Raw genomic sequence first — 216824 nt, 5'->3', positions numbered from 1 at the left:
CTCATTCTCTCTCTCTCAAATAAATAAATAAAATCTTTAAAAAAAAAAAAAAAAAGAAAAAAGAAAAGCCTTCTTTCAAAGCCCACTGCCTGGGAGGTGAAGTCATGTCAGGCGGGCAGAGAGAATCATTCCAAAAGTAAATCTAAGAGCAAAAGATTTGAGCAAAATGAGCAAAAATGACCCCTCTCATTCCCATGCAACAGTCACTGCAGGTAGGGGCTTTTCTCATAAACTCAGTTGGTGTGTTCATTCTACTTACTGAGTATCTATACAGCCCAGGAGCTGGAAGAGAGGAATCAGAATTCTAAGACGAAGGACAGACAAGTCTCTCAAAGGATTATATACTTTATTTACAGACATGGACAGTGATTTTATTTTTTAAAAATCTTGAATAAATAGGGAACACAGTGCTAAGTGTGGAAGGGGCCAATCTCAGTCTATAGACTGGAATCTACCAACGTTTTTTTCATTATCTTATGGCCTTTTGTTCTTGCAACATTTATATAGTTAAGATCATCTTGAATATACAATTTGAGGGTTGTTTTTTTTTAAGTTTACCTGAAAAAACATGTCCCCTACCATGAAAACATCCTAGTCAATATCATCTTTAAGTAAGTGCCCAGTATTCCATTGTGTGGGTGTAGCATAAAATTCATACAATTCCACAGTACTGGGCGTTTAGGTTGCTTTGGCAATAATAAATAACATAGTGATTAGCATCTACGCCCATACGTCTTTGTCGGCATTTCTGATTATTTCTGAAGAAGATTCTCAGAAAAGGAATTACTGAGTAGAGAGTATGAATATTTTAAGGCTTTTTTCAAGCCCATTGCCAAATTGCTTTCCTGAACATCGGGAGCCATGCTTTTCTCCCCACACCCTCACCAGCCTTGAGTAGTGCCATAGTCTTAATCTTGCATGATGCAGCAGGGGGCAAATTGTATTTTATTGTTGTGATTTGCATTTCTGTGATTACTGGTAAAGCTGAATGTTTTCCCATATATTTGTAAGCCGCTTTTATTGCCTTATCTGTGAACTGTCTGTTCACACTACCTACCTATTTTCTTATATTAATGTTTCACTGTTCTTCTTATCAAAGTAGAAACTCTTTAAAGACTGAGGCTATTAACTCCTTCTCCATCACATTTGTGATAAAAAGGTACTTTTAGTTGGCTTTTAATTTGTTATGGTTTTTTGTTTTGGTTTGGTTTTGGTTTGTTTTGGTTTTTTAGAGAGAGAGTGAAGGCGAACAGAGGGGGAAGGGGCGGCGGGAGAAGAAGAGAGAGAATCTTAAGCCAGCTCCATGTCCAGTGCACAGCCCGACATGAAGCTTGATCTCACAACGTGACCTGAGCCGAAATCAAGAGTCGCACGCTTAACAGACTCATCCACCCAGGCGCCTCTGTTGTGTGTGTGTGTGTGTGTGTGTGTGTGTGTTTGTGTTTAACTTGCATTTACCATACATCCTAGCCTGATTCATTTCCTTCCCATTCTTCACCGATGCTCCTCTGCCTAGTAACTCAGGGTGGTGTATTCTAGAGGGACCACTCTGTGAGGGATAGCCCAGACTCTGGAGAGAGATGATAAGGCCAGGAAATAGGGGTTGGCAGAACAGGGCTCTATTGGGGAGCAGGGAGGACATATAGCTAAACGTGTGAGGAGGAAACAAACAGGCAAGATGAAGCAAAGGGAAAATGAGGGTGGGAACATCAACAGAGCCAGGAATGAAGCCTATTCAGAAATGCATGCCAAGAAGTTCTACCCTCTGGTTAGAGGTTGGCTCTCAACCTTTTAGCACCCAAGAGTGAAAAGGTGTGAAAGGGCTTTGGTAAGTCAGAGAAAGACCGTGGGAGAGAGTTGAGAGGTAGGTATGGAAGGAACCAGAGAATAGAGAGAACGAGAGGCAGAGTGCCCACACTAGATGTTTACTAAAGCCCAACCACCTTCAGACGAGTGTGCTCTGGTATTACAGACTCAGTGCATGGCAAACAGAAACTTCACCAGCTCTAGATGGTGACGTATTGGGTTGGCTGCAGAGAAATGCTAAGACTGATAACATCTGACATTTATACAGAGAATGGAAAACATATTGCACGGTGAAACATACACCTCTGCAAACGGCGTGAAGCTCTCTAGGCACCAAGGTGCCAAGACTACTAGGGTGGGAAGCATGAAGATCACCGTGGCCTACGTGTGTGAGTGCAAGATGGACTGAGAGCTGTCGGATCAAACACAGATTGCACCACAAGATGAAGCTTCTTCTCTCCATACAGAAAAGCATTGCTTGGATCTTCAGGTTCAAGTAATGGCATGCTAAGTAATTTAGACCACCCTCCTATCAAAGATAACGTAATGGAGGACAGTAAAATCATCTATGTAACAAATCCAGTGGAATCTACAAATGGTTGCAGGATACAAGATCAATATACAAAAGTCCATTTTGTCTCTATAGACCAGCCACAGTCAGGAATTGCAATGATCAGACAAGATAGACTTTAAGTGAAAAAGTGCCACAGGAGACAAAGAAGGATATTCTATAATGATAAAAGGGTCAATCCACCGGTAAGATAGAACAATTATAAGTACATATGCACCCAAATCAGATCATCTAAATACATAAAACAAACACTGACAGGAGTGAAGGCAGAACTAGAAAACAATAATAGTAGGATGCTTTAGTACTCCATTTTCAATAATGGAGAAATCAACCAGATTCTTCTTTTCAACAAAGATACAGTGGACTTAAGGAACAACATAGACCAAATGGACCAAACAGAAATATACAGAAATTTCAACCCAGCCGTAACAGAATATACATTTTTTTCAAGCACACATGGAACATTCTCCAGAAGAGGTCACATGTTAGGTCACAAAACAAGTCTTAACAAATTTAAGAAGACTGAAATCATACAAAGTATCTTTTCTGACCACAATGGAAATTGTAATTAAAGACCTGCACCATTTATAACAGCATCAAAAAACGAAATAGAGATAAATCTGAAAAAATGATGCAAAAGACCCATACACTGAAAGCTATAAAATATTGCTAAGATAAACTAAAGACCTAAACAAATAGAGAAATATATCTGGTTCATAGATTGGAAAGTTCAATATTGTTAAGAAGCCAATTGTCCTCAAATCGATCTACCAATTCAAAGGTATCCTAGTAAAAATCCTAGATGGTAATTTTAAAGAAATTAACAAGCTGGCTCTAAAGGACTGAGAATAACCAAAACATATCTGAAACAGAACAAAGTTGAATGGCTAATGTTATCTGGTTTCAAAAATTATTACAAAGCCATAGCAATCAAAACAATTTGGTATTTACATAGAGACAGATCGATCACTGAAACAGAGTAAGATTCAGAGATACACCCACACATAGATGGACAACCGATTTTTGACAAAGCCTCAAAGGCAATGCAGTGGAGAAAAACAGCCTTTTCAACAAGTCACAATGAGATACCGCTTCGCACCTATTCAGATGGCTACAATCAAAAAAAAAAAAAAAAACAAACAAACCAGAAAATAATAAGTGTCGGTGAGGACGTGGAGAAAATGGAACCTTTGTGCGTTGTTGGTGGCAACATAACATGGTGCAGTCGCCGTGTAAAACAGTATGACATTTCCTCAAAAAATTAAAAATAGAACTACCATATGATTCAGTAATTCCACTTGTGGGTCTATACCCAAAAGAGTTGAAAGCAGGATCTCAAGGAGTTATTTGTACACCTGTGTTCACAGCAACATTACTCACAAGAGCCAAGAGGTGGAAGTAACCCACGTGTCCACGGACAGATGAATGGATAAACCAAATGTGGCATATACATAGAATATTATCCGGCCTTAAAAAGGAAGGAAATCCTGACACACGCAACAACATGGGTGACTCTTGAGGACATTACAGTAAGTGAAATAGGCCGGTCACAAAGAGAAAATATTATAGAATTCCATTTATATGAGGTACCCAGAGTAGTCAACAGTGGGTTGGGGAAGAGGATGAGATTCCATGGCAGACCTCTGAGTTTGAGATGCCTGCAAGGCTCAAGTGTGGAAGTTTGATTAGCAGTTGAAAATAGAGATCCAGGGCGCCTGGGTGGCTCAGTCATTAAGAGTCTGCCTTCGGCTCAGGTCATCATCTCAGGGTCCTGGGATCGAGCCCCGCATTGGGCTCCCTGCTCCGCAGGAAGCCTGCTTCTCCCTCTCCCACTCCCCCTGCTTGTGTTCCCTCTCTTGCTGTGTGTCTCTCTCTCTGTCAAATAAATAAATAAAATCTTAAAAAAAAAAAAAAAGAAAATAGAGATCCAAAGCTAGGAAGAATCTTTTAGGCTAGAGTTGCACCAAAGTATAGATTTTTAAAATAATGGGCAGTTTTCTCTGAAAAACTGGGGTGGCGGGGTGGGGTGGGGAGAGGTAATTGTTTTGAGAAGAGAACTGAGCCGAGGGATCCCTGGTAGGTTGACGTCAAGAAGAGACAAGGTTGGCACTTGTCCCAGTTCATAAATGAGGAAGAGCAGGTTCTGACAGAGTAGGCAACTTGCCCCAAATCACTCAAGTCAGTAAGGCACACAGCCGGGGTTTGGACCTATGATCCACCCTTAGCCGCTCTCCTCCTCCCGCTAAACAACAAAACAAAGAAACCACCTAAGCAGGAGAGGCCGCCTTGCCAAGTAGCTGCCTCCTGGTGCAAGTCCCCCTCGCCAGCTGAGACCCAGTTTCCTCACCTGCAAACTGGGGGAAATGGGACTTCTCTTTCCTGGGGCACCGGGCTGTGGCGGGGACCAGGGGAATCCCGGATACAGACAACGGTCAGCTGTAAAATACTGTTTGCTGGGGCTCCAGTCTCTGTGCACCAGTCTCTGAACAAGGGAAGACCCTCCACGCAGTTGGCCTGCGATAATCTTCAAGGCAGAGGTCATAATCTTCCCACGAACCTGGACCAACAGCCAAGTTAATCGGTTCAACCTCAGACCCACTTCCTCATGTTTACCTTTCTCTGGGAACCATCAGACCCAGCCCGGTTCCCAGTCCGCCCAGTTCCCTGTTCTCTGCCAAGCCGGGGCCATTCCCTGCCCCAAAGCCAGCCCCCCTCTCTGCAGGCTGGCCCTGACCGAAAGCCCAGGGCAGGATATTGAACCCATATCCTGGTCCAACCCTTTGGGACTAGAAACTGCCTTGTTTTTGGCAGTCCCCACCTCAGTGCCAGGACTAGAATCTGGGGAGTCAGGAGGCGGCAAGCTGCTGGTGCTGCCCAGCTAGGACTTCTGAGAATCACCCGAGCCTGAGAACTGTGAGTCACTGGCCCCTGCCCACTGCCCGCCTTGTGGCCTCAGGCTCACGGCCTGCTTGGACCACACCCTCGCCTTAGAATCACAAACCTACGGGCTGCTGTGTGCTGCTTACCAGGCTACGCATCCTTCCAGCAGCCTCAGTGGGGCCCCCACCCTTCACCCAGCACCCCCATCCACAGTGCCTGCCCCCTCCATAGCCTTTTTTTCCTGCACCCTTCACTCCCAAATGTACATGTCTCCCAAGATTTCACCCAAGATAAATTTTCTTCTCTGGATTGACTGTCCTTTGACAATCTTATCTACTCCTAGGGTTTCAACTAGCACCCCCAAAGTGGCAGAGGCCTAAGGATATAAAGGTCATTTTCAAATTAGATTGACCAGGGCCCAAGGCTGGTCAAGGAAGGAGGAAGAAGAAAAAGGGTGAGAGTCAAGAGGGAAGCTGAGTCCCCAGAAGGATGGCCCCTCACCACAGACGTGGAGGGAGAAACCCAGGCCCCAGTGGGCTCTGAATCCTCCAGGCCTGGCATAGAGCCAGGCACAGATGGGTGCAGAGTCTCTGCTGGATGGATGAATGAATGAACAAGTTGGTTCTTCCCTCTCCGGATCTGAGTGTGTTTTCCGGAGCCACCCTCCTTCCTGATACACGAAGCCGGGAGAGGAAGTGACTAGGCAGCCAAGTCCAGAGAGGAAACATGAGTCCCTGTGAGATCTGTCCAGGAACAGGAGACTAAGAGAGGACAGAACAGGCACCCAGATTCCGAAGCAGCACCCCAGCTCCTGCTGTCTCCCTACAAAAGCTTGGGTACCACTGGCTCAGCCAAGCCCTTGACTATTTTCATCTTGTTTAATCCTCCCAAAGACCTTTGGAGGTAGGTACTATTATTTTCTCCACTTTACAGATGAGAATATAGAGGCAGGAGGTCAGGAAACCTGACCAGGATCCCACAGTTTATCAAAGTAACCAAGCTGGATCTTTTTCTTTTTTCCCTTTTCCTGCAGTGGTGCTGTTTCATCTTTAAAATGCCAGCAATTTGCCCACATGCTCAGCTCTGCTACAATGTGTTATTTTCAGATCTAGCAATGAACTACAGAATGGTAGAAGTGGAAGAGCCTTTGAGATGAATTAGTCCGGGCCAGAGTTGGGGAGACAGGGGGAGGGAGCCTGAGCATACAGGCTGCAAATCCTCCCCTCCCTCTTCTTCCTTCTGCTCCTAAAATAAAACTGAACAAAAGACTGGAAAGTTACTGGATCAGAGAATTCAGCATCTCCCTCCTAACTCCCTGGGATTTTATTATTCAAGATAGCAAGCAGGACCTACATCCTGGAGCAAGAAGAAGCTAAGATCTCCCTGCCGGTGGGTGTGATTTTGAAAGTGCGAAAAGGCAGGAGCTTCTGGGCCCCTCCCTCCAGCAGAGACCTGTCCTCCTCGAGCCCTGTCTGGGATGCTGGGAGGCTGCAAAGGGCAAATGCAGGGCCTGAGGCCTTCTCACAGTCGGCTCCCCAGGAAGACAACCCTGTCCTTCAGCAAGCCCTCACCTCCCATCTGCGTCCCTAATTGGCATCTTCTGGTGACTTCATTTTTCACTCTTGGCTAAAATGGGCCTCTTCTATCCCGGGTGTTGACAAGCTCAAGAAGTTGTGTGGGGCCCACTGCCAGGCACTCATGGTGACAAAGCATGACTCACCGCTCCCAGGTCAGTGGGGGGGGGGTGTGGTGGTGTAGGAGGCAGGGGAAGCAGCTGACAAGGCTCACCACTGCATCACTGGGCCTTCTGCCCTCTTGTGAGGCAGCTCCACTCTCGGATGGGAAATAGACACCCCAGAACCCTCTGACGGAGACAGGACAGGCAGCCCACAGGTCTGTCACATCTCAAGGCTGCTTCTCTGTTTTGTCTCCCACCCCCAGTGCCAAATGCTAAACTGTCTTTCAGAGAGAGCTCTAAAAGGGAAATATAAGCCAGCCCTCCTTGAATCCCCTCAATCATAGAACGTTAGCAGTGGGGAGTGGGGAGCCAAAGAAAGCCTTAGAGATCATTAAACTCAATCTTTTTATTTTGTGAGAAAGAATTTGAGGTCCAGAGAGGTCAAGTCATTTGACCAAGGCCCCAAAGTGAGTTAGAGGTGGAGCTGGGACTAGAACTTAGGTGTTTGTTCCAGACTTGTGCTCTCTTGCCAACCAAGATATGACGAGAATTTCACTAGCGCTCCTGAGAGAGAGGGGGCCGAGTCTCCCCCAGAAAAAGGGACAAGAAGCACTAATGCCTAAGGCGAGATGAGTTGGCTGGACTTCGGCTTTGCCCTTTGTTCTTCTCAGATGGGGCTCTGTGCTTTCCTGGCTTATGGGGAGCCCCAGAGTCCAGGGGGCTCCAGGATGAGCATTCCCTCTCCCAGGAACGATACTTCACTCACAGGAACGTGCCAATGGCAGATGACCCGCAGACTCTTTCTTGGCTTAGCCAAGAGCAAGTTGCCCTTAGAAGAGCCTGTTACATCTGCCTGCTAAGTGACCTTATTTCTCTTTTTTCTCTTTCCTGACCTTCTGGGTAAACAGTGTGTTAGCTCAGGGGAGACTTAAATTCATGAACCCAGTAAATGAAAAGGGGCCACAAAGTTCCTCTGGTCTGTACGTGCTCCACGGGACCCCCTCCACGACACCCCAGACGGACACTACCTTCAGCTTGAACACTTCCCAGGATGAGCCACTGTTTCTCCCTCACTCCCGGCCCCTCTGCTGCTGGACAGACCGAAGAGATAGAGACAGCTATCTAGTCCTGACTGGAGTCAGCCACCCTGTGATGCCCCCTGCGCCGAAACAGAGCGAGTGACTACCCTTCTCTGGACTATGGCCTGTGTCTTCGCTCATGACTTATAGGGACAAGCCCAGACAGACATAACCGTTCTTGATCCTACAAAGACTGAGTGTCTGTTTGGGGGTCTAGTCCAATAGGGCTCTTGCTCAATTTTCTTGTCCCATCTGATTTCCATGAATTTAAAAGAAAGAAAGAAAGAAAGAAGGGAGAAAGAAAGAAAGAAAGAAAGAAAGAAAGAAAGAAAGAAAGAAAGAAAGAAAGAAAAAAGAAAGAAAGAAAGAAAGAAAGAAAGAAAGAAAGAAAGAAAGAAAGAAAGAAAGAAAGAAAGAAAGAAAAAAGAAAGCTTGCCCACCACCCCTAGAGAAAGAGTAAGAAAAAAAGATAAGTGCCAGACCTGTTCATTTGCTTCTTGCTAGAGATTCTGGTGAAAGTTCTGACTGAGGAGGCAGTTGGACCCACCCAAGGCGAGGTGCAGGGCATCTGTGCTCGACAATTAACCTCTTTTTTCCCCTTCCCCTTGCGGTTGAAGACGACCAGCATATTCATGAAAAGTAGTATTGTTGTTCTAAATTCCTTATTTGACATTTCATTCATTTTGGAAGCCACATGCGAGTTTCCTCCAGTCAAAAAAAAATCAATTACTATATGCCAGGCAGGGTTCCAGGGGATATACTGTGAGTGAAACAAAGCTCCTGACCCTGTGAAGCTTCCTATTCCAGAAGACAAGGCAGAAAGAAAGTAATAGTTAGACATTATAACATAATAAGCATTATAACAGGAGCTGCCGGGCACTACAAAGGAAGACAAAGCAACATGAGGGGTGAGAGGTGATGCAGCTGTCATTTGGGGTGAGGAGGGTGAGGGCAGGCCTCGGAGGGGACGTTGGAGCAGATGCTAGAGTAGAGTAAGGGACCCCTCCCAGGGGATATCTGGGGCAAGTGTTCTAAGATGAAAGAACTGTAAGAACCACAAGAAACCCCTGATCAATGTGCACCTGGGATCTACTAGAATGCGTTTCAACTAACGTTTCATAGATGAAAATAATGGCCAAGGTACATTTTGCCAACAGCTGAAAAATTCAACGTGACATTACCTGCACTTAGAGGCCGTTAGCATTCATAACCCGATTTCCGGGAGGGGGGACCATCCGTATATGAAGGAGGTGATCAAACACTCTTCTCTCTGTGGAAAGCTCCCTCATATACCATCTTTTTAAATAATCACCACAAGCCCACAAGGTAGATCTTACAGTTCACAACAGTGTGAAAACTAACGGGAAAACTGAGGCTGTGAGTAGTGACTCTGGTCCTGACCTAGGCCACCGGTATGCAGAAGTGCCCCATTTCTAAAGGAAGTTGTCCTGTTTCACTGGAACATGTAATATAGAGAAAAGTCCAAGAACATCGGGGCTTGTCAATTTAACTTCAAATCAGCACCATAACTGATATCAGAGACCAGTATCACTGTGGTAATGTGACACGCACCTCTCAGCTCTCCTTCCAGAGGACCTGCCAGGGGAAGCAGATTCCTGACTGCCCCAGTGAGTGCCCTGTGGACGTGGGGGGGTCAGGGCCACCCCTCCTCCAGGCTGCTCCCAGGCAACCTTTGAGCTCTGGGACTGCTGCCCGCCTGCCTGAGACCCTGTCAGAAACGTACCGCAGACTGAGAATCTACCTAATTCTTCCTTCCCTCTTCCCTCTCACGCTGCCAGACCGGCATTAATGGGCTGAAGGCCCTCCCTGCCATCTCCCGAGAACCCCCTTTCCTCCCTCACAGACATTTCTCCCAGCAAACCTACTGCGTGTCCAAGCTCATCACTTGGCATCTGTGTCCCAGAGGATCCACACTGACATTTCTAATCTCAATAGCTCTGTTTTACTTCTTCACAGAAGGACGACATTATGAGTTCATTTCTATCTTTGTCTTTCCTGGACGTGAAAAAACAGAAGAGAAAAGAAAAAAAGTATTTTGTCGGTTACCAGTGTCAGACTTTGGGCCTCATTAGTGGTCCATTTTAACAAAAATGTAAAGGGAAGTTCTGGAATGTTACTAGTGTTACCTGGGGTGAGGTTTTGGCCTGAGTTCTGCCAACAGCCTTTTATCTTAGCAGCTTCTGATCTGCTTTCACAGGTCCTGTCGAAGATGAGCGCCTCACGCTTTGTGTCCCGGCTGTGAACTCCAGCTTAGAGCTAATCAGAGCTGACGACACCTATTGCAGAGTATCGAGGTGGCTACAGGAGGTCGCTGGGGGAGCTCTGAACCAGCACTGTCCAAGAGAAATAGAATGGGAGCCACCTACGTAATTTCAAATTTTCGAGGAGCCACATTTGAAAAGGAAAAAGAAACAAGTAAAATGAATTTTAATGATATGTTTTGTTTAACCCAAAGGCATCTAAATTATTATCATAACACGTAATCCTATTTAAACATTGTTGATGAGATAATTTACATTTTTGTCACATTATCTTTTTTTTTAAGTCGGCTCCACACCTAGGAGCCCAACACAGGGCTTGAACTCACGACCCCGAGATCAAGACCTGAGCTGAGATCAAGAGTCGGAGGCTTAACTGACAGAGTCGCCCAGGTGCCCCTCACACTAAGTCTTTAGATGAGGCACGTCGCAAGTGCTCACTAAACATATATGGCTGGCGGCTCCCGTGCTGGACAGTGCAGATCTAGGCACTTCCGAGTCTGAGGAATAATATTTGAATACGGAGCAGCTGATCAGCTGTTTCTCTTAGTGTTCCTCTAAACCAGTTATGGGTCCCCACCCCACTGAGGAATTTCAAAATCATCACCCAAGGGGATTTTTATTCAGAACTTTTGTTTGTTTGCTAAGAAATAGAAAGTATTCATTTTGAAATAAAATATAAAATAAGAGGGGTTGCGTTCTTAGGTATTTATAAGATACCAGCTTCCACAATCATTTTAGATGAATCTTTGTAGCTGGAGCATCCAGGGTACAAACATAAGAAAGAGGCTATTTCCTTCTCCCAAACATGTCTGAGTCTAGCAGCCTTCACAGTTCCCATTACGGCACTGATTTCTTTGGCCCCATCCCCGGAGTAGTCCTCTCCCGCCAGCCCCCCAGCAACGTAAGCCCCCAGTGGAGAACATCAATCATATCCTTTACTACTACAAGAAAACACGATACCCCAATTTTTAAAAACCGGAATCATACATTTAAAAGCTATGCCACACGAGGCAAGTATTTACCTAGGCACTCATTCATTTTTCAACTTTATATTTTTCTCTCCATTTTACAGTTTCAGAAAGCTAAGTAACTTGCCCAATGCCACATCGCTAATCATTCTACAACCCTTTAAAAGTTGGCATTGGGAGTTGACGGCATTGTAAACTGGTTCAATCTTTTCTGAGACTAACTTGGCAATGTTTAGCAAGTTATAAAATGGTCCGTGCCCTTTTATACAATGATATTGGGATTAGTTCTAAGGTAATAAATAAAATATGTATGGACACACTCACACATTAGCTTGTGCAAAGATATTTATGACATAAAACCTATGATAGCTGAAAAAATTTTAAATACCCCAAATTTTTCATTCACTTAGCAAACATTTATTGAATACCTTCCATGTGTCAAGCACAGGTCTAACACCAAGGATTCAGCAGTGGAGAAAAAAAACAAAAGGACGACAATGAATCCCTGTTTTCATGGAGAAGTTTCATAAACAAAGATCCTAGGGGTAAAAATAAGAATGGATAATAAGGGCCACATACATAATTTTTAAGTTGTCTAGTAGCCACATTAAAAAGGGACAAAGAAACAAGAGAAATTATTCTTAATAATATATTTTATTTAACCCAATATATCCAAAATATTATTCTAACATGTAATCAACACAAGAAACTAATTAAGATATTTTGTGTTCTTTTTTCATACTGTCTTCAAAATCCAGTGTGCATTTTACTCCTATAGCACATCTCAATTTCAACAGCAAAGTTTCTTCAGAAATATTAGATCTGTATTTAGGTGTCATAAAATTCACCATTAAAAAATTAGATTCAGGGGCGCCTGGGTGGCTCAGTCGGTTAAGCGGCTGCCTTCGGCTCGGGTCATGATCCCTGGGTCCTGGGATCGAGCCCCACGTCCGGCTCCCTGCTCAGTGGAGAGCCTGCTTCTCCCTCTCTCTCTGCCTGCCTCTCTGCCTGCTTGTGCTTTCTCTCTCTGTGTCAAATAAATAAATAAAATCTTCAAAAAAAAAAATTAGATTCATCCAACCAAACATACTTAAAGATATCCCAATAATTCAGTTGAATATCCAAAATAATTCTTTTAATATTTGCATACACATTGACCAAACAGTTCATTTTTTAGAATTGATTTGACTTCCAGCAAAAGCATTATCAGTTTCAAAACAATTTCTGTCCAAGTAAAGTAAACTCACTCACTCTTGGGTTAGCTCAGTCTTACTAACACAAATTCAAAAGGATATTACATAAAATGAAAAGCAACTCTAAATTTATCAAAACCAACGAAGGGTCCTTCAAGTTTTTCTTATAATATTTTCAGCCAATTTGTATAACACTGTCGATTACAACTGAAATTTTCTGCAATTGATTCATATTAGGAAAAAACGTATAAAATTGTTATCATTGATTTGGATTATGAAAAGTTTCGATTTCAACATAAGTTCTTGTGCCTATCTTGTTAGGTCATGAGCTTTTACTTTACTTGGAACTTCAAATTTACCTTGTCCACATGCAGTGTAATATCAGTGAGAAAACATAAATCACACTGCCATTTTGTCTTTAATTATTGGCCACTTGGCAACTATTCCTTTTGTTGCAAGAAAAAAATTGGACTTGCTAGCATAGTAAATCTTTGTAAAATGTTTCCACAATTCAAATAATGAGTATTGGCAAACAGCATTAAATACATTAAATCCATTGTCTTCTATTTTTTTCAAAAGTTCCGTAAACTTGGGATGATTCATAGTATTTCCACATGTATACTGAACCATCTTAACAATTTCATCCACGACACCTTTCTGAGTGTCTCCTCTAGAAAACTGCATTCAAATATTGTCAGTATGTGTGACACACAGCAGGATGAAGCAATAAGAAAAACATCCATGTCTTATTTCAAAATTCCAACAAACCTGGATATTTAAAGTGATAATAGCTGGATCACAGTACATCATGATAGAAAGGAATTTCTTCACATCTACCTGAAGTTCTTGGATAAATATAAAATATTCAAAAATATTCATACCTTGAACTCAAATTTTTAGACCACACATTGATATTTCTTTGTAAATGTGCGAGTCCTTTGAGAAAAAAAAATCTAAATGTTACTGTTCTAGTCATAGTACTAGCTTCTGCATCTCCATGTGGCTCTTTGTCTTAAATTTAAATGTTTGTCCATACTTATTTTTTAACTAGAAAAATAATTATACTACAATTAAAATAAATGCAGGGGCACCTGGGTGGCTCAGTTAAGCGTCTGACTCTTGATTTCAGCTCAGGTCATGATCTCAGGGTTGTGGGATCAAGCCCCAGGTTGCGGGTGGGTCCCTGCTCAGCGGGAAGTCTGCTTGAAATTCTCTCTCTCTCCCTCCCCCCTCCCCTCCCCTGCTCTCTCTCTCACAAATAAATAAATCTTTAAAAAATAATAAAAGCAATAACATTAAAATTTTAATAAATGTTATTACTAATTATAATTTACATAGGTATCACTATAACTCATGTTGCCCGCAGGAAATACTCAAATAAACACAATACAAGTTATACCAGATACAAAGAAAAGCATCACTCAAACTGATTCAGTCACCTGACACCAACTAGATGGGTGAGGTATGTATGGGTAGACTACAGTAAGTTCTTACACAATGGAATGAAATGTCCTGCTATAACAGCAAATGTGATGTGTAACAGAAATATATTTTATACTGCTGAAACTTCTAAATTAAATTAGACGAATTTAAATTCGAATAATAATTCCATTCTTCAGTCACTCCATGCACATTTCAAGGGCCGGGTAGCAACCGGTGACTGGTGTTGGACAGCGAAGCCCTAGCGGAAGATGGGGAGAGGGTCCAGATCACCGGACTTCAGAGCCACCTCGTGTTGCCTTGAGGGTCCCTGAGTCCAGAAGGGGTGGAAAGAAAGCACTGAGGGGTGGGGCTTCCGGCTGCTCCCCTTCAACCCAGGTGGCTCCAATACATCTGCTTTCCTTATTGAATCGTCACATTAAGATTTGGTTGGAAAAAGGTGTCCCAGTGTTTTTGTTTAAGGCTTTGAAACCATTGGTCCTCTTCTTCCTTGCTTCTCAAAGTGGTGAATCTAGCAGTGGCTTCCCCTGAGAACTGGTAGGAAATACATGTTCTCAGGCCCCGCTCTGGGTGATTCATGTGCACATGGCAGTGTAAGAAACAGTGGGCTTTTCAGCCCCGTGATCTCCTTTCCCTATGAATCACACACACACACACACACACACACACAGTGTTTCAATGAGGAGTTAACCCATCATGAAACCAGAGCCAAACTGTAGCATTTTAGAAACACACGGCAGGGAATCTAGCCCTAGCATCTCCTTTCCGCAGCGGCGACCTGTGTGGAGCTCCCGGATCCTGAGTGACTGCCCCAGCACATCCCTCCCGCGCTGCCATTGCCATCCCTGCTGGAGCCCCCAGGAGCAGTGTTACTGTAGAAGACTCTGCACGGACAGGGTGGAGGAGGTATGCTGAGTAGCGAACAGAATGAACCCTGGAGCCAAACAGAGTGGATTTAAATCCCAGGTCTACCACTTCCAGCCTTGCCAACTTGGGAAAGTTTCCTTGGGTGGTGACAATGTGTTGGTGTAGTTCGTCAGTTGTAAAAAACGCACCACTCTGGTGGGGGATGTTGATAGTCGGGGAGGCTGTGCATGTCGGGGGGATAGGGAGTATGTGAGAAATCTCTGTACCTTCTTCTTAATTTTGCTTTGAACCTAAATCTGCTCTAAAAAAATTTGTCTTTTTTTTAAAAAGCCATTCAAGTGGTCATTTTGTGGTGGACACTATGATATGGCCCCAGATGAGAACAGAAGCCGGAAGTGATGTCCACTCCCAATTTCTTGGTTGAAGTTCTAAAGATGATGGCAGGAAGGACCCTTGTGCTGGACTGTCACCATTTGGAGGATGAGGCTGGACAAGAGGAGGAGGACAAGAGTGACATTTTCTCCATCAGGGAAATGAGCTTTGAGTCCATCAGAGAGTCAGAGTGGAAGAACATGAATTACACACTCAACACAGATTTCCTGCACTGGGCTTTGTGCGACCACTTAATGGACACTTTTTCAGATGAGCTCAGCATGGCCCTGGATCACCAAGAGTACATAGCTTTTCTCAAAGACCGCAAAGGTCTTGTCAAGAGCCAATAGAGGGGTGCCTGGGTGGCTCAGTCGTTAAGCATCTGCCTTCAGCTCAGGTCATGATCCCAGGGTCCTGGGATCAAGCCCCGCATTGGGCTCCCTGCTCCGCAGGAAGCCTGCTTCTCCCTCTCCCATTCCCCCTGCTTGTGTTCCCTCTCTCGCTGTCTCGCTCTCTCTCTCTCTCTCTCTCTGTCAAAAAATAAATAAATAAATCTTTAAAAAAAAAAGAAAGAAAGAAAGAAAGCCAATAGAGCAGACAAGATACTGAATACCTTGATTTTATGGCAGGCTTTGGCCAGTGAACCAAACCTACTCTGAAGCCAGACACATGGGCTTTGAAATGGTTTTCATCCTCATATCAGAGAAAATAATTCAAATTGATTTCTGTTGCCTTCTTATTTACTATTCCTTTGTTTCTTCTCTACAAATCCATTATTTTTGGATTTTTGTATAACATCATGATGGACAATAACATTGGTTTATCTCCCCCGCCATCATCCTTCTTCCCCTTCCAAAAAGAGTAAGGAATGAAGGACTTCTTCCCTCAGCTGCCGGGAGCAGCTTGGAGGACAGTCCTCAGTGATCAGCAGCCCAGGAATTGCCTCAGCTGAATGAAGAGTCACTTCCCCAAGGTCATGTTGCATTCCTGATGGATACAGGGATAGAAATACCCAGCTCTCTTGTCTCAACTCGGGACAGTTCTGAAGGGTCCTCAACCTTGAGAACTGCCCACAGGGCCACTGTTGCAGCTTCTCTTGACATTCCATCACAGCTGGGCTTCTCCCTCTGCCGAATCCACTCCCTTCCCAAGGACATCCCTGGTAAACTTCTCATGTTCCCAGCTCTTTGAGTTTGCCTCCCGGGGAACCCAGAGATGAGCTGTCCATTTCGAAAGAAAGGAAGTCACACACAGTATACATTCAAAGTTCCTAACTTAGAGAATTCATGACATAAAGTTCTTTTGATTTTGGCTAATGTCCCTATTTGACACCTCCCACAGATGAAGAACCCACCCATCAATACCTCTATATTTATAGAGAGGTACGTATGTTTATGAGAAGATAATTATACCTTCCCAGGGATGGTGTTGCTCATCATTACTATAAAAGAAAGTTGAAAGAAGAAGACAATTCACCAGAACTCTTTTTAGTTTTTGTCAGTCATTAAGTGAAAAACTGGGTATCACTTTGTTCTTTTAATTGGCAGTGCCCCAACCTGTGAGGTTGGGAGTGTTTGCAGGTGTTTATTAGCCAGGTAAATTCCTCTCCTGTGAATTGTTTATTCATATACTTTTGCCCATTTTTCTTTTGGCTTCGCCTGTCTTTTTCATAATAACTGGTAATAAACTGTTGGACATATGTTGCTTTCTTGGCTTTCTTTAATGGTGACTTTCATCACTTTTTAAGATAACACTTTATGTGTTGGTTTTGCAAGGGTTATTTTCATTTTGGTTTTAAAAATCCATATATGCAGAAGCATATAAGGCAGAAAATAATTGTCTTAGTCCATTCATGCAGCTGTAACAAAAATACCATAGGATGGGTGGCTTATAAACCACAGAAATGTGTTTCTCACGGTTCTAGAGGCTGGGAAATCCAAGATCAAGGCACCCACAGATTCAGTGTCTGATGAGGGCCTGCTTTTCCTGGTTCCTAGATTGCTATCTTTTTGCTGTGTTGTCACATGGCCAAAGAGGCAAGGGATTTTTCTGGGTTCCCTTTCATAAGGGCACTAGTCCCATTCATAAGAGCTTCACCCTCATGACCTAAGTACCTCCCAAATGCCCCATATCCAAATACCATCACACTGGGGATTAGGATCCAATATGTGAAACTGGCGGGGGGTGGGGAGGGCACAGACATTCAGTTTATAGCAGCGGTAATCACTTAAAATTTCTCCACTTAGAGAAATTACTTCGAAATTTTTCATTTTTTCTTGTAATTTTTCCATGCCCAGTTTTCCAAATTGAGATAATGTATTAAACTTCCTATGTAGCTTTGAATTCTTGTTTTTTTTATATAGTATTTAAGCATTTCCCCAGATCATCAAAAGCCTTTATAAGCATCATTTAAATGGGTGCCTAATAGTTTATCAAATAGATAAACCATTATTTGGTGTAATCCCTTCAGAAATGTTAGACGTGTGGATCATTTCCAATTTCTCACTACAAATAATACTGTGATGAGTCTAGGCAGAAATATCTGTTTGTGTTTCACGTTGTCTCTTTAAATACATTCTCTAGATTGCAAGTGAGTTAAAAGTAAAAGCACGTAAGGGCTCTTGTTATGTATCTCAGTTCGTTTTTTGTGGAGCCATTTGCAAACCAATGTTTTACATCTGAAGAGAAATACTGCAGTGAAAATATCACATCCAACCTTAGCCCAAGCACTGGAGGGAGGCCCCAGCCTTCAATCGCATTCGATCAAGCAAACATGTGTTACACCTGCTGCTTACAGTAGACTAGTTTAGGCCCTAGAGGGATGCCAATACGTTGAGCAGGATCCTGCCTGCCATCAAAGAGCAAAGGGTCCAGGAGAAAAATGAGCAGTAACTGATTAACCATAACACAAGAAAGGGTGAAACAAATCTTCAACGACATGGTAAGTCAGCGTGTGTGGGGTATGCAGTGAAACAATGCAGCCGGAAAGATAAGCTGTTATATCATGGTCTCATAAATACCCCAGAGGGCACTGGGACCTTCGCAGATTCAATACTGGAAGTACATGAATGTCCAGTCTAGGATTTGGAATGTGGATTCAGGATTTTACATGACATAGTTAATGATTTTTACAGCTTTGCTTTTATGATCTGCTAGTGGTCAACTCTATGGCTTTCTTGATATCAAGGGTCCCCAGCATGCAGCCTCCACCTTCTTCCTATAGAGTTGCATCCTCCAGAATCCCACTCTGCACCATGGACTTAAAGACAGCAATGTGTCCTCAAGGCCAAAACCACTTGTATTCCTTGATGTTTCAGTCTTTGTGCTGCTCAGCCCCAGGGGGCTCTGGTGGGTGGAGAGAGAGCTGCTGGCTTCCAGCAGAGCATGCTTCCTCCCCTGCTCTGAAGCTGACAGGACCCCACACACCACCCCTGAATCACTTAAGAGCAGTATGATGGATGGCCATGGAGTCAAAGTTCTGAACCTGACCTTTGCTTTCCCCACTTAGCAGCCCTCCAACCTGGGCAACCTAATTAAACCCCTCACCTTTCTTTCCTCAACCATAAAACAGAGCTGAGAGTGGTCCTGAAAAGACAGAAAGATAATGGATATGAAAGCACTTAAAAAGAAGAAATTGTCTTTGAAATCAGCATTTATTATGTTGTGGAATATCTAAACAAAAGATTTTCTAGTCCCTCCTCTCTGAACAAACTTTGACTTCCATGGGGGTGGGGCCCCAGGGTGGTAGTGCATTGATTTATTCTTCGTTAATTTTTAAAAAGCATGCCTTAAAGCGATGTGACAGAAGAGCGCTTCTACTGGCTTTGCTGCATCGTGAGCGAGGCCGACTTCGGCTAGCTAACGCATTCTTGTGTGTGCCTAGATTTTTGAAAGTTAAGAGGGGACTCCTGTAGAAGACTAGGTGAGGAAGTTTCCTTAGGGTTTACAAGTTGATTCCAGGCGCTGCCCCATAACCATGCAGACCTTGAGCCCTCGGGATTTACCTTCCACTCCATCTTGTACAAAGGGGGCGCTTGGGAAGCGGACTCTAACATGACAAGGGAGATTTAGCCAGGCTCCCAGATAAGTGAAGCTCAAAGGATATTCTAGCAGGGATTTTCAGAGAAGCACCTCCACTTTGTGAGCTTACGAGAAAACCTGCAGAATTGCTGTTTATCCCACTTTTGTTGAATGGAAAACATATATGGCTCCCTAAAGACCCTACCGACGAGGTGAAGGAAGCCATTACCTGGAGTGATATAGTTAGACACACGGGGAGGCCAACTCAAAGGGGCTACACCTTCATTCAGAGATGCTCAGGGGAGAGACGGAAGTGACTGGACCACACTCCCCAATATATCTACCCACCCCCTCACCAGCCAGCCATGTAACAGCCCCTGGAGAGCGGGATTGAGGCATCCCTCCCCACTCACACCCCACTTTGCATCCTCACTGGCACCCCGAAAGGGATAGACAGTCCCTGTGCCAGGCTCACAAGGGGAGTTGCTTCCTTTGCTGGCCACCCTTCTGCTTTCCCTGCCTACCTTCAAGGACCCTCCCCTGCTCCCCAGCAACGTGGCAAGGCACCTGCCTCTCCAGGGGAAGGCCAGCCCCTCACACCTGATGTCTCCCCATGGCCCCTCCCCAGCCACCCGGCGGGGTCACCCCCAGCTTTGCTCTCCTTCAGGCTTCCATCTCATCACGGTTCCCTAAGGGTCCTCTTTCTACCCTCTGCTCTGAGATCCCCACGCCTGCCCGTGCTTGAAAGAGGGTCCAGAAAATTCCCAGGACACTCTAAATATAACTCAGCTCCTGCTCTGTGAATTCTCAGCCCCAGTCAGAAACTTGTGCAGCCTTGCCTCAGCTCCCTACCCTGGAGAAGTGGTATTTTTAGAGGCATTGCCGAGTGGGGGGGCGGGGAGGGGGGTGTCAGGCCAGGTGAAAGGACAGGTCTGCTGAACGGAAACCTTGCTCCGATGGAAAATAATAACCCTAAGAGTAAGAGCGGCCATTCCCTGAGACACTTAGCTGCTCACACGCGTGCTCGTAGCCGTCACTTCCTTGACTCCTCAGCACCACCCGGCGAGGAAGAGACTGGGCGACGAAGGTGGACTGGCTCTGCTTTTCAGGCGAGGAACGTAAGCTTATGGAGAGCGGGTAAGGAAGTGGTTCCAGCAGAGCCCTGGACGGGGAGGGGGGCTTGTTGGTATTTGAGGTCTCTCCAGCTTCTGGCAACAGAGAGCAAGCACGGGGGAGCCGGGAGGCCAGCAGAGCCGGGCGCCTCCTCCGCCAGCAGCAACGAGCCGAGACGGACCGGCCGCGGAGCGTGCTGCCCGAGAGCAAGGCGGGCCAGGCGCCCCGACGGCAGCCTCCTCCCAAAGCTCGGCTGCGGCCCACCGAGCCACGCGAGCTACGCGGCGAGAGCTGTAAACCCGCACCCTCACGTGAAGCCGGAAAACCGCGCTCCATGTCCTCCAGGCTGCGCGGCGCATGCCGCCACCGTGGACGCAAAACGGGCCACACTCAACTACGCCTCCTCCCCTTGCGTTCCCCACCGCTGCTCCCCGGCACTCCCGGGGCGGGGGGGGGGGGGGGGGGTTCCCTGTGCAGTTTGTTCTTCTTTCTTCCAACAAGTGGGCAGAACCTGGTCTGGAACGCATCTCCTGCCAAGAGCAGACGGGGCTCATGGGCCTGTGGCTGCAAGGGGTCCCAGCAGGTGTGTCCGTGGGGAGCGGCCGCACCGGATCCCAAGGCTGGGCTGGCCTCTTCTGCGGAAGCTGGGGAAGCTAGGGAGGGCCCCCTCCGACTCCCCCCCCCCACCTCAGGCCCAGCAACCCTCCCGCACCTTCCCCCACTCCCCACCCCAGCAGACGGCCTCCTGTGGGCACGAAGGAAATTTCCTCTCCACCGCACATGAGCCAGAATATGGGGATCCAGTTTTCAGAGTCATTTTGCTGCTTTCTCTGCTCTTTCTAGCTCCAAAGCTGTTACTTCCCCTAGGAACTCAGTGCTCCTACCAGGAAGAAAAAGGCGGGCACTCTTAAATATTTACACAGGGTCCTCATCAAAGAAGAAGGTCCCTGAGATGTTAAGGACAGACAAATATTACAGTGCTTTCGCAAACACTGGTTCATCTAAGCCCGGAAGAGCCCCGAGGAATAAATGGAAAAGCTAATAGTAGTATGGGTACTAGTATTAGTGATCTGGGAAACAAAGGCAGAAGAAAAATTATTAAATTTCCTTACTATCTACAGCCCATTGACGAGTCCCTGAAACAGGCAGAGTGACATTCCTCTAGGGACTTAACTGCCTTGATGTTAATACTTTGCTAAGGGCAAAAGGCAATCCTAGCCAGACCCTCCAGGATCCTGTAAGTCTGCTTTAACATATAAAAATTCCTTTGGGAACTTCCTTTATCTCTATCCCCAAGGTACATGTTGGCAATCATCCCCCAAGCACATGGCCCACCGATATACATCTGAAGGGTCTCATGACTAAGTTTTATTAGACGGTAATAAATGACATTTTCCTGACAATAACTAGCCCCCTCAAGGTCCTGGAAACCTTGCTCCCAAAATTCCGTAGAGACTTACGCTATCCCTAACCCCTTCCCAACTTGAAAGTACATAATGGGCCACTCCTCACGACCCCAGAGCTGCTCTTTCTGCCCACGCGTCCTGTCCCCATGCTTTAATAAAACCACCTTTTTGCAGCAAACATGTCTCAAGAATTCTTTCTTGGCCTTCAGCTTCAAACCCTAAGGTCTTTCTACATCATTAGTATCTCTATTCGTATTCCTGTAGCTATTGCTCTTCATATTAGCATTTGGATTTATATTAGAATTTGTATTCACATTCACATTAGCACTTGCATTCATATTTATATTCATACTATCATTCACATTCCTAGTGGTGCTCATGCTGGTATGAGTATCAGTATTAGTACTTTAGGAGGGAGAATGGTGGGCGCACAAACAGCTAGAAGGCCCAGTGCTGTCACATGTTGCCTCTGTTCTCCATAAACACTGGAGATGGCCTCTGGCAGTAATGACAGGTATAAAGCTCTAGAGTTCTCTTTAACCCCGGATAGGAATGGGGTGATAGTGGTCCTCTTGGAGCTCTGAGAGGAGAGACAAGTAAGACACAAGTAAGGTCTTAAGCATGACCCCCAAATCCTACACATGAGGACAGTGCTACAACAAGGAGGTGGGAGATTATGCTGGAATGAGGACAGGAGGGCAAATTCTGACATTATGAATGACATCATGGGTTATGATAAGGACTTGTCCTACTACAAAAATGAGGCACCATTGAGAAGCAGAAGGCCGTCTCAAGTCCCAGGAATCAGGCTTGGAACTCTTTCCCTCATCCAACACACCGCGCACAACCCCTACACACACACAGCAGCCCCCCCACACTCACCCCTACACACATACCACACCACACCCACACACCCACACATCACACATACCACGCACGCATATTACATGAACCCTCCATACACACTTCACATACTTACCCACACATATACACCACACACAACACACCTACATATCACACACACCACACACACACACACCCCATACACATCACAAATACATATCACGCACACACCACACACACAGACACACACAACACACACACACACACTGCACAGAGCTTCTGACAGTCACTCATGCCCATGTGTGGCCCCATTGCTCGGAGAACCCTCACAGAGTAGAGTCAAGCTTATTACCTTAGCCAGGGTAAGTTTGCGGCTTGTTCCACAGATGTCAGCCCCAGGGTGACTGGTGATAGCTCTGCTATTCACAGAGAGCCTACACCACCTCAGCACGTCTTTGTGACGGGAAACCAAAGCATCAACAGGCCTGCTCTTTCTGGTAGCATTCAGCCTCTCATCACACCCTGAGATACAGAGGCTTTTGTGGGGAACAGGCCTCAGTCACCTTCTGGCTCAAATGTCCTTTTGCAGCAAAGGCCGGCACCTCACGTCCAGTCCTTCCTTCATCTTATGTCCTGCTGTGGGAGGACACAGTACGAGATGGCACATCTCTGGGACTTTCCACAACAGGAGGCCAACACAAAGCCATGGGTTTCCTCTTATCATGCTATTTCATGACATAAAAGAAAGCACCCACCCGGAGAGCTAGAGCCTGAAAAATATGCACGTTCCCCTACATTAGCATCCCTTTGATCTATAAGGACAGCGGAGGGAGGCACACTCAACTAGACCAGAGGGGCTGCATCCTTTCCTGTTCATCATCTTCCTTCCTGCTTTGGGGGCAGTGAGTCTCACACGTGCCTGGAAACCAGGTAAATGTCTGGGCTGGTGAAATGTACAACTTCCAGAAGCACATTGATAGTCAAGCTCAGGCATCAGAGTTAAACCTTTAACATCCGAAATGCAAGCTTCTTGTACTTTTATTACTCACCACTGGAAAGAATTCTAGACCATTCCAACTGAAAAATATTAGAGAGCTCATCTAACTTCGTCATTCCACAGATGAGGAAATTTAGAGATCTGTTTCCCCAAGTGTGATCCTCTAACCAGCTGCACCAGAATCACCTGGGGGCAGATCCCTTAAGTCCTTCCCTAGATTTGCTGCATCAAAATTGACAGTGGAAAAGCCTAGGAACCTGCATTTTTAGCAGACTCTTTAGGAAATCATATACCTGAGAATGTTCTAGAAGTACAGGTGGTTGATACAGCTCAGACCATCACAACAACAGCAATAATAGTGATGACAGTATTGAGGGGTGATAAATCAGGATGGCCTCAGAGACTCATCTCCTCCCCTCTTCGGAGCTTAGCAAGAACTGGCTCAGCAGGTCTGTGCAAACCAAGAGACAACGCTGTCCCCAGCCACAAAGCTCCCAAGATTCCCCCTTTCTAACAAGCCTATTTCCTCAACCAGGAAGCCCACTGATCCATAGGTGTCCCCTACTCTTCTGTCCCTATAATGAGGCAAGGTCACTCTTCTGGAGCTCCATGGTATGAACAGTCCCTCCAGGTCCAGCCCAAACATGTCTCTCATTTTATTGATTCTATAAACATCTATTGAAGGAACTCTGGGCCACACACTAGGCTAGGTACCAGCAATCTGATGATCAAAAATAATGAATCTGACATCCAAATGTGGGTCTCCACCAAGAAGAGGCTGAGAATTGTCCCTCTACCCTGTAGATTAGAGATTAGGTAGGAAAAGCCTTCAGATTTGGGGAGAAGAATTCTTTCCTTCCAGACAGGAGATAGTAAAGGAAAGAGCTTCTCTCCAGGGTGGCCCTGAAGGGGGACACCAGGGAACATGTCCTTAAAATAGCTCCCCAAATGTGTTTCTTGACCTTCTCTGTCTCATCAGCCTCACATCGGAAATTGCACAGAAAATGGCTGCCAGTTTGGAAGTTCAAATGGGCCCGCTTCCCTGCACTTGGCAGCCACCAAGCAGCCATCCTGAGGCATAATCTCTTACCAAACGTCTTCCCCAGAGTTGAGGGTAGCTCCACCCAGACTGTGCACCTGCATCCAGCCCTAAGCCTTAGGCAACCTCATAGCAACACACACACACACACACACACACACACACATCGAATGACCCAGAGCCTGCGCAGCTCTGCTGACCAAGGGCTCCTGTGTAGTCCTCTGGTCCTCCAGTGCTCCTCCTCTCCCAGCCCAGTTGGGTCAGTCAAGTTTCTTCCCAGAGTGACTGCTCTGGCAGTGTGCCCTGATGAGTGGCCTCTATAAGTGCCCTTCTCTTGGGTCTGGAGTCCCTGCCCCAGGCTACCGACTGGGGCCTGCTCCCCAGGTGACTTTGGCCCCAGCGGATTGCCTGGTTCCCACTGATGCCCCGGCTAGTGATGCAATCAAGACCTTTGGAGTCCGGCCTCACCTACAATCCCAAGTCCACCACTTCCTAGCTGTGTTACCGTGAGTGATTTCCTCGATCTCTCTAAGCCTCAGTTTCCACATCAGTAACATGAGAAAAATAAGACCTCCCTCTCAGGGTGTATTGTGGACTAGTGACGACCTTCATGAACACCAAGTGCATCTCCATAGCAGGTGCCTAGTTACATGATGGCCCTTGCTGTCACTCTCCATGTGTCCTTGGACAAATAACCTGTGTCCCCCAAAGGACCCATTCACTCATCCAAATATTTATTGAGCAGCTACTCTGTACCAGACCCTGGAAACATACCACGGACAGGACAAAATCCCTGTCCTCATGGAACTTCAATCCATAATGAAAGACATAAAGGGTCTGTATTCATTTGCTAGGGCTGCTGTGACAGAGGCCCACCAGCTGGGTAGCTTAAACAACAGAAATTTATTATCTCACATTTCTGAAGGCCAGAAATCGAAGATTAAGGTATCAGCAGGTCTGGTTCCTCCTGAGGGCTGTTCTGCGCTTCTCCCCCAGCTTCTGCTCGTCTGCTGGCAAGGGTTGGCGTTCCTTGCCTTGGGGTTGGCCTGATCTCTACCCCCATCTTCACACAGTGCTTTCCATGTGGTGTGTGTGTGTGTGTGTGTGTGTGTGTGTGTGTGTGTGTCTTCTGTCTGTCTCCGTGTCCAAATTTCTCCTTTTTATAAGGACGCCAGTCATTTTGGATTAGGGCCGACCCTAATGACCTCATTTTAACTTGATTACCTCTATAAAGACTCTCATTTCCAAATGAAGTCACATTCTGAGGTACAGTGGGTTAGGACTTCAATGTATCTTTCGAGGAGTGGGGGGAGATGCACTCCAACCCATAATGGTGGCCCTTTCCATGTACTCACTCAGCCTCCTTTGATCTCTGGATTGAATAGGTTCTGCTCAGGCCTCCTTCCAATCCAGTTTAATCTGGAATTGGGTGTATCCAGCATGTTCAGTGCTCTTAAAGGCTATCTCCAAGACCCATCTCTGTCTCCTCTCTGCTCTCAAGAAGGTGAAAGACCTGGACATGGACCTTCCCCTGACTCAGAAGAGGGACCATACAATGCCCCAGCCGGGGCTCAGGTCACAGAGCCAGCTCCCTTCCCCGGGTCTCTGACTCAGTCCACCTGTCCAGCAAGCAGGGGGTCTGACGCCAGCACCCTTCCCGCAGGCCTCAGGTGGAAGGTTAACACGCTGCTCGTCATACGTATGGTTCCTCTCTCGCACAGAGTCATCTCATAAATGGAAGAAGCATCTCTTTGTGAAATTGCCTATCTCCTGCAGCTTCAGTTGGAAGAGTGTTTACTTATTTGGCCCCAGGGAATCATAAGCATCTTACAGCGTATGTTAACAGTTACTCCATAATACTGTTCATTTTTAGTATCTGAAATTACAAAGTGTCCCTCCCCTCCCCAGGATTTACCTCTAGTTGTTAACAGATGGATGGGCTCAATTCTCCTTGTTTCGGGCCTCAGAGGGATGACATTATTGGTCCTGGTTTGTCCCCTTCGAAATAACACCTCTTGATGTGAGAAAACAGAGGTACCAGCCACCAGTAACAAACCTCATTGCAAAACCTCCATAAATGCCCAAATAGAAGACCAGTCACTGATTATAAAAGATTTAGTGGTTCCTGAATGCCAGCCAGTGAGCCTGCGTGAACTTGAGACTTGAAATATGGACACCTGGAGCCCCCCCCACCCCGCTTATTAAAAATCAGAATTCTAGTAGTAAAAGGAGAGAATCTGCATTTGTAACGAACTCAAAAGAGATGGTGAAGAAGAGTCAGGTGTGGAAAGACCGCACCCCTCCCTCGGCCTCTCAGTGGCCCCTCCCTCACAGCAAGCCCACTGCTCTCTGGGCCCCTTCCAGATGCTGTGTCCAGCCCCAGGGGCCCCTCTGGCAAGCTACCCAAGTCTGCCTGTTCCTGGCATCACCACTGCACTGCCCCTTGATCTGCCTCCTGCTCTCCCGCCACCATCGGGTCAGTCATCTCTCTCTGGGACCCCGCCGCACCCCCTGTGCCCCTCCCCAGTAGTGCTTGCTAGGCTCCCTGTATTCGCTCTTTGCATGTCTGTCTGCCCAGCTTGGCCATGAACACAGGGAGAATGTGCCTTTCTTCCCACCCCCAGCCCAGCTCCTGGCTCACCACATCCTTGCTACCTGCCTGAATGACGAACTGAACCCCATTAGGGCCCTCCGTGACCTCAGCCCAGTGGGCAAGCTCCCTCTGTCCCTCCTTCTCTTTCCGTGCGTCTGTCTCCATCTTCCTGTGTGGGCAGGGCCTCTCACTGTGCCCCTGAATTCTCAGTACTGGCCCAGAGCGGTTACTAAGAACTCCCTCCTACTGCTGTGCATGGGTCCTTTTTGTTCTAGCCATCTGTTTGCATCCCCCAAGCATCTAGCACCGTGCTTGGCATCTAGCAGGTCCCTGTAGCGATCTGTGGACGGCTGGCTGGTAGCGACTCGGGGCAGTACCGAGGAGAGGACTCAGTTATACGGAAGACCTGGATTCCGGTTCCATCCTCACACCCGCAGAGTGAATTTGCTGCATAATCCAGAGCTCACTCGTTGATGACGACGGCTCTTGGCCTCCTTATTTGTAACTCCTCGTGTGAGGCAGGTAAGTTAGACAGGGTGAGGGAACATTCTTAGAGCGCCCTGAGTCCGCAGGTGCAGACGTGCCTCGAGTCAGCATGCAGCCTAGCCGCCGTGGCGTGGTCCCATGGGGCCGTGTAAGCGCCCCCAGACCCTGCAGAAGGGACAGGCAGGACTCCGGACTTCAGCCAGCAATCCGGCCATAGGGGATGAAATCAAAAGCCAGTCACCCTCAGGGAGTCTCAGCCATGCCAAGGAGTTGCCGTCACCAAATCCATGACCGGTTGGCCCTTGTGTCCGGCAGAATGTTGCCTGAGGTTCCCTCGCCATCCTCCACACCTCCGCCCAGGTCAACCGACTGCCAGATAAAAAGGAGCCTACAGTGCTGGCCTGCCTCCACGCCTCAGGGCCCCGAGGGCACTGAGGTCTTCCACCACATCCTGCACGGTGGGGAGGAGTCACCTGCTCCCAGGAGAAGAGGCTGTGGGCTGAGAGCTCAGCGGAAACCGCTGCCTGGCAGATACTAGGAACAGACACTCCGAGCTGAGCCAGCCCTGCCCAAACTGCAGACAGCACGGTGACAGTCCTCTCTCAGGACGCAGGGCTGTCTGAGGGAAGTTCCCGACGTGCCCCTACCAGGACCTTGTCGGGGTCCCCGGGAAGACAGCCCTGCCCATCCTCCGCAGGATCAAACAGGTGAGCACGCGCGGGCTTCACAAAGCATCCAGACCCCACAGCCCCTCTGGACATGTGTGGTGTTACATGCTGCTACTTGCCATCCTCCCTTCCTCTCTTCCCGTGGACCGTGGGAAGAGAGTGGACACCAGGACTGGCAGAGGAGGTGGCCGCCTGTTTGCTGGGATTTCATCCAGTGGTCCAGCAAACACCAAGTGTCATAGGCTGTGCCTGCCTCCATGCCTGGAATGCCCGCTGACCTCTGTCCTGACGTGAGGATTTAGGAATTTCACAATTAGAAGAGACCCCTTGTTAAGATGTCAATATTCTATCTCTGGATGAGAAGGCACTGGTGGGGGGGGGGGCGGTTTCTGCTTAACATTTTCACCTCATTTAAATTATCTGCTCTTTTCCAGAGTCCGTTTTCATTTGCAAAGGAAAAGAAAGCAAGAAAACTCCTCCTCACCTTTCAAGACACAGGTCAAGTGTGTCCTCGACAGAGGTTAGTTTTCTCCCAGAAAGAAAACAGCATCTTAACTTCTCGTTGCTTGTTTACATGGTGCAAGCGCTATTCCTTATGCTGTCTTCAAGACAGTCTTGCAAGTTAAGCAGGAAAAGCAAGCCTCATTTCTCCCCTTGACAACTAAAACAAAAACAAAAACAAAAACAACAACAACAAAAAAAACCCTTATAGCGTTTATCATATTTAAAAGAACCTGATACTTTTTATTTTTATTTTTAGCTGAAAAGTGTAAGAGGAGTTTAAGTTTATAAATAGTTGTGGCATGTTTTAGAGAACTTCATTTACTATAATTATACATTTATTGGATACAAGAGTAATTTAAATGCTTAAGAAGGTTTTGCTTATTAATATTGTAAATATACCCTGCCAGACATTTGAAGTGTCTAAAAAGTAAACATATTAAATTTATACATGTGGTTGAAGATGTCTAAGAGAATGTAATTAATTAAGTTTGTAAATGGGACTAATTTTAATCTTTGCCGATGAGTTACTTGAAAATCAGTGAACAACTGAAAGTTATTTGTTCTCGATTTTTTTACAAGAATCATTAGAAATATAAACAAAAATATTTAAGAGTTGGCTTTAAATGCATAAAGAAAATGAGCCTTTCACATCTGAACTTGGCTGTCTAACTAGGTATCTCACACATGCCCCAAGTCCAGTGGCTTAGCTCCCCACAGGTGTCCCCATCTCCATCAATTCCAACTCTATTCTTCCAGATGCACCAGCCAAAAAATTCCCAAGTCTTCCTTGACTCTTCTCTTTCACTCACATCAATCCAAGAGAAAAATCCTAATGTCTTTACCTTCAAAAGACAGAGTCGGGCCATATCTTGGGACCTCTCTGCTACACCCTGGCTCAAGCCACTGTTCTCTCCATCCCGGGTTACTGCAATCACCTCTCACTTGCCACCTCACCCCTTCTAATCTATTCTCAACTCAGCAGCCAGGGAGATCCTGTCAAAACAAAGTCAAGTCATGGCGCTTCTCCCCTCAAAACCCCAGAGTGAAAGCCAGAGTCTTCACGGTGGCCCACAGGGTCAGTACAAATGGGCTCCCTTTACCCCATGACCACACCTCCCCAGAGGTTCCTGTTGCTCCCCCAGCTCCAGCCTCATCCACTTCTGGGCCTTGGCTCTAGCTGTTCCTATGCCCTGAACTCTTCCCTAGATGTCAGCATAAATTCCTCTGGGCTAGACAGAATAATCGCACCCCACCCCCCAAATATCCATGTCCTAATTCTCAAAACCTATGCATATGTTGGATACATGGCAAATGGGGAATTAAGGCAAAAGATGGGGTTTGTGTTAGGGATTGAACTGTGTTACCCCAAAACTCTTATATTGGAGCCCTGACCCCCAGTGCCTCAGAATGTGACTGTATTTGGAGATGGTATCTTTAAAGAGGTAAAATGAGGTAATTGGTGGGTGGGCTCTCATCCCATATGACTGGTAAAGAGAAGACCATGTGAAGACATAGGGAGAAGACAGCCATCTCCAAATGAAGGAAAGAAGCTTTAGAGGAAATCACCCCTCTAACACTTCGATTTCAAATTTCTAGACTCCAGAACTGGGAGAAAACAAAATTCGGCTGTTTAAGCCACCCAGTGGTTCTTTGTTACGGCAGCCCTAGCCAGCTAATAGAGGTTGCTAATCAACTCACCCTGAGATGAGATTATCCTGCAGTATCCGGCTTTATGATCCCAGGGTCCTTCTAAGTGGAGTCTCAGTGATAAATGAGAGTATTCCTGCCCTCAAGCTGCTTCGTCTAATGAGAGAGATATAAAGAAACAATGGTCAAATGTGAGAAGAGCTTTCACAGAGATTCACAGGCACAAAAAGGTGTGGTGATTAAGAACCTGACTTCCATTCTGAGCTGCTCAGGTTCAAATCCTGCTTCCCCTCTCTCTAGCCATACACCCTTGCACACACTGATGTGCCTCATGTCCTCCACTAAGCTAGAGATAAGGAAAGCATAGACTTTAAAAAAGCTCTTATGAGGAAAAAAAATGAGACAATGCGTGGAAGGCGCTTGAATCGCACTCAGCACATGGAAAACTCACTAGCTATTCAGTTCTCTCTCTTTGGAAGCACAAAGAAGGAAGTGACCAAAAGGGACTAACTCCACCCAAAGGGGTCTGGGATGGCTTCTCAGAGGAGGGCTATGAGGTGAATCCCTTTCCAGGAAGGAAAGAAAGGATGGGCATTTCACATAGAGGGAGTGAATAGCCAAGTACCCTGAGGGTGATAGGGAACCAGTGAAAGTTTCTAAGCAAGAGAACGACTTGAACAGATATGTGCTTCAGAAGAGATTGGATTGGAACGGTAAGAGTCTGAAGGCCGGGAGGTGAGTTACAATGCTGTCAGCCACTCGGGGTGGAAATGAGAGGGGCCCAGAAGGAGGCAGAAGGAAGGCAAGGAAGTAATGGCTTCAGAGGTAGAATGGCTGACATACAAGAGGAAGGGAAGGGGAGGGCCAGGACCAAAAGAAAACGTTCATCTTTAGAACCTTCAGGTCTCCTTTCAGCCCTTCTTCCCCAAGGCTAACCAGGACCTCACCGAGCTGCCTTCGGCCCCTTGGCTGGTAAAAATGTGAAATTAAACCTCCCCTGAGAGAAGGGACTTCTGGAGCAAACAGGCAGATTCACAAGGTCTCTGGAAGTGAGTCCTAGAGCCAAGAGAGAAAACAAAACCTGCCCAAACACAGGGAGAAGGTGACAGGAGGTTCTGGAAGCAAAGATTGCACCTCGAGGTGCCCTGACGTAAGATCCAGGGTCTTTCTCTGGACACTTGCTCAGGTTGGTGAGCATTTGTCCGACATGAACGAAACTCAGTCCTGGCCCAGAGGAAGGAAGCAACTGATAAACTGTAAGAAAAAAAGACGGATATCCCCCAGCCCTCTCCCCTGATATTTGCTCTTAGCTCCTCAACACACAGGACAGCAGGACACAAATAATCAGGGTACCTGGAGCCAGGCTTTATCCACCAGTGTTTCTTCCCAGCCTAAGTCATTCTGCCGACTCTAAAACTTGAAGAGAATTTGTCTGATGGCTCCAAAGACCCATCACTCAGTCACATTATGCATGACAGGGCATTGTTGTTGTTTGGTAAATCCGGGTAACAACAAAACCCCAAATCTTAAACATGAAATCTTCAGATCTATATTCCCCTGTTGTTGTCACTGCTGTTGCTGTTTGTCATTGCCAAATACACAAATCCCAAACATCTGAACATTGTTCCTCCAAGTATAACTTCAGAATTCAAATGAGGTTTCCATCTAGAATTTTCTTTTGTTCTTGGGATGCCAAGTCTGAGAGTTCTGAGACGAAGAAAAATAAAGATAATGTTTTCTGTGAAGACCGTGGCTGCCCAGCCACTGTAAAGAATCAGGGTGTGGCTGGCAGTGGCTGGTCTGGGACTCTGTGGTCCCACTCTGGAGAGAGGGGACCCTGGCCGCCCCCCAGGGAACCAACTACTCCATTTCCTGCTACAAATCTCAGCAACTATTCTTTTCTCAAATTTACCATGCTCCAGCCCTGCCTTCTGGGTCCTCTCCTTCCTATGAATAGTTAAAAAACAAACTGAAACAAAAAAACAAAAAGCCAAAACACTAGAAATTTATACAGTCCAAAGAGGGGATGGGGACAGCGAATCTCCCAGTCCCAAGCTGAGCTCTGCTGAACAGTCAATCTACCTCGCTGTTGTTTCTCCCTGCTATTTGGTGATGCTTTAGAACGAATGTGGTTCTGGAACTTAGAGGACAAGCCTGCACTCCCCCAGAGCTGAGGTCTGCCGCCTCAATGCTCAGTGACTTCTGCCCCATGCACACCCACGTTCCAAGGAGCCAGTTTCCCAGCCTACTGTGGCAAAGATTCTCATTGCTCCCTCACCTTCACTTTCTGCTTTCTGTGCCCAAGGAATCACGCTTCTTTTCAATCTCTCGAAGGGCCTCATCACTCCCTTTCCTCAAAGAGGTTTTCCCCAAATAGAGCCACCAGGCCAACTCTTAAACATGGGTTATAACAATAGCGTCAAGGGGGTTGTCTCAGGCAGCTTGGGCTGCCATAACAAAATACCATAGACCAGGTGGCTTAAATAACACACATTCATTTCTCAGAGTTCTGGAGCCTGCGCAGCCCAGGACCAAAGCGCTGGCAAAGTCACATCTAGGTGTAGAAGTGACCAAGGACCTGTGCCAGATTCTATGGGGGGTATAAGACAGATCCATGCCCTTGAATAATTCATAATCAAATGAGGACATTAATTATCATCATGGATTTATGAGTCTACTTGCCTGGCTTGCAGAGAGCCACCTTCTTGCTGTGTGTTCCCATAGAGGGAGGGAGCTCCATTCTCTTTTCCTCTTCTTATAAAGGCACTAATGCCATCATGGGGGCCCCACCCTATGACCTCATCTAAACACAATTACCAACCAAAGGCCCCACCTCCAAGTACCACCACAAGCAGGGGTAGGGCTTCAACATATAGATTTTGGTAGAGACACAAACATTCAATCCACAACAGGATCTGAAATCAAAAAATTCTGGTTGTCTCTTTCTCCTTACGGAGGGAGCTTCTTCAAAGCTAAAAGGAGGTTTGTTTTCCTCCAAAGCTGACATGACTGATTTGCAGGGACATCCTTCTATGGAACAAATTCATGGGAAACATACGTATAACACAAGTTAAATTTTCAACTGGATGAGCTGCTGCACATCTTGATAAACTATATAGCGATATGTCTCATGGACCTCACTTTTCACCTACACAGATGACTCTCTCCATTCATGGTAGAGTGTATGTAGTACAGAATCCTGTGAAGAAGGAAATACATGCAAACTCTACGAATGTTTTCCTAGTGCAGTGAATCCCAGCATTGAAAGGGATTTTGGGGGGCACTTGGGTGGCTCAGTCGGTTAAGCATCTGCCTTCAATTCAGGTCATGATCCCAGGGTGCTGGGATCGAGTCCCACACTGGGTTCCCTGCTCAGTGGGGAGCCTGCTTCTCCCTCTCCCTCTGCCCTCCCCCTGTTCATTCTGGCTGTCTCTGTCTTTCTCTCAAATAAATAAATTTTAAAAATCTTAAAAAAAAAAGAAAAGGATTTTGGTATCACTCTATCCAGCTCCCCCCACTCGATGTTTTAATTCCCTCTAATGTCTCTGCCAGTGGTTACTCAGCTGATGGGAGCAACCTCCAGTGCCAGAGAAACTGCTCTCTAGGCACCTTCTTGCTTGCTTCTGAAAACACACACACATTTTTGGCAAGTTGTTAAGTATAGCGTAACAGACAAAGCCTGGGCTTTGGTGTGAAACAGACCTCAAAATCCCAGCTTTGCCATTTTCTGTCTGGTTTTAAAGAGATGTTTGTACGTTTTTGAGCTTTAATGCTGTCATCTGCTAAGAAGAAGGAAAGGCAATAATGCCTACTTCCGGGATTCTTCCGTAAATGTATTAGATGACAAAGGGCCCAGGATAGAGTAGGTGTCAGTTAGTGTTAGTCTCCTATTTCCTCATCACCTTCCCTTTTAGCCTTCCACTCATTTCCTGCAATATGGATATCTTGAGTGATGATTTAGATTAATATGGAAACACTATAACCAACATCCCATTGATAAAAGCATCACAGAAAGCCATAAAGGAGCCATTATGTTGAAAAGGGAGACCCTTGCCTGGCAAGTAGACTCATAAATCCATGATGATAATTAATGTCCTCATTTGATGATGAATTATTCAAGGGCATGGATCTGTCTTATACCCCCCATAGAATCTGGCACAGGTCCTTGTGTGTGGTAGACACTCAGTAAATGTTTCTAAGTTGAACTTTGTTGTATTTTTTATAAATTTTATTTCAGAAATTTATATAGATCAATGCAAAATGCAATAATATTTGGATGTCTGTTATTTGGGGGGAATATCTGCTCCTGGGGGCTATCGCACTAATAAGTAGGCATTAATTACTAATCAAACGTCTATAAAATTTAGCTATTTTCATTATATGCACGACTGAATTACATTTCTTTTTTTTTTTTTTGGAGATTGGAATATTTGAAAAGTTTATTCCCAATTACCCTTATATTCCTGGTGCCTAGCACAGTGCCTGACAATATTTCGTGGGTAGATAGATGGACAAATCTGTGGATTCCTGTGTTTCTGCTTTGAGTATATTTGCTGAAAAACATAATGAAACTAGAATTTAGGATTATACTTAAAAGTCTAGTATATTATTTACTTAACTTAAATATTCACATTGTAATGTAAGTTTCAATTCTGTATTCTGTCTGGTTCATTGAGTTATTATATAAGGTATGGTCCGAACATAAGTTACTCCAAAATCATAGAGATAAGTCACTCTTGGGGAATGAATTTGGTATAAATCAACAAATAAGGAGCTTTACTGCTGCAGAATTACCCTTGTAAAGAGATAATTTGTAAATGTGTTGCTGTTACCAACTTAAGAATAACCTAAATACAATTAAGATGATTAAAATGTGACTTTAGAGAATTAATTAGAGAGACAGAAAATGTTAGATGAAGAGATGTGGTCAGCAATTAGTTTTCTTGTGTAGCTCCCAACACTGTATTATCTTCTTAGATCGGTGCATACACCCTCCCCCCCGTGAAACTATAAGCTCCAAGAGCAGGCCCCATCTTTTTCACTATAAAAGCTCCCCAGCTCCTGCCATAGAGCCTGGCACACAGTGCACATTGGGGTTTCTACAAAAGCCTACATGTTACCCTCTTGTCCTCTCTAGACTCTAAATCACTTGGAAAAAGCCCACTCAGTAATCAAGACACCAGCTTTCTTAATAAGAGAACTAGTAAGCCAAAATAGTTCTTACTGCAATGAGATCCTGGAGTAGGGAGAGTTTGGTCTCCAGGACAGACCCTCATCATACAGAAGAGGCAGTAAGACTAGGAGTATGAAACATAGTTGTTGCCTCAGGGACTCAAGGGCTCTTACTGTCAAAATTATGGAGAGTCTGGGATTTTACCCTACTTGCAAGCTAATGAGCTGGCCTATAAGTGTTTCATGGATGCTGGCAAGAAGCTATGGCACTCCTGGATCGGAGACAAAGGACTTTATCATAGTGTATGTAATAACCAGAGTGTCAGCATGACATTCATATCAGTGTCCCATGCTCTCCCCCAGGCTCCACGGGGACAATGTAGGTGGCCCCTAGATGGACCCTGAGCATGCAGAATTGTGTTACAGGAGAGGAAGTTGGAGCTTGGCTGATTCACCACTTTTATAACAAGTGAAGGCAAACCTGTTCTTTGTCTTTTTTGTCCAGGGAGAGAAATGACCTCCTTTCTCAAGGTTACACACTGCACATGCAACCCTGAGTAATGGCCTGGATGGAGAGCAGTCAGACTCTTGTATTCATAGCACACACAGGAAGAACATGTAGAGATGGTCAGGGCCCATAGCCGACTACCTCTCCCAACACCAGTCAAACGAGGTCCCCCTTCCCATAGGAGCAGAAGAGGAGGGAGAGGAGTAGAAAGGAGTGTTATTCCAATACCTCTCTCTCCTGAGAAATAGAGATGCAACCCCCTTATGGGGGCACTTCCCAGCTTTTCCTTACTTAACTTACTGGGTTTAACAAAGTCAACAGGCTTTGTGGCTGCCCCTCTTTGGGGAAGAGAACAGCAGTTTATCAGTTATAATGCCCCCACATTTACTAGGATATGTCCAAATCTACGACTATTGCTTCGTATTAACCTTTTGGGACAAATTACGGGTAGTTCAGATTTTGCCTCTATGATGGTTAGTTTCATGTCAACTGGGCTAGGCTATGTGACCCAGTTGTTTAATCAAACACTAATCTAGGTGTTGCTGCTAAGGTATTTACAAATGTGGTTAACATCCTCAATCAGTTGAGTTTAAGTAAAGGTAATTGCCACCCCACCCCACCCCAACCCGCCCCCGATAATGTGGGTTGGCCTCATCCAATCAATTGAAAGACCTTAAGAACAAAACTGAAATTTCCCTGAGGAAGAAGAAGTTTTCTCTTAAGACGGCAACATTACCTTTGCCGAGAGTTGCCAGCCTGCCAGTCTGCCTTACAAGTTTCAGACCTGGAGCCCCCACAATTATGTGAGCAAATTCCTTGTAATATATCCTAGTCGATCTGTTTCTCTGGAGAACCCTGACTGATATCCTCACATCTCAGAAATAGGTCAGAAAAGGATAGTAATTAAATACACCTACAGCTCTGCCGCCTCCTTGCTCACCACACAGTCACGCCATTGATTTTTCAGGGCCTCGAGTCGCTGGATACTGGGCAGAGCCCAGACCTCAACAGTCCATAACAAATTAGCGTCTTTGCCATACTGTCCATAGTTTCTAAACCAAAATATCAGAGCCCATGGCCTGACAGATATAAGTGTACTTATAGGGAAAATTGGAGCGACTATTTGAAACCGGGTCTGTTCCAAAAAATCTGGGACATACAATTGATGTATTTATATATCATACAGGTTTGCTTCACCAGTCCTCCGGTCCAGATAAATGCTAAATACACCCCACAGAGCCCAACTTCTAGTCCTGCAAGATTGAGGATCTCCAATTACTCAACAAATATCCCCTGAGTACATAATAGACCAGTCACCATCTTAGCCTTTCAGATAAAAGACAGAAGTTACAAATGCTCACTAGTAGCTCACTGCTGGGACAGATGGGCAAGGAAGGAAGCTATTTAAAACAAGACCCCTGACAAAGCCAAATCCCGGGTATTCCCCCCAACCAAGGCTGCACCCCCCCCAGAGGCCCCCATAAGAGAGCCCCCTTCTGTGCCACTTCATCCCTTTTTAAACTCAACAAAAGCTGTCTGTCATGTCCAAGCTAAACGCATCGCTCTGCAGCCCAGGGTTTTCTCAGGGGCCCATGTTCATGGCTCTTGGTCACTTGAGGAAAACTCACAGGGACAAGGCCCAGCCTGGAGATAGCCATCCACCGTCAGCTGAGCTCAGGCAGGCCTCAGGGTCACCAATGGCTGCCCCAGGCCTCTGCGTGCAGAGGCCCCTTCCTCACATGTGGCTTTGATAAAGACTAGACTAAGAAATATTAACTCCTACATCCACCCCGCCACTCCCGCCCTAGACTGGCCTCCCCCACGGGCTCATAACTCTGGAATGTAAGAAACTGCTTTCCGGACCCTGGGGGCAGCGCCTGGTCCAGACTCACTGCTCAGAGCCCCATGTTGAAGGGAAGGAGGGAAGAGGGTACAAAGGACAGAAAGAGATGTTACAGATGAGAAAATCCAGTGGCAAAGTGAAAAAGGGGCTAGCCTGCCGGGGGAGCAGTCCTAGATTAGAACACTGCCCGCTCTTCACTTTTAGTGAGTCTTTGGGCAGATGACTAAACCTTTCTGACTTGTCCTCGTCTGTGACAGTGGGATCCTAGGAGCGTCTACCTCACAGCGATAGAGTGAGATGTCCATAGAGCATTCGGCACAGTGTCCGGCAGACAATTAACACTCCGTGTACGTTCACGTTACCGTGATAGTTATTCTAGCATCGCTTCTGACCTGCAATTTCCCAGCTATAAAATGAAGGATTAAACCACATGAACACCCCGCCCCCCACCTCCCTTCAAGCCCAACAGTCCTGTGACTTGGTAAGGCAGAAATCGGCTCCTTTTACATCAACTCCGCACACGACATTGGATGAGGAGTGCAGAGGTGCTGGAGCCCAACTCTGACTTCTGTCCCCCATGCCCAGGCCAGCTCCAGCACCCACTTCAGGACCAGGCTGGTGCTAGACCCGGCGGAAAGCCCGCCATCCCCGGATGCCCCCTCCCCAGTGTGACTTGTGTCTTGCCTCTTGTTACAAAGCTAAGCAAATATTAGATCTTACTGATGAGCACACACTGCACTGCTATTGATTGTCCCACTGTGTCTCCGACTAGCTTTAATGCATTATATATTCAGCCCCGCACGGCTTGCTAAAACCGGCATACGGTCACATCTCAACTCCCCGCAGGCCTTAGAATGTTTTCAGGACTCTAGATTTCTTAGAGAATTGAACAAAAATTTCATTGAACAACTGGCAGCTTTCACTGGACAGCTGACACTGAACAACTAAGGAAAAGAACCTCAAAAGCTCTGTCTGCAAAGAATATAAATTACTAATGATCAATTTCAATGACCCCCAGTGCGTGAATCATTCCAGTAATAAAACCATTTGGGCAAAGACTGAAGGATTGTGTCTCTTAATCTTACACTCGCAGAATTCTGTTATTGAATGTGTCCAGGGCAACAATGGGTTATGGATTCATTTGAAGAATCACCTAACTCCTCAAAACTCTCAGGACTCAAGTGGAATTTACAAGTGGAATTGGAAGATTTGTTGCTCACTAGAGCTAGCCAGTAGAGCTAAGACATATGGGCAATTTTTCTCTCATTAAGGAATCTTCCAATACTTGAAAAGTGATAACTCGTTAAGAATTGCAGTTGTCTGGGACAAAGGGTAGAGCACGACAGGTTTTCTTTATGTTCCACATGATTCTCCTTCTCCAGTGAAAGAAATCTTCCACTTTTTCTAATAAAGGTTGCTTCGATTTCTCTTTCCTCCTCCTCCCCAAAAAGAAAATCACAAGTTTAGCTAAAAATTACATCACCGTGTGTTTCACGAGTTAGTAGTCAATGGTCCCCATATTGGTTCCTGACTGTCAGTGCTGACTCCTGAGTAGACGGTGAGGTCATTGGCAGCAGAAACCCCAGCAGAGACTTTCCCTGACTTCTCCCACGGGCCTAGAACGGTGGCTCTCAACCAGGACAATTTTGCCCCCCAGAGGACGTTTGGCAGTGTCTGGACACATTCTGATTGTCACGACTGGGCTGTGGTGGGTGCTACTGGCCTCAGGTGGGTAGAAGCCAGGATGCTGCTAAACATCCAATGCATGGGGCAGCCCAGGCACAAAAGAGTTGTCCTGCCTGAATTAGTCAGTGTTCTCCAGAGAAACAGAAGCAATAAATATATAATTTCTATTTCTTTATACTATATATAATTTTTATTTATTTATACTTTATTTTATTATTATATAATACTTATTATATTATATATCTCTATATAATATATATTATTATATATACATATATAATATATATCTACATATACAATATATATTATATATATATTTAGATATAATTATATATACATATATAATCTATATCTACATATACAATATATATTATATATATATTTAGATATAATTATATATCTATATATAATTACATATCTATATATAATATATATCTATATCTATAATATCTATATATAATATAGATATATAATATCTATATATAATATAGATATATAATATCTATAATATCTATATATAATATAGATACATAATATCTATATTGTATATATAATATCTATATATAATATCTATATATAATATCTATAATATCTATATATAATATCTATAATATCTATATATAATTATATATCTATATATAATTATATATCTATATATTTATATATGTAGATATATAATTATATCTACATATATAATATAAATTATATATATATGAAGAGACTTATTATATAGAATTGGCTTATTATAAAGGATTGGCTCATGCTCTTAAGGAGGGTGGCAAGTCCAAAATCTGCAGAGCTGATGTCCCAGTTCAAGTCTAAAAGCCAGCACGCTGCTACACAACTTGGAAAATCTAATTGATATCCCAGTTCAAAGACCATAATGCGGGATAATTCTGTCTTATTCAGGGACGGGTATAATTTTTCTGCTATTCGGTCCTTCAACTGATTAGATGAGGCCCACCCATATTGGGGAGAGCAATCTGCTTTACTCAACGTTCACCAATTTAAATGTTCATCTCATCCAAAAACACCCTCACAGAAACACCCAGAATAATGTTTGACCAAATATCTGGGCACCCCATGGCCATCAGGTTGACACATAGATTAACCCTCACAATACCCAAAATGTCAGTAGTGCTATCGTTGAGAAATCCTGACCAGAATCATTCTAGCCACATAATAAATGCTCACAAGGGTTAATTGATGGAATACAACTGGCTTGTGTTCACTTGAGACAAAGTGAGGTGAGTTAGTGGGGGGGGGGGTCATGGGAAGAGATAGGCTAGTAGAAACTTGGAAGTATGTGTGGAACTTGGGTGGACAGGGAGGAGAACAGGAGACATTCCAGAATGTGAGAAGCGGCATAAGCATGGCATATACAAGGGGTCTCAGAGGACGAGACCCCACTGGTTAAACTCTAAACACTTGAGACCATGAGGATCCTAGCAGAACAGAACCCAATATCAAATCTGAATGAATGATGTGGTTTTGTTCATTAAACAACTGAAATTAAGTGTTTTGAAGAAGGAGAGGAGGGAAAAATTTCTCTTTAGCACCATTTATATAATTAGCACCACAAACTTATATTGGCACATTTTACAGAAGAAGGAACTGAGACATAGAGACATCAGCCATAAAGTTTGGGAGTTTTTGCTTTACAGTGTTATAAATTTGCTTCCTTCTATCTTTTGACATGAGGTGGGTGTTAGGAGGGACAGTCTCATTAACACACAGTATCAGTGATGTCTCTAGCTTAGGCTCCGGAGCTAGAGCCTGTGGGCTCAGACTGGCTCCACCACTTACTAGCTCATGACCTTGGGCAAGGGGCCAAATGTGTGAATATCAAATTAGTTCATAAATGTAAAGCAGGCAGCACAGGGTCAAACACATAGAAAATGTTCCATCACGCTGTTTTTATGATCATCCTTTTTAATGATGGTTCTTTACTCCAGCCTATGAGATTCCACTGGATTCCCACTCTAACAAGCAACATCAGAACGTCTGGCGGTGGCAAAACCGAGGGGCATGAGCACGCCCCTTTCAAGACTTTCCCAACCTTTCCCACAGGATACTCTCATAGAGTGCTCGAAACTAAGTGATTCCAGTGGCACTGTTTGCGCTGAAAACATTTTCTCCCATGACCTCCTTATTAAGCCTGTAGTTTGGACAAGCAAGCAATAAAAGCAGCTGATGCAGCCTGCTGCTTTGAGTAGCCAGTTGAGTAATGATGCCCCCAGAAGTGTGTGTGTGTGTGTGTGTAGTGGAGAGGGGAGGGGAGGGAAGGGGAAGAAAAAGGAGATTGCACTAGGACAAGCTGGGGTTTCTGAGAACACAGCATCAGGCTGCAGTGGGGAAGGACCCTTACCTGTCCCCAGTAATCAGCACCTCTGCATGGAACTTCTGTGTCAAATAAAAAAAAATTGTGGAAGGAGGGAGAATTTCCCATCAAAGTCACCTCCCTAGTTTTTAATGGCTCATCAAATGGGGAAGGACTCAGAGGAGAGCCAGCAAGCTGGTGAGGAGGCTGGAGGCTGTGCCAATGAAAAGGACTGGGGGAGGAGATGCTAATGGGAGCCGTGGTGGCTGTCTTCGAGTAGATGAAGTGCCAACAGTGTGGATGGGAATGAAATATGTTATGTGTAGGAGCCAGGTGCAAGGAGCAGGTTTCAGAACAACATACTGAATGCCTTTCTACTACTTAAAATAGTCTAAAAATGCAATTCACTATTAAGAGGCAGTGAGCTCCCCGTCATTAGAGTTATACAAGCAGAGGCAGAATGCTCATTTTGTGGGGATGTGGTAATGATTGCACACCTAAAAGTGACTTCCAATGATATAGTTCTCAAATGTAAAACTTACAATGCCTATTTGGATGTGAGATCTAGATACTGCGTGTTTTCCTTACCTTCCTCGAGCTTAACTGTGTACTAGTGATTGAAAAGTGTCCATACTCCCAAGGCCAGCTCTTGTTGATTGTCCCTGGCTGCCTGGAACACTGCTAAGAAGGTTTCCAAGGCTGTGTAATGTGATAGATTAGTAATACCTGCTAAAGACAAAGAAAAGGAGCAAAAAAATCTCATTTTTCACCACAGTTATATATGCAGCAGCTGTAATATATAACATGGATAATATTTTTAAAATATTTAAAAATCTAACTTCCCTTCTCAATAAAAGTTTTCTCTTTCCACCATCATGGTGGGTAGGGCATGAGGTTTATTGCCTCAGGGAAGGGGCAGTAGGATGGATCCACCTAGAACAAAGAGTCCGTGTGTAGGAAAGAAGATATGACATAGAGCAATTTCCAACAGACAGAAGGGAAAGTAGAGCTCTACCCCGGAGGAAGTGGAGAGTTCTGGAAAAGATGAACCTGAGAAGAAGTTGCTGACTGAGACCCCACCCCACCAACTCTGAGCCTTAGCTCAGGGCAGGGGGTGGGGGCAGATAGAAATTCTGAAGGGAAAAAGGAAAAGCTGAACTCAGAGCAAGATCCACTGCATTTCCATTTGGAATTCTGAGTGAGACCACCTCACGCTACACCTGTGCCACCATGGGGCGGCCACATCAGGTACAAATGACAATGTGGGATGTTCAGGAAGAGAGAGGACTTGGTGTCCCTGAATGTCTCTGCTTACATGTGGAGGTGCCCGGAAGTTCCCACCTGCACATGGCAAGGGACAGAGAAGGATGCAGAACTGAGGGCAAGGGACCCACCTTGGGTGGCCATTGTGAGAGGCCAAGTGACCAAATGGAGGGGGTAGCTGAAGCTCAGGGCATCTATATGGCCAGTGAGGTCCGACGTGGGGTTGAGTAAACCAAGGGGGATGACCAAGCCCTGAAGGTGCCTAGACAGCAAGCCCCAAGTTACACCACCATGATGTGTCAGTACTAGACACACACAGGGGCAGACACCGGGCTAGAAAGGGTCCAGGGGGACGTCAGAGGAAGTGGATAGAGAAACACAGTGCTAAGACCAGGAACCTCTCTCTCCAGGACGTGAGGATGGAGAAACTCCCCCTGCTCGAAGGCACTGGGGAATAGGGAAGGCAGGGGACACCCTCTGAGACCTCTGACGGTGGCCCTGAACTTTAAATTGACTAATTGTTGCGAATGCCCTTTAAAGCCAGCAAAGACTGAGTCGTGATGTAAGGCATGGCTGAGATGGAACCGCTTTCTCCAAATCTGAACCGGCCCATTTCAGCCTCTGCGCCATCTCCCTCGCAAGCGCACACCATCCACGCATGCGCAGGCAACCGCAAGGCCCGGACAGGAGTAGCTAGCGCGAAAGGTCTGGAACAGAAGGAAAGAAATGAAAGGATGAGGTGTGCAGAAGCCGTGATAGTGTGGTAGGAAGGAAAGAGAAGGATGACAACGACTAGCACTACTGAATGTTGCTCGTGGAACAGGCACTCTGCATCCCCAGGGCTCCAAGCATGACCTGGAGACCTGCAGCGCAGGCATCGCCCAGAGCTTCTTAGAAATCCAGAATAGGGGGCGCCTGGGTGGCTCAGTCGGTTGAGCGTCTGCCTTCCGCGCGAGTCATGATCCCAGGGTCCTGGGATGGAGCCCTGCGTTGGGCTCCCTGCTTGGCGGGAAGCCTGCTTCTCCCTCTCCGTTTCCCTCTGCCTGCCACTCCCCCTGCTTGTGCTCTCTCTCTCTCTCAAATAAATAAATAAAATCTTTTAAAAAAGAAGAAGAAATCCAGAATAGCAGGCCACACCCTAGGCCTATTGCATCTTCTTTTGTCTTTTTCTTTTTTCCAGCTTTATTGAGATATAATTGATATTGTGTAAGTTTAAGGTGTACAGTGTGATGACTTAATATATGTATGTGTTACTTACCACATACATACACATATGTATGTGTGTCTTTGTGTGCACCACAGTAAGGCTAGTTAGCATCCTTCACCTCCCGTAATTACCATTTTATTGTTGTTGTTATGATGAGAACATTTAAGATTTGCCCTCCTGGCGACTTTCAAGTATACAACACAGTATTATTAACTACAGTCACCAAGTTATACATTAGCTCCCCAAACTTATTCCTCTTATAACTGGAAGTTTTTACTGTTCACCTAATATCTCCCCATCTCCCCTGTCCCCCAACCCCTGGCAACCAGCATCTACTTTCTGTTTCTATGAGCTCAGCTTTTTTAGATTCCACAGTTAAGTGAGATCCTGCAGTATTTGTCTTTCTCTGCTTCTACTGATCTTGGTATGAACTCAGGTGATGTGTGAGCACACTGCAGTTTGAGACGTATTATGTTACATGATTTAACATAATCCATTCAACACAACAATTCCAGGAGTTAAAGAAATCTCCCCATTTTGCAAATGAGCAAACTGAGACCCAGCCAAGTTCGCATATCCGGTAAGTGGTAGAACCAAGATACCAAGGCAAGCAATCTGACTCCAGAGCCCACCGTCTTCACTACACCAAAAGCTTAGGGCTCCTCCACTGGTTGGTTTCTGGTCAAAAGTGTGTTTACAGTGGCACTGATGCATGCCTAGAATGTTTGGAATGACCTGTGGACATACAGTAGTGACAAGATTTCCTTTTCCAACATGTTTTCCAAAATAAAACACCAGATATTCATGATTCAATCCATGTCCAGGTTTCTGCGTGATCAAGGGCCCCCAGTATTTTAAGCTCTTGGGCAATTCGTAACTATCATGTCTAAATTGTTCTGCTTGTTCTAAATTTGCCCTGCATGTGTACCTTTCAAGAATAGTTCTTTTAGCTGATACACCCCCATTTTCAAATGCAAATGTGTTTTGGAATGTAACCGTTCAATCACTTCTCCCTCAAAATCATACTACAGCTGAATTACTCCAAAGGAATCTGTAGTGAAGCACAGAACATTTTCAAGCATAATCCTGTGGTGCTTTTCATCTAAAAAGGTGACTAACAGCTTGCATAAGCTTATAACCAGATTTAAAGCTTAAAATCCCTGTGGCGTTTGCAAAGGGCATCGAGACAGCAAGCCAAACCTGGGAAACACAAAAATGTCTTTGCCTGCTGACTTATCTACCAGTCAGTCACGAAACCAGTCTGAATCAAAATTGCTGTTACTTATTTCAGTTCCACAACCTCTGTTTTCCTGACAGTGAGTCAAAAAGGCACTCCTTCCTCTGTTCAGAAAAGTAAGAAAGAGCTCCTACCTAGCAAACGTTAATTAGGTCATGCGATGTGGTGAAAAGTGACTTGAGGTGAGAGGAAGCCCATGCACTGCTACCTGACGTCCAGTGGGTAATGACAAACGGATGTTTGAAGACATGAATGAGATCTAGTCTGGAACTCCCCAGCTCTTTGACCTTGAGGAGCTTACTCTGCTTTCCAGGTTCATTTTCCTCGGCCTCAATGATTTCCTAAGATTCCTTCTAGCTCCACAGTCTCAAATTTGAAGTCAGACCTTAATTATGTGCTAAGTAAAGTATAATATATTTCATCTGAAGGGTGGCATACTGACAAAGATGGTTAAGAAGATGACAAGGCAGCATGGAAAGTACTCATTACATAACATGGAATACAAAATGTTGTTTATACTTTCTAAAGCTATGTAAGAGTCTGTGCACATTTGGACAGAAACTGGAAGGGAAGAGGGAACAAAGAAAAACAGAGTGAGATCATGGGTGGGTGAAGTTCCCTTGTACTTTGATTTCCATTAATTTGCTCTTTAAAAATCATACTTTTAGGGAAGCATATCTTGATGTTCTATGGAAGAACTGTTTGCCTGGTGCCCTGCTGTCATATTTTCTCAGCTTCCGAGTTGATGGTAGCCAGGCTGAGCCCTCTGCTATTTATGGACTGTGTCAGGAGGGCTTGATATTGTTTCCAAAGTGGTCACATGCCTGGGCCCAGGAGCTGGGCCCCCATCCTTTCAGCCCAAACTTACAGTCACAAACTCGGTGCTTGCGTTTCCCTCCACTACTGGCTGGGAGAGAACAGGTATGGAACATAAAGGTCCAATCAGAGCGCCTTGGGCGGGAAGGGAGCTCCGACTTTGCTCTATCCTTCCTCTGAGGTAGTCCACTTGGAGTGTCTGCCTGGTTCACAAAGAAACCTTTCACAGCCCGCCCTTAATCCACAACCGAGGGCGCCAGCAATCATGTTGGACAATATGCCTCTGCTCCCTCCCATGGCAACATCTGATTGGACCAGCCAGCCCCTGACCCAAGATGAGCAAGCAGAGTCTCTTTGTCAGAAATTTGAGGTTGGGACTAAGAAAGAGTCAGTCTCTTGAGATTGTTAAATCTAAAACAAGTATGCGTGGATGCTATGGGATAGACATTTCTGATCACCCACGTAGACTGTAAAAGCAGAGAAAGCTCATATCAGGGGTGAGATGCCTTTGTGCTCCCTGTTCCAGCCCCTCCCTAAGGGATGCTGCAGGCTGCCCCTGGGTTCTGTGAAACAGCCTGAATTCTTAAGTCCCCTTACAGCTTAGGCTAAGGCAAGTGGGTTTCTGTTACTTGCAAAAAGAAATGTCCCAATACCGGGTGCCTGGGTGGCTCAGTGGGTTAAGCATCTGACTCTTGGTTTTGGCTCAGGTCATCATCTGAGTCCTGGGATGGAGCCCCAAATCAGGCTCTGTGCTCAGCGGGGAGTCTGCTTGAATATTCTCTCCCTCTGCCCCACCCCCCACTCATACACAGGCTCGCAGGTGCTCATGTGCACTCTCTCTTTTTCTCTCTCTCTCTCAAATAAATAAATCTTTTTTTAAAAATGCCCTAATACAGTTTATCTCTGGGAGCGTCCCAGCATGCCATACAAGTGCTTGTGTGACCTGGCCCTGCCTGGAGCCCCACCTGGTCACCCACCGTCATCCCCACCACACTGGGCCTCAGTTGGTAGTGCCACACACTGGATCTCTCTGGGCTCTGTCGCTACGCTTCCTGAAATGTTCACCAGCCTGCCGAGCTCCCTCCCCAGTCCAAAGGCACAGGCAGGTAAAAACCTGGCTACAGGGGTCTGCTTGCTTCCTCCCTTTACTTAAGCCTTGCATATGATTAAAACACTCAGACGGAGTGCTGCCAGGGATGCTGGGAACTGCTCTTTCTACTCCCTGCTAGCCAGAGCAGACTTTGAGCTTTTGGAGAGTAGGCCCACCCGGGGAAGCTAAGGGAAACTCGTTGCTGCTGCCTGAGATGTTGCTACTCTCATTTGGTTTTGCTGCATTCTTTATTTATAAGGACGCTGGGCATCCAGGTTAAAGGCTGGCTGTACCCAGCATTCCCGCACTTAATGAGGAATCAACAGCATGGTGAAAAAAGTCGGTCTGGAGAGCTTTTCGAGGTACAGGCACTAGTGAAAGAAGAGAGCTTCTCCAAACATGCCTGGGGAGAGGGACACCTCGCCTCCCAAAAGATTTTCCAGAGAGCAGCAAACGTGCACAGTTTAATCCTACCTATTTGAAAAGAACGACCAATAATGACTTAACATTATGTAGTGCATAACGCAGAGCCTCACAAAAGTCATCGAACCCAGGTGGTATTAGCATCCCTGGTTAACAGATAAGGAAACTGGGTAAGCAACTTGCTGAGGTTACACAGGGACGCAGTGGGCCTCTAGGTACAAAGCTAGTGGCCGGGCTCCAGCGACTGTCCTCTAAGCCAGTGGTTCTCAGAATGTGTCCCAGGAAACAGCAGCATCAGCCTCACTTAGGACGAACTGGTTAGAAATGCAAGTTCTTGGGCCCCCACCCAGACCGACTAAATCACATACTCTGGTGTAAGGGCCTGGCAATCTGGGTGCTAACAAACCCTCCAGGGGATTCTGATGCATGTGCTAGACCCTCACTATTCAATGGGGGGATCTCGGTCCAGCTGCATCAGCATCACTTGAGAGATGATTGGAAATGCAGACTCTCGGGCCCTGTCCCAGTGAGTCAGAATCTGCATTTTAACATCTTCCAGTGATTTGTTTGCACATCAGAGTTTAAGAATTAAAAAGCACTGCTCTTCCCTATGAGAAGCAAACAGTTGGCCCTTAATATAGTGGCAGAGCTCTCAGTCCCAGGGCACATGCTGCTTGGTCTCAGAGTAAACAAAGCATGGCTCCATTTTTCTTACCAGTGATTGGCTTAAAAATAGACATGTGAGCATAATTCTAACCAATGAGACAGGAGAAATGAACATAAATGTTTCCTTGGTATTAAAAAAAAAAAAACATAAGGGCCACCTCACACTCATTAGGATGGGTACTATCAAGAAGGAAGGAAGGAAGAAAGGAAGGAAGGGAGGAAGGGAGGAAGGGAGGGAAACAAATACTGACAAGGATGTGGAGAAATTGGAACACATTGCACTGTCGGTGGGAATGCAACATGACACCATGGAAAACAACTGGCAGCTCCTCAGAAAATGAAAGGTAGAATTACCATATGATCCAGTCATTCCACCTCTGAATGTAGAGAAAAAAGAATTGAAAGCAAGGTCTCAAAGAGATATTTGCACACCCACGTTCATAGTAGCTTCATTCACAATGGCTAAAATGTGGAAGCAGCCCAAGTGTCCAACAACGGAGGAACAGATCAACGAAATGTGGTGTATACGCAAAATGGGATCTTATTCAGCCTTAAAAAGGAAGGAGATTCAACACATGCTAAGACGTGGATGAAACTTTAGGACATTATGGTAAGTGAAAGAAGCCCAGTCACCAAAAAACAAATACCGGACGATTCCCTTTATATGATCTACCTACAAGAGTCCGATTCATAGAGACAGAAAGTAGAAGGGCTGGTGCCGGAGGCTGGGGCGAAGGCGGGATGTGGAGTTATTGGTTAACAGACATAGAGTTTCAGTTTTGCAAGATGAAAAGAGTTCGGGAGACTTGTTGCACAACAGTGGGAGTATACGTCACAGTACCAAACCGTACACTTAAAAACGGTTGAGACGCCAAATGTTATGTGACGTGATGTATGTTCTACCAAAATAAAAATACTTTTTTTAAAAACAAGGCACAAAGAAGAGACCATCTCCTTTTCTGCCTCTGGATATTATCTTGTCTTCGTGCAGTGACTGGAAGAGCTGACAAAATTTGGGGACCCTCTGGAGAGAGAAAAAAAAGATGATAAAAATACAAATCTTTGGTGATGCCTTTAAGTCACTGCATTAACAAGCCCCGGATCAGCCTTATCTCCAGGATTCTTATAATGTAAAATATTTTTAATTATATAAGCAACTTTGAGTGTTCTGTTACTTACAGCCAAAAGCATCTTCACAGATACAGGGTTCTAAGTGCCCAACAAGAGGCAAGCAGCCAATATGGCTCATGAAGATGAAAAGGCCTGGCTTTGAAACTTTCCATTTTGCTGCCACAGCAGTGAAATTATCTGGCAGTGATTATACAGAGACAGTCTCCATGCCCTACTTGCTCATAATTTTTTTTTACTTTCCAGATATTGCTGTGCATTATATGCTTTTATAAGTAATCACTAAATTACGCTAACTGCTTGGATGGCTATCGTATCATGAACTACAATGCAGCCATTAAAATGATGCTAAAGGGGTTTACTTAGTAACATGAAAAGCATCCTACCTGTGCATGAAGTGGGGGTAAATGCAAGTTACAGAGTGGTATGATTCCATTTCTTATGTTTTAGTTATAGATGAGCAGGCAGGCAGTTGACCGATAGATGAATGGATATAAATATACAAATATATGTGAAGAGAGAACAAGAAAGCAAACAAAACATTTACACTGATTATATCTTGGAGTTGGGGGTTATAGCTATGTTTTATTTTATTCTTTTTTTAAAAGATTTTATTTATTTTTATGAGAGAGATTGAGATCACGAGCAGGGGGGATGGGCAGAAGGAGAAGCAAACTCCCCACTGAGCATGGAGCCTGATGCGGGACTCGATTCTAGGACCCTGAGATCATGACCTGAGCGGAAGGCAGACACTTAACCGACTGAGCCACCCAGGCACCCCTCTTTTATTCTTTTTCTTCTATATTTTTCTAAATTTTCTTCGATGAACCTACCTAATTTCTGATAATGAAAATACAGCGTTTTTTTTAAAACCTTATGTAATAATTTAATTCACTTTACTCAGGCATACATGATTTTTCCCAAAGACCTGAGTATTTCATTTCCTACGTGTGGAAATTTTATTTCAACCATTTAGAGAAGACATCTCCATAATGTATGACATAGGTCTCTGCCCCTAAAATGGTGTCTACCGATCACAATTACTGATGCCGATGACACAGGTTTGTTACATTATATCCATCATTACACTGTAGTGTTCTCAGGTAATATCCAAGGCTGTGGCACACTCTGCCCCTCACTAAATGCTTCCAGTTGGCTGTGCTTTTAGTTCTTGGATCTGCTTTGAATAGTTTCAGTGTCATCAGACATTGCCATTATTTGTCCTAGAGTCTGTCTGTTACACACCTTCTCCTTGCCTCTACTCTGCAACCTCCAATATACCGAATCTTTAGAAATCCAAGGAACTCCACGGTTAAGAGTAAATATTTTCTGAGTGAAACTTCAAAAAAGCTTTCCTATGGGAGAGGCCCAAGAGCTTTGGTGGGAGGAAGCCTATGCCATTTGGCTGTACACAGCCTTTGTTGGCTTGCCTCTTGGCGCCTGCGTGTTTTCTAAATTGGCAAAGATGCTGGAGACCAGAGTTGTGCATAAATGAAGTGGGAGTGTTTCTATTAACTAAGAGCTACTCGATTAAGAAATAGCATGACTCTGAATCTCTGGACATGTCTCTCCTAAAGAAGAAGGCTGCAGATGGCAGGAACAGAGCCAAATGGGGTCCCTTCTACCCCTATCAAAGTGAGGTTATTTAGGTTCACCATCTGGTTATTAGATTCGCCAGATGGCAAGCCTGAGTAACTGCTCGGAAAGAGAGTCACCAGCCAATCCACTACCCTAGCACAGCCGATACCGTTAATTTAACATGTGATGCACATACTAGTACATAATACGGGTAATGAGGCATCACAGAGCTGTCATAAAAGCCGCCATCTGGGCTCACGTGGGACAGCCCTGTCACAGTGGCCCTGGGAAAAACCCGGCTGAGTTTCATGCAGCAGGGATCAGGAGGAGGTGGGAGCGGGGGAGGCAGGAAGTGGGGTGCTTGCCCACGTGTCTGCTGTCCACGGGATTCAAATATTTTGCTTCCATCGTTAAGACATTGCTGACTCCTGCCCGGTTCTGAGAATTGCCCAGTTCTCAGCTTTTCTGTGTTGTTATTTTCCACTTTGATGAAAAAGTATGATATTTTTACACCAATGCAGGGAAAACGGAACTGTGACTAGAGGTGGATTTGAATGCTTTGACAGTTCTAGTCCAACTCCGACAGTCAGCGAAAAGGTGTGTGTGTGTCTGGGGGCGGTGGGGAGAGGAGTTGGGGGGAGGGTTCGTCCCGCTGGTGCCCCCTCAGGAACAGGCTGGTGGAGGAGCCGCTCCAGCTGGTCCCACTGGGAACCGCAGCGAGGAAGGGCCAGAAAGAAAAGCCGGTGAAGCAGGCCGGGCCCCAGCCGGGCCCTGGCAGCTGCATGGGGGCCGCGGCAGTCCTTGTCATGGCTCCTGTCCCTCGGGGCTCCCCTGGTGCCCCCACAGTCCCGACCCCGGCCGTGGGCATCCACACACTTACCCAACAGGTACTTCCTGGCTGCTGGGCGCTAGAGGACTCTGGCTGACGGGCGCCCGGAATCTCTCTGGGTTGTTTCTTACAACGACACATGCATCTCCGATGACCTCTAATTTAATTAAAAATTACATTGGAAAACCTTGAATATGTCTGACAGGGAGGAGCTCAGCAGAAACAAGGGAAGAGCTCCAGGCTTGCTGTGAGAGGGAAACGGAGCTGGGGACGAGCACTGGACAGACCGTCGGGTGGAAAAGGGCATACACGTGCACTGAGGGCCCGATGTGGGACCGGGAAGGGACATTAGGGTGGACGCCGCCACCTCCTGGGGGAGGAGAAGGAGGAGCAGGGGAGAAAGCAGAGGGGCCGGGCAGGGGTGCGGCGTCCTGGGGCAGGGAGCCCCTTTCCTGGCAGGGCTCCAGCAGAGCCTGGGTGGCCACCCGGTAGGCACCTTCGAGGTTTCTTCTCAGCTCTAGGAATGTATGAGCTGCTGACCTATTTTCAAAACCAATTTTCCTCACTGGCTCATTTTTTGTTCCGACTGACCTGTGACTGTAAATAAGGCCATCTGTGTCTCTCATCCGGCTCTTCAGAAGCCGAGAACTTTCCACCACTGAACTTCTGAGCGTCGGGTAGGGTGGGAATGCTCTTGGGACCCCCTCTCAGGAGCTGTCACCATCCCTGCTGCCATCTAAAGGACATTCTCGTCGGGGCCGTGCCCATGGCTCCGGTCACTGCCGCAGGGGGGTGGCAGGCACAGCCTAGGAAAGCCCTCACCCAGGTTTTCTATCAGACCCACAGGAGTCAACCGAAATGCCAAGGGGGATTCAACGTCCATCACGTTTTTACAGTATTGTCTATACCACGGTCACGTTCACCTCAGATTCTCGAAAACGCACAATAACGCCGTGAGGCCAGAAGCGCCAGCCCCTCGCAGAGTCAAAGTAAGAGAGAGCAGGTCTCACACGCCCCGCTTCTGACTCCGGGGAGCGTTCTTCATACTCACCCTCGCTGCTCCCAGCCTAGGGTTTTGCTTTCTCTGTATCAAGATGCTTTTCTCTGCCTCTTCTGATCTCGGCATCGCTCTCTCCCCGTTGACCCCCATGCGCCCTCATCTTATTTCATCAGCGTTAGGCCGTCTGTGTCTCGGTACTTCAAGGTGATGCTCAGCTGCTCTGTGACTCGCTAAGTTACCCGGACTACAGTGTCTCCAGTCTCATTCGCCTGATGCTCTTTAGCCCCCAAGCACCTGCTCTTCTCCTCTGTCTTGCTCCAGTATAATTCCTTTTGGGGAGCAACCTGAAACAAGTCTTTATCAGATGCCAGCCCGTCTGCTCTCAGTGGAGTTTCTGCACGTTTCGCAGCCAGCGTGGTATGGAGCACGGCAAGACCAAAACCCAGGATTGCTTAGCCTCCCAGAATCAGCGGCAAGCAGCAGTCCCGGAGTCCAGCTAGGAGAGGCCAGCTGGGAGCGAGGAGACCCAGGAGAGCATACAGGAAGTCAGAACCATGGATGAGGAGTCAGAAACGCGGACGATGTTACGGGGGTAAGCCCGAGGAGGCAAATGGTGTCCCGGTTTGTCTGAAGTAGGGAAGCTTTCAAAGGGCCAGGTGTGGCTATCTCCTTTTGCTCCGCAATGTCTTGGGCACCACCTGTCACCTCCGGATGACTGATTCAGCGGCCTGGGAGTTCACAGGGGGCCTGCCTGCCTTGGACACAACCCTATTGATTGGAGCCAAAGCACCTCACACAACAGTGATAGGTCCAAGCCCACAGATATCTTCACACCCTAAATCATAGAGAAAGTCAGGATGGGAGAAGATGAATGGACAGGGTCCCTGATCAAAACAGACACCTCGTCACAGTGTATTTAGTGGAAAATACGTGGAAAACAAAAGTTGAGTTCTCTATCTCGGCTGCAGAGCCTAATACATCACTGCCAAGAAGAAAGTGTTTAATAAAATCCTTCTTTAAATTATATCTGGAGTAGATGCTCAATGGAGCAACTAAGCAGACAGCAAGCAGCCTAACCCCCAAGCTCATGGTGCCATGAGAAGAACCCTGATATGGACAAATAGACCCAGCACATCGACCAACAAATACTTACTGAGTACCTACTACATGCCAGGCACCAAGCTAGGCTCTGACTTCATACCAGAGCTGCCCTTTGAAGTTTCCAAAGCAAGTAGAAATATACAATCAAGTCTGATCCCCATAAAAACAAGTGACAAAGGTGTTGTTATTTGCAGATGAGTAAACTCAGACTCACCAAGTTTAGATGAATGGTCCAAGGTCGTATGAGTAGTACTTAATATATAGCTTAGATCCCTGGCCACGTAAACTTTTATGCATGGGAAAAGAATCTCAGGGAATACTTGTCCTTCAAGCGCCTGGATGCCTACGGACCCTTTCCTACCTGTGCCAAAAGCCTGGTCCTCAACCTCTACACTCACTCTCCCTCAGATGTCTCCACCTGTAATACTTTTTCTATAGGAAGGGTAATGTATCAGTAAGGATATGTTCAGCTTTAAGCAACAGAAAAACCAACTAAGAGTGTCTTAAGCAATAAAAATAAATTTACATAACAGGAGATGCAAAAGTAGGCAATTCCCGACTTGGCCCCTTAGCTCACAATTGTCATAAAGGAAAAAAAAATGCATTGAAAGAACCAAAATCTTTCCTTCTTTCCACTCTACCATGTTTAGGCTCATCACCTCGCATCTATAAAATGGCTGCTTCAACTCTATAGTTTCATGTTCTCGCAGGATTTTATCCAAAGGCAAATCCAGGTCACATGACCACCCAGCGGCAAGAATCTGATCTCTCATGGGGAGGGAGAGGAGCACAAGAGCGAAAGTTGGGAATGGCTATTGGATAGCTATATCCAGTCTCTGCTGCTGGTAACTTTCTGATTCCTGATTAGGGTCAGAGCTGAAAACTAATGATTCCTGAGCAGAAATATGGATTTCTTGACACCACCTACAGGCTGCTTTATTAGTTTTCTATTGCTGTGTAATAGCTTAATGCAGCTTACGTCTTGGCAGCTTAAGACAATACCTGTTTATTTCCTCATAGTTCTATAGGTCAGAAGTCCGGGAAGGCTTGAGTAGGTTCTCTGCTTAGGTACTTGCAAGGCTGAAATCAAGGTGTTAGCTGGTCTGAGCTCTCATCTGGAGCTCTAGGGAAGAATTCGCTTCCAAGCTCATTCAAATCACTGGGAGAATTCAGCTCCTTGCAGCTGTAGGACTGAGACCTCCATGGCCTTGCTAGCTATCCACCAGGATCACTCTCAAGTCCAAAGACCATTCTCCATCCTTGAGCAAGGCCCCCCTCCATCTTTAATGCCAGCAATCATGCACTGACTCCTTCTCATACTTCAATCTCTCTGACTTTCCCTTCTTCCAGCAGCTGAAGGAAACTCTGTACTTTTAAAAGGCTTAAGTATTAGAGTAAGCCCACCCAGATAATCTGCCTTTTGCCATAATTACAGAAGTTAACACCAGAGGGTGAGGATCATGGGAGCCATCTTAAAATTCCATCTACCTCAGTTGCCATTAAAAACAAAAACAAAAACAAAATCAGGATTTATTCTTGAAGGTCAAGATAGGGTCACCCTTCCCTGATTCACAATAAGGGCAGGAGGACTCCCAATCAAAACAGGGACTCTGCAAGCAAAAAATTAAAGGAGCGAATGGCTGCTGGGTGGGCAACCAAGAGTATCTGATTCAATCAACTTTTTTTTCTGTGAAACTGAGATATTAAGCCTAACTTAGTTGCACAATGGAATCCCACCTAGCTGGTGGACATTTTTTTTTTTTAAATGAGAACATGGTGTATAAGAACCACTGATGGGGACATGGATTCCTGCTTCACTTAACTTCCCCCCGCCCCACTCCCCTCCTCATCTTGCAGCTCCTCAGCCTGCAGTGTGCCCCCAACACAAACTCATGAAGAATGCTGACCAACAGGGAGTCTGATAGGGTTTTCTTATAAATGTATTTAGTGTGGCTAGATTTCTCATGTTGATTTTTCACTGGCTTGCGTCTATCTATTGGGCAAAAGGGAAGGACAAGGGTTTATAGGAAGAGGAGGCCCCTCCCTCAGAGCTTACCCAGAGCAGCCCTCACACTGCCCAAGGTGTTTAGAATGAGCCCTGTGGGCTTTTCCATGGCCTTCTAAAGAGAAATCATACGCCCTCTCCTCTACAGAGATGCCTCATCACCAGCTCTTTCAATGCATTGTTTTCTGTTTCCCTGCCTTAAACCTGACTCAGGCCACCTGTGTTTTTTGTTTCACTTAGTTTTCCCTGCTTTGTGACATCAGTGTGGACTTCACCTTTTCTACGCCCTGCCCCCCGCACCAAAAAGTCTAAAATCCCAAGTCAGAAGTCTCCAAAGAGCTGACGTGTGTTTGCACAAACACGTGAAGATCCTTCAGAACTACAGATTATCCACCAGCAACAGCTCGATGCCTTTGAGAATTCTCTACTTTCATGGATGCTGTGTTTACCTTTTATTTTAAGTGCTTTCAAGCCCATTCTCTTGAAGCACCTTGCCTTATCAGGAGCCCTGCTCGTTTGTCTTGTTGCCTCCTTCACTCAGAGGCCTCCATCGATCAGTTTCTGAAACAAGGCAGGTTCTGTGCAGAATCAAAAGCCACCACATCACAGCTGACAGCGAGAGAATGCAGTGAGCATTGTGCCCTTGTACACAAGGCCTTCGTCTCTTTGAGAAGTACGTTTGAAATGAATGAGGCAGACGAGAGTGGTGGCTTCAAAAGCAACCATCTTCCTCTGGGCTTTTCTTGTTGAAAAGTCCTGAGCAGCACTGTTACTAGAAAGTAAAGAGAATAAAAGGCAAATCGGAGGCAGGCTACAGGTTTCCTAGACGAGAGACTCACACCTGGCCTCGGCCAGGCTGTGCCGCCGGACATCTGCCTTTCCTTTGTAGACTTGGGTTTGCAAGGTTAACGTGAAAGAGGCTGTTTATTTTCTCCCGGGGATTATGAATAAAAAATACATAAACCCCCTTCACCCAGAGCCTAGCCAGGAAGTATGAGAGGCTCCTCTCTTTCCTGGTGCCCCTTAAGGGCATCATTGTTGGTGGTAGAGCTGGGGGCACCACTGTTGCCATGGTTACGACTTCTGAACCAAGGGATTGGCTGATCCTTGGCCCGGCTCTTCCACCCAGCTGTCATTTCCCCTGCAACCAGAGGCCTCCTTATTCCCTGATCCATTTTGTATTTGGCTGGAATGTTAGAGAGCAGTTTTCCATGGCACTTCATGACCCTTCCGTAGAGCCTTAATGACCCTAATGTTGATTTGGACCTAAAGTCTTGGGCTAGTGGTAAAGTTAAAACAATATTCAGGGCTCATATAGATGATGATCCTAATAATTGGCTTGAGGATCATCGCCTTCCTCCCTCGATTGCAGAGGGTTTGCAACGACTGCTTGAAATTTCAGAGCAAATATCTGGCCCATGACCAGGAAGTGAAAAGAACGGTACGATATTTGACGTGAAACCTCATTCATGAGTTCACCTTATTTTTCCCATCCTTATCTTCCATACCTGAATCTTCTTTTTAATAAGTCTTGCATTGTTTGCATCTTTAAAAAGTGCCTTAAATTCTTTTGAAGCAAGGCTAAATATACAGAAAGTGTAAGGATATTCCTCAGAAATCCAATGGATTCTTGTTATGAGGATGGAAGAAAAAAAAGTGCAAAGGTTTTTCTCGCCAGGAAGGGAAGACTGCATAGTGCAAAGCACCTAGAACATATTCTGTGTAAAAACCAAGTGGGATCATTTAAATGCATATTTTCTGTTGAAGTAGAAATATGCACACGGTGCTCGCTTTGGCAGCGCATATGCTAAAACTGGAATGATACAGAGAACATTAGCATGGTCCCTGCTCAAGGATGGCACGCAAATTCAGAAAGCATTCCATATTTTTAGATATTGGTCAAAGGGTAACAAACTCCCAGCTATAAGATAAATAAGATCTGGGCATCTAATGCACAAGGTGGTGACTATAGTTAACAATACTATATTATATACTAAAAGTTTTTAACAGAGTAGATCTTAAATGTTATCACCACACACACGCACACACACAAACACACACCATAATTACGTGAAGGGATGGAGATGTTAACTAACTGTATTGTGGTAATCCTTTTGCAATATATGATGTATCTAATCATCACGTTGTAAACCTTAAACTTACATATGTTATATGTCAATAATATCTCAGTAAAGCAGAGGAAAAAAAATTGCAACTACAGAGAATAAAACCACACACACACACATACACACACACATACACACACACATACACCCGCACACGATTGGATTCAAGAAAACTGGAATTTCCAGTACAAAGAAGTGATAAGGACATGGCACTCCTAATCTCAGGAAGCCCCCTAAACACTTAGGGACCTGTTAAGTCAAGTCACTCACATGAGATTTTGATCAGTCCCTTCAAAAGCCTGGGGTGGGCCATGTGGACATGCCACACCAGCAGGGAGGTGCTTAGGGGGTTCTGGGAATCCCAGTTCCTTGCACACAGTAAAAACTTTACAAATATCTGCTGAATAGATGGAAAAAATAAGTAGAACAAAATAAAACAGAAAACCCACAACAGCAAAAGCAGATGAACAACAAAAATCATTATGCCTACGTGCTAAGTTCACAGATAACCTTCATATGAACTCGGGCAGAAATGCTTTAGCAGCACCAAAAAGCAGGTGCAATACAGGGCCCCGGTCTTTTGAATCCTCTCGACAACACTTTGAGGTAGATGTTTTTATCTCTACTGTTTTTCAGATGAGGTTAAGGAAGGTTAACTAATTTGTGCAAGACCCCATAACCGTAGGTAGGATTTAAGCCCAGAGCTGTCTCTTTCTAAAAACAGACTATTCCCTCCATCTACCCCATTATTGCCCAAGCTCTTCTCCTGTCAAGAACACACATCTCAGGCCCCATCCCAGATGCACTGAATCAGAGTCTCTGGGGAGGGGCTTAGAAGCATATGCTTAACAAGAGACAAGATGATTATGATTATCACAGAAGTTTAAGAAAACAGCTCTGTTGCTTCTGGTGGGAAATGCACCCATCTCTCCCTCTCCCTGATCAAATAGAAGCCATCAGAGATTTGAAGCTCACACGACAAAAATCAATCACGTCATTCTGGAGTTTATCGGATTATAATATTATAGGATATTTATTCCTCACTTTGATACTATAGCATTGTCTGATTTGAGATTATCCGGATCCTGAAACGCAAAGACAATTTTGGAAAGTTAAAAACGGACACTAGTGGAGTCCTCAGATTTTTTCACTTTCGTCTCTGTCTGTCTATGGTCCTTCGGAGCAGAAGTTAAGAATTCAGCTCAGCTCCCGGCAGCTTGAACTGATGCAGAGGTTCCGGCTGGGCAGGGGCTGGAGGGCGGCTGGAAGGAGAGCCCCAGGCTGAGAGTCAATCCTCCTGTCTGGTTGCTCACCAGATGGCTGTCATTGGACGAGCAAATTCCAGGATCCAGGAAGTAGAAAATCCATCACTGCTTGGTTTGCTTTTCTTAGTGTCAGTGTTTCCACGCCCAATGACAAGAGGAGAGGCCAACGAAGTCTGCAGCTTCAAATCTCCGTCATGGAAGCAAACAACGTATTTTTACCCCCTAAATCCTTAATGAATTAAATGGGAAGCAAACAGTGATTCCTGACAGGGCTGGATTTAAGGCAGGCTGTGAATGCCACAGCACAGCCAGAAGTAGAGACGGACAAGTCGAACTGAAACCTGACCACTGCCTCTCAGCAATCTTACTGTAAGTTATTCCCGTTATCTCAGAGAGAAATTTGAGAAGGGGTTAGAGAAAAGTATGGAGCTCATTTCCCCGCCCATGTTGAGCACGGATCGTTGTTTTAAGAATTTGTTTTATATGCTATTGCCAAGAAACTTGCTTTGAATGAAATTTCCAGGCCTGGTATCTATAATAGCAAAAAATGACAGTTACATTTTACAAATAATAGTTTAATATGCTTTACCATGCTTCTATTCCAGAATGTTCTTGATCTCCTTTAATCTTCACAACAACTCGATAAAGCTTATACTCTTAATTAACAGGACTGTACAGATAGGACACTGGTAGCTTCCTCCTCATAGAGTCCTTAAGCAATTTGCAGCAAGTCCACAGCTCATAGCCGAGAGCTATCTTCTATCACTGTGCCAACTGCATTCCAAGGGAGGCCATATATATAGGCCGTTAGTTTCTCCAAAGACAAATTCCCATATTGGATTAAAACATAAGACCCAACAATAGGTTTGTTGCTTAAAGACAGGTATCTGTAATAAAATGATGCAGAAATGCTAAAAATTTTAAAAAGTTTTATTGAGGAAATTTGTACAACAAAAAGGAAACAGTTGGTAGAGGTGGAATCATATAAAAGAGATTTTGAAACCAAAAAAGTGGAGGGAGGGTGCAAAGAGGCTCCTGATTATAATGAAAAATATAAAAACAACAGTGAAGACATGGATTACCCAGGTGCCCCTAGATTTTGGCTTTTAATCAACAAAAATTCTGGGCTTCTTTTTCTAGTTAAATAAAATATGAGTACATTGAAAATATGGAATCATAGTTGTATGATATATGGGTTTTAGCCTTCCTTTAAGTCGTAGGATTATACTATTGTATTTTTATTTTATATCTGCAAAAGTAGATGTAAGTTTGAAAAATAAAATAGAGGTTATGAACACTATGCATTTAGTATGCTAGAACCAGTGGACATACACTGAACTCAGTAACAACATAGTATCGTCCATACATTTTTCTCAAGGTATACGGCATTGATACATATATGCTAACTCTTAAATAAAATTCCAAAAATGAATCCAGAAGAAAGTTATATAGATATATTTTCTCACCACAGTGCAATAAAGCTAAATTCTGATGATATAAGTAAAAATACAATGAAAGGAGCCTTGGGCAAAATAATGATCAAACCCACAGCCTTGGAAGTAGACAGCCCAGGGTTTAGACTATAACTCCATCCCTTACTGCTGTGTGACCTAAGCAATTTATTGAACCTCTCTGAACCTTGGATTCTTCATCTAAATATGTGGCTCTACTTTGCAAAGATGGTATGAATTTTATCTATAAAGTACATACAATAGGGACACCTGGGTGGCTCCGTCGGTTAAGCAGCCAACTCTTGGTCTCAGCTCAAGTCTCAATCTCAGGGTCATGAGTTCAAGCCCTGTGTTGGGCTCCAAGCTGGGCATGGAGCCTACTTAAAAAATAAACAAATAAATAAATAAATAATATAATACTAAGACTTAAAGGAAGGCTAAAACTCATACTCATACAACTATGATCCCATATTTTCAATATACTCATATTTTATTTAACTAGAAAAAAAAGCCCAGAACTTTTGTTGATTAAAAGCCAAAATCTAGGGGTGCCTGGGTAGCTCAGTCGGTTAGGCATCTGCCTCCGGCTCAGGTCATGATCTCAGAGTCCTGGGATCGAGCCCTGCGTGGGGCTCCCCGCTTAGCGAGGAGCTTGCTTCTCCCTCTCCCTCTGCTTCGCTCTGCCTCTGCCTGCTGCTCCCCCTGCATGTACTCTCTCTTCCTCTCTGTCAAATTAATTTTTTAAATCTTAAAAAAAAAAGAAAGAAAGCCAAAGTCTAGAAAATATATCTCTAAATACTAACAGTGCTCATCAATATGCCCTTGGATTTCTGGTAATTTTTGTTATTTTGCTTTATTTTTTTTACTATAAATGTATAGTTACTGCACAATAAAACAATAATAAATATGAAAGTAAATATACATTTCTCTAGAACATAGCACAAGAAGAAAATAAATATTAATATATTGAGTGCCCTATAGGTGGGGGTTGCTGTGAACATACAGTCATTTCAGTTGTTGCCACGGTCATCATTATTGTAAATTCTAAAATGCTCTTTCTCTCTCTCTCTGTGTGTGTGTATATATATATACATATATATACACACACATACACACACACACACATTGGTGTTTATTTTATTATATATTGTAATAATAAACACAAAAATAACACAAAATTAGTGTTTATTATATATTATATATATAATAATAAACACAAAAATAAAAACAAGTTGGTGTTTATTTTACAATATATAATAAAATAAACACCAATTTAAATTAAGTTTAAATTTAAATATAAATTAATTTTAAATTTAGATTATATAAATTTATTTATCTAGATATAAATATATATTCTATAATATATACTATAGTATTATATATAGTGCCAAAGTACTTTAGTACTATACTATATAGCATGTATAGTATAGCAAGGTATAGAGTATACATATGTGTATATAGTACATATATATTATACAGCATGTATAGTATATATACACTATATATAGTATACAGCATATATATGTATATATAGTACATATACTATGTACATAGTATACATATACTATGCATATATATTATACAGCACATATTTGTATATATAATATATATACTATATACGTAGTATATACATACTATGCATAATATAGTATACAGCATATATACATATAGTATATGTATATTATACATATATAGCATATAGCATATATATACTATATGTATACTATACTATATGTATATACTATATATGTATATATATGCTGTATACTATATGTATACTATATATATACCACACACTACACATATACTATATACATAGTATACTATATATGTATACTATACACTATATATAATATGTGTAATATGTATATATGCTATATATACGTATATTCTATGTATAATATGTATAGTATATGTATATGTATATATGTATATGTGTACTATATATATGGATAGCATATATACATATACTATATATATACTAGACATATATATAGTGTACAGCATATATGTATGCTATATATATACTATTGTATACTGTATGTATATACTATATGTAGTATACAGCTATAGATATGTATATATGTATGTAGTATACATATATAGATATGCTGTATACTATATATATACATATGCTGTATACTATATGTATAGTGTATACTATAGTATATATACTATATATGCTGTATACTAGTATATATACTATATATACTGTATATACACTATATAGGCTGTGTGTATATATATATTCTATATATAGTATATATATGCTGTATATTCTCTATATATGCTCCATACTCTATGTATAGTATATGTTATAGTATATATACTATATATATGCTGTATACTATATATATACTATATATAATACTATAGGTTATATAGTATTATATGTTATTCTACTATATAACAGCATTACATACATAAAAAACACAATATTGGGATAACTAACAATTTGAATATGGACTACAGAATTAGATAATCATATTGTATCAATATAAAACTTCCCATTTTTCTTAACTGTTAAATTTCCTAATTTTCAAAAGAGAAAATGTCTGTCTCAGGAAATATACATTGAAACATTTAGGTTTGTATGTACATACATCTGCATCTTATTCTCAAATGATTTGGGGAAAATACTCATATATAGAGAGAAAATGAATGATAAAGCAATAAGGAAAATATAAACAAATGGTGAATCTGAGTAAAAGGTGTACGGGAGTTCTTCATACTAGTCTTTTAACATTTCTGTAAGTTTAAAATAATATAAAAATAAAAATTTACAGCAACAAAAAACAAATAAATGAGTAACCACTTCTAACAATAGCAGCAAAAGCTCTCCTTAGCAACAAGGTGAAGTAGGAAATTAAGAGCATGATAATAACTTTTGGAATATTATAAAATTGAAAATACCACCTATCAAAACTAAGGGGAGTATGAACAATCAGAGCCCAGAAGTAAAGACAGAGATGCATTTTAGAAATATGAAATAAGTGAACTAAGCATCTGATTTAAAATCTTATAAAAAGAAGAGAGTCAACATAAGGGAAAATAGGAAGAAAATAATAAAGATGAAGAACAAAAATAAACAAGCTGAAAAACAAAAAATGAGTGGAAATAATAAATTTAACTCTTCATTCTGTGAAAAGATTATAAGATATATTAAAGCCCGTGGGAATGTAATAAATAAAAGAAAGGGTATGAGTCAAGAAAATTAAAAACACACAATTGATATAAAGGATTTTAAACTATAAATAATGGCAATGCACATTTTATGATAATTCAAAATGTTCAACCAAATGGACAATACAAAATATAAAATTGGCAAAACAAGATGGAGAAAACATGAAAATGATGATGAAGGAGGAGGAACTTGAGAAACATATTAAAGAAATCCTTCACCTAACCAAAGAAATATAACCTAAACAAATTTAGTGAACAATATTCTATGTATTCAAGAAACAGATTTTGCCATAGGATGTAATCAGTTCTAAATCATGGAGAAACAAGACCCGATACCCAATTCATCCTAAGAGATAAGTATCATACTCATCCACAAATCTGTGAAAAAGACCACACATGCACACACACACACAAACACTCTTAGGATGGCAAATGTACACAAGTGTCAATTCCCGTAAAATTGGTTTGAAAAGATTACAACCAAGTTCAGACATACAATAGATTTTCCAAAAATAATTGTTGGCTAAGTGAATCAATAAAAATATGGGAATATGAATGAAGAAATAAATGCAGTCAATTAGCAGAGCCCACTGAGGGCACGGAAGGCAGGAATGGCTTGTGTAAGCCATGTATTTGTTAACTTCTTAATCATCTCATCCACACCAGGCCCAATGAGCATAGGCAGAAAAATCATTTTTCATTGAGCTTTGAGAATGCAGCTGTGACAAGAGAGTGTGATAATCAATAAAGGTAAATTCTAGGAATGTCAAGAGATCACAACAAATCAAGGACACCTTTTATAAAAGAATTAGGTTTTTTCTTCTTTTTTTTTTTTTGTGAGACTTAAAAGAAAACATGAAGATAAAAAGGCATTAAGGATTGAAGAGTTAGCAGAATATACCATCCCCCAATATGCCACTTTGGTATTAGGATCATTTTGAGCTAAAGGCACTTGAAAAACAGTAGATTCAAGAAGGACATTCTAATCTTCCCTTTCTTCCTAAAACGGGAGATAAGAATTCCCACGTGAAAGATGCCCTTCCAGTACCAGGGGAAAGAATTGTTCTTCAATAAAGAATAAAAGCTAAAAGAAATCTGTACCAGCAGACCTTGTTAAAATACTTCTTATCTTCCTTTAGCTTCCCTACATAATTCTGTTACTCCTCACATTGCCTCTCTTTGTTCAGTCCCCTATAAAAGCATGTAGGTTTCGCCATTTCTTTAGGTCTTCATTTCCTTATGAGGGCATCCTGTGTCCTAGAAAACTCACAAATTTGTACGTTGTTCATCTGTCAGTCTGTCTTATGTGGGTTTAATCCTCAGGCCCAGCCAAAAAACCCCCAGAAGGTATAGGTAAATTTGCCTCTGATGCAGAATGTTCCTGAAGGAAAAGACTGCTGGATCTGACTACATGAAAGTTTAAATCTGTTCAACAGAAAACACCACAGGCAAGTGAAAAGACAAAATGCAGATTGCGAGGAGATATTTGCAACGCATGTAACCACAAAGAAGCCACATCAGTAAGAAAAACACTAATGAACTAATCGAAAGAGAGGCAAAAGATCTGAACAAGCAACTGATAGCACATGAGATCTAAACGACCAATGACATGCGTAAAAGGATGCTCAAGCTTATTTTCCCAGTAATCAGAAAGATGAAAATTAAAACAATGAGATACTATTTTACATCCATCAAACAGGTGAAAATGAAATAGTCTGACACTATCAGGTGCTACTGATGATGTGGAAGAATTGGAGAAACATTCACATTTTGATGATGATGTGTTCACTGGCATAACCATTTTGGAGAATAAATGGTCAACATCTGGCAACACTGAAGAGACCCATATCTTACAACCCAGAGGTTTCACTTCTAGGAGTAAACTCTAGGAGCTCTCACTTGTGAAAAATGCAAGTCCATTGCAACATTGTTTGTAAGAGCAAAACACACACAAAGAAAAAAGTAAATCATACAAGTATCACCGACAGGACCAACTAATTGTAATAGACTCATACAATGAGACCACTTATAGCAGTTTTATCAATAGCAGATAAGTCTCAAAAATATAATGCTGCATGAAAAACCAAGTTGCAGATAAGTAAGTAGAGTGTAAAAACGTGTCAACAGGGCGCCTGGGTGGCTCAGTTGGTTAAGTGACTGCCTTCGGCTCAGGTCACGATCCTGGAGTCCCGGGATCGAGTCCCACATTGGGCTCCCTGTTCAGCAGGGAGTCTGCTTCTCCCTCTGACCCTCCCCCCTCTCATGCTCTCTCTATCTCATTCTCTCTCTCAAATAAATAAATAAAATCTTAAAAAAAAGTGTAAACATACAAAAGAATGCTATATATTTTATAGTTACATACACATGTTGCAAACATATACATAGAAGAGAACCATAGGCACAAAACTTAGGATGGGGCTGCCTCTGAGCTGGGAAAAATGAGACTAGGTTTGGGGAGAGATACACAGGTATTCAATTTCATAACAAAAATACGAAGCATATATGACAAAATGTTAGGATCTGATGGATCTGAGTAGCAGGGTGGTATTCATAAATATTCACTATACTGTGTTTTAAATCATTTTTTAAATGAGCACCCCAATTTTAAAAATACATAAAAAATACAAAAATATATAAACTAGTATCTAAAATATATAAAAATCATTAACAGATAATTCATAAAGAAAGAAAATACCCAATAAAAATGGGAATGGTAGGAAAGCCAACTTTAACTCACTAGTTAAAAAAAAAGTAAAATATACATATATCATTTCGGCTTATCAGCTGAACATGAAATTGCAAAACTGTGAATACCTAATGTTAACAAGGGGGAAAAGGCAGGTGGGAGGAGAGATCATATCCATTCACTGCTGACGAGAACTTAAAATGATATAAATTTACTTAATTTGGCAGTATATGTGAAAGAGCAAGAAATATATATATATGCATGTATATATATGTATATATACATATTTATAACCTTTGCCTCAGAAATTCTGCTTTAAGAAATTTAAGAACAAAGGAAGTGATCAGAAATGTATGCCAAGATTTATGCTTAGGTATCTTTATAGCAGCATTGTTCATCATAGTGATGTCTTAGATACACTAAGTTGATAAAAAAAAAATAAGGAATTAAGGCAGTTATGGTACATCTATAGAATGTAATACTCTATAACTGTTTCAAATAATATTTTATGAGAATATTTAACGCCACTGAAATATTTCATTAATATGTTGTTAAGACAGGTTATAAAAGCATTTGTACAATATGTTTGTTTGCAGTTGTATTTTTAAAAACAAATAAGAGGCACTTAGGTGGCTCAGTTGGTTAAGTGTCTGCCTTCAGGTCAGGTCACAATCCAGGGGTCCTGGGATCAAGTCCCTCATCGGGCTCCCTGCTCAGCAGGGAGCCTGTTTCTCCCTCTCCCTCTGCCTGCCGCTCCCCCTGCTTGAGCCCTCTCTCTCTGTCAAATGAATAAAATCTTTAATAAATAAAGAAATAGGCAGGAAAAATAATTTGGAGGTATCCAAATCAAAATGACAACAGTGGTTGTCTCTGGATGGTGAAATTATGGGTCTTCTTCACTATGTTTTTATTTTTGCCCTTCATTTTCTTACTTCTCAATAATAAATATTTATTTTATAATAGAAAAGTTATTTAAAATAAAATATTTACCAAAATAAGCTTTGGTTTGTTAAAGATTTAAGTATAAAATCTAAATACAGAGGAAAATTGAAAAAAAGTGTTTATCACCTCTCTGGGGGAATTTTAACTTTCTCAGCTTGGAAGCAATTTTAATGATTTCACTATAAAAATTAGCATTACTAAAGATTTTTTAAGAGGGAAAATATTTCTATCAAACATTACAAAGAATTAAGATCTATCACAAATAGCTAACTTAAATTTGTAAAATCAATGTCAATTTCTAAAAGATAAATAGGTAAAAAGACAGGACCATTCCCATAAGGGAAATACAATTAGTAGATAAACTAGAGTGGGGAAGGGAAATACAATTAGTAGACAAACTAGAGTGGGAAAATGTTAATTCTCTCTAGAAATCAAAGAAATGTAAATGAAAGCCAGCCGCCTGAAGATGACAGTTTACATATTCTAAAAGAACCAAAAAAAAAAGAAGTTGAATGCTAATATCCAGTGCTGGTGAAGCTGCCCAGAAATTGACTCATACATTCATTTACAACCATATCACTCCCACCCTTTAGGCAGAAAAGCTACCACTGAGAATTTATTCTTAAGAAATACTTTGGCAGAAGCGGACAGGTCCCTCCTCATCTACCTGACTTCTAACTGTTGGAACTCCGAGGACTCAGCCTTCTGGCATCTTCTCTCTTCCATCCATGTGCACAGTTTGGAGGAGCTCATCTATACATACACCCAAACCTCTCTCTTCACAGGTCTCCAGGGAGAAAGCAGACCAGAGCAAAGATTTTCCTGGGCGTGGGTGAGGAGGAGGGGGGTGGATCTTGAGGGCAGTTCGAGGGCTCTGAATTCAGTCAAAGAAGCAATGAAGACAAGAGGGACCGGCAAAGAGACACCTAAAGCAAGTTTCATCATAATATTAATCCTTTAGGTTAATAACCGAACATTCCAGGCTTTGTCCACTAGGAAGTACCAGTGTGGTCCCCAGGAATGCCCTAATTGCAGTAGCCTCAGCTCACCTGTAGGCCACCAGATCTCAGCTGCCCTTGACCCCCACTTCCAAAGTCTGAGGGAATTATTTTTGTGAAGCAGTCCATAAACCACTTGAAGTGGGCAGCTCAACACTCCCGCCTGAGCCATACTGCACTAGAAGCCAGAACTTTCCCTCTGCTAGTGGCCACCCAGGACCCTGCTGTCAGCAAGGCGGACCCTGCTCAGAGGTCAGGAAACAGAATTGCTTCAACCCCATGTCTCACAGTCTCTTGGTTCCACAGACATTCTCATCCACTTGGTGTCCCAGTCTGGGGTCTCTGCCTCACATGGGTCCTTTCATGGCTTAAGGGTGTTTGGACATTTACCATCCTTCGTTCTCATGACCTCGTGAGGTCACTGGTTCCATTATCCCCATCATTATTTAGAGGTCACGACTGACCCAAGGCAGAGCTGGACTCAAACCCAGACCTTTTGCCGTCGGTCCATGTCTCTCTCCATGGCACCAAGTTTGGCCAAGACTGGGTCTTGCTATTCCCACTAACAGCCTACCACTTCCTTTTTTGTTCATACATTGCCTGTGAAAAATGGACAAGGGGAGTTACTTTTCTACCAAGAGTTAAAACAAGCAGGTTTGCTCTGGAGACGATATGACAGCAAAAAGAAAGAGTCCCCAGAGGCAGGGAGTGCTGTGTAAATCGGACTGTGTTGTCCTCCCAGCTCTGAGATCCCAATTACACACCTGCTGACCTCTGAGATCTCATCTCAGCTGTTTCCCAAGGCATCAGGAGGACAATTTGCTAGCCCAGGAGTTCTCGGGAACTAAACACAGCAATATTTTCTTCCTCCTATCCCTGAACTTTGCCTACAGGCAGAGCTCCTTCCCCAACCTGGCTCACTGAGAGCAAACACTTGCTCCACCCTGGCAGAATGTGGGCTGCCAAGGACAGGTGTGCCTGTGGGTTTCACCTGAATGTCTGATGGTTTCTGAAGGCGTAAGAATTGGGGCTGATGGAACCCTGAGACATTCAGGAAGTGCTGTTTGGGGTTGAAGAGATCACGCCTCCACCAGACCCAAAGGGGAAAAAACGAACTTCTCAAAGGCAGATTTGCACCAACTGGCCTGGGCAGGACCATATGGATAATCCTCTCTGGTGACGAGCTTCCCCCAGGGGTACATGGATTCTGTGGCCCGTGGACATGGCCCCTGGAGTCTGAGGAGTCTGACCAGGGATGGACTCACCACGAAGCTCCTAGACCTGACTCCAGAAAATCACCTCTCCGGGCCGGGCTGTGAGATACTAGTCGCTGTAAGGGGGGCCCTTGAGGGCCTATTTTCTCCAGCCACTAACTTGAGAAAAGGAACCACGTTTTCAAATTTAAATTCATGGTGGCTGATTCAACACAGGCGATGGGAATTACTCAAAACCCAAGAAAGCAAATATCAGACAGAGGGGGCTTTATTTTTTTTAAATAGAAAGGAATACATCACAACTTACATAGTTAATTTCTAAAGAACAGGACAGAGATGCCGTCTACACACTATACATTATAACTAGTTCTCCTGTTCTTTATTATGGTCAGATAGATGGGCAAAAAAAGAGAAAGGCAAGGAACATGGAAGTGTAGGAGAAATAAAAAGCACAGTGAAGGGGCCCCTGGGTGGCTCAGTCGGTTAAGCACCCGACTCTTGGTTTCGGCTCAGGTCATGATCTCAGGGTGGTGAGATCAAGCCCCGCGTCAGGCTCCGCGCTCAGTGCAAAGTTTGCTTGGGATTCTCTCTCTCCCTCTCTCTCTGCCCCTCCCTCTGCTTGCTCTGTCTGTCTGTCTCTCTAAAATAATAAATAAAATCTTAAAAAAAAAAAAAGCACAGTGAAACATTATAATTAATAAAAATAATCACAGTGGACATATATTGTGCTGGACACTGTACTAAGCACAGTTCATGGATTTTTCTCATTTATTCCTCCCCCAAATCCTTGAGGTTAATAATAGTACTACCCCTATGTTAGAGTGGGGAAACTGAGGCACAAAGATTTTAAATAATTTGCCCACTAAATGAGCCAAGAAGGGAGAGGGCAGCATGGAGATCCAGTTCCGTTATCACAAAGCCTCTGCTCAAGAGACAAAGAGACAGAGAGACAGCCTTTCCTCCCGAAGGGAACTTATCCTGCTATCTTCAGAATTCTGTAGCTAAGTACTTCCCTTTATCATTTCTTAACAATAGGAATTACAGGGGAGATTTTGTGCTTCAATGGAAAACGATGCATTGTCTATGCACTGTGCTGCCGTCCTGGGTTATCTGATTCAGGCGTTCATTGCCCTTGAGGCATTTTACAACTCCGTACACTACAGATAACTAGGAGCAATGCAAAATGCAAATTCTGCCCTGTCCTGCGTGGAAGTTCGATTGACTTTCTTCCCACACTGGAAGAAGCTTGCAGTGCTTTCATTTGCATGTTCTTTTTTTTTTTTTTAAAGATTTTATTTATTTATTTGACAGAGAGAGACACAGCGAGAGAGGGGACACAAGCAGGGGGAGTGGGAGAGGGAGAAGCAGGCTCCCCGCGGAGCAGGGAGCCCGATGTGGGACTCGATCCCAGGACCCTGGGATCATGACCTGAGCCGAAGGCAGTCGCTTAACCAACTGAGCCACCCAGGCGCCCTGCATGTTCTTTTCAACATTCCTTTATCCATATACATTTGTGGGAGGGGGGGCTTCTCCCTTGAACTAGTTATAACAACACCCTTACCAGCTTCCTCATTAATGAGCTAAATAAAATACTTTCCATGTGTTCATTTTTAATATCTGAATGAGAGCCATGATCTTATCTTTTTTAAAAAAAAGTTATGTCTTGGGGCTCCTGGGTGGCTCAGTCGGTTAAGCATCTGCCTTCAGCTCAGGTCATGATCTCAGGGTCCTAGAATGGAGTCATCGCCATCGGGCTCCGCACTCAGTGGGGAGCCTGCTTCTCCCTCTGCCTTTGCCCCTCCCCCCACTTGTGTGCACTCTCTCTCTCTCTCTTTCATTTTCTCTGTCTCTCTCAAATAAATAAATAAATAAAACCTTTTAAAAAATAAAATAAATAAAATTTTAAAAGTATGTCTTAGCAGAATTATCAAAGCCTGTCAAAGCACCCCATGGCTTTCTGGAGGACCCTGGGCATGATCTAACCCAAATGGTTTCAAGAGCATGTGGGTAACTGGCAATGCTGGGTAAATAAGGTCATTCGTAGCGTAGGCTTGCCCCAACAATTCCCTGTCAAACACTCTGTTCTGTCCATAACAAAGCTTCAAGAGCAAGAACTCCAGCCCCTTCATGTTCGCTGGACTTTTTTACTGCTGATTGGGGGAAATTCTTCTGTATATAAAGTATATAGTTCTACCCCACCATGATGTCTCCGTGGTGTCTCTCTTGAGCTAGTCTTGTGGGCTGTTTCAGGGCTCTCTCCATGAAATAGCTGACACAGGGCTTGAGAACATTTGTTTGGAAAATGGTAATATAATAAGGACACGATCTACGTCTTTATCTGCCGTTCAAGAGCACACAGTACAATCTCATTTTTCTTTCACTTTACTTATGTGAGGATGGCACACTTGGCAAACTTGCTTTTTTGCTGTGTGGGCTTTGGAGTTAAACAATGATAATTCAAATCCCATTCCACCACTTACTAGAATGTGGGTTTGGGCAAGTTGGAAACTTCCCGAATCCTCCGTTGTCTTCTCTGTACAAAAGGGAATAATCACCCCTGTGTCATAGGATTGTTTCTGAGGTTTCAATGAGTCACATAGCAAGTCTGGCATCTTTGGGAGTTGGCCCCTGAACTGCTAACCCCTGAGCCTAGCAATCAATGACTAACCGCATCAAGATACCATAGACGCTGGAGAAACAATGAGCCATCGGTAGCACTTGAGGCAGATCCTTGGGAACTGCTCTTGATTTTTCGCAGCCAAGCACTTCACTTGTTAACCCCAGAAAGCTTTTGTGAGTGGAGTGTGTGACATGGCGCGAATACTCACTGCTGCAGAGAGGTTTGGGCATTTCAGTCTGAGATGCTTCAGCCCTGCCTGATGCTCAGGATGTGGTCAGTGCCCCTGGGAATCCCATAGTCAGAAGCATGGGACTGAGAGAAAGCCAGGATGCTGATGGCCCACCTTCCCAAACCGTGTCTTTGCTCTGCTGTAAACAGCCGTCCAATTCATGGCTTGGTTGGTCTCCCCAAGTAACCCAGCATCATCACCCGTCACCAAGTCCCACCAACAGCCCAAGCAGCTAGAGGACACAGGCAGAGTCTAGGCTATACCCTCCCTCTTTCCCACAGAGGAGAAGACCCTTAGCAAATGTTAAGGAGCCACCAATGTTCCATGTCTATCTGGCTGTTCTAAATCAACTTAAATCTTGGCTTTTTGCTTCCAAGCATAATGCAAACAAAGAAAAAAAAAAAAAAGATTTGCCATTCTACTGCAACGACTAACCTCATAAGATGCATTATTGGATGCAGAGTATCTGGCCACAAAAAAAAAAAAAAAGACTCCTCTGGTTTTGGGGTTTGGGTTTGTTCGTTTTTTTAATTGTTCCACAAACCAGAAGCTGAAATTCTGACAGGGAGAGTAACTGGCCAGCGCAGAGCAGGAAATAAAAATAAGTTCAGAAAGAGCTCAACTATTTGCTCGCTAGTTACTTGGCTCTTCACTTTAGACTGGGAACGAGAGAGCCACGGAGCTTCCAGGGACCTAGGAAGTCCTCCCATCCAATCTATATCAGTTAGACATGTGACCTTGGGCAAGGAATCTGGGAGCCTCCGTTTTCTCACCTGTACAATGGGGGAAATAATTCCTACCTCATTTGTTACCAAAATCAAGTGAGCTCTGACTGCCAAGAGCTGTTAAAGGCGCCTTCCACGTGATAACGTTTGATCTCATGATTCCATTTTACAGGTGGGAAAACCGAGCCAGAGAGAGGTAACAGAATCTGCCTGGGGTTGCAAAACCAGTCAGAGGCAGAGCGGATGCAAAGTTTATCTGCAAAGTTTTATCAGTAAAGGCATGATGATCTCACTGAATAAATACCTGCTTGTATTGTTTGAAACACTTCATTCTTTCAAAGAATCTAAAACATTACCTGCAAACTTGTTTTCACCTTTCATTTGTTTACTGATCTTAAAATAAAAAAAAGTAAAACGATAAGGAAAGGTTAAACTCCAGGCCAACCCCTCTCCAAACGAGGACATGTTTCAAGCTTTCTTGTTTTTGCCATACTCCCACATGGTATAAGAATGTCCACACACTGATCAGTGACCCAATACAAGCTTGGTCATTTTCCCGGTGGCAGCCTGCCCCCCGGCAGCACTAAGGGAAGGTGACATGATCCTGAAAGCATCATAAATTTCATCTTGGAAGTGGAATGCGGTGAAGGTGTAGGAAAGAAAGCCCTGTGAAGTCCCAAGGAAAACCAAACACATAGGGATTAAGGGCTAGTGGTTGTTAAGGAATCTGACTCCGGGCTCAGATGGCCCTGATTTCCCCCCTCTCTGCCTTTTCCTGGGAAGATACGGTTTTGTCCCAGTTCTTAATCTCTTAAATCTCAACCGCACAATGAGGGAAATAATAGTACCAGCCCAAAAGTTATTGTTTCCGTTACTCTTGTCTGAGAACTCCAACCCGGGGCTGCCTCTCTTGCATATCCCCAGTTTCTGAAGATGAAAGCAAGAACGGCTGATTCTGAATATAAAACTCCATTTCTTTCATAAGTGAACTTCACCGTGATCCCCTGGCTTCTCCCCACCAGGGACTTGCTCTCTTTATCTCTGTAAAATATTTATTTCTTTTCTTCTGATTAACTTTCTTATCACCATTACACTAAAGGAAAAGGTGACAGGCAGGTCATCAAATGCCAGTCTCTTGAAATTTCCATTTCTTCAAGAAGCTTTTCAAATTAAAAGAGAGCAAGAATTGGGCAATTTTTAAGAATCTAATTATAAAACCATTATTATTTTAGACCGAGGATTACAGACAGTGCTGATAACTCTGCAGGAGGCTCCAGCCTCCATGGGACTCAGGCCTGCCCCCTTTTCAGTTCATGGGAAATGAAGATTCCCCCATAAACTGCTGAGCTTTCTTCAGCATGGAAGTGACTACAGATTCCACTAATCAATCTACTGACTGTTCCAATGTATTGATGGAGTCAACCACATTTCAGTTAGGTCATTAAGGCCTGGGAACCACTCTATCCCTCTACGGTAGAGTCTTCACACCTTTTCAATGGTTCACCTTTATCAGTTCAAAAAAACTTTGGGGTTCTTGGGTGGCTCAGTAGGTGAAGCATCTGACTCTCGATTTCAGCTCAGGTCATGATCTCAGGGTTGTAAGATCGAGCCCTGTGTCAGGCTCCACACTGAGTGTAGAGCCTGCTTAAGATTCTCTCTCTCCCTCTGCCTCTGCCCCTCACCCCTGCACGTGCACTCTCTCTCTCTAAAAACAAACAAAACAAACAAACAAAAAAAACTTTAATACTCCACCCCACCAAATATATGGGTAGTTATATGCTTGTAAATTATATATCACCAATATATTCCATAGTGTATATTCTAATTGTATAGTATGAATGTATTATAAACATTATATATACACACAAAATTTTCTAAGGTGATACCTTAGTCCATCTGGGCTGCTATAATAGATTATCACAGACTGGGTAAATAACAGAAATTTATAAACAACAGAAGGCTGGAAGTCCAAGATCAAGGGACCGGCAGATGCAGTGTCTGGGGAGGTCCTCATAGATGGCCATGTTCTCACTGTAACCTTGTAGGAGCAAAGCAGCAAGGGATCTGTGTGGGGTCTCTTTTATAAGGACACTCCCACCACTCGTGAGGGCTTGCCCTTGGGACCTAGTCACCTCCTAAAGGCCACACCTCTAATACCATCACCTTGGGAGTTATGCTTTTAACATATGAATTTTAGAGGGGTACCAATAATCAGCCTAGAACAGGAGATATAAAGACATCTGAAAGGCCTATTATTTCCTTCCTGTGCCCTGATAGACCTCACAAGCACCAGTTGGAGGCAACTGTTCAAACTTTGTGTGACAAAGAACAGCCTGGAGAACTTTAGAATGAAGGTTCTTCGGACCTCAGCCCCAGAAGCTTTAATTGGATTGTTCTTGGGATGGGCCTCAAACCCATCCTCTCCCCAAGCTCTGGGACTAACTCTGATTCCAATGCTCAGATTTTGGAGCCACTGGTCCAGACCCTTCTGTTTTCCTACCCTTCTCACTTTATCACTGTGGTCCTGCTGTTATCTATCTCCTGGAGACCCTCTGGATTCCCTAGGTAAATTAAAAACAAGTCAGCAATAATAATACTGTCATTTATCATTTCCTGCTGGCCAACATTGCTTCACCTCTTTCCGTGACCCCCTCTAATCCGATCAGGAAGGCATTTGCAGTCCCTATACAATGAAGGGCAACAGTTAAAGCTCCGAACACTCACATCTTGCCTAGGTCACCCCGTTAGAAAGTGATAGGCCAGGGATTTGAACCTAGAGCTCTCTCATTCCAAAGCTTCGACTTTTGACCACTGAGCATGTTGCCTCCAAAATAAGTCACTACATGAGCTGAATTTCAAGTATGAACCAGGCACATGGCTGGGCACTTCACATGCAAATCTCTAATACTATGACATATCTGCTTTTGTACAGGGATGGATCTCAGTCTGAAAATTCTGGTGTACAAGACATGTCTCTATTTTCTGTAAGCCATCGGAATTATTGACTCCAAACTCGTGTTTTTCAGGCCCTCTGGATTTCTCCTTTCCATCCCCACCCCATTATGCCATAGTTCTGGATCAGACACAACCCCCAGGCCTGGGGGTGAGGGTGGCACCCGGTTCTCTGTCACCCATCCACACAAGTGGCCACTGAGGGGCCTGTCCTCCCCATCTTACAGGAGCTGTTAGCCCTGGAGCTCACTGCTGCTCCTACCTCATGCCAGGCATGGGGGCATCTTTTGCCCATCTGCCAACACCACACAGCCCTATCGTCTTTGGGTTCTTACCATCTTCCGGCAGGGTTTCTGGGAAGCCAAGTTTTGGGAAAACGAAAGATTTGTAGAATTGCCCTTCTTAAGAGGGAGGAAGAGCAAGGGAGAGAGATGTCAGGAGAAAAATAATAGTAAGTTGGTATTTCAGAATCTCTGGCTCATGTTATCCCATTTTACAGGGGAGGAGATGCGGCTTGTTAAGGTTAAGTTAGATTTTGCTCAGCTAGTAGATGGTAGACCCAGCATCCTCAGGCCCTGGAAACCTCATTCTCTGTGAAGTCCTCCTCTCTCCCCTGCCAGGAGTCTCCCTGGCCAGCTTCAAGGAAACACAACAGAGCTGGTGCATTAAAACCACCACAGAAGGGTGATGGGCCAGGCAGGCAGAGCTTGGGCAGATGGGAGCAGACAGCACCCCTGAAAGGGAACCAACATCTCTCCTCCTATCCCGGCCCAGGAAAGCCTCACAAAACAAACTGGCATGAAATGATAGTAGAGAAATTCTTGGTGAAGCCGGGACTTTTGAGAGCTAGAACTTTGAAGACCTCTTCCCATGTAGAAAGTGGTAAGAGAGTGTACTCTGCAGAAATTTGGGAGGGAGGGGTCTTGGCATTCCGGAGCTGCTTGGATTCACTGGTATCTTGCTGAGTTAATTGGCAGAGCAGAACCCCCAAGTTATCTAACTGCCTGCTCCACATTTCCAGTTGACTGTCCGAGAGGCATCTCAAAGGCCACAGGGCCAAAGCTGATTGCATCATCTTCCTCCACCAAAACTGCTCCATTCACAGCCTTCCCCACCTCAGCTGATATCAACCCCATTGTCCACTTGCTCGAGGCAAAGTCCTTGAAGTCATCCTCAACGCATCTCTTTGCCTTGCATCTCACTGTCCAGTAGTCAGGAAATCCTGTTGCACCCACCTTCCAAATATATCCAACACATCCACCACTTCCCAATTCCACTATTACCACGCTGAAGCAAGCCCCCATCACTTCTCACTGATCACTGCCATGACCTCCTCACATTCTCCCCCACTTGCACTCTTGCTCATTTATAATCTGTTCCTAGCCTCGAAAACCAGAATGTTTTTTTTTTTAAATAATATAAAATCACGTCACTCTTCTGCTCAGAATGGTTCCCTATGTCTCAGATCATAAAAGTCCAAGTCTTTATAAGGGTGTCTCCTTGTTGTTCCTGGAACATACCAGGCACACTCTTACCTCAGGGCCTTTGCACTGGCTACTCTGTCCCAATATGTCCACAGAGGCTACTTACTGAAACCCTCATTTAAAGTTCAACTTCCCAAAAAGGCTCACCCTGACCATTCCATTTAAAATCTGAACCTCGGGGCACCTGGGTTGCTCAGTTGGTGAAGCATCTGCCTTCGGCTCAGGTCATGATCCCAGAATTCTGAGATCAAGCCCCGTGTTGGGCTCCCTGTTCAGCCAGGAATCTGCTTCTCGCTCTGCCCCTCACCCCGCTCGTGCTCTCTCTCTCAAATAAATAAATAAAATCTTTAAAATTTTTTTTAAAAATCACTACCTCCCCCACCCCCGTAATTCTGCTATACTTTCTTTTTCCATAGCTCTCACTGTATTCTACAATCTCTATAAATCTCTGATTTATTATGTCTATTGTCTATCATCTGAGTCCTCCCACCCCCAATGGTACATAAGCTTCACAAAGACAGGAACGTTCATCTGTTTTGTTCGCTTGAATGTCCCAAGTGCCTAAAATAGGGCCTGGCATATAGTAGGTATGCAAAAAAAAAAAAAAAAAATGTTGAACAAATAAAGTTTAAATAAAACTAGAGACCCAAAGAATATCATGAGAGTCGCACACAGGAACATTTCCCCTGCCTGGTTTTGCCGAGTGGCCTGACTTCTCAGTCCTCTACACAGTGGGAGCATTAATTAGCACAGAGGAGGAGAGTTTATTCTAGGGTCATCTCCCAAAGGGGCCCCCAGCAAGGCCATCCAGTCCTGCATCTTTGCTCCTTCCTACACTGACGTTAGAGGTTTTCTGTCCCTTTCAGCTATAGAAACCTCGTCCCACCACTCTTTAACTTCAGGCACCAGCAATTTTGCTAAACCCAACAGAAAATGGACCCTCTGGTAGCTCTCTGCGTCCCAGAGCCCTTTTCTTTTTCTTTGTGCTTAGCCTGCAATTTGAAATACCTCTGCCATGAGCCAAGATCCCCAACACAGTGATGACAGAGGGAGAGCAAGGCAACCCCTGACCTTTGACAGAATTTCCAAACACATTAACTTTAAATTGATTAATTTGGAACTGTGACCTTGGCCCAAGAAGGTAAGAATATATGACAAGATATTTTATTTTCAAAATGTATCAGGATTTAAAAAGAGCTTTTGTACATCAACCTTTGTTGTATTCGAAATAGTTAGACCTGGGGTTGGGGTCTAGTCAGAGAAGCGAACACTGGATACCATGGCTAAAGGTTAATTATTAATGAGCAGGCGTCCCTAACAAAGTACCAATAGGCAATCTGGTCTCTTTAACTTCAGAAATTAGCAAGAAGACCTCGGACCCCGGGTGAGACAGGAGAAATGGAAAGTCCCCCATGTGTCTCTATTTTCTTGGTTTTGTGCATCTTTATCCAATCAAGTGCCCATGGACAAAGCCTGGGACTAGGTAAGAGCTTGCCTTTTATGCGGAGATGGGCATGGATTTTCTTTTTTAAATGTCTGTCTTTGCGATGAATCCAAGTGGTTCTTGATGGTGTGGGACAGAGCTTGGTTCTTAGTGGAGTCACAGGTCACAGGACAAGCTGCCATTTGTGCAAGATTGAAATTTTAGGAGATGTTTCTGGGGGTAGACGTCTAAATGCACTCGCAGCTTACACTGAAGTCTCTCCCATGTCTGATTCAGAATTAGTCAAGCTAAGACTTGGATGGAGAATGATCTGAAAGAGTTTTGGATCTTCCTGAGCGCTAACTTGGCATCTAATTTGTGGCTGGGGAGTATAGTTTGCAACGAAATGCTCCGTCTCGCTGAGGTTGTCTGATTGTCGGCTCTCTGGGAGGAGAGAGGGATTTGTAGAGTCCTGTTTCCAGTCAGGTCTAAAGGAGAGACAGCGTTGCAGATTTTCTGGACTTCATTTTTTTCTGCCAAAGGTTTACTGTGAGACTGAGGAATCCAACAGCAGTCACACCTGTTTGATCTGTAAATTCATAAACTAGATTGATGGCCAAAGACAGATCCAAATGTTTGGTCAGGTAGGTGGATTCCCGGTTCCTGGATAAACAGAGCATTGGATCAATAAGTGACAGGTATGAAGTACACTGAACAATGTGACCAAATAGACAGGTATTTGGGACTTTTTTGTGTGTGCTGGTCAAGAGCTAGTAACTCTAAGGTAGAAGCTTTAGATTTTTCTTTCCTCAAAGACTATGCTTGGAAGGAGCTCCAAAAACCTTGAGAGTGAGGAATTTAGTAACCAATATCCCTGCAAATTCCAGAATCTTGTTTCCCTTTAAAAATTTTTTTTATTTTAGTATTATTTTATATCGTAGGCCGGTTAATAACTGATTAGTAGTATTAATTATTTACCATATACTGAGCATTTTCTGTGCCAAACATGTGCTCATTATTTTGCATACATCATCCTGTGTATGAAGTCAGATCCAAAAATGACAATAAGAATTTAGAGCCAAACAGGCAAAATTGCTGATGATTTTTATTCCCTGGGTAGACGAGGATTTTGCTGAAGGACCTGTCCTGACCTTCGGTCCAGAATGTTGTTTTTGTTTGCTTATTTTCTATCAAAGTATAATATATATCAAGAAAAGTGCCTGTGTCTTAACTGCCCAGTGAATTTTCTTCGTAGTCGGAACCTGCATCCGAGAAGCTTCCTTTGTGTACTCCTTGAGCCTTAACATAGATTATTTTGCCTTGAGGGGAACTTTTCGTTAATGAAAGCATAAAGCCTGTGCTCTTTTGCCTCTGGCTTCTTTCACTCGACATTACACTGGTGAGCTTCATCGGGGCACATGTATGTGGTGGTGACTCATTCATTCTGGTGGCAGAAGCATTCCGTCCTGTGAATACACCTCCCTCCGTGTATCCATGGTGCTGTCGATTGGCCCAGAGTGTTTGTTAGTGGAGACGCGGAGGCTGGAAGCCGTCAGTGCCAAGGAGGAGGCTGCAGGGCAGGACAGCTTCCCCCAGGCTGCTGGGCATTGTCCAGACTTCCTTCAACGGATCTTGTGTTGGTCAGCTACGGCTGTCCCAGGGCCCGGTTTGTCCAAAAGCCGAGGGAAGCAGCCACGGCTAGCAGGAGGGTTCTTCAGGGGAAAGGATCAGAGTCGGGAGGTCTCTTGTTGCCTTGAGAGCAGAATCCCTTGGCAAAATTCTTCCTGCAAGGAGTGAGCCAGATCTGTGTGTATGATGCTGGTGCGCCTTCCAAGACTGGCTGCAAGCAAGCGCCCGCCGTGGAGGCCTTGTCAGACGGGTATCTAGACTGGTGGTCCTCAACCAGGGGCAAAACTGTCCCCCAGGGGACATTTGGCAATATCCAGAGACATGTTTAATTGTCACAGTTGGGGAGAGAGTGCTATTGGCATGTGGTGGGCAGAGGCCAGGGATGCTGCTAAACATTCTACAATGCACGTGGCAGTCCCCACAACAAGTGAACCAGGGCAAAGTGTCCATAGTGGGTCGAGTGCTGGGAGACTCTGGTCCATACCAAGCTCCCACTGTCACTGGCCATGGGCCAGGAAGAACTCCCCCAAGGACCTTTCTTCCTTAACCCCACCCCTCCCAGCCTCTTTTTGTGTTTTTGAATGACTTGACTCATGGATCCACTAAGGTACTATGCACCCAGTACGTGCCGGATGTTATCCTGTCCTCGCCATGGCGGAGATTCGGCCAGCATTTAGGTCCCATGGCTGTTCAGAGCAGAGCAGGGAGAAGCAAGGAGAGCTCGATCTGTCTGGCTGAGGCTCCGGGCCTCTCTTTCCACTGTGCTCACTCCCAGTGAGTGGACAGCCAGAGGCCCCTCGAAAACAATTCCGCTCAGGTCCCATCCAGAAAGACAGATTGGGGCGGTCGTTCCAATCTGTCAGCGTCAAGGGGAACAGGATATGTGGAGCCTCCTGAAGACCCCAGGACACAGAGCTACCATCACCCTCATCCCCAGACCTCACTGCTTGAGGCCCAGACCCACCCCACTGGTGTTGCCATGACAGCCCACACTGCTCTCAAACGGAAGCTGCCGCTCCCAGCCCCCAGCAACCCCACCCTCCAGGTGTCCACCACTGCCTCCGCCCCACCTCCCTCCCATCCCAGCTGCAGCTTCCAAAGCCCGGAAGCAGCTGACACACACCCACCCAGTCCCTCACTCATTCAGCCACTGTGCGCCAGGATGCGCCATATATCTAAGGCAGGCCATGAACACAGCTGCTCTCAAACTTCTTGGTCTCAGGAAGCCATTACATTCTCAAACATTCTTCAGGACCCCAAAGAGCTTTCTTTGTATGGAATACAGCTATCAATATTTACCATATTAGAGACCAAAACTGAGAAAGTTTTATAAATGTTAATGCCTTTAAAAATAACAGCAAACTCATTGCATGTCAATACGTATACTATTATGAGAAATGCCTGGTATTTTCCAAACATCAACAATAAAAAGGGAGTCCGAAGAGTGACATTGTTTTACAAAGAAGTGTTGCCAATTTCTTTAATGTCTGGCTTCATGGGAGAGGGCTGGATTCTTCTGTTTCTGTATTTAGTGGATTGTGATGTGTTGCTTTGTTTGGAGTACATGAAGAAAATCGACCTCATATATAGGCCACATATAGGCCATCCCGAGGGCCTTGGCGCACACACAGAACCACTGCATTTGGGCAGTAGACAGTGTACAACTGCCCAGCCAGCCTCCAGCCCCAACTCCCACCCCGAGCTGTCAAATCAGGGGTGGACCAGGGGTGGGGAGGTGGGAGCCATGTACCCCAGAAGTCAGTAATAAGGAGGCCATCTTCCAGAGGGAATGTAAATATAATAAAAGAACCTCCTAAAAGTTGGTCTTTTTTTCATTATCACAATTCTCAATAATGTCAGTGATAAAAATAAACCTCCTACCCCCTCAAAATGGTTTTTTGACCAAAGTGGCAAACAACTGCCATGGTTACTGTTGAGTTTCATTAATATATATGTAACCTTCAAATGATCACATTTTTATTACTTATCCTTTAATAAATATGAAGTTCTCCAACGATGTTAATTTTGAGAACACCCCGTTATGTGGTTGGCCCCTGACACTCACCCATCAGGTGACGTGCTCACTGCAGGTGTCATGGTTTCGAATCCTCCCAGCTGGCTTTGACCATCTCATGTCTCCAACCCCTGTGGTACTTACTGCATTCTCCTACATTTAAACAGCAAATTCAAAATCAAAGATGATACCATAGTGATTGTGAAGACAAGGAAGCAAAACCTGAGAACTTCCATGCTGTTATCTTATGTGACCACTTAGAGATATGTTTACAGTGTAAAACAGTAAGACAGATATTACAATGAACTGGGACGTGTAATATAGTTGGCCCTTGAACAACGCGTGGATTAGGGGCAGCGACTCCTCATGTAGTCTAAAATCCACATACAATTTTGGCTCTCCCAAAACTTAACTACTAACAGCCTACTGTTGACCAGAAGCCTTACTGATAACATAAACAGTCGATTAACACATACATGTATATGTATTATATGTATTCTTACAAGAAAGTAAGCTAGAGAAAAGAAAAAGTTATTAAGAAAATCATAAGGAGGGGTGCCTGGGTGGCTCAGTCGTTAAGCGTCTGCCTCTGGCTCAGGTCGTGATCCCAGTGTCCTGGGTTCAAGCCCCGCATCGGGCTCCCTGCTCTGCGGGAAGCCTGCTTCTCCCTCTCCTTCTGCCTCTGCTTGTGTTCCCTCTCTCGCTGTGTTTCTCTCTGTCAAATAATAAAATCTTTAAAAAAAAAAAAAACATAAGGAAGAGAAAATAAATTTACAGTACTGTGCTGTATTTATGGGGGAAAAATCATCCACGTGTATTTGCACTCACACAATTCAAATCTGTGTTGTTCCAAGACTCAACTATATTTTGTTTGGTAAGTAAAAATTTTAGTTCTTACAGGAAATACTCTTAATGCATCTGAGTATCTTCAAAGTTGCAATGTGTTCTTCCTCTTAAATTGTTCATTGCTCTAAAACTAAAGAACCAATTAAGAAAACAGCGATTCCTGATTTTTGCAATATTACTGAAAATAACTTTGTCTTACAGAGCAGAGGCATATTAAAATGAAGCATATCACTGAGTCTAATAAAGGAGATAAGATGTGTATATAAAATTTTCTCGGCTAGGACACGTAATGTGATGAGTACCACTAGAGAGGAGTACAGTGGGTTGAATGTTTGTGTTTCCTGCAAATTCATGTTGAAATGCTAACCCCAAATGACGGTATATGAGGTGCGGCCTTTGGGAAATGATTTGCTCATAAGGGTGGAGCCCTCTGAATGGGATTAGTGCCCTTATAAAAAGGACTCCAGAGAGCTTGCTCTTTTTCCAACCTGTGAGGAAACCAGGAAACAGACTCTTACCAGAATCTGACCACTCTGGCACCCGGGTCTCAGACTTCCAGCCTCCAGAACCACGAGAAATAAATTTCCGTTGTTACGAGCCCCCCAGTCTGTGGCACTTTGTTACAGCAACCCAAATGGACTAGAACAAGGAGCAGGGGAGAGGCCAAAGGGCTGACTTCGAAGCACAGGGAGAGCTCTGGGGAGGCCGGCAGCATTTGAGCATGGTCTCACAGGGTGGAACTGGAGCAAAAGAGGAGGTTTTCCTTGTGCATAAGCAAAGGTACAGAGCCCGGAAAGTGCACATGTTTTTCAAGCCCAAACACCTCCCCAAAACAGGCCTTCTGGGATGAAGAAAAGCAAAGCAAATCGCAGGTAGGTAGATTGACAGCTGGCCTGGGTCCCAAGTGCCAAATACTGGAAACAACTGGAATGCCTAACAATAAATCACCCAGCTAGCGCGCGAAGTCCAACTTTAAACAAGTATTGTTTCAAATGCCGACTAAAGTACTAAAAGTTCCAGGCACTTCTGGGGGTAATCAAGATGGAATTCACAAATGGAGGGCTTAATGTTGGCCCTCGGGTGCTCACAGTGTAACACCAGCGATATTAACCTGGCTCGAGGGGGGTGCCATCGGAGAGTCTTGCTGCCTCCTTGGACGGCACCCAAGGCCGAGCGTCTGTGCACTTTGACTGGGGGAGAGAGGTCATAAGATTGGCAGATTATCAAAGGGACCTGTGACCTCCAAAAAGTTAAATAACAACTGGTCTTGTAGCTTTTAAAAGTAAGTATACGGAAATTCTACACACAAGAAAGTGGGGGAAAAAACAGAACTAAATAACCTACCTATTGAATCACAACTATGAAAAAACGGTATACATGTATACGGCTAGGGATTAGAAGTATATTTAAAGATATATATATATATATATATATAAAGAATTTTTAAGGCCATAGAGTGTGGGGTTTTTTTTTTTAAGTATTTATAAGTAAGAGAAAGAATTAAAATTTAAAAAAAAATCCTGATTAGCTGCAATTAGATTGGTCTTGGATTTGTTGTCCCAAGGGCACCACTGGGAAAGGGCTGTACCTAGCACTGTCACTTCAGACCTTCACTATCATAGGCTCAGGCCCAGAATTATCCCCCCAGTGGGACCTACGAATTCCTGATAGGCCTCAGGAAGGGGAAGGTCATTTGTGAGTAATGTTGCAGGTGACATCCAGAGATGGAGCTCGCTCGTGGGGAATGCACAGGGAACCAGAGTCCAGCATGCTGGTGACATGCTATCTTCTCTGTGCTAAAGGGCAGATCTCATCCACTGCCAGACTTCCTGGCCCAACCCCTCGAGCCCTCCTGAGGGTAACACACCCAGAGAGGACAAGCCTGGGGTAAGAGGACAGGCCCGTCTTCCACCCTGCTTGCCTTTCCCAGGGGACCCAGGACTAGCACCCATCTTCTTTCATTCTGGGTCAAGTGAATAGTACATTTTTTCAAAAAGAAACAGAGTGGCTAATTGTGGAAGAAACTGATTGGGGCTGGGAACTGACCGTAACGCATGAATCACCAAGTGAGTAATCCAGCCAAAAGCCAACTAGCCAGTTCAGAGATGCCCGCTGCCACCTTCTCCCTGCCCTGTTTCCCGCACCAGCTGCCACAGTGCCACAAGGCATGCTGGGTCTTCGTAGGCCAGTCATCAGGGAGGGGAAAAGAGAGTGGGGGCTGGTCCACAGGCAGGGCTGAGCAGTCCCAGTTACATTCTCCACGGGAATGGGTCCACGCTGACCTCAGCCTGGTGTCCCTGACATCCACGGGATCCGTGGAAGGCAGAGGGACAGCCATTCTCACAGCCAGGAGGGTGATGATATGCAGGTTCCCAGGAGGGTGTCCATTTGACAGAGGGGCCCTCTCTGAGGGGCTGAGGTCCACCCACTAGGGAAAGGGACTGGCCAGGGCCAAGCAGGACATCTGGATCCCTGCCAAGCAGGCTGGGGGTCATGGCTGGACCTCAGCCTGTGTGGAAACCAGGACAATGGGAGGGAGCACAGCCAGCCCTGCAGGGAGGGGAGCTCCCCCTCAGGCACCAGCCTAGGGCAAGGAGACAGACTCCAAAGGGCTCTTCCGCGCTGAAAGACTGGGGTGCCGCCCATGCTTGTCAAGAGAAGGTGCACTTCATAGACACAGCCACAAGGTAGCGCAGTGAGGACCCAACTGCTTCAGGATTTCAGGAGGGGGTTTCAGGCTTGGGAGAACCCCAGTTTCTGGATGACTCTGGAAAACTCAGGGCTGTTGGCTAACCTCCCTTTCCTCTCTGTTTGTGACTCTATTTCCGGGAACACTCAAAGTTTTGATTTTTCCACAGTGGTGCTTGGTGGGGAGGGGCGAGATGGAGAGAAAATCAAAAGCCTCAAAGGGGAGGCCTCCTTGTCTGCCCAAGAGCATTTTCACCTCCACATACGCAAGTTCACCTGGGTTCTGGTGAAGTACGGGAAACACAGCTGTTCCGGGAAGCGTTGTGTGGCCTTTCAGAATAGTTCTGATGAAGATGTGGAGGTGGCAGGACTGAACAGTATTTACAGTATTTATGTTAAGCGGGAAAAAACTTGTGCGGGTCCTGGTGATTACAACCCTGTGAAAATACGTGTGAGGAAAACAAATACTAGAAGAAAATGTACAAGAATGTTTATACTTCAGTTGAATGTATATCTAATTTTTTGTCTCTTCCAAAATGTTTATAATGTTATAGTGTGTATTTGCGTGTGTGTGCGTGTAGTAGATTTACTTTAATGATTTGAATAATTTTAAACATAAATTTATATCAAAATGATAAAATGGCCTTGACCAGATCGGTGGTTCTCAGACTTCAGTGTACATCAGAATCTTATTAAAATAAGGTCATCTTAAATCTTATTCATAAAATAAATAATCCTACTATATTTATTAAATAAATAAATCATATTAAAGTAAGATTTCTGGTCCCTGGCTGCAGAGTTTTCTAATTCAGAGGGGCCTGGGGCAGGCCTGGGAATTTGCATTTCTGACATGGTTCCAAGTGCTGTCACTGATCTGGGACAACACGTGGAGAACTACTAGGAAAACAAAATAGCTAGTCAATGGCAAAACAAGACTTGAACCCAGGTGTCCCGACTTCCAGGCTTCGGGCTCTTCCGACAGAAATAACGCAGGCCTCCAGGGCAAATCTGGCTTCATTTTGAAGTTTCCTGGTAGGGAAGGGGGTGTAATCAACATTGACTGATCCTGCATTTTTACCTCCCTCAAGGGTAACCGTAGCCCAAATAATACAAAAACCCCATGATATTCATGGCAATTTATTCCTCCAAAATAAAATATGGGCATGGCAAAAAGAAAGTGATTCTTGAAATGAAGAGAAATCCCCAAGCTGAGACTTACTTGTAATTGGTGGGAAATTACTAGCTGCAATAGCTAATGAACCTACACAGTGAACCCCTCCTCAGCAGGCCTGAAAACAGGATCAAGAAAATTCTTTTCAGATGAGCCGGGCATTTCCAAAAGCTAGGCAGAGCCATGGATTCTCAGTTGACTAGAGGACTGGTCTTTCTGATTGTGAAAAACTTTCCAGTGACAAATGTTCCAGCTTCCTTGTCCCAAGAGAATCGCAAATAGTGAAAACAACATCCTGCTTGATACTGAAACATAGCAAGATCAACAGCAGCAAATTACAGCATTCATTAACCACCTACTGTGTACCAGGCCCCATGGGCAGTACCAAACCGCATCCCTGTACATACAAAAATGAAAAAGCACATTTCATTTCATCAAGGAGCTTCCCAACTGACGGGGTCTCTGGCTCCCTACAGGGGCAAGGGTGCGTGCGTGCGCGCGTGCGTAGATTAGAGATCGGGAGAAGCATAATTTCAATACAACGTGGTAAGTGCACAAGTAACATCACATACAAACATCATCAGGCCCTGAGGCAGAAAATGTCAGCTGGAAAGATAGAGGAAGTGATATTTGGGTTGAGTTCTGAAGGAAAAGATGTGGAAGGACGTGGCAAGCAGAAGGAAAAGCATAAACCAGTCTTGCACACTTGAAAAAGGATCATGAAATTGGGAAGCCCAGAGACGTTTGCCGCGGCCCAGGGTGGGCCCCCTAAAAAGAAATGGCCGGAGGTGAGGGTCTCCGAGGCCAGGCTATGGAGTTTAGCCCTCACCCTGGAGCCACAGGGCCACCACTGAGGTTGGTGTTTTTAAAAAAAAAAATTTTTTAAAAGGAGGAATGAGGCTGCTGGCTGCCTTTTTGCTGGGTGGTTGGCTTTATCTCTCAGCCTGCCTGAAACCACAGCCACTCCCTCGTGGAAGCAATGGTATCAGCAGGAAAAGACAGGGGTGGTGCTCAGAAGTCACCAGCTCTGCAACCTCACCAGGCAGGCACCCACAAACGCTCAGATCTTCCTCCCAGGCAGGCCCCAGCCTTGGGTAAATGTCTTTGAAGTTTTCGTGTTAATTGCTATTCCTCGCACTAAATCGTAGGAGGGATTTACGCCAATGAAATGAGGCAGGCGCACAAAACAGAGGCTTGAATAGGAATCTTCCATTTAAAAAGTACTGTATTCTAAGTCTGGAAAGAGAACTATTTGGAAATTCCACATCGCACTAGCTTAGAGACCCAGAGCAATTTCAACTTGAAAAACTCCTTCCCACCCACGTCACACCTCTTGCCTCTTACAACATCCCTGTAAAGAATAGTTATTGGGCAGGTATCAGTGTGCCCAACTGACAGATGTAAAAGTTCACCAACCAAAGTCCACCTGGGGCACACTCATCACACTCAAGTTCAAGGCTTATTGACCTTACTGCAGCAAGAAAGACTCCACCCCAGAGAAACCCTGGGGTATCGCAGTGTGAGATGTTAAGGGGGGCTTCTCAGGAGATTGGGTTTTGCTGGCTGAGACGGAGAAGGGGGGACCATGGGGGTGGTTCTGGCTCGGAGTCTGTCAAGGGGAGGGTGGGCAACTCAATGACCGGATGTCTTCATAATTTAATAATCAGGTAGTTACTGTAAACTCCCGATTGCATGACCTAGTCAATAACGACGTAGCCGGCAGGAAGGGGAGGTGGGGCTAGTGCTGGTTTGATATAGGGGCGGCCTTCGCTGCTATGGGTCGGGACAAGGGAGTGTTTAGTCACCTTCTCGGTTCCTCTTGTCTTGTCGCAGACGTAGACCTAGAAGTTCCTGTCAGCACAGTTTCTGTTTTGTGGCCATCGTCTGTGTTCAGTTGGGAACATCCTGGTGCGGCTGTCCACAGGGCTGGTTTTTGGGGCTGCTGTGTTTTGTTTCCATTTTCTCACACCCCAAGCACCTCGGGGAGTGTCTTCGAGGTCTCTCAGTTGCTCTGTGCCCACTGCACGGCCTTGGGGGACTGCCTTCACCTCCTGTGCCTCCGATTTCCCTTGAGTGGCATACAGGGTCCCTTCTAGCACTGAGACCCCGGGTGTCAGAGGGACTCGTTGAGAGGTCACCACGGTGCCCTCAGACCATCACTGGCTGCCTCATCTGAAGTCAGCTGTTTAAATGTTAACGGGAGAGAAAAATATGAAAGCCAAGTTCTATGCCCTTTAAACATGAGACATTGCCCAGTGCCTTAACCCTAGGGCAACTCAATTGCCTTGAGCGATTCAAAGGCTCCCAAACACCAGGAGGACAAAGGCACAATTCTGTAAGAACAATCCAAGCAGTAAATGACCATCAGACCATTTCTTTCCCCATGCCAGTTTCCTCCAGGGCCGGACGCCCACGTGGCCTTGCCTGAAAGGCCAGGGGCGGGAGAAGCCTCCCAAGGTCCCTGGGATTCTCACTGATGCATATTTCTGGCGATGCTGGTGTCCCCCTCAGAGCCCACACGGGGATCTTGGCCTTCAGAGTATCCTACCGTGGGTGTCAGCGCCAGGGGAGCCTGGGACATACTCTGAGCCTCTCTGGGCCTGACCACTTCTAACCGAACACTTACCCTCCCCACACCCACTATGAGTGATGGCCACGCCCAGCAGGAAACCTGTGTGTGGACAAAGTTCTAGTCCCTCGTATCTCAGCTTCCTTCATAGTCCCTGGTTCCCAAAGTCAAGCTCGTAAACAAGGTGCAAACACAAACCCAGGCAGCCTGAAGAAAGGAGAGGCCCCATGATGCCAAGACTGAAAGTTCTGGGCCAACTGAAGATAATCCAGGATACTTTTAAAAAGCTAAAATGTTTTTATTCCCTCAAGAATCCTCTAGGTACAGGGTTGCTTTCACAGAGCTGGACTCTCCAAGGCTTCTCTGAGACTTGTTGACGCCAAGAGAACACCTGAGAACTCTCCTGAGACTCCCCCTGCAGCCTATAACACAGATCTTGCTGTTTTTCCATGACTAGGTCCCCTTGGCATGTCCATGTCCATGCCCTGGCCACCACCTTCATGCCACACAGAGGGAGGGGCTCCCACCCTTGAGATTCATGATAAGGATGGGTGATATTGAATCAAAAAGAGCTGGAGGTGGGGCACCTGGGTGGCCCAGATGGTTAAACGTCTGCCTTTGGCTTGGGTGATGATCTCCAGGTCCTGGGATCGAGCCCCATGTCAGGCTCCCTGCTCAGCGGGGAGTCTGCTTCTCCCTCTCCCTCTGCCTCTCCCCCTGCTTGTGCTCTCTCTCTTTCTCAAATGAATAAATAAAATCTTGGGGAAAAAAAAAAGGAAAGAAAGAGCTGGAGGAACACTCATAAGGGAGGGTGGCCGTCAGCCTATCCCCTCCCCACCCCGGGGAGACACCCAAATGACCGACTCAAACAAGGAAGTCCACACTGGATGGATGGCGTCTGGGATGTAGATTTACTCACGGATTCAGCCACACACCAGTTCTGTGCCAGGCCCGCGCCGGGCCTCCAGCAAATTCAATACTCCTCCAGCGCACTAGCATGCTGGGGCTGCCCTAACAAAGGGCCCGAACAACAGAAATTTCTTTTCTCACAGTTCTGGAGGTTAGAAGTCTAAGATCAAGGTGTTCGTAGAGTTTGGTTTCTTCTGAGGCGTCCCTCCTTGGTTTGTAGTTGGCCACTGTCTGTCCCCTCTTTATCTTCACATGGTCTCCCTCAGTGCGTGTCTGTCCTAATGTCCTTTTTTGTAAATCATATGGGATTAGGGCCCATGCCAGTGACCTCATTTAACCCTAATTACCTCTTTGAAGACCCTATCTCCGAGGGTTAGGACTTCAACATATGAATGTGGGGAGGGGTGGGGGAAACAACTGAACCCGGAACATCAGCAAACACTTTCAAGACTCTGCTCTGACCCGGGTCCTGGGCCCAGTACTGGGGACACTGTGGATATATCATTGTTCTGTTTGAGCTTCGGCAGCAACCCTCAGGGGCTTCAGGGTTAGAAAAAGAGCTTTATAAATATACATGAAACTGAAAAGTGAGTAGTAAGTCGGCGTGCTCTGAATCAGGCCCAAACAGGGGAGCCTTTGCTGGGGGGAGGAGGGGTGCAGGAAGTCATGGCCCAGCTGAGAGGCCCAGGAGCCAGCTGGCAGCTGGTGGGGGGAGGGGGCTCAGCCTCTTTCAACAGCATGATTAAGACTTTCTGGCAGCACGAGCAATAACTGGCAGGAAACCAAGAAGGAGCCATTTATCTGGCTCATATTGCGGGTAAGTGATAAAACTTACCCTCTGGCGGGGTGCCTGAAAGACCAATCATCTTTGCTGGAGTGTGCTCAGTGTGAGCCCATACAATGGCTCTCTCTGGCTTTGAGAGGCCATTTTCCCACACAAGCTGTCTTCAGCCAGGCTGTTTCCTAGACTCGCCCAGGGCCTCGGCCAAGGAGAAAGGGCCCAAGGTCAGCTGCCATTTTGTCCGGGGTGCCTGCCTCCCTCGTCTTCACCCCCTGCAGACCCAAAAGGAAAACTGGAGGGTCGGCCCCTGGGGACAAGGCAGCCCTGGGAAGATAAACACTGAGGCCTCCTCCTCACGTCTGGGCACTTGGCCCCTGGCACAGGCAGGAAATAACCCATCCGCTCCTGAGAGAGACTCTGGGTGACAAAAGAGAACTGGATTTGGAGTCTAAAAGCCTGGGTCTCAGTCCCTGCTAGATCACTTCCCAGCGGGTGGCCTTGGACACATCACCGTGGTCTCTAGGCCTCTGCTTGTGAGCGAGGGTGATGATTACAGAACTCACAAGGTTGTTGGGAGGATGGACTGCGATCCCAGAGGGGAAGCACTTAGCAACTGTGTACTGCGAGCCATAAGCAAACATCTGTGAGCATCTACTGTTCACTAAGTCATCCCACAATGGTAACGCTCGCCTGATGTGTGCACTAACCCCAACGTTTTCCCCACTTTTTATTACAGAAGTGTTCAAGTTTAGAAAAAGTTGAAAGGATAGTACAATGAGTTACTGTATTCCATCTAGATAGGTTGGATAACTGTTAACATTTTAGTATATTTGCTTTATCTCTCTCTCTCTCTCTATGTGTGTGTGTGTGTGTGTGTGTGTATTTATATGTGTGTGTGCACTACAGAGCTACTTAATTCCCTCTCTCTCTCTCTTATATGAATATATGTATCTCACTCCTCTCTCTTTCTCTCATATATATATGAGCCCACTGTCCCGTGTCATTTGTAGACCTCTCGCCCATGGCTCTTGGCTCATCGCTCTTTGATTACCTGCCAGCACATCTCTCTTTCCAATAGATTCTGAGCCCCTCAAGGGCAGGAGCGAGTCTTCATCCCCACTGTATCCCCAGGACCCACACCGGCCTGGCATGGAGGAGGCTCATGGCAAATGACCACTGAGTGTATGCCCCCTCATCAAAGGGCTGGGTAACATACGTTTGTTTTCAGTAAATGAGTTTTAAGTCATTTCATTTAGCAAATTCCACACCCCTGCTGGCGATCATGGAAAACATCCCAGAGGTACAGGAAAACCACCTCAGTTCCTGACCTCCTTCCCCATCTGAAAACCCAGGGACTCTGAAGTCACTTGGGGCTCTTCATTAGAGTCTGCCATCTACATCTGTGACAGAGCTATCGATTGGCAAGGAAGGAACGATCCCCAGACCACAGTCTGCTCTGGAAAGCCCACACACAGGGGCACATGGAAGCTGGCTCTGCTCCCATTATGGATCTTACAGAAGTGATTCTAAGTCCTTTGGGTTTCCACGGAACCAGGAAACCACTTCCAGACCGGCGAGAGTGGGAAGAGGGCGTGCACGGCACGTGTGTGTGGTCTTCTTGCCCGTGAATTTCTCACAATGCTCGCTACCTTCGTAGGAGTTCTTAGGCTTCCCCCAGCTTCAGAGGTTGCTTTCTAAAGCAAAGCTTCTCAAACTTTAATGTGCACACGAATCATCTGGGGAGCTTATGAAAATGAATGTTCTGTTTCAGTACATCTGGGATGGACTCCAAGATCTTCCATTTCTAATAAGCGTCCAGGTCATGCCAGTGCAGCTGGTCCCCAAACCACACTTTGAGAAGCCAAGTTTTAAAGAACACAAAATAGCTCTTCCTTTACTCAGTGATTTCGTATTTAGCACCTACTACTAGGTAGAAGGCAGTGTGCTAGCCCTGGAAGAACAGGGAAATGGGAAGAAATATAAAGACAAAGAAGACATAATTCTTTGCCTCAGATCAGCCAGATATGCCTAATTACTAGGTCTAGCATTTTGCTTAGGTTGGCTTAATTCTTACAACAACCTATAACCCTATGAAGTGTAGATTGTTATTCTCGTTTCACATCTAAGGAAGCTGGGGCGCATACAGCCTAGTTGTTTTGTCTAAACGAGGAAAAGGGTGCAAGGAGATTTGAACTGTGGTCTACTTGACTCCAAGGCCCGGTCTTTCCCCCAGGCACCTCTCTGACACCTGGTCTTGCACTTTTCATCAAATCCTCGGACTTGAGTGTGGAAGGGCAGGGAGAGCCCTGGAAGCAGACTGGCAGTAGCCCTGGGGGGAGGAGGTGGGGCAGTAGGAGCGGAAGGGGGGTGCGGATTCTGGACCCTAGCAGCTTGCTCACAGGGTCTTCTACTTATTTCAGGTAATATGTTGTCCCAATGTGGTGGATCAAACGCTGCCCACACTGGCCTACTTCGGTCACAATTATGGCCTGAACTTTGACACCAAATGACTGTGTGACTTTGGATAAATCACTGTCCTCACCTGGACTCAGAATTGGGTGCTCTGTACACTCTTTCCTCTCTGACAAAAGATCTTCCAGTTTCCCTTTTTGTTATGTCTGCACTTGGGGTCCCCCAGCCCAAACTTATTAGCTCAGGACCAGAAATTTCTGGAACTCACCCTGCTAGTCTTCTTCCTCTTTTCCTTCCTAACTTCACAGGTGTCACCAGATTTGTACCCGAACACGGACCTTGTGCTCAGGGCTGGAGATGCAAAGGCAATAAGATACACTCCCTCGGGGCGCCTGGGTGGCTCAGTCAGTTAAGCATCTGCCTTCGGCTCAGGTCATAATCCCAGGGTCCTGGGATCGAGCCCCACTTTGGGCTCCCTGCTCAGTGGGGAGTCTGCTTGTCCCTCTTTCTCTGTCCCTCCCCCTGCTCATGCTCTCTCTCTCTCTCTCAAATAAATAAATAAAATCTTGGGGAAAAAAAAGATGTATTCCCTCCTCCAAGGAGGAGACCCAAATTAGACCATAGGTATGGAGCAGAAGGGCCCCAGCTCAGGTCCCAGGGACATGGCACAGAACACCTAACTCAGCACAGGCAGGGGCAGGCAGGACTGGGAGGGCAGCTTCCCAAACACAGGGCTTCCCTGGAATAGTCCACTTTATCCCCCAGCAACCCTATGAGGTGAGTGCTATTATTGTCCTCATTTTAAAGACGAGGAAACAGAGGCTTATAGAAGTCAAGTGACTGGCCCAAAGTCACACAGTTGTGGGGATTAAGTGAGTTAATGTGCACAAAAACAATTAGCAGAGCACTGGGCAAGTAGTAGATGAATGGTAACTCCAAAGCCTTATTTAAATGATACAAGAAATGGACAAGTTATAGGGAAAGGTCTTCCCTTGAGGACAAAGACCAGGCTTGGGACCGGCCATGCATGAGGAGAAATCTGCTAAGGAGACAAGCAAAAGAACCCTCGAGAAAGGGCCTGGTAGGCTCCAAAGCGCTCCAATGCACACATGGTGGGGGCAGGAGGGGGCTCTGCGGAGGTGGCAGCCATTAGTCACGCTGGGGGAGGCTGCGACACCAGAAGCAGCCCCAGGGCCCTTTGTCCTTCCTAGATGGCTGCTCACCCCAGGCTCAGCTGCTCCACGTTTCGGCCGCCACACTCCCCATCTGGGTAATGGAGTGTTATGAAGCATGTTGGAGGCCATCAATTAGTGCTTAACTGCGTGTTCATTGGGTTGTATTTCCAGGGATGCTCCACTCAGATCCACAGCAGAGGTAAATCTTGCTCCTTCTCATTCGACGGCTTGGAATTAAAATGCCGCCCGACATCCTCTCCCAAAGAAATTGAGATTTATGGGTCACTGTCAATATCAACACATGTTGGCCATTATTTGTATGTCTCCTCGCTCCTTGGGACTGATTGCTATTTACTCTGAAAGATAGATGTGGCTTTATAATCCATGAGGGTTGCTGGGAAGAATAGGTTTTAAAGTACATTTGTTTCTTCCCTTGGAGACTTTTTCATTCCACTTCCTTCCTTCCATGTAAACCCCACCCTGCCCCCACCCCTTGGATACTCTGATGTATCTGAGGCTCTGGAACAGAGACACGAGGAACCAGTCTGTCCTCAGCCTAGGTACTGTGACAACACACAGAGACTTAGCACCTTCGTAGCAAAATTGCCCTTCTTATGGGCTGACACCACTAATACGTGATCTGGGGCCAGGGTGGAGACCACCAAGGAGCTTGCTTGAGGAGCAGTAGATGGGCCCCTCTTGAACACATGTGGCCTTTTGTGTTGCTGGGTGGGCTGTGGAAACTGAGGCAGGAACTGACTCACTTAGGTTGTGGTTCTGACAGTGATTCTCAAATTCGAGTCTGCATCCAAATTGCCAGGAGAGTTTGTTAAAACAGATTTCTGGGCTTCTTTCCAGACCTCCTGATTCAGCAGGCCTAGGGCGGAGCCCGGGAATTTGCATTTCTAATGAGGTCCCAGGTGATGAGGGTGGTCCTGGGCCCCCTGCAGCACGGCCTTGGAACAAGAGTGCGGAGTATTTCAGGCCAGGAGTGGGAGAGAGGGGGTTGCTGGCACTGTTTGGCACTCTGGGTAAAGAATAGCAACAGCTAAAGAGGAATTTTTATCGTTTTGCTGGGCAATGTGTGATTTCAATCCTTTTCTATGAAATCTTCAGTTAATAAGCTGTAAATTTGAATCTATTCTGGAAATGCACTGAATTGCTAATGAGTCTGGGATCACCCAGGCCACCCATGGTGGTCTGTTCTACCTAGATTATTACTAAGAAGGTCGTGGTCTGCCTACTGGGGTGTTCTGATAACTTTATTGGGTGACATTTGTGAGGAGATCCCTGGTGTTAATACCAGAGCCCTCGGTGCTGGTTCCCACAAAATAGTCCCTAAGAGAATTTTCCTGCAATAGTCAGGATTTGCAGGTGAAAGTGGGCCTACGGAAACGAAGGTGCACAGTCTAAAGACACAGAGAATTCCTTGTTGAACACTAGAAGGTTGTTGGAAATACATGATAGCTTTTGCTGGGCATCAGGGGTCTTACCTTGTAAGTCGTAAGGCTGCAATTGTCCCAGGAAATGTGCTAGAAAGAGTCATTGTGTACCGAAGCTAGGCTGACCCAAGCCCTCTCCATTGAAGTCCCGTGGGCTGGGCAGATCATCACTTGGGACTCAGTAGTTGGAGGTGGGCATCCCCGGAGCAACCAGAGACCCTACTCTCACAGGATTGGGAGGCTGGTATTAAAGCAGGGGGTGCAGTGGGGATGGAAGAAAATCAACATATTTGAAGATGTGGAAAAGGGGGGCAAGAATATCCCATGATTGCATTAGTTGGGACTTTGGGTCACAAGGACAGAAATCCAACTCAAATTAACTTAAGGAAAAAGGAGGATTTATTTACTCCTATAACAGGATGTCCAAAATATAGGCTTCAGGTACAGCTGGATTCAAGCCCGAATAAAGTCACCATGTCTCTCAGTTCTCTTTCTTCCTTCTCCTCTTCTTCCCCTACTCTCTGTCTCTTTCTTCCTCTATCTCCCTCCCTCTCTGATGGTACTTGGGAGTCCCACATTTCTTTGGTCCTTAGAGCTTAAAATTCCAGACAGATTATAATATTTTATCACATACCTCTGGTAAACATTCCAGAAAGAACTCTGCTTGGCCAGATGCTCACCCTTAAAGAGATGACTATGGCCGGAAGGATGGGACCTCCAATTGGCCCCTCCTTGGGTAGAATCAGCTGTACCCAAACCTGACCAGGGAAAGGGCCCTTTCTCTGAAGGGGAGATGGCAGCCTGCTTACACACCTTCACCATGCACATCGGGCCCCTGCTCAAAGATTTGCTGTAGCAGCTAATTCACCTGGGGAGTGCTGGCCTCAAGAGCATGGGGGGGGAGCCCCGGTGACCTTGCAGACTCTGTTGTTTGTAAGGCAATGGATTTGCAGTTGGTTCTTTAACACAGAGAAGCGCCAGTGAGAGTTTCGAGCACCGTTCCCTCCAGGGAAAGTAGTGAAATAAATAAAATCGATTGATAAATTTTTTTCTCAAGTTTGCGAACCACTGCTCCATACATATATTTGATTCAATTTAAGTTCAAAGGGACTGCCTACTATAAAAACGAAGACATTACAGGTTTATTGATCAGTCTGAATTTAGAGGGGTATGAACCTGAAACTGTTTTATAGCTCTCCCATCCCTGACGTCGACCACGTAGTATCAAGTCATACTTTTCCATCCCTTAATAGCATCTTGGGCAGATTTCTTTTTTTTTTTTAAGATTTTATTTATTTATTTGTCACACAGAGAGAGAGAGAGAGCACAAGCAGGGAAGGCAGCAGGCAGAGGGAGAAGCAGTCTCCCCGTGGAGGAGGGAGCCCAATACGGGGCTCGATCCCAGGACCCTGGGACCATGACCTGAGCCGCAGGCAGACGCTTAACCGACTGAGCCACCCAGGCATCCCTTGGGCAGATTTCTTAACTTTTGGTCAGTTCTATTGTTCAAATTTAGTCTAATTTATTATGACTTAATTCTAAAGCCTCAGTCTCACATCCATTTGACAGTCTTCCTTTTCTGCTCATGAGCTAGATTCGGGGAGAAGGTGTGATCTGAAGTGGGGAGGAGACATTTCTACTCTTTGACTCCTCTTCCCACTGGGGCACTGTGGGGTGGGATGGGAGAGCAGGCCTGGTTCTGGAATTACTCTCTGGGGGAGCTGGTAGTGGAGCAGAGGTGGGGGACACAGAGATTCTGTTTGTGCTCTGTCTGGTCTCAGCTTACTCTGGGCCCATCTGCTGCAGGTGGTCTTAGCTCCAGGATGGTCCTGTGAGGATGGGTGCATGGCTTTCTGAGGGTCCTGTCAGTGTGAACCCAGCCCGTCTGTCATGTAGAAGGACAGCTGTGGCCCCCTTTGTGAGTTACTTTCCCACCTTCTCCTACCTCCCTCTCCCACTTACCTCCTCCACGTGGCCAAAGGAGGGTGGGGAATGGTAACTGGGTCTGCTTCCTTGGGAACCTGGCCCCAGTGGCTGACAAGCCTCTTTAGAGAATATGGGTTACGGAACACCTGGTGTTTCCAACAGAATCTCTGCTGCCAGTCCTGTTCACTGTCCCCTTATGCTTACTATTTGCGGCACGCTTTCACATATATTGTCCCAGTTGACCTCACAATAATCCTGTGAGACATCTAACCCGCAGGGAAACGGGCTCAAGCCCAAGGTCACATAGCGCGGTGGCGATGGTGGGATAGGAGCTCAGCGCTGCAGCCCCTGGGCCCCTGTCCTCTCCCTGCTATTCCATGCAGATGGCTCAGCGTCCCTTGTCTTGTGGCTCTAGCAAACTTAAAGCAACTAGCCAGAAAAACAGCTTGCTTCCCAAGGCCACAGAGCAGCTGACAGTGGAAGGTTTGAGGCATGGGATTTCCTCAGAGAAAACACCAATTGGTTCACATCATGGGTCCTGACTGTTGTTTTCCTAGGCCAGGGCCGCATGACTCCAGGGAAGCTTGAGTAGGCTTCAGTCAGCCAGCTACTCCTGCCTTCCTGGGGTGGGAGAGGGGGTAGGGAAGGCTTATTAAGTTCGTACTTCCAAAGCAGAAAACTGGGCATAAGCTGACAGGGCTGACTGGCCAGACCCTGTGCTCTATTCCCATAGACTACCCACCCAGGTCATACAGGGCCAGGGCACCATCTGTTCCTTCTGGATGGCTCTGTCCGGAATGACTCATTTCCATGCATGGTGGGTAGAGGGTCATGGTTATATTCCCTATGGTGGCCAGAGTACATGGCCACTAATTTTCTAATCAACAGATGGGGATGGAGCCCCTGCTATACACAAGAGGCTCCTTTCTTCACGTTTAAGTAAAAACTTATGACGAGCATGAGACCCTCACATGCCCCTGTCCTGAGCAGAGGTTTCCCCAGGGCTGGGGTGCAGTGAGGCGCCACCCAGATGGGCTGGGATCATATTTCCCCACCGAAGATCAAAGCCTTCACCCCGGACAGAGCCAGTTGTTACATTTTCAAAAATTTTGTGAGCTGATTTTTAAGCACAGCCATTATTTTTAAATTAAATTATAAAAACTTACAATTAAGTAAGTGATGTTTAAAAACAACAGTAGTGGGGCGCCTGGGTGGCTCAGTGGGTTAGGCCTCTAACTCTTGATTTCGGCTCAGGTCATGATCTCAGGGTCGTGAGATGGAGCTCTGTGTCAGGCTCCACGCTCAGTGGGGAGTCTGCTTGAGATTCTCTCTCTCCCTCGGTCTCCGTCCTTCCTCCCCTTTCAGATAAATAAATCTTAAAAAAAAAAAAAAAGTAATAAATACCCAAAACTCCTCTGTTCTTATTTATCTCACTCTATTTTACTATTATCTCTGTCCTTAAGGTTATTGACATTTATTGACATTTTTGATAGAAATACTATATAATGATGTGTTAAAGTGCATGTCTTTCCAACTCCCTGTTAGCAACATCACTGGTAGTAAATATTTTTCCCTTTGTAGGTCATATCGTCAACTACACAACTTTGCCATTATAACACAAAAGCAGCTACAGATAGTAGATAAATGAATGGACATGGCCATGTTCCAATAAAACTTTATTTACAAAAGTAGGTGGTAGACCAGATGTGGCAGGCCGTAAATTGCCAGTCCCCAGTTTGGACTTAAGAAAACCATAGAGAAAATGTTAATAATGAAGATTAAACATATAAGTGTATTGTGTCTCTAGTTATTCCAATTGTAAATAAGACAAAAATGGAGGTAATATTCTTCCAGAATTCAAAAATAATTACCTGACAGAGCAAAGAAGTAGTTCATGTCACTGTTGAATGTTTGAAGTTCCAGTACACATCTTCATTGTTTCATTTTTGATTTCCTCATGAATGTAAATGAAAATACCAACCATGGGTTGGCTAACGATAAAAAGTTCAGCAAAAATGATTGAGAGCATTCTGTGAGAATCAGCTGGTTTTGTGGAGTTTACATTAAAGTGTATTGGATATTTTATTATTATTTGTAAATTGTATAATACATGTCCTTGTTATCAATTATATATATATATATCCCCTCAGGGAGCCAGTTGTTAAATATTCCCATCACACTGCTGCCTGAGGGACATCTACATAAAGAGAGACCTAACTGTCCAGAGCAGCACACATTGAAGACAAGACCAAAGGCAGTTTGTCCAGAGTCCAGGGAAGGGGAGGGATGTTAGGGATGGAAGGATGATCAGGAGGGCCCTCCAAGGTGGCCTGGAAGGCTTCGTGGAGGACCTAGGGCCCTAAAGAATCATAAGACTAAAAACGGTTGGCGAGTGGCTGCACTTCGAGCAGGTAAACAGCCCGAGCGAGGAGTGGAGGTTAGAATGCCCTGACTTGGACGGGGCTACCAAAGAGGTGCGTCAGCCTTGGGAAGCAGTGGGAATGACGTGGGGGCTGGAGACGGTTCATGACATGGGAACATGCTATGAGACTGAATCCAAAAAAGCCAGTTACAAAATGGGTACATTCATGTTAAGAAGAAAAAAATACATTAGAAGAAAATGCACTTAAACGTGAATAGCTCTGGGTGATTAGATTATAACCGATTTTGGTTTTTGTGCTTTTTAATACTTTTCAGTACTTTCATCTTATTCCGAAGTGGTGTGTATTGCTTTAATAATCATGAAAAAATAAGTTTTTCCTGTATGGGGGGCAAAAAGCAGGCAGCCCCAGAGCATGAGACCGTGGCTGAAGCCATAGCCAAGGACAGGGCACATCTGGCCTGATGTAGTCCAGAGGCCCCGAAGGCAGGTGCAGAGGAGGGGTATAGTGGAGACTAAGGGGTACCCCCCTCTCCTGGGAGGATTGCAGGACCACATGGGTGCCCACCACTGATGCCCCCACCCCTGAGGACCCGCAGTAGCCATGTCCACAGCGGGGCTCTGGCCCACCCCTTAACCCCCCGGAGGTGTCTTCCATCTCTCTTCTCTCCCCGAGGTACTAGTTTGCAAATGTTCCCCTCCCCATTCCCAAAGGCAGAACAAAATGGGAACAAGAGATGCTCTTTCTTTTCAGGGCTCCATCATTGATATTTTCCCAACTGAAGAAGTATGTATTTTTTTAACGTGCACCTGATTCATAGAATTGGAAAATTGGAAGGGCTCATAGAGAACATCTCGTCCAACTCATTTCTTTCGCTAGTAAGGAAATAGAAACTAAGAAGGTCAAGGGGTGCAGAGCAAGGTGGAAACTAGTCTCCAGCAGAGATGACATCCAGGGCCCAGCACCTTTTTCCTCAGCATCCAAGCCTGTCAAATGAGCCCCGGGGGCTACTGCCAGATAGTGTGAGCTGAGCAACCCTGGGCTTCAGAGCATGGAAGATCCTAATTCTTCCTCAAGCTTACCCATGGAAAGCAAGATTACCTACAAAGCCCCCAGCATGTTCGATGTCACCTGCTTCTCCAGGGGAAGGCCACAGCAGCTGAGCTTTTCCCCGCTTCGTAGATCACACACCCGGAATAGCTCCCTCAGTGCATCAGACCCTCCTCCTCCCCACCCATGGTGGATGAGACCCTCAAAGCTGTCTTCTTCTTAAAGTCTTTCGATGATGAAGGTCATGTCATTTTGGGATCAGTCCCCTTCGTGGGTAATATCTTTACTGGCCAAGCCAACCAGGTAATCCCATTTGGTAATCAAAAGGGCAGAAAAACACTGGCTTGGTCATTTTCTCTATATAAAATTGACCAAAGTGGATAAAAGGTAAGGATTTTCACCTTGCGCTTATATATCTAGCAGCCTCTGCCATTCACACAGTTCCTTTTCCTCTTCCTCCTGGACCAAAACCCGTGTCTTCATCCTGCCACGGATGCTGGCCGCTTGGGTATGCTCCGCACGTCCCTCCGTGTTGTGTATGCCATGTTGTTAGTCTTAAATGATATGCTCCTGGAGTGCAGGGGACATACCGGTTTATGCTTTTTCTGATCAGGAGCATCTGCAGCTAGAGGATTAAGAAATACATTTTCATGAGCTGATAATAACAAAAATTAAATGGCAAAATCCTTGCTATCCCCAGTAGCTGGACAGCTTTAAAAAAAAAAAATAAGTATTTTAGTTTTTTACTCTTACAGAGACAGGGAAAATTCCAGAGAAAAATTTGTGCCCATATATCTTGTGCCATGCTTCTTCAAAGGAGAATAAAATTTTAAATGGGGTCATCAGGAAGAGCTCACTAAATGGGAAGCTCACAAACTGACCTTTGGAAGTCGGGGTGTGGACTTCCCCCAGCAAGGTTGGCATATACTCTGGTTGGAATCACTGGACTTCCCCACCATGTCCCTCTACCTCATGCAATGAAAGCATAACCCAGGCAGATTAAAACAAACAACTCGGTTTGTTCTTTGTACTGGTGTACACGCTTTTGTTGCCATTTACAGCAGGAAGATCATCCCCATCCTTGGCTCTTCCCGCCAAGTCAAAACACCTAGGACAACAGTGTCTTTTGAGGCTTTCCCATCTCTCAGCCCTCTGTCTTGGATACTTTCAGCTCTTAGACCAGCTTTCTGCCAGAGCCGAATACTACTTTTGGTTGCTTTCCCCATGAGGAAAGCTCAGAAACCAAAGAACTCCATTCTGACGCTCTTTCCAGTAGAATCTGGGTCATCCTTATGCCCTGGGAATTACACGCCCAGTACCACCCGTCTCTGTCCCTTGTCCCTGACTCCAGTGTCCCAATAGAATGGGGACTATGGGGGTTACAGAACCTTCTGAAAAGGCCCCTTGCCAACTATCTCTCTGGTCTTTAGGAGATAGTTTAGTTGTACATTAGCTCGACCCCAATAACACCACTGAGGTCCTTACAACTGTGGCTTTATTATTTTTCTTTTTGTTTTTAAGGTCTTTTTTTTTTTTAAGATTTTATTTGTTTGAGAAAGTGAAAGAGAGAGAGAGAGGATGCACGCGTGCACACAAGCCGGGGGAGTGGCAGGCAGAGGGAGAGGGAGAAGCAGGCTCCCCGCTGAGCAGGGAGCCTGACACGGGACTTGATCCCAAGACCCTAGAATCATGACCTGAGCCTAAGGCAGATGCTTAACCAACTGAGCCTCCCAGGTGCCCTTATGGCTTTATTATTTTTCTAAAGAATATTTAAGAGGAAAGGTTACTACATCATAGAACGGTGAGAAGGCCGTAAATCTCCCTTTGGTGATGGATGTACTACGTTCTAGGAGGGAGCGGTGGAGGACTCACTTCAGATTTTTTAGGTGAATTAGGTATCTTCAAGTTCTGCTGGGACAATGCCAGCTTTTGGTCATTGAAAGCCAGCGGCCTAGTGGACATTAGGCAGGGCTGGCCTCTCTCAGCCCAAGAAGACTGCTTTGAATTCTAGTCAAAAAATGAATCTAGTGGCCTAGTGGTTACCTTTCCCAGCAAGCAGGAGGTGCCTCAGAAAGCGTCTTCTTAGAGATCCTGCTTTGGATAGTGCTCCCTGAGGGGCAAATATTTGCTGGTGAGGGTGGATTTTAGTCCTTGGCTTAAGTTTGAGTGGGACCATCTTTGAAGCACTGGCTTCATTGTTTTGTTTTCCTTCTGGGATCCTTTATAGAGAGTAAACAATAAATCCATGTGTACATAAATCAAAGCCAAAATGACATAACAAGTCCCAGGGTTGGTCCAGGTTTTCCGGAAAGCAGCGGTTTCTGGAGGAAGTTGCACCCACTCCTAAGAACAGAGAAAATAAGATGAGAGCCCACCAGCAAACAGGTGTTTTGTATTCCCTCTAAGGAGATGTTTACTTTTACGGGAAAGCAAATAAACACTCCCCCGAATTGGGCTTGGCCCATAATGAAGTAGAAAGCAGCCCTGGGCTCTGCGCAGAGTCCTGGCTGCATTTACCACTGTCCCAGGAAGGAACAGGAGAGCGCACACCCCCTTCCCAAGGACGCCTGGACTAGAACAGATAGTGGGTCCCTTTGCTCTTCAGAGAGGGACCAAGTTATCTTACAGCCTCCCGGGCCCTGTGCATGCAGCCCAGCTTCCTCCTTGGCACGAAGACCCTGGGCGGCCTTGGGCAAGGCCCTTGGGTTCCTCTGATATCAGAGCAACAGTGAGATGTGGGGACAACTGGCTGCACTTGACAAGAGCGGGCCCCTCCCACTTGCCGAGCAAGGGAGAACCATTCTTGGGACTCATCCCGAAGGCCAGGCGGCGAGGGTCTCAGTCTCTCTGCCTCCAAGCCTGCGGGTGGATGTGTGAGTGTGGCCCTGTGGGGGTCTGCTCTGGATGTCCTTTCAACTGCCTGTGAGCCCCACTCAAGCCTACTCCAAAATACCCGAAGCCCCTAAGCTCCCGGAGCCTTGGCCTCCGACCACTCTGGCTTCTGTCTTTAAGGACATTTAAAACATAGCTCTGACATGAGGCTTGGGCCTTTTCCTGGAGTTCTAACTCTGTGTGTGAAGCAGTGAAGGAGGGGCTTTGGGGAAGTCAGGGGTGCAGAAGAGCTCGTGGGGCAGGGGGTGGTGCTGAGCTAACGGGGCGACAGGGGCGTGGAAAGTGGAAAGGGAAGGAAGGCCCCGGAGAGGAGGCAGCGTGTGCAAACGGTCCTGGTGGGTTCTTGGGGCCAGGGACCACCCACCCAGCTGGACAGAAGGGGCTTCAAAGCTCCAGAGCCGCGTCCTGTGTGCCAGACGCACTACCAGCCCTTCACTTAGGTTATAATCCTCACTCCACCCTGCAGGGAGCTCTTCCAACATCTCTTTCAATGCCTGGGGCGCTCAGGCTCCGAAGGGTTCCCTTGCTTGTTCAAGGACACTTAGCTAGGAAGGGCCTGGGCTGGGCTGCCTTAGGAATATGGCCGGCTCACTTAGCCTCTTTGGCGCATGGTGTTCTCATCTGTAAGGGGACAATGGCCACACAGCTACTTCTCCACAACAGGGCACATGGAGGCCTTTGAGCAGAGAAGTGGCTGGAACATGACACTAAGGGGGCTCAGTGTGGGGCTGGTCCACAGGCGGGTTGCAGGGGAGGAAAGCAAGCCAACAAGACTGGCTTCCTAGACACATGGAAACGCAGAGGTGAGGGGGGTGGAGCAGCGCTCAGGTGCAGAGACTCAGGTGGTCACTGCTGGAAGAGAGTCAAAGCAAGACACGAGAAACACTTCAAAGGAAAAACTAGGAGCATTTGGAGATTGAATAACAACAGTGACAAAAGCCAACACTTACTGACGGTTATGCCAGTTGTCCCACCAAGCGCTCAACTACCCGTCTTCCCCGCAGCGGGGCTGGGATCTGAACTCAGATGCTCTCAGTCCAGAGCCTGTGTTCTTCGTCTCCACAGAGTACTACCTCCTCGCCAGGTGCCGAAGGAAAGCTTCTACTCGCATTGACTCCTCCCCCTCTGGTTAAAATTCCGTCAAATTCCAGATTTCAGCTCCACCCGAGAATTCCCACCCATCTACACCTACCTCCCACTGTTTTCCCTGCAGTGCGGCCCTGCTCCTGAAAGTTCTGCTCCCACGTCCCCCCTCCTATCCATCCAGCGTCCACACCTCGTCATCCAAGCCGGACACCAAGTGTCGTCCCTCTGCCCCTGGAGTTAGGCCCCCTTCCTCTTTGCTTCCATCCCCTCTACCTGCTTCTGGCATGTATCACACTGTAGTCATATTTTTTGTCTGCTTGTTCATATTTCGACCTCCCCTATAGGATTGTGAGCCCTTGGGACCAAGGCCCAGCCTGTGCATAGGGGGTAGCGTATAGTGGGTGCTAGGCAGATGCTGATGAGTGACTTAACATGACTGATTGATTAACTGGTTTAATTAATTACTTGGCACCTGGGTCCAGGACAGGGGTCCTTCTGGCTCCGACCCCACCCTATCCCACTAAAGAGGCTCACATTTAGTATTTATCGTAAAGGCGTTCTGCATCCTCCTTGAAAAGCTGAAAGCTGGCACCAGTGGTCCCCTTTTTGCCTTGTCTGTGATCTGTCAGTTTAGACACACACACATGCATACACATGAATGTGTGCACACACGCACACACGCACACGTAAACTTCTTCCCTGACTGCGCCCCAGACCAAAGCCAAGGAAATGAACGCCCCTCCCCTGCCCGGTTCTAGACATCCAGACAGATTAGGTCTAAGCACGAGAGGCGAGACCCTCCGCGGGCAGGGCAGGAGATGGATGGGCCAGCTGACTGACACCAGCACCTGGGAAGTAAGGCTCGGTGGGGCAGGGTAATTGCCAAGTTGGTTTTCTCACCTGCACCGCTGCCCTTGGCTTCCGTCTCCTAGGTGGGAGGGGCCCAGCCGTGGCTCAGAGGCATTCTCCACGCCCCCTCCACCCCCAGGCAGTGCTGAAGGGAGCCTGCGAGCTGAACCCTGGCCTCTGCAGGCCCAGGCAGAGGGAGCAGGCCCGCAGAACCCCTCCAGGACACCCCAGCTCTGCTCCCCCGCCGGGCCCTGCCTGCCGAGACAGGTCAGTGGAGATATTCTTGGCCCTCATTAGCACTTGCACAAGTTCTGGAATGAATCCTGTCTTGCTAAGTGGCCCCAGAATGCTGCCGCCTCAGCCTTGCTTTTGAAGTCATCGTGGGAGAGTCCAGGAAGTGGGTCCACTCTTGCCTCCCGGCGGTGGGGACCCACCAGAGCCGCACGGCTGCACAGAGTGGAAGCCAGGGGCCAGTCCCCCAGTGATGGATGACACACTGCGGCGGGGGCCTCCCGGCTGGACTACCATGCTCGTGTCTCCTGTGGACCATTTGCTCCTGGGTCCTGACAACAGCCACTAGCACGGCTGGGGCCCCGCAGTCTTTCCAGTCTCGGTGAGCTCCGTGACCTCCGGAAAGGGGCTCAGCCCCCCAACATTTGTCGCTAGTACCTGTCCTGCCCCCTCCAAGGAGAGAACTGTGATCCCCTAGGGGAGGGCACTCTGAAGTGTAAGGAAGCATGTCAGTGTGACTCTGTGGGCCGCAGGAAACTCTCTGTGCTCCCACTACTCTCCGGCAGGTAGTTTGGAGGGAGGGACATAAGACCCTAACCCCCCACAGCTGATTGTGGGCGCCAAATTGCTGGTTCCTCCCTGCTGCCTGAAAGTGGCTTTAACCATGGAAGACAAAGAGCAAAGGACAGACTCCTGGGCTGCGGCTCGCCCTGGGCCCTGCTGAGCAGGTGCCACCACTGGGTCATCCCACAGGGACGCTTGGGAGACCAAGGGTAGGAAAGAAGGGGTTCCAAGTGTCTTGGGCTAGCACCTCCTCACAAGCAAACCAAACGGAGCCAGCTGTTGGGTGGGGACTGGAGCAGCACCCAAGACCAGCAACCAGGGAGACTCCTTGTCTTTTTATTACATCTGGTCAGGCCCTGTGCCAGACCATCCTGTGTCCGAGAGACAAGAGGAAAGTAATCAGTTTCTAGCCCAGTGAGAGCATGGTAGGAACTGGCCCAGAAACATCACCCCTCAGCCCCACCACGCCCCTCTCCATCTTTGCTTAGTACAATCACACACACACACACACACACACACACACACACACACACACACACACACGCAATGTCCCAGCCGCCTGACCTCTGTCCCAGCATCCTTTACCTTTTCTCTCCAGGTTGCCTAGAGGCTGTTTTGCCTCAGGGCCTGCAATGGAAAGGGATTCTCCACCCCCACCCCCAGCCTCATTACACTCTTTCACCTGAGGATGAGTTGTTTTAAGATTTTATTTATTTTTCAGGGTTGGGGGGGAGAAAGAGCAGGGGGAGGGAGAAGCAGACTCCCTGCTGGGCAGGGAGCCTGATGCGGGGCTCGATCCCAGGACCCTGGGATCATGACCTGAGCCAAAGGCAGATGCTTAACTGACTGAGCCACCCAGGCGCCCCCTGAGAATGAGTTTAAACCAACCAACCAACCAACACCAACCCTTTCCTGCCTTATTGTTCATCTCTCCAACTCTCCTCCTTTTACTCCTTCACAACACTGGCTTCAAATGGCAGACACCCCCACTTCACTCCTCTGAGCTTCCTTGTCTCAGGCTCCAACCATTTGCTGAGATCTGACTCAGGCTTCCCCTCCCCAAGGAGGCTTCTGATCGCCCCCCTTCTCTGAACAGTTACTTGCCACTAACCTGTACTGAGCACTTAGGGAGCCAGCTGTGTGCTAACCCCATCTGCAAGAACCATTGTCTTTCATCTCCTCGATGACCCCAGGGCCCTCATTCATCAGATGAGGAAACTAGAGTTTGCAAAGAGTTTGCATAACTTCCTCAGGGTCACACAGACCCAAGGGCCTGACTCACGGCCAGGATGGTGAGGTGCAGACGTGAGTGGGAGTTGGAGCTCGGGCATGGACTGCCTTGGGGAGGCCCCAGCTCAGTGCTCGGTGTCTGCTTCTACCCACTCCGCCGTGGAAGGGGACAAGGAGACACCCCCTTAGAGCACGTACTGCTTTCCTGGTCGGCCCCGTTGTCACTTTACCACCCATCTGGCACCTTGTCCTGTCTCGCAAGCAGCTGTGTGTGCACAGGAGGAGGTCAGCACCTTTGAGGGGAGGCTACAGTGCGCATTCTGCCTTCCTACAACCTGGAGAGCCCCTCCCAGGGGAAGTGCCATCAATCTTCTAACTGGCTGATTGAAGTCTTCAAATGAGAGCGTCACCAAAAATGCTTTTGCCGCTATAGGAGTCTATGCCCTAGACCACATCAACCTTTTGGAATCTGTTCTGCTCTTTCCTTTCCCCCCTCTCTTGCTGTGGGGTGTCTGTAAGGTGACAGCCCACACAGACCCCAACTTCCTGCCCACGGCTCACCTTCAAGCTACGGCACCTGCCACTTTTACCCCCTCAGGGCCCCTGCAACCAGCCCAGGGTCAGCCACGCTCCTCCTCTCACCTGGAGAGAGTCTCCTCTCCACCCGGAGACTGACACGCATTCATCTCATCTCCTCCACTCCCATGTGTCCAAGCCCTCCCCTGCCCTCTCCCTCAGGGACCCAGCACCCGGCCCTGCCCTCCTACCAGCTTCTCCAGCTTCCCATCACTGTCTCAGGGACCCTCACCTGCTTTGCTCATCTGGGAACAAACATCAAAGAAAGGCACTCATTTATCTTTGGACATTTGATTTCCCAGGACATCTTGAGTGACTCTCAAATATGAGGTCAATACAAATACAATCATTTAAATGGCCTGATATTAAATGCTTCTGACCCGAAGAGTAAAAAGCTTTTGGAGGGATCGTTCCATTGATACGAGAATCACAATGACAGGTTTCAGAGATGAAAGTAATGGATCAGAAAATAGAACCGTAGAGAAAGCACAGATGAAAGGCAAATAATCCCATTTGAAATCCAAAGCTTTCACTTGAGAGGGAAAAATTGCCAAAAGCACTGTTTTGTGTTAAAGAGATCATGATGCAGGGAGAACACAGTTGCTACCTACTTGAGTTTTCATCCGAGCCCATATGTGTGTCACTTTCCACCTTGAAGTAGTGTGGCCTTCGTTGTGGCTGTTCCACAGGCCAGCGACGCCAGTCATGTCAGTGCCATGCACACTGCGGCCGGGCACGGCCCCCGAGTGACCGATCGGCATCCAAGAGAGAGAGAGAGAGAGCAGAGTGAGAGGAGAGAGAGAGCTCCCAGCTCCCCAGCCACATGGTGAGCCGAGCCCGATACCAGCCTGCTTCCCCACATCACTAGACTTCAGCAGACCTTCTCACTAAAAGAGCGCGTAACGACAAACAACTAGTACAAACAAAGCGTTTTATTTAGAGCAAGATTTAAAGACATAGGAACATTAAGCATCTTAACTGCTGTTCTTTAGCTGTTATTCACCTCCAACTAAGCCCGTCCTTGAGTCCTCTCACATTTCTGCAGAAAGCAATTTTTCTAACTCACCTTCAACCTTCTTGGGGTCAGTCCCTTCCAGGTTTCTTGTTTTTCTAGACCTTTCCGTGGCTTCATCAGGCATCAGGACAGGTAGGGTCCTTCTTCTACTTTACCTTTGAAGTCCAAATAAAAGAATATTACTACTACTGGTGTGCAGCGGAGTAAAGAAAAGCCCCGTTATTGCAGCCCTATCACTTCCCTGGGCATTTGGGGTTTCTATATCTTACCTCTCCAGGGACCAGAGAAAGAAAAAGATTCTCTGTCACGTATGCCCTACATTTTGCCCGTGTCACTCCTGTCCTTCCGATCAGAAGAGGTTGTTTACTGCCTCCCTACCCTCAGCTCTTTGCCCTTTGGAGCAAGATGTGTTTATCGATTGATTGATATTTACTTACAATTGGTGCTTATGAGTTGCAGCAGTTTTTACACTTGGCTTCTGACACAGACCGTGCTCTTATATAGTCCTAATGAAGACTTAAGATTTCAAAAAACCACATTCAGAGAGAATTCCATGAAATTCCATGGGAACAATGGAAAAGGTTTTAAATGGGAGATTAAGGTGACCCATTAAATAAGGATTATAGGAAATGACCGATGGACAGGGCTGGACTGGACCAAAGAGACGAAGACCGAGTATCCAGCTAGAAGTGGGCTGATGTGTGATGGGGAGGAGTTCAAAACCAATTCAATACACTGGAGGGAGGGAGAGAAGAACTTAGACCAGGCATCCTCACTCCTAGGAAACCAGCTATCACAGGAAGGCTCGGACAAGTCCTGGGAGTGCAGGGACCGGGAGGTTAGAGTCTGAGAATACAGTCATCACAAATAACACATCGGAAGAGGGCTCTCTGTCCTCTGTCATCGTCTCTACTCTCTGCAGTGTGTGGTCAATCTAGGTATAGAGTACAGGAGAGCAGGGAGAGAATCACGGACCCCAATGTCTATCACTTCTTTTTTTTTTAATTTTATTTATTTATTTATATATAAGGGAGATAGAGTGAGAGAGCGCAAGCAGGCGGAGCGGCAGGCAAAGGGAGAGGGGGAAGCAGAGTCCCCGCTGAGCAGGGAGCCCGATGCGCGACTCGATCCCAGGACCCTGGGAACATGAGCTGAGCCGAAGGCAGATGCTTAACCGATGGAGCCACCAGGCGTCCCTCTATCATGTCTAATTAACACAGGGGCAGAGGAGGTAGATCTTCTGGCGGATATCTAAAAATCCTCTGAAGTCCTATCGAGCCCCATCTCTGATGATTAAATGCCAGTTCTAAAATAAGAAGACTTTGTCCCCAAACCAACAGATGTTTGGGCTGTCATCATTTTGCTTGTTCTAAACTCATTTGTGATTTCACTGTGAAGTCCCATCTGTGTGATTAATAGGAATCACTTATATAAGATTATTTGGAAAATCTTACTAGTCATGAGGTATCTATCTCTCCATCTCAGTGACTTGTCTTATATAGCAATGCAGTGGGGCATTCTGAAGGAGCATTTGGTGAACTTTCCACCTCATCAACCTAGAAAGGTTTTAGAAATCCCCCATACCCTTCAAGATGGCCTTTATCAGATACCTCGGATCCATGAAAGGTAGATTAATGGTTTCCATCTTGCATACAGTGCATTCCCTAATTGCTTATAGGACCTTGGACCAGCAACTTTGCCCGATGGGTCTCAATTTTCTCACCTATCAAATTAATCAATAGACTACATTATTTCCACAGCTTCTTTAAGTTCTAAGGATCTAGCATTATTTTAAATACTTCATTAGCAATCTTGACCAAACTAGCTTTACAGGTGAGAAACAGGCTCCAAAGACAGAAATTCTTCTGGGTTTATACCCATTAGGTCAGAGCCGACCATTTTATAAGTTGTTGGGTTACTCGTTGCCGAATGTGTCGTGACCTTGTCCACATTGAAGATCATCTATTTTTCTGCCCATTCACATGGCCCTATTTCATTATCACCCTCAGCTGAGCATTTTACCTCCTGGGATGCTCATACCTTCTTCCTTCTCTTTCTGTATAGTATGAAACTCTTATATGTTATTGCAATTACTAAGTAAAGTCACTTTTCACATCTCTTCATTCAGAAAATTATCCCAATTTTTTATGATGCCTTTATTCTAATGAATAACAATTCCAATTTTCAAAGTGCTTTTCAGACATCCACTGACTTACCTGACCCCTCACAACAATCCCAATTTTATCTTATAAAAGTAATTTGTTACGCAACATTCCTACCCACGTGTGATAGTTATAACAACTTCTTTCCCTGGTAAACTTCGGCGTGAAATTTCCTCAGTTTTTTTTTCTGACAGTCAAAATGATTTTCATTCATTGTACTCTTCCCCAAAGACTTGCTTACTTGGGGAAAGAAATCTGGTAGACCAATGATGCGTGAACCCAACTCACAGAGGTTCCTTGGAACTGAGAGCTGAAGTGGCCTTCAGGGGTCATCTGTCTCACTCACCGCGAACATGGGCTCTCTTATTTCCAGGGACCAAAAGGTGCTTGCCTCTGGGGCTCCCCTATGTTGGGGTGCAGAACCTTTGCTTATGGGCTCCTTATCTCTGTGAGCTCCCCTGAGTTACTGCTGAGCTCACAATTTCTAATTTGTACATGCCGGGTCCCACTTGGTGGCTTTTCCTGGTCCTCTGTTGTGAGCCTCTTTTTTTGTTGTTGCTTTTCAAAGCCGCCCTTTTCCCAAGATGGCTGCTTTGACTTAATGAATCAGCTGCAGCATTTGTGATCTGCTGCCAGGTTTTCTGGGAGGCAGCTTTCCTGGGCTTCCATCAGGCTTTTAAAGAGCCCTCTGGTCTTCCTGCCGGCTGTTTGCTCTGCTCTTTTTTCCTCCTAATTAATGCCTTCGTCTTATCTGAGTGGCCTGTTCTCAAACATCGCAACTGAGTGATTGATGCGTTTTGTTGTGTTTTCTTTTGGAGCCCTCCCTATCTGCCCAGACTTGACTTAATTGGGGTTTGCTCACTGTGATTTAGACTGATTCGCCCACTAGGTATCCCTTACATCAAATCCTGCTCACCACTCAGAAAAACCACAGCTAAGGATTGTTTGGCAAGTCTCAGTGTTCACAGGGTCTCCCACCTAAAGTCAGGGCTGGCTCAGCGGTTGAGAGCTTGGGCTCTGGGGTCAGCTGGAATTGCCTCTGACACAGAGCCCTTGACGAGGGGATGAAGCTTCCTGAACTCCAGTCTCTGAACCTGTAAAATAAGAATTATAGGACCTACTTCATGGAAATGTTGAGAAAGTAAATTGAAATAATGCACGGAAAATGCTCAGTACCTGGTGAGGGCCCAATGAGAGTTATTCCTGATTATCCCACTCAACCCTTGGGAATAGGCAAAGCAGCTCAGCTTATCCCCAGATTATGGATGACACATTGGGCCCATAAAGGGCACATGGCTTACCCTATGCCACATGGCAGGTGCACGAACCATGGCAGGCACTGGACCCCCAGGCTCACACTCTATCCGTTTCCCCAACACTGCCTCTCAGAACCAAGACCCATGTCCTCTATGACAGTGGTTCCCAAAGTGTGGTCCCCAAACTCCCAGCATCAGCATCACCTGGGAACTTGTCAGACATGTCTACTTTTGAGTCCCAGACCTAATGAATCAGAAGCCCAGCAATCCGGGTTTCAGCAAGCCCTCCTGGACTCTGGTGCAAGCTCAAGTGTGAGAACCACTGCTCTATGGAATAAGGATTTATCTCTTGGTCTAACTCCTGAGATGGAGGGGTCCCCACAAATCCTGGTGTGATCCCCAACATGAGTTCACCCTTCCAGGCTCTGGGACAGTATCTTCTTTGTGATTGATCCCTACTGATACCGTTGAACATGGAGTGCTTCTCACCCCTGGACTCACAATAGAATCATCTGGGGAACTTTGTAAACACACAAAGGCCCACCCCAGACCACTTAGCGTTCAGTCATAAGGACACCTAGGAATTACCCTATGCACGCCCCATGGAACTCTGCTAATCTGGGAATATGTTTACCTCATTAAGGTTTTTGTGCTTTACAATCCACTTCCAGTAAATTGTTTCTTCCCTTCCTGTACACCTTGGATCCTCTGCCCACTTATTTGCACAGCTGCTAGTTTTATACAGAGGTATTTATTTATACCTCAGCTTTGCTGCCCTGTCCACACCCAGAGTTATTCTGCTTGATCTAAATATAGTGACAAGATATGATAAGTACTCAACACTGACTCACTATAATTCTTATTTTTTGTCTAACTTAGAAGGAATAAAGGCAGATAGTTTAATAAACATGTTGGACTATTAAGGATCCTAAGATCGCTCCCTGGCCCACCAGGGTCACAATCATACACAGGGTCCTGGGGACCTAAGAAAGAAGACACTGTCAGCCTTTCTCACGCTCACAAGGGACAGGAAGATCTGGCTTGAGCCTGAGGCCATAGTGAACCTTCTACTGCAGCCCCTCTGAATCGAAGGTCAGCAGCCTCCAAAAAAGGACCACCTCCACTTGTCCGACTGGCTCAGATAAGGAGGCTGAGAATCTTGGGGTTGCCTTAGTTACCCCAGGAGTGGTAATTCCCTGTGAATTCCTGTTAACAAATATGGATCCTGGGGAAGAGGCAAGAAAAGAATAGAGAAAAAGGCAGGTGCTCCCACTCCAGCTATAAGGTTGATGGACATTGAACCCTGTAGAGACCAAGAAGAATTTCCCTTTGTACATGGGCACAGCCGGGTTTCATGGGGCCTGAAGCCCCATATAGCTCGGGATAGGAAGGGGAGGCTCACTTTAAGAAAAAGAATACAAAGTTGCAAATACGAAATTAGGCATGAAATTTCAAAAGGGGCCTTGCACACTAGGGCCTAAGTTCAAATTCCTTTTGCCCTACAGTATTTTCCCTTCCACCTAGATTCTTTTAAAAACTGTTCTGGATTTTTTTTTTTTGAAACTCGATCACCCCCAGGTGTACATCCTTCACAGTGCTAGACAACTTTCCATCATCCTCATTATCTTCACCGAATATGTTCTTTGAATTTCAAAAGACTGTAAATGGGAAATTTGTTCATAAAAGAGGGTATTCACATGTACAAACACAAAGACCAGCATTTAATTTATTGACTTTATTTTTTACGAGGTAGTATATTCACATAGTCCATTGTTCAAAAGGTACAAAAGGATATATAGTGATAAGTTCTGAGTAAGTGTTATAAACTTTAAAATAAAATACATTATTATAGGGGCACCTGGGTGGCTCAGTTGGTTGAGCATCCGACTCTTGGTTTCGGCTCAGGTCATGACCTCATGTATCCTGGGATCAAGCCCCTCATCGGGCTCCCTGGTCAGCGGGGAGTCTGCTTGAGGATTCTCTCCCTCTGCCCCTCCCCCCACTGGTGTGTGCACGGGTGCACACTCTCTCAAATAAATAAAAATAACTCTTTAAAAAAATAAAATGCATTATTATAAAATGCACTTTTTCTTTTTTTAAATTTTATTTATTTCCTTTATTTATTTGTCAGAAAGAGAGAGAAAGAGCACAAGCAGGGGGAGCGGCAGGCAGAGGGAGAAGCAGTCAGAGGGAGAAGCAGGCTCCCTGCTCAGCAGGGAGCCCGATGTGGGACTCCATCCCAGGACCGTGAAATCATGACCTGAGCCGAAGACAGATGCTTAACCAACTAAGCCACCCAGGCATCCCAAAGTGCATTTTTTTCTATTAAGAAAGTAATACTTGCTTAATACAAAATTTTTAAAGACAAAAATACAGAAAGAATCACATTTTAACCCATTGTCCGAAGTCAAAACTTAAGCTCTTTCCAAACACTTGGCAGATATGAGTAGATAAAGGTAGAGACTTGGCCTTTGGTCTGTCTGCCTTTCATCCTCCGAACACCTAAGACTTTACCAATCTTCCCAGTAATGAGTAAGAAACAGGCTTCCATAAAGAAAGGTAGAAGGAATTGAAGCACAGTAGCATTTTTGTGGGGAAAACTATAAGCTTTTGAAATCTATGGAGGCATCAGGCCATACCCAGTGATCTAAGAGTCTAGAGCAAAGATGGTAAGTGGCTTTAAGCTTAAGGAGCAATTCCATTCCATCCGGGATGACCGCCATGACACCAGGCTCAGTGTGAAGAACGCTGTGATCCATTAGCCATGTCTGTCATGCTCATGGAGTGGTGGGGTGTGGGGGGGAGACAATCTAAGTGACACACAGGTCATAGTGGTCTAGGCGTAAGTGGAGGTTTGGCTAAAAGAACCACCTAGAGTCAGGGCTCCAAAAATGAGAATCAACTGAGTAAATTAACTAAAGCAAACAGAAATATATGGCTAACCAATCCTCATCGTGTAGAGAGGCTTACAGGGGGCAGGTGCCTGAAGGTCCTCTACCCATCTTTCCCCCTCACCCAGTGGTAGCTGTCCTTGTGGGCAACGCTCCCCCAGCCAGTAGAGGCACAGGCACTCTCCCTCCCCTAATGCCCTTTGGGCTCCTCTCCTTCTGGATCTTACTTGTCTCCCCACTGGAGTGCCCAGGGGTCAAGGGCTGGTCATGTACTTCCTCTCATTACCTTCCTCCAGGCCCCACACAGAACCCCTGCACAGGCTGTGAGCTTTCCATACTTGACGGATGTAATGAAGCCTTTTGGCTCCAAAAAATGTTGGGTCACACTCCTCAGCCCCTCAGACATTTGCTGGGTACTCACTCTGTCCTTTGTATTCAGTGATGAAGAGGATCTAGACCCTTCCCTCAAGGGGCTTACAGTCAGTGAGGGAAGTAAAGCACATGCACAAATCATTATAATTAAATAATAAATTATAGTACTATAAATGTTATCAATTTAAAATGCAATTTTAATTAAATTATGATACTTATTTAAATCAGAAATAAGAAAAACTAAGTGCCAGGTATGGATGCTAAATATTTTGCTTATATACTGTACTTAATATTATCTTTACAATGGCCCTGTGAGGCTTACTAATATTATCCCCATTTCCAAATAAAGAAACAGGCTTAGAGCATTTAAGTCACTCACCAAACTAGTCAATGGAGAAGCCATAATTCAAACCCGGGTATGTCTGTGTTGTTAATAGAAGGTGAAGGGGGTCATTTCAATCTGGGTTTGACTAAGAAGGGTGAGTGGTTTGGGGCACTTTGAAACCACCATCACGACCCCCACCCTCCAGGGTTGGCCGAGGGGAGCTGAATCCCCGCTACTGGGACCCAACATTTCACCCAAGGCCCGCCCTGCCCCGGCCCCCGGCCCCAGCCCCTGAGCACAGGGTATCAGCTCAGAGCCGAGAAGGCTACTGGGAACAAGTGGTTCCTGCATTTGCGGCGCACATGCTGCTGGGGTGGGTTTTATGAGACCAGAGAGAGGCGGGGAAAACTGATGAGAAATCAGAGATCTGCCAGAGTCGGGAGATGAGCCACAGGAAATGCTTTTGTCTAAAAATATGCCATTTCTGAAAGGAAAACAGTCATTAGAGGGTGTGAGAAGCCCCCGTGGTGAGGAAAGCAAAACAGTGAGGCTCACAGGGAGGCCAGTGGAACAACAGAGAAGCCCATTACCCACCCACTTCCTGTGCGATTAGCGAGACTTTGGGAGGATGAAAGGCACACAGACAAAATGACAACCCACAGACAGAACTCCAGGGGAAATGTCTGGGGACAGCATCCCAAGATGCAGCCAGGAGGTAGGAGGAGAGGAAACCATTCCAGTTAATATTTTTCTCGCATCAGCTGGTTCAGCTATAGATTTGGCTAAAATTTCCTGTACACTTCCTATATGCCAGGCACAGAGAGGGGCTTTGCATACGTCATTTCCTGCAAGTCTTTAGACCACGCTAAGAAGGAGGACCATGCGCCTTAGAGGTTAGGTGACCTGTCCAAGGTCATAGAGCTGGCAGAGGACGGAGATGGAGATTTCTCCTGGGTTCCCTGACCCCAAATCTCTCCCTCTTTCCCAGTCTGCCAAACTGCCTCTGATAAGATCAAGGATCCTGACCATCCTCAACCTACACAAGTGGGGGCCAGTCGCTCCAATTTCCCTGCTGGACTACAACCTTTTCACATTCTTTATCTTGTCTTGCATCATAGCAGATCTTGTTAAAAGGAAATTCACCATCGTTGATTCATGACTCATTGTCAGCTAAAACACACGGCAGCCACCCCAGTTCCAGTTCCATCTACTCACCGAGGAATAGTGCAGTCTTGGGATGGGAAGGTAGGACCTCAGCCACTTGATCCCAGGTCCTTCTACACCCACCATGAAGCAACTGTCCCTCCCTGGGGAGAGTTCCAGGGACAGGCACAGAGGAGCATGGGGACTTTTGGCCAAGGAGGAGGGGACAGTTCCTTCAGGGGCATCCTGACCGTTAAGGAGCACATCCTCTGTGCTGGGAGCAGGAAAGAGCGTTTCATATGCATTTCTTGTTCTATCCTCCTCCACCCCTGACGCAGGTGATTTGTCACCGTCTTGTAGAGGAGGAAACAAAGTGTTTCTTACATTGAGCCCAGATCCAACTCCTTCTGCCTCTCACTCACGTGTCAGAATTTGGCATCTGGGAGCACAAAGAGTTAGATCTCCGTGAAGACAGGAAGGGTCACTGTGAGGGGGACAGCTTCCTCGACCTCTTTCGGTCCCCTCCACCCAGGCTAAACATCCTCAGGCCCCTCAATTGCCCAAAGTGACTTAGGGCACAAAGTCACTCCCACACTGCGATAGTCAGAGCTGGCTGGTGAGTCTCCCGGCCACCCCCACAAGTGTACTCAGGACCTCGGTCCAGCAGCCACAGCAGAGGGACACCCATCTCAATCCACCCAACTGCCCTTGCTGGGGAACGATTCCTCCCAACGCCACATCCCCTGGCCCTTCTCAGCCCTCCCTTGTTGGACCTCCCTAGTCAGAGAACTGGAAGTCAGTGTGGCCGTCTCGCTCTCCCTACCCCACATCCACCCAGTGTCTGAAGCAAAACAGTGAGGCTCACAGGGAGGCCAGTGGAACAACAGAGAAGCCCATTACCAGTGGGCAGGGAGCCCGATGCTGGCCTCGATCCCAGGACCCTGGGACCATGACCTGAGCTGAAGGCAGATACCTAACTGACTGAGAAGTTATTCAGTGGACACAGAGGCCACTAAATGTCTCACTCCATGTCTCCCACACAACCCCCTCCCCTACACCCCTTTGCCGCCATCCTCTTCATGCCCTCCCCCCCTGCTCCCTGTGCTCCTGCTCTAGGTCCCTCACAGACCACCCCCTCCCATCCCTCCTTCACCTGCAATCCTAGGGAGCTTACAAGGAGGTAGATTTAATCATATTTCTTCCCTAAGATTCATCAATGGCTCCTCATGGCCTCCAGAGAAACGCAACTTAGCCTGGCCCCAAAGCCCTCTGCCATCTGCACCCTCCCCCCCGCCGCCCACCCCCCGCCTGCTTGCTGACCATCTCCAGTGACCTATGACTTCCTGACTCTGCCCTCCTTCCCTTCCTCTGCCCACAAACTTCTGTTTTTCCTTCAAGACCCAACTCAAGTATCTTCTGTCCCCCACACCTTTCCTGACCTTCCTGCCCTCCAGTCAGAGGTGACTGTGCCCCTCCTGTCTCCCACGACCACACCTCACACTCACCTTGCGGGGGTCCTCCTGACTACACTGCAATGGCTGGCTCACACACCTGTGTCTGCCAGTAACCCACTGAACCGTGAGGCGCTGTCTTCCAGGCCAGGCCTTGAGCAAGGCGTGGATTTACAACAAAGAGAGATGTCGAAGGACCACGAGAGCTAAGTCATGGCATTTGGTCCCCAGGAAAGCAGCAGCCCAGGATAGGGCCCACACCTGGGCAGGTTTAACTGTGCAAGACACCATCTTAACACTAGGAACCACTCTGAGCACTTTCCATGTGAAGCTTTTTGCCTGCATTATGTCATTTAAAAGGATTGAGTGAGTTAATTTATGTGAACTGGTTAACACAGTGCTTGACACACGGTGAGGACCGAACAAATGTTAGCAATAAAAGTGAGGGATTGGGGCACCTGGGTGGCTCAGTCAGTTAGGTATCTGCCTTCAGCTCGGGTCATGGTCCCAGGTCCTGGGATCGAGGCCAGCGTCGGGCTCTCTGCTCAGCGGGGAGCCTGCTTCTCCTTCTCCCACTGCTTGTGTATTCTCTCTCTCTTTCTCAAATAAATAAATAAAATATTTTAAAACATAAATAAAAGTGACAGATCATTTAGGGGACATTTATGCCAGTCAGCATGCCAAGTACAGTCCATGCATTGTCTTGCTTCTTCCAACAACCCTGGGAGGAAGGTATTCCCATATGTCCCCATTTTACAGATGAAGACACTGAGTCCAGCTGGGCTAAGGGACCAGCACAGAAGTAATGAACTTGGGCTTCCAACACCCGGGTTCTCCATGTCTCTCGTACAGAAGAGTGCCAGGTGTGCCCAGAACTCATCTGGGAAGAAAGCAGACCAGGTTCTTTCAGAGCAGAACCTAATGAGACAGCCAGGGGAAACACGAGGCACTGGGTGCTATCATAGTGTAAGTTGGAGTCAGTCCCCTCCTTCGTACAGCTGGGAAAACTGAGCCCCAAACAGAGCAATTCACACAGAGCTAGACATGGGGGTCAGTCTGTCAGCCAGGCTGGGCCCCACTCTGCCGGCCGTATACCAAATGACAGTGGCATGATGTCACAGACAGGGCACGGGCTTTGAATCCAAAGCCCCGATCCCGCCAGGTGCTAGCAGCTCCGTGACATCTTGGTCAAGCCAGTTAGCCTCTCGGAGCCTCAACTTCCTCACCTATGAAACAAGGCTGAGGACTCCTTCCCAGAGGGCTGTGGTCACATTAAATGGATGGTGGGGGCAGCCATGGGGGCTGTAAAATGTTCTCCGCTTGCTGCCTGGTAGCAGTGAGCTCAGAGGAATGGCCTTGAGCTCCATAGGCTCTCTCTCCCCATTTCTGCTGGATTGCACTATGCCTGGGTTCTTCTGCACCCCAACAGCAATCCGGTTTGTTCCGGCTCAATCCACACCATTCAAATGACAGCAGCGTGTCAGGACGGTGCCCATCGGTCAGTGTGTGCTGAGCTCTGAGTGGGGTCTTCCCCTGCAAGCTTCTTCACGTTTCCTTTTTAAAAATATTTTCCCTTCAACTGTAGTCCGCAGGCTTTGGAGGATGAAGCCAGCCAGTGGTCTGTAGAGCTTCTTCCAGGCAGGAAAAGGGTATTGCCATCTCCTACCTTTTTTTTTTTTTTTAAGATTTTATTTATTTTTTGACAGACAGCGAGAGAGGGAACACAGGCAGGGGGAGTGGGAGAGGGAGAAGCAGGCTCCCCGCTGAGCAGGGAGCCTGATGCGGGGCTCGATCCCAGGACCCTGGGATCATGACCTGAGCCAAAGGCAGACGCTTAACCACTGAGCCACCCAGGCGCCCCCATCTCCTACTTTTTTTTTTTAATTTTTTTATTGTTATGTTAATCCCCGTACATTACATCATTAGTTTTAGATATAGTGTTCCATGATTCATTGTTTGTGCATAACACCCAGTGCCCATGCAGAACGTGCCCTCCTCAATACCCATCACCAGGCTAACCCATCCTCCCACCCCCCTCCCCTCTAGAACCCTCAGTTTGTTTTTCAGAGTCCATCGTCTCTCATGGTTCTTCTCATCTCCTACCTTTTTAAACAGAATGTGCCTTGATATTCTCTGCCAAGGTATCTCTTTGGCCAGAGAGGTAAGGTGCTTCTGAGGCTCCATGAGCTGCAGAAAGAAGTGAAAGAAGGAAGCAGGGGTGAGATGGCCATGGTTCAAGGGCGGGGCCCCTGCTTTCCAGAAAACGCCCTGGTGGCTCACCCACCACAGGCTCGGCTCCTGGGGACAGACTGGAACTGGCCAAAGGTCAGGAGACATTATGTGGGCCAAAGCACTTTGAAGTTTAGTAATTTGGGTGGGGGGGGGACAATATTCACCTTGTTATCGTAAAGGGCACAAAACCCACACAGAGGAAAATAAAAGGGTTCCAAAATCGTTGATAATGTTTCTCCCTTTCAGCCTGTAGAAGATATGTGTCCCTTCGCCCCGCCTGCCCCTGCTGGAGCGCACACAGAGTTTCAGAGCCGGATAATGTAGAATCTAGAAAATGCCCCTGTTTTCTGCTTGCTTTAATTTGAGAAACTGCCTGACTGAGCAGTAACTGAATTTCATTTTTAGGATAAAATACTTGATCTCCAGGGGAGCCAGGCCTCAAGCAACTGATTTTTACCAGGTCACTTCTCCTTGACCTCTGAGGACCAGCCTGATTCTTGGAGAAAATTTTAACCACGTGCCAGTCTGCAGGGGTCTACAAGTCCCTCCATGGTCTGGTCCACCCACCTCTCCAGCCCTCTCTCCTCTCCCTCGGCTCCCGTCAGAGGGACGTCTAACCACCCCACACCCACCTTCCGAGGCTCTAGCTTTCAGCTCCTGCCCCCAAAAGGCCCACCTCCCCCCCCACAGTTCGGCATACCCACGCTTGACCCACACCAAAGCCACCACCACCTGCCTTGCCTCCAAGCCAGAAGTAATAACTCAATTCCAAGAATAGTAATTATTATTATTATAGCTTGCATTTCTTGAGCTGAGTGCTAGGCACTTTACAAGCTGTCTTTCACTGACTCCTCTCAGAACCCTACCATGTAGGTATCACTGTGATTTCTCCCCATCTCAAAGATGAGAAATCTAGGACTTAGGGAGGTAATGCAAACTGCCCAAGGTCATACAGTTGGTAAGCATAGGAGACAAGAATTGAACTCAGAGTCTGGGTCTAAGCCTATGACACACCATCTCTCCCAGGGGTGTTGTTTCATGCCACAGACCACCTCCTACCTTGCTCTACTAGAAGTTCTGTGAACTGGTTTTGTAACTTTGGGAGTTGTAATTCAATGGACAAATTGAATAATTCTTCACACCTCCAAGAATACTGAGCTCTCAGAAATGAATGAATGGATGAATGAATGAGAAAATGTACATCAGACTAGAGAGGTAGGCCAATTTTTGTAAGCATTAATGGGTTGTCCTGTCAATAAAGATCCATTAAGTACCAACCACGTGGCCCACATTCTGATGGCCCCAGAGTTGAAGTTCAATGGGCTCTCAAATGTTCAATGGACATTTTCCAACCTACAAGACCCAGTTCTCTACTGAGCACTGATTTTCAGTCTCCTGGCGGCTTCTCTGCTCATTACTGCTGGGCAAACAATGTAATTTATGCATGAGACACACATATTAAGATGCAATGTAGTTATTCCAACTGTCATAACTACTAAATTGAATTGAATGGCAATAGACTGATAGTTCAACCTCTACAGGAAAAAAAAAAATCCGTCTGAAAATAGTCAATTCAATAGTACTTTACAGACATTGCTACAAACAACTATATAAACAGTAGGAAAGGTGATGTCGGGACTATCATTTAGTAACGCATGGAGTTTTGGGGTTCTGCACCAAGATGAAGGCCACTGAAATGCAAAGCTAATTTGTCCAAACAGAAATTCTAATAAATACCTTTGATAGTTCCTTTGTCTCTATCTTTTACCAAAGACAGGCAATTAGCGGCATTTGCAATATTACAAGCAAATGAAATTGGGTCTCTTCCCAGCCTGCCTACAAAGGACTTCTATAGCAATAAAAATAATCAGTTGGATTCTTCATTTTCTGCTGGGTCCATGTGATTTCCTTAATAATGTCAATGCAGATTGTAATTTACAGGGAAAAATAAATACCACTTGCATAGGCGTGAAATTTTGGGCCACAGAAATGTCATCTTTTCTTACAGAATTGTTTTGTTACAAGGGTATGCAGTTTGGACGGCTTGAATAGACCTCAGGTCTGGTGCCCGATTTGTCTTTCATAGACTGACCTATATTTTGTCTAGCAAACGCGTCTTGTGTATTTCTCCTTCTGTACTTTGGCTCTGCAGCAGTTAGCAAGGGAAAGCACCACAGTGAGGATCAGAACACCGACATTGAACCCCCAGCTTGGCCACGCACTAGCCCGGTGACTTGGGGCTAGTTATTTAACAGCCCCAGAGCCTCAGTTTGCTTGTCTGTAAAATGAGGCATACGAATATGAAAGTGCCAAGAATCTAAGTTCTCTGGACTCCTAGGGCATTGCACGGCCTACAGTAGGCAGGCAGCATGTACTGCTTGAGCAAATGAATGACTGTGTGTCTTGCACTCTATCTGGCCAAGTGTTCAGCACAAACTAATGACTGCTTAGAAATTAAAAATCCATCCCTCACCTCTAACACCCACCTTCTTCCTCTTGGCCCAGAAAAATCTTACTGATTCTTCAAGGCTAGCATCAAATTCTGCTCTCTCTGAGCAGTGTTCCCAAGAGCATACCAGCTAGACGTGATCTGACTCGCCCAAACTCCTAAGACATTTGTTGTCCATAAGCCTCACTTAGAACATTGGCTCCTGGCCTTGTATCATTGCTTCTCTTCTCATAAGGGATTTGTTAGCTGCCCAGTTAGATTACAAGCTTCTTGAGAGCAGGTCCAGAGTCTTTGATTCCTTGATGATCCCTACAGCTCTTGGTAAAGTGCATGACATACAACAGATGCTCCATAAATATCCATAGATTGGCTCGTGGAGGGGGAAAGCCCAGTCCCCAGGGAGAGGGACAAATGCCCGTGATTTCTAGGGTCCTGCCCCTGCCCTCGAGAGGCCACACCATCAATCCTTACAGCTCTCAATTGAATGCACTGTGTCTCTACAGACCTCTCTTCTATAGAAGAAAAGTTTGCTCCACTTTGCAAAAATGCTTCCCACTTGTAAGGAACCAACACCCTCATTCCTGTGGCAGAAGGGCGATTGTGTGACCTCTTCGGGGGGACAGCCTGGCAGTATGTCTCAAAGTTAAACCACACCAACAATTTTTAAAAATTAAAGACACACAATATCTTTTGAGCCAGCAATTGCACTTCTCAATGTTTATCTTACAGATTGACCTGCACATGGTATAGAAAGACATATTAAGAATATTCCCTCTGAGGGAAGGGTCCCTAAGTGAGTGGCTCAGTTGTTTAAGCAGCCGACTCTTGATTTCAGCTCAGGTCATGATCTCAGAGTTGTGGGATCAAGCCCCATGTTGGGCTCGGCACTCAGCATGGAGCCTGCTTGAGATTCTCTTTCTCCCTCTACCCCTCCCCCTGCGCTCACTCTCTCTCTCTCTCTCAAATAAATAAATAAAATCTTTAAAAAAAAAAAAGAAAGAAAGAAAATTCACTTTGGATTAGCAAAAGACTGGAAACAATGTAAATGTCTATTAACAGGGACCTGGATAAACAAATCTCAGTACATGGCCTCCAAGATTTAAGTGAAAAAACAAAATGCCACCCAGTCCGTATGGCCTAATCCAGCTTATGTAAAAGAGGACACATGCACATGTGTGCTTATAAGTGTCTCTAGAACAATAGCAGTGGCTGACTGGGGGAAGGAGGATGGCAGGAGGGCCTGGGGGTCAGAAGTAGGAGGACACTTGTCATGATGTTCTGTATTCCCATTTGTTGCAGACTAAATTTATTAGCAAATGCCTACAGTATCTTTCTCTTCTTTTTTACATTTAAATTTTATTTATTTTTATAAGGTCATTCATGTGCATGTACAAAATTATAAAAGGTGCCACATAGTGTATGCTAAAAAGTCTCCCTCCCAGCCCAGCCCCCAGTCTCCCGGTTTCCACCCCAGAGGCATCTAGTAGGGACCCTTCCTTTTAAAGGGAGCCCACGCTTTAAAAATAATCTTTAAAAATAATCTTAATAAAGTGAGCTGGAGAAAAGCTTCCAACTGCCTCATCTTCCCTCTCCAGCTCTCCAACCCTCTCTTCTCCAGACAGTCAAGTCAACTTTTGGACAGAGTTGTCTACTTGCATGGAGTCATGAGAAGAGCTTCCTCAGGCTTGGAAGTCAGGCCGACCTGAGTCTTCAGTAAATTACCGAATTTCTCTGGGCCTCATTGTTTCATCTGTAAAATGGCAAGTAATACATATATACCTCTTAGGTCGTGTAGGTAGAAACAGTTCATAAAAAGAAGGAAGGTCACTAAGCAGTCACGTGGGGCCGTTGTGGCCACTCAAGCTCTGGGCACTGCTCCCCTCCTTGCCTGGGCCCATCCACCCTGAGCAGTGTTCCTGGAGACAACAGGAGACCACAAGACCCCTGGAATGTCCCGTCCAACCCACTGATGGGGACATCCCATGTTTCCGAGGCAACATTCGTGGCAAACATCCACAGCAAGCCGAAAAACTTTGTGGTGTGGTATTATCCGAAAGATCAATACCAGTCCCTGGCCCTGGGTTTGGGGACTTTTGCAAGGGCTCAGGATTAGAAGTCAGGAAATCTATGTTTGAGGCCTGACTCTACCGCTAACTGGGCCTCCTGGAGCAATTAACTCTCATCCAGAGCCTTGCACAGATCGCTTGCATGATTTCTCAGACCTGGCCAGCCTTACAACCTCCCATCAGGGATGCGTTAGGGGAGCTCTTTACTCAGTGAGAGGGTAGCTGGGTGTGTCTCTGAGCAATAGTGTGATTTCCAGCCTAAACTATGGTCTCCCTAGTGATGTGGGCATAGAACAAAACGATGTGGGTATAGAACAAGTATTTCCTATATTCTTCAAAGGTAACCAACCAAATAACTAAATTCTTCAAGAAGGGAATCAATATTTTACATTATCTTTAATTCACTTTTATCATTCCTGAAATGACATGCAAATCATATGAACTATGCAGAGTATCAGATACAATCCTCCCTCTGTCAGTTTACTCAAGATTAAGATGCGACCACGGGTTACAAAAGTTTTACCGACCGGTAAAGTGGCCATTGAGGGGAGCTTTTCTAAGACACAGTCCAACTCCAGGAGGCTCTGTTCTGACATTTGGCAAACAACAACTGACACCCTGCGCTGTGATTTAGAATCACACCCACGATCCTGAAGAGAGGAGATTTTGCACCTGGCAGAAGCTTCCCAGGAACGCACGCATGCGCATCCCTAGAGCCGTGGGTGGGGTAGGAGGGGACCTTGTTGTCAGGATAGAAAGGGGTCTCCTGTGTCCCTTCACCAAGTCTCTCTCATTGCCACATCACCACTCAGCATACAGACGCCATTCCCCAAAATAAACCACAGATAAAAAGTAGAAAGATGGCTCTCCATCTATTTTTTAAGTAAATTTGGGGAGTTAAAGGGCCCAGCGACCTCCAATGATACCATGCTCATTGAGTAAAAATATTTCTTAGCAAGTTGTCCTAAATCAATTTTTTTTAATGAGTACTCTTTTTTTTCCTACTTAGTATTGGTAATTTAATAGCTCTGTGAAAAGTGCTATTGAAGCAAGAAAACTGAGTATTTTCTAATTTCTTCTCCGGGAGATTTATCTATTAATCAAATATCTTAATTCCCTCCATACTTAAAAAGGGGATTTTTAAAGTGACTTTCCCAGCCATCCCAGATCACTCCTCAAATTTTTATTATCTGTTTTTAAATTTATGTCCAACGTGGACTCTCTTCTTGAGGCCCGAGCTATTTGAGAAAATTTCTATGGAAACTTGGGGGGAATCCACCAGTGGTGTTGAGTCTACCCAAGAGGGCAGGCCACTAAAACCTGGGAGAATTATCTCCTCTGATCCTGTCTGTTGGCCTGTTGTTCTAATGGGTATGAGTAGAGTTAAGCGTGCAGGTCTGCCTTTAGTATTCTCTTCTATCCTTGACATCTCAAGCCTTCTTCATTACATTATTCCTTTCCAACTCTATTTGTCAATAATTCCCTGTGCGCTGGGCACTTTCCTGAGCACCAGCATGCAGAGAGATGCCTAAGCCATATTCCCTGCCTTCAGAAGGACTTTATGATTGAGAGGAAGGGGGGATGAGCACATCTGACTAAAGGTGTGTCCTAGATGCCATGCCTGGGGTGTGAGCAAAATGCTCAGAGGCAATTCTTTTATCTATGTAACAAATGCTGGTAGAGCACTTACTATGGACTGGACATGGTGCTCTGCAGGGCATTAGCAATATTAACTTATTTAATCTTCACAACAACTCACAAGATGGAGACTATCATTATCCCTTTGCACTGATGGGGAAACTGAGGCACCATGTGGGTAACTAGCTTGCCCAGGCCCCACAGCCAGTGTCAGCACCATGTTCTGAGCCCAGGCACCCTGGCTCCCAAGTTCATGCTCCTACCATTGGGTACGCTGCCTCTCAAAACGCCTTCTCCCCCAAATTCAAAGGTGCTTAAATAAAACCCGCCACAGATGAAACACTCTGAGAATGCTACAGGACACGGTGAGGAAGTGGCATTTACATGAAAACCTAAATGATGACTAGGAGTTAACTGGGCCAATGGGAAGGAAGTGGGTTGCAAGTCAGGGTTCTCAGTGGAAAAAAAGTGAGCTGTGTTCTAGGAACTGAGCAAAGCCACCGTGGCAGGAGGGTGGAGACAGAGGAGGAACGTAGCTCAAGGGGCAGCTGAAAAGTGGTCCTAGACCATAAGATTCAGCACCCAGGGTGGTCTTGTGGCTGGCTTCCCCCAAGAACAACAGGTATCTAGCAAAGGGTGTTAGTAGGGGGATGACAGTGTCAGCTCTGCGTTCTCCACAGTGATGACACCGGCTGCCAGTGCATGGAATGGACTGGAAGGGGCCAGAGTGGAAGAAGGGACCTGTGGGGAGGCAGCAGCTGGGAGAGAGCTGACGGTCCCTTGGAGGGTGGGGACCGATAAAAGGGGATTCAAGAGAGACTTAGGAGGTAGCATTAACAGGAGATGGTGACTACTCATGAGGGTGAGGGGAGGCAGGGGTCAGTGACAGCTCTAAAGATTCTGGGCATCCACGGTGTCCGGGAGCACTGGAGGTGGGGCAGGCTGGCAGGGTGAGCCCCCCGCGCCATTCACCACTCCTCTGGCTCACAGGCTCCTTCAGGGCTCCGTGCCTTCGGTCCTTTGAGTGTCCTTGCCCTCCTCCACCTGTGAGGTCCTCCTCAGAGATTCGGCTTGGACGTCACTCCTCCGTGCACACATTGCGTGCTGGGCACTGGACCGGGCACTCGGGCAGACATGCTCGTGTTTGGGCCTCACAACCTCCCCACAAGGGAGCTCTTGCCATCCCTGCTGACACATTACTGAGGATCAGGGAAGGTCCAGAGTCGGCCAGCCTTCCAGGTGGCCCAATGCCTCCTTCCCAGTGACACTGAGGTTTGAAGAGTGAGTGTGGCCTGGGCCCCTTCTCCTCAGAGGCATTGAGGTTACTCCCCATGCAGAAGAGAGCCGTGACAAGGAGCAGTGAGAAGCTCTGCAGCCCATGCTGTGGGGGGCTGGCGGGGGGGGGGCTCGGCAAGAAGTGTGGCTGAGGACTGCCAGACCCAAAGCGGGTGTGCCCCATATAGCACGCTTCTCTCTGTGTCTCCAGAATTTGTCCCAGGAAGCACCTCCCGAGCATCAGGCAGCCAGGGTGTCTCTGTGCTTCCTAGAAGTAGGTTCCAGTGAAAAGACAACCCCCAGCTTCTTCCCGGACCACTCTTTGACACACACCCTCCACTCTAACCATGCTGCTCTCTTGCACCACTGTCCCTTCGGGTGTCTGTCCCTCGGCCCGGCTCCCCCTCCCCTCTCTCCCTCTCTCTCTTTAATGTGCCCAGAGAGGTGCTAAACATTGGATCGGTCTCGCCTGGAGTGTCCCTTCCTCGTCTCCTTCGGCTGGGTGAGGGTGACCCGCCGTCCCAGTTTGCCTGGACTGAGGAATCTCCTGGTTTGTGGGACTTCTGGGGCTACATCAGGCAGTCCCGTGTAAACCAGGACAGCCGGTTGCCCTAGTGAGATGCCTGCCTTGCCTCCACTTGCTGCAAGCCCAAGTGTCCAGCTGTCTTGTACTCGTTGGTTCTCTCCTGTGTCCCCCCTCTCCAGGAGCTATGCCTCCTTGAGATCCCCCGTACCCTGGAGGTCTGGGCATTGCGTGCACTCAGTGCTGGTGGGATGAGTGGATGATGTGAGCACAGACCCCGAGTGCACGGGGTACAGGATTGCTCCCACCACCCAGCAGTCAGAGGGCACCTCACTAAGAAGGACACGAGCATGAGGCGCCCGGGTGGCTCAGTCAGTTAAGCGTCTGCCTTCAGCTCAGGTCATGATCCCAGGGTCCTGGGATCGGGCCCTGCGTCGGGCGCCCTGCTCCGTGGGAAGCCTGCTTCTCCCTCTCCCACTCCCCCTGCTTGTGTTCCCTCTCTCGCTGTGTCTCTCTCTGTCAAATAAAAATAAAATCTTTGGAGAAAAAAAAAAAGGACACGAGCAAAATGTGTGGCCTGCAGAAGATTGAATACTGGCCCGTGAGAGCCAAAGAACTTGTTTTGCTTGGTGTTTGTTTGTGTCATTTACCAGCTGGAAGCTTGGGGGATAACGCGGTGGAATCCCTTCCTAGATGCATTGAACTTGAAAGAATTCAAGGACAGGTGTTTGGCAAGCAAACAACCAGACAGTGAGCTAGTACAGGAGAGAAAGAACAATAATAATCATAAGCACAGGGATGGTTCCACTCACCAGGCCACTTGGTGAGCACGAGCCCGCCGTGGGTGTGAGGTGGAAGGTGGGGCGCACTTTCCTCCTGAGTGCCCCACATTGCATGAGCATCTCGTTGCCCTGAGTATGATTCTAGCATACAAAGACACTTATTTTTCATTCAACCTGGCCTTCATCTGATGATCCACTGGGAAAAACACAGGCATACCCTGTTTTATTACGCTTTGCTTTATTGTACTCGGCAGATAGTGTGTTTTTTTACGAACTAAAGGTTTGTGGCAACCCTGCATCGAACGAATCTGTCGGCACCATCTTTCCAACAGCATTTGCTCACTTTGGGCCTCTGTGTCGCATTTTGGTAATTCTAGCAATATTTCAAATTTTTCATTATTATCATATTTGTTATGGTGACCTATGGTCAGCGATTATGACTTGCTGAAGGCTCAGACGATGGTTAGCATTTTTTAGCAATAAAGTATTTTTAATGAAAGTATGTACTTTTTAGACCTAATTCTATCAAGCTTAACAGACCACAGTATAATATAAACGTAACTTTTATTTGCACTGGGCAACAAAAAAATGCGTTTGACTCACTTTATGGTGATATTCGCTTTATCGTGGTGGTCGGGAACCAACCCACAGTATCTCCTGCATGAGGTATGCCTGTATTGGCTGAATTCCATCCCGTATGAGTGATTACGAGAGTTTCAAGGGCAGTTCTGACTACACATAACAGGCTGACTGTAGAACCCTCGTGAATGAGACTCGGGGTCTTCCAGTCGAATACCCCCGGGTCCAAGTCCCAGCTGGGCTGCTTAGTAATGTAGATCTTAAGCAGGTAAATGATTTAACCTTGCAGAAACTCAGTTTGCTCTCATGTCAACGGGGCTACAGGTATTATCTCTACTTGCTAGGTTTGTCATGAGGAGTAAAGATGATGCATGCGCAACGCTTAACAGAGTGCCTGGGACATAGTAAGTACTCGATAAACACTAGCCATTGTTCCTTAGCGGTGGGAACAGCATTGCTTTTATTGGGCACTTAGAACTTCTAAAAATGAGAAAACTATATAGTCTCAATCTGGGCATCTCCAGATAGTCCCTTAGTAAATAGCTTCCAGAGGATTTGTCACTTAAAACTGACTGCATTTTTGTTTCTCGGTTATCAGTCGCGTTATCCCCTACCTGATGGTTCTTGCTCTAGAAACAGTGCAGCCCAAACGGGCGGACTAATCAGTACACATTTCCAGAGCACATACCATCATTCAGAAGCAGTTTTCTCAGCAATTAGCACGTTTAACAGGATTTTCTTTCCCCTACACCCCCCACCCCCCGGTACCTCTAGCACATTAAGTTGATCACAACAGTTATTTTAAGGAAATTCAGCTGAAGTATTTGTGGGCTTTGAGGTAAGCTTGTGATGGCTACATCAGAAAACCCTGCTGTCGGCGACACTGTGAGCGCGTGGCCGGGAGGCCGGAGGTCAGGAAAACCAAGCTCTGCCCCCGAGAAGCTATGGGGCTCCACAATTCTGGGCCTCAGTTTCCTCATCAGTAAAGTAAGGAAGTGGGCTTACTCAATCCCTAAGCCCAACTCCAGCCAGGAATTGGGTGGTTCTCTGAGACCAGGGCCCACGCTCCGGTTGGCCACCAAATGCCTCAGTTTCCTTATCTATGCCACTCATCCAACAGCTATTTATTCATTGGGCACAGTGCTGGGTGCTTGGAATAGTGACTGTCGTATCCATTCTGTCTTAGCAACCTGTAGGAATGCCTTGCTTTCAGAGGTAGGCATCTTGGAAGGAAAACAATCCCAAGCTCCATTTCCTTCCCATCTCTTCCTGGAAGCTTCGGGAGCTGCCTCTCTGACCTGCCCCATCCTCTGAAATATGTCGGAAGAGTAAAGCCCAGGCTTGGGGCCTTTAGGACAAAGGGACCAGGTCTGGGGAGAGGGAGAAGTTTCCAGGACAGAAGAAATCCTGGGATTTTTTGACCTCTCATTATCCAGTCTTATAGTAAAATAATTCTACAGATGAGCAAACCTCTTCCCCCTCATACTTCCTTTTGGCAATACCCGGGACCCCCTCTAATATGGGCCATACCCCGGCATCTTCTGACAACCTAGGGATGGATTTCCTTAGTACATCTTACTGGGGGGCAGAAACCAGGATTTGGGGAGTCCAGACCTACAACTTGAAAAAGGGACTTAATCTTGACCTCTGGTTTCGTCATCTGCAAATTGCGGCCTTGATAGCTACTTGATAATGCTGAGTGTGCATCTGAAAGAGCATTATAAACTGTAAAAGCAATACCTGTGATCTCTCTTGCCTTCTTCCACTTCATGATAATACAGAGCTGACCCTACAAATAAGCCGAAGAGATGGACATCTCCATAGAATTTGAATGGCTCCAGAAAGTTTCACCAGTCCAAAAATATCTTCCCCAAGGCCTGAAATTCAACTATTTGTGCTTCATTGAAGCACCCTCTTAAAGAGCTGTGCTTCCTGTGACCTACCTGCTTATATTATAAAGAAAAATTAGATGCATTGGGACCTTGTCATGCTCCAGGCCCTTTGTAATACTTCATTCTTATTTTTTTAAACCCCCAGTGAATGCAAGATAGGGATTATTATTCAATACAGTTTAAAAACTGGGCAACTGGGCCAGAGAGAGTTTAGGGAAACTTGCTAGACACCCAGATGAGTGATGGGGTCAGGACTGAAGTATGGGTGGGGTTAGGAAGGTGGCAGGCCCGGGGGGACACACAGGACCGCTGTGGGGGAGAGGGGTCTGGAGGAGATGGGCACAGGCACCAGCGACAATGAGGCCACCTCACAACTTCTAGCCCGGTGACCTCACTGCCAGGCCAGCCCCACGAAGACAACTGGAGTTTCTGCCAGGAAAGACATAGAGAATGCTGAAGCTGTTCACTTTCTGAAACAGCATCCCCCCTTCCAGCTAATCTGGAACTATTATTTACAGGGCTCTAGCATGCCCCTTTGTCGTGGAGCGGGCGGATAGGCACCACGAGCACCCGGCACCACTGCCCCTCCACCAGCCAGCACTGCTCATTGGATAATTACCCTGTTGTCTTCTCACCTGCGGGGGGGGGGGGGGGGGGGCGGGAAATGCAAGACGCCCTCTTTCCAAACCAGGCCCATCGCGCTAGCAACACTGGTATTTTTAGAAGCTGTTTTTTTCTGATAGTTTCACAACCTCTAATCTGCCACTCTCCCAATGAATAGAAATTAAAACGCCACAGTGAAGTCCGGAGACAGAGTTTCTCCCATCATCTCTGGCTCTCGGAACCCAGGTCCAGGAGTGGGTGGAGCCCTGATTTGTCTCCAAAGCAACCAGGGAGCAGGGGCCGAGCAAGGAGAGGTGTTCCCTGGTGGCGTGAGGCTCTGATGAATGACAGCCAACCAGGTATTAGGGAGGGGAGAAGCACTTGCAAAACCTTCAGGTCTCGAGAGCCCGGAGAGCCCGGAGCCAGGGAGCGTAGAGGAGTCTAATTACACCCAGGTGGAAGCCTGCCTGCATCTCACCTGCGAAGAAAAGAGGGCTCCCGGCTGGATGGAAAGGAGTTCACGGGGGGGGGGGGGGGGGGGGGGGGGGGGGTTGGATTTCTAGACTGCAGCCTCGAAGTCATTCTCAGATTTATCCCCTAAAATCTGCAAGTGAAGAAACAAAAGCACCCTTTAAGAACAGGTCAAAGGAGCCCTGTCCGAAGGGTAGGCGACCCAGTCCTTAGCTCCTGACAGCCATAGCCTCAAGAGGGCACACACCCTGTCTACACAACCCTGCCCCAAGAGCCCAGGAAAACCTTGAAGCCGCAGCTCAGAAGCTGGCATTTCAAGAAATGAGAGGGCTCCCCACTCCCCAAACTCAAGGGAGAAATAACAGAGGCTTAGTGTAGCAAGGCAATGCCGGAGATGGTCAAGGGTATGGGTCTGAGCCAGGCACAGGGTCTCATCCTAACTCTACTGCTTACTAGCTGTGTCATTCGGGCAAGTCACTTTATTCCTCAGTTTCCTGGCCTGTAAAGTGGGAATAGTTACGCTATTACCTCTGTTGTGAGGTTTAAGAGACAACATGAACGTGAAGTGCCTGGCACACCACCTGGAACGTAAGAGGTGTGAGGTTAGTTTAATCTGTCCCTCTCCCCCCGACCCCCCTACACCTGAGAGCAAAGTCCTGATGGATTCCCAAGCAATGTCTCTGCTAAATACCAGTTACAGGGTTGTAGCCGGGGATCAGGCAGCAACAACTCCACAGTCCCACCCTGTTGTTCAGTGAGGGGCACCACTCTAGGGACAAGCATCGGATTCAGGCCCTGGTGGGCACTTGCCATTGCCTGACCAGGGGCGCCCAGCACCGCCCCTCCCCCTCCTCCTGGTACTAACCACAGGCTGTCATGCAAGACGGCTGGGGATCCCCGGGGGAGCTCCGTGGTGCTGGGAGCACTGCCTGGCACATGGTTGCAGGTGGACCCTTTCTGGGGTGCCAACAGACCCAGAGAGCGAGCAGCCTCTCTGCCTGCCCTGTCACACATGCCCCGGAGCCGGGGCCCACTCAACTTAGCTGCATTACTGACCCAGTTAGATACCGACACATGGTCCCAGCAAGCAACAGAGCGCCCATTGTTCAGCCTTCCCGGCCTCAGAAAGGGACGGTGCCTGCCAAGTACAGAGGTACCACCCGGATTCTGGCCGCAGAGAGAGGCTCCCCAGCCCTTCCACCCAGAAGCACAACTGCTCTTATCACATGGCCGGGGGCCCAGCTAGCCCCTCAGCTCTGTCTGCGCTGCTGGTTGTGAAGGGCCTGTAGGGGAGGTCAGACAAGGGGGAGGAACCTAAACCGTGTTCTCTGCCTATGGCCATGGAGGCTTTATAGTGTATCTCTGTAATCGAGTAATATTCCTGTAATTATCTAATCTTGCTGGAATTAATATTACTATGTAGCTAGAATAGAAACATAGAATGTAGCTTGAATAACTAACCCTTATTCTTAGTATATAGCAGGTCCGTCCTAAGCATTATCTCATTCTAAACCTTCCAAAAAGGTGTGAAGTAGGAACTATCGCTCTTTATATTTTATAGATGAGGACAATCCAGAGAGGCTAAGTTACTTGCCCCAAACCAAACAGTCCTTGGGAGCCCAAAGTCCCACTGGGGGAGTCTGACCTCAGTCCTATGTCACTTGGCTCTGTAAATGTGGGCACTCAAACCTCAGGCTGGTCATGCGGGTGGCAGAGTTCTGAAGACCAAATCTAAGGGCCTAGCAAAGGTGCTCTGTTCAGCAAATGCCACTCCACTCTGCCTTCACTTAGGCTGGCTAACCCAGGAGGGGACAGAGCACGGTGTGGTCCACAGTGGGAGGGATCCCGAGTTAACCTCACCCAGCCTCAGTTTGCACTTAGATAAAATAAGGGTAATGGAGTTGTCAGGGCTCAACGATGTCCATGAAACCATCGAGCAGAGTTCCGCAAATATAAGGCAACACTATTTTGATTGTTTTAGCAGTTGCGGTCCCCCACAATTCTGGGGACTCCTACTATGTTGCGCTCTCAGGCCCAACCCACCTGTATAAATCAGTGCCTGTGCATATCTCAAATTGCCAATACCCAACGTCAGAGAATGAAGTGTTGCAGAATACAGCTTGGGTGGAACCTCTTTAACCATCTGTTAGAGTTGATTTATAATTAACCTTTCACCTGAATGCAAACAGAGAGCCTGAAATTCTCACTGGTTCTTGCTTGGAAATAATCTGTACTCTTCACTTATAGGCCCTCCCTTCACCCCATTTCCTTAGTGATCCTGGCGTTTCTATTTAATAGACAATATGAAAGTAAGCATTCAGCCCAGCCCTCTCAGAGATAGGACAGGTTCCCAACCACTCAGCTCTAGCGTCATTGACCCCAACCTGCCCAACAGTCCTCCCCTCCCCTGCCCTGCCCCGGCCCCTGCCCCTGGGGCTTTCAAGACTGACCTTCTTTAACTCCAGGCATTTAGGGCACTGCAAACTTCCTCACTAAGAAATGCCTCTTTCTAGAAGCCCAACCGTGCTGGTCAGACAAGAGCACTGGACAGGAGCCAAGAATCTGGGGCACTAATTCCGGCTCTGATCTTTGTCTTTGGTGTGGCCTTGGGCAGGTCACTTCCCCGCTCTGAGTGCCTTAGATCTGTATCAAAAGCCTCCATGATTCCACCAGTTATTCACTGAGCACTTCTGAGCCTTCTCCAATGCCCCCTTCACCTGCCCTACAGCACCCCACCAAAAACAAAGTATACGCAAACTTCGGAGGTACTCCTCATGATTCTCTCCCTGTGGGAGTGTTCCTTCTGAACACTGGTAGGACTCACTTGTGTGCATTCCGCCCTGAGCGGGGAACCATGATGACTTCGTGCTGGTAAATCAGCCTCAAGTTCACGGCTATCCCAGCTAACCCTTACTGAGCACAATGTGCCGGGTACTGTTCTATCTCTTTAAATCTTCACAGCAGCGCTGACGTCGTAAATAACCCCATCTCCATTTTAACAGATGAGGAAACTGAGGCTCAGAGGGTAAGCAACTTGTTCAAAGCCTCCCAGCCTGTGTGAGGCAGAACCAGGATTCAAACACAGGCAGGCTGGGCCCAGGGTAGACTCTCTTGGGACTGACATCTTTTTCCACAAAGAATGTAAACTTCTCGATCAATTTCTTTTTGTAAACAGTCAGCATCTGTAAGTATTTGCTCATTAGCATTAGTGTTAGTGGAAGGATTAGGCTTAAATTTACAGTGTAAGTATATGGTAAACTTTATCCCAACCTTTCCAGAGCAAGTGATATAACACGTTATAATAGATAGAGCCAAACTTCCATAGACTCATAGGATTTAGAAGGAGTGTTTTCCCAACTCTTTTTTTTTTTTAAGAGTTTATTTATTTATTTGAGAGAGAGACAGGGTGAGAGAGAGAAAGGACAGGAGGGGGGAGGGCCAGAGGGAGAAGCAGACTCCCCACTGAACAGGGTGCCCCACGTGGGCTCGATCCTTGGACCCCAGGATCATGACCTGAGCTGAAGGCAGAACTGACTGAGCCACCCAGGCGCCCCTCTGCCAACTCTCATTTTGCAAGTAAGGGAAGCCCAAAGAGAGTAAGGGAGTTGCTTCTGATCATATAGCTCACTCCTTGCAGCAGAGCCAGGAAAGGAGCTCTGTCCTGTCGGGAGTTCAGTCTAGGGCAGTCGTTCTCACTGGTCCGCAACCGGAGCGGTTTTGCCACCTCAGTGCCCCCCGGGACCCATCACATCGTCTAGGGACATTTTTGGTTGTCACAATGGGGGAAGAGGTGCTACTGTCACCTAGCGAGTAGAGGCCCGGGGGTGCTGCTCGACATCCTTTGGTGCACAACATACCGCCTAGCAAATAGTCACCCAGCCCCCAATGCGAGTAGTTCTGAGATTGAGAAACCCATTCTATGGGACTGACCAATTCCTTCAGAGGTGCTTTACTCCTGTTTGCTTATGTGTAGTCACCTACAGTTGGACACCTTGTCTTATTCATCCTTGGTTCCAGTGCCCAACAAAGTACTTGGGATGGAGTAAAAGCCCTGTGAATGAGAAGGAGGGAAGGCCAGGGGAAGGAGTAAGGGAGAGGGGGAGAAAGGGAGGAAGGAAGAAGAGAGAGAATGAAGAAAAAGATACCAGGCTTTTCTGGCAGACAAAGAAAGCCCCACACTATACATCAAGACCTCTGTTCATAAAACAGAAGACGATTGACTTCTTGCATGTTTTTCCAGAGAGAAGACTAACTCTGAATACCTTCATTACTCCTCAGCATAATTTTAGGCCAATTCTAACCAAGTGAATTAAGGAGAGAGCCAAGCCCTGCTACAGAAATTTCCCCCCTATTAAAGTAAGTCCTGATTGATGGGTGTGATGGAGCTGGTGAGCTGCAAATGCACTTCCCTTTTTACAAATACCTGGTTCCTTCGAGGTGTCCGCTGGGAAAATTGCTGTAGTCACAGCTGCCACTGAGGAAGACACGCTAGACAGCTCTCATTCCCAGGGAGCCGGGCTGCGGAGGAGGGCTGGCCCGTGGGCTGTAAATCCGAAGAGCCAAGTACAGTTCATGCCTCTGCCCCCGACCGAATGACAAATGGCGCCCCTGTCAGAGCTGGCGAGTGATGCACCCCCCTCACCCTGCCCACCGCGGCGGGACCATCTGTCAGCCACTCATTCTCAGGAATGGATGAGGGAGAGGGAGAAGGCAGCCTGTGGCTGTGGGCAAGGAGAAGGGCCCTCTGCGCTCAGAGACCTTCTCGGGAGATGCCGCTCCTGCCCCTTGGGGCAAATAAGGCTCCGCCGCCAACCAGAGGAGAGCTGTTTCTCTGTGTTTTCATGAGGGCATGGGGAGCCCCAAGAAAATGCCTTGGAGCCATCAGATAGAAACATGCTTTATGCATCCCTCCCTCCCTCCCTCCATAATTCTCCCCAGTGCCCTCGGCATGGGAGCCCTCCCCCTCTCCGTTGGTGTGCCTCTTCCAGAAACCAAACGACGCCCCCCACAGGGTTTTTCCCAGACCCCACGCCCAGGCGACGCTCTCCGCACTCCAAGCCCCGACTGCATATGCGCCTCCCTGGCAGGTGCCTGGCACGCTCCACCCCCCTCACCCCCCCGGCTGGCAGTTAGGGGAGCCTGCCCAGCTGCCAACTGTGTGACCCACAGCACTGCCACCCCCCACTGGGCCCGCCACCCGGTCCACTTGCACGGAGCGCGTGGAGCTTGGGTGTGGAGACCCCTTACATGCCCAAGCCCCTCCCTAAGCCCTCTACTCAACCAGGTATTCGTGATTTTGTATTCCTCTTCCTAAACAGGACCCCTAAGTTGTATCTACAACTCAAGCCCCCCAGGATCTGCTCTTCCCTGCCCACAGTGCCCTGCATACCTTGTACAAAATAGGCGCTTAAAAAGGATTGGAGGATTGGAAAAAAAATGGATCCTGACCACGATCACAATTAGTTAGGAATCAGTGTTTAACAAGACAGTGAATATTTGCGTTTCCCTCGGGCAGGCTCTAATCATTCTTCCTCTGTTGCTGGACCGAAAAAAATCAATGGTGTCCTCTATCAGCCAGTCCAGCGGTTCTCAAACTCCAGCGTGCCGCAGAACCCCGTGGACAGCTTATTAAAGCACCGCCAGCTGGGCCCACCCCCAGAGTGTCTGGTTCAGTTAAGTCCAGGGCAGGACCAAGAATTTGCATTTCTAACTAGTGCCCAGGTGCTGCCTCTGGTCAGAGGACCGCTGAGAGTCCACGCATTCTCAACAAGGGCGATGCTGCTCAAAGGGGGTGAAAAGCAGTTCTGAGGGAGGGGGGGACCCAGAAATCTTATTCTTTTTATTACAAAGCAGACATACAGCGCAGTGCAGAAACAGATCTGGCGGTGGTAAAATTTCATGGATGGGCAACTAGAAAATAAATGTCTGAAAAGACTCCTTAGGGAGTAATAATGAGAAAAATTTAAGAACACTGATCTGGCCCAACTTTTTGCTTGGTGCAGAGTCCCCAGCAGCCTGAACCAGGACCCTTCCTCTCCACCCCATGGCTGAAACTGTGAAAGGAGCACTGGACAGGGAATCCAAAACCCAGGTTCAAATGCTGGCTCCGCCCAGTGGCAGCTGGGGGCTCCTTCCACCCAAACCCATGTTCGCTTCTCTACCGAAATAGAGAAAGTAATATTGACCAAAACTACCCTCAGAGGGAGTGCTATATGTGGTTGGGGGAGATACTTTAGGAAGCTGTTGCAAGGAGAGGGGCGAGTGAGCCCCCAAAGAGTGTGGTGGCAAGAGCGGCACATTAATGCATCTTGCCCTGAGGGCGGGCCTGGTGACCGCCTTGCTTTGCTGGGCAATGGGAGCGTGAGAATGCTCCTTTCAGGGTGGAAGAGGATGACCCCACACAAGAGAGGCCAGGCTGGCTCAGGGAAGGATGGAGACCAATGGTGCTGGTGGCAGCCCAGGAGAGAGAGAAAGGCTGAAAACACACACACCCAGTCCTGCTTTGGGCAGTTTGCTGAGTGGCAGCTTTATAAAGTCTTTCTTCCTCGCTCCTATGAATTCTACACTATGTTCCTTGTCAAATAATAATGCTCAAGGAACCAGTAGGTTATTTGGGGGTACAGCCAAGAGGGGTTAGGTCTACATTAGTGTGTTGGCTCAAAAACAGAGCCAACACACAGGGACCTGGGTTACACTTTTTATCTCTGCTACGATTCACCAGTCTTCCAGGCCCTAAACCGGGGAGCCACCAAACCCCGGAATTAACCTGGGCAGGCCTCTTTCTGGCCCCAGGTCTCTGACATCCTGAGACCTGCTCCCCTGTGTCTCCTCAGCGGGCTTCTACTTCTCGGCTGGGCCCCAGGCCTGGCCCAGTGTTGATTCCACCTCAAGATACCTCAGGTAGCCCTTCCTCTGCATCTGGAGCCACACACCTCCTCGGGGCCTTTCCTATCTCCCCCAGAGCACTGCAGCACCTTGCCCCTATATACCTGCACTCTTTCTGGAAAAGATTCGAGGCAGCTCAGCATGTGCATACTCAAATGCCTCCATCTTGTCCCAGGGTAACTAACTACCTGAAGAGTACTCATACTATTTTTTATGCTTTAAGTTTTTTGTTTCTTTTTTCAGTTCTACACTCTAGTAGTTCTTTGGTGATGACAGATCTTCTCCCAGAATGACAAGGGATTTAGAAACATTTTCAACTTATTTTTAACATCTGCGTCAATGAACAAAGAAATCATAGTTGGTGACAGGATGGGGAGGAAGGAGGAAGGGAACTTAATTAGCTCTAGCTTTTATAGGGACTTCCATCAGTGCAGGCTGAACTGGAATGTGACATCTGATTGGGTCTAATCCCAAGAAGGAAAGGTATGATAAATTGCCACAAATATATTTACCAGTTTTTACAATGCCATTTTTTAAACTCTCTGCAGAAGCCAATTTCCTCACGAGGACATTACCACTGCTGAGATTTTTTAGAATAAGCAACCCCCAAATTTCTTTCTTAGTGAAAGTCAGTTCATCAGGATCTAATACTATGATTCTGAGAACAGACATCAGTGCAATCTTGGGGCCTCTGGCTCTCCACCCTTCTGGAATTTTCCGCAGCCTGAACTTGGGTAGGGAAATCCGAGGATGACAAGATTAACCAGGTATCTGTTATATATCTTGGTGTTAGAGGGTGGGAGTAAAACCTCAGCTCAGCCCCACGCCTGGGTAGGCTAGAATTTAATGAAATCCTGGAGCTGGGCTGGGCTGAGAGAGGCAGTCGCTGAAGGTGCTCGAGGCCGGACCTAAGGCCTGGCTAAGTAACTGAAGGGCAAGGCCTGTGAGTTGGAGCCTCGCGTGGGCCTTCGTGACAGCTCTTGGAATGTGGCAAGAGGGAGCTGACTTACCACGACGTCTTTCTCACTCTTTTTCTCTGCTATTGCCCTGATGTCCCACCCCTGGGCCCTTTCCCTCCCCTGAAGCCCCGCAGCACTGTCTGCACGTCTCCCGCACATTGCCGCACCCCACGTCACTCTTTATGCACAGGACCCACCTCCCCACCCAACTGTACACGCTGGGACGGCAGGCAGCGGCTTACTCACCTTTGTATCCTGAGCACTACCCGGCGCATAGCAGGGGCCAAGTATAAATTCCATTAAAAGAAAGAAGCGTGTGTGGAGCGTTGTTACTCAGCTCCTACACTTGGGTTTGTAAATGTTGTGCTCACCTCCATGTAAATCTCTCCCTCTTTTGCAAAAGCATTATCATTTAGCTTGCCACCACTCTTGCTTTGGGGTTACAAATGTCAAAGCACTCAGCTCCAGGTCACTCGTGTGTGGTCATTAGGGCATGATGTTCCAAAATCAGAAGGAAATTTTCTAAAACTAGACTTTCAATAGCTGTAGAGAAATATAACCCGAGTAGGGCATATTTATCCACCCACTTATATGTATTCAGTAAACAAGTCTTGGGGTGTTCCTATGCGCCAGACAGCATATTGGATGAATAAGACATGGTTGCTACCACCCTGAGAAGCTCTCAGCCTGTAGATCTTTCCTAATCATTCAGCAAAGATTCAATGAGCCCATGAGGTAATGAAACGCTTTACTTGGCCTTTCTCTTTTTTAGAACAAATACCCCCATCATACATGCCAGGCAACACTGAACATAGTACAAACATAAATAGTTTATATAGATACTTTATGAACATCAACTTTTATCTCTATAACAACGCTATGAGGTAGAGACAATTAATTAGCTATTATTACAGAGAGATCATCTCTTTTAATCCTCACAATTGAATGAGGACGATGTTGCTAATCCCGTGACAAAAATGAAGGAACTGAGGCTCAGAGAAGTTAACTAATTTGCCCAAAGTCACACAACCTATTAAGTAGTAGAACCAGGATTTTATTTTCCTTCTGGGATAAGAGAACTCGGTGTGTTCCTTAAACCCGGATCAGAATCTGTCACCGGATTCAGCGTGTTCCCTACACTCTGATCAGAATCTGTCACCAGATTGGCCTGCTGTTGATTTGGAGGCTGGAGGGAAGAGGGCAGAGGCTAAGGTTACAGTCTAAAAGAAGGAGCGGGGAAAGGTTGTTTGTGATATGACTTTAGGGGCAGCACAGGGCCTAGGATAACTGGGGCCCCGGGGACACCAAGGCATCTTTGGCAGGACCCCAAGAGGACTCTGCCCGCAGGGGCAGGGCCCCGCCTGTGCTCCCGGCGCCCATCATCCTTACCTGCCATCCAAACAGCACCACCCCTGAGTATCTCGTCACCAGGAGCTCAGGCTTCCAATTGCCCCGCTTGTTGCAGAGCAGGGTGAGGACGGGGCTCAGCCCCTCACTGCCCCCCAAGGGTACACGGTACCAGAGCCACTGCCGACACCTGTCTTTGTGAGGCTCCGCACGTGCCAGGAACCAGGCACAGAACAAGATTCTGAGAGCAGTGGCAGAAACCATGGAGAGATTGCGTATCAGGACCCACAGTACTCAGAACCCCCCCCCCCCCCACACACACACACACACACTCCCTAGTCCTTTTTCCTCGGGGGGGCATTTTCGTAAGAAAACCAGAGAGTCCCACTACCAAGCCCGTGATCTGTTTCAAGATCTGACAGGACATAATTTTCAAAAAAAGAGAAGATTTCTCAGAAAACCCCGTTTCCCGCAGAACTCCGTACCCCCATTTGAAATCGTCCTCGGACAGACAAGGCCAGAGAACGGCCCCATGGCATCCTAGTCCGAGTAAAATGAGCTCCATCCAGGCTTCACAGAAACCCCAGGCTCCCCGGCTGAAGTGTCTCCTTTATAGGGAAGTTATTCCAGCCCCATCTAGGGCAATAACCTCTCAGGGCAGAGGAAAATAAATATGCCACCGTCAGGAACCACGGGGATGAAGTGATCACATCTGCCCCGTCTAAATTTTTCTTTTTTTTTTTTTTTAAAGATTTTATTTATTTGTCAGAGAGAGAGACAGAGCACAAGCAGGGGGAGAGGCAGAGGCAGAGGGAGAAGCAGGCTCCCCGCTGAGCAAGGAGCCCGATGTGGGACTCGATCCCAGGACCCCGGGATCATGACCCGAGCCGAAGGCAGACGCTTAACTGACTGAGCCACGCAGGCGTCCCTAAATTTTTCTTTTTTATGCCCGTGACCAGCCTTGGACCTCTCAGAAAAGAGATGGTGTCAGGGTCTCAGGCAGGCAATTCTTCAAGCCAAAGCTACAAAGAAATTCCCCGTATCTTCAGGTCTGTCTCTGGAGGGCAAGCCCCCACCCCCCTCCCAAGGTCAAAGGGGGCTTTTGGGGGCGTCCAGGCGAGGCAGAGCAGAGTGGGGTCTGGGGACCGCACCGCTGTGTCCCTCAGCCTTGAGGCCCCGGCTCGGTCTCTCCTCGGCTGCTCTCGACAACTGATTTTCTAGTTTTTTGGTGGTTACGAACGAATTTGGGTTGTCTTCCTCTTTTTCTCCTTCTCCTGGTAATTTCAAATGTATCAAAAGAAAAGAAAATTCTGCCATTGTCAGAAATGAGACCGAAATAACATGGCGCCATCAAACACCAGTGTCCTCGTCACCAGAAAGCAGCACACCGGGAGTACCTGACCTCGAAGCACTGCGGCCCCGTTAGCGCGACACCAGGAGAGCGGCCGAGCTGTCCCCTGTTTTATAAGGCCTGTCATGCGGGGCGCCTGGGTGGCTCACCCACGGAAGCGTCTGACTCCCGATTTCGGCTCAGGTCGTGATCTCGGGGTACCGGGGGTCCAGCCCTGGGTTGAGCTCTGCGCTCAGCGGGGAGTCTGCTTGAAGATTCTCTCCTCTGCCCCTCCCCCACCCCGTAAAATAAATAGATAAATAAAAATGATAAGGCCTGTCATGCTTCTGGTGGCAAAGAAATGATCTCCCGGTTCTTAGGTGGTACCGGGGACACAAGCACAGAAGAATAGAGCTCACATGGTCAGATATTTTCAGTCACATGAGGCTTCAAAACCTGAGCCCCACAGAAGCTGGAGTAACGACTCAGGCAGAGAGAATGAGAATCGCTCAGACACTGGACATCAGAGGGTCCCCAGCTTTCTGCAGCACCTGAAGCCTGACGTGACACGCTGGAAGAGACCTGTCCTTGCATGAGAAAGGACCCAACAGGCAGGGAAGCCACTAGAAGACTATTCGGGTGCTAGGCCAGGGTGGGGCTGGTGGGGGCAGACACAGACCCCCGTCCTGACCTGACGGGAGCCTCTGCTCTGTGTATCCCCACCTCTGACCAGCCAGGTGGCCTCAGGCAGGTGGTCCAATCCCTGAGCCTCAGCTTCTTCATCTTTCAAGGTGGGATAATAAAAGACTGGTCTACTTCGTAGGGTTGTTGAGAGGACTAAATGATGTAATGTGCCAAAAAAACCATTTAGAACAGGGCTCGGCTCACAGTGAGTGCTCAGTCATTGTTGCAGGACCGGCAGCCTGGTGGGCAGAGATCTCTCTGAGGTGGGACAAGCATTCCATGAGTAGAATGGTAGAGTGTTCGCATGACCCAGTCCACTGCTGTTAGAATGTTCCTCCCTTTATTGTACCAAGATGTGTTTCCTTTGTACTCCACCCAGCCTCATACCAGCCTTTCTCTTCTTTGGCTAAATATCCCCTCAACTGGTCCTCAGGTGACATGGTTGCCAGTCCACTCACCCTTATGTCAATCTTCTTGGAACAAGCTCAAGTTGTCAAATGTCCAGCTCTCCAGCCAGTCACCACCCAAACCAACAGTCCAAGGCCAAAACCATCACCCCCAACACTGAGCATCCGCTTCCATTCCCGGGACTTCAGATTGCATTCTTGGGGCTGCAGGCCACCGGTCAGCGCTGGGGGAGCCAGCGCCATGCAGCCCCTCGGGCCCCTCCGTTCACAGGAGATGGCTGTTGCCTCCTTTGGGCAGCCCCCACCACCACCCTGGGCCTCTGAGAGAGGAATCCCACTGCTTGGAGTCTCCTTACGCAGCCAATCTGGAGGGAATTCCTCAGAGGGGATGGCAGTCACCTCAGCTGCAATCCGTCTCTGTCCTCATGGAACGCGCCCTGCCTCTGCTGCGCTTGGACCCCTCCACAGCACCTGTCTGCCCTGCTCTGGTCTCACACAAACTCCTGTGTGAGACTCCTTCCCCCACGGCCCAAGCCTTACAACCGGGCTCTCCTTAGCCCAGGACAGGAGATACCATCCAGCAAAGAGATGGCCACACCGCCCATGGCGTCCCTGGGGACAAGGGCGTTGTTTTGCTGCCTTCGTTGATCTTTAAAACCACGGCTATGCCAGAACCCCGAAATAGAAGGCACAGCCGGCCTGTGTGGGGGTGGCACACTGGCTCAGCTCTGCCACAAAAGACACTCAACCAGCTGTTCCAGGACAGCCACTGGTGGGGGAGGGGTCCTGAGCAGGGGAGGGGCTGAGGAGAAGGCACAGCAAAGGGGACCCAGGCACCTTCCCAGTCAGCTGCCCACGATTCCAAATCCAGACCCCTAGCTTCTGAGAAACCCATGCGGGTGGCGATATTCTTTCTCTCCGGATGACACCAACTGCAGAGAGGCCCCTCCGATAAAGCAGTAGTGTTCTTCCTGGAGACACAGGCTCAAATTGTGCTCGGCTCCAAGCTGGCTGTTTCTCGACTCCCCAGCCCTGCTGGCTTCCCCCCCCCACCCCTGCTGAAGGTAGACACCACTGGTGTGTCGGGCCAACCAGACAAACACCATCACGTTTACCTGTACTCTCATCCACTCAGAAACAAAATTGGTTTTCATAATGGCAAAACTATTTGGAATTCCTCCTTTTTTTCTCTTACCTTCTCACGTGTCTTTTTAACCAAAAGCGAAAAACATGTCTGTCTCTTAAAAAAAAAAAAAAAAAAATGAAACCTTTGTAAGCCAAACTAACTTGACTTGACCTAGCTCACTATTAAACATACAAATGGGATCACCCCTGTTCTTGGAGTGGGATCTGTCCTCTGCCTGCAGGTCATGTGACATATCTAGTGTTGAATTAGTTCTTTGAATCATGCCTTCCCCCTCCTTCCAGAAAAGTATAGCTGGTTGTTTTACTTGGATAACCAAAGGGGTTCATCAAAGCGGCCCCTCCTAAAATAAGGAGAAAGCAGTGGTCACTGGGACGAATTTCGGCTTCTGGAACTCTGGAATGCAGGAAGGGCAGTTACGGGTAACTTTAAAACCTAGACTCTACCAGTCACTGCCACCCTTTTGTCAATGAAGCCCATCACCCCAGAGCAGTGGTGAGTCTTGCCAATTGCTTTCCTGACAAGTGACCTGAGCACAGGTCTCAGGGGGTTAACTAGTGCCCAGTGGTCCCTGTGGTCCCTGTGGGGGCAAGGAGAGTCTTAACACTCACACTTTGGTAAAACAGAAAATGCCTTTCCTGGCTCCCTGCTTTCCTGCAGGCGCCTCCCCACTCCCTTTATTAGTGTTGAACTGAACAAATGCATTAATATGGGAATGTTTGCGGGCATCGTCTTTGCTCCGAAATGAAGCTGTAAACTTTCCCAAATGCAATGCCGGGGGCTAAGGGAGCATCTTTAAGGCTGAAGTTGTTTCTGTAAAGGTTGTTATTAGTCACTGCTTCTTCGATGCGTTTTTCTCCCCATTATTTCTTGTACCCTGTCCAGTGTGAAGAGCCAACCAGCATGCTCTACACTCGTGAAAGGACTGTGGGGTTTTAACTCTTCCCTCTTGCTACTTTTTCTCACCGTCCTATGCATCTTCCTTTCTTCCTTCCTGGCTTCTCAGCCCTGCTCTCTCTGGGGCGCAAGTGGTCGCTGGGCCTCCTCCCTTCACAACCCCCCAGAGCATTTGTGTCTAGTCCTAAATCAAAGCAGACCACGTGCGGTAACTCTTCTGGTAACTGCCAAAGGACTAACAAACAAAACCAAGCCAAATGAAGTACAATAGAGAGGATATGTGGGGAATGGGGGTGCAGGGGCACGTTATCAGAATCCTCTCTTTGCTATTTATTCAAATCCATTAGTTCTCCTCAGTGCTGTCTGGAAATACATCAGTCTATAGCCAACGGTTCAGAGAGGATAGAATCCATCGGACACAACACCTTGCCTTCCCGCCAAGTGATGAGCCGCACTCATCATTCTAATTCCAGTGCCGGCCCAAGTCTTCCTGAATGTCCATAACTCCTGTCGGACATTCCTCAGATCCTGGGTTTTCTGAGTCAGTGGAGTGGTTGACAAAGCCATGACCGTAGAATCAGGAAGAGTCAGACTGGAATCCTAGACGAGCCATCCACTAGCTACGGGAAGGTGACTCCGTCTGAGTGTCAGTTTCCCCAGCTGCAAAGGGAAGTGATGCCAACCGATCCACGGGCCCGTGTGAGAATTACATGAGCACCCGCCAGCCTAGGAGGTGTTCAGTAAATACCTATATTCTCCTTCAAAATTCTTTTCTTATCTAGTAGGCATAGCCCTAGTTCTTTCATGCCTTTCTAAAGCCTAACAGCCATACTACGGCTCGCCAGCTCTTCAGCAAGCCTGGGCCCTCCGTGGACTCTGAGTGCTTTGCCGTATCATTCACAGGGATGCAGCCCTGACTCCTACATGCCCCAGCTTGCCCTGCCTGGTGATCGGGAAGCACTCCTGTCACTACCTGATAGCATGTCTGTGTTGGAAAGCTGAAAAGCGTCATACGCAAGTACTTCCTACTATGATGATGAGAATTCTATCAGTGGGAATCGACCATATCTTTGCCAGTCAAAATTTAGTCCTTTAATTGGTATGACCAATTACATGAATTCAGAACAAAGGAGTTTTTAAAAACAGCAGAAGCTATTTATATACTACTTTATTTCCATAAGACTTCAGTCGATTCCCCAGTTAACAAAAATGTCCAAGTATAGGATTATATTAATTCCTCCATGCATGTGACACGTTTATTGAGTACTCTCTGTATGCCAACATTGTGCTGGGTGCTGGGCACACAGTGACAGACACAATGGACAAGGACTCAGCTCCCTGGTAGAGGAAACAGATACTTTATTTTGTCAATTCTAAAGCATGCATTTCTTCATATTTAAAATGTGTTTGAAATTAAAAGATATCTTACAAACGCCGGGGCCAAGCCATGGCTGTGAGATTGATCAGAAGTGCTCATATTATCATCACTTCAGCTGAGTTTTGTTCATCGTTGGGACTACATGGGTCAAGCTTCATTGCCAGTTAAAATGTTTTTGAAAAAACTAACCTATGATTTGCATGCAAAAAGGCATGGAGACTGTGTGAAGGCATACATTTGACGTTTATTATTGGAGAAATGACAGCTATCCCATAATTTTTTACAAAGTAACAAACAAGTGGTTTATGGGAAGATAATCACAGTATATGGAAGGTTGCTTTACTGAGGCATGTGCAAAAGGATTGTCTGTTACACTCTAACCAAAGCAACTAGCAGAAGGAAACTGCCAAACCCCCAAAATAGATGAAAAAAATCTCAAAGCAATGAGATGCTACTGTGACCATCCATGCATGACACAGGGCTATCATTAGGGCATCATGTCACAGCTTAATTTGTAGCCTTCTTTTTTCCTTTTTAGTGGTGTACAAAGCAATGGTGTATCATACTAACCATGGCATGTTAGGCTCAATGAAATACTGTAATAAACAAGTAAGCAAAACAAAATCATTCCAGCTCTTGAAAAATGTTATGAAACAATCAACAAAATGCTAATAGGGAATAACAAAACAACCAAATTTATACAGAGAGTTCAAGAAAGGCCTCCCTGAGAAGGTGAAGTTGAAGAGAAGCCAGCCCTGCGAAGAGTCAGCACAGAATTCCAGACAAAGGGTATGGCTAGTGCAAAGGCCCTAAGGTGGGAAAGTGTTCTGTGTTCTGGGAGGATTTTATCACTGGCTTTAAGGTTCTGGTCTGCTTAGAAGCTCGTAACAACATCATGAGGCCACAAGCAAGTCCTACACATAGTTAACCTGACATATAGCAAGCATTATAATAAAAATAATTTGGAAATTATAGAAATATTTATGATACTTCATCCTGATAAATACGTAGTGTCTAATATAGTCTAATTATTCTGCTAAAGGCAATGCTTATTGGCATCACCACCCACAAAGAAATTCAATAGTAAATAATCATGAGGGGAGGGTAATGAATACCCAATTTAGATAAGACAGATCTCACTTTTCTGCCCTCTTTAGTTTGAGTGTGTTATTCTCTGACATTGTCCTATGCCTTATCTTGGCATTATTCACAACCATGTATTTTGCAGAAATGCCACAAATCCCTTCAAACTAATGGATAGTTTGGGTCAAGAGAATCCAGGAGTTTGGAAGCACGTTAACCTCAAATTCACCAGTCTACTGATAAGTAAACTAGTTAATTTCCCATAGCCAGCATGCCTGCCATATTAGTTTATTTACATTCTAGATAGTAAACAATCTAGATTGTTACATTCTAAAACACCTAGATTGCCCCTGCAGAACTCGCCTCTAATAGTTAATTCTTCCATTTGTGATGCTATTCTTTTTACAACATCTATGATGCACATACTAAGCTCCATTGACAGGCAAGGAAAGAGAAGTGTGGGCAGGACAAGTGACTTGCCCGAGACCACCTAGCTGGTCAGAGCAAAGACTACACAGCCCAACTCCGGACTCTTTCATTTTCTTAAGTAGGTCATGTAACCTCAACAGTAAAGAAGCCAGGAGAGGTGTTAAATTGGGGTTGCCAGATAAAATATAAGACATCCAATTAAATTTGAATTTCAGATCAATAATGAATACATTTTGATATAATGTGTCCCAAATATTGTATGGGACATACTTATACGAAAAAAGTGTCCATTACTTATCTGCAGTTCATATATAACTGGATGTCCTGTACTTTGATTTGCTAAGCCTTCCCGGTTAAATGGGTAGGGGCTGTTCTTTCCCACCATTCTCTACCTTTGTACCAGTCTGTATGATTACCATAGCTCTCTTTCTCTTACAGTCAGTTGTATCTCTCTGTAAAGCGTTCTGGCTACTCCATACTTCTTCTCAGTCTACACACTAGTGTTCCCTCCCCAGGTGTTAGTGTGGAGTTGTATGTGGGCTGTTTACACCGATGCAGAGCTTGCCCTCTCAGCTGGGCCATCCACTCCGTGTACTATTCTTATAGCACGTTTTACGTAAGGGGACTCCGCCTCTGTGGCAGGAGAGAAGTAGAGGAAATGGCTAAAAGGGCATCAGAAGAGAAATAAGGAGCTAGGAAGGTCCTGGCTGATTCACCAACTCGGTGTTCATCCCTAAACAGATGGACGCAGCTGTCCTCCAAGGAATAGCACCTACTCCGACCACAGGGTACCCTGCCGTGAAGGCTCACAGTTAGGATTCTCCTGGGAGCAGACAGGCCTGATTTCAAATCCATGTTTTCCCACTGACTGGCTGGGGGCACTGAGCAAGGCTCTGAGCCTGCGCTCCTCCATGTGCTAAGGTGAGGTGCTAAAGCCTCCCATGCAAGGCTGCTGGGGACTGAATGAGATTACTTTGCAAAGTGCCTGGCTCTCAGCGTCCCTCACTGAACGGGCACTTTATTATATCTCTGTCTTCCAATCTGGCCCTGCCTTGGAAAGACAGCACAGACATGCCATACAGAGGACAGGCACATTCTCTTTGGCTCTGCAGCCTCTTGCAGCTTCCTAACCGGAGACCTTGCAGGCGCCTTTAATTCTCCAGCCAGCCGAGCGGCACAGAGATGTGCCCACAGCATGTGAGGACCAACTCAAGCTGAGAGACAGCAGAGCAAGAACCGCCCTCCGAACCATGGTTGTGGACCTTGCGCAGCCCCAGCCCGTGCTCATCTGCGGCTTGCGCTGACTCTTCCATAGCAGAGAGAACAGCTTTCACAGGGAAGACTGTCTCTTTCCCAGCATCCTCCCCATGGAGAAAGATGGCGCCCCGCAGGTTGCCCTGAGTCTCCTCACTGTCCCAACCGCAGAAAAACTTACACGTGCTTCTTTAATCCACGGGCATGTAGACTGATAGAAAACGGAACCCTCCATGTGCCAGGCACTGTGCTCAAGAGTTTACAAAATTCTTATTTCATATAAAACGCTATTATAAGGTCATGAGCCTTAACCTTGTCTATTTTATTTCCTGTCTTATTCCTAGTATCTAGCCTAGCATGTAACTTCTTAATATATGCATATTCTTTTTTTCTCTCTATATTATATATATGAATAGATGAATGAATAAATCAAAGACTCCATGAGAGGATATCAATAAAACCCCTGGCACGTAGTTGGCACTCAATAAATAGTAGCTTCTTCCATTGTTTTTCTGTTTTTCCAACTTGCCCCTGCCTCAACAGGACGTCTGGACACCCCCTCCAGAGTGCAAGGTGCATTCTGTCCACTTCGGAGCTGTCACTCAGCTCATAGATGAGAAAGCTGAGGCTCTGAGGAGGTTACATGAGTCAGCAAAGGTCACAAGGCCACTGGGGGACCAGGGCCTGGGACCATGGCTCCCTACTAGAAACCTCCAAGTCTGCAGAAATCACTATACTAAGACAAAGGGATGTTCTCCTTTATGCCATGTAGTCCAGTTTCCAATGACTTGCACGGGGCCGATCCAAACTCAGTGGCCCAGAGGCCCACAGACAGCTGTCCTGAAACTCAGTGAGAATGACACACGGCAAGGAAGGTTTCAGATGGCGTCCATATGGTGGACAATAGCACTTCCCTCCAGGTATATTTAAGCATACAGAGCACTGACACGATATCTCATCTCAGCACCTCAACTACCACACCTGCAAGGCATGATTATGATGCATATTTTACAGATGGGGAGGGAGCTTGAATTGGTTAAGAGACCCCCCCCAAGGTCACTCAGCTAATGCCCGCAGAATCAAAACTAGAACCCAAGACTCCTGACTCCCCCATCCTCCTGTCTCTCTTCTGCGCTACATGAAATGGTGCAAAATATGAATTCAATGATCATCCACATTCGTATGTCATTCTGGCATGTTTCCAGCTGAGACTTCCCAGCTGCTGATCCACCTCAAATGTATCCTCAGTTTTTCTCCCCCATTCCTTCGTAGTGCCTGGGGAAGGAGCATGGTGAAAGGAAAGTAACCAAATCCTCATTAAATGTGAGGCACGCACGGACTCAAGGAAATGTAGGCAATAACTCATCTCCTTGCACTTACCCTGGGGCTCTCCGGTGATGATGGCAGATGCTACAGGAACATGAGTCCTATGACTTTGTCCTCAAAGAGCTTACAGTCAAGGTGAGGAAGTGAGCCAGCCATAAAGGAGAGCCCATCACAATGAGGCTCATTCCACCAGCATCCTCCAGACCCCACTGCAAAAGTTCCGTCTTTGACCTCCATCCAACTAAGCTAAACAAAAAACACCAACCAAAACAAAACAAAAGTAAAAAAAAAAAAAAGTACATAGAAAAGGAGATGCAGGGGAGCATAGAAAAGGAGGAAAAAAAAAAAACCTCCTCCAAACTGATGACTGTTTCATCCCAAAGGACGTCTGACCTTTCCGAGGCATCCTGCCACTGAAGATGTCAATTTCTCACAGCGCGCAGCCCCCAGATTCCACTTGGCACAGCCTGGAATGAAGGAGTTCATTTAATGGAAACTTAGCTGATTCAGATTTCTCTAAAATTCCACATCCCGTTCTGCCAAGAAGCTGTTTTGAAAGATGACACTCCCTTGATGTGAATTTGCAGCCTGCCCCATTAACAGGGCTTCACTCAGAAAACATTTTTAGATCGACCCCGTTCTAGACTTTTGCTCCCAAGGACAAACTAGGAGAAATTCTGCACCAGCTCAAACATTTCTGAGCTCTTTGATGATCAGAAACAAGGGAAAATATTAGAATGAATGTGATTAATCCAAATATTCTGAACAACCTTCAAAGCAAACCGCACAGCTCCTGCCGAGTCAGCCCCTGTGGCCCTGATTCCTATTAGCCAAGCCAACCCCTTAAAAAAAAAAAACAAACAGATCTCAGAACAATGGGGGGAAGCATTAAAAATCAAAGGTGAGGAAAAGAAAAAGGAAGAGGAAGCAGGTAAATGAATGAGGAAAGAGGACTGGAAAACTGGCTGCGGTTAGCATGTTTCATAAAAAGAAAAATGTGAGGTGCTCAAACCACACAGCCCCCTCCAGGAAGCCCCCATGGTTCACTCTTGTGCCACTCCACAGTCTGGAGAGACCCCGGGGCATCCGACATCTGTGCCCTGTCTCCTCACCCGACTGGCTGAGTGCTGGCCTCACCACACGCAACTGCATCTTTCTGGGGCACGGTGGGAGGGGTGTCCCCATTTCCAAACCTCAGAACCATTTGCTCTCAGAGAAACATACATCTCCCCAGGCTTTGCCAACCTCGCCCAGCCAGAAAGTCGTAATGCTGAATTACTAGCATCTCAATCACTTCTGTGACAAGCCGGTGACAAGCTGCAATGTGATGAGTGGAACAATCAGATGTTGTTACAGGAAAGAGGAATGAGGAGAGAAGAATAACGGAGTGGTACAGTAATCGTCATCCTCATCACCCTGGCCCCCATTTGCACAAAATTTATAATTGCCAGGATAACAAAAATGAGCAAGAGCACCTGTTTGCCATCAGACAGACCCGAGACCGAATTCCAGGTCCTCCCACTTTTAGTGGTGTGAGCCTGAGCAAGTTTTCTTGATCTTTCCAAGCCTCGGTTTTCCATCTATTAAAGGTGGAGAATGATCTCTACTTCATGAGATTGCTGAGGAGTTTGAATGAAATAATGTCGGGAAGGCATTTGCACATTAGAAGTAATATGAGTGCTAGTAGTTTTGGCATTATGAGTAGTATTTCTATTATTTCAACTAGTATTATGTACTATTTCATTTCTCATTTGCCTCATGGAGGAGAGATAGTTTTAACCTTATTGGGCTGAAAGTAAAACAGAGGCCCAGAAAAATTAGGTGTCTTTCCAGGAAATATAAGAAGTTAGTAGGGAAACTAGGCCTGTGTATTACTTTCTTATTGCTTCTGTAACAAATGACTACTGATTTAGCAGCTTAAAATAATACAGGTTATTATCTTACAGTTCTAGAAGTCAAAAGTCCTAAAATCACGGTATTGACAGGGCTGTGTTTCTTCGGGAGGCTCAAAAGAGAAAATCCAGTTCCTCCTTCAGTTTCTAGAGGCTACCTGTGTTCCTCGGTTCACGGCCCCTCCTGACATCTTCAAAGTCTACGGCCTCTCTCTTATAAGGACCCATGCGAGCCCATCCAGATAATCCAGGATAATCTCCCCATCTCCAGATTCTTAACTTAATCGCATCTGCAAAATCCTTTTTGCCATATAAAATAAAATTCACAAGCGCTGGGGATTAGGGCGTGGCCATCTTTGGGGGAGAGTCATCATCCAGCCTACCCCAAACAGAAGCCTGTTCTGCAGAGTATAATTATTTGGGGTGGGTTGGGGTTTTGCTAGTTTTTGGTGTCATTTCACTTTAAACTCTCATTTATTTATTCAGCAAATACTTTGTGCAGGGCACATTTATAACTTATAACTTGCTCCTCTCTAGATATAACCACATCAGAATCTAGCTTCATTAGTGTGAAATAAAAGAGGTCTCTCTATATACATGTCCTAAAACATCACTGAAGCCCAGACTTTAACAGTGAAAAGGACCTCGGAGGCCATTAGGCAATCCTCTTATTTTATAGAAGGGCACACCCAGACCCAGATGGGTGACGTGACAGTTCCAATGTCAAATAACAAGCTGATGAGAAGTTTGGAGGGCCTGGGTTAGAACTGGAGGAAGAGAAGCAAACTGAGAGGCATTTAGGAGACAAAATCAGTGGGATTTAGGAACCAGCTGGATGTGGGGTTCAAGAGATATAAGAATCAAGCGTGCCTGAAGTTCATAGCTTGGGGGTGCCATTCACCGAGCTGGGGATATAAAGCAAAGGGAACATGTTTTCTAGGGAAAATCATGTATTCAATGTGTTCTGGAACTTGGGCCTCTTTTTGTAGGACTAGCTTAGCATCATCGTGAAACTTCCAGTACTCTTTCTCTTCTCCACATGCTCTCAAAAGTGTGGGCACGGGGCTGTAATCTTCATCTGACCATCAAAGTACTTTTTTTATTAATAAACTTTTTTTATTTTATATTTTTTTTTAAAGAGAGAGGGGGCACAGAGGGAGAGGGAGAGAGAATCTTAAGCAGACCGCACACCCATCACAGAGCCAGATGCGGGGCTCGATCTCACAAACCCTGAGATCACAACCTGAGCCGAAATCAAGAGTCGGACGCCGAATTGACTGAGCTACCAGGCGGCCCTACAAACATTATTTTTTAGAGCACTTTTAGGTTATAGCAGAATTGAGAGGAATGAGAGAGTTCTCATATGCCCCTGCCCCTACATATGCACAACCTCTTCCACCAGCGACATCCCCTACCAGACTGGTATATTTCTTACAATCGATGAACCTATCGACACATCATTATCACCCAAAGCCTATCGTTCACATCAGGGTTCACTCTTGGCATTGTACATTCTCTGGGTTTTGACAAATATATAAGGACAGGTATCCACCATGATAGTATCCTGCAGAGTAGTTTCACTCCCCTAAAAATCCTCTGTGCTCCACCTATTCATCTTTCCCTCTGCACCCCCCACCCAGCTCCTGGTGACCACCGATCCTTTTACTGTCTCCCTAGTTTTGCCTCAGTGCTTTCACTTTCCTACTTATACCAAGCCTTGGGGATGAGATTCTGTCCCAGCATCTACCAATTTACATTTGCCCCAAGGCAACGGAGATGGCAGCACACCTCTATTTGATCTTTAAAGATGTTGCTCCGCTGTCTTCTGGCTTCCACGGAGATGTCTGTTAATCGTCTGCGTTCCTTAGTATACAATGTGGCTTTTCAGTCTGACGGCTTTTGAGATTTCCTCTCTACCTCTGGTTTTAAGCAATCTGATGATGCTGTGCCTTGGTGTCTTTTTATCATATTTCCTGTGCTTGGGGTTCATCAGGCTTCTTGGAGCTATGCGTTTATAGTTTTCATCAAATTTACACATTTTTCTGGCATTATTCCTTCAGACATTTTTTCTGTCCCTCTCTCTTTCTTCCCCTTTGGAATCTCTGATTACACAAATATGAGGCCACCTAAAATTACCCCACAATTCCCTAAAGCACTGTTCTTTTATTTTTGGTCTTTCCTCTCTCTGTGTTTCGTTTTGGGTAGTTTCTATTGCTGTGCCTTCAAGTCCACCAATCTTTTCTTCTGCAATGCCTGATCTGTCGTTAATCCCACCCAGTGTATTGTTCATCTCAGACATCATTTTGTCAACCTGGACGTTCAATTTTGATTTTTTTTTATATCTCCCATATTTCCTCCCACCGTGCTTACATTTCCTTCTCCCTTCTTGAACGTATGGAATACAGTTATAACAACTGTTTTTAATGTTCTTATCTACTGATTTTATCCTCTCTATCACATCCAGGCTGGTTTCAGTTCATTGATTTTTCTCCTCAATATAGGTTGTATTTTCTGCTTCTTTGCATGCCTGGTAATTTCCTATTACATGCAAGACAGTATGAATTTTACCTCGTTGGTGCTGGATAGCCTTGTATTCTCTTCAATATTCTTTGGCTTTGTTCTGGGATGCACTTAAAGTACTTGAGAATCATTTGATCCTTTTGAGGCTTGCTTTAAAACTTTTGTAAGGTAGAACCAGAGCAACCTCTAGTCTAGGGCTAACTTGCCATGCTCCTGAGTGATAACTATTTGAGTCTTCTAGCCGATGTCCTATGTTTACAAGGTTTTTTCACTCTGCTGGTGAAAACACAAACTCTTCCCAGCCCCACAGGTAGCTGGGGATTGTTCCTGTACTCCTTTCTGGTCATTCTTTCCCCAACTTCACATGTCTGTGCTCATCTCTATCAGCTAAAAACTCAAGGGGACCCTTTGCAGACCCCCAGGGCTCTCTCCTCCTCAGCACTCTTCTCCGTAAGCTCAGGCTGCCTGGAGTGAGACTCCCGGCTCTGTCTCCCCCACCCCCAGGAGGGGCCCATCCACTGTAAATGCTCCCCAGGTGGCAAACTGGGGCAACGGTAGAGCTCTGCTCTTTTGCTTCCCCTTTCTCAAGTTCACTGTCCTATGCTGCTTATTGCCAAATGTTTGATAACTATTGTATCTTATATTTTGTCCAGTTGTTTAATGTGAGAAGATAAATCTGAATACTCTTCTCCCATCTTGGCTGGAAGCAGAAGTCCTTTGCTACACACTTTTGAATACTAGAATTTGAGGTGGCTCGCTTAAAAAGATTCAACCCATCACAACCCTGTATTGAAGCAGGCGAGTGAGGTTCTTGTCTCACAGAGTTGAAGGATGAATCTCACAGGCAGTTTGGTTCCAGAGTTGACATTTTTTTTTAAGGTGATGAAGCTTATTTATTTACATGAGGAATCTTGAGACAAAGGGGAGTGAGTAAAGTGATAGAGTTTTATTAAATGAAGATACCAAAAAGCTCTCAAGAGTGAGAGGGGTCCCAACAGGGTCACTGACGTGGGCAAGCACGGGCAGTCTTTTATTTAGAACTGACCAGGGAGCTTGTGTTGTTATCATTCTGGTGATGTCTTGGTTTGAGTAAGGACTGGTAATAACATCTCTAATGGCTTACTTCTTTTTAGGGTCTGGTTATTCTGTGTTGGTCACAGGTGACTGTCATAAAAAAAGGCATATCCCCCCTGCACACACACACACCTGGGATAGGGTGGTCTGGTTTGTTCCCTTATCTCTGGTTTCCTTGAACCTTAGCATTTAGGGGATTTCTGTGAGCCTGATCCCGTAGCCCCCTACCTATCTCTCCATACCTAGCCCTGCCTGTCCCTTACTCAGCATTAAGATTCCAAACAACATTGCTTATATTATTAATAATTACAATATGATGCCCAGCTATTCACATTCCACACTATTCATTACCACACTGAGTCTCCCTTCAATGTTGTATTTGAATAGAACTATTTACTTCCTCACTTTGTTCTCTTATTGACTCACAAAGCAAAATTCTTCAATGTTCTAATAAATGCCTAACATTTTTTTTGCACCAGCTTTGCACAGCATGGGACCTCTACATCTTTCTCACAGAGTGTTGTACCCCTGTCTACTCTCCATGGCATGACACACTAAGCCGAACAATATGCCATCAAACATTGTCATAACATTCCATATCCTCACCTCCGATGGCCTATAGCCCTCAGCCTCTAGTGTGGCAACATCGAACCCAAGACTCAGCACTAAAAATACCTTGCTTTTCTGAAGTGAACTCCTTTGGGAGGGTGGGGGGATCTCACAAGAATTCAAAAGGGAATTTCAAGATTGCAAATTCCTGTGTTGAGAACCACAACCTCAGAGAATTTGCAGGGACATTGGAAACCCTGCCCACAGTTCCAGGAAACATCCTTTGTAGATGAGCTCCTTTCCCACACAAGTGTGAGAATGAGGCTATGGCCCGGGAAACTGAACACAGGAAAACAGAAATCCCACTGGAAATGTTCTTGCACTGACATTAGACACAAAAACATCCATATACGCTTGCCTTGCTGTCACAGTCAAATAAAATAATAACATGTAAGCATTTCAAAGCAATTTCATTGACATTCTCACTTGATCCTGACAAGTAGGAGAGGTGGGCTGCACAGTTCCCAGCAAAAGATGAGGGAAGTGAGCCTCGCAGAGGTTAAGCAATTTGAACAAGGTCAAATGGCTAGTTGGTTGGCAGAGGAGGGCCTTGAACTTCTAGGGGTTTTCTATCTCTAAGTTAAGAGCTTTTTCCATTATGCCCTGTTTCTTCTTTTCTTGTATCAGAAAAGGGAACGACCTCCAGATTCAGGGCTGCCCTTAGACCAAGGCTGCTCGACAGCAGCTCCATTTACATTTTGAGCTGTATCGTTTGGAAGGGGACTGGGGGTATTGCCGTCCTGAGCACTGTGGGATATTTTGCAGTATCCCTGGCCTCCACCTACTAGATGCCGGTAGCAACCTCTGCCCCAGTCTTGACAAGCAAAAATATCTCTAATTGGCTACCATATTGTCAAATGGCCCCAGTGGGAGAGGGGGGACAAGATGGCCCCCCATTGAAAACCACTGGCCTAGGGGCCCCTGGGTGGCTCAGTCGTTAGGTGTCTGCCTTCGGCTCAGGTCATGATCCCAGGGTCCTGGGATCGAGCCCCGCATCGGGCTCCCTGCTCGGTGGGAAGCCTGCTTCTCCCTCTCCCACTCCCCCTGCTTGTGTTCCCTCTCTAACTGTCTCTCTCTCTCTGTCAAATAAATAAACAAAAATCTTAAAAAAAAAAAAAAAAGAAAGAAAGAAAGAAAAGAAAACCACTGGCCTAAATGTCTGAGAAAGCCGCCACCATGTTTGAGGAGGTGTCAGTGATGAAGTTCGTTCTGTAAAAAGAGAAATACAAAAGCGAAAGAGAAGCTTGTGCTTATGCCAGTGAGCCTAGGACCGTGGAACTCAGCAGTGAGGGACTGCAGTTGCTCAGCACCTGGGCGTTTATCTAAAAGCTTCTCTTCTTGGCCCTGCCCTGAACTTAACCTTTTGTGTTCACCGCTTCAGGCTCAGCCAACCCTGCATAACCCAAACCACTTTCCAAAGAGATGTTTCCAGAAGGCAACATGGAGTTCGTTACCTTGACAAAAGGCAGTATGGCACGGTAGCTAAGATGCAGGCTCTGCACATGCAACAACATGAATGAACTTCACATACTATTGAGGGAGAGGGGCCACACACAAAATAGCATGTGCTGTATGAACCCACTTCCTCGACGTTCAGAAATAGCCAATATTAATGTCCGGTGAGGGAAATCAGGATTACTATTACATCTTGGTGGTATTCCTGGAGACAGGTTTGGGGGAACCCTCTGGGAATGGAAATGTTCTCTGACTTGTTCCGGGTGGTACCTACACGGGTTATAAACATATGTAGAAATTCGCAAAGCTAGACAGTCAGGATTTGTGCATCTTACTGTGCATAAGTTATACCTCATGTAAATAAATAAGCTTCATCACCTTAAAAAAAAATGTCAACTCTGGAACCAAACTGCCTGTGTTTGAGGATGACTCTGGCTTCCTCAGAGTGTCTTGTGAGAGGTTAAGGAATTGAGTGGGGCCTAGGAAGCACACAGTGAGTATCAACATCATTATACTCAAAAGGACCAGGTTGCGACCAGCCAAGCAATGCAAAGGATTGAGAGAGGTGCTTCTGAACACCTCTGTTGTCCCCTTTGCCCCACCCCACCACCGCACCAGATGCAGAGTGTTGCATACGGTACATACATGATAACTCAACCTAGCCCCCCCCATAGGTAGGCCCCTGCCCCCCGCCCCCCGCCAGTGATCAAGACAGGCACGTCTGCCATTATTCTCTGTCTTCTTTAGTTCCTCCCGAATTCTCTCAGGAGGCTTGCTCAGGAGCTGCCCCTATTTGCAGAGCTTTTCATCAATAGACTGAATATTTACAGAACACAGCAGTTTTGATTAAACAGTTCATTTCACTGGAGACTGGGGTATTGTACTGTGTCTGCTTATGAGTTATTCTTGGCAGAAGCAGCCCTTGCTCTGAGCATCCATTTCTTTATATTGCAAGGCCAATCTAAGAAGGACCGCAGTGAAACAGATGAAACGAGGAGCAGATGGGGTTGCTCTGAACCTTCCCCCAACTGTTTCTTGGTAGAGTTAGCACGGTATCTTTGCTGCTATGTGCTCCTTGCTGCCTCTTATTCTTCCCTTTGGAAACTGCATCAGGAGGAAATAAGCAAATGCAAGAGCACATAGAAAGAGCATTCAGTGGTGTATTGGCAAACCCGAGTTCTAGATCCCAGTTTCCAGATGTGGGATTGATTAAAATGTGTTTTCGGCACCACAGTTTTTGTTTCCTTTTAATCCATTAAGTGACTGGTCTAGATTTGTGGGTTTTAAACCTATGTCATCCATGGAAACCCTCCTACAAACAGAATCCCAAGCAGAAAATGTTGAAACCTGAAGGCATTGTTGTTTGGATTAAAACGGAGGTGGGCAGTCAGGAACCTTCCCTCTTGACTTCTGCATCCCCACCCCTGCAACAGCCCCCAGATCCCTTGGGCTTGGGATCCCAGGAGCACAATTTGAAAACAATTCAACTTTTTTTTTTTAAAAAAAAAAGATCATTTCCCAGCCAGCTAAAATACTGTTCTAAAGTGGCCCCATTTCTATCCATCTCACAAATTTTAATCAACAGACCCTCCGCACTTCAAAAAAAAACCCATAAATAAAATTCTGCATGCCATAGATCTGCATGGGAAAAGACTATAAGGACATACACAAAAAAGTCAAGAGAGTGGTCATCTGTGGCTGACAAGGATATGACCACAATGATCACAGCAGCTTTCACACGGTCCTCATGTTCCTGCGTCACCACCTACGACATCTTGCCTGTCTCTAAGTGCCCAGGCCTTCATCCCACACATAAGGTCTTGCCTTCATTAGAACAGCTAGCGCCAGCTTAGCCTTCAAGACATACACACACACACACACAGAGCGTGAATGCAACTCTACCAGGATGCATGCATGATGGAAAACTGTCCTCCAACAGGATTTCCTCAAGTGTGTCCCATGGGATATCAGTCCCAGAAACGCAGGGCTACACAAAGGAATGTGGGGGGCAGGGGCTGTCTGCTCCAAAGTAATTGTGTTTGGAAACCACTGCATTTCATTTGCCCCTGCTAGAGATTAAATGCACAGTAAGTAGTGGCTTAACGTCTCTGTCTGGCCAACAGGAATCCTGATTAATGTTGCTTAATATAATTTCTCAAATTTATTTGACCACAAAATTATTTTTTCCCCATCAGCCCTATTAATGTCTCAACAAACAGTTTCAGATCAGAAAAGCCTGCACAAAAGCAGTTTTTAAGAACTGAATATAAGGCTTTAATGAGACCGAAAAATTACAGAAAAGAGGAAAAGGAAGGAGATGGGCTCAGGGTCTGGAGGACTTAGAGGTGAGGACAAACAAAGGACCACCCGTGATTCCAAAGAATGTCTGGAACTTTCTTCTTATGTATTGGTGCCTTTTTTCCAGCTCATTCCTAGAGAGTAGACAGAGGCAGGGATCGCTGTGTTAGTAGTCCATCAGCTCATAACACCGAAGGGGACTATGGGTATTAGAAGTGACACAGTGCAGGGTCCCTGCCTCTAATCTTCCCTTCCTCTCAATATGGGCTTACTGTGACAAACCTCTTCCTAGGAAGAGCAGGAAAATGAAATGATCCTGTTAATTCAATCCAGCAAATAACCCACCTCTGTGCCAGCTTCCTGCTAGGGTCTGGGACCACATGGATGCATAAGACACACCTGAGAGCCTAGTTGTGAAACCAGCAAGAGACAAAGAATCCCTGCCTCGGGATCTGCACGCAGAGGGGGCCCTTCGCCTGACCAGTTGTCAGAAGGTTCCTGAAGGACGCATTATTGTTCCTTCAAGCTGAAGGCTGAGCTGTAGGAAGGGGAGCAAGACCTGGTGGAAGGAACCGGAAGAGCGAAGTCAGGGAGGCAAGAGGGCGGGCCGGCGGGGACCTCCCAGTGGCTCCGGCTGCAGCCGAGGGTCAGAGTGTCTGGCAGGACGGGGAGCATGCAGACAGAGAAGGGCGGAAAGACGAGTGCAGCCCCCAACAAGTCGAGCGGGTTAGATAGAAGTCCAAGCCTTGATGATGACTAAGACGAAGATGACTGTGACCTCACTCTCCTCTTTCTCTCCTGGTGGCGGGAGCGGTTGGGGGAAACAGCAAAGGACTTGGTCAGAAAGAGAGTTGTTGTGAGAACACCAGGATGCCCTACACCCTGCCCCCTTCTGTCCTTCTGCGGAATCCTGGCCGGGCTGGGTCCTGCGCCGCTGGAACCCCAGTGCTCCCATCCAGACCCCTCACGCCTTTCCTCCCCAGCCTACGGCGGCCTGCTCGCCCCACCCCTGCCCCCCATGGGGCGACTCCACCCTCCTTCCTCCAGAGCAGCCACCCCTCAGCCTCCCCTGCCCCCAGCTCCCAAGGACCTGGGGTGCACCACCCCCCCGCAGAAGCAGGGAACGCGGGACACCACGTGCCGAACAAGGCCACACTGGAAACAGAACAGGGAGGCAGCCTCCTCTTAGAATGCATTCTCTTCGGGGTAGATGCTGAATTCTAGTAACACATTCCCTGGGGTGTTTTCAAATCCAGACCCACTGGAGTCTTGTTCCAACCTCACTCTGGGCCAAGGCCTGGGCTCGCCTCCAGCCTCCGACCGGCTCTGGCTGTGGTCCTCCCTCCGGCCTGGCCGGCAGCACTTCATCGGCCGGCCCCACAGCCCCGGCGCCGCCTCCAGCCCCGGGCCCCCGCGTGCCCACTCGTGTTTGATATGCCCTTGCTCCCAGATGAACGCAACTTCCCTCTGCCAAGACCTCGGGCACTGCCACCTCCGGCCACAGCTTCACTGGCCTCGTGGTGCTTTGACCACGTGGAGAGAGCACCTCACGGCCACCTCCATCTGGGACGGCGAGCACGAGTTGCCTGGTTTAAAGACTTGCCAATTTCCTCTGGAGTTCAGTTTCTTCCAAAGGGCCTGGCACATCTCGGCTGCCAGTATGAACTGTGAGTTCCCGGAGATGCCGATGGCACTTTCCAACATTCATCACTTTTGACACATCTAAAATATCCTCGCTCCCAGCGCTCCGTGAGCACTGGCCCAGATGGACGGGCTGCCGAGGAAGTGCCAGTCTCGGAGAGGCCCCGGGCAGAAGCTTCCTGATGGAGAAGCATGTGCTCTCCTCTCCCTCCCTCCACCCCTTCTGAAGCCGAGCCGATGAGTGGGGGCCGCTGGGCCCTGACACAGCCCTCGCGGCCTGGCTTCCAAGCTCCAAGCCAGCTTCCTTCTGCAGAATTCCTCACACCTTCGCTCCCCGTGGCTCCCAGCACTTTGCCATCTGCCTGACTCCATTCTCCCAGAGAGGAAGCTGGCTACTTGGGAAGTTCTCCGTGGAGTCACCTTTACTCTTTTAGGTCACTTGGGAAGGGTTCTGACCCCTTGACCTATCTATTCAACAGCTGAAGTCAAGTGTCCCTGGGGCCAAGGTGAGAGAAGGCATGGCTAGAGGCAGGAGAGGCACATGCCTAGCCAGGCCGAGAGGTAGGCCAAGGAAGATAGATGAGGCTGGCGGAAACTTTGGGCCTCCGTCAGGCCCTGAGAGGTCAGCTTCCAGAGCCTTCTGGGGCCCAGGAGGGGTCCAGCGGCAGATGCATAGCATCCAGACAAATGTGCAGGTGCAAATAAGGAACAAGAAGCTGGGCTCTTTGTGTTGTTTAGGATGATTTTTGAAGAAGTAAGACATTCACATGGCTCAGATGAAAAGAGTATAAAATGGATAGATTTGCAAAGTCTTGCCTCTCTCCTCGTGTCTTTATCCATTTTGCCTCCCTGTCTCCCACTATGGGTAACCACTTCTTTATTAATTTCTCCTGGATCTTTCCAATGTGTCTTTATGCAGATAAAAGCAAATGTGAATTTATTTAACTCCCACTTCTCGACAAAAGTTATCACACTCTAGATGTCATTCTTTACTAGATTTTTGTCACATCGCAATCCATTCTAGGTATCTTCTCAATCAATGTTTCTTCAGTACAGCTGCATGGTATTTCATTGAGGGCCATGCCCCAGTTTGGTCATCTTTGGTCTCCAGATGGACACGTGGGATGTTTTACATTTACAATTACAGACAGTACTACAGCGACCTTGTATTAATTTCATTTCATATGTGTGCGGATACATCCACAGGGTAAATTTCCAGGAAGGGAATGCTGGGTAAAGAGCAAGTGCATTTGTAACTTTCACGGTTGTTACCAAATCCCCCTCTATCGTTACACTGTTTTGCATTCCTGCTAGCCTCACCATTGAGGTGTGTGATCAAGTTCTTTAATGTTTACCAACCCAACAGGAAAGACCTGTGCCTCAGTATAATTTTAATTTCTACTTTTCTTCTCCTGAGGTTGAGAATAGGTTATATTCCTTTTCTGTGACATGTCCCTTTCTGGTCTCAGTCCATTTTCTATGGGTTTCTAGTCTTTTTCTTCTTGATTTCTAGGCACTCTTTATATATCAGGGAGATAAGCCCTTGGTGTTACAAGTTGCAATTATTTTCTCTCTTTGTTATTCATATTTTGACTTTGCTAATGATATTTTTATTTTATCTTATTTACTGAGTTGGCCATACACAAGGTATTTGTTTTAACATAGTCTAATTTAATAATTTTTTATAGATTCTGAATTTTGAATCACAGAGGATCCTTGCTCACAAGGTTATAAAGGAATTTGCCCAAATTTTCTCCTAGTCATTTTATGGTTTCCATTGTTTCATTTAAAAATTTGATCCATCTGGAGTTTTTCTGGTGTATGGTGTGAGGTATGGTTCTGACTTTTATATCTTTCTATCTTTTGCCAGCTCTCTCAAAACTATTTATTTAAAAGCCCTTCTTTACCTCACTGATTTGAGAGGCCACTGCTAACACATATTGAATTCCTATATGTATTTAGGTGTTCTGGATCTCTGCTCTGCTCTTTGGTCTATCTGTCCATGCACCAATACACACAGTTGGCATTATTGAATTTTTATGGTGAGTTTTATTATCTAGTATGGAGAGCCTTCCCTCATAGTTCGTTATTTTTTCTCTCATAGTTTTCTTGGCCCTCATTGACAAGCTGAGCTCTGTCTCTGGGGCTCTCCCCTTGCTCATTGTTGTATTGTATTCTTTCTCCCACAAGGAGGCCCACCTATAACTGTAGGCTTCCAACCAGAGAAGGAACCAAGCACAGCTCACTCCCCAAACACAACAGAGGCACTCTCCTCCTGGGAGAGTCTCAGTAGGGTATGTCCATGCACCTATCTGAGGCAGATGTGTTGGAGAAAAGCCAAGTGTGAGACCTATATCTTCCTAGGGGCTGTACCCTGCAGATTCCTAACACTGATCTTCTGGTCCTTTTGACCTTTTGAAATGAAAGTGATCCCATATCACTTAGATATGAAGAGTTATCCTATCTGATATTTTATCTGTTCATGATGTGTTACCGACAGGGCATGGAAGGACCCTTCAAAGAGAGAGATGTAATAGCAAACACCAATTACTACTTCTGTTACCACCAATACCACGATAACCACCTCTATTCATTGAGAACTTGCCATATTCCAAGCATGTGGGAGGCTCTTTACACGTTTATCTCACTCCGAAGAGGGGCCTCCTTTTGGCACAAAGGCACAGCATCCTTGCCAAGACATGTGACATGCTGCCTAAAAGAAGTAAACAGATCTCACAGAAAGGTGCTAAATAGGCTGGCAAAAATCTTTGTGAATATAAACCAGCAAGTATCTGGAAGGAACTCTGTTGGGTCAAGTCATGAGATGGAAGAGATCTGAGGTAAGCTTTGAAAGGAAAGAGAAGCTGTGTAGTGAATGTCTACATAAACATTTCAGTGAGTCTCATCTGGTTCTCACAACAGCCCTATGACACGGATATTCAGGGTGGCGATTTAAGAGAAGAAAGGGAAGCTCCCACAGGTGAAGTGGACTTATCAAGATCACACAACTAATAACTGATAGAGAATCAAATACAGGGCCGACTGCCTCCAAAGCCAACGCCCCTCCCTTCACACTACTCTGCCTCCACCATTGTTTCCCATGGTGCCCCAGAAATTGTTGCAGTACAATGTCCATGGTCTGACAGGGTCTGAGATGCTGCACTCAGCAGAGCCCCCAGACACAGGCAGTGAAGGAAGGACAGGGGTGCCGAAGAATATCATAGGAAGAGTGAAACAAGGGTAAAAGCACCTGGCCAAGAAGGTCGTGCCATCTCAGAACCTAGACATATGGAGGAAGAGGTAGAGAAATGGGATTCTGGGCCTGGTTTGATTTTTTTAGCTTGCTGTTAGCCTTGGGCCAGCCACTGAACCACTCCTTATTTCTTCATCAGGAAATGAACCCACAGATGATGGGAACAGTTGTGCTGCAGACCCCAGGGCCTGGGGAGTCTCAATGGAGATGCAGTCTCAGAAAATCTGAAGGGCCTGGGATGCGGGCTACAGCATGACCTCAAGTTCTATAAGTATAGAAGTGACCACATTGACCACACATGGGCCCGTCCTCCTTCCACATTCCATAGTCCTTCTCTCCCTGCAGGACCAGGCCTTGATCAGAATCCTCAAGATGAGCTGGGGAATGGGTGACATTCCTTACCCATGGGATTCCTCTGGCTGCCTTCACACCAGCCACCGTACGGCTGAATATGTACCTCCTCTACTCTACCGTCAAAACGCTGACCAAGCTGTATAACCATTGTCTACTTACATACTTCCACCAAAAGACCATGGGCTTCTTGACAGCATGGTCTACCTTATTCACTGTTGTATCTGCACAGTTAAACACCATCCCTGTCACATAGTAAGTGCTCACTGCTGTGGGGCAAAATGAATGAATGGTGATTTGTCAGTCTCTAAGATCATACCCAATGACCGGCCCTCTCAGTCTTGGGCCACAACACAGAGAAGCCCCAAGGAGGCCCAGGGGTGAGGTCCAGCTCATTTCGTTATCAGGTGGCCCCCAAGTCCCTGCACATGTTTTAGCTCACATTCCCCACCCAGGGTTTACTTTTGCCTTATAGAGTAATCTTGGGGTTGTTTGGCCAAGTTAATGCTTAGTACTTTCCTTGTGCTGCAAGTATTTACCTTTGCAAAGCATCAGCTTCAGCCACAAGCGCAGGAGAGGGGAGAATTTCTGGGGGACATAGAGCCAGGAACCCCAGGTCACGCTGCTCTGACTCTCACTTTTCTTTTTGAAACCTGGCTTCACAAATACTTCTCTCTGGCATCTTTTACTCATTGCAACTCAAAGATGGGACAGTCTTAGGACTCATACATCCTAGACCCAGAGGGACCCTGGGATCTTCTCTCAACCCCTCAGTTTTCCAGAGGTGGAAAGAGAGAAAAGCCAGGTCTAGAATCCTGGTCCAGCTGACTAAAGGAGCCAAGGACGTCTCACTGTACCACCATGGAGACCTCAGAGCTGGCTGCTCCAAACTCCTCACTTTCCACAGGAGGAAACTGAGGCCCAGAAAGTTAAATGACTTGCTCAAGGTCAACGAGGACGAGTGAACAGGAAACTAGGACCTCGTAGAGATCTGCCAGCACACAGTGACACCAAGAGCCAAATACGAGGGACACAATTCTTTTTTTTTTCTTTTTTTCTTTTATTTTTAAGATTTTATTTATTTATTTGACTGAGAAAGACACAGATAGAGAAGGAATGCAAGCAGGGGGAGTGGGAGAGGGAGAAGCAGGATTCTCACTGAGCAGGGAGCCGGATGTGGGGCTCGATCCCGGGACCCTGGGATCATGACCTGAACCGAAGGCAGACGCTTAACGACTGAGCCACCCAGGCGCCCCACGAGGGACACAATTCTGAGCGTCTAATGCCACGTTGTCTATAAAAGCAGATGCAGTGGACCCCAAAGAGAACGTGTTCAATTGCTTGCCTTATGTGAAATGTCTCCACTTCAGGCTCTGGGCCCTCTTCAAAGTTGCCACGTAAATGCAGTTCAACACCGCCATGCCCATGACCACAGAGCTCAACTTTAAGGCTGATTTCAACAACCTCGTGGTCAGCAGCTGTCCTGTGGGGTACTGAAGGCCTCGCAAAGGGGGCTTGTGGGTCTAAGCAGGTGCCGAACTTCCAGGAGCACCAGGGAGCCGCCCTCGGCACGAGGCCCAGCTCAGCTACCCCCTGTGTGACCTTAGTCAAGACACTTAACCGCTCTGAGACCCACGTTTCCTTTTGGAATAACACCTACTCATAGGCGTGTCATGAGAACTGGATAAAATAAGGTGTTCTGAGTTACTAGCAAAAAGTTAATGATAGCCACGTAAACAGCCTTTTATCCACCCACTCCCCAGCCCCCCATCATCTCCTTTAATGAGAACATTCAGGGTCTTACAGGGTTCTCTGGGTTGGTAATAATTGTGGCTGACACCCCGTGGGGGACTTACTTGTAAAATTGCTTCCACTCCCCTGTCAGCAAAAATGATCTCACCATTTAAACAGGTGATCCCACGCCAGGTCATTCATCCTAGTGGAAATAATTCTCTGAAAGGAAAAGTTCACTGCGTGAAGTTCATTGCGGCTCTGCTTATAAAGGTACAAAATTGGAAACATACTGCTTGTCCCAGATAGGGGAATGGATACATAAATCATGAAACATCCCCTCCATGGAATATTACTCAGCCTTTAAAAATGAAGAGTATGGACACCATAGGAATATGGAGAGATGTTTATTATATAACGTGAAATGAAAAAAGCCAAAAGCAATTATATCTGTGCAGTTACATGAAAAATATATTTGCTTCTGGATACAGAATAGAAACACGGGAAAATAAAAAGTCAAATCCACTAGGATGATGAGAATGTGAGTGTATTATTTTTTATTTTGTTTTCTGCTCTTACTCTGCTTTTGAGCAACAAATGCCTTTTATAAAGAATAGGGAAGAACACCGGATACTTGCTCCCAAAACACCTGAGCTGAGAGCAACTTTCCCTTGTAGGAAAACGCCAGGCACAGAGTAAGTGCTCGGGAAGTGATAGAGACAAGAATGAACAAATAAACAAGAGTAAACAGAGTACCCCCACCTCAACACCAGCACCAATGCTGTGCCACTGGGAAGCCAAAGTAGACCAGAGAAGGATTGGTGTTCTCTTTTTCCATCCAAACTCCTGGCCCAAGGTCTGTTTGGAAAAGCCATCGTGAGTCTCCCTTTCTATGGAGCTGAGAAGAAGAGGGACGTCAGCAGGCACGAAGTAAGATAAAGTATTAGAAGGCTTAGCAGAAGTGGACCACCTGTTTGGCCATCGGCAGGGCTAGACGAGGAGACCGCCTGAGTCTCCACTGAAGAGATACGGGATCCCCGCCCACCGTCGCTCCCAGTGTGCTTGTCTCCATGACGTGGGTGGCTCTGGGCTGAGGTAAGACTCAAGTACTCCTAGAGCCCTTGACTGGGACACCATCCGACAATGCCCTAAGCCCCATGATTAGAGTTAAGTTCCTCTGCCCCCACCCCTCCTTCCGCTCCTGTCACTTGGCGAGTGTGTAGAGACAGAGAGATAAGGGGAAATGAAGACCAAAGTCGGGGGCTAGGCAGTTGTCATGCATCCAAATAAAACTTTGCAACAAGAACATGATTTGGTTAATCTATTAAAATAGCACTTGGCAACCTGATTTTAAACCAAGGTCCACCATTCTAAGAGCTGTGGAAGGACCCATGACTGTCCAGATCCTGGGCAACTTCCCGGGGCCTGACTCTGGTCAGATGCCAACATCACAGTCCCTTGGCTGTGTAAGAATTCTAGTGTTACCTCTGTGACAGAAGGAAACGACATCTAGTCCAGTGGCACCTGGTGGGCTCAATTGGTGGAGCATGTGACTCTTCATCTCAGGGTTGTGAGTTCAAGCCCCACACAGGGCATAGAGATTATGTAAAAAAAAAAAAAAAAAGACATCTAGTCTGAAGATGAGGCTGGCAGACAACAGCTGTGACAGGTGTTTGAGGGTGTCATGGGACTTGTAGTTTTCTTACTCTGGTCACCTTAGTTGTTTGGGGCCATTTCCCATAGGCAAGAGGATGCCCCAGCAACTCTTTTCCATGACTCAAGCCACACTCCCTCCTTGACATCCAGGGGCCTTACTTGGAGGGATCAGCCTTTGTGAGGCACAGAATGTGAGCCCTCTGAGCTTTACACCAGTGACAGGAACAGAGTCCCCTAAATCTGGCAGGGATATGGGTTGGGACTCTTCTTCCTCAGCAGAGTAGGAAGACGCTGGCTTGAATGTTTGGGGGAGCTGAGTTCTTTTGATTCTGCCGTTAACCAGATGCCCAGTTTGGGGCATGTCAGTTGGCCTCTCTGGGTCCCAGTTTCACCTGTAAAATAAGGAAGCTGGACTAGATTATTGTTACCAATAAGAGGTCCCTGGTCCCTAGGGAGTAATGGTTGGGGGTGGGCAAAGGACATCACTGAGCTATATTCAAACAAGTTGTAAGGGAAGATTTTATCACACAACACAACTAAATGTCGAGTTTCTTTGCTTTTCACTGGAATTCTATCTGCTTGGTGTGGTAACACTGATTCTCTCCAGAGGATTAGAAGAGTAGATTGGTGGTGTTATCTAGATCCTTACTTAATAAGAGCAGGAAAATGAATTACTCCTCAATAAATGCAGGTTGTTGGTGATGCATAGAGAATTAAAAGCAGGCAGTAACCAGGCTGGATTCTAGGACACTGCATGGTCTCTGGGTCCCTTTTATCCCCAACCCTCTGGCCAGATATTTGCTTTCCCAAGGATGGCCTCCCCAGGTACCGCTGCTCATCCTTGGCCCAGAGGACCTTGGAAGGGCCTTCCAGGTATGCCAAGTCTCCCTGAGGTCTTGGAGGGCTGGGCCTGTCCCGGACTGATCTTACCACTTGGTTCAAAGTCAGGGCAGGAACCCTCCCTGCCAATTGATGCCAACCTCCAGAGGACTCAGAAATATCCTGCTCTCAGGCCAGCCCCACCCTGAGTAAGTAACAAAACAGAAAGCCTGCCATTCAACCTACAGTGCCCTGGCCTGAACCCTGACTGATAGGAGAAGCCACAATCCTGCATGGTTGTAGTTTATTTTTGCAACCATTTTTTTTAATGTACATCTAAGGGATCATTACCATCATCAAGATACGGAACATTTCAATCTCTCCACAAGTTGCCTTTTTGCCTTTTCCATCCCCTGGCCCCCGGAGAGCACTGGGCTGGCTGCTCACTATCGCTAGTTTGGCCTTCTCTAGAATGTCCACCTTTTAAGTTGGGCCTCTTTCACTTAGTGTAATGGCTTTTAGATGCATCCATGCTGCATGCTTGCATGTATTGGAAATTTGTTCCTGATACCACTTACTGCTGAGTGGTATTCCATGATGGTCTATTCCCTGTATGTATTTACTCATTTACCAGTTGATGGGTATTTGGGTTGTTAATAGTTTGGGGCTATTGTGAATAAAGCTGCTGTAAACACTTGCATCTTTGTGTGGACATATGTTTGAATGTCTCTTGGGTAAGTTCCGAGGCTTGGACTTGCTGAGCCTTATGGTACACTTACCTCTGTAAGAAATTGCCAAACAATTCTGCAAAGTGGCTGCAGTGTTTTGCAATCCGGCCAGCCGTGCATGGAAAGTTCTAGCTCTTCCACATCCTCACCTGCACTTGGTGCTGGCAGTCTTTTTTATTTTAGACATTTTAGAGGGAGAGAGGTGGTATCTCACTGAGGTTTAAATTTGCATTTCTCTCCTGAATAATGATGTTGAGCATCTTTTCATGTGTTTATGTGCTATTTGTATCTCTTTTTATAAGATGTAGCTTTTTAAATCTCTTGCTCATTTTATGATTGGGTTGTTTATCTTTTTATACTTGAGGTGTAAGTGTTCTTTATATATTCTGGATAAAAGTCTTTTGTCAGATATACATATTTTGAATATTTTCTCTCTGTCTGGCTTGGCTTTTCATTTACTCAGTGGGATCTTTCAAAGATCAGATGTATTTAATTTTTCTAATTTTTCTTTCATGATTTGTGCTCTTGGTGACCTAAAAAAAAAATCTTTGCTCTCCTCAATGTCATAAAGATTTTCTCCTTTTTTCTTCTAGAATTTTTATGGGCTTTGCTTCTAAATTTAGGTTGGTGATCCATTTCAAGATAATTTTCATCCCTCCAACAAATATTTTATAGCAAACTATCATAATAGTGAGTGTTTATATAGCACACACTTCATGCCTGACACTATTACAGAATTTATCAATACGAACTCATCAAATCTTCATGATAATTCTCTTTTTTTTTTTTTTTTAAGATTTTTATTTATTTTTATTTGAGAGAGAGAGAATGAGAGAGAGTGAGTACATGAGAGGCGGGAGGGCCAGAGGGAGAAGCAGACTCCCTGCCGAGCAGGGAGCCCGATGCGGGACTCGATCCAGGGACTCCAGGATCATGACCTGAGCCGAAGGCAGTCGCTTAACCAACTGAGCCACCCAGGCGCCCTTCATGATAATTCTCTAATGTAAATACTACTATTATCTCCATCTTGCAGATGATATGATAGAAAATTCAGACACATAGAGGTTAAGTAATTTGCCCAAGGTCACATGAGTAGTAAGTGGTAGAAATGGACCTCAAACCCCAGCCACATGGCTCCTAGTCTGGGTGCCTGACCACCACACTCCACAGCCCCTTGCTGTACTGACTAAAGTTTTAATGTGAGCAAAATCAGACCTAGGTTCTGCTTTCATGGAGCTTACCACCAAATAGGGGAGCTAGATATTTATGTAATGACTATTCAAATAGAAAATTACAACTGTGAAATCACCTAAGAGAACAAATAATAGGGAGATGTGACCAAGTGAGGAAAATTGGAGAAATTTTCCCTGAGGAAAGGAAGATTGAATTTAGATTTGGAGAAAGAATGATGTTAGCCAGGTAAATAAAACACAACAGCAGAGCGTGTCAGGCCAGGGGACCACAGGGGGAAAGACCAGGCAGGAAGGTATGTCACGCACTGGATGTTGATAAAAATTCTCAGAATAATCATCTACAGGGATGATGGCAATTTTTATCATCTTTTGTCTCTCCACTTATTCACCCCATTGCCCTTGAACCAGAATGGCCAACTCATCCTGGTTGGACAGGACAGTTGGTCACCCTATCTTGAAACTGTTCGGGTCAAGACGTGCCCATGACCTTGTAACCACTTTAGGGAAGTAAGCACCATTATCCGCAGAGGAGTCCAGTACAAATGGAAAACTTTTCTTAATGGCAGACTCTTTCATAATCAGATTTTTTGAAAGACGAAAAAAAAAAATTCACTCTGATTCTAACCAGAGTTGCAGGGGAGTACAACCCAAGAAGAAAGCTTGGGGTGCCTGGGTGATTCAGTTGGTTAAATGTCTGACTCTTGATCTCAGCTCAGGTCTTGATCTCATGAGTTCAAGCCCCACATTGGGAGAAAGAAAGAAAGAAAACTTGGAAGAAAAAAAACTCTCCAACTAGAAAACATAGCCTCTAGTTATTTCCCTGAATCTCCAAGGAGAAATTGATTGTAGTCTCAGGCTACAGGATGGCTAGCTAAATCAGGCCAAAGTAGACAAAGAAAACAGAATAAATTATACTTGTGAAAATAGCTTTCCTTCCATCCCTTACCTCATAGTCTTATTTCACAACAAAATGGTGATGCGCAAAATTCAAGATGGCGGGAGTCAGAGAAGCGTTCCTCATCACAGCCTTGGGTAGAATCTGCTTATCACCAAAGATCAGCAATGGCTAAGAGCTAAATCTCTAAAGGCCCAGCAACAACTAAGTTCTTATTCAAGTTTTTCCATCCTGCCATCATCCTAGAAATTCTGAAGTCAGTGTTGTGCATGTACAAATCACAGGTCTGATCACAACCGCCAGGGAAGAGCTGTGGCTACATTTATATCATAGGTTCCTTCCATCCTGAACAGAGGACATGGCTGGGGAGGGGGGATGTTCAGAGTAATCATGAAATTATGGTCTTCCAGAGGACCTCTCTCAGTAGTCCCAGGTCTGGGAATATTTTCAGCAGTGCATGTTAACAAATTTCCAAAGTTAACGAATGACACACACACAGGTTAGCGATGTAAATAATGGATATGAAGATATTTCACAAATAACTCTGTGAAGGGCATATTAATACCTGTGGCTCCTGTATAATGCACTTGTGTCCTCAGCACCAGCCATGGGAGGTGCTCAACAAACATGGAACCGAGCAGAGGCACCCAGCCCGGGCATCATGGGCAGAAGACAGAATGACGGACTCCCACCGAGGTCTTCTATGGCAGGATCCTTGGTTCCGTTCTGTGCCAGCTCGGCTGCCTGCAGTCACCACCTAATGATGTTCTTACCCAAAAGAAAATAAATAATTTGCTCTTGTATGAAACATTAGGAACCCTCAAACCCGGGGACTGACTTAGGAATGGAGAAATCACTTGCCGTAAGGAACCTAAATATTAGAAATGCAGTGGTTGCACCTAGCTTCTGCTTCCGACTGATTGCGAGGAAGTTTCGCTGCCCCAGGAACTTGCTGTCATGCAGAGGGCAACCTCAAGCCTCCTTCACTCGTCAAGCCGCTTTCAGGTTACAGGCGGTGACACTCCAAGGAACCGACTTTTTACCTTTAATAGTCTCCCTCTCAAAACCACAACCTCATCCCCAGATTCTTATCACTGGTGTGTCTTGGTCTCTTCTAAAGACTTGAGAAAATAACAACTGTAGAAGACACACCTGGAGAAGGAGCTACTCCTATGGAGTACAATTGGAAAACATCCCCCCCCAACAACCCTCCAACTCCCCACCCCGCCCCCACCGCTCGTAACTGAATCATTGGGTTTTCTCACAACTTGCTCACAGAGTTGCCGTGAGGTTTCAATGAGTCAGTACAAAGCAGACTGTTAGAAAAGTGCCTGGCACAGAGAAAATGCTCAATAAATATTAGCTTAAAAAGTGCAGAAAATCAATTTGGATATATATGCATACATAAAGAGATACGCACAAGATCACGCCTAAGGAGGCTAATGATTCTACTTTCGAAAATCTATACTAAGAAAATACTCATAGATTTTCCAGACAAAGATTTATGTATAAAAATGGTCATCAGGGCGTTGTTTGTAATAGAAAAGAAACCCGAAAGAACCTAAAGTCCAACAATAATGGAATAAGTAAACAAACGAAGCCACTTTTCAAAAGCATGCTTTTGAAGAATTTGTAATGCTGTAAGAAAATTATCATGACAGGCGAAGAGGGATATGAAACCATTCGCATAATACGATTTCAATTTTAGACACTCCAAATAAATATCTACGTAACTCCATAATAAAAGATTAGAAGGAAATACTCCAAATATTACTTGTGTTTTTGTCCCAGTAGTGAGATTCTTTATTCATTTTCAGCATTTTTCAAATTCTATATACATATACATATACAATGAGTGTGTATTAATTCTACAAATAAAATATAAAACAGTTTCACAATTTCAATTTCAATTTCGCAATTAAAAAAAAATTGCATGAGGTTCTAGACTAGGCCAGTAGCAGAGGAGAGAAAAGATAATCATGAGGCTGAGTCCTCAGTATTTGGTGACCCATGAGGGTCACCAAGGGGACAGAGAGAATATCCCAGAACAGCTCTAAACTTTCTAGCTTGAGCAACAGCATGGATAAATAATGGTGTTTTGCATCACAAGAGGAAATGTAGAGAGAAAGGAAGAAGAATGGGTTGGGAAGAAAGAAAATAAATTCGGTTTGGCCTCACTGGGTTTGCAGTACCGAAAGGATCCCCTGGTAAGAGGTGCTCAGTCAAGAGCTGACTACATGTGGGGCTAAAGTCTGGGAAAGATTTTGGTATACATGTGGGTATGGGCGATAGCCATGTGTCGTTGACGCCATGGCTTGGCTGAGGATGCAGCCGCATTCTGTGTTCTGTAAAGGGCAATCAGACTCTGTCCCCATGGAGGCTCAGACACTCGGGCTCTGGAGCTCTATTCCTTCCTGCCACCCAAAATGTGACCTGAAGTGACCCCTGCCTCCCTCAGTCAGTCACAGAGACTACTGCTGGATTACAGTGAAGAGCCTCCTAGAGATCCCCTCTGACTTACATGCTGTTTGGCACTGTGGCTGCCGCTTCCACTGAGGATGACAGAGCACTCAGAGTCAACCACATAAAACTTGCTACTGCATATTTTGTAGGAATGGCGTTCAAGACAGTGGCCACTGCCTCGCCCAGTGACCTCTTTTTGCAATAACATATAGGGAAACCATCTCAGGCTTCAGCACCGGGAAAGTGTGAGTAACTGGACACCATGAATCTTATAACTGTTCCTGTTTCCCTCTCTGGTATGGCCAATAAGAAGCTCAGACTAAAACTGTGGCCCATCTTCAGCAACATTAGATGATCACGTCGTGTGCATTCTAGAACACTAATCTGTTAGCATTTCGGTCTTTGTTGTTTTACTTATTTTCTCTTTGTCCTAATTTCTTCCACTATGAATCTTTGTGAACTTCAAGTCTAAGATTTTCTTCAGTGTCACACCCACCCATTGATTCCGTCTCTATCTCCTGGAGTTACACAAGAGAATTCTAGGCCCTCTTCCCCATAGCAGCCCCTTTGAGGCTCATGTCCTCCACTAAATCTGATTCTTTTTAGGTACTAGAGCCTCACTTTCTTCAACAGTTTGTCCTAGACGTGAGCTCCTCAAGAATCTTTATCCTTCTAGACTCAACTGATGCCCCATCTTCCCTTGGCATCTTCTCTAAGCACTTTTCAGGGTGTCCCTCCACGGCAGCACTGACAGCAACCACACATGAGGACTGGTTCTCATACTTGCCTCTCCCACCGGACTGGGGACCCCTGAAAAACAGAGGTCGTGCCCCATGTGCCTCCAAATATTACCTAGCCAGAGCCCAAAGCATAATATAATAATATATGCTTCATAAGTTTTTGTGGAGGAAATAGATGAGTGAATATATATTCATATATATACATAACTTCCTCGCTCCTCTACATGCTAAAAGAAAGCCAAGCCCCCAGGAAGAACAGGGAGAGCCCAGTTCCATTCAGCTGTTTGTGGGCCTTTCTATCTGACAACCACTTTTCCACAGGACTCTCCTGAACAGACTTGGCCCTAGGCACCGGCGTAAGAGCTTATTCTCCCAGCTAAATCCAGAGTTAATACACATGAGACAGAGTTGGTCCTGTGAGGGCAACTGGGATAAATTTTCACAGAAAAAAAGGATTTCACAGATCAAAAATGCAAGATGCCGCTCCAACTCGTACTTACTTTAACACAGCCTTATATGGGTGCTAATTATGTGTCAGGCATTGTTCTGAGCTCTTTACAAATATCTTATTTAATCTTTGTAACAACTTCATGAGATAGGCACTATTTCTATCCCCATTTTGTTTTCATATATAGTCTTCTCAAGCATTGGAGTCAGCTATCCTACAACGAAGGAAGATGTAGCTATTCCGTCACTAAATTAAAGAAAGTTAGTTACATTTCGTTCACGCCAGTGCATGAATGGCTGACAAATCAAATCTTCGCGTTTGATGTGAGACCAGGATGCCACAGAATACATCATTCACTAAGCATTCATTGAGCGCCTACCAGCACAGCCCTCCATGAGCTCAGAGCCTGATGGAGAAAACAGCACACACCTAAACAAATAAATTACCAGACCCCATGACAAGCACATTAGAAGCAAGGACCCAATACAGCGCTGGCGGCAAGAGGAAGTAATGATCTCTGGCTAGATGAGAAGACTTCCTCCAGGGTGTAATGTCTGAGTTCCTTTTTAATGGATGGTCCAGGGCGCACGAGGAAGCCACAGCGACAGAGGTGGGAGCGAGAGGGCCAAGGTAGGGGGAACCATTGGCCGTGGGTAGCAGGTGGGGGTGAGCTGGGGAGTGAGGGATTATCACTGAGGTGGTGACCTTGGCTGCGACACCACGAAGCTCAAAGTCACTAAAGGATCTGATAGTCGTTCCTGTTCTAGGAAGCATCTTTGAGCCGCAGCATGGGGGAGGATGTCAAGACCAGAGAGAGAGAGAGAGAGATGTGTTAGGGGGCTGTTGAAATCAACCAAGCGAGACGCAGTATGCACCTGAGCTGGGACACTGGATTCTAGGGATATTTGGGAACCTGAAGCTTCAGACTGATTGGAAGGCTGGTATAGGAGTGCAAGGTGACAGCCCAGCTTCTACTTAGAAGACCAGGAAGCTGATGGGGCAGCGAAATGGGGAACATGAGCTGAGAGCCCCCTGGCAGGGATGAGGACAATCTTGGGCAGCCTCTAAGCTTGGGAAAGCCACACTGGGCAACAGACATTTTCTTAATAATCACAGAGCAGTTATTCAGATTCTCACTCACATCTCCTTTTAATAAAATATGATGCATTTCACTCTGTCACCTTAGTGAAAAATCATTGCCCTTTGCTGGAAATTAATAACCTTTCAAATTAATAACCTTTGGGTAGGAAAATTGGTTTCATTAATACCTCCCCTTGCACTTTGTAGGTTCATCATCTCTCCATCCTGCTGTCCCCTGAAACCAAAAGCCCAAGACTTATTGTTTGAGAAGCCTGAATGACTTTATGCTCAGAATGAATGATCGGGATCCTTCATAATTAGGCTCAATTGAGGTCACTGCCCAAAAATGCTGGTATGCCCCTCAACCCCCAGAAAGCCCACTCTGGGCTAGAAGGGATGATGAAGCATCCTCCCCCAGCTCTTGGCCTGATCTCTAATCTTGGCACAAAAGTGGTCACCCACCTTGGTGCCCCAACCCTGAGAACAGAGCACCTCCCTGGGCTTCCCACAGCCCCTGAGCAGAGGTGTCTGTCTTTGGCCAGGAGCATGGCCGACCTGGCAGAGTTGCGTGATTGCTCATCACCACTCCAAAATGACTCAAGACCAGGAGCAGCCTCCCCCAAAAGAAAGACTAGAAGGCATTTTGAGAAAACAACTGAAGGCAAAATCTTAGAAACCATCTTTCTCTCCCCTACCCCATTCTTCTACAGTCTTTGAAAGATGCTGAATGGATACTCATTTATCCTTTCCTGCTGAAAAATGCCTTAGCAGCAAACTTATCATCTCGGGCATAAAGTCCAGATTCCCAGCATCCTGGGGCCCCTGACACTCCGGCTGCCCAGGCTTGTCTCTTTCCTCCTCGTGCCCACAAGGTGCCACCCTCTGAGCCCTAACTCTTCTGTTCCCCCAGCTCAGAAAGCCCTGCTCCCTCCCACCACCACACAGCCCCACACACAAGCCCCTGTCTATCCTTCCAGGCAGGATCAGCATCATTTTTTCTGAAAAGTCCTCCTCCCAGTGTCACTCCTTGCATCAAGCAGAATCAGCCACTCCTTTGAGATCCTTTCTGCCCGAACCCTCCCTGGTCCAGGCAAGGCTACATGGCATAACGTGTCTGCAAGTGACAATGGGCGGAACTACATGGGCAAATGCATAGTGTCATCTAACTAACGTGCTCTATTCACTATCTCTGCAGTATAGGGATGTAGGCAACTGGAATCAGAGGGAGCTGGGTTCAAATCCTGACGCCACTGCTTATTGGCAGTGTGACTTGGGGTGAAATACTCATCTTATACAACTGCCTCTTCCATATCCCTATTGTCCACGAGGTACTTGAATATCTGACTGGCTGAGCCCATAGGATGGCAGGATGGAGGATCTGGCCCCCTCTACCTCTGTGTTGGGTTCTCGTAGGTCAGCCTTCATCACCTCCCAGAGGAGAAATGGCTATTCTGCTGGACATGCCCTCTTGGGTTCCCCAAAGCTGCGGTTCATGCCTACCTCCAGTACCTCCCAGTAACCCCGCTGGCTGGTGCTCTTAGGAACTTTTGGGCTGTCCCAGAGCCGGCAGAGGTGGGACAGACGCCAGGGTAAGCACTGTCTCCAATCTTACATTCCAGAGCCAGTTGGAAGAAGATCGAGAGCTGTTGAAACAAAGGAAGCATTGCAGGAGACAGAGACCAGATTTCTGCTTTTTGAAGAAGAAACGGATAAGGGCTGTCAGATTCGGCTGAATCACCCAGACACGTTACAGCGGTGTGGCTTCAACTCCTCTCTGCCCCTGGTGATGATAATCCACGGGTGGTCGGTAGGAAATGCTGATGTGCCTTTTTTCTCTCTGCATTTACATTTTCTGCTTTTCTCCCTCGTGTGTCCAATTTTAATAAAAAAGATAGGGAGCCAGTGATAACACCTTCATGCATAATATTTGTAAAGCACATTCTAATTTTCCGAGTACTTCCCCACACAGGATCTCATTGATTATGTCAATCCCATGAATAAGCAGGATAGGGAAAGTATAATTACCTCCACGTTTCAGATAATAAAATGTGGTTCAAGGAGGTCTCACAGCACATGAGGGCCCCAGAAGTGATTGCGGTCCCTGTGGGTGAATCTGCCTGTTTCACAAGAGGAGATAGGAAGCTAAAAGACATAGCCTCCCAGTGAAATGTTGTAACTATAAGGTTTAAGTGTAGCTGCAAATAACAGAAACCCAACTGACAGTAGTTCAAATAAAACAGAAGTTTGTTTCCATTTCACACAATAGTCTAGAGATATGTAATCCAAAACTGGATAAATGACTTTGTCAATGAAGTCCTCAGGGACCCAGCTCATTTCCAGCTTACTACTCTGCCATTCTTAAAGTGTAGCCTTTGTCCTTATAGTCCAAGATGGTAGCCAGAACACCGGCCATCGCATCTTTATTCCAGGTAACACAATTAGTAAAGGGTGTACACAAAGGAGTCAAAGGGCATGGGTTTTTTTAAACAGCTTTACTGAGATATAATGTACATACCATACAATTCATCCATTTAAAGTGTACAGTTCAATGGCCTTTGGTATAAAAGAGTGGGGTTTTTTTAGGTTAGCTACCCAGAAGCATCTGTAAAATGCTTCCAGTTACATCCATTGGCCATATCTAGGTAGAAAGGTGACTGAGATATGTAGCCTCTTAGAGAAAGTGTAGCCTTTTAGGGATGCTAAAAATCCTGGACAAAGGGGAGAAAGAATATTGTGGGCAATGGTTGAAATCAAACTAAGCAAGGACTTGTCTCCAAGAGGAAATTCTGCTTCCCTGGTTCCCAACCAATCCACGATTGGAAGCTTAGTTCACAACTTGAAACCTCCAGAGATTTGGGGATCTATTTCTTGACTTGGAAACCTTTCCCTGCCATCTTTGAAAACACTCTTGAAAGCCTCACCTATCCTACCGTAGAAAGCAAAATGAGCCCATCTACCCACCCGCCACTCTTTCAACATTTAGTCACTGAGAGCCTGCTTTGTGCAGGTTCATAGCCTTCCCATGAACAATACAGACCCTGTGCCATGTGTCATGTGGTAGTGGGGAGCCACAGGATGCCACGGGAGTGTAGCCACGAAGTGGGGTGCTTACCACTGCTGGGGGGGAAAGCAGAGGCACCAATAGCCTGCTAGGAGCTTTCCCCTAGGACTTAAAGGGCTCCCACCCTAAGGAAGAGGGGGTTCCACACACCCCAGGGTCGGCAGTGAAGGTGGTGTTGGGCTTTCCTGCCCCTAAAGAAGGGACCTAACATAGATTGAGGCCCTACTACAAGTTAGGCCCTTTACATTATACATCAACCCGTTTAATCCCCACGCCTCCCTCCGAGGTGGGTTAGCATCTCTTAGAAGAAGAAACTGCGCTCAGAAAGGTCGGGCAGCTACCATAGTCACACAGCCAAGAGTGGACAAAGATTCAAACGCAGAACCCCCACGCACCAAGCTCACACTCTCAAAGACTCCCTTTGTCAGAGGGGTCTGACAGGGCCCCCATTCCTAGCAGGCTTCACCCCACAACCCTCACTGTGGCTCTCTCCCACTGGGGTAGAAGCTCGCTCAATCCATGTTTCTGTAAGAAAAACAGAATAGGAGACAGAGGGCAGAACGCTAAGAAGGTGAAACCTGTTTTAAAGGAAACTAAAGATCAGCCACAGAAAGCTCTCCTGTGGGAGCCCTGGGGGAGGATGGGGATGAGAAGGAGGCCAGTGGCGGTAGAGAAGAGTATCCCATTTCTTCAGCTCCTTTAGCCAAACGGACTTTCCTTACAAGAAAAAAGAGAGAAGGTGGGAAGGAGGGAATGCATCCAGAGGACAGATCTGGGGACGGGCGGAGTTCGAAGCGGGGGCCACCAAGTCAGAAAGGCTGCACACAGCAGAGCTGGTGACTCCTTCCCGTGCTCTCCCCCTCGGACGCTGCCCTCCTCACCCTCCCTGCCTCCACTGACTCCCCCTGCCTCTATTCACTCCTTGTGCTCCCCTCACCTTCCCTGTCTCCTCCTCACCCTCCCTACCTCCCTCCACTCCCCTTGCCCCCTTCGCCTTGCCTTGCCTTGCCCTCGCCCTCCCTGCCTCCTCTGACTCTCCCTGCTTCCCCCTTACCTCTCCCTGCCCCCCACTTAAACTCCAGCAGCCCCCAACTGCTTTTAGCTCCTTCCCCTCCCCTGTGCTTTCTCTCCTCTTAGCCCTGGCTCAGCCTGCACCTTCTGCCTAGAGTGTTCTTCTCCCTCTTCTGCCGATCAGTATCCATTACATAGTAGGTGGTCAAGAAATATTTGTTAACTGAATTCATGACTAAACAAATATCTTGCTCACAAATGCAACGTGAAGATAAAACCATTACCAGGGTCCTGTCCCAAAATGAACTCTTCTTAAAATGCAGAGGGGACTAGAACTACTATCACTAGTGATAGGAACAGTGGGTCAGTGACTCGGAAGGGGTTCATTTACTAACTAACTAACTAACATTTACCGAGTGCGTGCTGCATTCCAGGCGCTGTTCTAAGGGCTTCACAGCGATTGATCTCCTCTTCACAGCAGTTCTGGAGGAAGGCCACTAGGCTCGCCCCATTTTCCAGATGGGGAAAGTCATGCACAAAAAAGTTAACCAGATCGCTAACTAACTGGGAGAGTCGGGATTTGAACCCAAGGTGCTCTATCTACATGGAAGGCACTGGGTGCACATTCAAAAGTGGTTGCACCTGACCCTGAATGACCTGCCCTGTCAGCAGCATTGTTCTCCAGCCTGGCCTCTCACCGGCTGGTCTTCAGGCACACCAGACTCTTCTCCCTCCAAACATACGCCGGGGCCCTCTCATGATCATGCACCTCTGCTCGTGCTCTTCCTTCTGCCTGGACCATCCTAGACACCCTGCCCCACGGTCACCAGCCCACACTCATTCTCATAAGTGAACTCCTATTTATTCTTGCAGACACCAACATCTTCGTTCCATGAGCCCATCAGGAGTGCCCTCCCACCCCACCCCCCACTCCAGCAGGTGGGAGGGATGGGGTGGCTGGGTGATAGACACTGGGGAGGGTATGTGCTATGGTGAGCACTGTGAATTGTGCAAGACTGTTGAATCACAGATCTGTACCTCTGAAACAAATAACGCAATATATGTTAAGAAAAAAAAAAAAGAAAAAGATAGCAGGAGGGGAAGAATGAAGGGGGGGAATCGGAGGGGGAGACAAACCATGAGAGATGATGGACTCTGAAAAACAAACTGAGGGTTCTAGAGGGGAGGGGGGTGGGAGGATGGGTTCGCCTGGTGATGGGTATTAAAGAGGGCACGTTCTGCATGGAGCACTAGGTGTTATACACAAACAATGAATCATGGAACACTACATCAAAAACTAATGATGTAATGTATGGGGATTAACATAACAATAAAAAATTAAAAAAAAAAAAAGGAGTGCCCTGCAAGTTGGTTCTCAAACAAAGCACATACACAGAAAGATTCTCCATAAACATCTATTGAGCTCCTGCCATGTTCCAACTCATGGTGTTTTATTCCCTCAAAAGCGAGCAGACGCAGTGGGCAGGAAGAGAGCAAAGGAGCTGGGATTCAGAGCTGTGATTGAACAGGGGAGCGGGGAGGTATCAGAGCTGACCCTCAAAGGATAGGTCAGCTTTCAGCTCCTGATTACATAGACTTTTCCATTATTTTAAGGCTCAGAAACTCTTAAAATAGGGGCATGTTAAGAGAATGGTTCTCTCAGGCTCCTTGCTCAGCGGGAAGAATGGTTCTCTCAGGCTCCCACTCACCCTGCCTGTGTTCCCTCTCTCGCTGTCTTTCTGTGTGTCAAATAAATAAATAAAATCCTTTAAAAAAAAAGAGAATGAGAGAGAATGGTTCTCAGTTGGAAGCCAGGGGTAGCCCACAGGGGACATTTGGCCAAGCCCAGAGACATTTTTGGTTTTCACAACTTGTGGGGGAGCACGCTGCTGACATCAGCTTGGTAGAGACCAGAGATGCTGCTAGATACCCTACAATGCACAGGACAGCCCCCACAACAGAAAGTATCTGGCCCAAAATGTCCGTAGTGCCAAGGTCGAGAAACCCCACATTAAGCCCTTTCTTTTAGAAAGAAGGATCCAGCCTTAATTAGCCAAGAGTTGGGAAAGAAAAAAAAAAGGTGAATGGGGGAAAGAAGAGACTAGTTCAGCACCCCACCTCCGTGTCCCCTCCCGGTTAAGCTGGCGACTTTGTGGGCCCACCCGCAGGTGGACGGCTTCCTGGAAAACTGGATCTGGCAGATGGTTGCCGCCCTGAAGTCTGGGCTGGCCCAGCCCGTGAACGTGGGGCTGGCCGACTGGCTCACCCTGGCCTACCACCACTACACCATCGCCGTCCGCAACACCCGCCTTGTGGGCCAGGAGGTGGCGGCTCTCATCCAGTGGCTGGAGGTAAGGCCTGCCCCGCCCTCACCTCCCCTCCCCTCCTCGCCCTTCTCCTGAGACTGAGTGCATTAAGCTGGTCTCCTAAGCAGCCCAGACAGGAGAACCACTCTACTAAGCTCATAGGAATGGGAGGGCACAGGATGGAGACGAGACATTGGGGCTCCCTCAGATGCCTTGCTTGAACCCCTATTTGGCAGAACTATCTTCCCTCCCCCTCCCCCATCCACTATCTTTTACGCTCACTCCCTTGGATGTGCTAAGGGATCTAAGCACACCCGTATACCATCAAACCCCACAGAAATGGACAGCAGCACTGTGCAGGGCGTGCATGTCCTAGTAAAGGCCGGCAGGCAGGGGGCAGCATCCCCAAGGGGCGGTCCCAGGTAGCTGAGCTTGAAAGGTGGGCGCCAGCAAGGTGAGAAACCAGTTTGGGTCAGGAGGCTGAATTAAGCACCTCATTTACCACCTGGGACAAAGAACAAGGGGGAAGCCCAGAACGAGCTGGACCCACACAAGCTTTCTGTCTGGGAGTTCTCCGCCGTAACCATCTTGCCTCTATCTTCCAGGAATCTGCTCAGTTTTCTCGAAGCAATGTTCATCTAATTGGGTACAGCCTGGGTGCCCATGTCTCAGGATTCGCTGGCAGTTACATGGGCGGAAAGCACAAGATTGGGAGAATTACAGGTAACCTTGCCGATAACCAATGACCTCGCGGGGGTGCGGAGCAGGATCCGCTTCTACAACAGGCCCGGAACTACCATGCCCCCAGCCTCCTTCACCCTGTTTTAAGCATGACTACTGTCCTAGACGGCTGTCCCTCAAGAATTCAGAGTAAATCACAGCCCCAACTCCTATTGCCTTTCCTCCAGTGGGTGCCTCTCATAGTCATGCCAGATAGGACCTGAAAAGTAGACTTTCCATACACTTTTTACCAGGAAAGAGTTTATTTTTCAACCTATAGTTTAAAAAGCCCAATATGAGCAAGTTAAAGGATCACAGCCCGAAATTTGTGATAACATCGGCCACGTTTGTGCCTCAGTTTCCACATTTGTGAAACACATGGGTCTTACTGTGGGACCCATTTGAATTGAGGGAGGGGGCACCACACTGACTTGGAAATGGTTCCAGATACTCAGGGAGAGCTGGGGATGTGCAAGAAGGCCTTTCCTCCCAGGCCTCCTTGACACCAACCTCATCCCCCAACGCTACCCCACAGTTCTGTTTGGAAGAACATATCCGATCGGATTGTGCCCCAGCCAAGTCCCCAAGGCCCACAGATATCCACAGGATAAAACTCAGAAAGCCCAGGGGCGCCTGGGTGGCACAGTCGGTTAAGCATCCAACTCTTGGTTTTGGCTCAGGTTGTGATCTCAGGGTCATGAGATCGGGCCCCACGTCAGGCTCCATGCTCATTTCAGAGTCTGCTTAAGACTTTCTCTCCCTCTTCCTCTGCCCCCTCCCCCTGGTGCTTGCACACATGCTCTCTCTCTCTCTCTCTAAAAATAAATATATTTAAAAAGAAAGAAAGAGGGGCGCCTGGGTGGCTCAGTTGGTTAAGCGACTGCCTTCGGCTCAGGTCATGATCCTGGAGTCCCGGGATCGAGTCCCACATCGGGCTCCCTGCTCGGCAGGGAGTCTGCTTCTCCCTCTGACCCTCCTCCCTCTCATGCTCTCTGTCTCTCATTCTCTCTCTCGCAAATAAATAAAATCTTTAAAAAAAAAAAAAAAAAATTTAAAAAAAAGAAAGAAAGAAAGAAGAAAGAAAGCAAGCAAGCAAGCCAGCAAGCCAGACAAGGCCCTTCTCAGTTTAGCGTTCCAGAATTCTGTGACCTCTCCTCCCTCTGCCCTCCTCCTGTAGTCCCAGGCTTCCATGACACTAGGTCTTTCTCTACTTAACGAACACACCATGGCCTCCTGTGTTTCTGGGACTTTGCAGGTCCTTTTCCCTTTGCCTGAAATATCTTTTTTTTTTTTTTTAAGACTTTATCCATCTATTTGAGACAGAAAGAGAGCACGAGAGGGGGGAAGAGGGAGAGGGAGAAACAGGCTCCCCACTGAGTGGGGAGCCTGATGCAAGGCTCGATCCCAGAACCCTGAGATCATGACCTGAGCCAAAGTCAGACATGCAACCGACTGAGCCATCCAGACGCCCCCTGCCTGGAATATCTTACCACGACTTATCCACCCAGCCCCAGTCTACCTACCAAACTCCTACTCATCCTTTAGAAACCCAGCAGGCTAAAACAATACTTCACAGGCTAAAACAATTCAAAGGAAATTCAAGATGAATAGCATTGTTGTGACCTTTCATTTTTTTTAAAAAGATTTATTTATTTATTTATTTATTTTAGAAAGAGACAGAGAGAGTGGGGAGAGGGGCAGAGGGAGAGAGAGAATCTCAAGCAGACTCCCCACTGAGCATGGAGCCCAACTTGGGACTCGATCCCACAACCCATGAGATCACGACCTGAGCCAAAACCAAGAGTAGGATGCTCAACCACCTGAGCCACCCAGGCGCCCCATGACCCCATTTTATCAAGTAAGAACATTTTTGACAGCTAATATCTACTATTACCATTACTTCACCAAAGAAGAGGTCGGTTTTAATGTAAAAAAAGATAGAAATAATGGCAGACATTTAAACGAAATAAATTTGTCGTTATGAGAACTCCCTTCCTCATCCTTACTTTTTTGAGCTTGCCGGTAACTGGGGAGACCTGGTTGGCAGGCCAGTATTTGTGCCTCCAGCTCTGTGATTTAACCCTCACTAGGCTGGGGTGAGCAGACCTTCACAGAAGGCCAATGAGGCCCATCGCCAAGGAACCAGGCCTAGAAGGCTGAGTCAGCATCACAGAGAGGCAGCACCAGGCCCAGCACCCTCTCCACTCTGGCAGGTGTCATGGGCCACATCAGGCCCACTCACGACAGAGGCAGCGGGACAGCTAATTACTCCTGTCCTCTCATACTCAGCCCCATGAAGAACGGACTATAAATCACACCAAGACATCTTTCATTCGTGACTATGGATGAGAGCTGGAGACAGGCGCTCTCACTGCCCCCTGTCAGTTCCTTCACCCGCAACAGGGATAGAAGCCAGGGCTGATGTGGGACATCAAAGGGTCTTCCAGAGAAGGTAAGGAAGAAAGACAGAGGAAAAACCTTGAGCGCATAAATACTCCCCAACGACAGTCAGCCAGGAGCTGCCACTCGTCTCACGCACACACATCTGTCACTTGACCAGAGCTTTGAGCAGTCCTATTTGCTCACAACATTTTCACCCGGGAACAGTCATGCCCCGAGGCTGTTCTGGACATTCTAATGAAATGACATTGGTGTGGGAGAAAAGCCAGCTTGTTTAGGGAAATTATTGACAACATACAGGCAAATAAAATCTTTCTCTGATGGGTAGGTTAGAACTACTTACAATTATAAGCACAGTGGTTTTTTGTAGGCAAACAGATGCTCTTGAAAGGAGCTTGAGAGGTACTTAAAATTGATTTGCTTAAATAAATCAAGCATTCCCTCCTAACCTTATTTCTACCACTGGGTAGTTCCTGCAGACCTCTTCCCCATAGATAATGTGCGGCCCGTGTCTAATTTTCGGCACCATGAATTACTGTGGTTTTACTGCGAAAAGGTTATAGCAAGATTTTCTAGAGAAAGATTATCCCCTAGGATTTTCTTCTTCCTGCTAGCTCATGAATGTGTAATAACATCAGAAAGCTTAAAGGAACATTCTCCTTTCTTCCCCTTGTCCCCACCTAACCCTTACCCTTGCTCTCCTGTTAGGGCTGGATGCCGCAGGCCCTTTGTTCGAAGGATCTTCGCCCAGGGACCGTCTTTCACCAGATGATGCCAATTTCGTGGATGCCATTCACACCTTCACCCGGGAGCACATGGGCCTGAGTGTGGGCATCAAACAGTCCATAGCACACTATGACTTCTACCCCAACGGGGGCTACTTCCAGCCTGGCTGCCACTTCCTCGAGCTCTACAAACATATTACCAAGCACGGCTTAAATGGTGAGAAAGAAGGCGTGGGGAAAAGCACTAGCCTGCCCTGGCTTCTACCCCCCATACTTGAACACAGCCCCCAGATCCAGTACTCTGGGAAGGGTTCGGGAACCCAGGGTATATGGTCACCAAGCCCACTCAGAGGGAGAGTGGGTAAGGGCTAGGGTCCCTCCAGCAGGCCCTCCTCTTGACTGACAATGAGCTGGGGGAGCCACCAGGAATCCCCACTTCTTCGCCTCTCCCAGAGTACCCAACAAAGTCTCTCCAGGGATACTAGCAATTCTGAAAGTGGAGTCCTGATGCCTGTGGTCATTCCTCCTTCTCCAGAAGTTTCCTCACCCAGGGGGCCTCCTCTATTCTGGGCCACATAAGGATGCACTTAATAGATCCTTGATCTTTAGCATCTCGATCTCTGGTCTGACTAGAGCAGGAGTAACTCTTCCACTCCTGGGAGCTGTAATCAGCTGGTCCTGCAGGACCTTACTGGGATTCTTCCAATTCAAAATTCAGTTCTAAACATGTCTTTGTCGCTTCCTTTATCTCAGGGCAGAAACTGGATTGTGGCATTATCTGGGTTGTGATCCCACTTCTCTCTCAAATCCTAGACTAAAATATTGACATGCACGTTGACAACACGCACAGGATTAAAGAACAAGCCTGTCAGCAAAAAGCATACATTCCATGGATGTTCCAAATCTCTCATTATTATAAAACATCATCCTGATGAAAACATGCCAACTCATGCTAAGCCAATTGGAGCCCCTCTCCTCCCCCACCCCATGTACCTCCTTCTCACCTCCATCATCCAAAACCCAGCTGAGAACCCAGTCTCCTGTGATTACATCACCACCTTCACCTCTCCAGTATCAGAATGACCTTCACACTCAACACTATCTCATTTTGGCTGGACTCCCAGCCTTCCACCTGCCCACGCCTGAGAGAACCTTCTGGGAACTTCACCTCGTCATTCCTCACATGCCCCTCACATCGTTGCTCCACCAGTCATCCATGGGGGCCTGCTCCATTCCCGGCTGACCAACCAGCCCTCCTCCCAGATCCACTCCCTCCCAAAGCTCAATACAGGCCTGGTATTGAGTAACTAGTTGCTTGATAAATACATCTCTGTTAGTACCATTTGCTCTTTTGTGCAAACCTTCAAAGTGGTGGAACGATGTACACTTATTTTGCTTGCCCAATTTTGGTGTGGTTTTTCTCGGTTTTCTTCACCTTTAAGTTTAAAAGTGATCCCATTCTGGGGTGGTTCTCGCAAAGCATCTGAACAGAAGGTAATTTGGTCACTGCTTTGCCACCCCAACCCCTCCCGGCTAGGTGAGCTGGAATGCCTTTGAAGCTCAGTTTTCTCGTCTGGAACAGCTGCCTGAAGGGGCTGTGGTGAGATTCAGGAACTGGATGAGTGAAAGCACTCAGCATAGTACCTGCCTCATAGTAGGTGCTCAAAAAATGCAGCACTAGACCAAGAGCCAGGTGTCCCGTCTTGGCATTTAGCCTTCAGACACTGGGAGAAAGAGCTTTTGGCAAAGTTACCTGTGCTGTACCTTCACATTAGGTACTTTACATACCTTGTGGTGGTTCTTCAACATCCTTGAGAATAATTTATTAAAGATTAAATTAATTGATTAATTAATTTTTAATTAATTAATTAATTAATGGAGAGTTTTTTTTAAAGGTCAAAAATTCATGGTAAATAAACTTCCTAACCTTGCTGTTTTGGCCCATGTAGACCTGGTCACTTGGATGCATCCTTCTAGAAGCCAATCCCCTTGCTGGTTTTACAGACCAGTTACCCAGTGGAGGCAATGGCTGCTTTAGGACAGAGGGCAGACACTGTGGGAGAGGACTCAGCTTTCACCAGGCCGTTTAGCTGAGCCCCAACAGCACCTTGGCTCTCATCTGCCTAGCGGGGTTAAGAAAAGAGGCATCTCACATGAGCCCGCTCCAGCTACCTCAACCCAAGACATGAGCACTTGCACATTTGTAGCCATTTAAGACATAAATATATTTTTTAAAGATGTTATTTATTTATTTGACAGAGAGAGAGACAGCGAGAGAGGGAACACAAGCAGGGGGAGTGGGAGAGAGAGAAGCAGGCTCCCCGCTGAGCAGGGAGCCCGATGTGGGGCTCGATCCCAGGACCCTGGGATCATGACCTGAGCCGAAGGCAGACGCTTAACGACTGAGCCACCCAGGTGCCCCAAGACATAAATATTTTTTAAATAAATCACACTACCCTGTGTTCTTAAATAATTCAGTATTTTCTTAGGGACTTAGGCTTCCGGTTAAAACACCAGGGCGCCCTCAGGAGCCCCAGGGTGCCTAGGGTGACGCCTCCCCACCTCGTGACTGAGAGGGGCCTGCTCCTGGAGTTGTCAGTCACGGATTCCGTCCCAGTGTCGCCAGTGGGCCAGCCTCGGCAACCCCACCCCTCCTTCCCAACACGCCGCGAATCTGCACTGGAAAGAGGACGATCCTTTGAGGAGAGGGTACTTTGGAACACCGAGGGGGTGTTAACGTCCTTCTCGCCCTGTGTTGCAGCCATCACTCAGACCATCAAGTGCTCCCACGAGCGGTCGGTGCATCTCTTCATCGACTCCTTGCTGCACCCCAGCCAGCAGAGCACGGCCTACCAGTGCGGCGACATGGACAGGTTCAGCCAGGGCCTGTGCCTGAGCTGCCGGAGGGCCCGCTGCAGCTCGCTGGGCTACCACGTCCGCCAGCAGCCGCAGGGCCAGAAGAACAAGAGGCTCTTCCTGGCCACGCGCGCCCAGTCCCCCTTCAAAGGTGAGTGTGGGTGGCCCCCGGGGCAGCCGCTCAGCCAAAGGCTCGCTCTGCTTTCAGTGGTCCTCAAACCACAGATTCCAGACGACGATGTCCACACAGCCTCTCTCTCTCTCTCCCTCTGTTTCCAAGAGTGTGTCCACCTGGCCACCAAGTGCCAGGAGGAGAAACCTTGATACTTTCTGAAACGATCATTGGGTGAGCCTCTTTTCATCCACTTTCATGGTCCCCTAGGATGTTAGATCCTGAAGGCCCTGAGCAGTTCCGTCGACCACCCAGGTCTCATTGTGCAGGGACCTGGAGGCGTCTTTAAACCCCAACTGGAACCCAGTGCTTTCCAGCTCTGCTCACAGCTTCCATGAAAAAAGGAGGCTCCGGGCTATGTTTGTGGCTCCTCATTTCCTCTAAAGTTGGGATCCGCTGATCTTACAGGGTATCACTGTCTTATTGAGACCCTCCAAAGATGAAGTTTGGCTTCCAACTTTCCTCATCAGATCCTTAACCCCAGGACAGAAACCGAGCCCCGGTCCCTCCCTGGATTGAAGCAGAGGTCGGAGCTGCGCCTCTTTGGGGGCTGAAGCCAGCAGAGAAAGTCTCCACCGAAGCCCAACTCCTCCAGGAGTGAACAAGCTGACATCTGCCACCATTAACATTTCTGTCTCATCCTTTCGACAGCTCCTGAGTGATTTAGCGTCTTACTGTCTCACTGCACATGCTCACGGCGCCCAGAGGACCTGGGCGCTGCACTGTTTGATTATCACCACCCAGAATATTTGTGGAGGCAGAAGGTGAACATGTCGTCACCACCACTTTGCATTTGCACAACCTTTTACACAAAACATCAGATGCAGCCATCACCTCTTTGTGGAACCCACAACAGCCAAGCAAGGTCGGCAGGGCGGGTAAGGATCTCATTTTCAAAAGGAGGGAAGCGCAGCTTGCAGGGAGTGACCTGCCCACGGCCACACAGCCTGGAAGGAGGCCAACAACCAGGTGCATCCGACTCCCGGTCTGTGTTCCTTTTTTTATGACACTCACAAGTTCAAGTTCCCAGGCGACTTATTTTTTAAGCACAGGATTCCTGTTTATCTGAACTTGTGCTCTCCAGCCAGATTTCCCTTCCGTGAAGCCCAGGAATGACAGAAATCCGCTGGCCGGCAGCTGATAGCTTCAGAGAGCATCACAGTGAAGGCGGATCCTTCCTGCCTGAGGGGCCAGCCAGTCCCTTCTGCTGACTGCCCCTTCGGGGTGGAGGAGAAGGTACCATCCGAAATCAGGCGAGGGAATTTGGAAGGGCTCCTGCCTCGGGGAGCTCCCCCACAGCAGGCTGCCAATTAGACACTCATTTGGGTTAACTGGCTCCTCTTTTAAATGGCAAAGCTGCCTGGAGTGATTAAGCCCCTCCGATAAGCACATTTCACTGGATCTACTGTAAATCATGGGATGTTAGCATTTCTAGAGGCTGTTCTACCCTGCCATTTCACAGCCGCAGACACCCAGGCCCAGCTGAGGAAAATCATCGGCCCAGGGACGCAGAGTGAATTCTCGGCAGAGTCAGCATTTAGACCCGGACCTCCAAACAACTAGTTGAGGGATTTTTATGTTTTTATTCTTTCCTCAGGAACCTGCCCCTTGTCTGTTTGTGGAGGTGAGGGAGGGAGGAGAGAAGAAGGGGAAGGTTTTGCTTTCTCCTTGAGATCAGCAGGGAAGAAAGGAAACTACTTTTCACCTTCCACAGCTTGGGGGTGTCCTGAAGTGAGGAGGTTGGTCCAGCTGGAGGACATCTACTGGGGGCTTGGAGATGGGGGGGCGGGGAAGGCAAGCATGTAGAGAAGAAAGAGGGGAAAGGAAGACCAATAGGCACAACCAGGCTGACTTCCTCCCTTCAGCCAAGGACCAGCACATGCTGCTGGCGTGAACTCCCAGGGGTCCCTTTCCTATGAAGGAGGACCGGAGCACTGCATTCAGGCAGCACCACCCCACCCCAGCAGCTACCAAAACCATTGTGTTCATCCATACATTTATTCTTCAAACGTAAATTGAACCAGAGTAGTCAGAGTCCCTAACTCATGGGGTTCACTGGAGACCAGCCCCCTCCCATATGTACATGCTCAGTGCCATCCCAGGAAGACAGGCAGGGGGTCCCTTGGAGACAACACTCGGGTGTCTTTATTGCCAAGGATTCATCTTGCTCCAGACTCCCGACGAGAGTGGGACCACCGAGGCCAGTGACATGGAGGCTATCCAGGCAGTCAGGACTGCCTGAAACTGTCACAACCCGTCTCAGCCCCTAACAGAAGCTCCTTGCTGAGCTGTGGCCTGCACTGTACCCTCCCCTTCTCTGCGTCTTCCAAATTCTCCCCCGTTCTGCTTCAGTCCTTCCGGGGAGCCAAATCCTAATCTGTTCACTCGTGGGGAGTAGCATCCCTGGAGTCACGCCAAGCTGCCTTGGGTACGGGTGGGCATTATCCCCAGGTGAGACTCCGCCTGTTCTGGAGCAGCTGCTAATCTGCATAATGCTGCATCACCTGGGATGGTAGCTGTGGCTAGTTAAATTACTTAGAATTAAACGCAATCAAACATTTGATTCCCCAATCACTCTAGCCACCTTGCAAGTGCTCAGATATGTGGCTGCCATATTGGAGAGCCAGAAATGGATCGCTCCCATCATCACAGAAAGTTCTGCTGACGGTCCTGGCACAAGGCCTCTAATCTAGGTCCCATAACTACACGTTTCTCCACCCGTCATGGTCATGATCATCTCTGACCGGGGCCCTCCAAGCCTATTCAGCTGGCATTTGGTGAATACTTGCAGATTCTTAAAAGAAGAGACTTGCCCAGCCCTGGTTACAGAGAACCCATAATTCATATTTTTCAAGAACATCTAATTGTATGATATATTTTAGTGCAGGATCTGGCTGGGCAAAATAAACATGGCCTCCTGATTGTAGCTTCACAAAGGGTGACTAACTTAGCATTTTATTCCTCTGGCTCCTAAGATACTTCAACGAAACCATCAAAGGGTCTGTTTTCTATGACCAGAACCCAGTTCCCATGGGGAGAGTCCCACAAGGCAGTTATTACTCACTTCTATTTTCACTCTCCCAGTAAGAGCCCTCGCCAGTCTGGGAGCCTGTTTTGTAAAAGAGAAGAGAGGGAGCATATCCATCCTGAGGGAGTCCTGCTTAGCAAACGCCTTATCTAATTAATCCTCTAGCGGTGGGACCAGGCCACTGGGAGTGGAGGGAAGTGGCACTTATGGGGGCCTCTTCTGTCCAGGCTCCACACTAGGTGTGTTGTACAAACTAGCTCCTTTATCATATAATCCTCACAACAACCCAGACAGAGGGACAGAGACTGAGATGGGTGGGGGTGGGGACTGATGATGGTGGACTTTCCAATAAATAAACTGAGACTCATAGAGTTTACGACTTCCCCGAGTCACACAGTCTGTGAGTAGCAAATGTAGCATTTGACCCCAGGTTGCTCTGATTCACGGCCCTTGCTCTTCCACTCCACACGGTCTCCCAAGTGTAATACCAATGCCGGGTCCTCCCCAGCTCTCTCCCTCTCCCCCTCCCTCTGCATTCTGGGCCTCATCCCACCTAAGGGAACTTGCTTGAGTACTCTTTCCTTCTGGTTGGTGAGACAACCAACCAAACTCTGACTTGGGGGAATCTGTTTGTCTTTTTGGCTTTTCTCTGCTACTTCTTTTGGAAGGTTTTCGCTAATTTCCAGGGAGAGGTCCAGAAAAAGTCCTGGGTGTCACAGAGACAGTGCAGGCTTGAGATTGGGAATAGAGCATGTCCAGAATTTGGCTTTGCTGCCAACCTCATATATGTGACCTTGACCTAGTGACAAAACCCATGCAGGTCTCAGTTTCTTCAGCCACAGAGTGATTGTGTGTGGATGAGCATGGGGGTGAACCACTAAAACTGGCACCTGTGGGTGCGGCTCAGAACCGTGCCTGGTCAGTTCAGCACATAGGAAGGGAATAGGTGTCACTGGGTTAATACCTTCTAGAAGCTGGGCACTTTTGTATATGCCATCCCTTCACATCACATCCTCACACCCTGTTAGAGTGGTCTTGATGCCCATTTTAGACATGAGGAAATTGAGCTTCAGAGAGGTTATGAGTGCTCACAACCACGCGGTGGTAGGTGGCAGAGAAAGGACTGGAGGCCCTCAGCTGAGGGCTCTTACTGCCCTCCCACATGAAGCTCCTATGGGCACAAACAGCGGGCAGCAGGCAGCAGGATGCCAGTCAGTACAACACTCCTTACCACACACACACACGCACACACACACTCCCCCAATCCCACCCCTAGCAGAAGAGGCAACTGCCCACAGAAGGGGCAAGCATCCAATCCCATGACATCAGGGTGTAGGGGAGGAAAATTTTTCCTCTACCCTTTTCATTCTTTGGCTGGCCTATTAATTAAGTTGACATAAAACAGATTAACAGGAGAAAATGTTAATTTCATGTGTACTAGAGCCTCACAGAGCCACGAGTGGTTCAAAGAAGTTAGGCAGTTGATGCCTATCTGCCATCCTGAGCTAAAGGGAAGGCGGTGGTGCTGTGGGGCTTCAAAGAGAAGGAAGTTAATTCACAGGAAGATGGGAAGAGCAAATGTTTGGGAAACGAATGTTTGTCACACCATGCAGAGACAATGGGACACAGAGTGGAATCAACAAATGGCCTGGAGCACCCCCCCCACACCCCTCATCACCCAGACTGCAGCTCTCTGTGGTGGGTGCTCTCTTCCTGGACTAGGCCCCCCAACTAAATTCTTAGAGGCAGACAAGCAGGAGGCAAAAAGCTCTTCCTGAGTGTTTTGGGTCTTGATTGTCTTCCACTTAAAATACCCCACATGCCAAAGTGGCACATTTGGGAGAGGCTCATTCTGAAGCACTTTAGGGGTGTCACGGGGTGCTGTGAAGCCCAAATGTGGCCACCAACATGAGCCCAGAGCTGCACAATGCACCTGCTTCCAAAACTACCTGCACCCGCCCTACCTTCCTCCAGCCTGCCCTGAGTGCTGGTCCCCTCGTGGGGTAACCCCTGCACGGTGCCATCCTCAGGCCTCTCGGTGCCAGGATCCACAGCCTCCCTCTCAAGTTAGAGGCGTCTCATGTTTAGGAACAAGCCCTTGGTGCTGCAAGACAACACAAGAGATCTCATTCCTCCCATCTTCATGAAAGAAAATCGATACACTGAAAGAAAAAGGCCTCTTTGATGTTTGCAAAGAGAGTCATAATATCTCCCGGAGCCAATATCTAATGATCTGGAATCATTTTTTTCCATGAGACAAAAAGAAGAAGAAAAAAGAGGAGGAGGAGAAGAAGAAAAAGAAGGAGAAACAAAATATTCTCTTTTCATAAATTCCACAAGCCAATGTCTACTGTGGCTGGCTTATAAAAAGAAACTTAAGTGGCACCAGTGGGGTTCACATGAGATCAGAATCCGGGGTTTTTAGGGTATTGAACCACAGGAGGACTCTCTATTTGAGGAGAATCTCCAGAGGCCTCACATCTCTGCTCTACGTGGCATTTGCCTGATCTCATTCAGGGTTAATGGACTGTTTCATGCTCTTTATCTTTAAGACCTAAAATAATTTCTCCTGCCTGAACCGAGGAATGCACTGGGCTGGCCCCTCTGCAGTCACAGGATCAAAAGCATTTTTCCTAAATCATTTTTTAAAATCCTTACTAAACATGTCATGAGGGAAAGTGAGCAAAATTTTTCCTTAATCTTTGTAACAGCATCATTGTCCTGGGGGGGGGCGGGGGGGGGGCAGGGAGAGGGAATGATAGGCAAATTGTCTCTTTTTCTTTTAAAGAAAAACACAAAAATCCAAAATAAGAACATCTAATTAGTTCTCAGTATGAAAGGTTCTTTTATATTTATAAAAATTATGTCATTTCAAGATTTCTCCCCAAAAAAGTTACTTTCCTAGTGCAGGTAATTTGGGACTGCCTGTGCCATCAACCTGCTTAGTTCTATATCCGGGCTTTTGCAGACACAAGGGTGCCCTCATCCCCCCACCCCTGTGCCCCCCCGCCCCCCCACAGCCCACACATCTTTCAGGAGCGCTTGGGAGGCTGGCAGACTCGGGCTCCTCGACACTCCTGCACCTTTGGGGTTCCGACTTCCTGCACAGGTCCCACCCCGGGGAGACACCGCAGGAGGCCAAGTAATTCTCATTCAAAGGATGGGAAACCAAAGGGGTCCTGGCAGGCTGACTCTTGGATTTTACACCTTCCCCCAGAATGGTGCAACCGTAGCATCTCGGACGTGGGAATCCATCTCCTACTCATGATTTAAGAACAAAGGAAGAAAAAAAACCCTCCAGCACAGGGACATGAGACATTTATCCCCACTCGGGGGCTAGGCATTCAGGGGACAGGCAGGAAGTATCTGCAGCAGCGATAGCCCAGGATGGATGTCAGCAGGTGAGACCCGGGAGGCACTTTGTCTTGGTGGCTTCGTTCCAGGAAGATTTTGACGGCAGCCTTTCCTCAGGGGTTGAGGGTTTGCCATTTACTTTCAAAGGTCAGGCGCAGCTTGCAGAACCAGAACCCCAGGAGACAGCGGGAAGGGAGTTTTAGAATCAGACAGACACCTGGATTCAAATTTGGCTCCACTTGTAACTTTCTGTGACCTTGGACACGTGTCCAAATCTCTGCTTCCTTGTCTGACATCCACCAGAGTAACTGACATCCTAGGTCTCAGGAGAAAACAGGACTCTGCTGGCCGAGGTCAGCTCAAGGGAGTGGGCAAGACTCCTTCCAGAGGGTGGGGAGTAGTAAGGAAACCAACAGGGCCCTCCCCTTATTTAGTCTTGTTGTGAGGACCAAAAATGATGTAGACAAAACACTTAGTATATAGCCTGATGCATACATAGTAGGCTCTCCACAAATGGAGAGTCCCATTCACAATTAGGGTCTTTAATGTAGCACGTGTGCTGCCTTATCTTCACACCAAAGAGCCCCTGAAGACCCCTTAGGTGCCCGGTGCATGCTGGGACTTGTGCCGATAGGAGCATTGATATAACACTGAGACTGCCCTCGGGGAGAGAAGACACGGACATTGATGCCCACAAGACAAGAAGACAGAAGTGACTCTGCTTCCCAAGCGCAAGCTCCCCTGAGTCTAGGACCGCGGCTTCTGGTCCTCTTGTCTTCTGTTTTAATACTTTTAAAAGCGTTTTCTTTTTCCAATAAGAGTCTAATTAGAATACAGGCACATTGTAGAAAACCCAGAACTTGCAGGAAAGCGTAAAGAAACATAAAAATGACCCCCTCTCCTCTCCGAAGATAAGCATGGTCACATTTTTATGCCTCTTCCTCTTGTGTGTCCTGTTTTATAAAGTTGGTCTCATGTTGGACATGAAATTTTGCATCCTGGTTGTTGTTTGGGCTTTTTTTTTTCCCCCACTTCTTTCATAAGGATTGAAATTGCTCCAAAAATATCTTTTAATGACTTCATAAGAGTAAATCACATGGTTGGGAATATGAACTCGGAATCAGCAGACTCAAGTCTAATTGCAGCTTCCCCCGTTCTTAGCTGCATGACAGTGGACAAGTTACTTAACTTTCCCCGAGCATCAGCTCCTGCATTTGTAAAATGATGTGGAGGGAGGATAAAATGGGCATCTTACAAAGTTGTTGTAAAGAGAAATGAGATAATTACGTGACGCGATTGGCTCAGTGTCTGGGACACGATAAAAAGTAAATGGTAGTTCTCATAATTGTCCTGATTAGTCAGTCTGTAGTCATTCTTCCACCAGTGAATATCTCAGGTGTTGCTGATTTATTTTTAGTTAAACAGTTCTGTTATGACACTCTTGAACTTAAATGTCTCTCCATACTTCAACTTTTTCCTTAGGGTATATAAAGCTATGGTCCCATGTACAAACACTTAAAAGTTGAAGTACTGGAGCCAGGTGGCCTGGGCTTACATCCCAGCTCTGCTACTTAGGAGCTGTGTGACACTGGGAAAGTCACTTAACTTCTCTGTGCTTCAGTTTCCTCCTCTCTAAAAGGAGGTGATGATAGTATCACCTGTTGTGAGAATTAAGTGTGATAATAGATGCAAAGTGATTGGCACAGGTAAACAAAATAAATATTAGTCAGTGTTGCTTTCTTGCATCCTGCCAATTATCCTCTTTAACTCCTCTATCCCCAGTAGCTTTTAGCACTGGGCTGAGCACCAGTAGACTTCCAATTTATGCATATTAAATTGGACTAAAATTGGTTACTAAGGGTGTTCCTTGAGTGCTCTGCAAGATGCCGGCCTCCTCGTTAGGAGGTTAACCCAAGCCCAGCCCTCCTGCCCCGTCCTGTCCACATCCGACACCCACCCCACACAACTATGGCCTGTGTCTTTGGAAGGACCTTTCCTTTTGCCTCTGTTCAACTTATAACACAGTCTGCCTGTGACAGGGTTCTCTTGATAGACCCCAAATAGTATATGGCTTCTCAGAGGCTTCTGGGATGTTAGGCCAGAGTCCCTGTCTCCATCACTGCCAGCCAGGGTTGAGGGACACTTTCTGGAACCTGGGCCCACAGCCCTTTTCTTATTTCTCACCCACAGCCTCACAGTCCTGAGAGTCTCAAACTACTTTTTCCACGAATAAAGATCTGAGCACCTGTTACGGACAGGGCACAATGTTCAGTGCCAGACGATGCCCAAGCTAGCTCCTACCTAAAGCAGAAAACTCATGGCCTATAACAGTCCACTGTTCATGTTTGGCTCTTGCCGTGAACATAAATATACAAAAAGAAACTTTGGTGCTTCAGAGTAAACCCAAGAGATAACCCCGGGCTCATAAGCAAGTCCACCACAAAACCCAAATGCGAAGGTTGGTTTATGCCAAAGGGGAGGGTTGTGCAAACAGCACAGAATCCCAGGGCAACAGGCGGCCGGGACACTGCAGCTGAGCTGTTGGCAGCACGCCATCCGAAGCAGCTGTTGCTGGGTTTGTGTGTAGCTACCAACCTCCCGTGGCCATGTGGCATTAGGTGGGTAAGAGATTGACTCATGAAGATGACGAATTTCCACGTGTGGGGTGTATGGGATGGATGAACAAGTGGCTAGTGCCATGATCTATGCTTTCTGGTGGGAATTCTCCTGCAACACAGCTTGAAACTCGGGTCTTGGACTCTCAGAGGTGGCTTCCATCTTCCTAAATGGTAATACACATCATGTTACTCCCAAGCCAACTGTCGGTTCATTCATCCCACCACGTTTGTTAGACACCTACATTGTGGAAGTCACGATATCAGGATGAGTGGATTAATCGTTACCTAGAACAGGAAAAGCAAATACACAGCAAGCACCCCATAAATCCCTCTCCTCTGCCCAAGGCAGACACCAGTCTTCCCAAGAGCCTGGGTGTAGCCTCAGTACCCATCTCCACATAGGGCTCTGGGCAGCCTGATCAATCAAGCGGAGTTGGCACGCTATATGACACCTGTTGGCCATCTTGGAGCTAAAACAGTACAGGCACGTAGAGAATATGGAGACAGCAAGAGACAGAAGTCCAAGCAGTCCATTCATTTTGGAATTAAGTGGGGGTAATTGCAAGAACAGCCCCATAGGCAGTTGGTATGACAACACAGGGTAAGTCAAGGCCATCTTAGGAGCCTTAGCAATAGGTCCAGGCTAAGAGACAGACTATGTGACCTTGAACGTGTGAAAGTCCCTTCCCTTCTTGGGCCCCCGTTTTCTTATTTATAAAATGGGGATGATGACAACAATACCTCATAAGGTTCTTATGATGAGTGAATGAGATGAGGTAGTGTAAAGTGTTTAACAATACCTGTGTGATAGTAAGCGATTTGCTTTTATTAATTAAATATTTAGGTAAAGAAGAGTAAAATAAGTTACCCTCTCCTACACAACCCAGTAGAAGGACATTCTGAACATTTGATAAAATGGAAACATTTTAGGCCCAAGTGCTAGAACTAGAGTTGTCTTATTTCCATCAGAAAATGTGCTTGATGAACCCCACAGAGCTAGTGCCTAGGAACTGCCCAGAATATAGAGATGTGGTCACTAGGGCATATGATTCTTAACTAGAGCTCTGTCCATCCCAAAACGGACCCCTCAAACAGAGGCAAACATTGAAAAGGGCAATGTGTTCTCTTGCCTTTGTCAGGTGCCTCAAAGCAATAATATCCTTCAATTTATGAAAGGGGACTCTTGCCAAATATATGGAATAGTCCAACAAGATTGCACCCAGAAATGGGTGAGAATGCTAGGTATACCATAGTCCTGTTCTGCCTTCTTCTGCTAGATAATACTTATTCTTATATTACAAACACACCATATGTCCTCTGTAAACATTTCATAAAGACAGAAAAGGAAAAAGAAAAAAATGTAAAGCCTTCATAATCCCTCCACCCAGGGAAAAAAAAAAAAGTTGGTCTCTATCCATCCAGACTTCTCCTTCTGCATTTTTAAATTTTAAAAATATGAGATTTTTAATTTAAAAAAAATCCTATTTAAATTCTCTTTCTCTCTCCCTCCCCCCACCCCCCGCCCACCTTCTCTCTTTAGTATATCATTACCAGTTCAAGATCCAGTTCATCAACCAACTTGAGAAACCAGTAGAACCAACTTTTACTATGACACTCTTCGGAACAAAAGAGGAAAACCAGAAAATTACCATCACTCTGTGAGTATAAGGTGCAGCCCCGTCTATGGTGATGGCATGCTACTTTTTCTCACAAGGTCTAGAAGGACCCCGTACTTTTCAAGGGCCAGGCCAGACACAGCTTACTCTTCTCAGCCCATACAACTGCCCCAAATGCCTGTCAGAAGGGATGTCCACCCCAAGCCCAGCGCCTTGTCATCCCTCAGCCTCACCCGGGTCCCACAGATTGCTTTATGGTAAAATGACCTGTGTTTACAATGGGTTCATTGTGAGGTGAGCTGAGCAGAGAGGGAAGCCAGAGGTGGCAAAGTCCGTCGTCCACACTGCAGGAAGAAGAGCCAGGCAGGAGGAGCAGGGAGGGCTGGAGCAGCTGTCTGCAGGACGGCCCTGAGCTCCTTTTCAGTGAGTTCTGAAAGCCATAACCCAGAAACAAAACTGCTTTCAACGTGGCACCAATTTCCCACGTCAGTCAGCCTGCCCTGCCAGCCCTGCCCATCTGTCCTTTGCCCTGTTACACGCCTGCTCACAACGTGACCAGTAACCTCATGCCTCCCTTGGAGCCTCCCCAGTCTCACTGACCACATCTCGACCCTCAGTATGGCCTCTTCCTTGGAAGTGCCAGTAGGCCTCCGCCCGCTCCAGGGATAGTCCTCAGCTTCCAGAAGATCTCCCCCAGCTTTGGATCTCTGGTCATCACACTGATTCCGACATTCAGCAAGTATTAGTCAGTGCTGTGCCTCAGAGGTAGAGAGGACCCTAGCCCTAGGATGCTCACAGCCTAGCGGGGTGGATGGATTCCTAAGCAGTTCTTTACAACATTCTGCAGGAGGAGCTATGACAAGCCGTGCAAAGGAACCCTCCATCCACCTGTCTCTCCCTAAATCCAGTGTTACCTTTGCACTGTCCCAGATCTCTCCTGGGGAATAGTTCCAAGGTGGAAAGGGCATATAGCTGCTCAGTCAGTGTTGGGACATGTTAATGTCTTGGAGACCAGTGAGTAAACCCGTTAATGATACCTCAGGCTCTGCATTTAAATCTTGCTCCAAATTGGTGCATCCCTTTAACATGTGGTTTTCTATTACTGTTAAACTTTGTTGTTTCTATTTATATGGGGAAGGAAAAAAGCATGAGTGGGGAGATAAGAGTAGTGAGTGGCTCTACTGTGTTAATCAAACCTCCAGGGAGCTGAGCTGCCCAGAGATCATTGCCAAAGGCCCACTGTCTTCTCAGGGGCAGTTTTCCTGATTTGTTAACGTAGAAGCTAGTAAGCCTGAGCTCAACAGAGTTACCAGATTCATTATGGCAGAACTCTCAGAGCCTCTTAAATATGCTAACCCAGAAGATACATGGTTTTCCCAGTATTAATGGTCTGGCCCACCCACTGCTGTTTCTACTAATAGTCTGTCCCACACCAGTTTGGAAAATGCAGCAGAAAAGACCTTCCCAAGTCACTCAGGCAAACCCAACACAGCCTGAATGTGCCCAACACGACTTTGCTGTTACAAATAAACTAGGTCTGATTTTCTTTGTATCTTCAAGGGATGAAGAAATTACTAGTAATAAAACCTATTCCTTTCTTATCACATTGGATTTGGATATCGGTGAGCTGATCATGATCAAGTTCAAGTGGGAAAATGGCGCCGTATGGACCAATGTCTGGAACACAGTCCAAACCATCATCCCATGGAGCAGAGGGCCCCTCTACTCAGGCCTTGTTGTAAAGACCATCAGAGTCAAAGCGGGAGAAACCCAGCAACGGTGAGTATTGACTCAACCTCCCTTGACATCTATCAGGCATCTCCATGTGCCGGACCTCCACAATTAACACTTGCACTTATATCATAAAGTGGACACTATCATGTCCTAATGACGGCATATAGATGCTCAGAAAGGTGAAATGACCATCCTGAATTCACACAGCCATAGATGGAAGGACTGGGATTTGCACCCAGGTCTTCTGACTCCCGGTCTAGACTCTTCTGGCTGCCTGTGGTTCAGAGCTACTTGCCTCGGAGTTTGAGAATCGCCTCACTGGCCCAGTGCCCTTCAAACTTCAGTGCGCAGGTGGATCACCAGAAGATGTTTGTGGGTGCTGCAGTCCAAGGACCGCACTTTGAGTGGCAAGGACCAAGATGTGCCATTTCCTTCTTACTGCTCACCCAGAGAAATGCTTTCAACAGATCGCAGTCTCGACATCCCATTCTGTGAGGGTGCCTCACAAATAAATCTCAGAGTGCCAAAGAGCCACTGGGGAGCTTATTAAATATGCAGGATTCCTGAAGCCACCTGCGGAGCTTCTGATGTGCAGTGGTTTGTGAAGGGACCCAGGACACACAGTTGCTAATAAAAGCCCTAAGAAATTCTGATGGGAACCAATGGAGCAGGCTTAGGAAGCCCTGCTCTGTGCGATTTAACATCTCCCTTGGTCCCAATGTCCCCGGGGACAATAAGGGATTGGGGACAGAGTAAGACACAAAAGAAAGAAAAGGTGGTCCAGATGCCCCTTCAGTCCTGTCAGCAAAGGGATGCCCAACATATTTTGCCATGGCAACTCTGCTTTTCTAGAGTTCTGCACTTCTCCATGAGAAGAGAATTCTGTCCTTCCCCAGACCCTTCCTCGTCCTCCTCCCCCTCATGTTCAGGAAACTTGTCTCTCCTCTCCCATTCCCTTTTGTTGGGGAGCCCATTTCTCTCTCCGGCTTGTCCTCAGTAGAGATGGAGAACAGCAGGCCTCTCACCTCTGAACTATGCTCCTCCCTCACCCCACGGGCTTCACGGCCAAGAGTGGGCCCGAGGCAGATTTATGCCCCCGACTCCCTTATATAACAGCGCTCTGAGATTTTATCTCCCCGGGATACAAAATCCTGGCAATTACTAAGAGCATACTCTGCAGCCTGCCAACAGATTTCTCCACATGATCAATTTGAGAAAATTCAACTGCTTCTCTCCTCTTAGACACTTGGCTATTCTTGCATGACTTTCTAGCCCTTTAGAAGTGCTCAGCTTCTGAGAGCCACCCCTCCCCGCACTCCCTCAGCTCGAGGGTCATTCCTCAGGCCTAGGGGCTGTTCACCATGACAATTCTCTGTGACTTGACTGGAAAGGCTGTATAAAACACACCATAGCCTTCTCACTGGTGCTTACCCACATGGTTCTGAAGGAGGAAAGAGCAGAGGGAAGGGAATGGTGCTTCCAGAGCTCCCACTGCGCCGAAGGCACGGAACCATGTCTAGAGGTTTGGTCTCATGGAACCCTCCCAGTGATGCTCGGAAATGGGTCACGTTGGCTGTGCAGATGAGGAAGCTGGGCCTCACAGAACCACAGCCTGGGGCACTGCTGATAATTGGCTGAGTCCAGATCTAACTCAGGGCTTGTCTGCTGCCTTCCCTGTCTCTTTGCTGTCCATGCACTGTTCCCAACAGTTCCTTCCTCCATTCATCTGGGCCCCATGGATCTGACTTTCCTTAGTCTAAACCAGCAGTGTTGAAGTGCTGGGTATTCATATATCTGCACATCAGACCCTTCCTCGGAGCTGTAGGAGGTACATGCTGAAAAAGGAGGAGGGGTGGTGAGACCTATAGCTTTTTAAGTTGCAAGTATTCAGTGGCTCCTATGTGTCTTCCCAGCATGAGGTACCATCAGGGGATACCAAAAAAAAAAAAAAAAATCTGAGTGTGGCCCTTGGCAGAAAGAAATTCCAGGACCTAATAATTAGGAAAAACAAGATGCATAAATTTTACTAATAACATACTCCCTCCTGGTGCTTCTCAAACCTTCATGTGCCCAGGAAGCATCTGGGAATCGTGTTAAAATGCAATTAAAATGTAGGTGGGGTGGGGCCTGACATCCTGTGTCTCTAACAAGCTCCCAGGTGCGGCTGCTGCTGGCTCACAGACCACACTTTGCATAGGGAAGGTCTAGCATTGCATGGTCTAGAAAGCCTAGAAGGGAGACAGCAGTTCAGTGGTGCCGCACCACCACGGGCTGTGGGGAGGCCAGGAGGCATTCCCAGGGAGAGAAGCAGCGAGCAAAGCAATATGGCGGCCAGAACCTGATGGCCTGCGTCTGCCAGCCCTAAGCTCAAATTCCACTTGCCGCTCACCATCTGTGGAGCCTCGAACACTAACTGCACCTCGCAGAGACTCGGTTCTTTAGCGATAAACGGAATTTATAATATGTATCTCATGAGACCAATAACAAACTACCAATTTTTGAGTCCCTCTACAAACCGTAATCCCAGGGCCGGGATGCAAATATGCAACCTCACAGTCTTAATCTCTCTGCTGACTACAGGGCACAAAAATGGTCAAGTAACTCACTCCATGCCTCCACGGGAGGAATTCAATGAGAGGTGATTTTCTCATTCAGAGGCACAAAGTCAGAGGTGAGAGGACCTATTGTGGTGGAAGAGACAGGGCAGAAAACATTGGTTCTACAGCGGGACATCAAATGCGATCAGCTACACATAATGAGAAAATGCTCAATTTCCACAGTAATCATATAAATGCAAGACAAAAATCAATGAGATTATCGCTGGTCATCCATTAGCTTGGCAGGAATTAAAAAACAGACAACATCCAGAGTTGGTAAAGGTGTGGAGAAGCAGGCATCCTCATACACTATTTGTGGGAGTGCAAATTACGGAGCTTCTGCAGGAGAATTTCATTCAACAACTAACATTTAGTGAGCACCTACCTTATACCAGGCACTGTTGTAGGCACCAGGCAGGGAACAGAATAGACAAAGCCCTTGTTCTCATGGAGCTTACATTATCAAAATTTTAAATATACATAATACCCAGAATTTTGACTCTAGGTGTCCATCCTGGAGAAATACTCAAAATATCCACAAGAGATATACATGTGCAAAAATGTTTGTTGCAGTCCTATCTGTAAATGGTAAACCATTGGGAAAACCTCAATGTCTGTCAGTAGGAAAATGGCTCCAATACACTGTGGTACATCCACACAATGGAATATAGTACAGGAGGTGAAAAAGAATGAGACAGATTCATATGTAGTGAGATGAACAGGTCTCCAAGTCCATTACTTGATGGCAATGAAAAAGGTCAGAAAAATACATACATTATAACCTCACTTCTATTAAAAATTCTTTATGTTTGCATATGAACACTGATATATGTGTAAATGCATAGAAGTAGGTCTGGAGATGGGGCACCTGGGTTGCTCAGTTGATTGAACGTCCGACTCTTGATTTCAGCTCAGGTTGTGAGATCAAGCCCCGCGTGGGGGCTCTGTGCTCAATGGGGAGTCTGCTTAAGATTCTCTCACTCCTTTCTCTCTCTGTCCCTCCACCCCTCAAATAAGTAAATAAATCTTAAAAAAAAAGGAAAGAAAGAAAAAAGAAAAGAAAAGAAAAAGAAAGAGATCTGGAGAGACATAAACCAAACCAGGAAAGCAGGGAGAATGACATTGGTGAAGGGTGATGGCAAAGAGGATCTTTAATATTTGACTTCGTTTAGTTCTTTACCATCTGAATTTTTCAAAATGGCATTCACAAATTATTCGTAACAGTTTTTTTAATTTTAGCTTTATTGAGATATAATTGACAATTAAAATTAAGATATTTAAAGTGTACGTCATTGTGATTTGCTATACATATACATGTGAATGGATCCCCCCACCACCCAGTTAACTAACACACCCAGCACCTCACATATATATAATACAGTGTTATCAACTATAGTCACCCTGTTTTACATTAGACCCTCAGACCTTATTCATCTTATAGCTAAAAGTTCATATCCTTTTACCAACCTCTCCCTATCTTCCCCTTCCCCAGTCCCTGGGAACCACTTTTCTACCCTGTTTCTATGAATTCTACTTTTTTGGGGGAGGGGCAGATTCCACGTATAAGTGATATCCTGCAGTATTTGTCTTTCTCCATCTGGCTCATACACTATTTTAATTTTTAAAAAGTCTGATTTAATGAAGACTTGACCCTAGATGCAATATAAAAAAGAAGAAGAAGAAGAAAGAAGAAGCCATAAACTAGAATTCTTTGTGACTACTGATAGTTTTTTTCCTAGTAAATGCAAGTTAGCAACACAAAACAGCATCTTAGGCCAACCTAACAAACGGTCAAAGCAGTCTAAGGCTTGGTCTCCAAGAGAGACCCAAAACACAGAGTGATGTCCTCTCTAGCCGGACAGCGTCTGCACCAATAAGAGGAAGGGGCTGGGCTTACAGAGCTGAGCCCAGCAGAGGCTGGTGACCATGGCCTCGTGCCCAGGGACCTTTAAGAGCAGCGCTGACAAACTGGAGCGAGTCCAAAGAAGGAAGGCTGAGGAGAGAAGCCTGCCTTGTGAGGAACAGTTGAAGGAACTGCGAATGTTTGCCCTGGAGTCTGGGCAATGCAGTGAAAGGAACAATAGTTACCCTCAAATCTTTGATGAGCTGTGGTTGGGGAGAAAAAAGAACTGCCCCGAGGACTTTCTGTTCTTACTGAGCTGAAATCACCCCAGTGCAGAACTCCGGGAAGCAGCCTTACACTGATTGCTTTCACTGACTTGGGTTTTGTTTTTCTCTGAAGTTATGAAAATATTTGTGCACGTAAGAATCCAATTTTTAAAAAAAAATAGCATGCATTACATAAATTGAGTTTTTATTTACAAAGGATGAAACACTTCAATAAGCTCCATCTAAAAGTGAACGCTGTGTTTGCTCTGTTTTCTCTTCAGGATGACATTCTGCTCAGAAAACATGGACGGCCTACAGCCCCACCCAACCCCGGAGAAAACCTTTGTGAGATGTGACGTAAACTCTAAAAAATTGAAGAGAAAGATCAGATGAGCTTCTACGAAGTCCCAGTGTGAAGAATAAATGATCTTATTCCTCATCTGGAATGGTTACTTTATTTGGAAACCCAAGTTATATAAACAATCTTGCATAAAGTTTAAACAATGTTTAGGTTTAAAGGGGGAGTATGTTTCACTATTCTAAACTGAGCTTTTAGAAACTATATTATGTAACTGTATTCAAATATTTGTGTAACTAGAAATTTCCCTGTTGTATCTCTGATTAAATGGTAATATATGCAATATATAAATAAGAGCCATTTTAGATCCATTGTCCTAATTTACAAGGTCTTTTACAGTTAAGTCAAATTCCCCATATTTCCCTCCTAGTTTATTCTGATCCGTTTTTTGAACCATGCTGGAAAGGTACTTCTTTATGACAGAACCCATGCTTCAATAAAATGCAATTCCCATTAATCACTAGTCATATGTCCCCACATACACATGCTTTAAGACAATTCAGCTCACTAAAAGAAGAAAAATTCTAATTAAGCCAATAGCTGCCATCATGAAGGTTATACAATTATTTCACTGAACCAAACCAATAAAAGTAGAATTCTCCTAAAACTACTTAATGGCAACCTGAAAGCTGGACAGTTGGTCATTTTAACAATTAAATTACTATTGCACTAAATACAATTTTTCTCTTTTACTAATGCTCGCATTAAAAGCTAATGGAAAACTTACCTCAAAGACTTAGATATCAGATTTCAAACTGTCCAATAAATGAAGTAATGACGTTTTAACCAGCAAATTCCGTCACAAAACATGTGAAGGAAATACTAGCCCTGGTCATGACTTGTGTATGTGTTTCAAGTAACTCAGAGAGGGAGAGCACGCTGTGTGCGCTATGCTACCGGACTTGACTTCCGCGTGGCTTCAGCCCCGCGCAGCTCATAACGCACCTGCTCTTCAGCAGAGCAGGGCAAACCAGAGCTGGTAAAGGACAAATCCCAAAGAGGTGCCTGCCTCTGATGAAATCAGTTTAAGATTGTCTTACACGAGGGCACCTGGGTGGCTCAGTCGGTTACGCGTCTGCCTTCAGCTCAGGTCATGGTGCCAGGGTCCAGGGATCGAGCCCCTGCATTGGGCTCTCTGTTCAGTGGGGAGCCTGCTTCTCCCTCTCCCTTTCCCCCCTGCTTGTGATCTCTCTCTCTCTCTCTCAGATAAATAAATAAACTCTTAAAAAAAAAAAAAGGATTGTCTTACACAATTCACTTTTATTTCCCTTGGAAAGACCCATAAAACTAAAGGATGGGGGTGGAGTGATAGGGAGAAAGAATAGCTTGGTCAATGTTGCCTCCTGTCCTGAATGCTGATCCTGCCGGCAGAAGTAACTGACCACACTTTTTTTTTTTAAAGATTTATTTCTTTGTTTCAGAGAGAGAACACATGAGCAGAGAAAGGGGCAGAGGGAGAGGGAGAGAATCTCAAGCAGGGTCCCCACTGAGTGGGGAGCCCAAAGTGGGGCTTGATCTCACAGCCCCAAGATCATGACCTGAGCCAAAATCAAGAGTCAGATGCCTAACCGGCTGAGCCACCCAGGCGCCCCAGGACCTGACCACACTTTTAGGTGAAGTGTGTTATGTGTGTGCCCAGAAATAATAGATAGTAAAATGAACAATATGTCCCACTATGTCTAAAATAGTAAGATTTACAATAATATCACATTTGCATGCATTTGGCATGTTTTATCATTAACTGAACCAGAAGGAATTTAAAATAACACTTTTTAAAAAAACAACACAAAAACACTCTTTGTTATACACCCTCCAGAGTCTATGCACACATACACCAGGAAACACGGAAAAGAAAACTCATATCAGCCTTGAAAGTCATGACGACCAGAAACAGCCCAAATGTCCACCAGCATAACGCATAAATGAACTGAGGCATATTCTTACAAACGGACTGCCACAGAGATGAACCGAAGCTACACACACTTACAGGAACACGGCCCACTCTAGGGTCATGATATCCAGGGAGGCACTCGGGGCGCAAAATGTAAGGCAGCGCTCATGGGTTCGTATGTTTGCACAAAGACACCAAAAATGTATACAGTCTAATATAAGCCAAACTAAACTAGATTGTTGGAGAGGAATACCGGAGGGATAAAACTCGAAGTTAAAAGCAATAAAGCCACCAGCACAACAGGGAGGCTGCGGTAGCTCTGGGAAGGAGGACGGACCCACCGGAGTTCCAGGTGCCAGAGGGACGGTACTTCTCACTTGGGGGACCGAGGCACGGCTGTTCATTTCTATAACCATTTTTAAACTGTACATATGTATGCTATTACTCACTTGGGGTATGAATGTCACATTTTGCAAAACAAAACAAAACAAAGAACCAAGAAGATAAAGGGCAGAGTTAAAACCACCATTTCTCTACTATAGTGTGATACGTTTCAGTATTAATGTCGTTTCACACAGAATATAATTAGAAATTAGTTCATCTTGGGGCGCCTGGGTGGCTCAGTCGTTAAGCTTCTGCCTTCAGCTCAGGTCATGATCTCAGGGTCCTGGGATCGAGCCCCGCATCGGGCTCCCTGCCCAGCGGGGAGCCTGCTTCTCCCTCTCCCTCTGCTGCTCCCCCTACTCGTACTCTCTCCACCTCTCTCTGTCAAATAAATAAACAAATAAAATCTTTTTAAAAAATTATTTCATCTCTAGGAGGAAAACTTGAAGTGACACAGTATGTCATAACATTTTGGGCAGAGAACTCAATAAGCAAACCAACATGACAAATGGTTAACCAGAACATTTGAAACTCCTCTTGGCATGGGTTATTTTCACTTGGGAAGATGTGTTCATCGACATCCCATTTTCTGAAGTACATCTTGGTAGGGAAGTCAAATAGGGAAACTGAATAATGCAACCACATCTGTTCATTGCACATGCAAAATGCTGGCTCGTGCACTCATTATATGCACCTCTCTCCAAAGAATCTGTATTTATGAGCCCACTCAGGAAAGATAACACTGGCATCCTGCCTTTCAGGCAAAAGCTTGTTTGTGCTTTTACTTCTAAGAGAGCACAAGGAAAGAGACAGAGGAGCGTCGATTACACTGCAGCTGGGCTCTTTGAGGTGCCTGAAGTCAGGGAGAAAGAAACAATCACTCCATTCACTCTAAATGAATGCACTCTCCTCCACAGCAAAGCTGACTGTCCTCAGTGTTCACCTTGATCATGTTGCAAATATTGTGAAAGCTATGACCAAAGTTGCACATCCTGGGGAGGGCGGGGGTGGCACAAAGCAAGAAGCCAAGCTGCCCAGGGCAATGCGTGCCGCCCCCCCCCCCCCCCCCCCCCGCCCCGAGCCGGATTGGAAGAAAGTCGGATGGATGGGAGACAGAGACAAGCAAGGGCAAGAAACAAGAAGGGAATCCCAAGAGTCGCCATCTACCCGCTAACCTTATAGGATACTACATACTTCAGCTCCAATCCCAGTACATGATCAATGGCCCCCAGACACCCCATCCTTTCCGCATCTCTGCCTTTTCTTATACCTCCTCCCTCTAACCCTCTCCCCTCAATTTCCTCCTCCCTGCCTAAGTGCATCTTATTTCTCTATCCAGGCCCGTTATTCTCACAGTTATCTCTTAGCTCCGTCCAGCCCTAGGGGATCTTTCTAGTCTCTGAGTGCTCCCTTGGTAGTCAGTCATTCCTGCTCCCTCCTCTCTGGCTCCTTGGTCTCCTTGTCCTCGGCTCCACTCTTCCAGGTCGGCTCTCTGGGGGCCTGGGCCTCCTCTGCTCCCTCACTTCTCTCTCCCTAGGCAACCTCAGCCACTGTGCAGTCTTTCTCGTCGACCGTGTACCACAGCTTCAGTGTGGGGCTCTCCCCTGTGATGCAAATGCCCATGCAGCAGTGCCCCATGTCTCATAAGCCCAGAAGGTTCCACACTGAACCTCTCTCCTGCCTTCCCAAACCCATGGGTCTCCATGCCCCCTGCTCTGTGGCTCATGAATGTCCACACCACCCCTCAACCGGTGACGCCCAACACTGGGGCAAGGTGGTGGGGGAGGGGGTCATCCATAATGTTGCCTCTCCTCTGGGCCCCCACGATTGAAGAGTCGTCAGATCCTTCAGCACGCCCTCATCTCTGCACCGAGGCTGCCATCAGTCCAGCCCCCGCCGCCGCTCTCCTCGCTGGACATTTGCAACAACTTCCCACCTCTTCCCGCTGCATCCACTCTTCTCATCACAGCACCCAGGGCGAGCTTTAAAAAAAAGGGGTTGGGGTCAGATCCTATCATTGTCCTGTGTAAAGCCGTTCAAAGGAAAAAGTCCCATATTATTCCACTAACCTCCAAGGCCTCTGGCCAAGCCCAGCCCTTCCCTCCAGTCAGCCTCCTCTGGCCCTGGATCCCCCTGTCGCCGTCCACCAGGTCTCAACCCAGCCTGCACACTGGAACTGCCTTGGAAAACTTAAAAGCCACCGGTGTGTCCGCCCTAGAGATTTTTATTTACTTGGTCTGGGCAAGGCCTAGGCATTGAGACTTAAAAGCTTTCCAGATGTTCTAACATGCACTGAGTTTGAGAACCGAAGTTTGAAAACAGTGGGTCTAGACACACGGGTCACCTTTCAGTTCCCTCAAAAGTGTAAAGCTCTCTCCTACCTCTGGGCCTTCTCCCATCATTCTGTCACTCACGCCCCCTCCACTTCTCCCAGCTTCTTCACTGGCATCCCCCCCAGTTCGGGTGTGACTGCCTCGGGGATAATTTAAGGAGGATGATCCCACCCTCCAAAAGCTTCTATCAGCTCATCCTGTTCTCCATAACTCTTAACATCTTTTCATTCTTCTGGAAAAATTATCTGTGGCCAGGCCCTGTGGAGCCGTGAACAAAAGGAGAAATCAGTAACACTGATCCCGTCTTTATATAAAATTGTGTTATTTTATTCATCATAGGTTTTTTCATTAATTTTGACCTTTTAAAAATAGTGCCTTAAAATATTACTTATTTTGATAAGTGAGTTTCTGGAG

The 216824-nt window shown here is 46.5% G+C and overlaps 1 protein-coding gene, 2 long non-coding RNA genes and 1 other non-coding gene across 8 annotated transcripts; 3 read left to right on the top strand and 1 right to left on the bottom strand.

The window, feature by feature from the left end:
- Positions 1-5199: 5199 nt before the first annotated feature.
- LOC118545026 (uncharacterized) lies at positions 5200-16826 on the top strand. 2 transcript variants are annotated; one of them, XR_013450461.1, is made up of 7 exons: positions 5200-5290; positions 5601-6160; positions 6291-6986; positions 10233-10450; positions 13824-13919; positions 14669-14803; positions 15095-16826. It is a non-coding gene; the product is annotated as an uncharacterized LOC118545026 (long non-coding RNA). The 2 variants fall into 2 exon arrangements; XR_004921899.2 differs by lacking the exon at positions 13824-13919.
- Positions 16827-58107: 41281 nt separating this feature from the next.
- On the top strand, positions 58108-58214 carry LOC118545052 (U6 spliceosomal RNA). The gene has a single exon (XR_004921919.1). It is a non-coding gene; the product is annotated as a U6 spliceosomal RNA (small nuclear RNA).
- Positions 58215-79564: 21350 nt separating this feature from the next.
- Positions 79565-212996, top strand: LIPC (lipase C, hepatic type). Its single transcript, XM_036107030.2, has 9 exons — positions 79565-79682; positions 182757-182944; positions 187378-187560; positions 188121-188238; positions 191344-191577; positions 194122-194367; positions 204929-205046; positions 206565-206783; positions 211726-212996. The coding sequence occupies exons 1-9, from the start codon at positions 79598-79600 to the stop codon at positions 211835-211837; spliced, it is 1503 nt and encodes a 500-aa protein (XP_035962923.1). The 5' UTR covers positions 79565-79597; the 3' UTR covers positions 211838-212996.
- Positions 100314-155805, bottom strand: LOC118545028 (uncharacterized). Of its 4 annotated transcripts, XR_004921905.2 has the most exons (6): positions 154346-155805; positions 111110-111213; positions 110655-110766; positions 104659-104958; positions 103017-103240; positions 100314-100559 (listed from the first exon to the last, which is right to left on the bottom strand). It is a non-coding gene; the product is annotated as an uncharacterized LOC118545028 (long non-coding RNA). The 4 variants fall into 4 exon arrangements; XR_013450460.1 differs by lacking the exons at positions 100314-100559; positions 103017-103240 and adding an exon at positions 122762-122845 and having other exon boundaries at positions 103368-104958; XR_004921902.2 differs by lacking the exons at positions 100314-100559; positions 103017-103240 and having other exon boundaries at positions 103368-104958.
- Positions 212997-216824: the final 3828 nt, after the last annotated feature.

Source organism: Halichoerus grypus, chromosome 8 (assembly GCF_964656455.1).
Source record: "Halichoerus grypus chromosome 8, mHalGry1.hap1.1, whole genome shotgun sequence".
Classification (NCBI taxonomy): Eukaryota; Metazoa; Chordata; class Mammalia; order Carnivora; family Phocidae; genus Halichoerus; species Halichoerus grypus.
This window is presented reverse-complemented; position numbering and strand designations above follow the sequence as displayed.

Excerpts from the sequence above, each read along its gene's own strand:
- LIPC (XM_036107030.2), top strand. The coding sequence starts at position 79,598 with ATGGAAAGTCCCCCATGTGTCTCTATTTTCTTGGTTTTGTGCATCTTT. Across the intron at positions 191,578-194,121 it reads TACCAAGCACGGCTTAAATG|CCATCACTCAGACCATCAAG; the intron begins GTGAGAAAGAAG and ends CCTGTGTTGCAG. Across the intron at positions 205,047-206,564 it reads CAGAAAATTACCATCACTCT|GGATGAAGAAATTACTAGTA; the intron begins GTGAGTATAAGG and ends TGTATCTTCAAG.